The sequence below is a fragment of the Capra hircus genome, chromosome 12, assembly GCF_001704415.2.
Source record: "Capra hircus breed San Clemente chromosome 12, ASM170441v1, whole genome shotgun sequence".
In the NCBI taxonomy this organism is placed as follows: Eukaryota; Metazoa; Chordata; class Mammalia; order Artiodactyla; family Bovidae; genus Capra; species Capra hircus.
The window spans coordinates 51,992,179-52,232,187 of NC_030819.1; the positions used below are offsets into that span (position 1 = coordinate 51,992,179).

Below are 240,009 nucleotides of genomic sequence, written 5' to 3' on the forward strand. Positions count from 1 at the left end.
GATGGACACAACTTAGTCTGAGCATGTACACAATTTGGTTGCATAATAATCTGTCCTTGTTCTTAGGAAATCTACACAGAACGTAGTGTAGGAAATCTACAAAGAACTTAGTGACAAAAGGGCACAGTATCTTCTGCTTACTCTGAAATGGTTCAAGAAAAGTAAATATTGTCTCTATACTAAATTATCTCTATCTACTACACCTGTCTCCAGAGAGAGAATGATAAATAGGTCACTATTCTTGAAATTTTTCCATTTTTGAAATTAAATAAAACACTGCCAAAAAAGAATGCACATCAAAACAGAAAATGCACACACAAAATTATATCTTTCCTATTGTGACAGTTTCCCTCAAATTTGCATAGGTAAGGAAGCTGTGAATTATTCAAATGAATAGTGAGTGTAGGTGGAAAGTTCTGGTTACAAATAGCAGGAATAACATTTATCCTTAGCAATTCATGGCTAAGGGCAAGGTTTTAAAAACCTTGATGCAGAAGAGATGGCTGAATGCAAAAGGTCACAGCTCTTTTTAGAAAAAGGCAAGCAAGCTATTGCACAAAACTTCCACATGGTAAAATAGATTTTAAATGCCCTAACATTATGTATTTTCATAAAGAGTACTCTGATCCACAGAACTGCTATATGGCTGCTAGAGATAGGAAAGAATTTACTTCTTCCTGCATTTGATAAAATGACTGGAAATAGCAAGTTTAAAATGAAATCACCATTTTGCTTCAATTTTCAATCCAAGAAAACCCTCTATTTTCACCCCATGGCTATAAATGTCTGTGCAGGCTCACAAGAAAATGCTTCAAGAATTCACACTAATACAGTTAGGATGAACCCTCTTGACTCATATCTTCCCCCTCTTCTGTGAAATTCCTGTCCTAAGTCATTTACTTGAATTCTGCCCCAAGTGACGGGATGCCCTTGGCACCTGAAGACTGGAGATGACAGGTCATAAAACATTGAATCTGGGAAGGACAGCATTGGATAAATACTGCTGCTAGGAGCTCCTGCTATGTGGAAGAAAGGCAGAGTATAACACAGTCGATACTAGTTACAAGATGGGAAAAATCCCTTCTGTGAAAATACATTCCAGTTTTTTTAAACTTGTAAAACCTGTAGTCAGGAAAAGGAAAACAATGGAGAGAGAAGCGTGGCATAGATATGTTACTTATTTCTCACAAAAAGCCCTCCAGGCTCCTCTGTCCATGGGATTCTCCAGGCAAGAATACTGGAGTGGGTTGCCATTTCCTTCTCCAGGGGATCTTCCCAACCCAGAGATTGAACCAAGTTTTCCTGAATTGCAGGCAGATAGATTCTTTATTGTCTGAGCCACCAAGGAAGCTTGTCTTAAGAGTACGTGAGCATAGTTATGTAATGTCAACAACTGTCTGTCAACTACCTATTACCAAGTGGTCGGAGAACTAGACATTTTATACATTTTCTTACCTCATCAAATCCTCATAACAATCTCATGATTTAAATTGCATTAGTTAAACATCACAGAGGAAAATGAGAGAAAAGTCAGCTTGGGTAAATCCTAGCTCAGATTTAAATCTAGGCTGTTAAATGTCAAAATCTTTGCTCTCACCTCAAGACGCACTGGCTGTGAACAGTTCCTGACGGGGGCAGCCCTGGCTCATGACTACCATGTAGTCAGTAAAATCTATCCTTCCCTATTTTACCCACAGAGGAAAAATCATATGACCAGAAAGAGAATTCTCACCCTGCAACATGGAAGAGAACATCCAAAAAGTGACTGAACCTCCATCTCCTGCAGGAAGATTTTTTACCACTGAGCCACCTGGGAAGCCTGATTTAGGGACTATGGCTTTTTTAATATTCACAAAACATAAAATTTTAAGTCATTTTATACATGACAATAACGTTATTAAATGTTCATTAAATGGTGGTGCCAATATGAGATTGGAAAAACAAACCCCCCAAATAAAGGATTAATAGCCAGATAAATCAATAAAAAAGAATCAAATAGTTTTCAGTTAATGTTAGAAAACTTTGAAAATTAAAAGCAACATTAGAGAAGCAAAGCTTTGTATAGCAAAGCAAATCACTCTGTATCAGGCAGGAATGATGAAAAAAATACTGGTGAGATGGCTGCAAAATAAACGCCATAGCAACATGCCTGTACACATCAATTTCAGGAGATTTCTAAGCTCTGTAAAAGCATACTACCTACCCTACATTTATCTCTTTACTCCTGAATTACTCTTGAAAACTACTCTTGAATTATTCAGGTGTTGAATTGCTCAGGGTCTTCAGAAACAATTTATAACAATGGAATCATTTTACTGGGCACAGATAGATGAAAAATCACTCCAGTCATAAGAGAGAATAGCATCCTTCAGAAACCAATGCATTTGTGGCTGATTTACATGCTTTCTTGTGATGCCACATCAACATTTAGAAAATAAAAGAGCAAATGACTTTAAGAAGCACTGCCTGGGAAGACTCTCAGATGAAGGTCACCTGGGTGGCCAGCTGCCGCACTTTCTGAGGTGGAGACAGGTCCCCACACAGGCTGGCGTTACTGCCTTAGTGACGAAGTCAACACTTGCTTTGATACATTCATTAAATGTATTCTGGATTACTATGTGTGTTGTAAAGAGCATATACTTTGGTTCTGTGTGTACATGTGCATTCATCCGTTTTAGCGTGCATTTTTAATTCTCAGGCTTTTCAGGATAACTCTTTCTATATCATCTTGCTTCTGTTATTTTCTTTTCAAAATTTATAGTTCCTTTCCAGTTGATTCCATTTTCTGTCCAGGCTACATCATCTGCTGTTATTTCGTTCAATGATATGGATGGTAGATAACCTTCTACAAATTCAATAATGGCCACCTAAGAGTTCACAAAGACATCTGTTAGCTGATTTCCCTTAAGTGTGCTTATTTAATTTTTTCTGTGATTCATTCTGGTATTAAAAACTGACAAAGCATTAAATAAAATTTGAACAAACATGTAAGAACAAATAATCTCACAATAACAGGAGCTATATAGTCTGGTAGTCGTATAAAAAGGGCTGTCAGATTCAGATAAGATCATGTAATTGTTTTCCACCTGAATGCCTCCCGCAGTTAGGCATCTCATTTTCCTGTCTCACAAAAAGGAGGAGAGGAAAGTAACAGCAGCAGTTGATCATAAAGATGCATGATGTTTTCAAAGACACAGACGCCCTGTGAAACAGAAAGCAAAGCTCTGCAGAAGCTAACCTTGCAGGTGATCCTCTGTATAGAGACATTTCCTGACTCGGAGGTACATCTATCCTTAACTTTAGGTTTACTACAAGGAGGTCCTTCCAGGGTCTATTGTTTTTCTTTCTTTCCTTTCTTCTCTCTTTTCTTTTTTCCCCTATCTTTCTTTCTTATTTTCTTTCTTTGGGTATATAATCCAAGTGCTAGAAGGTTTCTCCGAGAACAACCAGTTTAACACCTTAAGAAGGCTATGTATCAGACAGCTAGTGGGAAGCTGCTGTACAGCACACAGCGCTCAGCCCGGTGCTCTGTGATGACCTAGAGGGTTAGGAGGGGAAGGGAGGAGAGGGAGGTCCAAGAGGGAGGGGATATATATATACTTAGAGCTCATTCACAGCAGAAACTAACACAACATTGTAAAGCAACTATCCTCCAATTAAAGAAGACTGCATGGACTTGTCAGTGTCTCTGACATTCAATGACACAAACAGCATCTCAAGCCCAGTGTTGTTCTCATCATGACTCCTTGACTTCCTCATTTCCTTATGTTTTGTTTCCTACCCAGAATAAACACACAGAAGTTGCCACTGAATGGTCTGGAACTCCTTGATACCGCTTCAATTGTGAAACTAAACCACACACACCGCAGAGACACCCCTGCCACCCCGAGTCAGAGGTCTGATGAATGGCACTGGGCTAGCACTGAGTGTGTTTGCCCTCCTGATCACTCAGTCCATAGAGTGATCATAGCCAAGAGGTGTGAGTAAAACCAATGTAACTGAGGATGCAAGCACCATAGACAGGAACTTAAGGATAGAAAAGACATCACTTACCTTATTACTTCCAAGGTTCAGCTACTTTATAAGATGCATGAGGCTCATTCGTTGGACTCTTATAGAAAACATTTAAGGCTAAAACAATTTTACGTAAAACACCACCGATATGTTATCCAATGAAACACAAGAGAAAGGAAACCACCTTCCCATCTGTGGTTTCACTGCTCTCCTTCCACTCTGCCCCTCACCAGACTAACTGATAACTTGCCCATCCAAGAGGCAGTTTCTGTGGTTTGAAATCCAACCTGCTGGTGTGAGTGCCCCAAAATATATTCTCAATGAAAGTAGATTGTGAATATATAATGTGGATTCTAAACCCCAAATAATTAGAATCCAAGTCACCAGGGCTTCCCAGGTGACTCAGTGGTAAAGAATCTGCCTGCAATGCAGAAGATGCGGGTTCAATCCCTGGGTCAAGAAGATTCGCTGGAGTAGGAAATGGCTACCTACTCCACTATTCTTGCCTGAAGAATCCCATGGACAGAGGAGCCTGGTGGGTTACAGGCTATGGGGTTGCAGAGAGTCAGACACAACCGAGCTGCTGAGCATGCATGCACAAACCCCAAAGATGCTCACCACTGTGTAAGGTAATACATTGCTTTCCATGGCAAAAGGGACTTTGCAGATATGGTTAAGACTCTCAGGATGGGGAGACTGTCTGAAATCCTCTGGGTCAGAATCAGAGGAGGTGATGCAATGACAGAAACAAAGGTGTTGACTGGGGAGAGAGTGGGAGCTCCTTCCTGGATGGCATGAAGATGGAGGAGGGTCCATGAGCGGAGGAAGACGGGCAGCCTCCAAAGCCAGAATAGACACACACTTCTCTGGAGCCACCAGCAGGGAGGCAGGCCTGCTGACACGTCGACAGCAGCTCAGGTAAGCTTCTTTCAGACTGCTGACATCCAAAACTGTAAGATGATAAATATGCATTGCTTTGAGCCAGTAGGTTTGTGGTGATTTGTGACAGCAGCAAGAGGAAATATACATTCCCCTCTCAGTAGACAAATCCTTCCTGACATCTTCAGTGAGGGTAAGTATGCTTCTGAGTTCCAGACCTACTTCCTGACTCCCGTTTGGCATCTCCAATTGCGTGTTCTGGAGAAAGGAATGGCAACCCACTCTGGTATCCTTGCCTGTAAATTCCATGGACAGAGGAACCTTGTGGGCTACAGTCCATGGGGTCACAAAGAGTCAGACATGACTGAGAGACTGATCACACATGCTAGTGTGCTTCAGAAGGATTTAAACCTTAGTGTGGCTCAAAGGACCATGTTCTATGAAAGTTATGGACATAACAATAAACTCTAGTTGTGGAAAATGAAAGTGTTAGTCAATTTCTATTGAATAAGATATTTCAGTGGTGTCCAACTCTTTGCAATCCATTGGACTATGGCCCACCAGGTTCCTCTGTCCATGGGATTCTCCAAGCAAGAATGCTGGAGTGGGTTGCATGCCCTCCTCCAGGGAATCTTCTCTGACCCAGGAATTGAACCCACATCCATTATGTCTCCTGCATTGGCAGGCAGGTTCTTTACCACTAGTGCTTCCTGGGAAGCCTAGTCATGGAAAATAAACTAAAATGCAAGACAGAATTGGTGTAACCTGTGTACACAGTTTATCGATTCAGGACAGACTTAGTTCCAACCTTGTAATGAATGGCCTTAATAAGAAATATTGCTCCAAAAGAATGATCAGAAAGCAAATAATTAATTTGCTAAAAGACTTTCAGACATCATAGCTTCTTGGACAATTACAGTGTCTCTTGAAAGACTTTAGAATTGTAATTGTCTAAAGGTTATATAGGAAAAGGAGTACGTCAAGGCTGTATATTGTCACCCCGCTTATTTAACTTATATGCAGAGTACATCATGAGAAACGCTGGACTGGAAGAAACACAAGCTGGAATCAAGATTGCTGGGAGGAAATATCAATAACCTCAGATATGCAGATGACACCACCCTTATGGCAGAAAGTGAAGAGGAACTAAAAAGCCTCTTAATGAAAGTGAAAGAGGAGAGTGAAAAAGTTGGCTTAAAGCTCAACATTCAGAAAATGAAGATCATGGCATCCGGTCCCATCACTTCATGGGAAATAGATGGGGAAACAGGGAAAAAATGTCAGACTTTATTTTTTTGGGGCTCCAAAATCACCGCAGATGGTGACTGCAGCCATGAAATTAAAAGACGCTTACTCCTTGGAAGAAAAGTTATGACCAACCTAGATAGCATATTCAAAAGCAGAGACATTACTTTGCCGACTAAGGTCCGTCTAGTTAAGGCTATGGTTTTTCCTGTGGTCGTGTATGGATGTGAGAGTTGGACTGTGAAGAAGGCTGAACACCGAAGAATTGATGCTTTTGAACTGTGGTGTTGGAGAAGACTCTTGAGAGTCCCTTGAACTGCAAGGAGATCCAACCAGTCCATTCTGAAGGAGATCAACCCTGGGATTTCTTTGGAGGGAATGATGCTGAAGCTGAAACTCCAGTACTTTGGCCACCTCATGCGAAGAATTGACTCATTGGAAAAGACTCTGATGCTGGGAGGGATTGGGGGCAGGAGGAGAAAGGGACGACTGAGGATGAGATGGCTGGATGGCATCATGGACTCGATGGACATGAGTCTGAGTGAACTCCGGGAGATGGTGATGAACAGGGAGGCCTGGCGTGCTGTGATTCATGGGGTCGCAAAGAGTCGGACACAACTGAGTGACTGAACTGAACTGAACTGAAAGGTTATATACAAAAAGTTGGTTTAGAAGAAACTTTTTCTAACATGCTCTTTCCATTTCCTGGAAGAAAAAAGCCAAAAAAGTGATCAAAATACTGAAGCTGTAAGGGATTGGCATCACTAGAACATTTTCAGTAACAAAATAAAACAAAACAACACAAAAAATAATAATTAAAACTTTGCTACACTCTTTTATATCACTGGCTTCTGGGGAAAAATCAAACTAAACACTAATTAAACCAGGGCTTTCATTGTAGATAATGCTAGCTCTATAAAAGGGCAAGAGAAAAATAAATTATATACTGACCAGAGGTAAGTCATGAAAAGTGTATAGGGCTTGTAAGATATTAGGAATCAGGCAGGGAGAGGATTAAATGTCAGAAATACTGCTCTTTCAGAAATTATTCGATTTGGTTTTATCACTGTGAAAACTGTCATACTTTCACAATACCACTAAAAATTCCTCAAAATTATCCTTACACATAGATACTTGTATACGAATACAGAGAGAGATAAACAGATACAACTTAAAAACATAATAAAGATAATGTCCTTCTTTGAACATGTGAGTCTGTGTAAACTGGTAGCTTTTGCAAAGTAAGTTCTACATCAATAATTTCATCCAGTCTATGGTCAAATCTCAAACTGGAATCCATGTCTGCATATTCAAAGTGCCAATCTCTCACCAACAGACACAACAAATCTCAGAGAAATGGACTAAAGGATGCCTGGTGTATGCACATATACCTACCAACAAAGTGCATTTTCTGTGATTGTGTTAGAAATCACAGCTGTGTGTGCTCGTGAACACAGTATTTCAGACTCCAGACCCCTGTGTTAGAAACAACAGCTGTGTGTACTATTGAACCCAGTATTTCAGACTCCAGAACCCGTTCAAAGCGCTGCATCACCTCCTGGTATTACAAGGCGGCAGTCCTGCAAATCTTTCACAAGACACAGCTGAGTTACCCCGTGTCACCTGCCTGCTGATGATGCCAAGTGGGCACTGGGGCAAACAACCCAGGCTTGGGAATATTCTGATTCAACTAATATGTTAAAATAAGTCAAATGCCCTTTTGATTACTACTGCAAAAATTATAGAAAATGGTACTGATGAACCTATTTGTAGGGCAGGAACAGAGACACAGATGCAGCGAACAGATATGTGCACACAGTGGGGGAAGGAGAGGGGGACGAATTGAGAGGGTAGCACTGATGTATATACACTACCATGTGTAAAATAGCTAGTGGGAAGCTGCTATATAGCCCAGGGAGCTCAGCTCAGTGCTCCCTGACGACCTAGAGGGGTGGGATGGGGGGGAGGGAGGGAGAGGACACGTATACATACAGCTGATTTGCACTGTTCTACAGCAGAAACCAATACAACACTGTAAAGTGATTATACTCACATTAAAAAAATCCTACGATAAACCATAATGGAAAAGAATACTTTAAGAAGAATGTATGTACATATATATATATATACACATATATATATATATATAACTGTTCATTTTGCTGTACGACAGTAATTAACAACATTGTAAACCAACTATACTTCAATAAAATAAATAAGAAAATAAATTCAAAAATCAAGAAATAAAAAATTATGATGTCATGACTACTGATAAATAAAACTTGAGCTCTGTGCTAAGTGTTGTATCTACTTCTTTCCTGTAAACATCACTGTAAACCTTCAAGACAAATATTCATTTAAAACATTTCCACAAGTAAATACACTGAGTAGAGACAGGTTAAATAACCCACAGAGATTGCATAGGTAGGCAGAAGTAGAGTCAAAATCCAAACCCAGATCTATGTGACTCCAGTAAGTGCTTTTGAATAAAGCATTATTTAATGTGTTAAAAAAAAGTAACATATATCATTTTTGGTCATTTTAAAAAGCAATGAATATATAATAACAGACAACATAATGATCATATGAAATTGTTACAAAATAAATTTGCAGGGTCTGCTCTAGCATAAAGAATAAGAGAAAAATAGTGTTGTTCAGTCACTAAGTCGAGTCTGACTCTTTGCGACCCCATGGACTGCAACACGCCAGGCTCCTCTGTCCTCCACTGTATATATATATATATATATATGTGCAAAAAACACATAAATCTCATTATGTTGCCAGAAATGACCACTTACCTGGGGAAATGTTGGCCACGTATTACATATCATATTTGAAATTAACTTCTAGATTATTTGAAGTTTAAAATATGAAAAACTTTTCAAAAGACTAGAAATATTTTAAAAATAAAAACAAAAGATTTAGGTAGAATTTTTTTTTAATAATGGAACAGAGTATGCTGAAGCAGGATGCAATCATATTTTTTTACTGAGGTATAATTGACACATAATGATATACTAGTTTCAGATGTATGACATAATTTGCTATTTGTTATGTTGTGAATGACCACCTGGGTATGTCTAGTTAACATCTGTCATCGTCAACAGTTAATTTTTTTTCTTGTGATTAAACACTTTTAAGATCTGCTCTCTTAGCAGATGCGTTTATGACTTGGAAATCTGAAAAGGAAGAGATGGGCAAAGACAGGCCATGTAACTGCTAAAAACATGAAAAATGGCTTAGAGAAATATATTTTGACAAAACTGAATACAGGACTCAAACACTGAGTGTGATGAAGGCACATGCTTTATGTTGACAAGGCACCTGCATTCAAAAGGCAAAAAAACTCAAGGACTGAACAGCATCGCATGGAAATACAGAAAGGAAATACTTTCAAAAAATACAAAGAAACTGAGAAGACTAGAATTAGGGAGGGAAAAAAATCTGTCTCAGAAAACAGCAAAGTCATACTGAAAAAAATAACAATATGAAGAATTTGAATATCACAAACATCCAACTTGGTATGATATACATATATCATATACATAGACAGAGAGAGAGAATTGTGTACCAAACAAAATTGCAACTAAATTGCACTCTTTGCAAACACCATGTAACAGTTGCAATGATAACCCAGATGTGAGGTTACCAAAAAATGCCTTTAGAAAGTCCCAATGCAGAAATCACACAGCCCAAATTCTGATTAAAGGGTTATAAAACCAGACGGTAAACAACCAAAGCCTAGCCCCAAAGCAACTTCCTACTGAGAGATGTTGAATCGCTCTTCTAAATGACTCAAGATAAAAAGAAACTCAAAATTAAAATTAAAGGCTATTCAGAAATGAGTGAGAATAGAACACCATATATCAAAACACAGAATTTGGACAAAGCATCAATCAAGGAAAATTTGATGGTGAAGGCATTTACTAGAAATGGGGAAAAATGGGAACTACATGAGCCAAGGAGTCAATTCAACAGAGTAGAAAGAGCAGCGGTCTAAACCCACAGCAAGGAGCCTCAGGCAGGGATGGGGAGTGAGCACTGGGGACAATCTGGGGTGGACTCTGGCCTCCTCCTCCATCCAGCTTGGCCCTTGATGGAGTTATTTCACTTCTCTGTTGCTCTTCAGCAAACCAGGGCTCTCATTGTTTTGTTAAAGGATTAACTGAGATGGCGCTAGTGGTAAAGAACTCGCCTGCTAATGCAGGAGTTGTAAGAGAAGAGGGTTCGATCCCTGGGTCTGGAAGATCCCCTGGAGGAGGCAATGGCCACCCACTCCAGGATTCTTCGCTGGAGAATCCCATGGACAGAGGAGCCTGGCAGACTACAGTCCATGGGGTTGCAAAGAGTTGGACACAACTGAAGCGACTTAACATGCATGCATGCCTAAGTGAGATGGTGCAGATAAAGTTCTCAGGCGAGCACCTGACCAGCAAAGCTCACCTTAAGAGGAAGACAACAGTGTGCATTAGTCAATGACTCAAGGACTCCTAAATTAGGCTATCTCTTGTATGAACACAGGTGCAAAACTCTTAAAATATTCACACGTCAAATCCAGTCACGTATAAAGGTGGGGATAACATGAGTGAGCCAGCTGAACATATTCTAGACACATGAAGTTGACTCACCATTGGAAGAAAATCGACCAACATTATTCATGAAGAACTTGTCAGGCCGATAGTAATAGAACACCTGCTGCTGTCTTCTCTAATGACCCCAAATTAAGACTGTCGGCATCTCACTCAGGTGAAATCAGGAGGAATTCTCCAACTGAGTCCATCCAGGAAGAATGTCAGCAGGTCGCATCTGGAGTTATGCATCTTACTGACAGGCCACAGGCACCTCCATAGAGCGCTGCATATACATCATTAAAAATAACGCTGACATCCCACAGCTTCACGGACCTACGTATGTAATGAACAACAACATTTCCATCCAGAAAGAATTCAATTTTATTTGAGAGCAAGAACGTTTAAAAATTCTCAAGCAAAAATTCACATAAGCACGTTTGTTCTGTTCTCCTGATTTTAAAAATAATATCTAAACTGCCACTTTAGTAAAGGAGACAACCAGATGGCAATTTTATTTCAAGAATCTTATTTCAAGAGGGTCAATCCATCAGCATAACTCTTCAGTCTGTTCTGTCTATAGCTCTAAATCCAGGAGACATTCAAAAATTATGTTTAAATGTATTCATCTAAAGGACTGCCCAGGGTTTATATTCAAGGTGACTCTAAATATATAAAAAAGCATCTCTCGGCAAGAAGTGACAAAGGTATCAGTAGGGCTCCCTCTTCCTCCTTCTTCTTTAAAAGAACATATTGATATGAGTAACCTAAAATTCAAGAAATGTGACTTTACAGTTGCTTGAAGCTTGCAATCCTAGAATGTCCTCTGAGAAGGTATTTAGAACATCAACATTCAGGTAGACCACAGACAACAGCACGAGGCTCAGATCACATCAAGAGGACAAGCACATAATGAGAATCCAAATCTAGGCAGAATATGATGTGAAAATATGAATTCAGGCAATATCTTCTTGTCTTGGCATAATGGTTCTGCATAATCATTTTACATTTGTTTTCAGTGCATGCTACTGAATCCACATAAAACGTCTAATGTTGTTTAAAAATGCAATGAAATCAAATCGCCTTGTTAAATATTAGGAGCAATTAACCAAAATCCATTATTCTAAGTTTTAAAAGGAAAATTTTCCCTTTTGTTGGGAAAAGGGAATGTAATACACATTTATTTTACTCTCCTTCCTGAACAAATCACCAAAATGCACAGAAAGGAGTCAAAAATAGTAAACAAAACATCACCTGCATTGAAAATAGGTTGTGATCATAAACATGGGGTGCAAAATCATGGTCTTATTTTCTTTCAAACTAAAGAAACTTCTTTAACATTTTTTGAAGTGCAGGTGTGCAGGCAATGATTCTCTCAACTTTTGATTGTACAAGAAAGTCTGTATGTCAACTTCATTCATGAAAAGTATTTTCACTGAGCGTAAAATTTGAGTTTGGCTTATTTTTTTCTTTTAGCGTTTTCCCAATGTTTGATTGTCTCCAAGCTAGTATAGTGTCTCTTGTTGTTATTCTTAGCTTTGTTCATCTTGATATAAGACGTCTTTTCCCTCTGGTTATATGAAGATCTTTCTATGGCTGGTTTTCAGCAACTTCATATGGTATGTGACAGTATGATCTTTTTGTTTATATAGCTGAGTGCTTCTTAAGTCTCTTGGATCTACAGATTTAGTGTTATCAGATTTGGAAAATATCTTGGCCATTATTTCTTCAACTTTTTTTCTGCCCCTGCTTTTTGGGCCTCCGATTACACGTATATTACATTGCTTCCCAATGTCCCATGGCTTACTGAGTCTCTGGGTTTAAGAAAAAAAAATTTTTTCTGTCTCTTTCCTTTGCCTCTATCTGGATTATTTCTATTTCTATGTCTTCAAGTTTATGAGTTTTTCATCTGAAGTCACGTAATCTGCTGTTTATCCCATCCAGTTAAATTGTCGCTTCAGTTGCTGTTTTTTCAGCTCTTGATGTTCCATTTGGCTCTATTTATATATTTTATTTCTCTTGATACTGTGTTTTAACGTCCAGTTTTCCCAACACCACTTATGGAACAAACTTATTTCCCCATTGCATATTCTTGACTATTTTGTTGTAAATTAATTGACCATACATGCATGAGTTTATTTCTGGGCTCTCTGTTATATTCCATTGACGCATGCCATTTTTATGCCAATACTATACTGTTCTGCAGAGAAGGCAATGGCACCCCACTCCAGTACTCTTGCCTGGAAAATCCCATGGATGGAGGAGCCTGGTGGGCTGCAGTCCATGGGATCGCTAAGAGTCAGACACGACTGAGCGACTTCACTTTCACTTTTCACTTTTATGCATTGGAGAAGGAAATGGCAACCCACTCCAGTGTTCTTGCCTGGAGAACCCCAGGGACGGGGGAGCCTGGTGGGCTGCCATCTATGGGGTCGCAGAGAAGGACACGACTGAAGCGACTTAGCAGCAGCAGCAGCAGCAGCAGCAGCAGCAGCAGCAGCAGCATACTGTTCTGATTACTCTATCTTTGTAATATAGTTTGAAATCAGGGGGCATGATGCCTCCAGCTTTGTTCTTCTTTCTCAAGATTGCTTTGGCTATTCAAGGTCTTTTATGGTTCCATACAAATTTAGGATTGCTTGCTTGCTCTATTTCTAAGAAAAAATGTCATTGGGATTTTGATAGCAATTGCATTGTATCCATAGATAGCTTTGGGTAGTATGGCCATTTTAACAACATTAAATCCTTAAATCCATGAACGTGAAATACCCCAATAAGTTTTTTGTGCAGTATTCTCATTTAGTCATCTAAATTACCAGTGACTATAGTAATTTCCTCTCTACCAAACAGTTATTTTGGAGAATGTTATTCTAATTTTCAAGTGATTGTAGTTTTGTTTAAATAGATTTGTAGGATTCTTCTGTAGTTCTTTGATTAACAGGTGAGTTTTTCTGTCTGATGTGAAATTAGTTTTTTTCTTCTGCACTGATCCCCTTAAGCGTTTCTTTATTTTCATATTTTTCTCATCATTGCAGTGGGAATCAGGAAATAATTAGGTTTGTGTTCAAACCATCACCTTGCTGGAAAACAATCATGGATAACTGTTCAGTTGACTGGTACTTTCTTCTTCTCCAGTATAAACCATTTGGTCGTTTTTGTTCTCTTTGCCCTCTCCAGCACAATCAGTGTTCTGTGACTATGGCAATATCAGGGTCATTGTAAATTCTGTTTGAGAGAAAAGTCACTATCTACTTAGAATTTAAGGTGAAAACCAACAGCTAGCCTCCATTGTGCTGAGCCATGATTTTTTCTGCATAGCATGATGACGGCACTCTCCAGCAACAATAACTCAGGAGTAACTTGAAGACATGTCTCTGTAATTGCTTCACACCCAGAGCCACAGAGACAATAACTGCCCTGCAAAGAACCAAAGAGATCATCCAATTAGTAACTACAGTCCCTTGTTCCGTAGATGAGGAAAACGAGTCATGAATAAGACTTTCCCACACCATTATTTAATGGAAAATTTGCATTCATATTTGCACGAAGAGCAATGCCTTACATAACAGAAGACTAACAACTTAGTATAATTTATGGGAACATCATTTTTAAAAGGGTTACTCATAACCTCAGCTCCTTCAGAAACTACATAGAATAGAAACGACTTTCTGTCAGCCTTTAAAACTGTTAATTTTCTATCCGAAATGTCAGCTGGTAAGTTACTCACTGGAGTCGCACATGAACAGCACCCAAGAGACACTGGAGGTTTATATTTGAGATTTTGTATTTCAAAGCATTGGAATTTCTTGATCACGAAGACAGGCAATGTCTGTAAAACATCTATTTGCAACTTAAAGGCAGGTATTCATGACTTGTCTCTATAGTGTACTCTCTACATAAAGAGTTGTCATCTACTCTGCCCTTACTCATCTTTACCGTCATTTCTAGAACCTCCCTTCTTCACCTCCCTTAAGCCATTCCAGGAATAACATGAATAGTGATACTGATATTATTTTCATCTTAATTTTACTTCTGATTTTAATTCCAATACTAATACTAGCTGAAGGTTATTGAGTACTTATTAGATACCAAGCTCTTTTCTAAATGCTTTAAAACATAGATTGTCTCTTTTTTTTTTTAATTTTATTTATTTTTTTATTTTTTAAATTTTAAAATCTTTAATTCTTACATGCGTTCCCAAACATGAACCCCCCTCCCACCTCCCTCCCCATAACATCTCTCTGGGTCATCCCCATGCATAGATTGTCTCTTTAACACAAGTAAGAGCCAACTATTAGGTCCATTTTACAGACTAGGAAACTGAGGCACAGATCACTGAGTGACTTAGCCCTACCCAGGCAGTCTGGTTCCAGAGTCTGAAGTCTGTTTTTAAATGCTGCTCTACTTCTCAGTCCCAGAGTCCATTCGGGTATTTGTCATGTCCAGCTGAAAAGGGGGAATTCTGAAAGCCTTCTCCCACTACAATGGCCCAGGGAACCTGTCTTTCTTATAGAAACCACAGGTTACTTGCCTATCCTTGGCCATGCTTGCCTCAGAAGCCCGATGAGAGTCACATGCATGACGTTTCATGAGCAGGAGAAAGAAGTGGGCTCCATAAATCATAACTGTACACTTCTGAGAAGGAGAAGAAGATGCAGAAGTAACAGTAGACTCTATTCAGATGTTGGACAAACACTTAACAAATGCTCGTGACCCAGTGATGAAGGGCAGGAGACTACCACACCTGCACATGTTCCATTCTGGGGGCTGTTTCTCAGAGGAAAATGATGGATCCTCCTTGGAAATACTTCCTCCTTGATCTCATATTTCTTGTTAATTTTAAGATGGCAATTTCAAATGGTTATTCCCATTGGCATCAGATGAAAACCGAAAGATTGAAAGCAGAAGGAGAAGAGGGTGACAGAGGATGACGTGGTTGGATGGTATCACAGATTCAATGGACAGGAACCTGGGCAAACTCCAGGAGATTAGTGAGGGACAGGGAGGCCTGGCATGCTGCAGTCCATGGGATTGCAAAGAGTCAGACACAGCTTAGTGACTGAACAACAATAACAAAGACTGAAAATGTCCATCAAATTCAACAACCAGGTGGTGTGGCTACAGCAGAGCAAACCAGGGAAGCAAGGCAGGGATAAGATTCCCAGGCTCACAGAGCCCTGTTGAAATGCTGGCTTTCATGCTGAACATGGTGGAATCACAGGCATGACTCAAGCACAAGAACGGTGTGTTCTGGCTCAAGATGTTAAAGGTTCATGCAGGCTGCAGGGTTGTGCACAGGCCCAGGGCGACCAGGCAAAACCAACCACTTAGGAAGGGATTTTAATCATCCCAGCAAAGAAGGACTGGAAGCTTTGTGGTAGCAGGAAAGATGGAAAGGAGGGGTGGTCAGCTGGGGTGCAGGGGTGCAGGGGGAACCAGTTAGGTTTGCTGATAGATGGGACATGGATAAGAGAGACAGCAAGGTCCAAGGATGAATCCCGGGTTTTGCCAGTGGCACTGGTCCTGGCTTTTTGCTTGTTTGCTTGTTTTCTTGGAGTGTCTACAAAGACGGAGTTACCAGAGGAAGTATTCAGAAGGAAAAACAGATTGTGCAATGTGTTGATGCCATCTTATTCTATTTCATTAATTTGACCAACAAAATGCATCGAGTGTCAATTTCACAGCATGCTCTGTGCTAGATGTCAGAGACGGAAAACAGAAAGACGTGCCATCTTTGCCCTCAAGGGAGTCACAGTCTAGGAGGAGACAGACACATAAGACCATGTTTCAGATAATTTCCTTCCCTCTTAAGAGGAGGAAATTTGTTGCCAGGGAAGAGAAATTTATCACCTCACAGAACAGGACTAAACAAACTATTCCCTAGCCCCATTTACTAAGGTTCTATAATGATAAAAGTTTGAAATGTCCTCACCCAGAGCAGGTCCAAACAGCTTAAGCCCCAAGGGCAAGTCAGTGTTAACATCACTCCCCACCCCAAGAAGATACAAGATGACTTTATATGAAGAGATCCGAGCAGAGAGAATACCTCTATTTTTCTATTTTCAAAATTTCCCTTCGTCTTGTGGCACCAACTGTGAGAACCCAGGAGCACAGAAAAATATCTAGGAGTAAATCAATTTAGAATCAATTGGCATCCTTCTGAACACAGCAATTTGGAAAATTGGAGGAAAAGTGTCAACCAGAAAACTGAAATAGCATATTATCACTCTGAATGCTTTGTTGGTTCTGGAATTCTTCCTTCAGGTTTTAAGATCTTAGACTCAAGGAGAACATGAAAAACACATCTCACGTTTTGTTCTGAATCACTTATTTATGGTGTAATCTTTTTAAAGTTGTCATACAGACATTTTAAGTTTAGCCTCTACTCTTCAGAAATATAGAACTTTTCTTTCCAGTGTATATATATATATATTTCCTACTGTGATTATATAATAGTATAAATTTTCTTAAATTATCATTCTACTTTGAAAAATAGCACCAGTAGTTTATAGCACAGCTATCTTGAGTCAGCATCCCTGGGCTGAGCTGATCGTATTTCATTTCTAGAATTTATTAGACACAAATTCCAGGACTAAACCTATGGTTTGAGCAAACCTGGGGTAAGAGCAAAGCTAACAAACCAGTGCTCTGACTTTTTATGGTGACATTTCTACTGTGGTCATGAAAATCAGTGTGGCTATGTGTCTATGAAATTATTTTAAATGTCAATAAAGACAGTGAACATTGAAGAATCTATGGAACAGCAATTTTATTTTGGGATCAATTTTATATTTGGATCTGATTGTGGGCAAAGTAACTAGAGATCAAACTGACAACATTCACAGAATCATGGAGAAAGCAAGAGAATTCCAGAAAAACATTGACTTCTGCTTCACTGACTGTGCTAAAGCCTTTGACTGTGTGCATCACAACAAACTGTGGAAAATCCTTAAAGAGATGGGAATACCAGACCACCTGGCCTGGCTCCTGAGAAATCTGTATGCAGGTCAATAAGCAACAGTTAGAACTGGGCATGGAACAATGGACTGGTTCAAAACTGGGAAAGGAGTACATCAAGGCTGTATATTGTCACCCTGCTTATCTAACCTATATGCAGAGTACATCATGCAAAATGCCAGGCTGGATGAATCACAAGCTGGAATCAATATCACTGGGAGAAATATCAACTGCTTCAGATATGCAAATACTACTACTCTAATGGCAAAAAGTGAAGAAGAACTAAAGAACCTCTTAATGAGGGTTAAAGAAGAGAGTGAAAAAAAAAACTGACTTAAAATTCAACATTCAAAAAGCAAAGACCATGACATCTGATCCCATCACTTCATGGCAAACAGATGGGGAAAAATTAAAAATAATACAACATAGTATATACACATATATCAGAGAACAATTTGGTGAAGACTTGACATGACAGTAAAACATTTTGAGATGTTATTTAAAAGATATATGCAAATAAACCTATAATTATAAAACTGATAGAATTGTATCAGAAAAATCATAATACCTCACTTAATATGGCACTTTAGAATTAAATGGTATAATATTAATACAGGTAAAACCTTTGCATAGTGACTGAAAACTATATGTGTACTCTGGAAGATGGGGATTCAGGAAGGACTGTTGGCAGTTAAATTTGTAAAACCTTGAGAAAAGCCTGTATAAAATTTTAATAAGTTAAATAAACATTTATCAATGACCTGTTCTGCTGTGTGCATGCTCAGTCATGTCCAACTCTTCATGACCCCCATGGACAGTCCCCGCCAGGCTCCTCTGTCCATGGGATTCTCCAGGCAAGAATACTGAAGTGGGTTGCCATTTCCTTCTCCATGGAATCTTCCTGATCCAGGGATCGAACCTGCATCTCCTGCACTGACAGGCAGATTCTTTAACCACTGAGTCACCCGGGAAGCCCTATCAATCACTTACAACAGAGCAATTCTGAATAAGTTGTTAGAGTTCAAAGCATGACTAAGACATGGCTTATGCCTCTGATGTGTGAAGGTGAAGTAATGATTAATAATTCAAATGCAACATACAGGTGCTCTGATGCAGGTGTGTCCAAAGCTCCGGCAGGGGGTGGGGGCATGCAGAGCAAGATGAGCAGCTGCCCTCTTGAGAAGAGGACCAGGAGCTGGGGCACACAGGATTTTCACAGGGCAGAGGAGGAACGAGTTTCTAAGCAGAGAAAACAGATGCTCAGGAACTTGGCAGCAAGACCATGGGGTGGATTCACTTTAAAGGGAGAGAAGATGTGGAGTGAAGCTTGGGCAAGACAGGGAAGAGTGGTGACCTCAGACTCAAGGGCCCTTTGGGTTTCTAGTTCTTCTCCTAGGCCACCAAAATTTTGAATATGCTACCTCTTAAAAGGTAAGATATCAATAACCTCAGATATGCAGATGACACCACCCTTATGGCAGAAAGTGAAGAGGAACTAAAAAGCCTCTTGATGAAAGTGAAAGAGGAGAATGAAAAAGTTGGCTTAAAGCTCAACATTCAGAAAACGAATATCATGGCATCTGGTCCCATCACTTCATGGGAAATAGATGGGGAAACAGTGGAAACAGGGTCAGACTTCATTTTGGGGGGCTCCAAAATCACCGCAGATGGTGACTGCAGCCATGAAATTAAAAGATGCTTACTCCTTGGAAGAAAAGTTATGACCAACCTAGATAGTATATTCAAAAGCAGAGACATTACTTTGCCGACTAAGGTCCGTCTAGTTAAGGCTATGGTTTTCCCAGTGGTCATGTATGGATGTGAGAGTTGGACTGTGAAGAAGGCTGAACACCGAAGAATTGATGCTTTTGAACTGTGTTGTTGGCGAAGACTCTTGAGAGTCCCTTGGACTGCAAGGAGATCCATCCAGTCCATTCTGAAGGAGATCAACCCTGGGATTTCTTTGGAAGGAATGATGCTAAAGCTGAAACTCCAGTACTTTGGCCACCTCAAGCGAAGAGTTGACTCATTGGAAAAGACTCTGATGCTGGGAGGGATTGGGGGCAGGAGAAGAAGGGGACGACAGAGGATGAGATGGCTGGATGGCATCACTGACTCGATGGACGTGAGTCTGAATGAACTCGGGAGTTGGTGATGGGCAGGGAAGCCTGGCGTGCTGTGATTCATGGGGTCGCAGAGTCGGACATGACTGAGCGACTGAACTGAACTTAAAAGGTAAGATATTGCAAAATACTTTGGAAATCTTCTGAGAGCTGAGCCACTGAAAAAAATATACAATAACTAGAGTTCTGAAAAGTCTGAGACAGATTCTAGCCTTTCCCGGGTCTCTCTTGGTAGGAATGTGGAAAGCTGGAGTGTTACTAGCTGCACTCCAGTGAATGAGAGGGTGGGATGATTTGGGAGAATGGCATTGAAACATGTATACTATCATGTAAGAAACAAATCGCCAGTCTATGTCCGATGCAAGATACAGCACGCTTGGGGCTGGTGCACGGGGATGACCCAGAGAGATGTTATAGGGAGGGAGGTGTGAGGGGGGTTCATGTTTGGGAATGCATGTACACTCATGGTGGATTCATGTCAATGTATGGCAAAACCAATACAGTATTGTAAAGTAAAGTAAAAATAAAAATTAAAAAATAAATAAATAAATAAAATAAAGAACTTAATTTAAAATCAGGCATTAATGACAGCATTGGAAAGAATCTGGTTCATGGTCCCTGACCAAGGTCATTAAACAATGCTATTTTTGCATATATTACATATAAAGCTAAGATTAATTCTGATTTTCTTATATTTTAATGTTTCATCCCAGAATTGTCCATGCAGCGGCAAGAGGAAACATTGAGCAGACTCCAAGGCAAATAACGAGAAATAGGAAGATTCTCCTGACTTGTCTCTAAATCTCTATGAAAACTACATTGACAAAATATCTGATGGTGTTCATATACGAACTCCTCTTTAGAAATGAAAGTCCCTATTAAAAATTTTAAAGTACTGACGACTATGAATATAAATGGGTCTTCAAATACTATGGGCTTTAAATGGTTTCTAGTCTACGTGATAAGAAAGTAAGCCTCTAATCCGAAAGTTATGTTTCAAAGGCAAGCATTTCACACTTTCTATTTCCATTATTACATTTTATTGAGGGAAGGCAGTCTGCTTGGAATAATGCAACTCCATATCCTACTTTTGGTAAAGAGCTGTCTTTGGACGTAGATACAGAGCTGTTTCAGTCATTATAGATTTTCATGACAACCACTCAGAGTTCACTGCAAATTTGATTACATTCGAATTTGGCAACTCGGATGGTCATAGCACCGACTATGTTTTCTCTATTCCTCAAGAAGATTGGTACGTGTTTTGATGGCCCCTTAGTGTCAGGGTGAAAAATAAGTGTCCCTGTTTTTCCTCTCCAGTGTCAACAATTTTGGATGGTTATATACCTTCTAAAATTGCTGCTATCCTAGTATTGTTCTCAAGGTCCACTTAAGTACCCAAATCTATTCACATTTTTATGCCGGGGATGACAATTTAGAAAAATGTAAAACACTACACAGCAAAATGAAGGCCATCTTTAGAGAGATATGGCAACTTTAATCTTCATTTAAAGGAAAGTTGGACAGATTTTAACCAGCTCAGAAGACCAGAGAGGTTAAATAACTCATCCAAGAACATATTATTAAATCTAGTGTCAGGTAGACCATTCTGACACCAGATTTCAGTCTCTGCTGACATTTAGAGCTCTGTTCCTACTGGTGTTAAGCTAGGATGTTTGTTTCTATTAATACATGAGTCTCCTCCACACCTGGACTTGGGCAGGTGAGCAACTGAGATGCTGTATTTTTCTGTGTTTATCCATGCAAAATATCTTTTCCAAGCACCTAGTTCCAGGCCTTATGTTTGCAATAAAAAACTAAACACTGTTCTTGGCCAGAGGAATGTTTAACCTAATGAGAGAGGAAATCTCATGAATTACAAATATAAAGGGGTAAAACACTGCGATGTATCAAATGCTGTTAAAAAGAACACGGAATTGCAGACAAGGAATCTGCTGCCACTGTGATGAGTGTGGTGGGAGGTGGGGGAGGGGCCCAGATCCATGAAAGTGGGTAGAAGTCAGTGTCCCCACAGTCAACAGGGAATAGAACCCAACTCCTCTTTCAAAAATTCACATCCTGAGACAGCAGACCCCTGACTTGCCTTTGATGGCTCGTATCCATTAAACCACCTCATCCTGCCCATGTTTTCACGTCATGCCCTTTTTTTAGTGCCTGTATTCTGTGCTAAGTTCTTAGCAGCAGACACAGAAAAGGAGACTTCCAGCTAAATGATTCATACTTGGTGTATAAGATGGGCTGGGTCATTGTCATAATCAAGATTTTTGATGAATACTGGAAACAGAGCTAGAAAATAGTATTTAAGCAAGTATTTGAAAGGTGCCCATTTCGTGGGGGTTTTTCAAATTTTGACTCTACTGAGGTATAACAGACCTGTAAAATTATAAGATATTCAAAGTATATATCATAGGGATCTGATATATGCATACATTGTGAAAGGACTCCCCATCTAGTTAATTAACACAGCCATCATCTCCCATATATGTCTTCTTTTTTAGATGAGAACATTGAATTCTACTCTCTTTGCAAATTTCCATTATGCAATACCATGTAGTGTTGACAGCTAAATAAAGAATTATTTGACTCAAGAAACAATGGAGTTGGGTTGGGTTGGACACCTTGGTGAGAACCAAGATTCTATGAAGATAAAAATAAAGCCCCAAAATTTATTAAGACAATAACTCTGCATGTTTTCTAAGGCACAGATAGACAATGGAAACCTTAAAGTTGTCATTCACTGCATGATTCTAATAATTTAACCTTGAAAATTTAAAGCTATATCAGATAGTCAGTCACAGAGTGCAAAGGAAGAAAGAAATGTCTTAATACACACGGGAAATGAAAAAATTTTATTGCACCTGGATTTAACTTTAATAAATGCTTTTTGACTTTCTCCAAAATGACATTGGTCATTTGACTAGAAGGAATGCTGAGGGGAAATTTTAATAGAGATAATTTTAAAGGCCTAGGAAAAAAGATGGTGCCAAGAAGATGTTAATGAAAATGGGGGTACAACTGACATTAACTTTTCTTTACCAATTTTTCAAAATTTCTACAATGTATGTGAATTGGTATCACAATCATAAATACCATATACATTAAAAACAATGGGAATACAAAAGGAAAAGATATGCTCATTCACTGCAAGAAAAATTAATCTGCTTTCAAAAAAGTTTCCAGATGTATAACTCTTCTGTCTGCAGATTATCTGAATTTCTTGGCCAAAATATTCTGGCCATTTTCAAAGGAAAAAAAATCACAAATTAATAAAGATAAATTGCCTAGAGATAGATTTTAATGAAAGTGAACTCACAATAGCAGCATATTTATTGCCTTGCATTGGCAGTTTAACAGGGGCACACCTGGTACTGAAACACATATTGTTTAAACTATCTGAGCACATCTGGTCTTATTTTACCAAATAACGCAGATTCAGGTAAAACTGGGGAAGCCCTCATGTCTGTGGGTTTCTGGTATAAAAATTTTCTAAACAGCAAAACACACAAGAGATACAGGAACACCTACAGGAAAACACGTTCAATGATGGGGAAATTTCACTGGGTATGTGTCAGCTCATGGGAAAATTTGGAGACTGACGAGCTTACTTCAGAATAATGACAGTTTTAAAATGAAAGAGAGAAAAATAAACTTATAAGTACATTCTAAGAGCATACAAGCAGACAGCTTTAAATTTTCAGTTCCTACAGAACCATACCCTTATTCATGTGTGCATCTATTTGTGAACCAAAATTTTTTATTTAGACACTCATGCGCCAACCTCTGAGAAGCCTGGTGGGTGACAGGTGAGCGAAGAGAATCATCTCAGAGCCCCAGGTCAGTGGGGAGCAGACAGCATGCTAGAACCTGGCATGTGCTCTACTGGGTGGGGGGGGGTCCTGATACTTTAGAGAAGCCCCCAAAGTAGAGCGATCAGGTACCCACCACGGATTCCTACTAATCCGTAATGCAGTTCCTAAGATTAAATCAGTCAGTCACAAACTCCACTCCACAAGCAGCTAAACAGAGGTATGGTGGGTGAGCCAGCTGGGCGAGGCCTTAGCCTCCTGCACGCGCACTGGTTCAACTGAAGTGTGTTGTGTGTGTGCTCAGTCGTATCCAACTCTTTGAGACCCCATGGACTGTAGCCTGCCAGGCTCCTCTGTCTGTGGGATTCTCCAGGCAAGCATACTGCAGTGGGTTGTCATGCCCTCTTCCAAGGGATCTTCCTGATCCAGGTATTGAACCCAGGTCTCCTGCTTGTAGGCAGATTCTTTACTGTCTGAGCCACCAAGTGAGCACCCAATAATAATAATGTTCAATGAATGAACTGTTAGATAAGGGAGCTGAGGTCTTCAAAGTGCTTCTCACTGCCTCTCTTTAAGAGATTTGACAAAATTTTCCTATGCCTGGGAAAACGTGTGAAAAAAGGAAGCTATTTTTTTTAATGTCTAAAAAAATTGAAAGAGACACATGTACCCCCAATGTTCATCGCAGCACTGTTTACAATAGCCAGGACATGGAAACAACCTAGATGTCCATCAGCAGATGAATGGATAAGAAAGCTGTGGTACATATACACAATGGAGTATTACTCAGCCGTTAAAAAGAATTCATTTGAATCAGTTCTGATGAGATGGGTGAAACTGGAGCCAATTATACAGAGTGAAGTAAGCCAGAAAGAAAAACACCAATACAGTATACTAACACATATATATGGAATTTAGGAAGATGGCAATGACGACCCTGTATGCAAGACAGGAAAAAAGACACAGATATGTATACCAGACTTTTGGACTCAGAGGGAGAGGGAGAGGGTGGGATGATTTGGGAGAATGGGAATTATAACATGTATACTGTCATGAAAGAATTGAATCGCCAGTCCATGTCTGACATAGGGTGCAGCTTGCTTGGGGCTGGTCCATGGGGATGACCCGGAGAGATGTTGTGGGGAGGGAGGTGGGAGGGGGGTTCATGTTTGGGAACGCATGTAGGAATTAAAGATTTTAAAATTTAAAAAAAAATAAAAAATTAAAAAAAAAATTTGCCTTGGAAATGATTTTAAAATGTTAAGGCAGTTTGAGAATCATGAAAAACTGTAATTAAGTAATTTAAATTATTGAAATTACAGATTTTGTAAACATGACGGGAAACACTGACCTGGATATGGTAAATACCACCACACAGCACTCCCTTCCCTTCCATCTGTTCTGAATCTGGAGTCTTTACTCAGGACAGGATGCTCCAGGAATCACTAGAAACGTCTTGTTGACACTTGCTCAGAACTTTCTCCCCTCTTTAGCGTGATTTCATTTCATAAAGCAAGGATAAAATATTCCAATAAAACACATCTCTAATTTAATATTAATAGGAAAATGATTTATCTTTAAAAGGTTATTTTTAAAGGGTTGAAACAATTTACTCCTTAAAGCAAAGAATTATCTGTACAATTTATTTTAGAGATGCTTTTCTATCTCACATGGAATAATTACCTACCTTAACCATTTGTGAGCTCCATATTTTTAAGGATACAGAATTAAGACATGATTACTGCTACCAGTAAACTTACAACCCAGCAAAGTAAACACATAAAACAATATACTAGAAGTAGCTAAATGAATCTTGAAATATATTAGATGGCATACACCAACCAAGTCGCACGATGCGATAATTAATAAATGGCTCAGAGAATAGACCCTCAGTCTATTCTCTGCACAGAGGTGTCAGCCAGGGAAGACTTGAAGAGAGAGGGTTTTGACTGACTTTCTGACTAAAAGTCCATACAGATGAATGGAAATTTCCTACAACACTCTATTGCCCTTTCCATCTCCATCTAATCAGAGAAACATTAAATGAGGTATTCCATGCAAAACTGGAATTCTAGAGAGAACATACAAATATATATCACAGGCATCTACACAGTACATACCAGAAGGATATATGTGTGTGTAATATCAGATCAGGGGCTCCCTGGTGGCTCAATGGTAAAGAATCTGCCTGCCAATGCAGAAGACATGGGTTCAGTCCCTGGGTCTGGAAGATCCCGTGGAGGAGGAAATGGCAACCCACTCCAGTATTCTTGCCTGGAGAACCCCATGGACAGAGGAGCCTGGTGGGCTACAGGCCATGGGGTCACAAAGAGTCAGACACAACTGAGAGACTACACAACAAAACATCAGATAGATACATATCATATCTGATGGATGTACTTCATGCAATATATACATATATGTATCATTTCATATCAAACAGAGGGACCCAAATCCTATCTATGAACAATGATGCTGACCCTACCCACATTCCTGACCCTCAGAGCTTACTTTCCCTTCAAAAATCCCTCAAAGAAAGTGGCATCCATCCTTCAGAGCCACACGTCTCGCTCCCAAGAGCTAACACCCCACAACCAGCTGAGGAAGCACCAGGATGTGAGTTGTCCCATAGCAGGTTTGCCTGAGCCCACCATCTAGGGAGTTCTCTTCGTGTTTACTGGTCAGGAGGCTCTTTAGTTCTCCAGTTGGTACCATCATGTCGCCAGCCTTTCAGCCTCACTTACCACAGTTGATAACCCCCTTATCCATGAGAAGCCACATTTATGAGACCCTGTGTTCTCTTCCCATCTTCTCATTTCACTGGGGACACCTCACCACGCATTTCTTTGTCCTCTTCATCTCCCCAACTCTAAATACTGTCGTGACCCAGAACTGAGTCTTCCAGACTCCTCTCTCCAACTGCCCCTCTGGTGCTTCAGTATCTTCCTCAGGGTCATGGCTTAAATCCCAACTTCCATCTTCATATCCCAAGCCCGGAGCCTCCCTCCTCAGTTCTTGATGCAGACAACTGCTTACGGGATGCGTCAGCTCGATGTCTTAAAGGGGACTCAAATTTCACAAGTCTAGCACTAGACTCTTCACCAACCACTTGAAACTCTTTTCCAGCCATCCCCCCCAAATCAGTCCTCGGGTCCATCATTCACCATTTGTTTGAGGCAAAATGTGAAGTTATCTCAAACTTGGCTCTTTTTCTTACCTCATATCCAATCCATCACCAGAGGTGTTGACTCTAGGCAGTCCTCCACACTGACCTGCCCAGGCTGTGCTCACCTCCCACCTGGGCTGTTGCAGTAAAGGCCTGTCATGTCACCCCAGTCACTACAATCTACTCACTAAGCAGCTTATACAACGGGCATTTACATCTCACAGGCTGGAGGCTGGGCATCCAAGATCAAGGTGCCTGCAGATTTGGTTTCTCCTGCATCTGCTCCTTGCCTTGAAGATGGACCACCTCCCTACTCTTTCCTTAAGTGGTCTTTTCTGCTTTTCCTCACCCTACTAGTGTCTTTCATGTGTCCTGAATCTTCTTCTTTTAAGGACACCAATTAGACAGGATTAGGGCACCACACTAACAACCTCATTTAACTTTAATTACCTCTTTAAAGGTCAAGTCTTTAAATATAGTCACATTTGCAGCTGGCGCTTCAGTGTATGAATCTGGGGAGGCAGCAGTCCATTATGCTATCATTCAGTGGTTTCCCGTCTCACACAGGAAACAAGCCAGCATCTTTTCAGTGGCCCGAGAGACAGCACCTGGCCTGACCACCCTGTCACCAGTCTTTCTCCAGCTCCTGCACGCAAGCAAATCAGCTTGTTTGCCATTCATGGAAGAGCAGGCACCCTCTTGTGATTCCCTCCTCAGGAGGGTTTTCTCTCCCTGCCACAGGGTTCTCAGGTCTTTGCTGAAGCATCTCTTCTCCAGGAGACCCTCCTGCCTAATTTACAGCCTCACCTTGAACACCACAACCCCCCTCTCCCACTTTATTTTCCATAAGGACACCTGTCATCATCTCTCCCAGTGTTGACATGACATATATTTTACACATTTATGGGTATTTGTCTGACACCAAGCTTCCTGGTGGCTGAGGTCTTTGTTTTATTCAGTGCTGGTTCTCCATCATCTTGAACAGGAACAAACATTCTCCGATCAAGGTGACAAAAATTCATGACTGTTTTCAAGGGTATAACACTGATCAGAACTATTAACTATTTCTATAACTTATTTGGTCTTGGCCAATAAGCAACCTCCACTTTCTCCTAGTTGATAATAAACTTATACTGGTTTTGAGATCTCTTTCTGGTGACTGATTCTGCACAGCTACCCCAAATCCATTATTATTTCTTGCTTCTTTGCTTGTATACTTAGAACATGCTGAAATCAGCACATACAAATTCATAAATTCAGACCTCAAGGGCTTTTCTATGAAAGTCCCTGGTTTATTGAGGTGTTAACATAAACCATAGTCCTGCAAAGAGTTAGAAATTTTAGATGAAAGAAGAGAACATTTATTGAGCACCCACTTTGAAAGTGTATGATTTCATTGAATCCTTACTACAAGCCTGACTTCCCTGGTGGCTCAGACGGTAAAGCGTCTGCCTACAATGTGGGAGACCGGGGTTCAATCCCTGGGTCGGGAAGATTTCCTGGAGAAGGAAATGGCAACCCACTCCAGTATTCTTGCCTGGAGAATCCCATGGTAGGCTACACAGTCCATGGGGTCGCAAAGAGTCGGACACAACTGAGCAACTTCACTTTCAATACCTTTACTACAAGCCTCTGTTACCACTGTTATTAAGTCTGTTGATACTCATTAAATCTATTCATACTGTATTGTCTATTGATACTGGATTAAGTCTACTGATATTGTTATTAAATCTACTGATACTGTATTGTCTATTGATGTTGTTATTAAGTCTACTGATACTCTATTAAGTCCACTGATCTGATTCTCTCCTCCCACACAGGAGAGCCAATATGGTTCCCTGAATATATAACAAAATCTACCTTTTTTTCCCTCGTGAATATGCAGAGTTCATTCACAACTCTTAAGGATTTTATATAACAAGAAGCTTATCTTCTCCACTGAGCTAACACTCTCCTGCTGGACACCCCATGCCTGTTCTCACATGTGGAACCCTGGATACAGCCTTGATCTCAGAGGCTTGGAATCAGCAGGAGCCAGGAGGGAGGAAAGGCACTGTCTTCAGCAATCCTCCAAATACAGCATAATGTACTCTGTAAGAGTCTGGACTCCTGAGTGCAAAGCCCTGGTTGTCCACTGACTAACTGTACATCTTGGGGAAAATACTTCACTTTTCTGTTAAATGGGAAGGATGACAACAAATACATTGACAGGATTCATAGAGACGTTATGCCCACAGCCTGTAAGAGCTTCAGTAATGTAAGCTATTGATCTGCAACTGGCTTTTTTCATTCATACCAGAAGTCACATGTTTGCCTTGATGATAAACATTTAATTTCTGGTCTCTTGCTTTAATAATGCCAGTCAAACATCCTCATACATATTTCCAGAGGCTTATGTGAAAATTAGTCTAGGATATATACAGAGAACACAGTTTGGCAAATGTTCGTCTCCAATTTGTCTAGATATCACAAAATTGTTCTCTAAAGCATTTGTACTGACTTGTACTTTCATCCCCCCACATAGCAGTGAATGATACCCTCTCATCATCTGATTGTCAGGCTTGACTGAGTGTGGCCTTCTGATGTGTGTGAGATGACCTCATGAGACACTCCGTTTTCATCTCCCCGATGGTTAATAAGGTTGGATATCTTTTCATCATGTCAACCTTTCAGATTTCCTTTTTGGCTGATTGCTTATTCACAATCATTTCTACTACAATTTATTGATCGAGGTAACTCATAAAACCAACTTTGATTTGAGGGTAGGAGAAATAGAGTCCATTGCTTAAACAGACAGAACATCACACCACATTTATCAGTTCTGTGGCTTGCCTTTTTGTAACTGTTTTAGTTAATTTTACTGGAATTACCTATCATTCCCAAATAATATCTTCACCCATTTAGGTTATTACAGAATATTGAGGAGAGTTTCTTGTGCTGTATAGCACATCCTAAATGTAAAGAGAATTTGAAAAAAGATAGATATATATATGTATACTTGAATCACTTTGATGTGATTTATGCATCACAGATGTCGCTTCCCAGCATACGGCTGATCTTTTCACACTTTACAGTGTCTTCTGACTCATAGACATTTTCAGTGTTAACATAGTCAAATTTACTGTCTTTGTCTCATGAACTGTGATTTCTGTGTCTCTTTTAAGAAAATCTGTGCTCTCCAAAAGTCATATTCTGCTGTTTCTCCAAATGCCTTAAATTTTAGTATCTACATTTGGATCATAAACCATTTGGTACTTATTTTAGTACATCATTTGGGGTAAGAATAGAATTTACTTTTACTTTTTTTCATGTAACAAGCCAATTGCCCCAGCAGAGTTTGTTAAAGAGTCTAGATTCCTCTATTTATTTGTAATGTCCTTCTGCTGTATAAGTTTCCTTATATTTATGGTTGTATTAAAGTCCTCTCTAGCTAAAAAACACTATTTTAACAACTGAATAAGTTAAGACTGAACATTTGATTTGATACACCTTCATTTTTTTCTTCTTTAACTTCTCCTGACTATTAATGTTCTTTGCTTTCCCATTCAAATTACAACTGGTTTGTCGAGTTCCACTTATTAGTATCTCGAATGTTTTTTTCTTTTTTATTTAAATTTTTATTTTTACTTTATTTTACTTTATAATACTGTATTGGTTTTGCCATACATTGACATGAATCTGCCACGGGTGTACATGAGTTCCCAAACATGAACCCCCCTCACACCTCCCACCCCATATCATCTCTCTGGATCACCCCCGTGCACCAGCCCCAAGCATCCTGTATCCTGCATAGAACATAGACAGGCGATTTGTTTCTTACATCATAGTATACATGTTTCAATGCCATTCTCCCAAATCATCCCACCCTCTCCCTCTCCCTCTGAGTCCAAAAGTCTGCTCTACACATCTGTGTTTCTTTTGCTGTCTCACATACAGGGTCATCATTACCATCTTTCTAAATTCCATATATATGTGTTAGTATACTGTATTGGTGGTTTTCTTTCTGGCTTACTTCACTCTGTATAATCGGCTTCAGTTTCATCCATCCCATTAGAACTGATTCAAATGTATTCTTTTTAATGGCTGAGTAATACTCCATTGTGTATATGTACCACAGCTTTCTTATCCATTCATCTGCTGATGGACATCTAGGTTGTTTCCATGTCCTGGCTATTATAAACAGTGCTGCGATGAACATTGGGGTACATGTGTCTCTTTCAATTCTGGTTTCCTCAGTGTGTATGCCCAGAAGTGGGATTGCTGGGTCATAGGCAGTTCTATTTGCCATTTTTTAAGGAATCGCCACACTGTTCTCATAGTGGCTGTACTAGTTTGCATTCCCACCAGCAGTGTAAGAGGTTCCCTTTTCTCCACACCCTCTCCAGCATTTATTGCTTGCAGACTTTTGGATCACAGACATTCTGACTGGTGTGAAGTGGTACCTCATTGTGGTCTTGATTTGCATTTCTCTGATAATGAGTGATGTTGAGCATCTTTTCATGTGTTTGTTAGCCATCCGTATGTCTTCTTTAGAGAAATATCTATTCAGTTCTTTGGCCCATTTTTTGATCGGGTTGTTTATTTTTCTGGAATTGAGCTGCATAAGTTGCTTGTATATTTTTGAGATTAGTTGTTTGTCAGTTGCTTCATTTGCTATTATTTTCTCCCATTCTGAAGGCTGTCTTTTCACCTTGCTTATAGTTTCCTTTGTTGTGCAGAAGCTTTTGATTTTAATTAGATCCCATTTGTTTATTTTTGGTTTTATTTCCAGTACTCTGGGAGGTGGGTCATAGAGGATCCTGCTGTGATTTATGTCGGAGAGTGTTTTGCCTATTGTTCTCCTCTAGAAGTTTTATAGTTTCTGGTCTTATGTTTAGATCTTTAATCCATTTTGAGTTTATTTTTGTGTGTGGTGTTAGAAAGTGATCTAGTCTCATTCTTTTACAAGTGGTTGACCAGTTTTCCCAGCATCACTTGTTAAAGAGATTGTCTTTACTCCATTGTATATTCTTGCCTCCTTTGTCAAAGATAAGGTGTCCATAAATGTGTGGATTTATCTCTGGGCTTTCTATTTTGTTCCATTGATCTATATTTCTGTCTTTGTGCCAGTACCATACTGTCTTGACGACTGGCTTTGTAGTAGAGCCTGAAGTCAGGCAAGTTGATTCCTCCAGTTCCATTCTTCTTTCTCAAGATTGCTTTGGCTATTGGAGGTTTTTTGTATTTCCATACAAATCTTGAAATTATTTGTTCTAGTTCTGTGAAAAATACCCCTGGTAGCTTGATAAGGGTTGCAGTAGAAGGAAAGAAATCTTAAAAATTAGGGCAGAAATAAATGCAAAAGTAACAAAAGAGACCATAGCAAAAATCAACAAAGCCAAAAGCTGGTTCTTTGAAAGGATAAATAAAATTGACAAACCATTAGCCAGACTCATCAAGAAACAGAGAAAAATCAAATCAATAAAATTAGAAATGAAAATGGAGAGATCACAACAGACAACACAGAAATACAAAGGATCATAAGAGACTACTATCAGCAATTATATGCCAATAAAATGGACAACGTGAAAGAAATGGACAAATTCTTAGAAAAGTACAATTTTCCAAAACTGAACCAGGAAGAAATAGAAAATCTTAACAGACCCATCACAAGCACAGAAATTGAAACTGTAATCAGAAATCTTCCAGCAAACAAAAGCCCAGGTCCAGATGGCTACAAAGCTGAATTCTACCAAAAATTTAGAGAAGAGCTAACACCTATCTTACTCAAACTCTTCCAGAAAATTGCAGAGGAAGGTAAACTTCCAAACTCATTCTATGAGGCCACCATCACCCTAATACCAAAACCTGACAAAGATGTCACAAAAAAAGAAAACTACAGGCCAATATCACTGATGAACATAGGTGCAAAAATCCTCAACAAAATTCTAGCAATCAGAATCCAACAACACATTAAAAAGATCAGACACCATGACCAAGTGGGCTTTATCCCAGGGATGCAAGGATTCTTCAATATCCTCAAATCAATCAATGTAATTCACCATATTAACAAATTGAAAAATAAAAGCCATATGATTATCTCAATAGATGCAGAGAAGGCCTTTGACAAAATTCAACATCCATTTATGATAAAAACTCTTGAATATCATATCAAAATTTTAAAATTTAATTATATTGTAAGCAATGTAAAAATCTCATCAGGCATTTTTCATTTTTTTCTTAGAGACTGAGAAGATGATTCTAAAATTAATATGAAACCATCTAGTGTATAGGAATCTTGTATATCCAAAGCAGTCTTCGAAAAGAATTAAGTCAAAGGACTTATACTACTTGATTTCAAGACTTATTATAAAGCTGTAGTAATCAGGATTAGTGATACTGGCATGAAGACTGACACATACATCAGTGGAACAGAAAAAAATCCTGGAAATAAACTCACATATGTACTGATGTTTCATTACCAGCAAAGTCAGCAAAGCAACAACTGAGAGGGGAACCTTTTCAAAAGGAATTGTGGGAACAATTGGACATCCATCTAGGAAGTGGAACAGAAAAAAATCCTGGAAATAAACTCACATATGTACTGATGTTTCATTACCAGCAAAGTCAGCAAAGCAACAACTGAGAGGGGAATCTTTTCAAAAGGAATTGTGGGGACAATTGGACATCCATCTAAGAAAACAAACCATAACACTCTCCTCAAACCAAACACAAATATAACTCAGCATGGGTTACAGACCTACATTTAAATGCCAGAACTATAAAGCTTCTAGAAGTTACAGGGTCCAAGTTAGGTCTCGGAATATCTGTACCAGTCCTTAACTAATTTAACAAGAAAGAGTCGAGCAATAGCAAATTGTTTCATAGCCCTGTTCCCATGAACAGCACAAAATTTTTTCTAAAACACTACACACTCCCAAACTAACATATTCAACAGCTAAATCTAATCATATTCAATATGCTTCTTACTTTGTATCAGTGCATAAAATCCTAACAAGATTGTTTTAAAAACTCCTTATGGGAAATCTATCACCACTTCATTTCCTGATGCTCCAATGTGAGCTGCTTAACTCAGTGTTAAGAAATTTCCCACGTCTTTCTCTTTGTTTTTCCTCTCCTGGCTGGCACAATTTTTGATATGTAGTAGGCACTACTTTGTTTAGTTTCATTTAATTGAAGATATAAAATCAAGGTTTAAATGTTCATAAAAATTTATGAAGGAAACATTTCTTTAAATTACTAAAGCTGAAGCCAATGGAAATGACAGTAAAACTCTAAAACACCTATTTTCTTTCATCCAAAAACTCCCTACTCTTCTATTGCAGATTAGCTCAAAGAATTTAAAACATTTCTTTCAAAACCAACAAAGAACAAAAGGGTAAAATTTTAAAACACAATTCAGGAGTTTGAGCAGATTCAGAGTTTTCTCGTCATTAAAGGTAATGAACTTTTGACACTATAGCTTTAATATTCAGAGAAGGCAATGGCACCCCACTCCAGTACTCTTGCCTGGAAAATCTCATGGGTGGAGGAGCCTGGCAGGCTGCAGTCCATGGGGTCGCAAAGAGTTGGACACAACTGAGCGACTTCACTTTCACTTTTCACTTTCATGCACTGGAGAAGGAAATGGCAACCCACGCCAGTGTTCTTGCCTGGAGAATCTCAGGGACAGGAGAGCCTGGTGGGCTGCCGTCTATGGGGTCACACAGAGTCGGACAGGACTGAAGCGACTTAGCAGCAGGATTCTTCTTCAAATGTGCTCATAACTATTCACGGTGAAGCAGTTTTAGGTTCACTGTATTTACATGCAGCATATTGAAAGCATGACAGCTTTGAAACTCCATAGGCAAGAAACTTGTGACTTCCAATTCATTGTTATGTTGTAAATTTATAGATATGCAAACCTGTAATAGATATTTTCATCTACAAAGACTGCAGTTGCAAGAAGCATGATAACTATTTCATTTCTGCCATATTTCGCACCAGTTTCTGAATGAGCACATCCAATCACGTTGTTATCTATTCCTTAAATATTTTAGGACCTTTCATGTTTGTTCCAGTATGCTAAGCCATGCAACTCTCTAAATTTCTAGCGCTGTGCAGGGGCTGCAAAACTTTAACATATTTTTGAAATCAATTATTAGAACACAAAGGCGTCTGAAGGAGAATCTGACACAGCAGCTGTGGAACTATTTTATTCACGGGACTTTTCTGAAAATCTTATAAAGATTACAGACACTGTCAGAACAAATGCACACTTTCACAAAATTTTGCTTACAACTTTAGGATTTTCAAAGAATACTGAAGTCTGATTCTTGGATCCCAAATTAAGAATCTTCACCTAGTTTAGTCCCCTTGAGTAAGTGAGTAGTGTGTGCTCAGTCATGTCCAACTCCTTGCAACCCCATGGACTATAGCCTGCCAGGCTGTTCATGGGATTTTCCAGGCAAGAATACTGGAGTGGATTCCCATTCTCTTCTTCAGAGGATCTTCCCAACCCCATGTGCTGTGCTGTGCTTAGTCACTCAGTCATGTCTGACTCTTTGTGACCCTATGGATTGTAGCCCGCCAGGCTCCTCTGTCCTTGAAGATTCTCCAGGCAAGAATACTGGAGTGGTTTACTATGCCCTTCCCCAGGCGATTTTCCCATCAGGGATCGAATCCAGGTCTCCTGCATTGCATGGAATCTTTACCATCTGAACCACCAGGGAAGCCCCTTCCCAACCTATACTGGGACCCAAAGCCCAGCACTGTGGGCCAGGACTCAGCACTTCAGTGGCCCAGCCAGGCTAAAACTCAAGCTTTTGCTGTCTGAGTTCATTACTATTTTTCTGCACAGTACCCTGGTGGCTCAGACGGTAAAGTGTCTGTCTACAATGTGGGAGACCTGGGTTCGATCCCTGGGTTGGGAAGATCCCCTGGAGAAGGAAATGGCAATCCACTCCAGTACTATTGCCTGGAAAATCCCATGTACAGAGGAGCCTGGTAGGCTACAGTCCATGGGGTCACAAACAGTCAGACACGACTAAGTGACTTCACTCCAGGTGTGCACAGTACTCAAATTCAAAAGACGTGACTAGGAACAAAACACAGGACAACAATTCAAATTTCTTATTAGATATGGAATAAAGTTTGAACAAGACAGACAAGTAGGTGCAGTAACTCTAGCATAATATATTTAGTGGTAGAAAATAATCATAGCAAGCCATCAAAAATGACATCTTAGAGACTTGCCTGGTGGCCCAGTGGTCAAGATTCCACTTACCAATGCAGGGGACAAGGGTTCAGTCCCTGGTGCAGGAAGATCCCACATGCCATGAGGCAACTAAGCCCATGTGCCGCAATGAGAGAGAAGCTTGCACGCCGCAACGAGAGATGCCCATGTGCTGCAGCTAAGACCCAACCAGCCAAATAGACTAAATAAATAAAAGTGACAGCCTAGGCATGAGTGGTCAAAGTACATCCCACACAGTGAGCACAGATAACCAATGTAAAGTGATTGCTGGAAGGAAGGAAGGAGAAGGGCAGAGACAAGGGGGGAATTCAAGGAGGGGAGGGGAGAGAAATGTGTTTACCAGCACAGAAATACACATTCATCTAAAGCGTCATGCTTCTGCTAAGGTTTACACTGTCTTATCTGTCCAGTTAAGTGAAAAGGTGACCACGATATGATGCTTCCTTGATGGCTCAACAGTTAAAGAATCCGCCAACAATGCAGGAGACACACGGATTTGATCCCTGGGTCTGGAAGATCCCCTGGATGACGAAATGGCAACCCACTCCAGTATTCTTGCCTGAAAAATCCCATGGACAGAGGAGCCTGGTGGGCTACAGCCCATGGGGTGGCAAAGAGTTGGACATGACTGAGCAACTAAGCATGCACGCCATGTGACAATATAAAAGTCTGCTATTAAGTAGTTATCAAAGGAACAAATATTATCTCAGGTTTTTTTAACCTTGGAGTAAGATGGATCCTGCTAAGATGGTGCTTTGTTCAGAGAAAGAGCAGGTGGGGTGGAAGAGCCTGGGAGCTGGTGGGAGCTAAGATTTCAGAAGAAAGCAGAAGCCACTCTGCACAAAGAGGGTGATGTGTTTGGAACACCACATAGAGGGAAGGACAGAGATGGGAAAGAGGACAGTGTGCAGAGCGGGCAGGTGGCAGGAGGGCTCCACTCTGGGAATGTACTGGAAGAGGGAAGGACTAATCTAACTCCACATCTCACCTATTTCTTTTGCTTTAACACTGTGCTCGGTTGCCTGTGCTGAGTCACATTGCTTCTGAACCTTTTGTAAAAGAATGCTGCCCAGAGCCTGAAATACACAGGGGAGTCTGTTCTCAGGGTTCTTACCTTTAAGGGTCCATCCATACAGAGGTAAAAAGTTGCAGAACAGACAAGAGCACTTGTTTTATTGAAAGTTTATAGAAACATCATGACCTGACCTAACTGCACAGCTGCAAGAACAAAGGATTCCTACACCAAAATGTCTGCAACAGAAAACTATCCCCCTTCCTCACCTTGCCCTTTAAAAATGCTTTGCTGAAACCCTTCAGAGAGTTTGAAGTTTGGGGAGCACAAGTCACCCATCTCCTTGCATGGCCCTGCGATGACTCTTTCTCTGCTCCAAACTCTGATGTTCTGATTTGTTTGACCTCACAGTGCATTGGGCGCATGAACATGCTGTTGAGAATATGAACTTGGTAACAGTATCTCTTTCTCAGAACCCTCAGATCTTGAGATTGGTCTAAAACCCAAAGAATGTTTAATATGAGTGGTCAATTTATGGAAGACACTGAATGACCTAAACACTTTCTTTAGGGTGATGTAGGGGCCAAAACAAAGCTGCTAACTCTAAGAAAACTCTTTCTGACAATAGAATATATGTCCAAAGAATATTATAGACTCTTCTCTGGAAATGTTAAGGCTAAATTATTTATCCAAGAGATTTAAATGATGTAGGTATAAGACTAACTGAACTGAAGTTCAACCAACTAATCAAAGTTACCAAAGTCTGCTAAATATCTTTAGTATCTTTTAACTCAGTTTTTATGTTTCTATGATTTGCTTTCTTCAATATTCCACATGTTTTAAAATATTAGACACCATTAGAAACAAGAATTTCAGGTACTGAATTTAAATATATCTGTGAAATTCACTCATGCACATGGATTTCATTAAGTTCAGTGAAGCAAATAAAGTCTGTTGTTATGAAGAGGACCTTTGACAGCTCATAATTACATAAAAATAAGTGCATCAGTTGAGGAGTAGAACAAAATTAAGATGTCAGCATTGATGAATCTCATAACTAAAATTTTAAGAAGCACTTTAAGACTCAGTAACTTTTCCCTGTTTCGTGTGGCTACATTAAAGTGGTAACAATTAATTTTGCAGCAACTTGACAGTAATTATTCAACTCAACACATCATGGAAGGTAATTTTTAGAAATTATGGACTAAAATATATTAAATCTGCTTAGCTAATTAAACCATGAAAGACTAAGATGGGAATTGCAACGAGAATTCAATTTAATTCAAAACCTGAACAAAATTTATAGATTAGAAGTAAATGATTGGTTCTAACACTTATAAGTAAGGATAACAATACTAAAACAAAAACAAGCTCCAGGTCAAAATTCTAGTAAGAGGCATTTTTGGCAGCGGTAGCATCAAGATTCTTTTTGGTAAATACTGGTAGCCAACAATAGTTAGGACAGATGTATGTCCAGGCTTCACTTAAAAGCTAGTCTCAGATCAAAACCCACCACACATGGTAGGTATTGCACTGAATCTGTAGACTGTCTGGGGTAGTATGGTCATTTCAACAGCGTTAATTCTTCCAGCCTACAGGCACAGTACACCTTTCCATCTCTTTGTGTCACCTTCAGTGTCTTTCATCAGTGTCTCAGAGTTTTCTGAGTACAAGTCTTTGACCTCCTTACCTAGATTTATTCCTTGTTATTCAATTATTTTATATGATTGTAAATGGAACTGTTCTCTTAATTTTTATGGCACCCCACTCCAGTACTCTTGCCTGGAAAATCCCATGAGTAGAGGAGCCTAGTAGGCTACAGTTCATGAGATCGCGAAGAGTCGGACATGACTGAGCAACTTCACTTTGACTTTTCACTTTCATGCATTGGAGAAGGAAATGGCAACTCACTCCAGTGTTCTTGCCTGGAGAATCCCAGGGATGGGGGAGCCTGGTGGGCTGCCATCTATGGGGTCACACAGAGTCAGACACGACTGAAACAACTTAGCAGCAGCAGCAGTTCCCTGTTAGTGTATAGAAATGCAGCTATTGGCTTTGGGCTTATTATATATGACTTTATTTGAAGAAGGAAATGGCAACCCACTCCAGTATTCTTGCCTGAGAAATCTCCATGGACAGAGGAGCCTGGTGGGCTACAATCCATGGAGTCACAAAACAGTCAGACATGATGTAGCAACTAAACAATAACAGCCACATGCCTTTATTGTGTTGAGGGATGTTGTTTCTGTAGCCACCTTGTTGAGAGTTTTTATCATAAGTAGATGTTGAATTTTGTCTAAAGCTTTTTCTGCATCTGTTGAGATGATCAATCTGTTAAGGAGGTGTATTGCACTGATTTATGTGTGGATACCAAACCATCCTTGCATCCCTGGGATAAATCCCAATCATGGTGTATGATCCTTTTAAAGTATTATTGAATTTGATCTGCTAATATTATGTTGAGGATTTTTGCATCTATGTTCATTAGTGATAATGGCCAGTAATGGTCTCTTTTTATGATATCCTTGTCTGATATCGAGGTGACCCTAGACTTGTAGAATGTGTTCAGAAATGTTCTGTCCTCTGCAATTTTTTGGAATAATTTGAGAAGGATGTTTCTTAACTCTTCTCTAAATGTTTGGTAGAAATCACCTGTGAAGTTATCTGATCTTGGACTTCTGTTTGTTGAGATTCTTTAAATTACTGATTTAATTTCATTAACGCTCACCAGAGATATATGCTGTAGAGGTTCCTCTTATGTGGTCTGCATGGGCCCCTCTGCTGTTGTGAGCTGACTACTGTAGGCTAGTAGGCTTGTCTGACTCTTGTTTCAGTTGGTTGCCAGGCCCTATCTTGTGTGGAGGCTGTCTGCTGTGGTTGGTGGGGCCAAGTATTGGCATGGCTGGATATAGGGCGAGGGAATCTTGGTCTGTACCACCTTATTGGTGGGAGGCGCTGGGTCATGATGAGGGGTGGACTTCTGGTAGGCAGGGTCGGTTTTGTCATGGCTGACTGTGGAGTCCATGGTGTCTTGGAGCTGGAGGTGGGGCCATGCCCTGGTGTCTCTAGCCCTGGGGGTCCTGGAGTCAGTGTTAGCTCACAGGTGATGGGACAAGGGCCCAAGGTATTCCAGAGATGTGCTGTCCCCTTGGTGTGTAGGGTCGGGTTCTGAGCCCTCTGGTGGCCAGGGCCAGTCCCAGGGCAAGCTGGGGTCATAGGGGTTCCATGGCAGCCAGCTGTTGTATGGGGCCATGTCCCCACCCACCTAGCTGCTTGGCCCAGGGTGTCCCAGGGCTGATGCTGACTGGCTGGTAGATAGGGCTGGGTTCTGGAACTAGAGGGAGGATTTCAAAATAGCACTCACAGCATCAGCATTCTCGTGGTGGATGAGCTCCACACAATGGCTGCTGTAGCATCTGCATCCCCAGGGTGAGCTCCCATTACCTCCAGTCTCTCTGCAAGGTTCTTCAGCATCAGCAAGTAGGTTTGACCCAGACTCCTTGCAAACATCTGCCTCTGCCCTGGGTCCTGGGTTCTGTGTGAGCTTGGTAAGCATGGAGTCTCCCTTTCCCACTTGTCTCTCTTTAGCTTGACTTTCTCTGTAAACTTCTAGTTAGCCTACCATTGAGCTCCCAACTATCATGGAGTCACCAGCCTCCTCTCAACTGTGTATTACCAAGCTCTCCATCATTTCTGAGAGTGTCCTTAACTGAGAGCTTCCCCAAGCTCTCCTCCAGAAAAATTCTGTCTCCTTAGGGAGGACAGTGAACCCCCTGCTTCTTCCCTGGGAGAACCTGGCCCATTGCTCCAGAGCTAAGCAGGACATGTGCTTTGGTCACTCAGTAGTGTCTGACTCTTTGTGACCCCATGGACTGTAGCCACCAGGCTCCACTGTCCATGGGTTTCTCCAGGCAAGAATAATGGAGTAGGTTGCCATGCCCTTTTCCAGAGGATCTTCCCAACTCAGGGATTGAACCAAGTCTCTCACTTCTCCTGCATTGGCAGGTGGGTTCTTTACCTCTAGCACCACCTGGGAAGCCCAAGGACTTTAAATAACTGCTTTTAAAATATTTTCACCACTTTTGTTTCATTAGAGAGGGTCTTCAGAGAGCTCCACATCACCATACCCATATGTTTTCCATTTACGTATGTTTTTACCATTCAATTAAATTTTCTATTTGTGTTTTACAATGTAAGTAATATATTAATTTACTGCATATAATATAGTCATGCATATATATATATAAGTTGCAAATAATCCTACCTGTGTTGCTCAAAATATCTCTGAGAAGGCACTTAGTCAAAACTGTATGGATGGATTTATCTATGGGCTTTCTATTTTGTTCCATTGATCTCTATTTCTGTCTTTATGCCAGTACCATACTGTCTTGATGACTGTAGCTTTGTAGTATAGTCTGAAGTCAGGCAGTTTGATTCCCCCAGTTCCATTCTTCTTTCTCAGAATTGCTTTGGCTATTCGAGGTTTATTGTATTTCCATACAAATTGTGAAATTATTTGTTCTAGTTCTGTGAAAAATACTGTTGGTAGCTTGATAGGGATTGCATTGAATCTATAGATTGTTTTGGGTAGTATACTCATTTTCACTATATTGATTCTTCCAATCCATGAACATGGTATGTTTCTGCATCTATTCGTGTCATCTTTGATTTCTTTCACAGAGTTTTATAGTTTTCCATATATAGGTCCTTTGTTTCTTTAGGTTGGACATGACTGAAGTGACTTAGCAGCAGCAGCAGCAGCAGCATTCTTAAGTATTTTATTCTTTTTGTCACAATGGTGAATGGAATTGTTTCCTTAATTTCTCTTTCTGTTTTATCATTGTTAGCATATAGGAATGAAAGGGATTTCTGTGTATTGATTTTATATCCTGCAACTTTACTATATTCCTTGATTAGCTCTAGCAATTTTCTGGCAGTGTCTTTAGGGTTTTCTATGTAGAGGATCATGTCATCTGCAAACAGTGAGAGTTTTACTTCTTTTCCAATCTGGATTCCTTTTATTTCTTTTTGTTCTCTGATTGCTGTGGCTAAAACTTCCAAAACTACGTTGAATAGTAGTAATGTGAGTGGGCACCCTTCTCTTGTTCCTGACTTTAGGGGAAATGCTTTCGATTTTTCACCATTGATAATGTTTGCTGTAGGTTTATCATATATGGCTTTTATTATGTTGAGGTATGTTCCATGTCTGCTTTCTGGAGGGTTTTTACAATAAATGGATGTTGAATTTTGTCAAAGGCTTTCTCTGCACCTATTGAGATAACCAAATGGTTTTTAATCTTTCAATTTGTTGATGTGGTGTATCACATTGATTGATTTGCAAATATTGAAGAATCCTTGCATCCCTGGGATAAAGCCCACTTGGTCATGGTGTATGATCTTTTTAATATGTTGTTGGACTCTGATTGCTAGAATTTTGTTGAGGATTTTTGCATCTACGTTCATCAGTGATATTGGCCTACAGTTTTCTTTTTTTATGGCATCTTTGTCAGGTTTTGGTATTAGGGTGATGGTGGCCTCAAAGAATGAGTTTGGAAGTTTACCTTCCTCTGCAATTTTCTGGAAGAGTTTGAGTAGGACAGGTGTTAGCTCTTCTCTAACTTTTTGGTAGAATTCACCTGTGAAGCTATCTGGTCCTGGGCTTTTGTTTGTTGGAAGATTTTTGGACACCTTATCTTTGACAAAGTAGGCAAGAATATACAATGGAGAAAAGACAATCTATTTAACAAGTGGTGCTGGGAAAACTGGTCAACCATCTGTAAAAGAATGAAACTAGAACACTTTCTAACACCATACACAAAAATAAACTCAAAATGGATTAAAGATCTAAACGTAAGACCAGAAACTATAAAATTCCTAGAGGAAAACATAGGAAAAACACTCTCTGACACAAATCACAGCAGGATTCTGTATGACCCACCTCCCAGGGTAATGGAAATATGGGACCCAACTAAACTAAAAACTTTTGCAAAATGAAAGAAATTATAAGCAAGGTGAAAAGACAGCCTTCAGAATGGGAGAAAAATAATAGCAAATGAAGCAACTGACAAAGAATTAATCTCAAAAATATACAAGTAGTTCATGCAGCTCAATACCAGAAAAATAACCCAGTCAAAAAATGGGCCAAAGAACTAAACAGACATTTCTCCAAAGAAGACATACAGATGGCTAACAAACACATAAAAAGATGCTTAACATCACTCATTATCAGAGAACTGCAAATCAAAACCACAATGAAGTACCATCTCACACTGGTCAGAACGGCTGCTATCAAAAGTCTACAAACAATAAATGCTGAAGAGAGTGCGGAGAAAAGGGAACCCTCTTACACTGTTGGTAGGAATGCAAACTAGTACAGCCACTATGGAAAACAGTGTGGAGATTCCTTAAAAAACTGGAAATAGAACCCAGCAATCCCACTGCTTGGCACACACACTGAGGAAACCAGAATTGAAAGAGACACCTGCACCCCAATGTTAATCGCAGCACTGTTTACAATAGCCAGGACATGGAAGCAATCTAGATGTCCATTGGCAGACGAATGGATAAGAAAGCTGTGGTACATATACACAATGGAATACTATTCTGCTATTAAAAAGAACGCATTTGAATCAGTTCTAATGAGGTGGATGAAACTGGAGCCTATTATACAGAATGAAGTAAGTCAGAAAGAAAAACACCAATACAGTATATTAACGCATATATATGGAATTTAGAAAGATGGTAACCATGACCCTATATGCAAGACAGCAAAAGAGACACAGATATAAAGAACAGACTTTTGGACTCTATGGGAAAAGGCAAGGTTTTTGATTTGATAAAATGACATTGAAACATGTATATTACCATACGTGAAATCCATCAGCAGTCCATGAAATGGGACACTCAAAGCTGGTGTACTGGGGCAACCCTGAAGGATGGGATGTGAAGTGAAGTGGGAAGGGGGTTCAGGATGGGGGACACATGTACACCCATGGCTGATTCATGTCAATGTATGGCAAAAATCACTACAATATAATAATTAGCCTCCAATTAAAATAAATAAATTAGTTTAAAAAAAAAACTGTATGGAGTGCTCGGACCTTTCCACACTCCAGGCTTTCCCCCCATATTTCTCTTCGGATACATTTAGCTTTTCCATCAGGGAAATCATGGCCAGCACTCTGGGCCCCCTGGGCCGTCACCTTCCCCAGGAAGAAACTGTGAAGCCAAGTCGCTCTCCCATGTTGACGAAGGGGTCAGTGAGTAAATACTGATAGACACAGAACCACTAATAGGAGAACCGTGCGCCTTAAAATCATTTCAGCGAACCTCTCCAGGCTTTAAGAAAGAAAAGGAAAAAAAAAAATTGTGGTACTGCTTCTTCTCCTTTAGTAAGTAGAGGATGGGCGCTATTCCCAAGCGCAAACCCCGCGGGGCATCCCCAGCGGCCAGTCTCCAGCCCTGCGCGCTGTGTCCGGAGCCAGGGAGGTTCTAGGGGGGCCGGCCGGGGTCCCTCTGAAGCCCACGAAGGGCCGGGCCCCCCGCATCGACGCCCGGACACGCGCGGGAAGGGCGGCGCTGGCTGGGGTACCTCGGAGGACGAGGGCCTCGGCGGGGGACCTGCCGGCGCTCGCGGAACTCGGAGCGCGGATGCGCGAGGCCACGGCGCTGGACCCGGGTGGGAGAGTTTGGAAGGCGGGGGCTGGAGGGGGGGCCCTGAGGCCGCGGGGCCCGGACTCGGGGAGGGGGCAGCGGAGGGCGCGCCCGTGGACGTGAGCGCGGGCCCGGTGCGCGTCCGGACCACCGGCGATCCCGCCTCCCCCGGGCCCCGGGTCCAGGGCGCCCCGAGCCCGCGCCGGGATATGGGCGCCGGCGGCTGGGGGAACGCCCCCCCAGCCTGGGAGCTGAGCCGCCGCGGCGGTCGCCGAGGGAGGAGGACGAAGGCTCGTCCCGCTCTGCCCGGGAAGAGGCCGGTGGTCCCCTTCCGCACGGGATGGAGGACCCGGCGGGGCCGGCCCGCGCCCCCAGACCCGGGGAAGCGGCTCAGGTAAGGAGCGCGGCCGCGCGCCACCGCCTCGCCCCAGTAGCCCAGTGTCCACCCCCGAACCTGCCCGCTCCCCCGCCTAGCCCTGCCCCACGAACCCCCGCCGCCTCCTGCCGGGGCCCTGGCCGGCCCGCACCTGCCCCTTCGCGCCGCGCTCCGCGGAGTCTGGGAGGGGGAGCCCTGGGCTGCAGTTGGGACCCTTCTCCAGTCTTTACCCCAAAGACTAAAGGCTGAGCCGTGCTCAGACGGGACTTAACTTCGGAGCGGGAACGGTGGTCCGTGACCCGGCCTTGCGCATCCCTCGGCGGCGGGTGGGTGGGAGCGCCCTTGGGGGCTAACCTGGGCTTCGGGGGGCGGGAGGGGGACAGAAAGCGCTGAAGTGCGCCGTCTCACCCCCTCTTCACTGGGATGGTCCCTCCATCCTCATTCTCTACCCTCAAAGCACCCCTAGGTGTATGTTTGCATGTTATCACTTGGTTACGTTGGGATTAATTATTAATAGGAAGTCAGTAACAGCCAGCCAACGTAGTTGCTGTTCATAAATTTCGGGACAGTAGCGTTCAGTATTTCTGGGAAGCCGCTGATCTTCAAGTGTTACCCGCTGCCTCGGAGCAGGTGATGAAGGGCTGGCGCTGCGAATAGATGCGCGGTACCTTGGTGCAGTGCTGCTGGGTCTTCCTTAAAGCCGGTAAATCCGTGTGAAGCAGTGGAGTTGTATTTTTTTATGTTAGCTTTTTTATATGGCTCTTTTCGTGCTCTTCTTCCTTTCATATGAGCAGGTTATTTTAAAACTATGAAAAGTAGATTTTACAATATTATTCAAATATTTACTTAAGCTGATCTCTTGGCCCTTGGTGATGAACTACTTTGCTGGAAGGTTCGATGTGCCTGGTGTTAAAACTTCCTCCGAGAAAACCGAGCCTCTAACAGGGTGCTATCAAGTGACAACCAGTCCACGTATGCAAAACGTCCTCCAGGGAACTTTTCAAATTGTAGAACAGTCATGTTTTCAAGTATTTTACTTTCTGTGAATCCTGTGTTCTTTCCATTTTCAATGCTCGTTAGTGCTGACTCAACATTAAGCACAATATTTAGTAGATATTTCACATAAATCATTAACATAGATAATACTCTTGCACTTACAGGCTCAGAAGCATAAAGTGTCCTACATAATAGTTATTATCTATGAGATAATGTTTCTTTAATCTCGGAAAAAATGTAGTGATCAGTTTTAACAAATTAAATTCATTAGAGCTACAGAGCAGACTATGAAAGAAATAAGCAAAGCTTCACATTTAGCCAATAATTTGTTTGCTTTTTTAAAACTATAAAAGCACCTCTTTCAGAGATAATGAGACTCATTTCAATTTTAAAAACGTGTTTTATTCCTCTGGCTAGATCATATTTAAAATATATCAGATTAAATGTATATATGTACTATTACATTTTAATCAGCATCATTTCATTATCTTGCTTCTGATTTTTCTTTTAATTTATCAGACCCTCATTTAGTGGTTAGTACTTAAGATTGTGCCCTACAAGAACTCCTGTCTTACTGTGGGTAATATATACAAGTGTCCACAGACATAGTTACAGTTAAGCAAAAAAAAGGTAATTATTTTCTTTCTCTAGAATTGTATAGTTAAAAAGTGATTTATATGGGAATTATCATTGTAGTGTAATAATTAAACATTTAATTTGACAAACATTTAATTTTATAGACATAGGAGATGGTGATTTGTGATTTTAAAAAAATACCCATTTTATTGTCTTCTTAGTTAAATTTATATGAAGTAAGCACAACAGGCTACGTGCTGTCAGTTCTGCAAATGCAGTGTTCTCTGTATAGACAACCTCATTTGAAGTATATTTGCATATAAATTTCTGAGTGTAGCACCATCTAAATTAGGAAACAAAATAACTGTGTATAACCACTTGTATTTTAGCATATCATTTTGCTATATGTGAGGGAGATGTTTGTTGTGGAATAGGAGGCCCTGGGAAGAGGAAGGAGACAGAAAAGAGATGCTTCCTCAAGGTTATGCATGGACCCCTTTGAAGGTCTGGTGAGAGTTACAGGTGCGCTATCCGGAAAAATGCCCAGAGAGGTGTACCTACTTTGGACTCAGTTTCAAGAGGTTAACAACCCTCTAAGCTCGGTCTTGGACCCCAACCAAGGTCACTTAAGTTAGATTTTTAGCATGTCAGTGGGCTTGGTTGCTGCACATACAGAACCCTAAATCATTCCATTATAGCAAAACAGAGCTGCACTAATAATTACCTTCATAATAAAACAATGAAAAATGAATTGGAAAAGAAGCATGAATTAGGTATAAATTTCTTAAAATGTGCTTATTCTTTTTGTCTGTTTGTTGCTAAACTCTTTTTTCAAAACTAAGGTCTCTGAATGAGAAAAGGAAGAATTTTAATATGAAAATTTTCACTAAAATCATATTACACTTATGACAGAGACCTAAGGAGCAAACAGATATGAAAAAGCTAGGACTGGACACAAGCTGTGTTCTTACAGAGAATGTCTGTATAAATCATTGAATTATTTAGGTGAAATTCTGTGGGCTGTGTTACAACTGAGGTTCTGACCAATGACCCCTCCTGGTAGCCATGATTTCATCCTCCATATCCTTCTCCTTTTAAGATTCTTGACTCAGTCTGTTTGTTTATAATTCCTTAGTTCAAAATGCCTTGAGAGAAATACCCAATAAATTGCTGTTCAGAATCTCCTTCTCAGATGTACCCTTCAGTTCAGTTCAGTTCAGTCGCTCAGTCATGTCCGACTCTTTGCGACCCCATGAATCGCAGCACGCCAGGCCTCCCTGCCCATCACCAAGTCCCGGAGTTCATTCAGACTCACGTCCATCGAGTCCGTGATGCCATCCAGCCATCTCATCCTCGGTCGTCCCCTTCTCCTCCTGCCCCCAATCCCTCCCAGCATCAGAGTCTTTTCCAATGAGTCAACTCTTCGCATGAGGTGGCCAAAGTACTGGAGCTTCAGCTTTAGCATCATTCCTTCCAAAGAAATCCCAGGGCTGATCTCCTTCAGAATGGACTGGTTGGATCTTCTTGCAGTCCGAGGGACTCTCAAGAGTCTTCTCCAACACCACAGTTCAAAAGCATCAATTCTTCGGCACTCAGCCTTCTTCACAGTCCAACTCTCACATCCATACATGACTGCTGGAAAAACCATAGCCTTGACTAGACGGACCTTAGTCTGCAAAGTAATGTCTCTGCTTTTGAATATACTGTCTAGGTTGGTCATAACTTTTCTTCCAAGGTCTTCTGGTGTTTGCCCTCAAAAGAAAAGTGCTGTTTTGTTGCATTGATTGAGTTCCTGCTTAAACCAGGCACTTGAGGAGTTCTATTTCATTCCATCTTCAACAGCACCCTGTGATTAGGGCCCCCAATAATACAGAAGGAACCTGGGCCCAGAGAGGCTGTTTTTATTGGCCCAGATGGCTGTTGGGCAAAACTGAGTAATAACACAGACCTGACCCCAAATCTGTGCCTCCCACCACAGACAGCAACGGAGGGTTTTTAGGGCAGTGAAAATACTCTCTATGAATCAGTACAGGAGGAAAACTGGAAAATTCACAAATACGTAGAAGTTAAACAACACACTCCTGAACAACCAGTGGGTCAAAGAAGAAATCAAAGGGGAAGTGAAAAAATACCTTGATGCAAATGAAATGACAACACAATATAAAATTTTTGGGGTGCTGCAAAAGCAGTTCTAAGAGGAGAGTTGAAGGCAAAGTACTTACATTCAGAAAAAATAAAGATCTCAAACAGTTTCATTTTACACCTCAAGGAACTAGAAAAGTAGATCAAGCCTAGCAGAAGGAAGGAAATTACAAATGTCAGAGGAGAAATAAATGAAATAGAGACTAAAAAGACAACAGAAAAGACCAATGAAACTAGGAGCTGGCTTTTTAAAAATAATTAAAATTTATAAATCTTTAGTTAGACTAAAAAGAGAGGACTCATAAAATCAGAAGTTAAAAGAGAGTCATTACAAATGAGAGTGCAGAAATACAAAGGATCATAAGGGACTACTGTGAACAATTATATGCCAACAAATTGGATAACCTAGAAGAAGTGGATATATCCTAGAAAAATGCAACATACTAAGACTCAGTTCAGTTCAGTCACTCAGTCGTGTCCAACTCTTTGCGACCCCATGAATTGCAGCACGCCAGGCCTCCCTGTCCATCACCAACTCCCGGAGTTCACTTAAACTCATGTCCATCGAGTCAGTGATGCCATCCAGCCATCTCATCCTCTGTCATCCCCTTCTCCTCCTGCCCCCAATTCCTCCCAGCATTGGAGTCTTTTCCAATGAGTCAACACTTCGCATGAGGTGGCCGAAGTACTGGAGTTTCAGCTTTAGCATCAGTCCTTCCAAAGAACACCCAGGACTGATCTCTTTTAGAATGGACTGGTTGGATCTCCTTGCAATCCAAGGGACTCTCAAGAGTCTTGTCCAACACCATATTTCAAAAGCATCAATTCTTCGGCACTCAGCTTTCTTTATAGTCCAACTCTCACATCCATGCATGACCACTGGAAAAACCATAGCCTTGACTAGATGTACCTTAGTCGGCAAAGTAATGTCTCTGCTTTTTAATACTCTGTCTATGTTGATCATAGCTTTTCATCAAAGGAACAAGCGTCTTTTAATTTCTTCACTGCAGTCACCATCTGCAGTGATTTTGGAGCCCACAAAAATAAAGTCTGACACTGTTTCCACTGTTTCCCCATCTATTTCCCATGAAGTGATGGGACCAGATGCCATGATCTTCGTTTTCTTTTTTTTTTTTTTTAGTTCTTTATTTTTTAAATTTTAAAATTTTTAATTCTTACATGCGTTCCCAAACATGAACCCCCCTCCCACCTCCCTCCCCACAACATCTCTCTGGGTCATCCCCATGCACCAGCCCCAAGCATGCTGTACCCTGCGTCAGACATAGACAGGCAATTCAATTCTTACATGATAGTATACATGTTAGAATGGCATTCTCCCAAATCATCCCACCCTCTCCCTCTCCCTCTGAGTCCAAAAGTCCGTTATACACATCTGTGTCTTTTTTCCTGTCTTGCATACAGGGTCGTCATTGCCATCTTCCTAAATTCCATATATATGTGTTAGTATACTGTATTGGTGTTTTTCTTTCCGGCTTACTTCACTCTGTATAATTGGCTCCAGTTTCATCCATCTCATCAGAACTGATTCAAATGAATTCTTTTTAACGGCTGAGTAATACTCCATTGTGTATATGTACCACAGCTTTCTTATCCATTCCTCTGCTGATGGACATCTAGGTTGTTTCCATGTCCTAGCTATTATAAACAGTGCTGCGATGAACATTGGGGTACATGTGTCTCTTTCAATTCTGGTTTCCTCGGTGTGTATGCCCAGCAGTGGGATTGCTGGGTCATAAGGTAGTTCTATTTGCAATTTTTTGAGGAATCTCCACACTGTTCTCCAAAGTGGCTGTACTAGTTTGCATTCCCACCAACAGTGTAGGAGGGCTCCCTTTTCTCCACACCCTCTCCAGCATTTATTGCTTGCAGACTTTTGGATCGCAGCCATTCTGACTGGTGTGAAGTGGTACCTCATTGTGGTTTTGATTTGCATTTCTCTAATAATGAGTGATGTTGAGCATCTTTTCATGTGTTTGTTAGCCATCCGTATGTCTTCTTTAGAGAAATGTCTATTTAGTTCTTTGGCCCATTTTTTGATTGGGTCGTTTATTTTTCTGGAATTGAGCTGCATAAGTTGCTTGTATATTTTTGAGATTAGTTGTTTGTCAGTTGCTTCATTTGCTATTATTTTCTCCCATTCAGAAGGCTGTCTTTTCACCTTGCTTATATTTTCCTATGTTGTGCAGAAGCTTTTAATTTTAATTAGATCCCATTTGTTTATTTTTGCTTTTATTTCCAGAATTCTGGGAGGTGGATCATAGAGGATCCTGCTGTGATTTATGTCGGAGAGTGTTTTGCCTATGTTCTCCTCTAGGAGTTTTATAGTTTCTGATCTTACATTTAGATCTTTAATCCATTTTGAGTTTATTTTTGTGTGTGGTGTTAGAAAGTGATCTAGTTTCATTCTTTTACAAGTGGTTGACCAGTTTTCCCAGCACCACTTGTTAAAGAGATTGTCTTTACTCCATTGTATATTCTTGCCTCCTTTGTCAAAGATAAGGTGTCCATATGTGTGTGGATTTATCTCTGGGCTTTCTATTTTGTTCCATTGATCTATATGTCTGTCTTTGTGCCAGTACCATACTGTCTTGATGACTGTGGCTTTGTAGTAGAGCCTGAAGTCGGGCAAGTTGATTCCTCCAGTTCCATTCTTCTTTCTCAAGATTGCTTTGGCTATTGGAGGTTTTTTGTATTTCCATACAAATCTTGAAATTATTTGTTCTAGTTCTGTGAAAAATGTGGCTGGTAGCTTGACAGGGATTGCATTGAATTTGTAAATTGCTTTGGGTAGTATACTCATTTTCACTATATTGATTCTTCCGATCCATGAACATGGTATATTTCTCCATCTATTAGTGTCCTCTTTGATTTCTTTCATCAGTGTTTTATAGTTTTCTATGTATAGGTCTTTAGTTTCTTTAGGTAGATATATTCCTAAGTATTTTATTCTTTTCGTTGCAATGGTGAATGGAATTGTTTCCTTAATTTCTTTTTCTACTTTCTCATTATTCGTGTATAGGAATGCAAGGGATTTCCGTGTGTTGATTTTATATCCTGCAACTTTACTATATTCATTGATTAGCTCTAGTAATTTTCTGGTGGAGTCTTTAGGGTTTTCCATGTAGAGGATCATGTCATCTGCAAACAGTGAGAGTTTTACTTCTTTTCCAATTTGGATTCCTTTTATTTCTTTTTCTGCTCTGATTGCTGTGGCCAAAACTTCCAGAACCATGTTGAATAGTAGCGGTGAAAGTGGACACCCTTGCCTTGTTCCTGACTTTAGGGGAAATGCTTTCAATTTTTCACCATTGAGGATAATGTTTGCTGTGGGTTTGTCATATATAGCTTTTATTATGTTGAGGTATGTTCCTTCTATTCCTGCTTTCTGGAGAGTTTTTATCATAAATGGATGTTGAATTTTGTCAAAGGCCTTCTCTGCATCTATTGAGATAATCATATGGCTTTTATTTTTCAATTTGTTAATGTGGTGAATTACATTGATTGATTTGCGGATATTGAAGAATCCTTGCATCCCTGGGATAAAGCCCACCTGGTCATGGTGTCTGATCTTTTTAATGTGTTGTTGGATTCTGATTGCTAGAATTTTGTTGAGGACTTTTGCATCTATGTTCATCAGTGATATTGGCCTGTAGTTTTCTTTTTTTGTGACATCTTTGTCAGGTTTTGGTATTAGGGTGATGGTGGCCTCATAGAATGAGTTTGGAAGTTTACCTTCCTCTGCAATTTTCTGGAAGAGTTTGAGGAGGATAGGTGTTAGCTCTTCTCGAAATTTTTGGTAGAATTCAGCTGTGAAGCCGTCTGGACCTGGGCTTTTGTTTGCTGGAAGATTTCTGATTACCGTTTCAATTTCCGTGCTTGTGATGGGTCTGTTAAGATTTTCTATTTCTTCCTGGTTCAGTTTTGGAAAATTGTACTTTTCTAAGAATTTGTCCACTTCTTCCACGTTGTCCATTTTATTGGCATACAACTGCTGATAGTAGTCTTTTATGATCCTTTGTATTTCTGTGTTGTCTGTTGTGATCTCTCCATTTTCATTTCTAATTTTATTGATTTGATTTTTCTCTCTTTGCTTCTTGATGAGTCTGGCTAATGGTTTGTCAATTTTATTTATCCTTTCAAAGAACCAGCTTTTGGCTTTGTTGATTTTTGCTATGGTCTCTTTTGTTTCTTTTGCATTTATTTCTGCCCTAATTTTTAAGATTTCTTTCCTTCTACTAACTCTGGGGTTCTCCAACTCTTCCTTTTCTAGTTGCTTTAGTTGTAGAGTTAGGTTATTTATTTGACTTTTTTCTTGTTTCTTGAGGTATGCCTGTATTGCTATGAACTTTCCTCTTAGCACTGCTTTTATAGTGTCCCACAGGTTTTGGGTTGTTGTGTTTTCATTTTCATTAGTTTCTATGCATATTTTGATTTCTTTTTTGATTTCTTCTGTGATTTGTTGGTTATTCAGAAGTGTGTTGTTCAACCTCCATATGTTGGAATTTTTAATAGTTTTTCTCCTGTAATTGAGATCTAATCTTAATGCATTATGGTCAGAAAAGCTGCTTGGAATGATTTCGATTTTTTTGAATTTATCAAGTTTAGATTTATGGCCCAGGATGTGATCTATCCTGGAGAAGGTTCCATGAGCACTTGAAAAAAAGGTGAAATTCATTGTTTTGGGGTGAAATGTCCTATAGATATCAATTAGGTCTAACTGATCTAATGTATCATTTAAAGTTTGCGTTTCTTTGTTAATTTTCTGTTTAGTTGATCTGTCCATAGGTGTGAGTGGGGTATTAAAGTCTCCCACTATTATTGTGTTATTGTTGATTTCCCCTTTCATACTTGTTAGCATTTCTCTTACATATTGCGGTGCTCCTATATTGGGTGCATATATATTTATAATTGTTATATCTTCTTCTTGGATTGTTCCTTTGATCATTATGTAGTGGCCTTCTTTGTCTCTTTTCACAGCCTTTGTTTTAAAGTCTATTTTATCGGATATGAGTATTGCCACTCCTGCTTTCTTTTGGTCTCTATTTGCGTGGTATATCTTTTTCCAGCCCTTCACTTTCAGTCTGTATGTGTCCCTTGTTTTGAGGTGGGTCTCTTGTAAGCAGCATATAGAGGGGTCTTGTTTTTGTATCCATTCAGCCAGTCTTTGTCTTTTGGTTGGGGCGTTCAACCCATTTACGTTTAAGGTAATTATTGATAAGTATGATCCCGTTACCATTTACTTTATTGTTTTGGGTACGGGTTTATACACCCTTTTCATGTTTCCTGTCTAGAGGATATCCTTTAGAATTTGTTGGAGAGCTGGTTTGGTGGTGCTGAATTCTCTCAGCTTTTGCTTGTCTGTAAAGCTTTTGATTTCTCCTTCGTATTTGAATGAGATCCTTGCTGGGTACAGTAATCTGGGCTGTAGGTTATTGTCTTTCATCACTTTAAGTATGTCTTGCCATTCCCTCCTGGCCTGAAGAGTTTCTGTTGAAAGATCAGCTGTTATCCTTATGGGAATCCCCTTGTGTGTTATTTGTTGTTTTTCCCTTGCTGCTTTTAGTATTTGTTCTTTGTGTTTGATCTTTGTTAATTTGATTAATATGTGTCTTGGGGTGTTTTGCCTTGGGTTTATCCTATTTGGAACTCTCTGTGTTTCTTGGACTTGGGTGATTATTTCCTTCCCCATTCTCGGGAAGTTTTCAACTATTATCTCCTCAAGGATTTTCTCATGATCTTTCTTTCTGTCTTCTTCTTCTGGGACTCCTATAATTTGAATGTTGGAGCGTTTCATATTGTCCTGGAGGTCTCTGAGATTGTCCTCATTTCTTTTAATTCGTTTTTCTTGTTTCCTCTCTGATTCATTTATTTCTACCATTCTATCTTCTATTTCACTAATCCTATCTTCTGCCTCCATTATTCTACTACTTGTTGCCTCCAGAGTGTTTCTGATCTCATTTATTGCGTTACTCATTATATTTTGACTCTTTTTTATTTCTTCTAGGTCCTTGTTAAACCTTTCTTGCATCTTCTCAATCCTTGTCTCTAGGCTATTTATCTGTGATTCCATTTTGATTTCAAGATTTTGGATCATTTTCACTATCAATATTCGGAATTCCTTCTCCGGTAGATTCCCTACTTCTTCCTCTTTTGTTTGGTTTGGTGGGCAACTCTCCTGTTCCTTTACCTGCTGAGTATTCCTCTGTCTCTTCATCTTGCTTATATTGCTGCGTTTGGGGTGGCCTTTTTATATTCTGATAATTTGTGGAGTTCTCTTTATTATGGAGCTTCCTCACTTTGAGTGGGGTTCTATCAGTGGCTTGTCAAGGTTTCCTGGTTAGGGAGGCTTGTGTTGGAGTTTTGGTGGGTGGAGCTGGGTTTCTTCTCTCTGGAGTGCAGTGGAGTGACCCGTAATGGCTTATGAGACATCAAAGGTTTGGGGATAATTTTGAGCTGCCTGTATATTGAAGCTCAGGGGAGTGTTCCTGTGTTGCTGGAGAATTTGCGTGGTATGTCTTATTTTGGAACTTGTTGGCCCTTGGGTGGAGCTTGGTTTCGGTGTAGGTATGAAGGCATTTGATGAGCTCCTATTGCTTAATGTTCCCTGAATTCAAGAGTTCTCTAATGTTTTCAGGCTTTGGATTTAAGCCTCCTGCTTCTGGTTTTCAGTTTTATTTTTACAGTAGCCTCTAGACTTCTCCATCTATACAGCACCAATGATAAAACATCTAGGTTAAAGATGAAAAGTTTCTCCACATTGAGGGACACTCAGAGAGGTTCACTGAGTTACAAGGAGAAGAGAAGATGGAGGGGGTAGTTAGAGGTAACTGGAATGAGATGCGGTGAGATCAAAAGAGGAGAGAGCAAGCTAGCCAGTAGTCACTTCCGTATGTGCGCCCTATAGTCTGGACCGCTCAGAGGTATTTACAGAGTTATACGGGGAAGAGGAGAGGGAGGAAGTAGACAGAGGTGACCAGGAGGATAAGAGAGAGGAATGAGTAGGAGAGAGACAAATCCTGCCAGTAACCAGTTCCTTAGGTGTTCTCCACCGTCTGGAACACACAGAGATTCACAGAGTTGGATAGAGAAGAGATGGGGGAGAAAAGAGACAGAGGCCACCTGGTGGAGAAAAAGGAGAGTCCAGAGGAGGAAAGAGTGGTCAAGCCAGTTATCTCGCTCTCAGGTAAACTTGGGTAGTGATGTTTGGGTTTTTAAATGTACAAAATTGACAACAAAAACCTAAGAGCAAAGATTAAAAATCTAGAGTAGAGGTTGGATTTTCAAAGATACAATATTAAAGAAAAGCAGAAGGAAAAAGGAAGACAGAAAAAAAGAATTATTAAAAAACAAACAAACAAACAAACAAAACAAACCAAAAAAAACCCACCAACAACCATCCAAGGACTATATATGGTGTTTGCCTTAAAAAAAAAAAAAGTCTTTTTTTTTAAATAGTAATAATAGGTTGTAGAAATAAAAATTAGAGGAGAAGTAGAAGACTTAACAATTTAAAAAAAGTTAGAAAAAAAAGAAAAAAAACACAAAAAACAAAAAAGCAAAAAAAAAAAAAAAAAAAAGGAATGATTTTAAAAATAGTAAAAATATTTCTGGCCCTTCTCTGGTGTTATGGGCCGTGTGGGATCACTTCCAAGGTGGTTCCCTCTGTTTAACTTCTTCTGTTTGCTGGTTTTTTAGGCTCTAGTTCAGTCGCGCTGTGGGGAGGGTGGATGCTGCAAACAAATAGCACTGTCGTGTGCACACAGTATCTCTGCCCCGCTTGGCCTGTCCTTTCTCGCAGCGCACAAACCGCTCCGGCTCTACGATGCTCAGCCAGGAACCGTCTAGGGCCGGCCCTAGGCTGCATGCACTTCCCCGGTCCAAGCCGCTCAGGTTCGGCGCTCAGGCAGCCCTCAGAGGCACAAATTCGGCTGGGACTGCGCTTTGTGCCCTTCACAGGTCCGAGTAGCTCAGGAGTTTGGCGAGCGCGATCGCCACGGCTTGTCACCTTTTCTGCCGCTGCTGCTCAGCTTTCTGGGTGGACCACTGGCGCACCCCGTGAGGCAGATGGTGACTGTCCGCACCCCCAGAAGTCTTAGCAAAGGAGCCTGCTTGCAGTTAGGTAAGTAAAGTCTCTCCGGGTCTGCAATTGCCCCTTTCCAGTCCTTACGGCTCTGGCTGCCTGTCCCCGGCGGGGGATGGTCTGCAGCCGGCTTTTTCCGTTCCGTCCTTTGTTCTGTGCTCGGTCCTGGCGGTGTCTTATGTTCGAGCTTTTCGCGTGGTAGCTATCCCACAGTCTGGTTTGCTATCCCAAGTTAGATCGTTCTGGTTGCGCGTGGGGCGTTCCTGCCCGATTCTTACAAAGCACCGCAGCCCGCGCCTCCCGCGCGTCCCTGCCCTGCCCCCACTTCCCAATGGCAGATGCAGGCGTCTGTGCTGCTTTTCCACTGGGGGAGTTACTGTTGGGCTTGTAATCTGTTGGTTTTAATTATTTATCTATTTTTCCTTCCTGTTATGTTACCCTCTGTGTTTCCAAGGCTCGCCACAGACTCGGCAGGGAGAGTGTTTCCTGGTGTTTGGAAACCTCTCTTCTTAAAATTCCCTTCCCGGGACGGGCTTCCCTTCCCGGGACGGAGCTCCCTCCCCACCTCCTTTGTCTCCTTTTTCGTCTTTTATATTTTTTCCTACCTGTTTTTGAAGACAATGGTCTGCTTTTCTGGTTGCCTGATGTCCTCTGCCAGCCTACAGAAGTTGTTTTGTGGAGTTTGCTCGGCGTTGAAATGTTCTTTTGAGGAATTTGTGAGGGAGAAAGTGGTCTTCCCGTCCTATTCCTCCGCCATCTTTCCCTCCCTCCTCTGATCTTCGTTTTCTGAATGTTGAGCTTTAAGCCAACTTTTTCACTCTCCTCTTTCACTTTTATCAAGAGACTTTTTAGTTTCTCTTCACTTTCTGCCATAAGGGTGGTGTCATCTGCATATCTGAGACTATTGATATTTCTCCCAGCAATCTTGATTCCAGCTTGTGCTTCTTCCAGCCCAGCGTTTCTCATGATGTACTCTGGATAGAAGGTAAATAAGCAGGGTGACAATATACAGCCTTGACGTACTCCTTTTCCTATTTGGAACCAGTCTGTTGTTCCATGTCCAGTTCTAGCTGTTACTTCCTGACCTGCATATAGGTTTCTGAAGAGGCAGGTCAGGTGGTCTGGTATTCCCATCTCTTTCAGAATTTTACACAGTTTATTGGGATCCACACAGTCAAAGGCTTTGGCATAGACAATAAAGCAGAAATAGATGTTTTTCTGGAACTCTCTTGCTTTTTTTGATGATCCAACAGATGTTGGCAATTTGATCTCTGGTTCCTCTGCCTTTTCTAAAACCAGCTTGAACATCTGGAAGTTCACAGTTCATGTATTGCTGAAGCCTGGCTTGGAGAATTTTGAGCATTGCTTTACTAGCGTGTGAGATGAGTGCAATTGTGCGGTAGTTTGAGCATTCTTTGGCATTGCCTTTCTTAAGGATTGGAATGAAAACTGACTTTTTCCTAAATCAGGAAGAAATAGGATATCTAAATTGCTCAGTAGCAACTAGGGAGATTGAATCAGAATCAAAATTCTCCCAACGAAGAAAAGCTAGAGACCAGGAAAATTCTACCTACATTTAAAGAATTAGTGCAGTTTCTTTTCAAACTCTTCCAGAAGAGTGAAAATGTGAATGCTGCCTTTTGAATTTTTACTTTTTAAATCAACTTGTTCAAATCAGAGGAGATACAGGAGACGATCATTTCAAAATGGAACATGTGACCAGTTTGATCATTTGAAAATAAAGGAGAAGTGATGGAGGGCTGGAGAAGAAGGGGCATGTGTCTAGGTGGGGGGAAATGCTAACATCCTCAACTAGAGAGCAGACAGATGAAGAGATGCTCTGTCATCAGGGGCCAGGAAGCAAATGCTGACATAGACTGTTTGGAATTTCAGAGGTGACTGCAGATAAAACAACATAGGGAAAAGGAGAAAAAGCTCGCTGGGTGATAATGTGCATGAACTCAGCCAACAGCATGAGTCCAGCGTTAATAAATCGAGCTACAGCCATTTAAGTTTATTTAAAGGTCAGAGGTGAGTATGGGGAAGAAGATGTAAGTAGTGACTTGGACCAGTGGACATGGAGATTGGTAGGGAGATGCGGGAGACTTCAGGTTTCTCATAAGCAGCCCCCCCTTTTTTTGCTGTGAGACTTGTGGGATCTTAGTTCCCTGACCAAGGATTGAATGCAGACCCTTGTCAGTGAAAGCACAAAGTCCACGAGACCACCAGGGAATTCCCTATCGCAAGCCCTTCTGATGGTTTTCCTTTCCAGCGTGTGTGGGTTCTGCTTTGCTAATTGCTCAGTGTTTCCTGTCATTCTGATGGGCACATACAGCGCTTCCATTCTCTGCCCAAAAGTCCATACTTACTGAGGCTGCAGTATCCGTTTTCTGTGAATTAGCAAATTTTTATGTTCATGAAATAATGCTTTTTAATTATTGTGATGCAATTCAGGCATTACCAGTGGATAACCTTTGAAATTTCAGGTCATGCTCCACTTTCTCTTCTGAAATCTTAAAGTTTTCTATTCCTTTTAGTCTTTCCTTTTCCTACCTCTAATTTTTCCAGCATTCCAATGCTTTATCCTCTCTGTCTTCCCTGAAAACACTCAATTAGCCCTTGATACTGAATACTGACTCCTAAATTCCCCAAAGTACCATGAAAAGCATAAGATACCCACATCAGTAGTCCAGTAGTTTCATTTTTATTGAGTTGGAAACTCTGAAGGGACTATGAATTGTTTTTGTTAAAATGCATACACCTGAAGACTTCTCTGGTGGTTTAATGGTAAAGTATCTGCCTGCCAAATGCAGGGGTCATGGGTTCAGTCCCTGGTCCAGGAAGATTTCACATGCCAGGGGCAGTGAAGCCCGTGTACGGCAATGCTGAGCCCTCACTCTGAAGGCCGTGCTCCACAACAAAAGAAGCCACTGTGGTGAGGAGCCTGTGCAGCGGTCTGGACAACAGTCCCCACAGCAGCAACTAGAGAAAGCCCGCGCAGCAGTGAAGACCCAGTGCAGCCAAAGAAACAGATAAATAAAAATAAAAGGCATGCACTTGGATCACTCCTATTTAAAAAGTCATCAGAGAGGCGGGTGAGAGGCCTCCAGGTAATTATATTAATAACATGTCAGATGAAAAACTTGAGTTTTCAGTTGTGTATAGAATCATTTGATCACTTCATTTTACTTACTTATAAGAAACGAATCTCCAGTCCAGGTTCGATACAGGATGCAGGACGCTTGGGGCTGGTGCACTGGGATGAATCAGAGGGATGGTACCGGGAGGGAGGTGGGAGGGGGGTTCAGGATGGGGAACACGTGTACACCCATGGTGGATTCATGTTGATGTATGGCAAAACCAATACAATATTGTAAAGTAATTAGCCTCCAATTAAAATAGATAAATTTAAATTAAAAAAAAGAAAAGTCTGTGGCCATCTGCTTTGAAGAATTACAGCTTCAATTGAAGGAGCAAATGATTCACATGGTATTTTTTTTAAAGGTTTAAAGTTGATCACTTACAAAAGAATTTAACTTTATTTCACATTTCATTTACTCTGAAAGCCATCCTCTTACTGCTGTTATACTGACCTCTTCTGGATAATTCTTGTAATGTCATTCTGATATATATGTTAGCTCTGTGTATGTGTGTGTGTGTGTGTGTGTGTGTGTGTGTGTGTGTGTGTGTGTGTGTGTTACTGTACACTATGGAATTGCTATCATAAAAAGCAAAGTTTGGTGTAACTGCAGAGTTCAACTAATTGAGGGTTTACTATATGCAGGTGCTAAGCAGGTAGTTCATGGTCCAGTAGAGAGAACAGGTTTACAAAGCAATGATGGCAGTGTGCATACAAGCAGTTATAATAAATTTTTAAGTGCATATAGAAGAAAAAGCAGAAGAAAATGAGCGAGAACTCTAGTGCAAGGTCCAGTGGGCACCCGACTGCATGGTGACTCCTGCGGTTCCTTACAGAACCCGCAGGGAGAGGACAGGTGAGATGGGCAAGGCCTGACTATAAAGGAGCGTGCGCCTGTCTGGACCTGGTGCCCTATCCTGACTTGCTGAAGGACTTGAAGCAGGGGAGTGATGAGGACAGAATTTCCTGTTCTTGGTGTTAATGTGGCATCAGGGAGAGTAAGATACAACACAGTGTACCTGCACACAGGGACGCAGGTAGCAGCTACACAGCAGGCAGACATGGAGGGGGGTTCCCCAGCCAGAAGGGGACCCAGGGCAGAGAGGGGGGCAGAGCAGGAGGGGCGATGTTGATTGGTGACTGGCAGGTGGGTTAGCGAGGAGGCTTCCTCGACGTGTCTCTCCGGACTGTGTGGAGGATGGAGTCGTAAGCCAGGAAAGGAAGGATGGGCGAAGGGGCAGGTTTGGGGAAGTGAGGAAAGTGTAGCCAGGGTCAGGGAGGCTTTGCTGTTGATGATATCAGCTGCAGGGAGAGTATAAAGTCTCAGGGACCGTTCAGGATGGGACCATTGTCTATTCATCCACTTCAGCTAGACCCTGAATGCAGACTCATACATTTCACTGGTAACTTTACTCCCTACCTCTTCAAAGCAGCTACTCCTCACTTCTCTGTTCTTTCCAAAGCTCGAATTATCTCATCTGAAAGTTGCTTCCCTCCATGCCCTTAGCAGCTCTGACCTGGAACCAAGTGTTTTACATCTAGTGGAGGGGGAGACTAGTTTTCTTTAAGGCTTCTTACAGCTTTGTAATGTTATCATTCTGTTGAAAACAAATGTGATGTGTGTATGTGAGTTACAAACCTGAACTAGACCTACAGTGGATGCTTTGAGGATCTTTTTTCAATAGTATCAACTGCAGTATAAAATCAAAAGATTTTGTTTTCAAAACCATCCTTCCAGCAGGATTAAAAGTTTAGTCGATAGTGTTAAATATATCTGTGAATGTGAATGGAGAACAGATATACAACTTGACTAATGTGCTTAAAAGACAGCCCCCAAGTTGAAAATTCATCGCAGTAAATCAGTTAATCGACTGACGAAAGGTCCCTGTGTAAGTAACTTTTAAGTGTGACATTTCAACCAGAATATTAAGTTAGGGGTTTCATATTTTGACTATTCAGGCACCTGGTGATATTAAAATACATCTCATATCATCACTGTTAAATATAGTAGGTATTTTTGTTGAGAATTGGTGGCTCTGCCATAGTATTTTGTCCAGCTGAATTGCCACGAGAGAAAAAATAGTAATGCACAAAGAATTCATGTAAGATTTTTCAGTGTCTTATGAATAAATGTACGATTAGTTGAAGCTGTATCAGCTTTTCATTTAAGGCCTGCAGCTGTTGGTGTAAGAAGCATCATATTTCAAAAGAAGTTAGAGCATAAATAAATAGCATGAGAAAAAGTCTCCTGAGAAGAAAATAAAATAAAAATTAAGCATCTGGATTATCATTCACATTGCTTCTCACAGTCAAAGTTTGGTGCCAAAATATCAATTTCAAGTACATAATTTAGTCAGTTTCATTTCATGCTGGAAACCAGGCTCTGTAAAAATAATGCAGAATAAAAGATTAAGATTATTCAAAAGTTCAGTAGATTTTCTTTACACCTTATAAAAGATGAATGATCTAATTGTTCTTTTTAAAGAACGGTAAGACTACATAAGATCACTTTGCTGCTGCTGCTGCTGCTAAATCACGTCAGTCATGTCCGACTCTGTGCAACCCCACAGACGGCAGCCCACCAGGCTCCCCTGTCCCTGGGATTCTCCAGGCAAGAACACTGGAGTGGGTTGCCATTTCCTTCTCCAATGCATGAAAGTGAAAAGTGAAAGTGAAGTCACTCAGTCGTGTCCAACTCTTTGCCACCGCATGGACTGCAGCCCACCAGGCTCCTCCGTCCATGGGATTTTCCAGGCAAGAGTACTGGAGTGGGGTGCCATTGGCTTCTCCACCTTGTTACTTTCACATAATTTGTTAAACAAGATATAATTTTAGTTTACTGAGAAAATAACTATCATAATTTTAACATGTCGAGTCTAACTTCTCTTTATTGTAATGATCATTATGTAAGGTTTTCTCAAATGTTAAAGTTTTTTCACTTAAAAAAGGTCTAAAAAAAGTGAAAGTCACTCAGTCGTGTCCAGCTCTTTGCGATCCCAGGGACTATAGTCCATGGAATTCTCCAGGCCAGAATACTGGAGTGGGTAGCCTTTCCCTCCTCCAGGGGATCTTCCCAACACAGGGATCAAACCCAGGTCTCCTGCACTGCAGACAGATTCTTTACCAGCTGAGCCACAAGGGAAGCCCTCCGAAAAAAGTTCTAAAGAAAGTGATTTTTAAAGACTGTTACATAAGACTTTGCAGTTTACTTGAAAGAGAACAGTATACATTTAATACTAGCAAAGTTGCATGTGAATTTTATTTTTATAAGACTTTTGTTGACATTGGATTCCACTGGAAATGCGTCCCACAGGCTTTTCCTGCTCATTTAAGGTCAAGTTCACTGTAGAAAGTTAAAATCACATACTAGGGTCATGATTCAGGATTTAACTGTTGGTTTTGTAGGAGGATTTTCTCCTTGGCACACTTAGTGCTGTGTCCTGGAATTGGTGCCCAGACAATTTTAAGTGTGGTATGAGCTGTTTGTGTCACGGGAATAAAATTAGATGCGCCTGTTGCTAATAGGAGGGAATGAAACATGAGACAGACCCAAAATGGGAGCCTTCCTCCGGCTGCCTGGCGAACTTGACCCCTCCCCTCTCACTGGGCGATTCCTGGGACAGCCTCAAATCCTGTCTCAGAAGCTCTGAAGGAGTGCAGTTAATTCACTTTGTGCTTTTTGACAACATCTAAGGTAAGTAATCGGCTTTACCTTGGATCTTACAGAATTAGAATGTTCAACTTAAAGACCAAATAGGTATAAGGCCTCTTGACTATTTTTCCTTCATAGATGACATAATGGAAAATAAATTTAAAATGTTAAATAAATTTAGCTCAAAATGATTATATATTAAATATCAACAAAATGGACTTAACACTTCATTTCAACTTTCAAGTTTTTCCAACTACTAAAATGCTACATGTTATTCTAGCATGATTATGTCCTTTTAATAGTTTTAATTTTAGAACACCATGACAGTATTTTTGTATTATCAGGCATTCAGTTGTTATACTGTAGCTAATTTAGATAAAGAGTAATCTTTCAGATCACCTACTTCAAATTCTGGGCTACCCTGGTGGCTCAGACAGTAAAGAATCTGCCTGCAATGAAGGAGACCTGGGTTTGATCCCTGGATGGGAAGATACCCTGGAGAAGGGAATGGCAACCCTCTCCAGAGTTCTTGCCAGGAGAATTCCATGGACAGAGGAGCCTGGCGGGCTGCAGTCCATGGGATCAGAAAGAGTCAGACACGATTGAGCGACTAACACTTTCACTTTCACTCACTTTTCACTTCTAATTCTACTCTTAAACTTTTGTGATAGAAGTACATTTGCTTTACATTTTGTCATAGTTTTGTCAAAGATGTTTAAACACAGAGTAAAATTCATGAGAACCAAAGTCCAGGTGATTTGATACGTTGAGAATAAGCAAAACAGAAGCAAAATGCTAGCTTCAACTGCCCAAATCTTCTTGGATGAAAAAGGGAAAAATGTCTCTCTCCCCAAATCTGGGGAAAATAGTCTATTGCTCAAAATATGTATCAGCAAATATAGTAAGTAAGAGTATGAGGTAAACGTGTGCTGTGCTTTGACCTGTTAAATGTCTGTTCTTTCTGTTGGATCCTAAGTAACATAGGGCCTTTGGAGGATGAGTTTCTAAAGAAAGATAATAGGGAAAAAATAGCTTGGCTGGCTGGAAAATTTGCCAGCAGAATGGAGTAACTCACTAGTGCAAAATTAACTACAAAACTCCCTGTGTTTATGTTTTGCTTGTTTTCTTGGAAACATTTTGTAGAGATGGATACAGAGAGGCATACTTACCACCTTGTGGTTCAAGTTGTTGTTAGTCTTAGAGGCTCTAGAATTTATCTGAGGTTTCTTTCAAAGCTAAACGAAAAGCAGTGTTTCACTGTATTTAAATATCAAATTCCAAAGACTAACACATCCAAGTTTCCTGAATATGTTGGCTAAGCTTGCAGCTAAAATGCTGCAAATAAAGCTGTTCCATGCTGTCCTTTAAAAAATAAACACTGTAGTCATTACACTAAATTCTTACTGTTGTTGTTCAGTTGCTTAAGTTGTGTCTGACTCTGTGACCCCACGGACTGCAGCACACCAGGCTTCTCTGTCCTTCACTATCTCCCAGAGTGCTCAAACTCATGTCCATCGAGTCGGTGATGCCATCCAACCATCTCATCCTCTGTCATCCCTTTTTCCTTCTGCCTTCAGTCTTTCCCAGCATCAGGGTCTTTTGCAGTGAGTCAGCTCTTTGCATCAGGTGGCCAAAGGATTAGAGCTTCAGCTTCTGCATCAGTCCTTCCAATGAATATTCAGGACTGATTTCCTTGAGGATTGACTGGTTTGATCTCCTTGCAATCCAAGGGACTCTCAAGAGTCTTCTTTAGCACCACAGTTTGAAAGCATCAATTCTTTGGCATTCAGCCTTTTTTGTGGTCCAACTCTACTGTATTGAAGGTGAAAATCAAATAACAATGATAAATTATGAATGGGTGCCCATTTTGTTTAATTTTGCACATTTTGTGGGACCTGGGAAGGGTTCCCCCAGCTCCCTCTTCTACATGGCTGCTTCTCAAGTAAGCCCAGCAGTGCTCACCCCCATGGCTTTGGTTTCCTAGTGAGGAAACTTCAGAACCCACCTCTGCTTCCTTCTTTCCTTCCTGCCTCCTTTCTCAGCCTCAAGAGCATCTAGCCTTACTCTTCTCTGGACCTACTTCAGGACCAGATCGTTCTCTGGTGTTCACGTGAACTTTGTAGAATTCCTTACCCACTGTCTTTGCTGTTCCAGACTCCATGCTCACTTCTTGTTTCACATCTTACTGTGCCTTAGGGAATTTCCTGGGAAACAGATGCAGGAGTGTTTGGAGAGCTGCGGACTTGCAGGAGACTTGAGGCTTCTCCCAGAGTCCTTCACAGTGTCCGAGTCCACTTGACTTTGGTCCAGCTGGTGTGCTATGCCTGCTGGTGAAGGAGCTGGCATTCCCACGGGTTGTGTGTGCCCAAGGCAGGTGTGCTTCATCCTGAAGCCACTGGGATAGAATTAGTCTTGGGGGAGGTCACTTTGGTTGACATGGAGACTGGATAAGGGGCATGGAGCGGGAGAGAGGAGCTGTAAAACGTCAAAAGATGGCCTCCGCTGAGGGCTGGAAAACAGACCCCAAGGGAGAACCAGCAGGAAGAAGTCATTGCCATGGAGATGGTACCTAAAACCCATCCTCACCTTTGTGACTGTTTTAACTCTTACTTGAAACATTTTTCAGCGAGTTTTACGTGTGCAGCATCTTTGAAGAAACACACTCTCAAAAAGCCTGGTAGGTCACTTGAGTTGATCAGTTGACCAACTGTTTGTTCCTCAGTGGACAGAATTGATCATCACGTCATAGAACTAAGAAGGTGTGACTTTAGATTTCAGTCTGTGCTATACGATAGTGAAAGGGAAATACCTAAGATAATATGGCTGAAAAGTGAGGGTAGAAACAGCCCTTCTCTGATGCTAATCACCCTCTGAAATTCAACTCATTTATCAAGGTAGAACTTTGCATGATCTTGAAATACACTGTTGAAATACAGAGTACTTATAGATAGACATTCTTGGTAGAAAATGAAGTAGATGAGGTCACTAGGGTGTGAAATGCAGGAAAGGTCCAGCCTATAAACCTGTAGATGCTGGTTATATACTGGTGAACAAAATGGAGAACAAAACATCCTTATTTTGGCCTTATTTCTGCTAACTTCAGCTTCTGGACATTGATATTACTCCTTAGTCAAACATGACATAAAGACACGGTAAAAGCTTCAGATTTCTGAGTTTATTTAATAAAAACAAGAGTAAAACACTAAGAAAACATGTTTGAATTGCTCATCTTCATAATCATAGCCCTGCTTTAAAATAGTCTCTAACTGAACTAAGAAACAAATATGCATTTGAAAACCACAGTTTTATGACCTAACATTTGTATGACAGTGGCTAAAAGTGGTTCCCCCCCCCCCCGCCTTGTTACTTTTTCATTTAAATAAAGGTTTCTTCCCAGATCAGGAGTGTTAGCTAGCTAAAGGGCATTTATTCTGTTGGTTTGGTGTATTCTGTAAGGAACTTTTTAAAATGGCAGCTTGCCATTTTATTTTAAAAGTCAGTTCTGTTGTAGAGAAGAGAGAACAGTTTGATGACCTTGTAACCTGTGACTCTCTCTGTGCGTGCGTGTGTTTTATAGCAGGGGCCTTTGTGATGGTGAGAATTGTATTGATTGTGACTTTGGATGAAATTGATAACTACAGTTTGTGTACTTTGCTTCGTTTTATAGTCGTGCTAAGCAATTTGACCAAAAATGAAGCGGAACTATTTTTTTTAAATTATTTGGTCATCCTAAATGAAGTCATAAAGTTGGGACAAGTATAGTGAACTTTCTGTTAGCTTTTCTATTATCAGAGAAATATATATATCAAACGGTAGATATATACAATATTTTTAATCTGAAAAAATACAGAAAGACATTTGGGAAATGCAGTTTTAAGTGAAAAAGGTAGAATATGGAGGGAAATTATTGTTAACAATTTTAAATTTGTTTATAGTCTGTTTCTCTGGGTGTATATTTTAATATGTATTTCACTGTTCTGTTTTTCATTCAGCGCTCTACCATTAGCATTTCTCTAGGATAGTCAAGATATATGCTTTCAAGCAGTTAATTCTGTAATATAATAATCTAATAACTAGTTACTCTGATGTTTAAACCTTATCATTATTTGTTGTTGTTGCTTAGTCGTGTCTTGACTCTTTTGTGACCCCACAGACTATATAGCCCACCAGGCTTCTCTGTCCACGGGATCCTCCAGGCAAGAATACTGGAGTGGGTTGCCATTTCCTCTTGCAAGGGATCATCGAACCCAGGTCTCCTGTGTCACCTGGATTGGCAGGCAGATTCTTTACCACTGAGCCACTAAGAAAGCCTCTGCTTTCCATTCACCTTTACTTTTCATTCACCATTATAGATAAAGTAAAACAAATACCTTCAAACATCAATCTTCATTTTCATTCCTGATTGTTTCTTTGGAATAAGTTTCTAGAATTGAAATTACTGTCTGTTTGAGATTCTCAGTACATAGTGCCAAATATCCTTCTAGAGAAATGGTGTTAATTTTCACTTCCAACAGGAGAGGAGTTTCATGCCCATTTTTCAAACATATCCATATGATATCACTTACGTGTGCCAATGTTGGCTAGAACCGGTTTTTAAATTTCCCTTACTGTTTGAAAACTGACTGTGGAAGTTGTGTTTGTGCTTCCTGGTGAAGTAGAATCTTTTACTCTGTATTAATCATTTGTGTTTCTTTAATGTGTGTGCATGGTTTTGCTCAAGTTGTATTGATTTATCTTTCTGAGGGTATTAACCTTGTCTTATCTTTAAGGCAAATATTTCCTCCATTAGTTATCTACTGTTGAATTTTCCTTATTGATGTACTTTTTGCCACATCTACCAAGGCAATCTCTTCATTTTCCTAAACGTTGGCACCATGTAGGATACAAACAGTGACCTCCAAAACTAAAAGATAATAAGATTATGTTGGATTAAGCTAGGTTTGTGATAGGTTTACACCAGCAATAGTAAGCTCTATATAGGAATAAAAATATGTAACAATTGGAAGACATACATGTGTGTGTGTGTGCGTGAGAATATGTATATACACTCAGCAGTTTTTATTGATCTCTGGCAATATTGTAAAAAATATGTGATAGTTTTGAATTCTGAGTCTTTGGCCATACCCCTCCAATCCAGTCTCAGACTCTGAGCTTATCTATGGGCTGTCTGAATTTGCCACCATTATTTAGATGACACATGCTTTGAAATTAATATAACAGAATGATGTGATATGATGGGATTGAGTGTGTCCAGGGAAGACTTCTTGGAGGAGATGACATGTGAACTGGTGCTGAAGGTGAGGAGGGGGCCAGCAGAGGGTGTCAGGTGGGGAGGATGCCCAACAGTGAGTCCTGACCTGAGGGTTCACCTGGGCTGTTTGTGAGTAGGTGGGGCACCTTGGTAGCAGATGAAGAGGTGAGCAAAGGCTCTCATGTAGGATTGGGGGTGTGAGCGATGGAGGAGCCTGGATGTTCTCAGTGGGGGAAAGCCATGGGAAGATTTGACATTGTAGAGTGACAGGCACTGAATTTTATTTCATGTGCCTGCCCCTGGATAGAGAGAGGCTTCCAGAGTGGGAGGAAGGGAGACAGGTTTGCAGTGGTGAAGATGAGGGAGTTCGAGGGGCTGGCGCCAGAGTGGTTGCCATGGAAATGGAGGGAAGTAGGCAGACCGAGGATCTAGGCTGAAGGTGGAGTTGGTATGGGGCTGATGTGGGGCTTGAAGGGGAAAGCAGGGAGCAAGAATGACTTCAGAGACTTTGAAGACCTGGGTGGGTGGTGATGGACTTTCTCATATAAAAAAAACTGGAGGGCTCAAAGATGAGTAAGTGAAGAATGCCCTCATTAAACTTAATAACCGTTTGGGTTTTGAATAATGCAGATTGTCAGTCCTCAGTGTTTGAAAATGATGAACAGCACCATTTTATACAATCAGTTTGAACATGGGGGAAATGCCCGTTCAGTTGGAAAGAGATTTAAAGAATTATTTTAGACCATGACATTTTAAATAAGGACATGTTTAAATCATTCCTAAAAGTAAATGCATGGGGGGGGGGTGGGGTGGGGGGTGGTTCATGTTTGGGAACGCATGTAAGAATTAAGGATTTTAAAATAAAAAAAAAAAAGTCTCAGAAGAGAGTACTTTAGTTCTGATTCATCATTTTGCTACCTTTACAATCAGAAAAGTCATCTTAATTTCTAATTTTAATTTAAACAAAACTATGCTCTTTGTGTGTGTGTGTAAAGAAGAGAATGAGCAACTTTTAAAAATCTCTTCCTAAAGTGGATATTGTTACTGAAACTCTTACCTTGATTTACATAAAATGATGGATGTTTGTAAACACTTGTACACATCCACGTTTTGATCTTTCTTAAAGTAGGTCAGTACTTGGGACCTTTATTATAGGCAAATGTTGGTGTGATTGATATCTTGTAAAGATAATTCTAATTTTTAATTCTGAGTAATATGTAGTAGCTGAAGGAAGATGTAACCTAATTGGTTGGCGTAAAACTGAGGAACTGGAATTTTTTTCACAAGACTTATAGGTACCAGCTTGATTTTCCTCCCACTGAATCTTTTAAGAACTTGATCACTTGACTGTTGTAGGTTGATGCTTCAATTCCAAAGTTAATCCTGCAGAATTTTGAAAGCTGTATATATATTGAGTTTATTGATTAAGACCTGAAAATGTGATTGTTATTATTGTAGTCGCTAAGTGGTGTCCAACTCTTTTGTGACCCCATGGACTCCATAGCCCGCCAGGCTCCTCTGTCCATGGGATTTCCCAGGCAAGAATACTGGAGTGAGTTTCCATTTCCTTCTCCAGGGGATCTTCCCAAGCCAGGGATTGAACTCTGATCTCCTGCATTGGCAGGTGGGTTCTTTACCACTGAGCCACCTTGGAAGCCCTGGAAATATGATCACTGGATTTCAAATGAATTTGCTATATCTAATATGGTGAATGACAGATTATCACTGTGGCTGAAATACAATGACATGTTTCAAAGTATACTTTAATGCTCTTTTCAAAAATCACTTAATTTTGGAGATTTGTTATTGGGGTAAAAAAATGTTTTGTTGGACTAATGGTCAGTCAGTATTGACAAATTCTCTCTCTGTCTGTCTGTCTGTCCCTTTGTCCCTCTTCCCACTCCACTTCCCCACTTCCTTCCCCCTTTTCCCCCTCCCTCTCTTCACCCCCCACCTGTGGCAGATGGTGCGTGAACAATACACCACGATCACAGAGGGCACCCACATAGAGCGGCCAGAGAACCAGGCTGTCTACAAAATCGGCATTTATGGCTGGAGAAAGCGTTGTCTGTATTTGTTCGTCCTTCTTTTGCTCGTCATCCTCCTTGTGAATCTTGCTCTTACCATTTGGATTCTCAGAGTCATGTGGTTTTCCCCAGTAAGTGTTATTTTTCCTGATAATCATGTTCTTGCTTTGTTTGTGCTGTCAGTCCATCCTCATTGCATCAACAGAAGCTCCCTGTCTTGCAGTTAGTGTTGTCTCCTGTCTAGATAGAATGCTCAGTAGCAAAAAGAATACATATAACATTTAAAATAATATAGCATTTACCTTTTCTTAACCTTTTTTAATAGTCTCACTGCAGACTATACTGTGTTGATTTTATGGTGAGTTTTCATTGCAGTTTTTCCACTCGTCATTATCTTTTCATGGTGGGAAAATTGGAGCCGTCTTGAGTTTGGGGTTGACTGTGTGTCATGATTGCTTAAGGATTATTTAATTCATTAACTGACAAAATTTTGCAAATTGTATTTTTCTAATTTCACTAATTTATAAATATTTACCATTCAGATGCAACTTACTTGATTTTTTAATTTAACAGCAAACTTAGTAACTACTGAATTCAGTTCAGTTCAGTCACTCAGTCATTTCCGACTCTTTGTGACCCCATAGACTATAGCACGTCAGGCCTCCCGGTCCATCACCATCTCCCAGAGCTTACTCAAACTGATGTCCATTGAGTCGGTAATGCCATCCAACCATCTCATCCTCTGTCATCCCCTTCTCCTCCTGCCTTCAATCTTTCCCAGCATCAGAGTCTTTCCCAATGAGTCAGTTCTTCTTCTCATCAGGTGGCCAAAGTATTGGAGTTTCAGCTTCAGCATCAGTCCTTCCAATGAATATTCAGGACTGATTTCCTTTAGAATGGACTGGTTGGATCTCCTTGCAGTTCAAGGGACTCTCAAGAGTCTTCTCCAACACCACAGTTCAAAAGCATCAGTTCTTCAGTGCTCAGCTTTCTTCACAGTTCAACTCTCACATCCATACATGACCACTGGAAAAACCATAGCTTTGACTAGACAGACCTTTGTTGGCAAAGTAATGTCTCTGCTTTTTAATATGCTGTCTAGGTTGGTCATAACTTTACTTCCAAGGAGCAAGCATCTTTTAATTTCATGGCTGCAGTCACCATCTGCAGTGATTTTGGAGCCTAGAAAAATAAAGTCAGCTACTGTTTCCCCATCTATTTGCCATGAAGTGATGGGACCAGATGCCTTGATCTTAGTTGTCTGAATATTGAGTTTGAAGCCAACTTTTTCACTCTCCTCTTTCACTTTCATCAAGAGGCTCTTTAGTTCTTCTTCATTTTCTGCCATAAGGGTGGTGTCATCCGTGTATCTGAGGCTATTGATATTTCTCCCAGCAATCTTGATTCCAGCTTGTGCCTCATCTAGCCCAGCATCTCACGTGATGTGCTCTGCATATAAGTTAAATAAGCAAGGTGACAATATACAGCCTTGACATACTCCTTTCCCAATTTGGAACCAGCCTGTTGTTCCATGTCCAGTTCTAGCTGTTACTTCCTAACCTGGATATAGGTTTCTCAAGAGGCAGGTCAGGTGGTCTGGTATTCCCATCTCTTGAAGAATTTTCCAGTTTGTTGTGATCCACACAGTCAAAGGCTGTGGCATAGTCAACAAGCAGAAGTAGATGTTTTTCTGGAACTCTCTTGCTTTTTCCATGATCCAACAGATGTTGGCAATTTGATCTCTGGTTCCTCTACCTTTTCTAAATTCAGCCTGAACATCTGAAAATTCATGGTTCACATACTGTTGAAGCCTGGCTTGGAGGATTTTGAGCATTACTTTGCTAGCGCGTGAGATGAGTGCAATTGTGTAGTAGTTTGAGCATTCTTTGGTATCGCCTTTCTTTGGGATTGGAATGAATAATTTAGTAACCTAAAAATCAGTCATTATAAGGATTTTGGAGTCTGTTTTAGGCACCCTCATGTTCTCAAGATAGCTGGGTAATTTTATATGCGTTAATAATATTTTGTGTCCTTTTTGGAAAAAATTCATTTAATGCAGAATGTTTTTACTTTACAAGATAGTCACAGTGAGAAAAGATGCAGCAATGAACATTTTTTGGAGACTGAATGAAGGTTGAACTCCTCAGGTTTACACCCCAGGGTCTGTCAGGGGCACCTCCTGACTACAGGGTCTTGTCTGGCCTCAGAAAGACCCTCACTGTGTGGAAGGCTGAAGGATGAGCAGGAAGATGCTGGAAAGGCCTGGAAGGGAGACGCACCCACCCGCCCCCCACCTCCAGCCCCACAACTGCTGGAGACAGAAGACTGTAACACCCCTGGGCACCAGGGGCCATGCGTTCTCCCAGCCACTGTGTGATCCCACAGTGTGGTTGGCACTCAGCCAGTGTGTCCTGAAAGAATAATGATGTGCATTTTCTTAGAAATACGTGTCAATTAATCCCACAGACTTTGTGTGAACATTGTTATACTGTGAGCCCACCAGGTGCTCTTGGCTGTTTATCATAAAGTGATTATTTAAATCTTACATGCATTTCCTAAACAGTCCTTTGTATTTACACGAGATTTAATATAACACTGAATACTGAATAAAAGCAACTAAAGTTATAAATAAAGTGCTTAAGAGAAATGCAGAGAAAGGCCGATAGGAAATCTATGAAAACGTATACATAATTTAAGTTGATAATAAAAGAGGTGAAAAAGAAAGCAATAACAGAATCTCTGCTCTTGTTAACAGGTAGGCATGGGTCACCTGCATGTTATGGCAGATGGACTTCGCCTGGAGGGGGAATCTGAGTTTTTATTCCCATTGTATGTCAAAGAAATACGCTCCAGAGCGGTAAGAAAATGAGGACACGTTTAAGTAATTTGTTTCATGAAAAATAAATAATGGTTTGCTTTTCTAATGAAAAGGATGTCTGCACTGACATTGCATGGCTCCCTGGCCATGTGCCCTGTGTGCGCCCTGGCACACAGTGAGTGACCAGCAAGGTCACACCCAAAACCTTGCCCAGAAACCCCAGCCCTGCCCCCAGCAGATTTTTTACATCCCATTGACCAGAGTTGTGTCACTTGGGTCTCCCTCCCCAGAAGACAGGCTGGGAAAGCAATTAGCATTTCCAGCCCCTGAGGTGGAAGCCAGAAAAAAAAGTGGGGAGAGGGGAGTTGGAAAGCATCCATGAGACAGGCAGCTGACTGTGTCCATGCCCGGGGGTGGGCCTCGCAGCCCTGACTGCGGCCCTGTCCTCCCTTTCAGGGAGAATGATAAAAAGAAAAAAAAAACAAGAGCCTGGACGTTGGCACCTGAAGACTGGGCTCCATCATGGAACTGTCACTTGCTGGCTGTGACTTTGGGAGAACTGTCATTTAATCTCTTTGAACTCAATTTCCTCATCTGTAGATGAGGAATAAAGCTACCTCCTTCAAAGTGTGGAGGTAAATGAGAGGATGGATGGTCAAAATCTTCGGTGAATTGTTAGCTTTTATTATCATGCTAGTTATTTCATAACAAAGCAAAAACAAGTAGTAAGCTCACACTATTGGATAAAAGGTGAGACGCTGGTAAACCCATGTGCTTCCACAAAGCAAGTTGGAGAATTTCTAACCAGCTAGACGTCCAAAGTGCTCCTAAAACTTCTTTCCTTCTGGAAAAAAGAAAAACACATCATTCCCCCACAACTTCGGAAGATATTTGGTTCCCTCTGAGTGACATAAACCCACCTGAATCCAACAGCCGAATTACTGCATTCCTTTTGAAGAAAACTGTTTATATAAGAGCCAGCAATCTGTGAAACAAAGCCCCCATTCAGACTATGACCCCACTTACATGCTCATAAAGCCACTTTATCTTCCAACAAAGAGCTCTAAAAGCGTAGGCATCCAACAGATTTTAAAAGCTCTTGAAATTGTGAGAAGGCTTTTGTGTTTTGAAAATAAGTAACACGGTCTTTATTATAGAAGAGCTAAACATTCTCTGATTTATCTTTAAAAATATATCATATCCTGGACATAAATTGTCAGAAATGAAGTTTTAATTTTTTTGAAAAGACCAAACAAACACTGCTCAAAATTTGATTGTTTCAGATCTTTACATTGAGAATGGGCCTGGTGTATTATAAAACGTACATGGGCTCTGTAAACCCATGAAGTTATTATATTTTGTGGGGAAATAATTTAATGCATTTGCCCCATTCACATAATATAATCCAAGTTTTAAAAAATTTAGCCGCAGTTTATAGGCTTACAGGATCTGTGATATCGGAAAAATTATTTTCTATAAATCCTCAATTTATATACAAATGTAAAGGTGTAGTCACTTTAGATAGTATACATCCGGCTCACCTTGTGAATCCATTTTTAGGACTCATCTCTGCTTCTGCAGTCTACACAGAATGTGACCATGAATGCACGCAACACGGAAGGAGAAGTCACAGGCAGGTTGAAAGTGGGTGAGTTCAGCTTCATCAGAGTGCTTTGAGTGTGTGTGTGGTCCACGAACAGTTGTGCCAAATGGATATATTTGTTTTTTTCTTCTAAAGTGTTCAAAGTTATTTATGAGCGATCAGAGTGTGAGTTTTCTAAATATCATGCTGTGTGGACCATAGAGAGTCATTCATTTTGTGGGAGGACAGTCTGAAGTATTTTAATTGAAGTTATTTTGATTCCAAGAAACAGAGGACCGTTTAAGGTAGTACAAGAAGCACAGTGATTATTGCAGCCTACAAAATCATCTTGCAGAGGCAGAGAAAAGAAAACAAGGTAGTTGCACTCAAAAAAGACCCGGGGCTGAGAGTTAAAGTATTCCTCCTCTCTCTTTCTCTCCCCATCCTTCTCTCCACTGTGTTTCCTTCCTTTCCGTGTGTGTTTGCCCATGATTTTCACTTGGGTGTTGTGATTACATCAGTCCTAACTCTACAGGACTCTCTGGTCCTTGCTCTGGTTGACTGTAGTTCTCAACACCAGCCAACTTAGTCTTCAGTGTCTTCAATTCTGAACTCACAACAAAGCACTCAAATTGGCCCAATCACTCTGTCCAACCAACTGCCCTTGGGTGAGCCATGTACACCCATCTGATCAACAAATAAGATCAGAGAATATGGTCACATGGAAGCAAGGTCCCATGGAATCTTGCACAGACAGCAAAAGGATTAGAAAGAATAAGTATCGGAAGAAATGACAAAAGAGCAAACAGATGGTGAAAGGAATGTATATTTGTACTACATATGTATACATGTATATGGCAACCCACTCCAGTGTTCTTGCCTGGAGAATCCCAGGGACCAGGGGGCTTGGTAGGCTGCCCTCTATGGGGTCGCACAGAGTCGGACACAACTGAAGCGACTTAGTAGCGTAGCAGCATACATATATATGACTCAGTTATACATATACATGTATAGTTCAGTTCAGTTGTTCAGTCATGTCCAACTCTTTGTGACCCCCATGGACTGCAGCACACCAGGCCTCCCTGTCCATCACCAACTCCCAGAGTTTACTCAAACTCAAGTCTATTGAGTTGGTGATGCAATCCAACCATCTCATCCTCTGTCATCCCCTCTCCTCCCGCCTTCAGTCTTTCCCAGCATCAGGGTCTTTTCCAGTGAGTCAGTTCTTCTTCTCATCAGGTGGCCAAAGTATCAGAGTTTCAGCTTCAGCATCAGTCCTTCCCATTAATATTCAGGACTGATTTCCTTTAGGATGGACTGGTTGGATCTCCTTGCAGTCCAAGGGACTCTCAAGAGTCTTCTCCAACACGACAGCTCAAAAGCGTCAATTCTTTGGCACTCAGCTTTCTTTATAGTCCAACTCTCATATCCATACATAACTACTGGAAAAATCATAGCTTTGACTAGATGGATCTTGGTTGGCAAAGTATTGTGTCTGCTTTTTAATATGCTGTTTCAATGGCATTATTTTAATGGCTATATAATATTCCAAAGAATGTACATATATAATAACTTGATTAGGTAATTCTCAAATATTGTAGTTAGGTTACTCTATTCAGTCATTATCACAGTTCTTAATTCAGGCCACTCATATACTTAGTAGGTATTTTCAATAAATTCTTATTGAATGAATGAATAGAGGAGTGAATGAAAGATTGTGTAGTATGGGATGGACTAAAAACCAATTGGGAGAGAGTTCTAGGAGATGGAATGGGGTAAGATAGCCTGTCTAGGGTGCTCCAAAGTGCACAGGGGTTCAGGTATAGGTCTGAGCTACACCATGAGGGATTTGGGGTCATGAAGAGGATCATGGGTGGGAAACAGATTCAAAATTTAGCAGCCAAAACAGAGGAGAGAACTTCAACAAAGAAAGTCAGGAATAAAAGTCAAGGGGTTAGCAGCATTATTCACTATAGTCAAAACATGGAAACAACATAAGTGTCCATCAATGGATGAATGGATAAAGAAGATGTGGCTTACATGCACAATGGAATACTATTTATTCAGCCACAGAAGAGAACAAAATAATGCCATCTGCAGCAGCATGAATGAACCGAGAGGCTGTCATACTGAAGTGAAGTAAGGCCCACAAAGGAAGGCAAATACCGCATGATATCACTTATATTTGGAATCTAAAAAAATAATAATAATAAAATATGACACAAGTGAACCTATCTACGAAACAAAAACAGGCTCACAGACATAGAGAGCAGATTGTGGCTGCCATCGGGAGGGGCCTGGGAAGAGGGATGGACTGGGCGGCTGGGGTTAGCAGATGCAAACTATTACCTAGAGAAGGCATGAGCAGCAAGGTTCTACTGTACAGCACAGGGCACTGTATTCAGTATCCTGTAATAAACCACAGGGCTTCCCTGGCGGCTCAGTGGTAAAGAATCCACCTGCCAATGCAAGAGATGTGGGTTTGATGCCTGGGTCAGGAAGATCCCCTGGAGAAGGAAATGGCTACCCACTCCAGTATTCTTGCCTGGAGAATCCCATGGACAGGGGAGCTTGGCGGACTACAGTCCATGAGGTTGCAACATGAAGTTGGAGACGACTTAACAACTAAACAACAAAAACAACAATAAACCGTAATGGAAAAGAATATGAAAATGTGTGTATATATATATATATGTATGTATATAACTGAATCATTTTACAGCAGAAGTTACAATATCGTAAATCAACTCTACTTCAATAGCCAGTCTATGTCTGACGCAGGGTGCAGCATGCTTGGGGCTGGTGCATGGGGATGACCCAGAGAGATGTTATGGGGAGGGAGGTGTGAGGGGGGTTCATGTTTGGGAACGCATGTAAGAATTAAAGATTAAAAAAAAAATAGCAGTGTAAGACAAGATCCTATTTACCAACACCAATACTCATGTAGACCCAAATATTCATGTACAGCTTGGTAATAAAATAAGAAATGGATAGGGAACCTCAAAAAAAAAACAAAAAAACAAAAAAACAAGGGGTTCATCCACAGTGCTGCTGTAAACAGGACTGGAGCCCTTTCCTCGCTATTTAGGTCCGTGAACTCAAGTGTGTAGATGTAAAAGACTAGCCTAAAGATTAGAGTCAAGCTACACAGATAAGGGTCATTGACTCCAGGCTTATAAAGCTGAACTAAATAATGCAAGATTACTCTAAAAAATTAGTAGAGTGAACTCAACTGCAGTTTTCGACTTCCAGTCCAGTATTTGTCCGATACCATATTTGCAGTGGTAGAGTAAAACCTTCCTAAAGGACTTCGTGCTGTTTGTTTTTAAATGATGCTCTCTTAAGTTAAAGCTAGCATAGTGGGGAGGGGCAGTGTTAATGGGGTATATTGTGAGTTAGGAAGAATCTGATTGTGTTTTTACAAGAAAAACTCTTGGGCCAGTTTCACAAACTGAATTCATCAGGCCATAAAACCTGCCTTTATTTACTTCCTTTATCTTTTATTTATTTCCCTCTTTGTTTGAACCAAAGCCTTTCATTAGAAATTTTATTTTACCAAATAGCTCTTTCTTTATCGTGAAGAAAGTATTTGAGTTTTGTTTCTTAAAGGACGTGGCTGCAAATGAGGGTGACGTGTTCACCTCTAATGCACACCCAGCAAGGTTATAAAATCTAGTAGACTATTACTAAAAGAAGATTTAGTTATACACTCAGTTATTTTAAGAAGTGATTTATCCCTATGGTGGGCTTGTTGTCACGTGGAGAACAGTTTCTTTTGAGGTGGAAAACGTATTTAAACATGTTAAACACTAAACATGTTTCAGTGCCTATATTTTTTATTAAATGAAGATGGAATTTTATTCACCTCTGTGCCTTTGCTGGGGCAGCCCCTCTACCTGGAAGGTCTCATTCTCCCCAGTCAGGGAAACACTGATGCTTCCAGGTCAGCCCAGACATTCTCCCCCCCGGGTGTCAGGAACTCCTTGTTGGGTTCTTGCTGGACACTGTCCATGTTCATCTCATGGCACTTATCACATTGCCCTGGGCTTACATTCTGTTGTCCTCAGTGGGCTGTGAATTCCATCTGCATCTCACTCATTCATATATATTCAATTCTTAGCACAGAATTTTGAACATAAAAACCATACAAGAAATTTGTATTGAATGGAAGAGACTCACTCTCCTGCATTCTCTTTGATTTGAGCATTTACTTGGCTCTGTTACTCATGAAAACTATGCAGCTAAATTTTTTTGTTGAATATTTCAACAATATATATGAAGTAATGGTTACAGGAAAAAATATGTCATTTAGTTGAGCCCTTTTACTTAATAAATTTCCCTCAAATTGTTATATGAACCTCCAGGGAGCTAAACAGTGAACTCTTACTGGATAAATTACTCCGGTTTTTTCATCTTGATTTTAAGCTCAAATAACTTCAAATTCATCACTTAATGCAGATCAATGTTTATATGATAAATACATCAGATATATCAGTGACCCAGAAGAGATAAATAGTGACACTGAATCGCAGGGTATCTGAATTTGGGGGAAAGCTAAGAAGAGCAAAAATACAGGCAACTAACAAAAAATAAAGCAAGCCTTCGTAAAGAGAACAGAGATAAAACATGGAAAAAAAAAAGACTTCCACTTTATAACATAAGCACACACACACATACACATATTTAACTGAAGCATGTGTGTGGTGGGTTTTGAGGTACAAATCAGAATATGTATTGTGACAATATCCAAAACTGATTAATGTATTAATTGAAAAACTTCTATTTAATTTCTAGCAGGTCCCCCTCAACTTGAATACTGTGAGGGACACAGGGACACATACACAGAAGCTTTAAGTATCCATTTGACAATAAACTTACTTTTCTAGATAAGACTATAGAGCCAACAAAAGAATTCAGGAACACTTGAACAAATGCTGAATGCTGTGTTCTAGAGAGATTAATCCAGCATTAATCCTTCATGCTGGGTTAAGGTGCAGGGTTGGAAGAATAAGAAGCACAGAGAAGTTAGGAGACATAAAATGATGGATACCCGAGTGCACCGATGAGGGAGACTGAACAAGATCTCACCCACCAAAGGTACAGCATCACCAATGCCTGGCACTAGAAGCACCCATGAAACAAACATCTGCTGAGTCAGCCATGGGTTGCTCACAGTGGGTCTAAAGTGCATGAGAAAGGAGTCAGCTTAGAGGACAAAGTGATGCCCTGTCCCTGAAATAGAAGACATGGAGGAGACAGAAATGTCTGGGATGAAGGGGAAGGGCAGAAGTTGGAGGGTGTATTTCCAGGGTGATGTCTGTTTTCTCCAAGGAGTAGGAGGTGAGGGGTAGGGCAGAGGCGAGAATCCGAGTGACTCATTGCCTGGGTTAACTTTGGTCACTGAGATGGTCTTTCACAGATCTCACATTTCAGAAAACAAAATCCTCAGTTGTTGATATGCAAAAGAATAGCAATTTAAGTAATCTTCATAAAAGAGTTATATTATTTTTGGCAAGTTTTAAAAGCTGGAGAAAATTAATTTTTACATAATTCATTCATACATATATTTGATATATACTAACACACAATGGCACCCCACTCCAGTACTCTTGCCTGGAAAATCCCATGGATGGAGAAGCCTGGTAGGCTGCAGTCCATGGGGTCGCTAAGAGTCGGACACGACTGAGCAACTTCACTTTCACTTTTCACTTTCATGCATTGGAGAAGGAAATGGCAACCCACTCCAGTGTTCTTGCCTGGAGAATCCCAGGGACAGGGGAGCCTGATGGGCTGCCGTCTATGGGGTCGCACAGAGTCAGACACGACTGAAGCGACTTAGCAGCAGCAGCAGCAGCAACACACATGTGACCTAAATTAATTTTAATAAGATTTAGGGTTAGGACTTAAAATTTAATCATAGAATTAAAAAAATAAAAACTATTGGTGACAAATCCTAAATGTTTAGTGATTTGGTACTACTGGGTGAGAACCCATGTAAAAGTAGAGTTTGTAACACTGCACAGAGTAAACACTTTATAATAAGCTGTTTTAATTAATTCTTTAGGTCCCCAAATGGTAGAGGTCCAGAGTCAGCAGTTTCAGATCCACTCCAAGGATGGCAAGCCACTGTTCACTGTGGATGAAGAGAAAGTCATGATTGGTACAGATAAACTTCGAGTAACTGGTAGGTATAGCTCTTTATTTTTGATTTAAGAATAATTGACAAACAACATTAGTTTCAGGTATACAATATGGTGATTCAATATTCATATATACTGTGAAATGATCCACACTAAGCCTAGTTAATGTCCATCACCACACATGCTTACAAATTTATTTTCTTGTTATGAGAACTTTTAAGATGCACTCTCTTAGCAACTTTCAAATATACAATACAGTGGCTCAGTGGTAAAGAACAAGCCTGCCAATGCAGGAGACTTGGGTTCGATCCCAAGTCAGGAAAATCCCCTGGAGAAGGAAATGGCAATCTGCTCTAGTATTCTTGCCTGGGAAATCCCATGGACAGAGTAGCCTGGCTGACTATAGTCCATGGTGTCGCAAAAAAATCGGACAGGACTTAGCAACTAAACAACAGTTGCTTTCTGGTTTTAAAATAAGCCTGAGTAGGAAAGATATGTACACCCCAGTGTTCACTGTAGCACTGTTTATAATAGCCACGATACGGAAGCAACCTAAGTGTCCATCAACAGAGGAATGGATAAAGATGAGGTATTTATACACAATGGAATGTAAGTGAAAGTGAAGTTGCTCAGTCGTGTCCAACTCTTTGTGACCCTGTGGACTGTAGCCTACCAGGCTCCTCTGTCCATGGGATTCCCTAGGCAAGAGTACTGGAGTGGGTTGCCATTTCCTTCTCCAGGGGATCTTCCCAATCCAGGGATCAAACCCAGGTCTTCAGCATTGGAGGCAGATGCTTAACTCAGCCATTAAAAAGAATGAAATAATGCCATTTGCAGCAACATGGATGGACCTAACGAGTGTTATATTGAATAACGTAAGTCAGACAGAGATGAAGAAATATCACATGACATCCCTTATACGTGTAATCTAAACAGAAATGATACAAATGAACTTACTTACAAAACAGAAAGAGACTCACAGACTTAGAGAATGAGTTTATGGTTGCTGGGGGGAGGAGAAGGATGGAGGAAAAGGATAGTTAGGGAGTTTGAGATGAACATGGACACACTGCTGTATTTAAAATGGATAACCAACAAGGACCTCCTGTATAGCCCAGGGAACTCTGTTCAATGTTAATGTGGATGGGAGGGGAGTCTGGGGGAGAATGGATACGTGTATATGTAAGGCTGAGTCCCTTTTCTGTCCACATGAAACTACCACAATATTGTTCATCGGCTATACCCAATACAAAATAAAAAGTTAAAACAAACCTGGGTATTTGCAACTGCTTTAAAAGTCATATTTTGTTTATAGGAACCTAGTGAAATCGTGGTGTTCTTGGAAAAGTAGGAAAGCAGTTATGCCTATTTTATCCCACAACTCAAACGTCTATACAAAGTCAACAGTCAAAACCTACGTGTCCTGTAATATGGAGTATAAAGGCTTGATTTGTTAGCCGTTGTTTACTTTTGTAAGAATGCTGCACCTTTGGTTTGTGTTTAGGGCCTGAAGGGGCTCTTTTTGAACACTCGGTGGAGACGCCCCTCGTAAGACCCGACCCACTCCAGGACCTCAGGTAAGAGTTTTGTTCAGATGTAAACAAACTGGTTATGTGCTGGAGTAATGCTTCAGCAGATGCTACCAGGTGGTTCCTTGTTCTGATGACCTTCCACCCATGACAGGTCATTTCTGACAGAATCCAGAGGGTGAACGTCCTTGTGCGCATCCCGTCCTCCCGTCTCTGAGACGCAGGCCTGGTGACCAGCCCGCCCCTGCCCCAGGGCAGCCTGCACCGTTCTAGTAGACTAGCTCCTCCTCCAGGAAACCTCAGGGACTTGGCTAAATGCCACTATTTTATTTTTTCCTAGCTTTTTTTTTTTATTGTGGTAAAAATGCACATATAAAATGTATCATTGTAACCATTTTTAAATGTATAGTTCAGAACATATTTATACTTTCTATACTTAAAAGTTGTCTTTTATTTTCTATTATGGCTTACCACAGGATATTGAATATAGCTCCCTGTGCTCTACAGTAAGACCTTATTGTTTATCCGTCCTGTATATAGCAGTTTGCATCCATTGACCCCAAACTCCCAATCCTTCTCTCCCTCCATCACCACTCTTCCCCTTGACAACCACAGGTCTGTTCCCTACGTTTGTGGGTCTGTTTCTGTTTTGTAGATGAGTTCACTGTGTCATATTTTAGATTCCACATACAAGTGGCACCACCGATGGCTCAGCAGGTAAAGAATCTGCGTGAAATGCAGGAGACACGGGAGATGTGGGTTTGATCCCTGGGTGGGGAAGATCCCTTGGAGGATGACATGGCAACCCACTCCAATATTCTAGACTATTGGTTGAAAAATCCCATGGACAGAAGAGCCTGGCAGTCTACAGTCCAAAGGGTCGCGATGACTCGGACGTGACAGCCTGCGGCACACATAAGTGATATCCTATGGCATTTGTGTTTGTCTGACTAGAGTATGTACTAGAGAGTAGGATGACCTCTAGGTCCAACCATATAGCTGCATACAGCATTATTTCACTCTTTTGTGTAACTGAATAATATTCCGTTGTGTGTTTGTGTGTGTGTGTGTGTGTAAATATACCACAGCATCTTTATCCATTCACCTGTCGATGGACATTGAGGTGGTGTCCACAGTTTCTGGTTACTGTGAATAGTGTTGCTGTTAAAGTGGGGTGTAAATGCAGCTATTTAAAAATGCTTCATTGACTCCATGTCAGCCATAGGAAAGTTCAGAATGCTCCCAGGGCACTTGGCCTGTGACCTAGTCTCCGTGGGGCTCCCTAGACTGGCACCCTGGGCACCTCCCTCCTCACTTGTCCTGAAACTGAGCAGCTGCCAGCCCCAAGCTCCACACTCCCACACACCTTGTCCCACCTGACTGGGGTGCCCCTCCTTACCTTGGACACCCATGGACGTCTCCTTGTCCTCATGCTTCAGCTCACCAACCCATCGTTTTTTCCTGAAAATCATCAGCTGAGGTAAAACAATTGTACCTTTTAGTGAAAGAGAATTGTGTCCTATATGGGCTTAAAATGTCCAAAAGGCATTCTCAGAAATTTCAGTCTACATTACATTTTTAAAATATGTGCACTGTGAGTAGAGACAAGAGCGTTACAAAACTGAGAACATGATGAATCCATATACGCAAAGAAATTGTAAACCGTTGATATATCTTTTTTCAGCTGTGGCAAAATACACATACATTTTACCTTCTCAACCACTTTTAAACGTACAGTTCAAAAGCCTATAGTAGACTCATTGTTGTCAACCATCCCTACCTCCAGTCGCCAGAATTCTTTACATCTTGGAAAACTGAAACTCCACGCCCCTTAAACACTAACTCCTGTCCCCTTCCCCGACCCTGCATGCCACCACCCTGCCTTCTGTGTCTATGAATCTGAGGACTCTCGGCACCTTGTTTAAGTGGAATCATACAGTATATGTCCTTTTGCGACTGGCATAATATCCTCAACCTTTGGTATATCTCTATGTAATATCAGAATATATAAAATCACCTCGTTCCATATGTGTCTTTTCTTTATACAGAGTCTCTGTGTGCCTGTGTGTATTTCACTGTATCACTGGCTACTGAACGTCCTTTACTGCTGTAACTGTTTATTCTAATAGTGTATTTGTACTTTATAACAAAAACAAACAATAGTTTTTAAAACAAGTGTCTACAAGTCTACAGTGTCACTTAAAGTCACATTTAGAATTTGAACTTGAAAAATATTCAGGTCAACTAGCATATTCTAATATATTATGTATAAATAGGGGAATAATGTACAGTAGGAACCCCAGCTTTACAAACAAGCCTGGTGACCTTGGCCAAATTAACCCTTTGAAGCTATATTTTCTCATAAAACATTGGTAGTATTATACATCTCAGAGTATTCTGGGGAAGATTTAATAAGCTATGAAGTTAAAAATGTTTTGTAAACTGAAAGTGGAATACAAATAATCATTTTTATTATCATTATTATACCAACTAGATATTCATACCAAATGGAACTGGAGTTAGGAAATTTGGCATTTCTTTTAATGTTAATGTCTAATTAAACACTGCTGCTGCTGCTGCTGCTAAGTCACTTCAGTTATGTCTGACTCTGTGTGACCCCATAGACGGCAGCCCACCAGGCTCCCCCCATCCCTGGGATTCTCCAGGCAAAAATACTGGGTTGCCATTTCCTTCTCCAATGCATGAAAATGAAAAGTGAAAGTGAAGTCACTCAATCGTGTCCAGCTCTTAGCAACCCCATGGACTGCAGCCTACCAGGCTCCTCCACCCATGGGATTTTCCAGGCAAGAGTACTGGAGTGGGGTGCCATTGCCTTCTCCGAATTAAACATTCATCTAAAGCAAATGAGAGTTCAATTCATCTTACCCACTTAGAGAACATTTGCAGCATAAAATTAGATTGTGACTATAATTAAATTGTAACAGTTTCATTGATTTTGATAAAGGACCATGAGATCAATATTATAGAATTATTATAGTTAGGGAAGAAGAACATTTTATTTTTGTAGGAAAGAAACATGATTCAATATCTTTAAAAAATAATGCCATGATAAAAATGTTGTTATTAAAAATGATATAAATTGTAGACCTGCCAAACCACTCTTTGCAATGAACGTCACTGTTTTAAAAGTATAGGCCTCATAAACAATTCGTCTTACATTTTTCCCATTAGGAAATAAATTTTCTGGCTTCTACAGCAGGGCTTTCCTGAAAAAGAAATGGCAGAAGAGTTTTCTCTGGCTTTCTAAAACATGACACTAAGGGAATATTCCATAACCCAAGTGTTAAAACCAGAGTGATTGAGAACATAATGAAATGATAAGGAATTGCTTGAATGGGGTTTGGATGGAAGATGTGAACTAACAGGTTTCGAATGCCTGCCATTGCCAGGAAATGTGTCTGTACTGTCACATAATTTATCTCGTTTCCTCGTCAGCTCGACCTGAAAAGCATCAACTCAATCCCCATTTCACAAAAGAGAACACTGAGCTCAAGGTAGGAGCACATTCTAAGACACAAAGGAAAAAAGGCAGCCAACTCATGACTCAACTTAGCTCTGGCTCCAAAGCCAGTGTACGCTCTGTTCCCACCTTCCACCACCCAGGGGAACCCTTTAGTGATTTACTCCCTGATTTACCACCAGACTCTGCTGACCGAGTGCGTCAGAGTTGTATTGTCTTCTGTGAGTTCATGCTATCACCTGTCTTTCCCTTTTTATGTCTGTGTCCAGTAGCATTACTATTCCTGGCCTGAGTAAAAGGAGATCAATTCTGGAATACGTTAACTGACCTATGAAAACTTTGTGGATGTTGTTGGGTTAAGATCATGAAGATCATTTATAAAAGACCTCTGAAATATACATGTTTAAATATCACAATTTAAATTTTGGTATGTGCTCAAATGGTAGTTATGAAAGGGTAACAGTTATTTTCTTTAAGAAAAATATATAATTGACTTGTATTTAAGCTAGATTTACATTTCTTAGGGCAAGGTCATCCTCAAGAGAAGTATGAACTGTAACATACCATTTTAAACCTGATTCTCATTTATGCATGATATAATTCAATTTTTTTTTTAAAAATTCAGCAAAAACGTATAAAGTGTGTTTACCTGCCAGAGTCTATATAGATGCCGGTTCCACAGTGATAAAAGGCATGGTCCCTGACCTTAGTGAGTTTAAAGTCTGTTGGGAGAAAGAAACGTGCAAACAAGTTACAATGACATCATTCATTGCGATGATGAAGGTGCAAAATGATAGTGAGGGCATAGGAGAAAGAGTGTAACTCTTCCTACGGCGATCTGAGATGAAGTCACAGATAAGAAAGCTCTTGAACGGAAATTTAAGGAATCAGTAGATGTGGACGCAGTGGGGCAAACTGCAAAGCCCCTACAGCCCAGTAGGGATGTGATGGCGGAAACCATGCCTAGGACATAGTAACACATATGTTTCTTCATTAGATGAGTAAAATGAACAGACGTGGAAGTATTTGTTCCCATTTCAAACACTTGTAACTATTGGTTTCCTTAATGCAGTTTATAAATATCACCTAAGTAGAAACCAAGGAAGCCCATTCACTCCCAGGTCCCAATAATCAAGTAGAAAATTCACGGTCAGTGCATGTGTTGCTCAGTCATGTCTGACTCTCTGCAAACCTGTGGCCTGTAGCCCACCAGGCTCCTCTGTCCATGGGATTCTCCAGACAAGAATATTGGAGTGGGCTGCCATGCTCTCCTCCGGGGATCCTCCCAGTCCAGGGATCGAACCCAGATCTCGCGCATCTCCTGCGTTGCAGGTGGGTTCTTCACCACTGGCACTACCTGGGAAGCCCATGGTGGAGTGGAAGCTAAGTCAGGGGTACTCAAGGAGAAATCAGGATTCCACAGAGACTAGGGGCTGGAACTTGAATATTTTATGGAGACTGATTCCAAGCTACAATCTAGTATGTATGAAATGCCCAGAGATATCTCATAGATCTTGAGAAGATATTTCAGCATCTGGTAGGACTAAGCACACACACACGCGTGCACACACACACACACACACACACACATGCATACACACATACATATACATACACCCTCTCAGAGTTTTTCTCTCTCACCATTTCTCTGTTCTTGCTTATTTTTCCATGTGAACATTAGGTCTTTGATATCTGACCATGTTGAACGCATTCATGGAAATGTGTACTTCAGAGCATTCTCATCTCAGCCTTTTTGGTAATATGGGTCTAAACCTGTACTGAATTGAAATGTTTCATCTTCAAGGATAGAAATAAGGCAGAGGGGACAAAGTCTGCTTCTGGGAGCACTGTGTTGTGAGAACATTAACAACTAGTCATTGGTCCTGTTGAGGTCACTTGTGGTTTGAGAATGACCCTGGAAATGGACTCACCTTCGCCAGGGTCCCTGAAATGGGCCCAGCGGTGCAGGGTGCTCACACCCCCCTCCTTCCCCTCCACTGTCTTCCATCAGTCCAGGCAGGAAAGACACAGGCAGTTAGCAGTGGCCAGAAGGTGCCTCCATCAGCAGACCAGGCTCATGTAGGTACCAGTGTGTTTCCCCAAATACCTAAACCCAACAGAACTTGACCAATACATTCCAGGAATATCTCTGCTTCTAACACTCAAAGTCATATTTTAACATGTATAACAGGTCAGATCTTACATACTGAAAGGGACATAAGAAAAAGGAGCTTTATTTTCCATAACAAATAGTGGTAGATGAGAAAACTTGCCAATTAAAGGCAGTAATCCACCTGATTTAAAGGTTGATCGGTACCACTTAGTCATAAAAAAGAACAAAATAATGTCATTTGCAGCAACATGGATACAACTAGAGATTATCATACTAAGTCAAGTAAGCCAAACAGAGAAAGACAAATAATATAGGATATCACTTATATGTGGAATCTAAAATATGACGCAAATGAAACTGTCTGTGAAACAGACTCCAGGACATAAAGAATAGACTGGTGGGTGCCAAGTGGGTTGGGGGAGTGAAGGATTGGGAATTTGGGATTAGCAGATGCAGATTATTATATATAGGATGGATAAGCAACAATGTCCTACTGTGTAGCATAGAGAACTGTACTCAATATTCTGTGATAAACTATAATGGAACAGAATATAAAAGATTTATATATATATATATATATATATATATATATATATATATATCCGAGTCACTTTTCTATGCAGCCAAAATTAATTAACACACATTTGTAAATCAACTATACTTCAATTAAGAAATTATTTTAAAAGTCGATCAGTCACTTCAGACGCAAATTCATTACCAGGCACTTCTCGCCTCTTAAATGCTACCCTTTCTTTCTCCTGCCTCCTGCACCCTACTCTGACCCTGCAGTGGGATGGGTCCCTTTCTCCTTCTCATGGATCTTTAAACATTCCAAGCAAGTCAGCCTTTCGCCTTTTGGTTGAGTCAGGTTGGAGCAGATGAAAAGCCTGTCCAGTGATCCTGCTGGGCCATCTGGTGGAAATGCCATCAGTCGTTTCCAGGCAGAAGCAAATAAGAGAAGATCCCTGTTCCTGTGTTCCTGGTTCTGAATCTGTGTTTGACTAAATCACAAGGAGATGCTGCTGAATCTTACAGAAACAAGGCCTGCTGAGGCTAGTCTCCACCTTGTCTGTAAACTCCATTAGTTAGTCATTTTTCCAGGAGAAATTGCTGCATGTGCCCTGTAATCTTCCTAAATGAGGAAAAAAAGCAAACAACGAAGTCCAAACTTTTGTGAACATGTAGCAAATGAATGTGTTGCCCTTAAATTTCTCTTTTTCCCAAAGAAGTCTGGGTTTGGGCTAAAAATAAATAGTTTTCCAGAGATATTCACCAGTAGCACTTTCTTTTGGTGTGGCATGCCAGCCTAATGACCACGTTGTCTGGAGCTGCCGCACAGGGCTGGGATGGTCAACGTTTGCATCAGTTTTCAGAGGATATTAATTTCATAGATTCTCATTGATGGGAAGTTAATTTCTTTACTGCCCTTTATTTCTGGATTTATCAATGAAAATCAACCCTGAATATTCATTGGAAGGACTGATGCCAGAGCTGAAGCTCCAATACTTTGGCCACCTGATGGGAAGAGCTAACTCACTGGAAAAGACCCTGATGCTGGGAAAGATTGAAGGCAGGAGGAGAAGGGGATGACAGAGGATGAGATGATTGGATGGTATCACTGACTCAGTGGACATGAGTTACAGCAGACCCTGGGAGATAGTGAAGGATAGAGGAGCCTGGCATGCTACAGTCCACAGGGTTGCAAAGAGTTGGACATGACTTAGTGACTGAACAGCAGCTGTTCAGTCCAACCTCATGGACTGCAGCATGCCAAGCTCCCAATGTATGGCAAAACCCACAATATTGTAAAGGAATTAGCATCCAATTAAAATAAATTAATTTAAAAATTTTTTTAAAAAGAATGAATGAATATACTGTATATCTTACTGATATATATTCTCTATATGTCTCTATCTCTATTGGAAGATACTGTGTCTTACTGATTATATTCTCTATGATCTTACTGATTATATTCTCTAAGATTTATGTTCTCTAAGAATATAATCAGTAAAATATATAGTATATTCTCCATTGGTTGGGGGATTCCTGGGGTGGCTGTTTTTTATGCCATTTTTTCTTGGTTTCCTTCCCTCATTTCAGACTAGAATCCCCGACACGGAGTCTCAGCATGGACGCCCCCAAAGGCGTTCACATTCAAGCCCCTGCGGGGAAGATCGAGGCCCTTACCCAGATGGACATCGTTCTTCAGAGCAGCGATGGGACGGTGAGTCCAGCGGACGGTGGGTGGTGGCTGCTCCCATTGTACAAGCCTCACGTCCACTAAGTAATGATGACATTCACATCCAATAAGCCATCAGCAAATTACAGTTTATAAACAGATGTCATGAAAGGCATCACAGAAAATGTGAAAGAAGGAAAAAAATTTAACACTGAAAGAAAAGCCAAGAAAGGTTAAAAGCAGTCTCTGTTGGATCCAGACTGCTTTCTTTGGCATTTATTCTATCAAGTCTCTTATTGTTTTCAGCTTTGAAAAAGTCCTGGACATTCAGAGCTGCAAAGAATGTCCATTCTGCCACTTCCTAGTGACCCTCTCAGTAGAACCATCACTGGGGGTCACCTGTAAGGGATAACTATTTTTTTTTACCACCCAGGGTGCTTGCTCACATCAAGTCCTGGTTCAGTGAAAGTCAAATATGAAAAATAAAGAGTTGCAATAAAGAAAACTCTGGAACCTCCAGTCCAGAAATAAAACATCCCTGATAAGAGCCCCTCTGAGAATGGGCAGCAAGGCACAGGCTCCCTACTATTTATTGATCCTTCCAGTGTGAGATCAATTCACCAATTACCTGTTTGAGTCAGGGACATTAACAGCCCTCTCTGGGCTTCTCTCCTCATTTGTCAAGTACAGGAAATAGTATTTACTTCACTATGTCACAGGGCTAAGAGACATCAATCCAGTAAGATAATTTTGAACTGATATTAATTTAATATTAAGGGGGGGGTGTGGTTGAGGCTGCAGAGGTAGACCACAGGAGGCAGGTTCAGTCCTGGCTTGGCAAGATCCCCTGGAGAAGGGAATGTCAACCCAAGTATTCTTGCCAGGGAAATCCCATGGACACAGGAGCCTGGGCCAGCTATAGCCCATGGGACACAAGGAGTTGGACATAACTTAGTAACTAACAGCAGCAGCAGCAAAGCATTAGACAATAACCGATATAGGTTCTGCTCCAAAAAACATAAGACCCATTTGACTTCCTGCTCTGACGGTGACCCAGACCCCAGGGCGAAGCCTGCCTGCCATGCACTTGTACTGTCAGCCTGCACTGCCCGCAGAGATGTCAGCATCCCGGGATGCCAGTGTATTCAGAGCCCGGCCTGACGGGACCAGAGCCGCATAAAACAAAGGTGGGATTCCACCTTGTTGGTGAGGAAGAACGTGGGAGCTTCCCAAACATAGTTCAGCTCGTTCTGATAAGTGAACACCCTGCTGGGGCTCAGGCTTGGTTGCTCTATGCTATGACTCTGATTTCTTTTAGCTGTCAGAGATTTCCAAAACGCAATCAACAGCCATTTGTGTGCATCTTGGTTCAACTAAACCTCTCTAGGAACAAAAAGTCCAGTGGCTTCCCTCTTATTTCAGTTGTCTGTGTGTCACTTGCTTCCTGTATCTAATAGAAGGCAACAGAGTTGCAAATAAAATTGTAAAAGCTGGAGAAATGGTTGCTAGCCATTAGGATGAATTTAATTGCCTCTCCTAGGAAAATAATATCATGAGCAATTCCAGCATTCACAAGGTAAAATAAATAAGATGAGTCAACTTCTGCGGCTTGTACTTTATCCCAATAGGAGGAGAAGCTGAAGGTCAAAGTGGAACACAAGGTCGGTGTGAATCAAAAAATGGTATTCTTTTGGCCAGATAACTCTGAAAGGTCATCAAGGAGTGTCACATCATACACCTTCCTAGCTGGCCTAGTGCAATGAATAAAAGGAAAAAAAAGACTTCCCTCCAGTTCCTAAGGAATATTTATCCCCCCTGCCCAGATGGAAACGAGAAATAGGCTTTGAAAGAATCAGGTCATCATAATGTGACTTCAGTCAAGGCAGGTACCCACTTCATTTTCTATGCAGAGAAAGAACTTGGAACATTTGGAGCATTTGAGTTTCGTGTTTGTCGTGTTCCCTCCCCTTGACCATGTCTTGTCTCACTCTCTCCTAAGCAGCTTATGCTCGACGCGGACACTGTGTTTTTGCCCGAGCTGGCTCTGGGGAGTCAGGGGCCCGCAGGCAGCTCGCAGGGGCTCTATGAAGTCTGTGCATGTCCAAATGGGAAGCTCTACATGTCTGTGGCCGGCGTGGGTACCACGTGCCACGAGCACAGTCATCTCTGCCTCTAAACCATCGGCACCACCCCCAGGGAGCATCTGCTATGTCTCGGTGCGCTCAGCAGTGCAGACCTCAGCCTTCCCAGCTGGAGCCACTCGACAACGGTGAGCTGAGTTTGCGTGTGGGAGTTTGAAAGGAGCTCAAACGTACCACTGAAAATATTCCTGTGAAACTGTGATCTCAGAGTGGAGCTTAGACACAAAAGTCCAAGGATCAGAATCATTGTGACTTTCCCTGTCCTGTGTGTGTCGGTCTGTGATGGGATGTTGGGCTGCTGTGTGAAATGGATGCATGGATGTGTGATGCTCAGCTGGAGACCTCTGACCTCCCGTGAGAGTAGTCTGAGTCCTGCCCAGGTGCCTCAGAGTTCTCTGAGGTTTTCCACTGTGTCAATCAATTCTGCAGGAGCTGTATTCATTTCAACGCAAAGTGTGTCTGGTTTCAGAATAAAATCTTCAAGTTTTAAAAGGATGTTGAGATTGATCTGACTTTCAGAATGTGGTCAGAGGAATAAATTGTACACAACTGATCATGTTTCTTTATATAGTCCATAAGCAATAAAAATCAACCTACATTTTTCATAGACTTCACAACGTGTGTTGCTTTCTTTAATCCTCACAACTCTTTTTGAGTTCTGTACTGTTTTTCCCCCAGTTGCTGGTGATAAAAAAAAAAAAAAAGGTTCAGATGAGTCAAGTCACAGGTCACCCAGTATCTACTAAAATTAAACTCAACTGGACCCTAACATTTCAACATCAGTTTTCACTTTGGAAAACTTTGATCTGTGTCTCATTGCACCTGCATCACCTGTTTACCTGATACCTGCACAGACGGGCTGATGCCTACATGAAAGGTGGAGAAACTAAAGTCAAGGGGAGTTTTGTCATCCACCAAGAGGGCCCCATAAGCTGGTGGGGGCTTGCCGCTGCCCAGCCCACATGCTCACCTCACAGGAGAGGTGAGGGACCGGGGGTGGAGCGAAGCTTCACCGAGTCCTTGCTCACAGTTGCCATCCTCAGCTGTGTGATCTGTATATGAATATGGTGAACACACACACTGAACCCATGAGTGCTTTGGTTTTGTGGTTTTACTTACACGGTAGAATGCCTTCATCACACCGAACGCCAGGTGTTGGTTTTGATTTGTGTTTTACTGATCGTTCCCGTTAGAATCCCCACACAGCACAAGACGTGGTGGGACCAACAGCATTGCAACTTTCCCATTAAAGGATTTATGACTAGAAATACATTGGTTTCATTTTCCACAGTCTCAGAACTGAGAGAAAAGTGGTCTTTATTTCTAATGCTGTCTTAACAAGGTGTTAACAATGCAACCCACTCCTAACAGTTTCTTAATATTTAAATTACTGGTATTATAAACATTTGAAATTATTAATACAAAATAAAATTAAAAATTTAAAAATACAGTGTGTCCTAATCAGTTAAGAGCAAACTCAGCTCTGAATATAACACTCCTAGTTTCAGGGGATTGGGAGGGTGGGGACTTAGATTATTTAAATAAGTATTTGCCTTTTCCATTTAGTTAAGTCCTGATTTTTAGAATTAATGTCTGCTTTCTTGCTGGGACACTCCTGTTGTCATAGTAGTGTTGTCATTTTTGTGTCATATTTACTCTCTTATACCATGTTTGTGCAGAAAAAAAAGTCTTCCAACCCAGTTGATATAGATGGGTTCTTATAGAATGTGTGTACATGTCCAAAAAAATGTCGATGATAAAGCAGAGTCAAAAAAAAAAAAAAAGACTCAAAGGACAGGGAATAAACATTTTAAATAAAAGGTGTAAATCCAAACTTTTGTTTCTAGCTGCATTCTCCAGAGTAACGAGGAGTTTCTCCTTGGTTTCAAGCCAGACTTTCAGATGGGCTGTATTCTAGAATGTACTGCATAAACCTACCTTCTTAAGTACATTATACAGTGTAGTTTAAATCTCCACTGAAGGGGCAAGGCCGTGCTAGGAGCACCTGCAACGAGGCACGTACACGGACTACGCACCAAGTGGTTACGACCACTGAGTATTGGTTGATACTTTAGGGACCTTGAAAAACAGTCTTTATTTCTTTTCCAATTTCCGAACCGACTGAGAAGCAGACACAAGTCAAAAAATGAAGATCAAAATGTCAGCTTTAATAGTAAAGTTAGATTTGCAGCAAACTAGATTTGCTAAGACCTTTCAGTGAAGCAAACGTGAACCTCTCAACCCCTCACAGGCTCCGCAGCTCCTACAGGGCTCAGGTTCCCCTCTTGGTGTCCCCCAGGTCAGTCTCTGCTCATGAGGGACAGGGGAGCAGGGTGGGAGCTCTTCTGAAGAGCAGAGCCATCCCCAGCATGAAGCCAGTAAGGCTGGGTTGCTTGTACTGTTTGTCCCCGCCATTCCCCGATCTAACACGTCACAGCTCACTGGGCTTCAGTCTTCTCTGTAACTGCCACTACACACTGGCTGTCGTTTGAAAACCAAGTAAACTTTGGGTCGGGCATAAACAAGCAGGTGGAACAAGAGGGTAAGAAGGGCATGGAGCAGAAAGTAAATTTTGAGCTGAATAGTCAGTGCAGCTTCGGTTTTTGTCCTGGGCTTTGTATCCAGGGCCTTAACAAACACAAGAGAAAGCAGCAGAGATTTTAAGCATGTGGTTCTTCTTTTTAAATAAAATGTAACTCACGTTGGCTCTGGTATCCATGTCCCCCCAGGCTCTCCCATGCCTTGACAGCACAGGCCGGGGACTAGCTTCCTAACCAGTGGAGGACTGATGACACTTTAGACCAAATGCAGCAAAACAAGATCAGTGGGGAAGCTCTAGAAGTCCGGGGTTTAGGAACCTCCACCTGCAGTTAGGAAGCTCCAGCTCCTGCCCATGGGCAGGCATCCTGTGGGCACAGGCTCTGGCCCTGATGGCTGATCAGCTCCTGGAAGGAGACCTCTTCCCACGTGGTGTCCACACGTCTCCCACTGGCTGCAGGCTCTGGTGGAACCCTGAGCAACACACGACTAGCTAAGTCTCATCTACTTGCCGTTCTCTACTCTCTTATCCTTGAGGTCGACAAAACGCTGAAGGACACAGGATGTCAACTGGCACTGATGGAAGGACACCCACTGGTCCCCAAAGTTAACCTGTCAACTACTTCTCTTTATTTGACTAAACGCTATGCAAACATCTTCCCAGCATCATTCTCGGGCCTTCACCTGCTCCCCCCTGGTGGCTGCGGACCACTTGGGCCTCCTGCCCACAGGGCAGCACAGAGCCCGCCTCCATGGACAGAAGGCCTGTTCCAACCCCCTCCCCAGGAGCAGCTGCTCACACACTGGTTGGCAGTCTCCAGTTTCCTTTTAATAAGAAAAGCAAAATAGGGTAAAAGGCGTAAAATAATAATAATTAAAAAAATAGTTTGGGTCCAAAATTCCTTGCCCTGAACTTCAAAATCTAAAAGTTTCAAATAATGAAAACTTCCCAAATCTATCTGCTGTAAACTCTGGGCAGCAAAACCTGATCTAAGTTTAGATGAGGCTGTTTCTCAGGTCTGTGTAGTTTAGGGTGGGTGGGTGTTCATGGTTTCACTGTGTTTGATTAAAGGGGAGTGGCCCAACCCCCACCCCCAATGGAAAAGTGAAACTGAAGTCTCTCAGTCATCTCCAACTCTTAGAGACCCCATGGACTGTAGCCTACCAGGCTCCTCCCTCCATGGGATTCTCCAGGCAAGAGTACTGGAGTGGGTTGCATTTCCTTCTCCAGACCCCCAATGGAAAAGCCTCATTACACCCAGTTTATACACAGTAGTATTAACTTTCTAAAATCCAAATTCTGAAATACATTTGTATGCAAGGGCTTCATGGAAAGGACTGCAGACCTATAATTTTTCTGTTAAAGGAAGTCTAGAAAAAACAAAATTCCAACCACATCAACTATCATAAAGGCCAAAATTTTCTGTGTACATTTTAATATCCAAAAGCAATAAAATACATTCCAAGTGTTGAATCTGAGTTTTAAAGTAGCAAGAACTTAAAAGTCCCAGATAGCTGGAGACCCAGAACGGGGCGGGGTGGGGGGGGGGCTGGGACAGAGAACCCCAAGTTTGGTGTGTAGGGTTTGAAAACTTGTGCTTCAGGTATAAGAGGAACATCGCCCACCTGTTAGGGCTCAGGTGTGAACTAGCCCAGCACACAGCCCTTCCCTGAAGCAAGGTTGGCATCCATCCAGCCTCTACTACAGAATAATTCTATTTCATATATTTCCAAATACGTATGTGTATCACAAATGTTGAAGTTACAATACTTTGGCCACCTGATGCAAAGAGTCAGCTCATTGGAAAAGACCCTAATGCTGGAAAATATTGAAGGCAAACGGAGAAGGGGGCGACAGAAGATGAGATGGTTGGACAGCATCATGACTCAGTGGACGTGAATTTGAGCCAATTCCAGGAGATAGGGGAGGCCAGGGAAGCCTGGCATGCTGCAGTCCATGGGAGGGGGGGTTGCAAGTCAGATACAATTTAGCAAGTGAACAACAAAAATCATAAATGTCAACTAATCGCATTCCCTAAAAAGGTGAAATAAAATCAACTCTTAACAAAATCAATGAGCACCTAATAAACTGAGTATATACCAAGTACTTTATACTCAATCATAAAAAGAAACCTCTTAAAATTCCAGTATAAAATATATAGGAAAGTTCTATCCTAGTATTTCCAATAAACACACATATACACAGCATGTCAAATCTTAATACAGGAAGATACTAAGTTTGATTTTCAAGGAACTATTTCTCAAGAAATACCAGTTATAATGACTTCATATGTACATTTGCTTTATTAAAATTGTGGCACTTATTATAATAGCAGAAATCATCACATGGCTCACATCCAGAAGCAATACAATAGTGGAGGCGCAAACATTCCTTATTACCAGTACAAGTAAAAAAAGTGGTAATATGTCCCATAAGCCCTTAATTGCATAAAATATTATACTGCACATCATTTACAGCCAGCACACTTAAATAAACTAATTATCATCTTTTATATTCTGCAAGGGATATAACGTTCATAGGACATTCAAACATGATAAAAATTAAACATCAGTTCTGAATTATTCATGGGGAAGACACAAGCTGATAATTCCTCTTTTATAACCTACTGGATATTGTCACATGATTTTACAATTTTTTAATGTCTTCAGAGTGAAATCCAAAGAAAAAAAAAAAAAAACTCCACTAAGTGCCATGTTGAAGGACAAAAAATGTTGAGTGCAGCACCTTTAGACAATGAAAGATCACATCCTGTCCAACCACACCATATAAATTAGGGCGTTTGTGGGAAACACATACAAACAAACATCAAGCAAATGCCCTCACAGGTGATGGGCGTGGCTTTGGCAAGCGGTTCTCAAAACAATATTCACATCCAGCGAGAACAGGGGCCACCACCGGGTCTCCCATAATGCCATCTTCATGATCTGGGATGCCTGCAGGCCCAGGGAGGGGGACCTCCAGGAGGAGGATGTGAAGGGCACTCAGGGAACCCCAGTGGAGGCTGTCTGCAGAGTCTCAATCAAGTAGTATTCAGGATAAAATACTGTACCATGTTACACATGTGCTGAGTATCTAGTATGTAAAACTGCAACAGGCTCATAATCAGATCCAGCTGATAATGCACCCAAGAGGATCTGCTTAAAGAAACGATAAAGCTCCACAGACCTAATATCCTTAATTTGTTTCAACCAATGATATGTCCAGTGTTTCATTAGCTCCTTCAAAAATACTGCATACATCAAAAACACAAAACTAACTCCTCCCACCCTCCACCACCAACCAGAGACCCAGAGACTCTATCTAACAGACCACTGAGCTTTGGTGTGTAAAGTGCAGTTCACAGAGGTGCTGGCCGGCCAGCCAGCCGCATCCAGCAAGCTCAAGTTCACCACCAGCCTCGAAACACTACTCTCTCAGGTCAAGGTCCCCTGTGGACATCCACGTCAATAAGAAGGCCGAGATTCTACCTGATCAACTCCCATGTGCTTCACCATCCCTGAATGCTGGCGATGAGGCTTAAGGAAGGACAGTGAGTCATATTTGTGCTACGACATGTCCAGGACCTAGTTCCCCACTTCTCCCCCGGTGTTGCCTCACACTTTCTGTTGTATGAAGTTTTCAAGTTTTATGATGATACAGGCAGTACATTCCATCACCCTCATGGCGACCTCAGACGTGAACCTGTCATTGGGGATCTGCGGGAAGGGCAGCAAGTCAGGGTACCTGGTCTTCAAGCTGTCCACACCGTAGGCCTCCAGGGTGTGGACATCGTTGGTCAGGCCCTCCAGCTGCTGACTGTACTCCTCAATCTTCTGCGCCAGGGCCGTTGGCTTCACGTCCTTATCGGACTTGCCCCGCACGGCATAGTCGGCCGCGATGAGAGCCAGCTTGGCAGACAGGAAGCATTTGAAGCACACCCACTCGTTGGCGTTCTTGTGCAGGTCGTTCCTGGCAGCCGAGAAGTTGGCCCTGGCCTGGCGCAGCCACCTGCGCGCCTCCACCGGGTTGCCGACCGTCTTGAAAGTAGGGGGGACAAAGAACCTCTGGGAGTACGTCTGCCCAGCCGGCGGTGGGCCTTTCTCTTTATTTTGCTGCTGCCGCTCAGATTTGTGGCTCGTGGCCTCCTGGTTCCACGACGTGTAAAATCTCTGGAAGGAGAACTTCTCCGACTGGAACCGGGTGGCCGAGGTGGGAAACGTCCGCCTCGAGGCTCTGTCTGCATTTTGATCGAGAAAGGCCTGTTTCTCTAACCTGTTAATCTCATTCTGCAGATGCTTGAAAACCTCATTAGCCATGTCGTGGTCCTCTGGGTTTTTGTCAGGGTGCCATTTCAAGTACAACCGCCTGATAATCTTCTTCCTCTCCGACTCAGGAAGCTTCCAGGCTTGCTCCACCACAGACGTCACCTCCTTTAGAATTTCTGGGAGAGAAGTAGCCTTGAGCTTTTTGGGGGAATGATGCTTGGAAGACGGGGTCTTGAGGCCCTCTCTCCCAGGGAAGAGGGGTGGAACGCTTCGAAGACCGGGGGCCAGGAACTCCGTGGGGCTGGTGGGGGTGGAGGGGGTGCTGTCTCTGCTCTGGGAGCTCTCCTCTGGCCGTGAGAACTTGTACAGATCCAGAGAGCTAACGATTTTGTATTCACTGTAGCCAATGTCAATCTGATAAATCTTTCCTAGGAAGCTTGAGTTGTCGGCGTCTTCTCTTTCGACCTCTTGTACGATGATGGCGTACGTGTACGTTGGCTGGTACGACCCATAGATGTCCCCGCCTTCAGCATCGACAAGGTAACCGACATACTCTCCCGGGTAAAAGACATTCATGGGGTCCATGAGCAGGGTGTAATGAATCTCAGCAGGTATTGGTGTGCCAGGCATTGGTAGTTCAAGTTTTGATGGTTCTGAAGAGTCGTACTTCACACCTAGGCTGTCAAGCTTCTCGCTGATCCTGTAAATATCATTGCAGCCCAGCATAGCAATTAGGTAAGACGTGTCAGAGATCAGGTTGTCGGTCGCCGACTTCAGCGTCATGGCCAAGGCCAGCAGGAAGTTGATATCCTTACTGTCTGAGTGCTGTATGTACAGCAGGATGACGGCATTCCCAAACCGCTTCAGGAAAGCGAAGGTCTCGCTCCTGCTCTGGGGGATAGGGTTGAAGCCCTTCACCCGTAGTGTGGTCTGAAGCTTCTCAAAGCAGGACACCTTCAGCCCTTCACGGAGGGCCTTGCAGAGGCGGATGGCCTTCTCCTCGTTGGCCAGGAAGGCGTTGTCATTCTCGTGCTTCATGATCCTGACAAGGCCCGCGATGAACTGCTCAGAGGACAGCAGGAGCTGCAGCCGGCCTTGGAGTGAGCACAGCGCCCCAAACTGGCACACCCTGGGGGTCTCCTCGTCCAGCTGCTCCTCCAGGATGCTGCTCAGCAGGCGTGGCCGCAGCTTCTGGGGAAAGAGCATGATGAGCTTGGTGTGGAAGCCGTGGTCCTTCCCCAAGTAACACTGGCTGAGGTCCACCAGCATCTGAACCCCGATGCTGCCCTGGATCCGGCTCTTGTAGTGCGGGGCGTCGTCGAACACCAGGATGCTCGACCTGACCAGTCGGCCGTCCTGACTTGGCAGGTAGAGTGCGAGGTCCCGGATGTTCTCCAGGTCGCCCCGCACCTTGACAGAGTCGTTCTGCAGACTCCTGAACAGGCCAGAAACAACCCTCTTGACAGTGCGCATCTCGTTCGGGTCCAGCTGCTTCCCTTCAGAGTTCTTGAAGATGCGGCTCAGCACCTCCACGTACTGCTTGGTGGAGATGACGTCCTCAGTACCCAAATGTTTGAACAGCTGGTGGAAGGTGCCCAGCTCTAAGGGCAGCTTGTACAGATACGGCTTGAAATCGGACTCGTACTCCAGGTTGATCACCACCTCCTCTGGCTTCAGGAGCTTCCAGCCGTCTTCCACCATCACAAAAGCAACCCCCCGCAGCTGGAAACGGAACTCCCTCTTCTCGGCACTGAGGAACTCGTAGATGCTCCTCAGGACCTTGGCTCTAGTCCTGACCATATCCTCGTCCAGCGTCGTGATGTTGCACACGTTCCTGCAGTTGTTGATGACCTTGTCCACGGGGGGGTCGAGGTTCACGTTCAGCAGGCTCAGAACCTGCTCCAGCTGCTCCTGGGGGCCGAGGTCACTCCCTGCTTGCTCCCTGATGCTCAGGGGTGTGGCCTTCTCTGGGAGGATGGGGCAGGACGTCCACAGCAGCTGCAGCACATCACACTGCTTGAACTTTGGGTTCACCTGGGCACCACTGAACCTGATGAGGGGGAGTGTCCCGTTCACCTCCTGATATTGAGGGTGAAATCGGATGAACTCTGCAGGGGCCCGCTCTGGACACAAGAAGGGGATCAGAGACAGTTCTTTCAGGAAGTCCCCCACAAACAGATCCGTTCGTTCCTGGAATATGTGATGGAGAAGGATGTCGACCGTGTTCTGCAGCGTTTCCTTAGACCAGTTTTCCGTATTAGCTCGCACACTGATCTCCTTAGCAAACTGCAACAACTGCTGCTGAGAGAGGATGTGTTTCAGTCCAATGTTTCTTAAGAATTCTACCCAGGAGGTCATAAATGCAACTTGATTTTTGGGTTTTATAAGTTGTTCCAGTTTTTTAAAGAAGTCTTTCGGGATGAACAATTTTTCAGGAAGCATAACTTCAAAAACTCTTACAGTTCTGTCATAGAAATGCTTTGCTTGCTTTAGTCGGTTGTTAGCATCGTGGATTATCAATAAACCTTCCAGCTTTTCAAAAAGTTGTTCCTTAATCTCAGACAGCTCCTCAACATTCGACAGTCTATTCTTGAGATAAATCAAATGCTCTAGTTTTGCATCATAAGAGAGATTTTCAATTTTTGGTAAGAGGTGTTTCAAATATACCTCAAGATCATCCACGGGTACACAACCCAGCAGCTCATACAGTTCTTTCAAGTGTATTTTTTCTTCAAGAAATGCAGAGGATGATGATTGTGTCCATTTTTCCACTTCAGCGGAGGGAATACTTTTTGTAAGCACATAGCATGTTCCAAACTTCACAATGCTCATGTAGCGACCACTGATGGATTTGTAGCATGGAAGTGACTTTAAAATTTTTATGTCATCTTGGGACATCAAGTGATTCAAATTGCAGTTGAAATACATCAAAAGTGCTTCAAAGTCATTTTCCACTAATTTTTCAGTTCTAAACGTTGAGGTTTGGACCATGTAATGCACAGCCTTCAAAATGCTTGTGGGGCTCTCTATGTTGGCCGTGTGAGAGGACAACAAAGGGACAAATGCACTGTCTTTGGAGCAGATTTTGTTCAAAGCCAGCTGAATGCAGCCAGCTTTCATGAGGGCATGAAAGACCTTATCAGTCTGGGCGTTTGGGAAGACAGCTATGTGCATGAGGCTCAGCGGGAGCAGGACATCCCCCTCAGGGACCACGAGCTGGTTGGCCGACACAGTGAACTTTGTTCCCGGGAGCAGGGCCCAGTCTCTCAGGGTGTCCACGACGGCGTCGAAGGCTGGCTTTGTCTCCTCTTGGTCCTCCTTCACGTTCATGGATTCACTGATGAAATGCCAGGCATTCTTCAGCCAAGACTCACTGGCAAAGCTGTCTTTCCACTTGGTGCAGCTCTTGGTCTTGTACTCACGGGGCAGCACAGAGGGCAGCAGGTCGGCAAAGCTGGAAATGTCAAACACTTTCGCAACTTTGCAGTTCAGTAAAATATTGCTGTACTTCAAGTACAGCGTGTTCATGAACAGGTCTTTGCGGGATGGGATCAGTTCGTGGTATGTTGTTAGAAACTTGGGACGTTTTGCATCAAAAGTTTGCAAAACGCTGTCCAGGGTAATGAGAAGGGGCAGGCCCTCCACTTCAAACTCACTTTCTTCTGCGTCCTTAAAACAATAATCGACTAAAAGTTTTAAACTGTGGAAAAGCTTCAGGTTGGTCTGCTGGAGACGACAGGGCAGCTTCCCAATATGGCAGTTGGTGTCCGGGGAGGAAAAGGTCATTAAGAAAGCCCGGACATCGGCAGGGGTGACATAGCTCACGGGGATGTTGGCATCCACAAGGCAGTGGTACAGGTTAGCAGTCTCGTCACAGTTATAAACCAGGTTGAAGCCGATCTCCAGGAGCAGGTGCTTCAGCCTGTAGACATTCTCTGCGACCGTTTTGCGTGTGGTGATGTTATAATCTGCGTTTTTAAGGTGCTGTAGCTCATCCTGCAGTAGATTGTCAAAGAATGGCCTGGTTTTATTTGAGGTGGACATGTTGACCCAGGTGATGATAACGGCGGAGTGCAGGTCGGAGCCGTCGATGCTGGGAGCGCGCACCACTGGAAGGAGGCGCTTCATGTCATCGTGGATGCAGCTGTACAGCGCCTTCACCAGACAGTACAGGTCTGGCTGGAGGTCCAGCCTGTTGACGGGGAAGAACGACAGAAACTTCTTCAGCGTGTCCTTGACAACGTGGATGGGTGTGCTCTGCAGAACTGACAGCGTTGGGTCAGAGCCGGGGAAGTAGCGCTTCTTTAGCTGGGCCAGCAGCTCCACATACGCGGGTGCGATGAGCGCCGTCATCAGGCTGCTGTTCCAGTCACTGCGCACGCCGACCCCGTTGTCGTCTCGCCACAGGTTCCTGCGGGCTGAGTCCAGTGCAAAGTGGCCGTTCACGTGGAATGGGAGCCCTGTCTCTAAAGAGAGCGGCAGAAAGCAGAAGACCCTGTGGGGCTTCTTGTAGTTGTGGGTGATACAGGCGGCCACGCCCCCACGAGGGAAGAGCGTGATGTCCTGGTTCTTGTGCGCTGACACAACGCTCTTGGACACCTTGTCGATGCTGGAGAAGCCAGACCTGTTACAGATGAGCCATGTGGTGAGGCTCCCCTCAGAGTCCTCGGTGTCCATGGTGTAGGTGACCTGCTGCACTGGGATGTCTGGGAGCTGCCTCTTCTTTGTGACGCTGTCGATGACAGACGCGTGAAACTGCTTCCTCTTCAGCCGGTCCCCATCAGTAATATTGCCCTTCACAGAATACAGCACGTTCAGGGCACCCGTGGCTTTGTCTATTTCACAGATAGAGATTTTTTCCATGTGGTTAAGAAACATTAACAGCTCTGCCCCATCTGACCGCAGCTTGTCCAGGAGGTTCTGGACCATCCTGTCTGATGATGGAACTGATGAGATCTCCGAAACCTTTGCCATCTCTGCGTTACGGAGAGGGAACCGGAACATCGTGCAGTTGTCCAGCTTGAAGTGGGTTCCCAGGTAAAGATCCAGAACGTCCGAGAACTGAGTTCTGAAATCCGCATCCAGGTCTCTGAACATGCGTCCAGGACTGACGGACGTGGCCCCCGGCGCATACCTGGCGTGAGGGTCGAAAATGCACAGGATGTCATTGCCGGAGATGAAGGAGGGGCAGTCTGTGATGTGATACACGGAATTGAACCCCACCCCGTACTGCCCGGTCTTACAAGGGTTCCCTTCCTTGGTGCCTCTGCCCAGGTTCTGGATCCCTCTGACGTCATCCTCTGTGAAAGGCTGGTTGTTGTACACACACAGTGCTGGCCCCTGCAAGGGCGCCCACTTATCATCAAATATCCTGTCCACTGGGTGCTGCCTGGGGTCAAACACGAAGCAGATCTCCGTGGCCTTCGCATCATCAGCGTTCTGAAGCAGCTCTTTCAGCATCTCCTTTTCTGAAGGATAGGCATTGAGGATGCTCTTAATTCTGCTGGTCAGTTTTTCTTTCTGCCCAAACTCCGAGCCCAGTGTCGTGAAGCACACATTGGATGCATACCGTTCCAGGGCTTTGTGCCGCTTTGGCACTGCACCCAGTTTCACGGCTACTTCCCTGGGTATGTCTGCATGACAGTACTTGACAGTGCTATCCTTCACTTTTATCCAGGGACAGTCATTATAGCACAGAGACTTCGCAGGGAGAAGCTTAAGGTTAGTATCTGGCAATACTATGTGGCCATAATTTTTCTCACAAAATTCTTGTTTCTTTTCTCTAATGAGACTCCATATCCCCTCACTGATTATTCGCCGGCAGAGCTGAAAATTCTCTTCTGTTACTTGTTTGGTTTCTTTTTCTTGAGCTATGGATTCCAAAACGAGGGCAAAATCTTCCACAGTGAAAGACTGCCTCACACCCACACTTTCAAAAAGTTCACGGAAATTATTTTTATATTTATTAGGCAACTGATAAAGGTATGGGGCTGCTTCAAAATTTAAATGAAAAGCCACCTTTTCTGAGTTGACATACGCATTTTCAATGAGAATGAAGCTAAAGGTTTTCAGCTTTTCAGTGACTGCCATCTTGGTGCTGTCGCTCTGCATCATCGCCTCGTGGAGGTATTTGTAGCAAGCATTGGTGATGTTCTCCTGGTATAACGTGATCCCATCATCAACTGACTTTGCAACTTCTCTCAGCTGGTTTACAACCAGCTCAACTGTGGGCTTCCGGAGCAAACCCAGAAACTCCTTCACTGCTAAGGGCACAGACCCACAGCCTCTGAAGGAATGAGAATTTTCATTTAGAATTGGTTGCAAAAGACAAACTATATCCTGGTGCTCAGCTATATAGAGGTCAGTTGCTGCAAACATGGTTTCAGGCTTAAAGCTGTTGCCTTTCCAATCCAAAGAGAAACCTGCCGGCTTTGTCAGAAATGGGAGGAAGGGGATTGTTTGATACATTGCAGCAAAATCCTTTGCTCTTGGATCCCTTATCTTCAGTTTTTCATCAATAAGACTTAACAGGATGCTACTTCGTAGACAAGCAGCGCCGTGATCACTTTTATTAATTTCAGCTACTGACTCTGCACGCTCCAGCATGTCATCCCACAAAATGTCATCCTTCGCCATACCTAGCTGGACTAGTTTGATCAGAATAATAGGGTTTAGATAGTCCTGAGTGGAACCATAAGGAAATCGTCCATCTTTAGTATCAAATAACTTAGCGACACGTCCTTCAGGGTGGATTAATCTTGACGGTAAAACCAGAGGATGCCCCTCCAGAGAGCAGGGGATACATGGGGTAACACGGAGGATCCCTGAGAACTCATCAACTTTCTCATTTAGGACAAAATTCATTAAAGGATCTCTGAGTTCTGCTTCAATTTCCTGAATATTTGGGAAAAACACTTCTGAAAAAAACTGTCTCTCTGAAAATGTATTTTCCAGCAGTATCTGTTTGCAGCCAGCTTCTTCAAATCCTAGCTTTACCGAAGAAGGAAGTTCAACAGCACAAAGGTTTTTCGACCCTGTCTTCTTGAGGTATTTCAAAAATATCTTGAAGGCAGCTGGACCAACATCTCTTCTTTTAAGTATGGAGTCATCCAGAAATCTCACGTTCTTCATGGAGACCCACGTGGACCCGTCAGAGAAGACCCTCGTCAAGTCCTTCCCTTTCCCATGGGCGATGTCTTCATAAAACCCTTGGCAGATGACAGAGAAGTCGTCATGCACTAGGTCAGGGTCAGGCCACACAGTGTGGTAAGTGTAGTCCATCAGCTCTCCGCTGGCGGCTAGCTCACGCAGCACACTGAGAGCCTCCAAGTACGCTTTCACGACCACGTGCCTCATGAAGGTGGTGTTCCAGCGCCCCTTCGTGTCTGTCTTCCAGATCTCTTTCCTGTTTGAAGTAACGGCAAAGCACCCATTGATGTGAACTGGCAATCCCGTCTTTATCCGCAGGGGTAAATAGCAGAACACTTCTCCAGCCTGTGGCCGCACAGCCCACTTCTGGTCCTGGACTTCAGCAAGGAGAACTGCCACAGCTCCACATGGGACCAGGCCCAACCTTCTCCCGCTCTCACTCAGGGAGAACTTGAGTGCCTCCCCCGTGTCCATGCAGGTACAGATCAGCCACGTGGTACAATCCACGGTTTTCTGGGGCAACTCATCTGAAGGTTTTTTGGATTGGCCTGCCTTCGCCATTTCAAAGAGAGCAGCCGGGTCATCTTCTGGACCTCTGAAAAGTGGTGACTGTAAGTCTGCAATCCTTCGGAACACATGGTGAAATTCCTCCACTGTGATCTGCAGGATGCAAGACGACTTGGGGGCCTCGGCGGGGAGCTTTTTGTTACTGGTGCCACAAGTTTTCATGAGCTTAGCGGCTTCTTTTAGAACACTGATGACAGGTGTGGTCAGCGCTTTGGAGGAGCATGGCTTTTTTTTTATGATTATTGTGTCCTGTGCTAAGCTGGGATTGGTTTCCTCAATCTTCAGGTACTTCAAGTACATGGAGGTTACATTCTGAGTGAAAATGATGAGCCTGTGTCCACAGAGACTAAACTCATCCACCAGAGAGTAGATGTCAGCTGTGTTGTAGCAGGTGCTGCTGACCTCGCTCACTTTGGCTTCCTGCTGGGTTCTGAAGGACAGTCGGAACAGAGTCCCACTATAACTGTAGGGTGCCTCCACCGTCAGGGGCAACTGACAGTCAAACACGTTCATGAATGGCTTGAACTGATTAGGAAACTTCCTGAGTCTCTTCTGCTGTTTGCTCCAGTTAATTTTGATCCCAGGGTTAGACCTGTCCTTAATGTGCTTGCTAATGTGGTTGATGTTCGGGTCAAACATTATCATGAACTCTCGGCTCATAATGACAGGGATGTCAGTGATGTGGTACACAGAGTTGAACCCAAGACCAAATTTCCCAACCTTGTCAACTTCGGCCCTCTTCAGAGATTCCCCAAGCCTGGTTATGTTCACAAAGTCTGAATCTGAGAACTGGGAGTTGTTGAACGACCACAGAGCCGGCCCGTGGCACGCCGCCATCCCCGGGTCCAGGAGATTCTCTCGGATGTCCATGTTTCTTCTCATGTCAATCATGAAGCTGCATTCTGTTGCATTTGCATCATCAGCATTTTGAAGAAGCTCTTTAAAGATATCTGACACTGAAGGGTACTCTTCCAGAATGTTTTTGATCCTTACTGTCAGCGGTTCTCGTTGTCCTGACTGCTCAAAGCCCATGTTCTCAGGGTTGATTAGTCTTGTACTGAGGCATGGGACTTTCAGCCACTCGGCAGTTTTCATGGGTATGTCCTCATGCACCAAAATGATCGGCTCCACAGAATCTTCCAGTAAGTCATTCAGGTCATCAACTTTGATGTCACAGTAGCAGCATTCATGAATTGGCTTCATGATGAGCTTGGAAGGGTTCTTGCTATGATGTATAGGAACTGGTGTGTTGGGGCTTGCTGGAATCTGATTGCTGTAAAGCCACCTGATAATGTTCAACATAAGATGAAGATTCTGTTTGCTTTCCTGGTCACTGAGGTCTTGGTCACTTTTGAGATACACCTTCTGAATGACCATGGAAATATGATCTGCTGTCAACTCCTCTATTGAGCCACAGGCCTTAAACAGCTGGTGGAACTTTGCCATGGTTTTAGGCACACTATGCAAATAAGGCTGAAGGTCAAGATCATGGAATGGTTTTATCACAGCTTGGGTGAGAGGACAGAACTTTTTGCCAGTCCAAACCCACGGAAATTTTAAGGCTCTGAAAGCATCTTTCCCTTCATTTAAATGATCATGCATGAATCCATAAATTTCAAGCAAAATATGTTGGAATTGGTAGTAGTCTTCATCGCTAAAGGCCTTTGATGTATACCAATCCACAACGATCTTAAAGTGCTTTAAGACGGCGTTGATACCAGGTTTTGTGAGGATGCCTAAAGCTTTCTCCAAGTTTACATGGACGCTTTCCACGAGGGGAATTGAAGAGCCAACCAGGATGGCATGGGCTGCATCGCACATGTCAGGGGGCGCACAGAGCTCACAGAGGTCGCCCTTCCAGACTAAGGAGCCTGGGTAGTTTGGGGGCCTTTCCTTGCAAGCTGGAACCCATTTTATCTTCTTTAGGGTCGCCTTCCCTTCACACGAGTGCAGCAGGGCAGGGTTCTTATTTAAAACCAGTAAGAGTGTCCTGGCTTTCTTCAGGAGAGTGTCCTGATTTGGACAAGAACTGGCCTGTAAGGCTTCAATTTTTTTAGCCACTTGCACAACATCTTTCTCTTTGAGACTGGCTTCATTTTTCAGGCCAATCTGTCTTAAAGAGTGAAGGATGTCTGGGGAGGTAAAGGCTGAGGGCGGGAAACAAGCTTCCTCTTCGTCATAGAAGAGGTCCTTCAACACCTCTACGTCAGGGTCAAAGAGCTCGCTGGCCATCACCAGCCGCCCTGGTGGGAGCTGAATAAACTTTAGCGGCGTTAACCAATCAAGCACATTTGGGTTCTCACTTTTGAGAGAGGACAGGTTCTCAAGGACCCATAGCACAAGGTGTGTCACCTCTTCTTGAGAGTAAAATGTACTTTCTATGTCTTTTAAGATGAGCTTCAAGCAGCTGGTGGTCCTGACCTTCTCCACCTTCAGCAGGTTCGCCAGGCGGATGGTGGCCTCGTCGCTGCTGTCAACCACTGAGATGGAGAGCCGCAGGCCTGCCGGGAGTGTGGCCGCGGGGTGCAGGACCCTGCAGCCCTTCAGCTTGGTGTAGGAAGACAGCCCCTGGCTGGATGAATGGTTGATGCGCTTGAATATTGTCAGCTCCTGAATTATTCTCTTCTCCTTCTCACTGCTCTCAGTCAAGTTGGCCAAGAACTTACGCAGGGCATCTTTGTGCGTTGGAAGCAGCGATGCAACCTGGTTACATAGCTTCTGCAGAGGCATCTTCTCCATGATGTGCAGCACAGCACTTGGCGAGGGCAGGTGGATATATTTTTTAATAAGTGGGTGCTGTATGCAGGCATCTAATTTTTTAAGGACAATCCCTCCAAGCTTCTGTACCACGTCTGCTAAAAATTCTGGAAGCTGTGCTTCAGACTCATCATCTAAAATGACTAATGAAGGAGCCCTGAGTCTGATGAGCTCCACACACGTCTGCCCTTCTTCTAGTGGGGTCCTGGGGATGAGTGGCATCTCATCAAATAAAGTCAGATCCTCTGAAAAATGTACGTAGAGATGCTTCCACACCATCCTAAGCCATGACACAGATGGGTGCTTTCTGTCTTCATCGCATGGGTACCACTGGACAATCAACTCTCTGCCAGGCCAGAATGTGTTCATTACTTCTTTGATAAGACGTGCAAAGCGTTCTGGATTCAGGAGCTGAAGCTGAGTGCAGGGTCTTCCTGCAAGTCACATAAAGAGATGCTATAAGTAAATACAAGTCTACTGTTGCTTATTTAACTTGCATATTCTTGCATATTAGATAGGCCTAGACAGTCACTTTGAGAGTTTTAAGCACACTGTAAAAACGCAACAATTTGGCATAATTGTGCTGACAGAGCCTAGAGAAGTAATATTTTTCTCTGGAAAGTGCTTACTTTATTTTTTTATAAATGTTATTTATTTATTTTATTTGCCTGCATCAGGTTTTGGCTGTGACACGCAGGATCTTCAGTCTTCATTGAAGCATGTGGGACCTTTAGTTGTAGCAAGTGCGATCTAGTTCCCCGGCCAGAGATTGAGCCAGGCCTCCTGCATCAGGAGCACGGAGTCTCAGCCACTGGACCACCAGGGAAGCCCTGGAAGTGCTTATTTCAAATAAATATATAGAATGCATTTACATGCATTTAAAAAATTACCCTATAGTATCATACAAATGGAATCAACATGGAAAATAATTTTTAGTGGTGATTTGACCACAAATAAGAGCATCAAAGAAAATGTGAATAAAGCTTAAAGAAGCTTCATTTTATTTAAGGATAATTTATAAGCAGGCCCTGTAAGAATTTTTCTTTGTGGTGCTCCCAGGAGCCGAGCAGCTGAAAGGATAAAGCGAGGCTCCAGGTGAGGGTATGGGGACTGATGTTCCTGTCCTAGCTGATCCAGGCTGCAGGAGCTGAGGCAGCCAGGGCCCTGGAGCTTCCTGTCCACCATGACTGGACATTTGAGGAGAGGGGGCTAATACGGCCTCTCTGGAACTTGAGGGCTCCCTGGAGAGAGGAAGGGGCCGAGGTTACAGCTCTGAGATGCTCTGTGCGTGTCCAGGCAGGGAGCACGGCCACGACCCTCCGAGGCAGAGTTCACTTGTGCTTATCACCCAGGAAAGGGCACTCTTCTGGACTCTGGCCTTGGCAGCAGTGCTTCAGGGATAAGCAACGGGACACCGGGGCCAGCTGTGATGGCATGCTTTCCCCACCAGGTAGCAGCACTCTGGGACTGTTGATAAACCAGGAGGCTAGTAAGATTTCCTCTGGGGAAAAAACATGTTTGCTGATTTTCAGCCACTGGTCTAGAAAACAACATTTTATTTCTAAGCACATTTTGTGTTTCCGTGCATTTGTCTACAATACCAGGAATAATAAAATTTTAAAATAACATAATATACCTGTGGGTATGTATTTGCCTATACAGGGAAATAAAAAGCATCGCAAATTCAATATTATGCAAACTAACATTTCATTTTTTCCCTAGCATACATATAATATCTAGACCCTGGAAACACTAATTTTGGAAAAAAATAAAAAGGGGAACACCTCAAGCCCCTTGAAATTTTGTCCATCATTATCTGTTAACCAGGGAATGACACTCATTTCACAGACTCACACACCAGGGAGATGGCCTTAACTTCTACCAAGATTCTCTCTCATGTTACAATAAGACATTTAAAATTACTGCCACAGAAGTTTAAGCAAGGACACACTTCTGCAGCTATTAAAGACACCAGTACCCATGTCCTGATTATTGTCAGTTTCTACAGTATGTGGTGTTGGAGAAGACTCTTGAGAGTCCCTTGGACTGCAAGGAGATCCAACCAGTTCATTCTGAAGGAGATCAGCCCTGAGATTTCTTTGGAAGGAATGATGCTAAAGCTGAAACTCCAGTACTTTGGCCACCTCATGCAAAGAGCTGACTCATTGGAAAAGACTCTGATGCTGGGAGGGATTGGGGGCAGGAGGAGAAGGGGACGACAGAGGATGAGATGGCTGGATGGCATCACTGACTCGATGGACGTGAGTCTGGGTGAACTCCGGGAGTTGGTGATGGACAGGGAGGCCTGGCATGCTGCAATTCATGGGGTCGCAAAGAGTCGGACACGACTGAGCGACTGAACTGAACTGACACTATGTCACTTAGGGTGAGTCAGGCAGTAGTGTTTAAGAAGTCACAAAATCTTGTCTATAGTCTGACTAGCACAGCCTCCTTGGTCTGTGAGTCCCATTAAAATATTATTTTTTAATTCATTTTTAATGTTCTGAAAAATGCTTACTGAATTAACTATAATAAAATATCCAAATCACAAGGCAAGGATATAATACCAAAGATACAAAAAAAGAGTTAGAAATTAAAATTCAGAACACTCAAAAAACAGAAAAACCAAATGTGCAGCACACTGTGTTCCATGTTAATAACTGCCACCCAACATGCACTCTGCAGATAATCCTGTCCAATAACCTTGCGTGGAATTCAGCAGCCTATAAGCCACACACCTACCTTCAGGACAGCTGTCTAGTATCAATGTGCAAATAAAATGTCAACGATATGCACACACCACATGAAACATGCGATTGTGTGCGCCATGTGTAACATGTGATTCACACATACACCACATGTAACATGTGCTTGCACACACCACATGTAACATGCGATTGACGCACACACCACATGTAACATGCGATTAGCCAGTCATGCTCTGATGAAACAAATCATGGAAAATAAAGGAGAGAGAAAATGTAGTAAGAGACATTTCTAAGCACAGAAGTCAATTAAACCTGAAGTTCTGATTTCTGTTTATTTTGTAGTTAAGCTTTCAGCTTTTACCCTAAAGTATAAATGTTAACACAGAAAAATGTCTCCATGCCCTGGATTGGGGCACCCTTGAAATTGTGAAGCACCTCAACCAATATTCATAAAATAATTCAACAGAGTTTATTAAATGACTTGTGCTTCTGTGGCCCTGCCTTTAGAATTATTGGCATTGTCAAAAAAGGTTAAGTATTTCATGCCAGGCATGTTTCTAGAGACAGAGAGCGTTTATCAGTTGTAACTATTTAGGAACAACTCTGCTCAGACTGGTTTGTGCTTTACTGTGGGTCAGCTCAAGGTAAAACCGTCAGCATGCTAAATCTGTGGTTCAGCCCTCACTTTGAAGAAGATTTTCCACGTGGATGGAGACAGGATGCTACAGTCCACTTGAAAATAAGATGAGGTGTCAGTTAAACTGTAGGCCATCTGTCAGTCAAATCGTCAAAGGAAGAAAAAGGAAACAAAGGACAGAAAAGCAGCACACAGGGATGGAGAGGGCAGCTCGGTGGTGAGCCCGGTGCTCCCGGCACTCTGCAAGGGCCCAGGGAAGCCTCCCTCTACTCCACAGGGCACCAGGCTGGCTCAGAACAGCACTGCGAGCAGAAGTCAGCAGTGGCACTGCAGCACCGCCCTCGCTTCCAGCCTGAACAGGAGACAGACAACAAGCCGGGGGGTGGCCGACACCACCCACAGCACCCCCCACCCTGGGCAGGTGGCTAACCATGCAGCTTGCTGACAACAAGACTCTGCCTTCCGCTGTGATCACTCCTTAAAGATGTAGGAATGCAGTCACGGTAGCTGTGAGGGATCAGCCACTTTTCTTACAAGCTAGAAAACAAGGTTAATACTTACATGAACTATCACTATAACAGTGACTTAGCTTCTAAATTAATTTTAGCTTCAAGGAATAGACTAACTCCAAAAGTAATGCTTACTATAAAAACAGTTTCTATAAAGCTAATCTCATATCCTGATTTTCCAAGGGAAACACAAACTGGAGGAAAATAGTACAAGTTTATCAAAACTTTTTATAAAAAGACAGTCAATAACTGACACTTCACCGACAGAGATCCTAGAATGGATGTCCCTCTGTCCATTTCAATCTTATCATGTAACAAGTGTGGGCACTCTCACCCTTCCATTAAATCCCACAGCTTAAATACCAATCTCAGCATAATTGTTTCATTTGAGACTAAATGTTCTATGAACTGAAACATGGCCTGATTGTGGTGTGTGCAACAACCACCTATGTACTCTACTAGTATAGTTTCCTCTCTCCTTTAATTGTTAGCACCAGAAAATAACACTGATACAACTTCTAGCTACTGGGGTAAATGAAAAAACAGGATTCAAAGAATCAAATGAACAAAAACATCAGGCTGCAAATGAATACAACATTTAGTCAGTCATCATACCTGAGTATCCCCAGAGAAGTTGTTGTGCTAGAATATAATTAAATTCATTCTTAGAAAAAGCCAGAATTGTCACAGTTTTCACATAATGGCTACAACAATTATTCTGAATCTTAAGATAGCACTGTTTTCAGAATCTTACACATCATTATGTAAAAGAAAAGCCATAAACAAACTCCAAACATAGCAGAATATACATATAAGATTTAAGGATATACTTCAATATAATTGACCTAGGTTCAATTCCTGGGTCAGGAAGATCTTCTGGAGAAGGGATAGGCTACCCACTCCAGTTTTCTTGGGCTTCCCTTATGGCTCAGCTAGTAAAGAATCCACCTGCAATGCGGGAGACCTGAGTTAAATCCCTGGGTTGGGAAGATCTCCTGGAGAAGGGAAAGGCTACCCACTCCAGTATTCTCGCCTGGAGAATTCCATGGATTGTATAGTCCATGGGGTTGCAAAGAGTTGGACACGGCTTAACACTTTCAATATAAACTTTTACTTTCAATATAAACTAAATCCAAATTATGAAGCATTCCTACCATATGTCTGATTCAACTGCTTTTCTTCTACTTCCTCCACAACCCATTTACCTGCTCTTCTAACTTCCAAGAGTCACCCATTTACTCAAGTAACTTAATACAGAAATAACCTGTAATGGAAAAGACAAAACAACAGAATCTTCACCCCAACTCTGAAGCTCCAGAGAGTCCTAAGTCCTTCAAGCTCTTTCAGCCTCAGTGTCTCTGTCCCTCAGAGGAGGATGAAGGTGGAGAACAAATCAGACACAGAAGATATGCATTTGAAAAGAAATTCTGACTCACGGCCACACTACAAGCATCTGCCTGCTCGTATCCCCGTCCCCACAGCTTCATCCCACCTAGCCGAGCAACGGAAGCTCAGCATCAGCCTATCAACTTGGCACTGGGAACATGAAAGAGACTAGTGGGTGGCTTCCTAGTCTGTCTGGCCCAGGAAACCGGGGCTGTGATCAGGCAGAGAGGATTAAAAGGGCCGTGACAGGCTTGAGTGACACAGGTCTGTGTGGCCTACAGGGGCAGGGGCGTGGAGGGGGGGGGGTGGCAGTGGGTGGCACAGAGAGCCTCTCCGTGGAGGAGGCTTGTGGGTTGAAGGCAAAGAGATGAACAGAAGCCCACAAGCAGGGTGCAGGAGAGAGAGTATTTTAAGCAAAGGGGATGCGGTGTGCAGAAACACAGATACGCAAAAACCTGAATTCGTGTAAAAGAAAACTTTACCAAGCGTCCACCTCGAAGTGGGCACTGTGCCGCGTCGGGGTGACAAACCTCACAGGGCTCTGCTCTCTTGGATGAAGGGAACTCTGGTCTCTGGAGGCCAGTCACGGGAACCCCACAGGCCACACAAACAAGACCGGACCTGTCTGGAGCCAAGACACACACTGGAACCCATTAGCGGACGGTGATGAGATGAGCACGGCAAGGAGGAGGCCCGGGGGGCTCACAACACAGCCGGAGAAGGGCGATGCAGAAATTCCATCCCCAGAGCCCAGAGACACGAGAACAAGGGTGGTAATGGTGCCGTGCTCACAAGGAAAGATCACACAAGAGGCGAGACAGATATGGACACAAGATGAGGACTCGAGTGGGGAAAGTGTGGACTTCGAGCTCCCTGAGGAGCTCCACGGACAGGATGACAACAGTGTTTCTCATGAGCCAGGTTTCATGTTAAACTACACGCTCCATGCACACTAGCTTATCTTCAGAGAAAGCCTACCAAACTAAAATATCACTGGAGAGGTTGTCAATAGCCTGCCTGATGGCCATCATGCAAACTGGATAAAATTCAGCTGGTAGGCTGGGACTGCCTGCCATCCTCCACTCAACCCTTATTCTAATTTCATTACACTTGTAAGAAAGAAAGCAATCTTTCATTTCATGTAGTTGAATCTGAAGCGTCCTAGATACACTTTTCTCGAAGGATGTCACTGATGAGGAAAGAGGCTCACAGAGATCAGGTAATTTGTTGAAGGTCACACAATGGAGGAATCAAGTCTGAGCCCAGATCTGTGCACTGACAGAGCCTGGGCCCATACCCCCTACCCTGCACTGCACTGTGAGTCCTGAAACTGGGCACCAGCAGAAGACGTACAGACCACTACATGTGTGTGATCAAGGGACCTGGGTGAACAAGGAGGCCCAAAGACCATAAGGAGTTCCTGAACTAACCCTCATTAAGGGGTCAACTAAGGAACAGGAATTCACAAATAATTCTTAAAAGCAGGCAAAGAAGTATCAGGACAATGAGAGAGCCGGGGATTCAAAGATGAGTGACCAGTAGGAGCAAAGCCTCAGGGGGACCAGGTAAGAAGAACAAAACAATTTCACTGGATTTAATAAATTTTAAAAAGTCATTAACTGGTGATCTCAGTCAGGCAATTTCATTGCACTGAATGAGAAGTGCGTCTGCAGAGACAACAGATGGTGAGCAAGTGCAGACGACAAGCATGTGCCACTCCCCCAGATGCTGGACTACACAGAAAGCAAACTAAAGTCAAGGTTGGCTTTGTTTCCCCCAAATGGAGAAGACTCTGTGGATCACAACAAACTGAGGAAAATTCTGAAAGAGATGGGAATACCAGACCACCTCACCTGCCTCCTGAGAAATCTGTATGCAGGTCAGGAAGCAACAGTTAGAACTGGACATGGAACAACAGACTGGTTCCAAATAGGGAAAGGAGTACATCAAGGCTGTATATTGTCACCCTGCTTATTTAACTTATATGCAAAGTACATCATGAGAAATGCCAGGCTGGATGAAGCACAAGCTGGAATCAAGACTGCTGGGATGAACATCAATAACTTCAGATATACAAATGACATCACCCTTATGGCAGAAAATGAAGAACTCAAGAGCCTCTTGATGAAAGTGAAAGAGGAGAGTGAAAAAGTTGGCTTAAAACAACATTCAGAAAACTAAGATCATGGCATCTGGTCCCATCACTTCATGGCAAATAGATGGGGAAACAATGGAAACAGTGACAGACTTTATTTTTGGGGTTCCAAAATCACTGCAGATGGTGACTGCAGCCATGAAATTAAAAGACACTTACTCCCTGGAAGTAAAGTTATGACCAACGTAGACAGCATATTAAAAAGCAGAGACATTACTTTGCCAACAAAGGTCCATCTAGTCAAAGCTATGGTTTTTCCAGTAGTCATGTATAGATGTTGGACTATAAAGATAGCTGAGCACCAAAGAATTGATGCTTTTGAACTGTGGTGTTGGAGAAGACTCTTGAGAGTCCCTTGGACTGCAAGGAGATCCAACCAGTCCATCCTAAAGGAAATCAGTCCTGAATATTCATTGGAAGGACTGATGCTGAAGCTGCAACTCCAATATTTTAGTGACCTGATGTGAAGAACTGACTCATTTGAGAAGACCCTGATGCTGGGAAAGATTGAAGGCAGGAGGAGAAGGGGACGACAGAGGATGAGATGATTGGATGGCATCACCGACTCAATGGACATGAGTTAGGCTCTGGGAGTTGGTGGTGGACCAGGAAGCCTGGCATGCAACAGTCCATGAGGTCACAAAGAATCAGGCACGACTGAGCTACTTAACTGACTGACTGAACTGAAGCATGCAACTGCAAATGAGAGGCGACAGAGTTAAACAGTGAGAGCACAATCAGTACCATAGTACTTAGCTGAGGATTTTACATGTGAAACAAGTGGAAGATAAAGCTATCACATGGTGAGGTATTTTGTTGGGGCTACACCCATTGCCAAAGAAAACACTTCCCATGCAGCTGTACTTCCAAATGTGGCCAATCAGATTTTACTTATAACTAGGAAAGGGAAGCCCACAGTGCTTTATGTCAGCAAAAGGATCACATAATCTGTTTTTGCAGCCAAAAAGATTCACTGACGTTTCACATCTGTGACGTTCCCACCGTAGGAAGGGAGCCCCACAGATGCAGCCCTCTCGGCCTCTCTTCTCATACTCTTGCCCCACACACCAGCAAGATGACTGGCTCATTGACTGCTCAGTGTAGGAAGGAAATGCCTGCCCCTGCCCAGGGGGACGCCCGGGGTAGCTCCCACAGCTCCACAGTGCAGGGCACGCTGGGAAGTTGAGGTCCCCAATGCTGCCTGTGACCAGCCTCGTGAGCTCGTCCATCTCACCCCAGAGGACACAGTACAGGCCCACAGTGTGCCCTAAGCCATGCCCCCAAGACCAGGGTCACCGCAGTGACGAGGGCTGACCAGTAAGGTCTGCCCACTGGTTCCTCTCTGCATCTTCCTTCACCAACTGGAGTCCCAGGAAAGGAAAGCAAAGGAGTCATTACTGAGTCCCCACTGGCCCTACACCATAATGCTCCCCAAGCAGTAAATCTGTTCATCGGGATAAAGTGACATCAAAAATACATTTCTGTCTGAAACTAATGATACAAAACAACAGGAACAATGCCCGGGAGGCAGTCCCTTCACCACGTGGTCAGCTAAAGACACCAGAAAGGCTAGAGACCAGGATGATTAAATAATCACAAGGGTGGCAGGCTAAAGTTGACAGTGAGGACAACTCCTGGGATAACTAGCTGCACATCACAGGTGACAATAATAGCAAAGACATCTCTTCTAGTGTAAAACCGGGAACCAGAGATAAAACACGGAGTTTACAGATGATTCCAAAATAACAAATCAGAACTCATAGTAGATGAGAAAATGAGAATACACAGAGTAGGAAGACTCAGCTTTACAAAGATGTCAAATTACTGAGTTAACAATAGATAAATGTAACTCATCCCAAAAATATTACGATAGGTCCCCACTCATGCAAGGCTAGAGAAGAGGTTGTGGCCATGCCCTGTGCCACAAAGTACTTGAAAATTCTAAGTAAGACCAACATTATCCTGCTGGTCTTCTACCCTTTGAACCTGATTTGATTCTGAATTATTTTCAACTGATTTCCAACTCCCTACCTACCTCAGAAACTAATGCACATGAACAAAAATTCTCCCTTCAAAACAAAGTGAAACCACACAATGAAATAGCACAGCTGTGAGAAAGAACGGTCTGCAACTGCGGACACCAAACTAGACGATCCCAAATTCAGGGCAAGTGACCGCAGCAGACTGTGGGCACATGGATTCCCCCCACAGGAAGCCCCGAGTCCATCTGTGCTGTCTAGAGTCAGGGTCACAGTTGCCCTTGGGTGGTCGGGACTATCTCGGAGAGGCAGCCAGTCTTCTGGTTCTGATCTGGGCGTGTTCAGCTTATAAAATTCCAGACCTATGTTTAAGATAAGTATACTTTTCTGTGTGTACACTGTATTGCAATGTAATGTTTTGCATAAGAAGATAATAGAGAACTTGGAAAGTAAGAACTTGTAAAACTTTGGAGCAGAGAATGGCAGAGTCATAGGAAAGAATCCACATTAAGACTCCCCACAAGGCTCTTCTAAAGCTCCTGACACAGGGAATAGCAGCGTCCGGACCCCCTCCGGCTCACACCGCATTGCCCACAGCCTCCCTGAACTCCATCCTGAATCAACACCCCAAGCCCCAACTCCTTTTGCTTCCATTTACAGGAATGAAGGTGCATGACCATTAGCAAGCTTTCCTTTAGCCGTTACCTTTGAAAACAAACCAGCACACAGCACAAAAGACACGTCACAAAGAGCACGCTTTACAACCTTACCTAGTAGAACAAACCCAGAATTTTTCAGGCCAATATCTAACTTTAAAAAAAGTTCAATATCCTTCAATTAAAAAAAAAAAAAAGAGTGGCTGAAAGAATATAAACAAACAAACAAAAAGTTCAGGCAACAGTCTTACAAAGGTGCTCACAAAAGTTGAAAGATAAGGTTAAACAGAACCATGGTGATTTTTCCCCCAATTATTCTGTCTTTTCCTAAAAAGGACTCCCGATAGAGGACACCCATTCCTGCCTCGGCCCCAGGAGTCCTCCTGACCCTGATGCACAGGTCTCTTTTCAACGTGCAGGTCCCCAAAGCCACCCCAACACAACCACGTGGAACCCTGGAGGCAGGTGGTGTGGGGGTAGAGCAGGCGGACCCCGTCTCCCCTCGTGTGTCCACCTAACCCACAGCAGTGCTCTCACAGCCACGCGGGCCACCAGGGAGGAGGCCGGGGGCAAAAATGGGGAAAGAAATGGGGAAGTACTGCAGGCCCGTGAGGCACTGTGCAGTGGTGAGGACCACCGCCACACCCTAACCCTAAACACAAGTTTCTAAACACAGGACCACCTTTGCATTCAGACAGACGTCAGCATCCACGACTGACACATCTCAAACCACAAGTACATGAGGTTGAACCGTATGGAGCTGCTGACCAATAGGCAATTCCATATTCATTCAACTTAACAGGAAACACATAAATTGTTCACATTTTTATAATTACACTTATTTTTAAAAAGCTAAAATAGCTATAATACCTCGGGTTTGGGCAGCTTCCTTTAAAGCAGCTAGAAGGTGAGGCTTCAAGTTATCCAAAAGAAATCTTCCTTCCAGACCTGGGAAAAGGGACCTTAAAAGTGACAGAAATGCAGCAATTTTTAGTAGATAAGTCCAATGATATAATTTCAAGCCAGTTATATGTGCTCACTATTTTACCTAAGTTATAAGGCACACCTCAAATCACACGCAATCCTTGTAATCCAGTACTATCCAGGTGTGGCTTTAAATCCTGAGGCAGCATGCCAACCCAGGGACGGTCCAGAACACCTCAGAGAAACATGTACTGTATTCCCTGAAATGTCAATAGGCATCCTGAGCTATAATTGGGGTTTCCCTGGTAGTTCAGAAGTTAAAGCGTCTGCCTGCAATGCTGGAGACCCGAGCTCGATCCCTGGGTTGGGAAGATCCCCTGGAGAAGAAAATGGCAACCCACTCCAGTATTCTTGCCTGGAGAATCCCATGGACGGAGGAGCCTGGTGGACTACAGTCCACAGGGTGGCAAAGAGTCGGACACGACTGATCGACTTCACTTTCTTGAGTATTTTGGTGAATTTATTTTCATCAAAATAATTTCCTTTTGACTAACTTTAGTTATTACTAGCTCTTTGCAGCCATTCTTTTCTACGTTCCGTTATTACAATTTCCAGGAACAACGGCTTGGACCGCTTTTTAACGGATAAACATCTGGAGGCCCTTCCACCTTAGAACGTAACCGGTGTGTTCTTTCTAACGGGAGCAGCTCCGCAGAGCCCCCTAAGGCCGTACGCACACCGACGTGTGCCCCGCCTACCTGGGGTGCTCCTCTGAGGCGATGTAGATCAAGTCCTGCTCGCAGGCAGATGAGGAGAAGGGAACGAAGGCCCCGCTCTGCAGCGGCAGCAGCTCCAGCCCCAGGAGCTCGCCGTAGGCCTGGTCGGAGAGCACGAACTCCAGCAGATGCAGCCTCTCGGGCGTACCCGCGCCGCCCAGGCCGGCCTTCCGCAGCACCTGCCGGGTCCACGCAGGCGTCACCTGCGTCAGCGGCCCAGCGCTGGAGGCCATGAGCTGCGCGGCGGCAGCCAGGTGGGCCGGGGCCCGGACCACCTCCTTCCCCGAGCGCTGCAGGAAGCGGAGCACGGCCGGGGCGTAGTCCAGGCCCTCGTCCAGATCCGAGAAGCATGCCTGCTCCAGGGGGACCCAGTGGCCGCCCAGGGAGGGCAGCACCTCGTGCTGGAAGAGCTCCTGGAACAGCGGCTCCAGCGCCGGCCGCCAGGGCAGCTTGACCTGCGCAGCATCCGGCCAGAGCCCGTAGACCCCGGCCACCGAGAGCGGCAGCCTGGGGCTGCAGCCGGCCCGCAGGCGGGCAATGGCGTCGAGGATGAGGGCGGCATAGGCCCTGGGCACCACGCTCAGCACGAGCAGCTCGTTCCACACGGCGGCCGGGTCCCTCCACTGGTCCAGCTCCCGCCACTTGATGCTCCTGCGGTTGTCCGTCAGGCCGAAGAAGCCGCTGACGTGGACCGGGAGTCCAGTCCGGCTCTCCTCGCCGGGCGGTAAGGGGAGGAAGCAGAAGGCTTTCCCTGAGAACCCAGCCGCAGCGCCTCCAGCCCCGTTCTCCTCGGCAGGACCCGGCAGGGGCGTGGCGATGCCGATGACTGGGACGAAGCGCAGCTCGTCGGCCAGCGCGTCCAGCTGCGCGTTCAGGCCCCGGCCGCCCACGCTGTTGCACACCAGCCAAGACGTTTCCCGGGCGCCCTGGGCGCCCCCGTCCTCCAGGACGATGCTCACGGGGTACGTGACGCACGTGACGCCGCCGCTGGGCACCCGCTCACAGTAGTCACTGAGGGCGGCCCCCAGCGCCTCCACCGCCCCTGGCCGCTCTGGCGCCGGCGCTGCCGGCTCGTGGGCCGTCACTCTGAAGACCAGCTTCTCCGAGCCGTCGGCCTCGCGGACGTGCAGGGACACGCCCTGAACACTCTTCAGGAAGAGCAGCACCGTGTCCGCGTCCGCCTGGAAGGACTCAAACAGCTCCAGTACCTTCTGCTTGTTGTAGAGGGTCCCGCTGAGCTGGGAGGGCTGCCGCCGAAGCGGGAAACGGAAGAACGTCCCTGGGAAGCTGCCCTTCTCAAACGTCTCCTTGGTGCTTCCAAAAAGGCCAATAAAGGGCGCAAACTGGTCTGAAAGCTCGCTGATTTCTTTGCTGTCATCTCTGAGATTCCAACACTGGCCTGATTCGTGCGGACCGAACAGCGTCTGATGAGGATCTAACATGCCAATCTGGTCACCACTAAAGATGCAAGGAACATCTGCAAAGGAAAATTCAAGTCACCATCAACTCTGAGCTATACTGACACTGATAATCACAATTACACTGCACAGTTACACGTGGAGAAGCATGAGCCACAGGATTCTAAACAGAGTTATCTTAAAATGAACTAAGCCTTGCTTTGGACACATAATTCTTTGAATGCAAAAAATGATTTCTCTTTAGATTCAAAAAGCACCAGGCATTGAGAGGCTTTAAGTGATTATTGTGAAAACCTAAGATGTATCTTCAAACATTTACTAAATTAATTAAAATACATAAGGAATATTTGGATATTTACACTCTCCCTACAGCCTTGTGAACCCAACTAAACAGAACAGAGTTATAGCCTGTGTGCAAAACAAAATTTCAACCACAGATTCTCTGAGAGAATGAGAAAGAACAGGTGATCTCAAGCATGCGTCCTGGAGTGAGTCTGAAATGGACAGTGACTTGAGTATGTAACCTTCACACAAGACCTCTATGGGGTCCACCTGTGACACGCAGGGTCACCGACTACAGGCTTAGGCATCACAAGCACCAAATCCTGAGCTCTGGGGTATTTTCAGTAGGAAATGTTATGTCCACCAGCCCACTACCACGTCCAGTCAAGAAGGCTGGTCCACAGACCCCCATTGTCCACAGTCCCATCTGCACTCCCATTACTGAAACTATGTCAGGGAGAAGCCTGGTGGCTGGAGAGCAGAACGCATGACCTTGGCAAGTCCTTGGATTAGAGGCCAGCAGCCAGGGAACCCATCCCACATAAGTGTGCTGGTTCTCAAACAGGGAACAAACCCACATTGAGAGCAGATACTGGCCGCCAGGGGACTCTATGGACAATACACCCCTGACAACAGGCTCCATGCTTATGCAACGCACAACTGTGTCCCCATAAAATTTTAAAACTACTGCATGTCACAGATGTGAGGAGTAACTCACAAATAGTTGAACACATGACTTTTAATAGTCACATAATTGTTATATAACATAATGACTTCATCAGTTTTATTATGTAATACATAATATTACTTAACACAATACTATACATTATAACACTGTAAATGCAATTTTAAAAATAGGTTTGCTAAAAATGGGCCATGGTGAGGATGCTTCTGCGTCCCACTTGCTCAGGGCAGTCCTAATTCGGGCCAGTGGCCAAGAATAATATCACTTCTTAACCCTCAGGACTACCCCAGTTTGGGCGATCAATTACATGTTACTCTAGCAACAGCTAGAACTCTGCCAGCGCAGCCCCTTCTTCTCCTGCAAGTTCAAAATGCAAAAACAGTTCCAAATTAAGCCATAACTGGTGCTGATTTCATTAAAAGCTTTATCACAAAACCACAGTAAATACTAAGAACTCTGGTTCCAGAAGAACAGCCCTAAAAGTTACAAGTATTTCCTAGTGTAACTGAATCAGAAACCTCATATTCTTTCTAGATTCCAAACATGACTTTAAAGTAATCATCAAAATACTCAAGTTTAAGAAGAGCAAAATTTCTATAGGGAAAGTGAGAAACCAAGATCATTTTAAAGTTCTCTGTGTCAATTGGATATTATATTTCCTTCTTCTTGTTATTTAAAAATATGTACAAGAAAATCTGTGAAAACCAGTTTGCCTGACTCAAAAATTTGCAGTACAAAAGTTTTTAGAATAACAATTTTGTGTAGGCTTTCAACTGCTGACGTAGTAGGCTTTCAACTGCTGACGTAAAGTCTCAAACTTCACATGAAATAACTGACTATACTACATTGATTCCACCGGAAATGATGACATTAACTTTTGCATCACACGATGAAGATTTGATACGGTTACCAAGATAACTAGAGAAAACACAAGACACACTGAAATTTCATCAGCATTCAATATCGTCTCTGAAGTTTACCCAATAATATCCAAAGCAGAGGCTAAAATAACTGAATCTCAAGACTCAAAAGCCAAATACCACACCTGTGATATGATAGACAGAATTGAAGCCAATTCCAAATCTTCCAACCTTCAAAGGGTCATCCTTCTTCCTGCTCCGCGCTATTTCCTGAATGCCGTGCCAGTCCTCCGGGGTGAACACTGCGTTGTTGTACACGTAGAGAGCGGGCCCTGGGGGTCAAGATGCACAGGCAGGGGCTGAGAAAGAAGGGAGCCTGGATACTCACTTCTGCTACACAAACTTCCTCTATGTAATAATGCTTATTTGATGAAAAGACAGAAAGAACTAAAAACAGTGACTGATCCAGTATCACCGTTTGGTTGCTCTCACAGTAAAAACAGAAATTACAAATTAATGGTAAAAATGACCAGCACAAGAAATATAGTATTGTTGACCCAAAATCCAAAAAGGAAAAATTATAGTGCTTAGATACTCAAAACACAGCGCAAACAAGAAAGTTAATCACCATGTACTACTTTGTAAAACTTGACCCTAAATAACATATTTACTTATATATTTTTATAAATGGAATTACCTATAAATGTACTGAGAAGACTAAAGGAACCATGTTAAAATAATGCTTTTCATGTGCCTATGAATTCAAGCACAGATATAGGGATGCTGGTCATAATCTATGTTACAAAAATGGCATGACTGTAAAATATCTGTAAAATAGTCAAAGTAGAGACATGAAAAAGTCAAGCCTAAGAGGTTACTACAGGAAGGTTGACCATGTGGAGATCATGGTGTGTCCCACACAGCAGGAAGGGCGTGGGTGGGCTCTGGGAGCCCCCAGCTTCTGGGAGCCCCAGCCCTTCCTTCACTTGTAGCTCCTAATTAACTACACCCTTGAAGTCCTTAGTAAAGTGAGAAACTGAGGAAATCTCTTGTTTTTCTGCATTGGATCTCTCTCATTGGACACATTCTGAGTCTTCTGTCTTCTCATTATATAAAAGAAACAAAAACAAGTTGAACTCAAGAGTTCTCATCTACAACACTAAGCGTCTGTAAAGGGGAAAAAACTGTAACCCAAGAAGATGACACCAGCCAAGACAACACTCTTGTCTGAATGTGAGGAAAACCCCTCACACAGCATGAGCACAATAGACGTGAGCTAAAGAGATCACCAGGGCTTCCCTGGTAGCTCGGAAGGTAAAGCATCTGCCTACAGTGTGAGAGACCCGGGTTCGATCCCTGGCTCAGGAAGATCCCCTGGAGAAGGAAATGGCAACCCACTTCAGTACGCTTGCCTGGAAAATCCCATGGACCAAGGAGCCTGGTAGGCTACAATCCATGGGGTCGAAAAGAGTCAGACATGAACTGAGTGACTAACACTATAGTCCATGGGGTCACAAAGACTCAGACACAACTGAGCAACTTTCACTTTCAAAGAGATCAAAATCACGTCCAGCTCCTTCTGGACGTCCAAGTTTTAAAAATCTGTATAATGTGACATCACTCACACAGTTAAATAACCATTTCACATATTTTTTAAAAACTGAAGTGAAGTCAGGGCTGGAAGCAAAAACTAGACATGAGAGAGCCGAGAAGCAAAACACTTCTAGGATCTCTTCCCATTTATAGCTCTACAGGACACTCCAACCAGCAGAATGATGCCAGACAGAGAGCATGGCGACACACGCGAGCTCCTGGGACCCTCAAGAGTAACTGGGGGTGGCCGTGTCCTCGCCAGTCCATGGACGAGCAGGCTGACATGCCGCCGGGCTCAAGCTCCACTCAGGCCCAGGGAGGAACTCGAGGGGCAGAGCTGACACTGGGTACCAGCACCCGTGGGCATGGAGCACAGGCAGCCCCAAGCAGGATCAGGACTTGGACAGAAGTCTGTCACATTTACACCGAGTGTCTTTCAACAATGCTTATACCACAGACTCTCAGGGCCAGGAAACCTACTGGTTTCATCCTCTCACTGTAAAACTGAGCTTGCCCGAGATCAGCGAAGGTGGCAGGAGTCAGGACTAGAGTGAAAACCTCTTGACATGTTACATCTCATCTCCTTATGGAATAAAAAAAAAATGCAACTTCCATATCACAAGGATAAACATATGAGCTATCATAAATGCTAAATATTTAGTATCTAAATACTTAACAATAATGTTGATTATCCTCCTAAATCATAAAACATCTTTTAAAGAATATGTGATTTACACCTCTGTAAAAAAATATGTCTACGAAAGTCTGACTTGAGTTTCCCTTTTCTCAATGACTTTCCACCACAGTCATTCACAATCATTCTGTAGACTTTAAAGCTGCTCTGCAAGTGATGAATACCCTTTTCAACACAGCACTTCACAGCGCAGGGCTTCAGGAGTCCTTGTGTTAGTTATGGTTCCTACTGTCTTTCCTTTCATTCTCCTTACTCTATCCTTTCCTTTAGTCTTTCTTCCCACCTCCCTTCAAAATACTCCAAGGGCACCTCTCACAGCAGAAAGTAAGATACAAAACCACAGCCTGTAACTTCTTTCCAAATGCAGAGGAGTGTTCTCTTTGGAAAGGGTGCCATTCTGTCTTGCTAACAATATAAAAGGCTCACAAGTTTACTGAATAGAATAAGAGGTTTACGTATTTACATTGTTTGCTCCTCTGAGTTCTAGGATTTTTATTCTTTTCTGTTCTGTAAAAATACCAACCAGCAGAGACACTTGCCCATGAAAAGCAGAGAAAACCTCTGAAGAAGTGGAGTTAAATATGCAAAGAAGTGAAGGAGAGGTGGTAATGCGACCGTGCACTGAATGCTGTACCATAAACCACGAAAAGTCACCTGTTAGTACACAGAATAAAACGTGTCCCTGACTAGCGACTGACCCTTACCCTGATATTGCGCCATGTCTTTCGACCAAAGAGTCTGTGTTCCATACTGAGTCTCGTCGTACAAGAACTTAACTTCTGTGGCCCCAGCATCTTCTGCATTCTGAATTAATTCCTAGAAATACACCAGAAAGAGTAATATTTAATAAAACAGTAATCTACTGCCCACGTTGTATTCACCTCGAATATGCAAAAAGCATTTACACATAAGTAAAGGAAACCCACTATCTGGATCACGAGCAGGTCTTTGTAGGTTTGCTTGTTTAGTCTGTTTGTTTAATGAGTGTATTCAAACTAAAAGGATATATCGTAAATACAAATACTGAACTAAAAAAATTATCCTTTTAAATACACTCACCCAAAAAGCAAACTTCTAAATCCAGGAGTCAACCAGGCATGGGTTCATGGCCCCTGAATGTGGGTTTAGTATTATTTAATTTGGTCAGCTGGTTGGTTTGCGATGCTCCTGCACAATGTTTTACATAAATTCACAAAATTACAATATGTAGTTATATAAAAATTGCCCCCAAAAAGCATTTGTAGAGCGACACTGCTTGACTCCCACACACAGGGGCCCCTTTGCCTCTGAACCCTCACACATTCATGCCAACTGCATCTCAAGCCGTCCTGTTCAGCATACGCACAGCAGGTGCAGAGGGAAACAGATACAGCCATTCAAATCTAGACAAAGCTTTAAAATGAAAACATGAACAGGACTTCCTGGTAACCTCTCTCATCTCATGGTTACCAGGATGGAGGTGCACATGCATGCAACCCTGCCCTACCTTCAGAATCTGCCCTCCTTCTGGGTACCGTCGCAAGATGTCCTTGAGGAAGTCCACAAGCGGTGGCGTCGTTTGACCAAATCGACCTAAAAGACAGAACACATTCAACATGATTGTTATTAAATCATTAATAGCCTTTACAAATGATGAATACCATTTGGTTCTTAGAGACAGTCAGTCAGTCGGTCAGTCAGTTCAGTCGCTCAGTCATGTCCGACTCTTTGCGACCCCATGAACTGCAGCACGCCAGGCCTCCCTGTCCATCACCAACTCCCGGAGTTCACTCAGACTCACATCCATTGAGTCAGTGATGCCATCCAGCCATCTCATCCTCGGTCGTCCCCTTCTCCTCCTGCCCCCAATCCCTCCCAGCATCAGAGTCTTTTCCAATGAGTCAACTCTTCACATCAGGTGGCCAAAGTACTGGAGTTTCAGCTTTAGCATCATTCCTTCCAAAGAAATCCCAGGGTTGATCTCCTTCAGAATGCACTGGTTGGATCTCCTTGCAGTCCAAGGACTCTCAAGAGTCTTCTCCAACACCACAGTTCAAAAGCATCAATTCTGTGGCGCTCAGCTTTCTTCACAGTCGAACTCTCACATCCATACATGACTACTGGAAAAACCATAGCCTTGACTAGATGGACCTTTGTTGACAAAGTAATGTCTCTGCTTTTGAATATGCTATCTAAGTTGGTCATAACTTTTCTTCCAAGGAGTAAGCGTCTTTTAATTTCATGGCTGCAGTCACCATCTGCAGTGATTTTGGAGCCCACAAAAATAAAGTCTGCCACTGTTTCCACTGTTTCCCCATCTATTTCCATGAAGTGATGGGACCAGATGCCATGATCTTCGTTTTCTAAATGTTGAGCTTTAAGCCAACATTTTCACTCTCCACTTTCACTTTCATCAAGAGGCTTTTTAGTTCCTCTTCATTTTCTGCCATAAGGGTGGTGTCATCTGTATATCTGAGGTTATTGATATTTCTCCCAGCAATCTTGATTCCAGCTTGTGCTTCTTCCAGCCCAGCGTTTCTCATGATGTACTCTTCATAGAAGGTAAATAAGCAGGGTGACAATATACAGCCTTGACGTACTCCTTTTCCTATTTGGAACCAGTCTGTTGTTCCATGTCCAGTTCTAACTGCTGCTTCCTGACCTGCATATAGGTTTCTCAAGAGGCAGGTCAGGTGGTCTGCTATTCCCATCTCTTTCAGAATTTTCCACAGTTTATTGTGATCCACACAGTCAGAGACAGTAAAGCTGTGCAATTCTGACTTCATACACGTCACTGCAGCCCTCTGGTATGAAAACCTACCTGACTACACAGCTTCAGTACAAAGCAGAGTAGACTAAATTTTATCAAATCTCAAGCTTCTTAATTAAATTACAAATTTGGGTTTTAAAAAAATATCCTAAATGTCACATAAGATTATTAACTCAAAAATAAAGAGCATGGGGTGCTGCTATTTTCCAAAGCAAATGAAATAAATGGCGCTATTTTATGGGTGCTTTGGAGGTGGTTTTTGTCACTAAGTCGTGTCTGACTCTTTGTAACCCTATTGACTGCAGCCGCCAGGCTCCTCTGTCCATGGGATTCTCCAGGCAAGAATACTGGAGTGGGTTGCCATTTCCTTCTCCAGGGGATCTTCCCAACCCAGGGACTGAACCTGTGTCTCCTGAATTGCAGGCAGATTCTTTACTGCTAAACCACCAGAGAAGTCTTTGCAGCTAAGAAAGAAGCCAGAGATGGAAGTGCCTGTCGTGCCAGCCTTAATATTCTCAAATCAACCACTGTTCTCACTGTTCTAAAATGTGGCACAGGCAGCATCCCAGTGGCTGCCTGGTTCCCATACCCTCCATCTCTCCTAAACTGGAGACTTTCAGGACAGGCCATCCAGGTCACCTTCAGACAGGGGACAGCAAAGTGTAGGGAGAATCGGGGAGGGAAAGTAATTTTCTAGATGCAAAGAAAAAAATACATGTTTATAAGCAAAAACGAAATCTGTGCTGATGACAAAACCTCAGTCTTAATTAATCTGCATCTTTCTGGTACAATGACCCACCCCGACCAAGCCCCACAGGACCCAACCCGCAGACTGCTCACCCCAGGGGAGGCTCACTCCACCCATGTGTGCTTCTCTGACCCTGACATGCCCTCATAGCATCCCAGTGGTATGTACTTTAATTTCATTTTTAAAACATTATATTTATGCAATTAAAAATGGAATTGACTCCTAGTAAAGTCAATGGTATACCTCCTCCTCTTAAGCCTTTTGATTGAAGGTTTACAAAAAGATGACAGTTCTGGGAGGTCAGATCTCCAATCTTGATCCAGTCAGATAACTGAAAAAAAGAAAATGTATGAAAAGCAATATAGTTCCTACTTCTATAAATTCAAAACTTTACCTCATTCTGTTTCACTTAAATAATGTTTGTTAAGTGTTCTAATCAGGAAATAAGTTGCTCTGGAGAAGTGAATATTTCAGAGAACAAAATTTAGTCAAAAATTTTATTTAAAAATTTAAATGGCTCTTCCTTGTGTGCATGCATCAGTCACTCAATCATGTCCGACTCTTTGCGACTCTGTGGATTGTAGCCATGGGTTTCTCTGTCCATGGGATTCTCTAGGCAAGAATACTGGAGTGGCTTGCCGTTTCCTCCTCCAGGGGATCTTTCCCACCTTTAGGGATTGAACCAGCATCTCCTGCCTCTCCTGCATTAGCAGGTGGGTTCTTCACCACAGAGCCACCTGATTTTTCCTTAAATAATTACAAATAAAGAGACACGGACACAAGCCATGGAAGAAAAGCACCAAGGCCAAGAGTCTGTTAACACTGTTCCAGTGCTTCAGTTGGATGATGGGTTCATGGCTGTTCATTCTATTAATAATTAATTGATGACTAAAAGAGAGCTATGCACAAGCCAAGGATTAGTAGTCCAACTCAGTTAGCTAAGGTACCTTTAAAGAAGAATGGCAGGAAGGGAAGCAGAAGTCTGTAACATAGGACCATGTCTCCAGGTTTTAAGGAGGACTTGAAAGGAAAAACACACGCTGTAGAACCCCGTTAGTGACAACAGACGTGACTGGCTGTGTGACTCCGACACTGGATGCTTCTGGCAGATTGTAATCAGTGGCCTATCTCAGGCAGTGATTCTCCCAAAGAGAAGTCAAGCAGCAGAGAGAACCCAGCAGTGTACCTGTGTTCCCTCCTGAGCCCGCCAAGATCTGGGGGTTCTGCTTGGGCCTCTCTCTTGAGACCTTAAGTCAGTCAACCAAGCAAAGCTGGTCATATCCATCTCCAGAGGCAATGAAACCTTAAAAGTTGCCAATTTCAGTCTTTGTATTTTGTTTTTAGAACAGAATGATTACAAAATAACTTGAATATTTGGGTCTCTGTTCAGGTCAGCCCTGCTGCTGCTGCTGCTACGTCAATTCAGTCATGTCCGACTCTGTGTGACCCCATAGACAGCAGCCCACCAGGCTCCCCCGTACCTGGGATTCTCCAGGCCAGAACACTGGAGTGGGTTGCCATTTCCTTCTCCAGCGCATGAAAGTGAAAAGTGAAAGGGAAGTTGCTCAGTCATGTCCAACTCTTCCTCCTCGTGTCCTACCAGGCTCCTCCTGGGAGCCTGGGATTTTCCAAGCAAAAGTACTGGAGTGGGGTGCCATTGCCTTCTCCATCAGGTCAGCCCTAGTCTTCTTTAAAAACCTCAGCAATACTCATTTTCATTTTCCATGAAACAATAATTGTGAAGCAAATACTATAATATTAATTGCATCTAGAGCTCCCAATACTTTTTCCTTTGTTCAGTTGTCAAGAGCACAAGGAGTCTCTCAAGATTCAAGGGTTGATAGGCATGTTTCTGATGAGCTAAATGAAAGGTAACAATACTTCCCACATCCTGGTTTGAGGTTCAAGCAGATTTGGCTGGAGAAGAAAGAGTCAGGAAGACACATAGCTCTGGTGAGCAGTTTCCCTCTCTTCACAGGACAGGAGGTGGAGGGAACAACAACACACAGACCCCTCTTCCAGACCAGGAGAAGCAAGAGAGACAAGGAGGAGGAGGATGGCAGGGGAACTGGAAAGACTGAGGACCAAGTACTATAAGTACCCACTCCTAAGTACATAACCTACCAAAACCAGTTTCTTGCACACCATGAAATATTTAGAATTCTCACCAATAATTCAAATCTAAAAAGTTCTGAGCAGCACTGGATAAAGAGGAAAAGAAATCCACCTCTATGAAAGGTTAGCTTATGTAAAAGAGACCCTTCTTGACAGCACATGTTGGCATCACTAAGGTCACCAGTTCAGTAGAAGTCACAGCCCATATGCTGCATCAGGAGAGAATTATACCCTCTGATTGTTTTCTGGGAGACCTCTAAACTTGAGTTCAAAGATCACCTTTACTAGTTTAAGTTCCTCTTTGTTTTAAAGAACTTTACATTTAACTTTCATTTATTCCCAATTGACAGCCTGACCAGTTCTTTCTGGTGTGGACTTTGGAATCAGATACACATGGGTATGAATCCTGATTGGATCCTTCATCTCTCTGAATCTTAGTTTTACTCTTTTGCAGGATGGACCAGTCACAACTCTCTCATGAGGCTGGCTGTCCTGCATAGTAAACGAGATGACATGGGCAAAGTCACCAGCAGAACAGTGTGTGGAACACAGTCGACTGCCCAGCAAACATTAATCATGTCCCCAGTGAGCTTACCAAGATGCAGAAGGAGAGAGGCCCTGATGAAGTGGTTCCCAAACTCATGGCCCCAGCCCTGAACTCTAGCCCTTAAGCTTCAGGACCAGATCCACAGCTATCTGTGGACCACCATGCCCTAGACCGTTAACACAGCAGAGACCTTAGAACTGGTTCGGTTCAGTTCAGTTCAGTCATTCAGTCATGTCCAACTCTTTGTGATCCCATGGACTGCAGCATGCCAGGCCTCACTGCCCATCACCAACTCCCAGAGTTCACTCAGGCTCACGTCCATTGAGTCAGTGATACCATCCAACCACCTCATCCTGTCGTCCTCTTCTCCTCCTGACTTCAATCTTACCCAGCATCAGAGTCTTTCCCAATGAGTCAGTTCTTCACATCAAGTGGCCAAAGTATTGGAGTTTCAGCTTCAGCATCAGTTCTTCCAATGAATATTCAGGACTAATCTCCTTTAGGATGGACTGGTTGGATCTCCTTGCAGTCCAAGGGGCTCTCAAGAGTCTTCTCCAACACCACAGTCGAAAAGCATCAATTCTTCGGCACTCAGCTTTCTTTATAGTCCAAATCTCACATCCATACATGACTACTGAAAAAACCATAGCCTTGACTAGACAGACCTTTGTTGGCAAAGTAATGTCTCTGCTTTTGAATATGCAGTCTAGGTTAGTTATAACTTTTCTTCCAAGGAGCAAGCATCTTTTAATTTCATGGCTGCAGTCACCATCTGCAGTGATTTTGGAGCCCCCAAGATAAAGTCTGTCACTGCTCCCACTGTTTCCTCATCTATTTGCCATGAAGTGATGGGACCAGATGCCATGATCTTAGTTTTCTGAATGTTGTTTTAAGCCAACTTTTTCACTCTCCTCTTTCACTTTCATCAAGAGGCTCTTTAGTTCTTCTTCACTTTCTGCCATAAGGGTGGTGTCATCTGCATATCTGAGGTTATTGATATTTCTCCAGAAATCTTAATTCCAGCTTGTGCTTCTTCCAGCTCAGCATTTCTCATGATGTGCTCTGTATATAAGTTAAATAAGCAGGGTGACAATATACTGCCTTGACGTACACCTTTCCCTATTTGGAACCAGTCTGTTGCTCTATGTCCAATTCTAACTGTTGCTTCTTGACATGCATACAGATTTCTCAAGAGGCAGGTCAGATGGTCTGGTATTCCCACTTCTTTAAGAATTTTCCAGAGTTTGTTGTGGTCCACACAGTCAAAGGCTTTGGCATAGTCAATAAAGCAGAAGTAGACGTTTTTCTGGAACTCTTTTGGTTTTTTGATGATCCAACAGATGTTGGCAATTTGATCTCTGGTTCCTCTGCCTCTTCTAAATCCAGTTTGAACATCTGGAAGTTCACAGTTCACGTACTGATGAAGCCTGGTTTGGAGGATTTTGAGCATTACTTTGCTAGCATGTGAGATGAGTGTAATTGTGCAGTAGTTTGAGCATTTTTTCGCATTGCCTTTCTTTGGGACAGGAATGAAAACTAACTTTTTCCAGTTCTACGGCCACTGCTGAGTTTTCCAAATTTGCTGGCATATTGAGTGCAGCACGTTCACAGCATCATTCTTTTAGGATTTGAAACAGCTCAACCGGAATTCCATCACCTCCACTAGCTTTGTTCGTAGTGATGCTTCCTAAGGCCCACTTGACTTCATGTCACAGGATGTCTGGCTCTAGGTTAGTGATTATACCATCATGATTATCTGGGTCATGAAGATCTTTTTTGCATAGTTCTTCTGTGTATTCTTGCCACCTCTTCTTAATATCTTCTACTTCTGAAGGGCAGAGAAGCCCCAGCAAGATGGTAGGCGCTGGAGCGGGGGCTGCACAGCACTCGAGCAACTGTGAGGAGATACACTACGTCCAAGAACAAAGGAGAAGCCCCAGCAAAGTGGTAGGAGAGGAGAAACAGTGTTTAGAATCAAACCCTATACCTGCCAGATGCTCAGAGGGCTCAAACAAACCTTGTGCACACCAGGACCCAGAGACCCACAGAGACTGAGACAGAACTGTGTTTGAGCATCTCCTGTGGAGGCACGGCGGATAAGGCAATGGCACCCCACTCCAGTGCTCTTGCCTGGAAAATCCTATGGATGGAGGAGCCTGGTAGGCTGCAGTCCATGGGGTCTCTAAGAGTCAGACATGACTGAGCGACTTCACTTTCACTTTTCACTTTCATGCACTGGAGAAGGAAATGGCAACCCACTCCAGTGTTCTTGCCTGGAGAATCCCAGGGAAAGCAGAGCCTAGTGGGCTACCATCTATGGGGTCACACAGAGTTGGACACAACTGAAGCAACTTAGCAGCAGCAGCAGCAGTAGTGGAGGTACAGGTCAGCAGTGGACTGCCACAGGGACAAGGGCTCTGGGTGCAGCAGACCTGGGTATGGCATAAGCCCTCTTGGAGGAGGTCTCCATTAACCCCACCATAGAGCTATCAGAACTTATACAGGACTGGGAAACAAACTCTTGGTGGGCACAAACAGAACCTTATGTGTACCAGGACCCAGGAGAAAGGAGCAGTGATCCCACAAGAGACTGACCCAGACTTGCCCATGAGCATCCAGGAGTCTCTGGAGGAGGCGTGGGTCGGCGATGGCCTGCTACAGGGCTGGGGGCACTGAGTATAGCAGTGCATGCAGGGACCTTCTGAAGGAGATCACTATTATCCTTCGGACTTCCCAGGTGGCTTAGACGGTAAAGTGTCTGTCTACAGTGTGGGAGACCTGGGTTCGATCCCTGGGTCAGGAAGATCCCCTGGAGAAGGAAATGGCAATCCACTCCAGTACTATTGCCTGGAAAACCCCATGGACAGAGGAGCCTGGTAGGCTACAGTCCATGGGGTCGCAAAGAGTCGGACACGACTGAGCGACTTCATCATATCACCCATTATCCTTCATTACCTGCACCATAGTCTGGCCTCAGGTCAAACAACAGGGATGGAACACAGCCCCGCCCATCAACAGAAAATTGGATGAAAGATTGACTGAGCATGGCCCCGCCCATCAGAACAAGACCCCAGTTTCCCCCTCAGTCAGTCTCTCCTATCAGGAAGCTTCCATAAGCCTCTTAACCTTCTCCATCAGAGGACAGACTGAAAACCACAATCACAGGAAACTAACCAATATGATCACATGGGCCACAGCCTTATCTAACTCAATGAAACTATGAGCCATGCTGTGTAGGGCCACCCAAGACAGATGGGTCATGGCAGAGAGTTCCGACAAAACATGGTCCAGTGGAGAAGGGAATGGCAAACCACTTCAGTATTCTTGCCTTGAGAACCCCGTGAACAGTACAACTGGTTAGAATTTATTTTATTCCACTGCTACCAGAATAAGAAAACAGAGTCTACCGTGTTACTTAATTTGGCCCCTGTTACCCACTGGTAATACAGAAACAGGATCTAGGTCACCCCCCTTTCCATGTTCTGTCCTAACTGCTTAAGTCCTGCACAAGCTCAAACACACATAAAACCTGGGTCACCCTCACCCCTGACCTGCTCATCTCTGCCACCTGAGCATTACCCTCCCGTCCTGTTCAAGGCTTGTGAACATCCTTGGCAAGGCCTTCCCCTTTATTCTACATCCAATACTCACCCACCACTTCTCCCACTGTTTGCACAAATATACACGGCCATTTGGTACCACACAACCCTGTCTTTCACAAAGGCCCCCATGTATCCTTTCCTTTGGGTTTCAACTCTACAGCACAGGTCTGGAAGCTTACCACGTACACATGAGCACAAGGTTCCTACCCAGACTCTCCACACCCACCCATTCAATCCAACTGCTCTGCACACCATACCCACGCCCACCACCCCACACGAGTGCTCTGCAGAGATGCATCCAGAAACCCTACCAATGGCAAGACCGAGCCACAACTGACTCTTTGGGTATGACCATACCTAGGGGATAAGATGACAAACCAAATCCAGAGGAGCAACCAAAGAGGTAGGTATAGGACCAGGAGAGGATGTGCAGGAAGGTCAAGAGATGGAGGCAGACGCAGAGAGAGAGGTAAGGCCGAGGAGCTTTTCTCCTCTGTCCTGTCCAGAGCCCTGATCCAGTCACTGACCACCACCAAAAACCTGGGGACCAAGCAGTAGGAGGACTGATCCCTGGAGGAACATAAGAACAGGCTACCCTGAAACCTGTTTAAGCAGGCAAGAGACGGAAGGGTGCACCAGGCACCCTGAAGGCCAGAACTACACTGCGAGATTAAAAATCACAGGCACCAAGCATGTCACCGATGTCTGTACTGGTATTAAAAGTAAAGAAATCTAGTACTTGAAATGCCATCCTGGGTACTCAAGCAGTCCTGTGTATCTGGTTCAACTCTTAAAAAGTGAAGATGTTTACGAGGATAAAATAAGAAGTTAATTTTTAGTAAAATGTCTCCATTTAACACCTCCTTTAAGAAAACTGCAGTACTTCCACCAGTCTTAAAGGTTATATATAACATGAAATACTCCTGTTTTCCAAAGTTCTGATTAAGTCATTCATTTGCATCTCATAAGTTTTCATATAAATTTACTCTTCAAAATAATGGCTTACATGTTAGAGTATGCCTGAAGACCTTCTCAGCCCTAAATTTTTGTGCTTCAAAAATGGGGGGGGAACTTCTAAAACATAAAAAGCTAAGGTACTGACCAAGATTCCAGTCAAATGCATAACAAAATCAGAAAAATATGAGTAATGATGAAGTCACTTCAGTGGTGATGGCTCCGAATAAGCAAACTAAAAAAAAAAAAAAAAAAAAAAAAAAAAACCTCTTGCTATACCGCACATCAGAAAAGTATCTTAATTTCAGGAAGTGAAGATTCAGACAAAAAGGGAGAAAGGGATACAGTGCTGAAAAGGCAAATCGACAAAAACCTGAGCAGTGACAGGCGCACACAGCCACCTCATCTTATCCTTATTTTCAGAGAAGGATGACTTCCAGGAGGGCAGGAGCCTGGGGCCCCTGTCCCCGGCTTCTCGCTCCCAGACCCCGGTTCTCCAGTCCTCCACCTCCGCCCCTGATCCCCGCCCCCAAGCTCCGTCGTCCCAGGGCCCCGTCCTGGCCCCCCACCCATCCCCGATCCTTGTTCCCAGGCGCCCCGTCCCGGGTCCCCTCTATCCACGACCCCCGTTCCCAGATCCCCCAACTTCTATCCCCCATTCCCGGTCCCCCCCACCCAGGATCCCCGTCCCCAGGCACCCCATCCCTGGCTCCCCCATCCCAGGCCCCCTCATCCCCTGTTGCCCCCAATCTCCGACCCCCGTCCCCAAGGCCCCTGTCCGGTCCCCGGCCCCACCCCAGGGCCCGTCCCCGCCCTACCTGCCGGCCGCCGAGCCACAGCCTCTGCTCCGACGCGGGGAAGCCGGTCTCGGCCGCAAGGCGCCGCTTCACGTCGCGCACCGTCCAGGACGCGGGCACCGCTACGGTCCTGCAGCCCGCGCAGCCGGGCAGCACAGTCACCCGGAGCCACCTGCGCGAAGGAAAGGCCTCAGCGGGAGCCACGAGGGGTCGCGGCCCCCGCCGACGCGCGCTCACCTGTCGCCCATGGCGCGTCCTCACGGCCGTGGCCACCGCGCCCTCGCCATGCTCCCCGCCGCCCGCGCCGCCCGGCCCGGCCCCGCCCGCCGACCGGAGCCGCGGGAGGAAGCCGCGGCCGGGGAGGGGCCCCGGAGGCGCCGCCCGCGGGTACGCGCCCGCCAGGACCGTTAGCTAAGGAGACGCCCGGCCTGCGCGTCAGGACTTGGAGGGCTGGCCCCGCCCCGCCCCGCCCCAAGCTCCGCCCGGCCCTCCAGGTCCCGCCCCTTCCTCACCTTTTCTTGAGAAAGCCCTGGGCCCACCAGGCCTCACCCGCCCGTCAGGACTCGCCCCGCCCACCCGGCCTGTCCCGTTACTTCAGACGCCGCTGGCCCCGCCCCTCCCGGATTTGTAGGTGAATTGCTGCTGGCCCCGCCCTCCACAAGCCCCGCCCCCGCCCCGCCCTCCCCGCGTCTCACGCGAGGACAACCCCCACACGGATTAGAGAAGACTTGTGTTTTCCGTGACCGAGTTCCAAAGAGCCGGTGCGTGCAGAACTTGCCCTTTCCAGGGCCTCTGTCTCCTTCAACCCTAGGAACTTGTGTGTCTGGAGGCATCTCCAGATGAGATCGGCGGGGGCCTCTCGGGCACCAGCGGGGAAAGAGGCAGCCGCAGAACCGTGCCTCCACGCTTTCGTTTCCTGTTTGCTTTTAAGGCACAAAAGGACGATCTATCGATTCAGTTTCCTGCTGGACTGCCAGCCAGAAAGCGATAGATGAGAAGGCACGCGGACTTAACTCGGCAGTATTGTCTTCTGTTGTTGTGGCCTGTTACCCATCGCACCTGCAAGCTCCTTGAAATCAGAAGCACACTCTCAGAGTCGATGGACTCACCCCAGAGTGACCAACGTGGCCTTGCCATTTGAAAGTGTATGTGGCTTGATGACCCTTCAGAACATGTCCTTTCTTCGAGCTAACTTCTCCTAGGTGTGGATGAGACACGTTGCAAAAAAAAAAAAAAAAGGCAACATCTACTAAGGCAGCTCAAAGACTCTGTCGTGAACAGGTAAACTTGTGTGCTTCTTGTTTAAATACCTTGGTAGAATTAAATTTTTGTGTTGACCCCAAAGATGGCATTAATTACTGGTTTTCAATTATACTTCTCACACACACACAAGAAATATTATTCAGAACTCATTATCAGTAATAAAGATACAAAACACCCCTACAGCTGTTCCATCCCTTCCTTCCAACCATATTTAAAAGTGAAGTTCCTGTAAATCATTCAGGTCTTTCTCTGCTTGGAAAGTAAGTTTGTTCAATCAATCAGAGGCAGACAGGCTAATGTAATATAAAGATCAGGTCAGAAAACTCTAACAGACAAATATTCACTTCTTCAATCAGACAAGATGGTACAAGCAAGTGTATCAGACAGAGTGAGACTAGTATCATATGCTATAGCTTATATGCAGAATCCTGATACAAATGGAACTTATTTATGAAACAGAAATAGGTCTTAGAGAAGTAACTTATGATTACCAGAGGAGAATGGTAAAGGGGAAGGATAGATTGGAGTTTGGGATGGATATGTACACACTGCTATATTTAAAATAGATAACCAAAAAGGACCTACTGTATAGCATGGGGAACTCTGTGCAATACTCTGCAATAACCTAAATGAGAATTTTTTAAAGAATAGATACATATATATATAACTGATTCACTTTTCTGTACACCTGAACCTAACCCAACATTGTTAATAGACTATTTGTGCTTAGTTGCTCAGTCGTGTCCAACTCTTTGCAACCCCATGGACTGTACCCCACCAGGCTCCTCTATCCATGGGATTTTCCAGGCAAGAATACTGGAGTGGGTTGCCATTTCCTTCTCCAGGGCATCTTCCCAACCCAGGAATCAAACTGGGGTCTCCTGCATTGCAGGCAGATTCTTTACCAGCTGAGCTACCAGGGAATACTGCAATATAAAATAAAATAAATTTCTTTAAAACAGTATCAACAAGTAGAACGTGAGCTCTCACTCCTCCACTAAAGTGTCACAGCAGGCACAACCCCAGGACAAATCCTTCACACCTCAATCCTTTGATAACCCCCTGGTCCCTGATTTTCTTAAGCATCTCCTAAGGAGCCAGGCAAACAGGATGTGGTGACAGAAGAATATAGATGCACAGTGAAGACTTGAGAGACAGAGAAATGACCTGAAGGGAGAGAGTTTCATAAGAATCAAAGCAGATTTGGCTGGGGAAGGACGCTGATCACAAAAAGCTGTGAATATCTGGGGTTCACAGTATGCTTGAAATACACGTTAAAGGATTAGTCAGCATGCGGAATGCACATCTGGAACTCAGCAAGGTGCCAAAGCTAAGGATATAGAGTAGGGAATCATTCATTGAATCAGTGAGTATTTATTCAACCTCTCCTGTGTACTAGATCAAAGTGTTAGTCACTCAGTCGTGTCCGACTCTTTGCGACCCCCTGGATTTTAGCCCTCCAGGCTCCTCTGTCTATGGGATTCTCCAGGCAAGAATACTGGGATGAGTTGCCATTTCCTACTCCAGGCCATTCTCCTCACCCAGGGATCAAACCCATATCTCTTGCTTCTCCTGCATTGGAAGGAGGGTTCTTTACTACTAGGGCCACCTGGGAAGCCCAGGTGTCTATTTAGAAACAGACATTTCTAAATGGCAGGAATACAGCAATGAATGAAACAGAGTCCCTATCTCATGCTGATGTTTTGAGGAAGGAAAACAACAATAACCAAGTGTACAAATGATATAAATTCACATCACGAGGTCAGCCTGTTCTTTTTAAGTGAGGGGAGGGCATCGGGGCAGGACAGGACAGGACAGGAGAGGCACTAGGGTGATTGGAGAACTCCTACCTAAGAAGGCCCAGTAAGCAGATGCCTGGGTAAAGCACTGGGAGATGACCTTATGCAGAAAGAACCTACAAAGAGGGACAGAGAACCAGGGCAGCTCGCATTCCCTCCCCTGTCCCCTGCATTCAGTGTAGTCCGATTCTTTTCCCTCTCCCAGTTCTCTCTCTGATCCATGTCCCACCCAACACGGACACAGGTTTGGAATTCCTGTGTCCTTTTACTGATGGTTTCATGGGGCCTGGAAGAGGTCGTCACACACAATAGGTGCTCGGTAAATACAGAGGAAGGAAGGAAGGACCGAGAGAGGGAGGGAGAAGAGAAGGAATGAGTAAATATCTGGAACATACAAAGAAGTGCAAACTCAAACATTATTCATGATTCGAATGCCCACCCAAATGCTAATGCTTTTATACACTGCCATAAATGGAAGGTTTTTCAATATGACAGTAATTACACCATGGACAAATAGTATTTTTCAGTACTCTTATCATGGTGTAAACCTCATTTCTAATAATTTCCTGACTTTCCATTGCGAAGAACTATCTTAGGGTACTTAACCCAATGAATACTTACATGGGTATTTTAATTTTTCAAAAGTGTACGAACTTCAATGAATATCTATCTGTTCATGAAACATCACCATTATGTATGATAAGAAGGAAATTTGAAAAATATATTCTAGGAAATGTTAGAGAAGTGTGAAGTTCCCTCAGTCGTGTCTGACTCTTTGTGACCCCGTGGGCTGCACAGTCCATGGAATTCTCCAGGCCAGAATACTGGAGTGGGTAGCCTTTCCCTTCTCCAGGGCATCTTCTGGACCCAGGAATCGTACTGGGGTCTCCCACATTATGGGGCGGATTCTTTACCAGCTGAGCCACCAGAGAAGACTTAGGAAATGTTAAGCTGAGCCTTAATGCTTTTATCAAATGCAGAACAATAAGAAACCAGGGCTTTCAGTCCCCTCTTTCATGGTAAGTCCAAGTCAGTAAGTAAGGGGGATCATAGGACCACCCTCTGAGCCTGTTTCAGTCATGGAGATGGGCAGATAAAGCTGTTTGATTGCATGTGTTGGACTCTGCAGGACACAGAAAACAAGATTCCTTCTCATGACACCTGTTTTAACTTGCCCTGGTGCTTCCTTTCTTTTTCCCTGGATAACACTCACCTGGCACAAGATGGGCCCCAGCTTCCCCAGCACTCTTAGGTGATGAAAATCTCCCCGTCCCTGCCAAACGATTCATTTTAGTAACTAAAAATCCTACCCAGGGTCATCATCAAAAAACACCAGTCCAGGGCTTCCCTGGTGGCTCAGTGATAAAAAATCCACCTGCCAATGTAGGGGATCTGGGCTTGATCCCTGGTCCGCTGCAGAGCAGCTAAGCCGTGCACCACAATCACTGAGCGTGTGCTCTAGAGTCTGCAAGCCACAACTATTGAGCCCAAGTGCCACAAATACTGAAGCCTATGTGCCAAAAGCCTGTGTTCTGCAACAACAGAAGCTATCGTGATGAGAGGCCCTCACACAGCAACGAAGACTAGCTCCCTGCTCACTGCAAGCAAGGAAGAGTGCAGCCATTTTTGTTGTTTAGTCGCTGAGTCGTGTCCTGCTCTTTATAACCCCATAGACTGTAGCCTGCCAGGCTCCTCTGTCTTTGGGGTTCTCCTGGCAAATATACTGGAGTGGGTTGGCATTTCCTTCTCCAGGGGATCCTCCCAACCCAGTGATCAAATCTGCATCTCCTGCATTGGCAGATTCTTTACCAATGAGCTACTAGGAAAGCCCATAAATAAGTGAATCTTAAACACACACACAAAAAACACCAGTCCAATCCAGTGTAAAATTTCCTAAATTTTTATTGTGGTCCATTCTCAGCCTCACACTGCAGTTTGGAAGCATAGCTCCAGGCTGAGGTTAACTTCCCCTGAAACAATTGCTTCATGATTTTACGAAGTGGAATGTTCCCGATTGCGTGTCTTTGAGTCAAGGGAAACAATTAATCGGTTCCTTCTGCAGAATGTTGGCCAGTTATAAAAAGACAAAAGTGTAACAAATCATTATTCCCTTGTTTCATGAGTCAGCACAAGACTATTTAACTTGGAAACAGAAAGATGATGATATTGTGGGCACACAGTTCAGTGAAGTCCTAAAGGATGAGTAAAACCATAAGCCAAGCAGAGAAAGGAAGACGGTATCTAAGGGAGAGGAAACAGGACCACAAATCATGGAATAAAAATAGCAATAAAGCTGAGGAGCTTCTACAGTTGCCTTTGTAAGGGTCAGAGGGTAAAAGTCATGCAGAGCATAAGAAAAATAGAACCATGTGGTCATGAAGCCTCTACACTACGAACATATGGAGTGACTGGAAGGACATAGGGAGTACCCTTTAGGCTTTAATCAAGTTAGGTGATCACAGCTACATTCTACAAAGACTCCTCAGGCACCAGAGGTTAGGATGACTGAAGAAGACAAGACTTAAGAACAAAACCAAGAAAAACTGGTCTCTGTGAGATTAAGTAAAATGCTTCAAGAAGGGAATCAAGAGTGCCAAGTTGCTGAAGTGCCCCCACTTGACAACAAGGAGGCCACTCTTGACTTAGTTCTTTGCTCCAAAACCTACAGGGATCTGTAGGATCAACGGGCAAACTATCCAGCGTGGCATATAAGGCTCATCACAGTTTGCTGCTGCTGCTGCTGCTGCTAAATCGCTTCAGTCGTGTTCAACGCTGTGCGACCCCATAGACCGCAGCCCACCAGGCGCCCCCGTGCCTGGGATTCTCCAGGCAAGAACACTGGAGTGGGTTGCCATTTCCTTCTCCAATGCATGAAAGTGAAAAGTGAAGTTGCTCAGTCATGTCTGACTCTTAGTGACCCCATGGACTGCAGCCTACCAGGCTCCTCCATCCATGGGGTTTTCCAGGCAAGAGTACTAGAGTGGGGTGCCATTGCCTTCTCCCATCACAGTTTAGCCCCCATCAATCTCAAATTCTTCTGTGGCCACCCTGCCAACCCTGATACAGTCTGTGTCCAAGATCAGCTGATACTTAATATCAGCATTCATGGAATACTCACTACATGCCACGCACCAACTAAAAACCTTCTGTGATTCAGCTCATTCAGTCTTCCCAGCCACCCCGTAAAGCACATGAAGACCTCAATTTCAGGTTAGGAAAATGAAAGTAAACATCTTTCAGCTATGAACGGAAGAGCCTGATTTTGAACACAGGAAATGCAGCTGCAAAGCCCCAGCACTGTTCAGTGTTAACCTAGTCAGTCAGTTCAGTCGCTCAGTCATGTCCGACTCTTTGTGACCCCATGGACTGCAGCACACCAGGCCTCCCTGTCCATCACCAACTCCCAGAGCTTGCTCAAACTCATGTCCATTGAATCAGTGATGGCATACAACCATCTCATCCTCTGTCATCCCCATTTCCTCCCGCCTTCAATCTTTCCCAACGTCAGAGTATTTTTCCAACGAGTCACCTCTTCACATCAGGTGGCCAAAGTATTAGAGCTTCAGCTTCAGCATCAGTCCTTCCAATGAACAGTCAGGACTGATTTCCTTTAGGACTGACTGGTTGGATTTCTTTGCAGTCCAAGGGACTCTCAAGAGTCTTCTCCAACACCACAGTTCAAAAGCATCAATTCTTTGGTGCTCAGCTTTCTATATGGTCCAAGTCTCTCTGTTAACCTAGTGTTTACAAAATGTGGTCACTTCACACTGCCTGACCTCCCCCATGGGCTCCACCTGCATTGTCCCACCTGCCTGCATCCTCCAGTCAACCCTCTCTTTCTGATAATCCCTAAGTTGTAGTCCTAGAATCACTACTTCCTGAACCTTTCCTGCACTCTTCAGTCTGAGTCATCCTGTATAACCTGTATGTTGTACATTCACATTGGTACTTTAGTGCCAATCACATTTCTGTTAATCATATTTCATTTCTATTCATTGCAGCGCATGTCTCTTTGTACCTTAAGGGCCTAGAATTAATAAATGTTACTCAGATATTTAGAGTTAAATGAATGGCTGCATATAAGTGGATATTCACTTTACCCCTAACATCAGTCAGCAAGGTTTTATTTTGGGTTTTTGTTCTGTCCAAGATGCTTTTGGTTGCAAATAACTGATTACCTGACTAGCAGTAGCTAAACTGGTAAGGGTTTGTTTTTCTCATAGCGCAGAGGAAGGCTGCTCTTCTTCAAGATCAGCACCCCAGTGACGTGGAGACCTCCCACTGCTTCCCATAAAATGGCTAATACAGCTCAACATTTCCACATTCGATGAAGGAAGAAGGGAAAAGGGAAGACTCCCACCCTCTCTGTTTTATGGGAAAAGTAGAATTTCCTAAGCACACTTCTGTTTCTCTCTCATTGGCCAAAATTCTTATCACATGGACACCCCGTAGCTGTGAGGAAGCCGCAAGAAAAGTGAACACAGTTGTCCCTGGGTATGGGGAGCAGGATGGAGGTGGATTGGTTCCAGGACCCCCCTGGTTTCCAAAATCCTTGGATGCTCAAGTTCCTTGTATAAAAGGACATAATATCTACATATAACCTACACACATCTTCTGTGTACTTTAAATCATCTATAAGTTTACCATCTGAGCCACGAGGAAAGTCCCTAATACTTTAGGCTGAACCAACAATCACTCATAAATTCTATATAGGTTATGTAGAATACCTACTACAATGTAAATGTAATGTAAATTGCCAGCCCATGGAAAATTTAAATTTTGCTTTTTGGAACTTTCTGAAATTTTTTTCTAGTATTTTCAACCTACGGTTGGCTGAACCCTCAGATATAGAACCTGTGAATACGGAGGGTCCATGGGTTTATCTAGCCTTCCAAACCTCTGTGGCAGGTTCCAGCAAGAGAGATGAAATTTATGAGTGACTGTTGGTTCAGCCTACAGCTTTGCGCTAATCTACACAGCAAAGTTATGTTTGAATTATCTGTAGAAGTATTAGGGACTTCCCTCATGGCTCAGATGGTAAAGAATCAGCCCACAGTGTGGGAGACCCAGGTCCTATCCCTCGGTTGGGAAGATCCCCTGGAGAATGGCATGCAACCCACACCAGTATTCTTGCCTGGAGAATTCCATGAACAGAGGAGCCTGGTGGGCTACAGGGTATGGGATCGCAAATAGTCGGACACAACTGAGTGACTAACACATACTTTAGCAGTGTTAGAAAACAGCATAACTGGTAAGATTGTAAAAGCCTGAGTACCAACACGTCAAGGCACATTTTCTGAAGGATTAGGGGTAACGTTTTGTGCCCGTCACCTTTCTCTGCCTTGGGATGGGAATCGGAGCAGATTCTATGGTTTTTCTGCTCACTCTAACATAACCACGGTTCTGAGGTCTCTTTAAGTTATACAACATGATTTCATTTCTATTATTGAAACAAATCTAGCCAAAATCATTATATAAAATTTCAACCTTCAATCCTCATGCAAAGGTCAGCTCTCTCCTTGCTGAAGCCATCAGCACCCCGCACTAGGGCAGATGGTCAAAGGCTGCCAGCATTTGAGGGGAGCATGTGGGGGTCTGCTCTCTCCCTGTCTCCCAAATAGTCAGCTGTGATTGACCCCACACAGGCCAAAGCCCTGAGGCAAGAGAGGAAGAGGGTGGGCTGTTCTCCTTGACTGGGTGGTCCTGAGCCCCATGGCTCTGGCAAGGGAGTGAGTTCACCCTCTCTCTTCTTAACCCCCTATTCCTGAGCATCTCTATTTGATAAGGCTCTCCCATTTCTGCTTTCCATCAGATCGCCTGACCTTGAGGGAGCATGGAGAGTCCACCGTCTTGGGTGCGGTTTGCTGGTCGCACAGGCTTTCTCTCCAGGCTTTCCCAGGGTGCCCAGCACCTGCCCTCTGCCCTGTGCAGTCTCCACTGCTGGTGAACCTAAAAAACCTTTAAAATGGTGAGTTTCATGATAGGCGAATTATATCTAACATAATAACAACATTGTAGTTGATGTGAAGCAAAGGCGTTCCCTGCACACTGTGTGTAGAACCCCTCTGGGCTCAAACACCTGTGAACGTGGCTCCCGTGATTTTCCTGGTGGCTCCAGTGGTTTATCTATTTAACTGTCTTCTTAAGATGCTCTGGGCCTTTTCCAGAGTGGTCGGAACTGACATCTTTGCCCTCAAATACATATGTGAACAAGATGAAATACAGGCTCCTTAGGAGAACATGCGAGTTCTACTTTGCACACTCATTCACGCCCCCCCCCCCACCTCCAATGTGCTCTCCCCACCTCCCACCTCCCTTTCTGGGCTCTGCTCCAGCCCCATCAGATCAGCCCCTGCTCTCTCATGTGGCCTTTGCCTGTGTCCTTCTTCCTCCTCCAACGCCCACTCCTCCTTCAGATTTGGGAAGCCTGATACCTCACAGGGCGCCACAGCTGCAAGCGAGCCTCGTGCCCACCTGCCGGCTGACTTACCCTGTGTGTGTCTGCTCCCTAAGCTCATGGACCCCACGCTCCACCATCGAGGCCTCACACAGAGTGATCCTTACACAGAGGACCTGGTTTTCAACCAGAGAGGCCAGTGGCCTAGGCATGGCTTATCCAGCAACCACGTTCAATAACCACTCAGCCAGACAAGTGACAAAACTTCCCTTCTCTTCGTGCCGGTGTAGACGCAGTAGCTTGACTTCTATTTTTAGTTCCATTCAACATGCTTTGGGAAATGATGTCATGTTTCTGAATTAACGTTCCTGCCTTTGCTCCTTCCAAAGAGGGCATTATGCACCCCCTAGAGCAAAAGCATCAGGTAGAGCATGAGACTGTACCCGCTTTACCTCATGCTTTTGAATCTGTTGTTAATGTGAGAGGTAGTTGTTGAGTTGCCAGAAATCCCAGATTGTTCATATATAACTGGGCCAAAGCGCAATTACCCAGGAAGAGCCTTAAGTGTAGTCGTGCTTCTGAACGGCAATGGGGTAATCAGAAAGAACTTCGCATTAGAAAGGGAAAAAGTGACTCAGGCCCTCAGATTTTGTCAAGGTGACACATTTTGAGCTGTCTTAGCCATTTCAGGAATAATAAAACCACCCATGGCCTCTGAATTCCTCTTCTACTTATGTAATCTTTGATGAAACATCCTCTCTTGGAACATTTTATAGAAAATACAGGGACAGGGTGAGCTAACTGTGGCAGTAGGTACATTAAAATGAATGTACCCCATGCTAATAATTAGAGTAAACTGAACTGAATGGAGTCTCGCCCTAGACACAACAGTAAGGAAACTTTTGACATAAACCTATAACTGCTGCTAAGTCTATCAAACGCTCCATCATAAAAACTGATTGCACTGGACATAAGAAAGGAAATGGTATGAGCAACGATACCATAATACACTCTAATACGCTCCTTCCTTTTTTCTGTGTCTTCCGGCTATTTATATTTTTTCTTTTCTTTTAGGAAATTAACAATTTCCCTTCTGTTTTGCCCTTTATTTTACATGTTGCTTTTCTTCACTCTCTACCTGTCTCCACCCTCTACCCCCTTGAAAGTGAAAGTGAAAGTTGTTCAGTCATGTCGGACTCTTTGCAACCCCATGGACTATACAGTCCATGGAATTCTCCAGGCAAGAATACTGGAGTGGGTTGCCATTCCCTTCTCCAGGAAATCTTCCCAACCCAGGGATCGAACCCAGGTCTCCCACATTGCAGGTGGATTCTTTACCAACTGAGCTGTCACGGAAGCCCTCTGCCCCTTCATGTGCGGATGAACTCATAGTCAGATTCTTGGCTCTCACACCTTTCCACGGGATGTCACCACTCTAAGCTCACCGCCTCACTTGTAGGACCCTTCCTTGGGGTTATGAGGAGGTGAAACGGGCTATCACTGACCGGGAGGGTCACGTGTATTCATACAATAAAAATACACGACAACCAGGATGCCCTAGGCACTGGCACTCTGATTAAGGGGCACAGTCCCCGGAGGGGTATGTCCCCCTCTGCCCGTGGGTGAGTCAGCTCATGGGAAACATCAATCAGGCAGGCACCGTAAGGAGGAGGCCTCACACCCTTCTTGTCGCCTTTATCCTCCCCCGTGCCCTCCTCTCTGGCTCTGGAGGTCAGTGCTGGAAAAACCATGACGCAGGCCAGTGTGTCTCAGGTCCCCTTCAACCTTTGATCTGAACTTCACCTCCTCTCCTGACACACTCTGTGCTTGTATCCACTGCGTCCCCAGCTCTGCTGAGCTCAGTAAACGTTACCCCTCCTAGGTGCAGGCTCTCTGCCAGGGGCTCAGAAATCAGACAGATAATGATCTTAATAACAGCCCCACTGCCCATTAGGAACTCAACGGCCTGTGTGCTCAGTCACTCAGTCTTGTCCGACTCCTTTGCAACCCCCTGGACTGTAGGCCGCCAGGATCCTCTGTCCATGGAATTTTTCCGGCAAGAATACTGGAGTAGGTTGCCATTTCCTCCTCCAGGGAATTTTCCTGACCCAGAGATCAAACCTGCATCTACTACATTGGCACTCAGACTCTTTACCACTGAACCTCAAGGGCAGCCAAGACTAGAATGATGCAGAAATATCATTTCAACATAAAAGGGACAATGCTGAAATAAAGGCAAGCTGCTGAGTGCCACAGCGTGGCTTTCCATTAAAGGCTTTCCTGGACGAGCACCGCAGTCAGGAAAGAGACTGCTCTCCTGGGTGACCCTCTGTCTAGACCGAGGTCTGGTCTTCTCTTCCCTCATTGTCTCTCCTCCTGAGCATACCCAGGCTCAGCTCCCATCAGCTGTATCCTTCACACACCCGCCAGGCACACCCCTCCTGCGCACAAGGACCCCCTCCAAAGTGGCCCTGGGACTTCCATTCTGGTGCATTCCCCTGTGTTCCTGTGTGTTTAGAGATATCGTTTATTTTTCCTTCCATCTCTTTAACCTTCTTTGGAGAAGACCACACACACAGGGAGCTCCCAGCCAGCCCTCCCCCTCCAGCCCCGAAGCACTGTGCTCTGACCCCTGCTGCTTCTTCCCCCAGTGGCTCAGCAGACACTTCCTGGCTCTCAAAGGGGTCTGTTTTAATTTCTACCGCAGTGTGGGCCCTGGGATCAGAGGGCGGGAGGTGCGTCACTTACTGCCTCTGAAATCCTATCACCAAGACCACTGTTCACTTAAAGCAGTCATTGGGATGTGAGAAATGGAAAATCATGCACAATAATAATAATCCGTGTGGCTAATGAAACACTTCCTAGGCACCAAACGCTTGTCATTTAATCTTCACTAAAATCCTATGCGGCATGTTTATTCCTATTTTACAGATGAAAAGGAGATTCAGGAAAGTTCTAACTGCCCCAGACCACATACAGGTCCCGCAAACCCATACCCTGTGCATATCTCCACGTGGGGCTGTTATTGGTGCTAACAGAGATGTTTATCCTGGGGAAAACGTGACTCCAGCGTGCATGCTATACTGTTCAAATAGGAGAAAGATTTTCATGTGCAAAAATTTCTGCGACTCCAGAGACAGATGTGGGGTTCACGATAAGGAAAAATATCCCTTATATTCACTATAAGGAAAACTAACAGTGCTTGTTTGTATTTACTTATCACCAACCACATGCTGACTCTTCCACATCCACTGTCATATTTAATTCCCAGAAGAATCTAACATTATCATCCACAATTACATATCAGGACTCAGGACCCAGGGAGGGCAAGTAATTTGTCTGAAGTTTCCTTGCAAACACCAAGTGTCAAGACCAGAACCCAGGTCTCCATTCAATGTTCTCATTCTGTGCTGCACCCCAGAATTGAAGTAGAAGAGAAACATTTGCTTTGAAATTCTAAAAATCTCGCAGTCAGCACACCTTAGGGAGTGCATGCGTGCTTGACTGCTAAGTCGCTTCAGTCGTGTCTGACTCTTCGTGACTCCATGGACTGTAGCCCACCAGACTCCTCTGTCCATGGGATTCTGCAGCCAAGAATACTGGAGTGGGTTTCCATACCCTCCTCCAGGGGATCTTCCCGACCCAGGGATCGAACCCATGTCTCTTATGTCACCTGCATTAGGCAGGCGGGTTCTTTACCAGTAGCACCACCTGGGAAGCCCATGCCTTAGGGGTAGGTGCCCTAAATTCTCTCCTAAGAGCTAATCACAATCTTGCATTCTCAAGCACGTGGCAGTTTTACAGTCTGGCCAGATGTAGGCAGCACAAGAGCCCTCAGGCACATGCTGGGAAACATGTTTAAATGAATATGATAAATACATGAGCATGCACTACAGAATAGAGACACACATAATGCAGCCGAAAGGGTGAGATTGTACATTTCACTACTTCCGTTTCATTCGTTATAGCCAGTTGAATTACTTGTTGAAAACTACGCTCCCCTACATATCTGAGCACCTCTGGGAGTTCTTGAAGAATAGGCCTGCTGCAGTCCACGGAGTCGTAAAGAGTTGGACATGACTTAGGGACTAAACAACAACATATTTAGCTGTGAAGTAGTGTCTCAAACAGAATCCCTAGACCATAATTTGATTAAACTAACATCCTCTGGTCAGAAGGATTTGAGAAATGAGTTTATTTATGAAAAACAAATGGGAATCTTTTTTATTTTGTCATATTTTATCTTTAACATTTCTTGCTTACGTTCATTAAAGTTTTTTTTTTTAATTTCTTATTTTATTTCATTTCCAAATGTTTGGACTTGGAGTGATAATGTCAATGAATGATCACTTCAAAAGCATTGTGTTTTATGTCTGTGCAGTCAGTGCCACAATAACTTGAAAATATGAATTATAGAAACTGTGCCCACAAAATTATAGATCTGTGAATTTGTGAAAAACACCTTTCTGGGTTTTTCCTTTGCTTTGTATAAAAAGGGATCATGCTACAGCCTTCCTCATATGGAAGGTTTACAAATAGCTTCATGCACTTGCTGTTTGGTGGACAATGATAGTAGTTGGCAGGCAACCACTTGGAGGGGACACAAAGGAAATGCTAGTTAGAAATAGGTCAAGAGAGAATTTTTTAAGGAAAATTGGGAATGAATCCATAAAAAACAAAAATGACTGAATTTTATATGATTACTGTAACTGAATGGACCCTTCCTCTGTTAAAATCCTACATTTTGCTCATTTTCCAAACCATTTCAAATTTTCTCTTGATAAGGATTTTATTGGATAAATTAGATAGTTATAAAATAGAAAAGATATCTATTTACTGACAGCTTCTGAAAATGAATATTTCTGAAGAACCAAAGACAAGATTTTTAACAGAGAAAGCATAGAATAATAGTCATATGAACAGCTGTGCTTTTTTTTTTCAGAATTCACTCAAATCTAAATCCCCCCCCCAAAAAAAACCTATGATTGTTCACTATTTCTATAATCTTTATAAATATAACAGCTAAGTAATTTTGGCTGATTCATGTTGATGTTTGATAGAAACCAACACAATACTATAAAGCAATTATCCTTCAATTAAGAATAAATACTTTAAAAAAATAAAAGAAAATAACTCATCAATGAAAAAGCTATTAAGGGCAATTGAGTGTACTTCAGAAAACATATACTTAATGTTATTAGCAATTACAGTTTATATGTGTGTTTGTCTTTTAAGACGCTGGTCACTTTCTTGTTTTCTAAATATTTTCGCACTGCCCCGAATCCTTTCCCCTCTGACTAATCCTGTTAATTAATTCCTGTTGCCACTGAGTTGATCTGTTATGAAGTATGACTTAGCCTCGCCCCAGCATAACAACACTCAGTACTTCAAGTCCAAAGGCTTCGTAGACTCACCTTTCCCACCTCATCCCACCCCTCCTTCCTGGGTATCCTCCCAGAGCCCTGCAGCCATGCTTATATCCTTATACCTTCTTTTGCACATTTCTCTGGACATTTTGCTTTAAAGACATTAAAGAGGAAAAAAAAAACCACCAACAACTAGACATGACTTAACCAGTCAACTGAGTGGACTTAATCCATGGATAATCCATTCTATGAATTTAAAGAATGGGCTAAACCTGACTAACCCTTTGAGCAGCCTTCGCTAAACAGTTGTAAGTAAACTGGGTAACGTTCATGGTATTTATACTAAAAATACATTAGCACAATTTTCTGTTCCAGAACAGGAAACAAGGATTTCGAATCATCTCTTATTGTAACATGACCTAAGAATGCAAAGAATATGATGGCAAGGTACACAACTACTAAAATGCAGACATAAAGATGACCCTCCCAGTGTTTGCCTTTTTCAGTGACTGTGGGCAGAGAAGCCTCCAGTTCTCTGCAAGGCACGTGTTCTGCTTGCCAGCCCTCTGAACTCTTCTTCTGGGGCTCAACTGAAGCTTTAAGCTAAGCCTTCCCTAGTTTAAAAAAAAGGACAACATAAGTGTATGATGGGTCTGTAGTCCTACACAGATCCATCACATTTGCCTCCATCTTCTCCATGCAGGTGAAAGGAACAAATTAAATAGTGTCTGAAATATCTTCCTCTGGGACTCTACATTCAGCCACCACTTTCTTGCAACATGAGAAAGGTTAATTTATTTATTTATTTATTTTTCTCTTTCTGTGGGCAGTAGGGAGCAGGTGACCATTTAATTTTATGTCAAAATGTCAGATTGTTAGGCTATGCCTTCAGATGCCAGTTGTCATAATCATAGGCAATCCCTTTTATACACTTTTCTGTTTTTAATATTTTCTATGATTCTTCAAGGGATGTTTTTTCTATTCAGTCTTTGAAGGCTTTTTCTACAGCAGCTATTTAACTTGGCCTAGAATCCCAGGGACGGGGGAGCCTGGCAGGCTGCCATCTATGGGGTCGCACAGAGTCGGACACGACTGAAGCGGCTTAGCAGCAGCGGCAGCAGCAGGAGGTGCTGCAGGTTTCAGATTGCATTTGGCTTTGCCTCTGGAAAGAATTAGCGTTTTGTTTCTATGTTGTTTTTCTGTGGCTATTGCTTGCAATCATAACAAACTAGAAATTAAGAACCATTTATATTAAAGTATCATAAACAAATCATTTTGCCTACTGCTTAATTAAAAAAAAATAATAATCTTGAGTCAGTTGGGCTAAGTTTTCTATATGAGATTCCCTCTCCCTCCACCCCTCCCCCAGGAGATTCAGTAAATGAGATAATTTAAAACTGCGTTTCTTGCTGGGTAATAGGCTAACATTATTATTATTCTTAAGGAAAAGCTATCAGTTGGTTTTTCAATGGAGTGGACCTTCGTGAGCAGTGTCTAAAGGTCAGTGATTACGACCCCTGTGTATTTTCAATAACACGTGTATTTCTACAGCTGAGACAGTTCCTCGTCTCCCGTCGGTGATTCTGTGACTGCACCGAACCTGTCCTGGGTCCGCACACAGGTCCTCCTTCCCTAACAGGAGCCTGCCTGGAGCGGGACAGCCCTCGGGGCTCCCTAGGGACCGCCCTGCAGTTTACGAAGCTCCCCAACACACACACCTGTACCCCCAGGGCTCTGCTGCGAGGACCAGGGGAAATAGGACATCTAGGGTTTGCTTCAACATGAAAAGGCAAAGAAAAAGAGAGACAGGAATACCTGTGGCTGAATTATGACAACTGCTGAAATCTGCCCACTGGGTACAGGACGCTCACTGTAATAAATAGTTCCCTCTGCTTCTCTGGACGCCTGAAATTCCCCATGATAAAATTTTTACCACAAGGCAGAGGGGTACCAAGGCTGAGCAGAGGACTTCTGTTAATTCCAGGGGAGGGGGATGAGAACCAGCACCCTCCATATGCACCAGCACCCTGCAGGGGGCCACTCTCCACCCGCTCTGGGCCCCGGACCAGCCTGTGTAGACCATCAGTGGTGTCTCCAGGATGCTCCCTGGGCCCTCTCTTTGCCTCTTGCACTTCCTGTCTGATGGCCAGTGACACTCCATAAGCCCCTCCCCAAAGAGAGCCCAGCGCAGGTGGAAACGGAGGGGCTGACAGTGATGGGAAGGGACACCCCGCCACCAACAAGAGGGACAAGACAGACCAGTCTGCAGCTGCTCTGTAGGCTGGGGCGGCAGTGGTGGTGATCGCGGCACCCCCCAGGGCACCTGCATTGAGGACAGGTGCTCAGGTTGTGGGTGGGGCTTTGTGCGGGCTTCTGGAGGATGGAAGGATGAGAGCCGCATCAGATACAACATAAGTGTCTTACATTCACAGGCTCTCATCTAACATTTTTATGGGCATTGTTTTCCCTAAGGCTGCATGACTAGAAAATGGGATTCAGACCAAGTATGTCTGGCTCCAAAGTCTACACTCTTTCCATTACACGATTTGTTTTCTCTTAAAACAAATGGGTGTCTGTGTTTGTGGAGGGTGTTTGTGGAGTTGGTCTTGTTTTGTTTGGATGCGGAGGTATGTGTCTAAGGAGGAGAAAGACGTAGAAGGGACAGGATGGGACCCACCGTCCCCTCTCTGGCCACATGAGAGGGACCGGTTTGGAGCCTGTGAGGACAGAAGGTGAAGGACCAGTGCCATGAAACCCTGGGTGGGAATAAGTCCAGGCAGCAATGCCTCTCTCCCAGGAAACAAAATCAGCACGGGCTTGAGAAGAAGGCATTCCTCTTCCTGACCTCCAGTCCACAGGTGGCAGTCACTTTGGTCCCAAGGGGTCTGTTGGGTTAAAGTCTTACAGAGGCACCACCTACAGAGGTCATGACAAGTGCCCCTGACCCAGAGGCTCAAGTGGAAAGAACATAAGCAAATTCGTTCCTGAGACCATAGGAGATGTCACTGCCCCAAGGACACCCAGAAATAGCCGGGGAAGAAGTTAAGCCAACGAGAAGAGCATCAGGGTTAAGGTCTTATCAACAGGTGAAGATCTGGAGTCATGGAGACGTGGGTGTAAATATGAATTGACCTTATTTACACTCACGAACTTCTGAAACCTAGGAGGGGCGGCATAATCACTTAAGTACTTGCTCTTTCTCTGGACTCCACCTTCCCAGCTCGATCCCTGGCTGACTGCCATCAGGTCCACAGCTCCATCAGAAGTCAGGGCTGGCTGGTTTGCTTGGCCCTCTACTGCCCACTACTGCTCTTCCCCACTGGGCTTAGTCTTCATACACTTGGACTCAGCTAGTCTGCCTCCTCTCCTGCTCTCTGGACCCTGCTGTCTTACCTGAATCTTTACTGCTCCTATTATGGCATAATAGGAAATAAATATTTGCTCCTTGCCTCTGAGTCTTGGCACAAAACTCCTAAAACTCTCGGAATTCCCTGAGAAAACAGTGTCTTTCGTATGCTGATGAGGTAGCTCAAGGCAGGGCCCCTAGAAGCTTCAGATGGGGAGGGAGGACTCAACCCTGTGATTAGAGGGTTGGAGTTTTCTGACCCTTCTAATCTCCATGGAGGGGGAAGGACTAGAGTGAGTTCAATCAGTCAATGATGTAATCAGTCACGCCAATACAGATACTTTGCTGGGAACTCGGAAACAACCACTAAGCTACAGGAACTTCCAGGCTGGTGACCACATGGAGGTGCTGGGGTGTGGGGGCCCCCGGACAGGGCCTGGGAGCTCTACACATGCGCTGCCCCCAAATCTTGACCCATGATCTTGACAAGAGCTCTTGTCTCTTCCATGAGCAGTTACAATAAACAGTAATTGTAAGTAAAGCACCCTCTGGGTTCTGGGTCAGTCTAGTGAGTTATTGAACCCAAGGGAAGGGGTTCTGGGAACCCCTGAATTTGTAGTTGGGGTATCCCAGGGATCCCATTCCCATGGGCACCTGAAGTGGAGGCAATCCTGCAGGACTGTCTGTGAGATGGGGTCTGTGCTAACTCTGGGAAGTTAAGTGTCAGAATCAACTTAATGTTGCTGAACTCCCAGGAGGTCCTGGAGAATTAGGGAACTGATCGTTGTAGGAGAGATGACTCAGCCCCCATCCTCATCAGGTTGTTGACATTCATCTTAGATGTCCTGGCCGTTCTGACACTGCCAGGTGGCCAGGACACTCTCCCAGCCTCAGTGGAGAGACTGATACAGGAGCAGCACTAAGAGGTCAGTGGGGGGCCTCCTCCACGCAGCCCTCCTGGCAGAACCACCCTGGTTGCTCACCTGGGAGGTGACCGCAAACTGCAGTGGGCCTTCCTGCCTCTGCTCCTGGCCTCCACACACCAGCTGGAGGGATCCTTTTACAAAGGAAGTCAGATCATGCCTCTCCCCGCAGTGGGTCCCCATTTCCTTCACGCTTTCTCTTTAACTGTGACTTCAGCTCCCTGGCCCTAAGTCCCTCCCCGCCAGCCCACCAGCCTCCTCCCTGTTCTTGGAACATTCCAGGCAGCACCCACCTACAAGATCTACACAGTCTGGAACATTCTTCCCTGAAAGAGCTTATGACTAATTCCCTCACCTCCTTCAAGTGTCTGCTCAAATGTCACTTCCAAGAGGTTCGTCTTGACTATTCTATTTAAAACTGTGAGTGACACACGTTCCTATGAAACCCCATAGACTCCCACCTCCTTTTCATGCTCACCGGTCTTTTGTTCCATCATGTGAGGTACGACTTAGTGACTAAACAACAACAAAAATGAGGTACCCTGTAATTTAATTATGTATTAGGTTTATTGTGTACTTTCTGTCTTCCCCCTGTTAGAGTAGAAAATTCATCAGAGTCATCAATACCTACATCCATATCATTCCCTTACATATTCTTAAAGCCTGGCCTAATAAATGCCCCACACACGTTAGCTAAAGGAATGACTTTGTGATGAGCAGGATCCTATAGGGTCTTCGCAAAACAGACCTCCCTCGCTGTCTCTGCAGGTCCTCCGCCTGCCTTTGTCTGTAGAAAAACTCTAGGCTCTTATGTTTTCCCTGAGTCCCAAAGAGTAAATTTAACCAAAGAAGTGAAAAAATGCAGGAAGAAAGGAAACAGTCAAGCAAGACAAAATAATAGTTTAGTCGCTGAACAAAGTTGAAGATCTTTAGTTCCACCTCAAGGGCTGTAGCGGAGAAGGCGATGGCACCCCACTCCAGTATTCTTGCTTAGAATATCCCATGGACGAAGGAGCCAGGTAGGCTGCAGTCCATGGGGTTGCTAAGAGTCGGACACGACTGAGCGACTTCCCTTTCACTTTTCACTTTCATGCATTGGAGAAGGAAATGGCAACCCACTCCAGTGTTCTTGCCTGGAGAATCCCAGGGACGGGGGAGCCTGGTGGGCTTCTGTCTATGGGGTCGCACAGAGTTGGACACAACTGAAGCAACTTAGCAGCAGCAGCAGCAAGGGCTGTAGAGGATATTCTGAGCCTTGTTCTTTGAGCTGTTTTGCAGCTGCTGAATGAAACCCCACCAGGCAGGAGAAGTTAACTGCGTGCTGTCCAGAAGCACATAGACCCTAGATGAGGTGAAACCAGGTTGATACGCTGACCCTGATTACCTTACCATCAACAAAATCAGAAGAAAGGTCCATGAGCTCACCACACAGCCCATGTCTCCCTCCTTCACCCCGTCTTTATGAACCTGTCCCTGAAAGCTTTCAGGGAGTTCAGACTTAAGCACCAGCTGCCTGGACTCCTCACTTGCAGTGAACGCTGCCCTTTCCTTCACCTTGATCCTGGGGTCAGCACACTCACTTTATTGCATGTGGGTGAGAGGATTCATTTGGTTCAGTAACAGTGTGGAGGGTCCTAACTGAAAGGCTACATTGTGGTCCCCTGGGAAGGTGGACACTGGATATCAGATGGACCCTGGAGGAGGAGAGGCCAGTCCAGCCATTCTGGGCTTGTACCTGACCAGGGCTCTCTCTCAATCCTTAACCAAAGTTCAGAAGCTCCTCTGAGCTCTCTTTTCAATGAGTCTCATCCTCAGGCTCTATCTTTGAATGGCCTGGCCCAGTTTTAGCAAGAATCCCACTGTCAGTGTAGACAGACCTCCTCCCCCTTGAGGTCTGAGTAGCCTCCATGTCTGACCAAAGTCCTCCCCACCCACCCTTGACACTTGAGCACCCTGGCCTGCTATCAGCAAGTCAGTTCAGCCAGGGTCCCTGCCCTTGATGTCTCATTAATTTGCCATCCACTGACTCCCGTCTCTCTGCTCATTGGCTGTAAATACCCAGCTCTTTATGCTGTATTCTGAGTTAAGCCAGATCTCTTCCACAATTGCAATAGGTATCAAGTCTTAAATAAAGACTTCCTTACTGTTTTGATAAGTGTCAGGGTAATTTTTTCTTTAAAACCCTGTGAGTTTGAACAAGTCACATAACTTCAGTTTTCTCATCTCATCTCATCAATCCACTAAGATAGGATCTTTTAGACATTGTCTAAAAGACCAGCCTGAATCAACCCCAAATGGACCAAGCGCTTTAGCACCCTGTACCTAGAACTGTTTCTTCAGCATCCTAGGGGACAGGTTCCCCAAATCTGGTCCACCTCTCTGTATCCTGGAATCTGCTCTTTGCACAGTAACACACTGACACTCCAGAGGTCTCCTGGACACAATGGAAGGGAACCAGTCCCAAAGCACCCTTCAACAAGGGAGACCAGGGACTTCCCTGATGGTCCACAGGGAGGGGGACCCAGGTTCCATCCCTGGTCAGGGAACTAGAGCCCATATGCAACTAAGAGTTCACATGCCCTAACTACAGAGTTCACATGCTGCAACTGAAGATCCCTCATGCTATAACTAAGATGCATTGCAGCTAAATTTTTAAAAAAGAGTGATACCAACTCAATTTTTAGGTTAATATTCAGATGGTATAGTCAATAATATGCCTGCTTTTATCTTAGCAGAACATTTTAAACTGCTTATCACATAGACAATCTTCTTTTCCTAAATACTCACATAAATCCAGTAGGCTGGGAAGGCTCTGTGTGTTAACACAGTGGGTACACACGCCCTCTGAGCACTCAGTTACAGTGCCCTAGATCAAGCCCACCCCAGATCCTTCTTAGCTTTAAAAATTATTATCTTGCCCCTTGAACAAAAAGACCAGGCAATCAAGTTTTACACAGTAAGGGTCTTAATGAGACAAGTTTTAAATATCTTAATAAAAATGTGTTTATAAAATAATCTTAAGATGCTTTGATAATGAACATATACTCTGTGTATTTATAAATGCTGCTGTATGCAGTCACTGACATTTTAGCTTTAAGGAAATTATAACTTCTGAGGAAATTCTAAAGAGCCCAAAGCCTACAGGATGTAAATCTCTGCAAAGATATTCTCAAAGTTAATTTATACTTTGTTCTAGCTAAAAACAGATTGGAGCACCTAGTGACTGCAAAGATGATCCAATCTGTTGGGGTTTTTTCACTGTCTCTTAGATGCTTCAAGTCAATCTTAATTGTTGAAAATATATGCTTAGTGTCAGCATCAAAGTGTCTGTGTCATCACTGCTATTTAAAATAGATTTATACATGAAATTATTTCTAACAAATCTACTAACTGATAAGCTGAGTGAAAATGAGTTAACATTTAATTGGAAAAAAACTCTACTTTCAAAACAAGAGGAAAGCACTATACGGAAGCAGTTTGCTGCTGCTGCTGCTAAGTCACTTCAGTCATGTCCGACTCTGTGTGATCCCATAGACGGCAGCCCACCAGGCTCCCCCGTCCCTGGGATTCTCGAGGCAAGAACACTGCAGTGGGTTGCCATTTCCTTCTCCAATGCATGAAAGTGGAAAGTGAAAGTGAAGTCACTCAGTCGTGTCCAACTCTTAGCGACCCCATGGACTGCAGCCTACCAGGCTTCTCCCTCCATGGGATTTTCCAGGCAAGAGTACTGGAGTGGGGTGCCATTGCCTTCTCCGATAGAAGCAGTTTAGAAGGTAAAAAAAAAAAAGAAAGAAAAAAATCCACAGAAAATACTGTGATAGCATTTGTATGATGCTATATAAGGGTTCCTCTATCAAGCTTAAACAATTTAGTGTCAGAAATAGCAAGAAAATTCATCTCAGATGACTTCTTATAATATTAGAAATAACCAAAAGTTCCAGTTTGTCAAAACTCAAACCCATTAAGTAGTCTCTGTACCTATGTTATTCTCATATTTGAATAACAATGAGTCACAAGTGAATCTTGATTTGTTAAGAAGTAAGTTCAATTGAAAAGGTTACTCTTGAACTTCCTCTGTCTAATGAATAAAGGTTTTCAAAAGGTAAATGAGAAAAAACAAATATTGGGTTTTCCCAATGTTTCAAATTGGAAAGTCAAATTTTAAAAGACCTTTTATTCATCGATGTCATTGGATTACAAGATGTGAGGACTTACCTGATCTCTATGGTCCTAACTTTTCAATTATTGAACACACTATTTGAATACAGACATCAAAAATCAATGAGTCTTTTGTTATAAGGAAAAAGGAACACAGAGAAATTTAAGGGGTAATTCTACATATCAGTGATACGATATGTTTTTGCATATACTCTCAAGCTTTTAAAATAAGTTCCTATAAAATAGCAACTAAATTTGCGAAAAGGAGCAAATCTTATCTTTTATCTTCATAGTTTATAAAGGAAAAACAGAGAGTCCTCTGTCTTCTCTCAGCTTATCTGATACAATTCCAAGTACTTGACAGTTGTTATTTAATATTTTCCAAATAATCACAGGCCAGTGAAAGGCACCAATACACACATTTTATGAGGGAGAAAATAGGACATGTCGAGTCAACTGTCCACTGTAAGAGCCACACCAGGAAACAGAACCCAGAACCATCTGGGAAATGGAAGGAGTGATCGTCAACCCGCGGTGCAAGTGTCTACCCGCACAATCCCCATTAGAACCAATGTGTCTGGGGTTGATTCACTTCTACCTTGAGAGAGCATCCCTCTGTTTTTGCCAACAAATGTTTCCTATGTGAAAACCCAGCAAACTTTGAATCTCAGTGCAAAGTGCCATAATTTAAAACATTCACTCATTTACCTATTATCCTGGGTCTCCATTATCACTTGTCTTGAAATATCTGTCTGGGAAAACCATGAAAATATTTTTCCTCCTTCCAAGTTGTTCCCATAAGCGTGGACTCCAGTCCAGCTTGCCTGGCCAGCGGAAGGGCTGTTTCCCCCTCAGCGTCCATTCATCATCTGATGTGGGAAAGCATCGCTGTGTTTGGTGTTTGCACTCCTTACAGCAGGGCTCTCCCGTCTCAGTGTCGTCTCCCTGGGTTACGCCTGCTGATCAGCAGCCCATGGGCCTTCTTCAGGTAAAACTGATCAGCTAATGGGTTCTGGCTTTTCCCCAAAGCAAAGAGGAGCTATTTTCATCTGAGAATCTTCCTTATTTCTTTCTGCAGGAGGTGGGGAAGATGTTGTGGACGTTCTTGGGCTCCGTGCTCCTTGCCCTCATCTCAGCAGACGTACGATACTCCCTGGAAAGTGCCCTTCTTCTTGCTCTGGTGACACCTGCATCTTAGCATCACTTCTGGGATCCTGAAAGAAAAACCAAGGAAGGGTAAAAAAGGAGTAGGGGAAAGTCCTCCCAGTAAAGGCACAGATGAGGCAGCTCCTCGTGGCTGACAGCCACAGCGCTGAGCTCCAGGGACTTTCTAATTATAAGCTGCTGCTCGTGTCAGAGCCCTGCCTAGGAGCATGGCACCTGGTCTCCACTCACCACCGGCAGACACACGGCCATCGCTATAAACAAAAACACGTCCACGTAACTTAGTTCCATGTTCTCACTCCCTACGCATTTCTCCTCATCCCTCCAGTTCCCTGGCTTCTTCCAAGTGGAATATGTGCTTCGCACAATGTACCTTTTCTCAGGAACAGAACCCCAAGACCCAAGCCTGTGACTTTATATATTATAACTCACATCTGAAAATGAAACATCTATGTTTAATGAAAAAGAGTATCTTACTAGCAATATGCTTAAGAACCATGGGTGCCTGCAACAGTCTAACATGTTAAGAAATAAACTAGAAGGAAAAAATTGACAAACTTGGACAATCAGGCTAAGCCAAAGGGATTCATGAGACTGAATTTTCTACACACTCCTGCAAGTATCATGGTTACAAATCCTTTATGATGTCCAAGGCATGACAAGTCTTAGACATGATGGCATTTCTTTGGGGGAGACAGCTGTGTGAAAGCAGGAACCTTTCACACATCTGTGAAACACCAACCTAAGAAATACCAACTCTGCTGGTGGTGAGGGGAGACCAGGCGCCATGCTCCTAGGCAGCGCTCCAATGCAACCAGCAGTTTATAATTAGAAAGTCCCTGGAGCTCAGAACCACGGAGCTTAGAAACACCAAGCTAAGTCGTGGTGTTTCAGACGCTCAACTAGGAAGTGAGGGGCGGAAAACGAGAAAACCAGCTGCTGACTTATTCTGTTTTTGCTACCCAGCAATGTTGCCTTGTGGAGAAGGCACTGGCACCCCACTCCACTGCTCTTGCCTGGAAAAGCCCATGGACGGAGGAGCCTGGTAGGCTGCAGTCCATGGGGTCGCTAAGAGTCGGACACGACTAAGCGACTTCACTTTCACTTTTCACTTTCATGCATTGGAGAAGGAAATGGCAACCCACTCCAGTATTCTTGCCTGGAGAATCCCAGGGACGGGGGAGCCTGGTGGGCTGCTATCTGTGGAGTCACACAGAGTCGGACACGACTGAAGCGACTTAGCAGCAGCAGCAGCAATGTTGCCTTGTAGAGAAAAGTAATGTAGAGATCATAATCTAAGCTATATTTAGATCACTATAGATTCTTGGATTCATGAAAACCCAGGGAAGAAAATGAAGACTCGCTGCAAATTCTTCCCCAAACACTTCCCTAGTGACTTGATATTATAAAAATATCCTGGGTGCCATGAGTGAGTGAGATTAATGGAAACAAACCCATCCAAAATCTTATTCCTCTTTTATATGAAATCGTATATGAAATGGGCTTCCCTTGAGTCTCAGCTGGTAAAGAATCTGCCTGCAACGCGGGAGACCTGGGTTCAATCACTGGGTTGGGAAGACCCCCTGGACAAGGGAAAGGCTACCCACTCCAGTATTCTGGCCTGGAGAATTCCATAGACTGTATAGTCCATGGGGTTACAAAGAGTCAGACACAGCTGAGAGACTATCATTTTCATTTTCTGTCATCTGGGATGTTAACTAACCTTGTATCACCTGGCACGTTTCATAAACCTGCTAAACAGCAAAGAGCCTCATGGCAAATTATTATAACTTTCCTCCAGATGGACAATGGATCATTACAAAAAAAAAAACAAACTTTGGGTCGTTTTTCCTAAATAACTCTGAGCTGTAATGAATGCATATCACACACGTCTTTTTGCCATCATTTCTAGCAGGTTACAGAGACTTTCCCCAGCATATTATTATGTGGTCAGGATACCGTCTTTCTCCTGACCCCTACTGAGCTGCTGTCTGAACGGTTTTGCTGAAGGGAGAAATGCACTGAAGATGTGCCCCCCTGCACCCACGCTGGGACCCAAGGACCACCACGTCCTAACCACTCATGACTGCTCGCTAGCAATCCCATCTTCAGTTTTAGTATCACTTCTGTTATGAACATCTGACCCACAATTTGGAATTCCAGAAACTATTTCCCTTTTTTGGACACTTAACCATTTGTACATATAAGTGTCCCCAGGACCTGTCTTACTCCCTGATTATTCAAAACTCACCTGCTGCGGCTGAGCAACTATACTTGCCAGTGACCACGCAAGTGGGTAAGAGGAGGCAGTGAACTGCCTGGGACACCAGTTTCCCAAATGATAGTCACAAACTATAGTCATTTCATAATGTTTCTCATATTTGAGATGCAGCATACCATTCTGAGGATCTTTGGCCTACTATGTATCACCTCTTTATTTACTTAATGTTTTTCTTTCTTAAAATAACTCTCTACTTAAATAAATCTATTATAAAAGGAAACTTTCCACCCACAATATAAATGGAAACCCAGTACCACTTTCCACAAATAGAGGGTAGCTCTAAAAATAAACAAAAGGAATCTTATTAAATTCTGGTTGAAAGCAAGTGCCCACGAAAAACACTGAGCCTTTGACTTGCTCCTTCTTCATTATAGAGGGCGTTTTGTAGATTTATGGGACATTCCCTTGGAAGGAAAGTTAGGACCAACCTAGATAGCATATTCAAAAGCAGAGACATTACTTTGTCAACAAAGATCCATCTAGTCAAGGCTATGGTTTTTCCAGTGGTCATGCATGGATGTGAGAGCTGGACTGTGAAGAAGGCTGAGCGCCGAAGAATTGATGGTTTTGAACTGTGGTGTTGGAGAAGATTCTTGAGAGTCCCTTGGACTGCAAGGAGATCTAACCAGTCTACTCTAAAGGAGATCAGTCCTGGGTGTTCTTTGGAAGGAATGATGCTAAAGCTGAAACTCCAGTACTTTGGCCACCTCATGCGAAGAGTTGACTCATTGGAAAAGACTGAAGCTGGGAGGGATTGGGGGCAGGAGGAGAAGGGGACGACAGAGGATGAGATGGCTGGATGGCATCACCGACTCGATGGACATGAGTTTGAGTGAACTCCAGGAGTTGGTGATGGACAGGGAGGCCTGGCGTGCTGCAATTCATGGGGTCGCAAAGAGTCAGACACAACTGAGTGACTGAACTGAACTGAACTGAACTGATGGGACATTTAATGCCTTCAATAATTTCATTCAGGAAAATGAATTACTGAAAATTAAGTATCCATTTCAAGACCTTAGAAAAAAGATTATGGGCATAAATCCAAAGAAAACAAGACTGAGAGTAGATAAGAGTAGAATTAACAAAATAGAAAACAGAAATACAATGGAAAAGTGAGTTATTTTAAAAGTCTAATAAAATTGGCCAATTTGCAGCAAGACTGATCAAGATAAAAGAAGTGATATACATAATATATACATATACATAGGGAGGAAAATGGGATGCATCAGGAATTTTAAAGATAACAGAGTATTCTTTTTTAAACTCCATTTATTTATTTATTTTTGGTCATGCCATGTGGCTTGCAAGATCTTACATCTCCTACCAGGAATTGGCTACATTCTGTGCTTCCCAGGTGGCACTAGTGGTAAAGACCTGCCTGTCAACACAGGAGATAATAGAGACATGGGTTCGATCCCTGGGTCAGGAAGATCCCCTGGAGTAGGAAATGGCAACCCACTCCAGTATTCTTGACAGGAAAATCCCATAGACAAGAGGAGCCTGTCCAGCTACAGTCCATGGGGTCTGACAGTCCATGGGGTCACAAAGAGTTGGACACGACTGAAGTGACTTAGCATGTCACCAGGAATTGAACTCAGACCCTCGGCAGTGAAAGTGCAGAGTCCTAACCACTGGACCACCAGGGAATCCCCTAAAAATAACTCTAAGGTAATGAATTTTTAAACTTTGAAAACAGACAGATTATTGAAAAAATATAAAGCACCAGACAAATTCAAGAAACAAGTCAATCCAAAATAGTTTCATTCACTGATATTTAAATCTCTCCAAAGGGAAAATATTAGGCTAGATGGTTTTACTGGAAAGATGTACCAAATATTCAATAAGCAAGGTAACTCTAAAACAACAAAGTCTACCAGAAAACATAAAAACAGACAATATGCCCAAATAATGTCATCTGTCTGATAATATTCCCAAATCCAGTTATCTAAACCAGACTGGCACCATATGGAAAAGGAAAATTACTGGCCAATATCATTCATGAACACAGATGAAAAAATTCTAAATACATATTAGCAAGCTGAATGCAGCATATATAGTATAATAATACAAGATAATAGTTTATGACCTAATTGACTGGGCTTATCAGAGGATCAAATTCCATATCCATTAAAGACCTTCTGTCAAATAGGAAAGAAAACAAAAAACATTTAGTAAAGAGGGAAAAGATGGGAACTTCTTAATGAGCAAACCTCACCCTGGGCTATCTCCGTGTCTAGTAAACACTTCACTGGACAGGGACGGGAGGTGGGAGGAATCATCACCTTTCACAGGTGGGACATTCAAAAAGTATTTCAGACAAGTCAACAGGATTAATGATAGAGTTGATCCAGATTACTGATAGAAGTGCAACTGTATTTCTACATACCAGCAAAAGTTTTTTAAGGTATTTTTAGAGACAACCATTTATAATACCAAGAAAAAAAAAAGTTACTTTGGAATAATTATAACAAAAAACTTGTATAAAAATTTTAGGTAGAAAATCTATAAACTTGAACAAAAGACACCCTTTAAAAATGGTGATATGTACATGATACAGGGCAAGAAGGCTCAATATCACTGAAATGCCCCCTCTCCTCCAATTGGTCTTCTAATTCAAAGACATTCCAATCAAAATCCCAACAACCTTTCAAAATAAAATTTGCAATTCTATAAGTTCTATGGGAAACCAAGGGGATAAGAGTAAAGACAGTCTTTCAGAAGTATGAGGGGAAAGACTTGCTTTGCTAAATAGCAAACTGTAATGTAAAACTATAATACCTGAGTTGGTATGGTATTCAAACAAACAATCAAAGGGTATAAAGCTCAGAAACAGATCCTTGCATTAATGGAAACTTGATACGTGACAGAGGTGTTGGCAGAGTACGGTGGGGAAAGCTGGACCATTCAAGAAATGTTACTGGGACAAGTGCTTACCCACCTGGAAAGAAAAACATATTTGAACCTCACAGTGCACACCAGTATCAATTCCAGGTGATTAAGGGCATCAGTGAGACAATCAAACCGTAAAGTTTCTAGAAAGAAATATAACCCAATATCCTCATGACCTCAGGGTAAAAATGAACTCTTTAAACAGCAGATGGAAAGCACGAAGCACAGAAGAAAAAGATGACTACATTCAAACCACATTAAACAGGTGAACATCTCAAGCAACATACATCAGGAGAACATACTTGCCACACAGATAATCAACAGAGAACTCTTGAAAATAAAAAAGAAACTACCTCAAAGGAAAGTGGGCAAACGAGTCTAATCTATACACACTCTTTTGCATGAATGGTATTTCCATTTAATAATGGTAAAAATTAAATGTCTACTATATTGTGTCTCCAGCATGGGATAATGTTGAAAATACATTTATAACATGATAGAGTAGTATGTAATGACATCTTTGTTTGAATCATGATAGCTGTTCATTAAGAATGAGGTACAGATGGACTAATAGACTCAACATAACAAGGATTGTAAAAAGAGGAAGGAAGGAAGAGGAAAAAAGGGGAGGGGAGGCAAGGAGAGAAGAGATTTGCAGAAAGGGTCACCCTTGGCCTTGCATTGCAACCTCATTTTTCCTGCCTTTGTGAGGAGCATCTGTAGAAGGCAATGGCACCCCACTCCAGTACTCTTGCCTGGAAAATCCCATGGAGGGAGAAGCCTGGTAGGCTGCAGTCCATGAGGTCTCTAAGAGTTGGACACAACTGAGCGACTTCACTTTCACTTTTCACTTTCATGCATTGTAGAAGGAAATGGCAACCCACTCCAGCGTTCTTCCCTGGAGAATCCCAGGGACGGGGGAGCCTGGTGGGCTGCCGTCTATGGGGTCGCACAGAGTCGGACACGACTGAAGCGACTTAGCAGCAGCAGTGAGGAGCATCTATTCCTTCCCTAAACACCACTCATGCTCTCTCTTCTTATCAAGGTATGCACCCAGGGCCTTGTGAAACCGCCCTGAGAACTTACTCCCCAACCATTCAAAGCATTCCTCAGGGTTCCCAAGACCCCCTCAGTACCAATAGATCCTTCTTCACTCATATGAAATTCTGCACATGGCATTTAAATAACACTATTTATTTAATAGTATTAAATAGGGGAGAAAAATTTGCTACCTCCAATTGTATCTCTTTGGCATGAGAATGAATTTGGGCTGATAAGCCACATAGATGGACCTGAAGGTTATCATACTAAGTGAAGTAAGTCAGAAAGGAAAAGACAAATACCGTATGACATCACTTATATGTGGAATCTAAAATGTCACACAAGGGAACTTATTTACGAAACAGACTGATAGACGTAGAGAACAGACCTGTGATTGTTAACAGAAAGGGCAATCAGGGAGGGATGGACTGGGAGTTTTGGGGTTAGTAAATGCAAACTAGGACTTCCCTCATAGCTCAGTCGGTAAAGAATCTGTCTGCAATGCCAGAGACCTGGGTTTGATTTCTGGGTCGGGAAGATCCTCTGGAGAAGGAAATGGCAACCCACTCCAGCAGTCTCACCTGGAGAATCCCATGGACAGAGGAGCATGGCAGACACTCATGGGATGACAACAGTTGGACACGACTTTGCAACTAAATCACCACAGATGCAAACTGTTTTATATAGGATGGATAAACTACAAGGTCCTACTGTGCAGCACAGGGAACTATATTCAATATCCTGTGATAAACCATAATGGAAAAGAAGATAAAAAAGAATATATATACATATTTATGCATGTATAATTGAATTACTTTATCACCTAAGGACTGATTTCCCTTAGTATTGACTAGTTGGATCTCCTTGCGGTCCAAGGGCCTCTCAAGAGTCTTCTCCAACACCATGGTTCAAAAGCATCAATTCTTTGGTGCTCAGCTTTCTCTATGGTCCTTCTCTCACATCCATACATGACTACTGGAAAATTTAGGCTGATGCTTTGTAAGGCCCCAAAGACTCAGGAAGAAGCTTTGACCTTCTCACTATCTAAAGGAACACAGAGCGTCTATCCCAGGATGGACCATCACCGAACAGAACAGTGGTATGAACTAGGCACACGGACGGGGAGGACCCTGCAGAGTCTGTCTGCTGCAGTTTGTCTGTGTCCCATTGTCATGGCCTGGTCCAGCAAACAGCTGTTTACCAACGTTCGCTTTCCTATCTTCAGGTCAGTTGCCTTCCTCCCCTTTGAAGTCCCAAACCACTACTGCCATTACCCTGTCTTTAGCTGAAGATGGTACTTAAGTTGAGGGCTCTGGCCATCTCAGTGAATCATTCAGTCCCTGGGTCTCTCCATGTATCTCTGTTTGTCACTCAGTCGTGTCTGACTCTTTGCGACCCCATGGACTGTAGCCTGCCAGGCTCCTCTATCCATGGGATTTTCTAGCCAAGACTACTGGAATGGGCTGCCATTTCATTCTTCAGGGGATCCTCCCAACCCAGGGACTGCATCTGGGTCTCCTGCATTGCAGGCAGATTCTTTACCATCTGAGCCAGACTCCTTAATAAAATTTTGTTTGATTTTCTCACCTTAATCCTCAGACAAAGCAGCAGAACTTAGAAGGTAGATGAAAATTTCTTCCATATAGTTTCCTCATTTTACAGGTTAAGACACCAAAGTTAAAAGAGTTTAGAGGCTGTGCCCACACCCTATGGGTGAGGAGAAAGGGACAAGATGTTCTCGGGACCTGTCAACATCAGTTTACTGAGACGTTAGTCCTGCAGGTGGGGTGCCAGACAGCAAGGGTGTTACACCTTCAAGAGCATCTGGGGACACCAGGAAGTGACCCGGCCCCAGCAGACCTCTCCGCCCTATGTAGGGGATCTCAACAATAAACCAGGCTACTTTCACAGAATAACACTGAAAAACATAGAGCACATCAACATTTACAAAGCCTTTGTTACATATTATTTTACCTATTCTCATGATTACTTTGTGTTAATCCAAGACCAAAATATATAGACAAAATAAATATTAAAATGTCTTAATTCTCAGTATGTGATTCACACACACACTCACACCTTTATTCAGTTCAACAAATATCCATTTCTTGGTGTGCAGTGGCCAAACAGTCTATATATGCAGATAAATGAACATATCTCTCCCGATAATTAAGTGTGTGTGTGTGTGTGTGTGTGTGTGTGTGTGTGTGTGTTAGCTGTTCAGTCACGTCTGACTCTGTGATCCCACGGACTGTAGCCCACCAGGCTTCTCTGTCCGTGGGATTCTCCAGGCAAGAATACTAGAGTGGATTGCCATTCCCTTCTCCAAATTAAGTGTATATTTATTGCTATTTCATCCTTATTGTTTTAAACTACAGAAATGTTTTGTTCCTTGCTGATTACCACTATATAGGATTTTATAGTCTAATGTTTCTATTGTATATAAATCTCCATCTGAGAGTGAATCCATTTTTGAGTGCTTCAGTATACCACACGTTTGCTTCTATAAATCCTTTACAATGACAATAGATGGAAGGTAAAAGCTACTAGCCTTTCTTACGGCATCTAATATGATTGAACAGCAGTCTAATGCAATTTTAAACATAAGAAATATAAACACTCCAACTATCCATACTAATAAATTTGACAGTTCCTCAATAAGAAAAATCAAATTAATCATGATATGTTAAATCTAAGGTTTTTTTTTTACTGCTTTCACGATAATTTTGTCTTTATTTCATTAACATGGTCAAGAATATTAGAATATCCTAAAGTTTGAATACAGTGGAAATGTTACTGATAGTAAAACTGTAATGTCGTATGGTAAGGTTACCTTGCAGAGGTGCAGTGTCTTTAATTTGTTAGAGTTATTTTATAGATACTGTCTTGTTTCAGTTTCATAAGAGCCTAGTGATTTGGTAGCAAATTACTAATTCCATTTACAGTTGAGGAAATTGGTGTCCAGGAAAGTCAAGTACCATCTCAAGGACTTAAACTAAGGCTTTTACTCCATCTCTTATCTTAGTCCTGCTATTGACTGCCTGACACAATATAGACGCTGGACTATTATGTCCTTCTCTGCCCATACGTTTCCCCAAAGGGGAAGCCGGCTGCCCCTCTCGTATCACTGAAGGTGGAGGCCACGGCCTGGGAATCACCTAATCTCTCGTGCCCCACCTTCCTCACCGTGGCCCAGGACAGCTTGCCCCCTCCTCGCAGAGTCATCGCAAAGACTGGCCTGAACGACATCTACAAGGACCTAATGAACTGCAGGCCAGTCCTGCACATAATGAGATGCCAGTCTTTGCTCATGGAACATTCTCTAACACACGAAGAACATGACAAGCTCATGGTCTCTGCCCACCGACCCTTGTCCTTCTCTCACGTATCAGGGGCCAAACAGTTGGTGGCCTACAGTGGCGATTAAGGAACCGGCCTGGTGGTCAGCCCTGGCCAGCTGTGGAATCCATGCATTTGGCCTCATCGCCCGAAGCCACTGCCCGCGGCTAATACAGACACAGTGTGTCCATCCAGCAAAAATGCCCTGCTTTGGCAGCCCAGGCTCTCCCATAGCAGGCGGGGTTGGCACCATATATGACCTCATTCAAGGAGTAGGAAAGAAACATGCCAGTCCCACTTACCAGGCCGAATGTTTCTTTGAGATGCTCTACTTGAAACAGAAACAGGTCGGACACCCAGGGTCTAAATCATGACCACGTGACCGAGGGCCATGTCTGAGGAAGCGGGAACTCGAGGGGGCCCCTCCCCCTTCACTGTTCTCAACAACCCTGAGCTCTACCTGTCTCAACCGTGCCAGTCTCCCTAAAAACAGTCTTTTCACCCCTTTATAGCAAAGACTCAAGCCAGAAGAGACTTCAGCGACCTCTTGAGAATAGAACACACATTCCTCTAAAGATGGGAAACAAAAATCAGCATTACTTTTCATCATGCTCGATCAGACGCATTCACACACAGTTAAATCCTCTGTGATGTGCTGAAAAATTCACCCTTGAAAGTCCCTAGCGTTGCAGAAACAAGGAGCCAGTGCAGACAGACTTCTGACCCACAGGAGCCATCACTGGAATTACCCTCGGAATAGCAGTATTGCTCTCCTTGCTGTCAGAGCAAGACATGAGTCAGCACAGACTTGAAAAAGGCATCTTTGCAAAACAGAGAAGTCAGATTAATTCACCTTGTAAGTCAAGAGCCCAAAATGTATGACAAAGGAAGAATTGCAGCCGTTCTTAATAACAGAACTGCCTGGGCATGGTCTATTGGAGAGAAGGTCATGGTCACTACAGCCGTTACGTGACCCCAGATAAACATCCCTGATATGAAAGATTTACATAATACGCTTTACAGAGCCCAGACGTGGAGCCAAAGGTAACAGATACTTCTTATGGAGGGTGTTTGATGGTGTGTCCTGTGTGCCTGCTCGGTCATGTCCGACTCTTTGTGACCCCATGGACTGCAGGCTCCTCTGTCCATGGGGATTCTCCAGGCAAGAGTACTGGAGTGGGTTGCCATTTCCTTCTCCATGGGATCTTCCTGACCCAGGGATTGAACCCGTGTCTTGAGTCTGCTGCACTGCAGGTAGATGCTTTACCACTGGCACCACCTGGGAAGCCCTCGTGTGTGTGTGTGTATGTGTGTGCAGCAAAGATTTCCAGTAGAATGTACTGCAGAAAAAAAATCGTATATCAAATCTAATAAGAAAAATGTATAAATTATCCCCTCAAGTGTCCCAAGTGTTCTCTTCTGTATCATAGAAACCTTCCTCGTTTTGCAAGGAGGTCCCCTAGAATGTCTTGTTCACATTTGCCTCCCCTGGTCAGATGCAAGGCCGTGGATACAGAAGGTATTCAATAGAGAAGGAATCATTTCATCACTCTGGCCATTTCCAGGCAACAAGGGGCATCTATACTTTCACAGCATGTCTTGAATCAAGAGGATCTAGTGTCAGCATTTGGTCCATCAGAGGGCGGAGCTAATTGTTGGCGACAAGGATTTGGAGGGGCTACCAATGGAATTAGCTCCCTGGAGTATCAGATTGACCTTTAAAAGCTCAATTATCTTCCAAGTTTATACAAAATTAATATGCCGTATGGGTGAATTGTATTAGTATGTGAATGATATCTGAATAAAACTTTTACTTTTTTTTTAGATTTTTTTTTAAGGTGGACCATTTTTAAGTCTTTATTGAATTCATTACAATATTGCTTCTGTTTTATGTTTTAGCTTTTCGGCCTCGAGGATCTTAGCTCCCAGGCCAGAGATGGAACCCATGCCACCTGCTAACCCACTGGACCACTAGGGAAGTCCCTCAGTAAAGCTTTTTAAAATTACATATTAAAGATAGATTATATGATTGAAATAGATCTCATTTGATATTATCTAATATTATTATCTGACTTTTTGAAGGGAAAAGTAATATGCACTCATTCTCTGGAAAACCCAAGTTTCTCTAGAAGCCTGGAGGAGGGGACTTTGCCCACCTGACATCTGACTGTGGTGGGATGGGGGAGGGGGGATGTGGCCATTGAGCATTTAAGGAGGAGGAAATTGAGTCTATTTAAGGAGGAAAATGAGTCCATTTAAGGAGGAAAACAGTCATTGAGTCCATTTTAAGGAGGAGGAAATTGAGCCTCTGAGAGATGAAGCATCAGAGCTAGTCTCACGTGCAGGCAGTTTTAAACCATGTTATCTGACTCCAAATAAATATATTTAAAATCTTGGGTACTTTTTTCAGTCATTAGCGGGGCCTCTGAGGAACATGAGGTGACTGGGACATGCTCTTCAGGATCAGAATCTTCTTAGGATAATCATAGGGTTTAAACATTTCATAGACAAAAGCTTTAGTCAATAAACCCAGGGAGATGCTTGGCATATTATGCAAAATTGATGAAAACTGGATGTAATTTATATTTTAAGTTTAAAAACCTAACAAGTTAGTATCTTTATGCCCAATGAAATGAAATGAAATATTAGTTACTCAGTTGTGTCCAACTCTTTTCGACCCCATGGACTGTACCCCACCAGACTCCTGTGTCCATGGGATTCTCCAGGCAAGAATACTGGAGTGGGTTACCATTTCCTTCTCCAATGAAGTAACCATTATTTATCAAGTAAGGTTCTGCTTATATAAGGGTGCCAGATTTAGCAAGTAAAAATATGCCTAGTTAAATGTGAATTTCAAACAAGTTTTTTAGATTATGTTTATCTTATACAATAGTTTCTGTAATTCATCTGGTAACCCTAATAGGACTTTTTTAATGGTTAAATGCATCATTGCATTAAAAACAAGGAGAAAGACTGAACCTCTATTCATATGGTAAAACAGTGCACAAATTCCAGATGCAGCAAAAATCCAAACTTCTCTCTAGGACTTGGTACTTTAATGAAATAAGAAGTTCTATGAAGTTTAAATGATCACCCATAAAAATATTCAAGCAGCTTTGACTTTTTTTTTTTTAATGTCATTTTAGAACACATGAAAAGGCCATGTAAACAGCAGAGCCCATATCTTCTGGACTAGATGACAGACTGGTGGTCTCAGCCAGAGCAGAATACTGAAAACAGACATTTGTCTGGATCGAACATTGCTGTACGTGAACCACCAATGTCCCCAACAAGACAGAGAAGCCCAGTGGCATCCTGGGCTTCATATGCCCATGACCTCTGGGTGCCCTGATGCAGGGCCCCACGGTGCAGGGGTCAGTATTTGGGGAGGGGGGCTGATCTCAGCGTTCACTGACGTCCAGTGAGAAAACCAAACTGGAGACTGTCCCATCAACCCCCTCTTTGTACAAATCAGGAATGGTTGGGCCTCTACTCTGTCTTAATATTACATTTAATAATGTGCAAAATGCGCTGCCTGCTTCACAAGGCTGCTTTGAGAATGAAGAGAGGCAGCAAGCATGAAACCGTGGTATCTGATGGAATAATTGTTATAAACTGAGTATGTCAGGCCTTGAAGGAAATGTAAAGATGGTCTACACCATACATCTCACCTCAGAGCTGAGGTTAAATGCCTCTCCAATTAGCACAGAGAGGAGCCAAGGCTGAGGCAGGGCCACGCCCCTGGTTCCCAGGCCGTGGCCCTTCCCACCTCCTCGTGTCTCCTGAGGCGCGGGCACAACGGCCCATCCTGACTGCAGTCTGACACAAGGCGCTCAGTGTGGAGTTTCAGGGAGGCAAAGGTGGTGAGGCGAAAGGAGAAAGGCGCATCAAATAGAAACGAAAGCAGTCCCGGCATTGGCAGTAGGAAAAGCAGGTTACCACCCTGGTTGTCCACCATCAGAACCACCATAGGAACTGCTCCCATTTCCAGTTTGGCACCCTTTACATCATTCACTTAGCGGTCCTCAGTTGGACTCACGGCAGGACTGTCGAAGTTCTCAGTTCTGCCATCCCTCAGGACTTAAAGGGACCTAGGGAAAGGGACGAGCCCTTCCTCCTCCAGCAGAACACGCCTGTGCCGGCATGGAAATGTCTGCATCACTTTTACAAGAGATCCTTCCCTCTGTCTCTCTCAGTCATGTCCAACTCTCCACAACCCCATGGACTGTAGCCCGCCAGGCTCCTCTATCCATGGGATTCTCCCAGCACGAATTCTGGAATGGGTTGCCATGCCCTCCTCCAGGGGATCTTCCCAACCCAGGGGTCAAACCCATGTTACCTGCATTAGCAGGGGGATTCTTTTACCACTGAGCCACCTGGGAAGCTCTAAGGGATCCTTATCAAGTACTGAGTATGTTTTATGTACTCAGAGCTGATTAAGAAGCACTTGGTCAAAAGATCATTTCAAAATCCATTCCCTCAGGGACACGGCAGAGAACCCTCTTTAGCCTGCTTCCCCATGGATGGGTGGACAGGTAGCTGGATGAATTGAAGGGAAAAATGACAAAACATCCCCTGAGTAGCTACATCTGTGCCAAGGATGGTGCTGGGCGTCTTCAAGATGAGCCAGATGGTGCTGGCTCATCTCAATCCTAGAATACTGTGCGAACAACTGCCATCATCTCTAGCATAGGAAGGAACTGAGGCTCGCAGAAGCTGAGGGGGTTTTCAGGGTCTGCAGAGCTGAGATCTGAACCCAAGTCTTCTGAGAGCAAACCCAGTGTAGAGCAACACGAGATGTGCTGATGTAAGCCAACCTTGTCTTAAAGTAAGGCTGTCATGAGGCTTCCCTTCCTATCATGTGAAGAACGGAAAACACCATTTGCATCATGGAAAAGATCTCGAAAACCAAACAAGGAGCCAGGAAGATATGAGAGTATGGTTGGTTTGAAAGAGAAACTGAAGGAGCCTTGACCTCGACAGAAAAGGAGCTGTTTGGCCAGGCAAAAAGCCAGAAAGGTAAAGAAAGGATGAAGGGACGGCCGCAGGAGGAAGGAGGACAAGGAACCGGGTGTCATTTGTCCACGATGTGAAAGAAGACTTTGCGGCAAGATTAGGGAAAGACAGCCAGTTAGTCCTGAGTAAAGCCAGTGGGATGTGATGCCCAGGCACCAACCTAGTACGTGCCTGGTTATCGATGTATACAGCTTTAAGAAACAACAGGCGAGATCCGCCTTCCAAGTGACACATAAAATGAGGCTGAGGATCTAGCTCTCCCGGCCGAGCTGGAGAAGTCAGAGCTCCCTGGGCCATGACTCCAGGGAGCACACGGGGTTGACCTGCATTCCGCCTGCCATCCAAACGGGCTCTCCTCGCACAGGGAAGACAAAGTCACACAAAATTAAAGCCCAGACACTGGCACGTCAGAAACAAACCCAGCCCTCTTCACCGAGGTATCAACCTTGTTTTAAGAAACAGAAAAGTAGCGAGAGATCTTTCATTGTTGTTAAAACTGGGATACTCTTTCTAAGAATTTAAGGATCACTGATTAAAATATGATTTAAAAACTATGGAAAACGTTAAAACAGCCACTCAAAGCAGGGTGTCCCGATATTGCTATGTAGGATAACTGGGTGATATGTGTGGACTCATTTCAGGGCGTGCAGTTTAAAGGACGATTGCTTTGCATCAGGCTGGAAGGCACTTGGGGGATCCCGCTTTACAATTCAACAGGACACTCCCAGGGCCCACACTCTGCTTTTCAGCAAAGGGTCCATTGTGAGCAGACCCACAAGCCGGGCTGGAAATGAAAATGACAAAGCCGGGCTGTCTGAGCATCTCGGCGGGGGCGGGGCGCCTCGCCCACCACCGCAGGCCGCGGCCCAGACTGGGGGGAGTGGAGAAAGGGCCCCTTCCTCACCGCGGCCAGGGGCGCTCAAGAAGTGCCCCGGTCCTCTCCAAAGGCGGCTCCCCCATCGGCCGCAGGGCCCGGGCGCCTCCCTCCGCCCCGCGGGGCCTGCACTCCCGGGGCCCCCTTCGGGCCCCCAGCCGGGGCCTCACACGCTCACCGGGGCTGCCAGGGCCGCGTCCGCCCTTTGTTGTCCTTGTGTCCCGTCAGCGGGTCCGGCGCGACTGGCCCCGCAGCCGCGCTGGTCCAGGCCCCGAGCCGGTGCCGCAGTCAGCAGCCCGCCCTCCCCTCCCGCACGCATGCTTTTTTTTTTTAATTTAAAGAGATAGAACCATCCCCAACCTCGGGTGTCGATAATGCTGCACCAGGCGGCCTGCTGGCTTGGGCTGGTGACACAGACCACAGAGAGCCCGCTGTCCCTTCTCTTCTGACTGCAGAGCTTCATTCGGAGGGAGGCACGGCTGCAGGAGGTCATCTCCGCTGGACCCAGGGAGACCTAGGGCCTCAGTTGCCTTAGACAAGTCTTTAGTGGGTGGCATATTCCCACGGAAAACGGAGAGTCCTTGTCCATGTCCAGTCTGGAAATCCTGTAATTTACTACAATCACCTAGAAAAATACCAGCTGCATACTTGCTGCTAAAACGCAATAAATACACCATGTGTGCCTTGCAGGTTCTAGCTCACAAAGTGGTTTCTGTATTTTATTTGGATTTGAGTAGGAGATCCCAGAGGTTAAAAAAAAAAAAGCATTCACTCATAATACTTTGTAAATTGTGAAATGCTCTCCAGCTGTCAGAGGCGCTATGTTTTCATTGTTACTGCCAGTTGAGTATTAAAAATACTGTAACAATAGATCAGATAGGATCTATCTCCTTTCTTCCTACAAGAGGGGCATGTGAAATCCCAGGAAAGTCTGTGTTTATAGACCGCCCTCCCCTCCGTGCCTTGGGTGGGTGCACTATGCTCCTCCGTCCAGGTTCATCCAGGTTCCATGTGGACCAGCCCACGTCCCCAGTGGGATCTGCATTGGAGGATTATCTGGGCGCAGATGGAGCGTCTAAGCTCCGGGCTGCTTTACCCCAAAGGAAAATTGCTAACTCAGCTCAGCAAAGTCTAGAACTCTCCCCGGGGGAGACCGAGCAGGCCCCCAGTGCCAGAATCAGCCCAGAGCAAAGCCACCTGCCTCTCTGCAAAGCAGCCGCGTGCAAGCTGCCCTCAGGACACCAAACTGCCCGCAGGGAGTCCTTGGCAATCTTCGCCTCACGGAGTCGTATGTGTGCATAGTGTCCTAGGACTTGGTAGGGAGTGTTTCGTCCTAGCATAATCACCAGGTAAGGACAGAGGACAGGCTCCTATCGGGGGAAAACTTGTCTGGGGAACCCTTTTCCCCTGATTCTCACTGTGGTGCCGTGTGGGCCACCAGTCACCTCTGGAGGTAAGCCTGACCCCCCAGTTCTTTTTTTGTTTTATTAATTGGAGGATAATTGCTTTATAATATTGTGTTGGTTTCTGCCATACAACATGAATCAGCCCTAGGCACACAAATGTCCCCTCCCTCTGAAAAGTCCCTCCCACCTCCCACCAGATTCCATCCCTCTAGGTTGTCACAGAGCTCCATGGGTTATACAGCGAATTTCCACAGGCTCTCGTTTTGTACATGAGAGTATGTTTAGTGTGCATGCTTCCATGCTACGCTCTCCATTCGTCCCCCTGTCTCCTTCCCCCACTGTGTCCACACATCTGTTCTCTATGTCTGCGTCTCCGCTGCTGCCCTGCAAATGGGTTCATCAGTACCATCTTTCTAGATTCCATATGCATATGTTAATATACAATATTCACTCTGTATAACAGGCTCTAGGTTCATTCACCTCATTTGAACTGACTCAAATGCCTTCCTTTTATTGGCTGAATAATGTTCCCTCAGTACCAACAGCATCATTTCCATGGTCACAAGATGAATGAAGCCACATGGACCTTAGGTAGGTGCTGGGAAAATCTTCAATTGCTTGTTCACCTAGGATGATCATCTGCCCATAACTTTGAACTGTTAGATAAGCTCTAAGTGTTTGTAACTCCCCACTCCCCCACCTGCCAAGGAAAAGGGGTCCCTAAGAAGATGGATTTCTTTTGCATCAGGTAGGAGGGTGGGGACCCAAGTAGCAGAAGCTCAGAGGTGAGCCCAGTCGTACTGACCTAGCTAGAAAGTCCCCAGGAGCCAGGATCCAAGGAGAGGGAGAGCTGAGTGGATGAGGGGAGCCAAGAGAGAGCTGGAGGGGGCCAGGCACGGAGAGTGGAGCCGAGTGTTTCTACGAGGATGGAGGCTTTGGGGAGAGACTTAGAGAGTGAATTTCCAGGAAGCTGTGCTGTGTGCAACTCCTGCAGCGTCGTTCTGTCCTGCCTCCCTGAAGCAGGAGGAAACCTTTGGTGAGACTGTCCCATCTCTCCTTACCCTCTGCAGCGGGTTTGGGATCCCTCAGAACCTGCCACAGTACTGAGTCAGCGCTGGGAGCAAGAAGACACTGGGGTGTCAGAGACGTTTCTGCAGGGGATGTAGAGTCTGTCCCCAGGGGCTGGAGACCCCCAGGCAAGGACTGCCCTGTGCTGTGGCCTCCTCCCGGGGACCCCTGCCCCTAAGCAAGTCCCTCCTGCCCTCTGACCTCTGTCTCTCCTTCTGTGTCAGTGTGGCCACCACCAGGAACAGGCTTTCTCCACCCCGGGCCTGGTGGTGGTGGTTTAGTTGCTGCTGTTGCTGCTAAATCACTTCAGTTGTGTCCGACTCTGTGCGACCCCATAGACGGCAGCCCACCAGGCGCCGCCTTCCCTGGGATTCTCCAGGCAAGAATACTGGAGTGGGTTGCCATTTCCTCCACCAGGGGATCTTCCCTACCCAGGGGTTGAACCCAGGCCTCCCACATTGTAGGCAGATTCTTTACCGACTAAGCCACCAGAGAAGCCCCAGCTGTTTCTTTGTATGTGTGTATACGCGCGCGCGCAAGTGCGTGTGTGTGCTGTGTGTGTTTAATTGCTCAGTTGTGTCCAATTTCTTTGCTGTCTCTCAAATAGATTCTTTATTCATCAAAACTTGCTCTTCAGAGCAGGTGTAGACAGGAATCAGGGTCCTGGGCTCTGCCTGCCATCTGTCTGCACAAGTGCAATCAGTTACGCCAAGTCTCAGATTTTGTGCCATCACTCATCCAGTGATAGTTTTGCAATCAAATGACAACACCTAGATTTTTTTTTTCTTAAATGACAGTTATTGCCTTATGCCAATTAGCCAGGCAATGTGGGTTTATTTTAGAAAATATGACAAATATAACCCATTATCCTACCATCTAACATAACTGCTCTTCATCATTTGATATATTTCATATATGTTGTTGTTTAGTCACTAAATCGTGTCTGACTCTTTGTGACCCCATGGACTGTAGCCCTCCAGGCTCCTCTGTCCTTGGAATTCTCCAGGCAAGAATACTGGAGTGGGTTGCCATTTCTTCCTCCAGGGAACTCCCTGACCCAGGGATCAAACTCGCGTCTCTTGCATGTCTTGCCTTGGCAGGAGGATTCTTTACCACTGAGTCACCTGGGAAGCCATATTTCATCTATATACACACACGCACATATAAATGTTGTATCTGGTTTTCCAACTTAAATTATGCTAATAGTTCCCTCTTTTATTCTTTGAGAACATGTTTGTAATGCCTGCATCATAGTGCTTTTTACAGTGATAATATAACTTAATCAGTTGATTCTCTATTGTTGGATTTCAGGTTGCCATACATAGTTTTCAGAAAGGTTAAACCATTCCCCCACCTGCTCACACTACATAAAAGGGCCCAGTGGAATCCCGGTTATGCAGAATCCACCTGAAGAAGTTTCAACACCTCCATGAGCTTCAAGTGTCATGACATTTACAGATGATTCCATGTGGTTTTACGCCCATGCTACAGGTTAGGTTCCTGTACCCATGTGGGTCAAGTGCACAACCTCCAACCCCACTGTCCAGATTCACCAGCTATAAACTTTATACGTTCAGTTAAAATGTTGAATTCCTGGTACGTTCATCATGTTTGGATGTTGTTGTCAGAGGGTTTAGACTGTGTCGTAAACATGTTAAGAAATCGAAGGCTTCCAGATAATTAGTGATCATGGATCTCCTGCATTCAGGTCCATGACTGACTGTTGGTGCACACAGGTCAGAGGTCAACAGGTCTCCACCTCACCTCAAGCTGACTCCTTGAAATGGCATACAAAAGTGTTCTCTGGAGCCACCCTTGCCCAGAACCAGAAGGCTTAGCCAGAGGGGAAGCTGTGGCCACTTGTCTGGGGCTTTTAAGGAGCTGGCACCACCACCCTCTGGCTTCTTCTCCTGGAAGACTCCCAGACGAGGCTCTCACCATGGTCCACTTTTCTCTCCAGCCACATCTTGGGGCCCAACCCCTCTGCCCACATGGCCTGCATGGCCGAACTCAAAGTTCTTTAAGTGTCAGATGTGTGTTGACTCGGAAACAGTCGCTCAGCCTAAGAGCTGTCTGCGCCATCTCGGCACCTGCTCATACTTTTGGAGTCTTAGCTGGCATGTCCTTGTCCCAGAATCTGCTAGGTCATCTGTGTACATGGCCAGGCTCTCTCGTCTCAACAGCTGCTTTCGGCAGCTTAGCAAGCAGGCCTGGCTTCCCAGGGGGTGCTAGTGGTAAAAAATCTGCCTGCAATGCAGGTGACACAAAAGACAGAGTTTCGATCCCTTGGAGAAGGAAATGGCAAGCCCACTCCAATATTCTTGCCTGGAGAATCTCATAGACAGAGGGGCCTGGTGGGCTACAGTCCATGGGGTTGCAAAGAGTCAGGCACAAGTGAGCAACTGAGCACACAGATGGCTTCAACCTTGTAACTGAGTCAGGGTCTAATAAAGTCACCTGTGCTTTTGACCTTCTGTTTCTTCATCTGTGAAATGGGAATACTGCCGTCCAGTGTGGGAGTAGGCAGTCCTCGGCATACAGTTAATAATCTCTAGCTCTTCAAATCGTAGAAGTTATTAGTTTTGTATATTTCCTGCTTTAAGACACTTTCCCAGTTTGAGAATTATTACTTAAGACATGGGAGTAAGACACCTGCCCTTAAAAACTACTATGTCAGCTCAGGTCAACTTCAGAAAATCCCCGGTTACATTTCTAAGAGCAGCAGAATGTTGCCTTGACAAGTCCTAAGAGGGACATGCAGCCCCTGAGCTATGAGCGTGTGGGGAGCTTTGGACACAGCCAACCGATCCATGACCCTGTGATCACATGGGCCCCAGGGAAGCAGCACCACCCACCTAGGGGTCCTTTCAGGTCCCCACAGCCTCGGGCCATGGTGGGCATCTGGGCGTGTGGCTGGACATCTGTCCATAGCTGGACAGCAGGGACTGAGGCAGAGCACATTTCTTTCTCAGGCAGCCAATTTTTAAGGAAGGCTGATTATCCCATTTCATCAGATGCATTTATAATGGCTTTTATCAACTTCTCTACTGTGGGATATTTCAGATATATCCAGATACAGCTATAAATCTTTTGTTTGCATTTAGAATGATTCTTTTATGCTATATTCTTTGACGTTAATAGTAGATCAGACAGAATGGACATGTTTAAAGCATCATGTCTATATGTGCCTGCGTACCCAGTGGTGTCTCAGTCTTTGCGACCCCATGGACTGTAGCCCGCCAGGCTCCTCTGTTCATTGGATTCTCCAGGCAAGAATACTAGAGTGGGTTGCCATTTCCTCCTCCAGGGGATCTTCCCGACCCAGGGATTGAACCCAAGTCTCCTGTATCTCCTGCATTGGCAGGCAGTTTCTTTACCACTTAGCTACCTATTGTGCTTAGTTACCCAGTCGTGTCCAACTCTTGCGACCCCATAGACTGTAGCCTGCCAGGCTCCTCTGTCCACAGGATTCTCCAGGCAACCAGTTGCCACATTGGCCTCCAGGAAGACTTTACCAGCTGACAGTCCCACCAGCAGGGGGTGAGAAGAACCACATTTATTTCTGGATGCACTGGAATCCAGGTGTTCCGCAGGACTTACTAGATATGAGGACGTCGTGGAGGACTTCGTGAAGGTGCTGCACCCTATCCCCTCCCCCACCAGGGAAGGGCCCCACACAGTGACGGGGGGCGATGGAGCAGGATGAGAAAGAACACGGTAGCTGTGTTCAGGCCCCCACTTTCCGCCTCCCACGCGGGGCCTGGCAACGTGACTTGTCTTCAGGCGTCAGTGTCCTTGAATGTAAAACGGGTGACAACAGAGCCTGCATGCATGAAGAGCTGTGCACATCACCAGGCCCAGCTCCCCACGAATGTTAGCCAGATAGTATTCTACCAGCGCCACCTATCCGCCTAGAGCAGCTGCTCTCCTCAGAGGCCCTCGATGGGGTCTGGTGACATGTGTCAGCCCAGGGCCAGCTGCCTTGGGTCACGGGTGACGTGATTCAGCGAATCCTCGGCCGCAAGGCTGGGCAAATGGCGGTATAAGCTCACCTCGGATCTGGGCGTGGAATGTGGAGAGGGTGGCCTGGGGACACTCGGCCCCGCTCGGTGATACACAAACAGCTGCAGCATCCGAGGAGCAAAGAGAAGCTGGATGCAAGGCCAGCTCCACCCGCACGGCCCCCGCCCAGGGCCCCCTCCAGACCACACGTCCATTTAGCACAGGAATTTGGAACTGGGAGATGGAGCTAGGAAGCCAGTGAGCGATGAATGTGAGACAAACAGGTGTACTTGTAAGAGAAGCAAGGAGGGCAGTGTGCAGCCTGGACTGTGAGACAGCAGAGGCTGTGCTTCAGGAGAGGAGGCGGGATGAGAGAGGGAAGCAGGTGCAGGAAGAGGAAGGTTTCCCTCGACAGGGAGTCGGGAATCCTAGGAAGGAGCCTTGTGCTTGGCGATGCTCCAGCTTCAGTCTCCAGCAACCTCTGTCTCCGATCCTCACGAGACCTCTGAAGCCTACTTAAGGCCCTTTTATCTGAGCCACGTCGACGTTCCTGGCAACTGGAGGAGACCTGACTCGAGCAATTTCAATCTGTATTGACAGTTTTTATTGACTCTTATAAAATATTTCCCTAAGTTAGCTATGCTCTCAATACATAGTTTTTAATGGCTAAATAATGTTTTGTAGTATGGATACATTGTATTGTTGCTGTTCAGTTGCTCAGTCCTGTCAGACTCTTTGTGACCCCATGCAGTGCAGCACACCAGGCTTCCCTGTCCTTCAGTATCTCCCAGAGTTTGCTCAAACTCTTGTCCATTGAGTCGGTGATGGCACCCAACCATGTCATCCTCTATCGTCCCCTTCTCCTCCTGCCCTCAATCTTTTCCTCCATCAGGGGGAAAGAGTAGGCTCTTTGCATGCCACAAAGTCAATTACTGCTAATGCTATTAAAATAAATCCCAGGGAACTAAGAAATGATCCAGGTGATCCAGGATGAGCTTCAGTGTTTAAGAATCCTTTTACCCATTAGATGTGGCAATACACACACACACACACACACACCCCAGAACTGACTGTGGAGATATCTAGCATAGTATGCCTTCAAGAACGATTCCTTGAGTGCTGCTTTCCTAACTGAACCCATTACAGATGTTCTTACGAAGACACGGGGCTACTTTCCAGCCTCCATCCCCATCCCACCATTGTAACCCATGTCATACCTAGTCCTACCTGACCTTAGCTGTGGGACAAGGAAATCTAGGCCACCATGGAGTCCAGCTGAGCTTTGGACTAGGTGCACAGAAGCAGCACTTATGCCTAAACCCTAAATCTGTCTTTTCTTTCTAATGGATCTCCTAGATTGAAAGAACATAAAGTACCATGTTGTTCTTTCTAAAGCAGAAATGGAATCACTGACGCAGTGGACATGAGTTTGAGCAAGTTCCAGGAGTTGGTGATGGACAGGGAGGCCTGGAGTGCTGCAGTCCATGGGGTCGCAAAGGGTCGGACACCACCGAGCAACTGAACTGAACTGAACTGAATGGCATCAGCTCAAAAATTGGCACCGATGCTTGGTAAAACCTCAGGCCAAGAGAGGAACGTGGTCACCACCCCCCATTTCTAGATAGAATATTACCACTGCTTTTGTGGGTTTGGAGAGTATTTGGGGAAAAAGCCCATCACGCTCCCTCATGCAAACTTCACCCACACAGTAATGTGAAAGTCCTCCCGTTTCTCCTCTTTCCCACCTAAACAGGATAGTTAGCTTTTCCAGCTGGGCTTCTCCCAAGCCACTAAATTCATGCCAGTCCTCCCATGAAATTCCACCCACCCAGTTTTAACAAATGCACAAGGGAGAAAACCCACAGCATAATTAAAGCAGCAGGACCATCTCTGAACACAAGGGAGCCCTTCTTTGTGTGCTTTGCCATATTTTTTCCAGTGATGTAGCTAAATCTCTTATGAGATAAGAGACAACAACAATTTCTAGCTCTTATTTAGGGTTACTTAGGAATGATTGTAATCCCCTCAGGACAAAGGTTAGTTCTGAAAAAACTTGAGATGAAGTGTGTAAAACATGAAGCGTGTTTCACAAATAAAACACTGTCTTTTGCTGGAACGTCAAGTAAATATAAAGGCCTGGTGAACAGAATACACCGGGCTGTGACAGACACCAGTTCAAGTTTGATCTTCTTGACCCCACGTGAGTCCATCCCCGCTCTGCCATTGCTCTTATCTAAAACGTGGTGTTAGAGATGAGGGGCTGCGTCCTGCATCTGGGTTAGCTGCACTCTGTATCAGCGACGCCTCCCTCATTAAGTTAATGAGAAGATGAAGAGAAGTTTGTGACGCACCTGCAATAAAAGTGGTCTTAATTGAGGAAAAAAAGAAAAAGACTTTTCCCGCCACCTTACTGAGGGTTTAATTGCTCTCCCTGCTACTCCCCTTGCTGAATTACTGCCTGGATGTGTCTCAGCTGCCCTTTACTTTTTTGCTCAGCATGGTGTTTCTTAAGAGGGCTTCCCCAGTGGCTCAAATGGTAAAGAATCTGCCTGCAGTGTGGGAGACTCGGGTTCGATCCCTGGGTCAGAAAGGTCCCCTGGAGAAAGGCATGGCAACCCACTCCAGTATTCTCACCTGGGAAATCCTATGGGCAGAAGAGCCTGGCGGGCTACAGACCCCCATGGGGGTCACAAAAGTATCGGACACAACTGAAGCGGCTAGGCACACAAGCATGTGTTTAATAAATAGGCATTTTTGAACACTGTAAACATTTAAAAGTTGGAAGATTTCATGTACCATCCAGGTTTCTGGCTTCTCCTGACTGGAGGGCAATCTGAGGATACATGCCCCGTGTTCTCAAAGGACCGATGATGCAGGACAGCCCTGACCAGGAGGGGCGCCCCGCTGTGCAGGGTCGAGTTGGCTTCAGTTCACGAGAGGACCCCAAAGTGCATCTGTACACAACACCATCGGATGTGCATGGGGACCTCGTTGGTGGAGGGCCAGGGGCTCTGCGTTTCCCATTCCCTCCCACCTCACCGCAAACCTCACGATGAAAGCAGCGTACATCCAAGGGCACGGGCGCTCACAGAGGGCAGGTCCACTGCCACTGACACCTGCCCAGTGCCCAGCGGAGAGCAGAGGTAGCGTCCACGCCTCCCCTGCCAGGACACATGTGAGTCAGGCCCTGTGACCCTGTGAGTCAGGCCCCAAGAAGGGCCCTCCCCTGTTTGCTCACCCCAACAGAAGGAGGCTGAGTTCCATTCAAAAGCAAATGTGTGTGAAGTGGTCTGCTGTTCCCTTCTCCAGTGGACCACGCTTTGTCAGAACTCTCTGCCATGATCCATCTGTCTTGGGTGGCCCCATAAGGCATGGCTCGTATTTTCACTGAGACAAGGCTGCGGTCCATGTGATCAGATCGGTTAGTTTCCTGTGGTTGTGGTTTCCAGTCTGTCTGCCCTCTGGTGGAGAAGGATAAGAGGCTTCTGGAAGCTTCCTGATGGGAGAGACTGACTGAGGGGGAAACTGGGTCTTGTTCTGATGGGCGGGGCCATGGTCAGTAAATCTTTAATCCAGTTTTCTGCGGATGGGTGGGGCTGTGTTCCCTCCCTCTTGTTTGACCTGAGGCCAAACTATGGTGGAGGTAATGAAGGTAATGGTTCAGTTCAGTCGCTCAGTCGTGTCCGACTCTTTGCAACCCCATGAATCTCAGCACGCCAGGACTCCCTGTCCATCACCAACTCCCGGAGTTCACTCAGACGCACATACATCGAGTCAGTGATGCCATCCAGCCATCTCATTCTCTGTCGTCCCCTTCTCCTCCTGCCCCCAAACCCTCCCAGCATCAGAGTCTTTTCCAATGAGTCAACTCTTCTCATGAGGTGGCCAAAGTACTGGAGTTTCAGCTTTAGCATCATTTCTTCCAAAGAAATCCCAGGGTTGATCTCCTTCAGAATGGACTGGTTGGATCTCCTTGCAGTCCAAGGGACTCTCAAGAGTCTTCTCCAACACCACAGTTCAAAAGCATCAATTCTTCGGCACTCAGCTTTCTTCACAGTCCAACTTTGACATCCATACATGACCACAGGAAAAACCATAGCCTTGACTAGACAGACCTTAGTCGGCAAAGTAATGTCTCTGCTTTTGAATATGCTATTTAGGTTGGTCATAACTTTTCTTCCAAGAAGTAAGCGTCTTTTAATTTCATGGCTGCAATCACCAACTGCAGTAATTTTGGAGCAAAAAAAAAAAAGTCTGCCACTGTTTCCACTGTTTCCCCATCTATTTCCCATGAAGTGATGGGACCAGATGCCATGATCTTCATTTTCTGAATGTTGAGCTTAAGCCAACTTTTTCACTCTCCACTTTCACTTTCATCAAGAGGCTCTTTAGTTCCTCTTCACTTTCTGCCATAAGGGGGGTGTCATCTGCATATCTGAGGTTATTGATATTTCTCCCAGCAATCTTGATTCCAGCTTGTGTTTCTTCCAGCCCAGCGTTTCTCACGATGTACTCTACATAGAAGTTATATAAGCAGGGTGACAATATACAGCCTTGACGTACTTCTTTTCCTATTTGGAACCAGTCTGTTGTTCCATGTCCAGTTCTAACTGTTGCTTCCTGACCTGCATATAGGTTTCTCAAGAGGCAGGTCAGGTGATCTGGTATTCCCATCTCTTGAAGAATTTTCCATAGTTTGTTGTGATCCACACAGTCAAAGGCTTTGGCACAGTCAATAAACCAGAAATAGATGTTTTTCTGGAACTCTCTCGCATTTTCAATGGTGCAACGGATGTTGGCAATTGGATCTCTGGTTCCTCTGCCTTTTCTAAAACCAGCTTGAGCATCTGGAAGTTCACGGTTCACGTATTGCTGAAGCCTGGCTTAGAGAATTTTGAGCATTACTTTACCACCGTGTGAGGTGAGTGCAATTGTGCGGTAGTTTGAGCATTTTTTGGCATTGCCTTTCTTTGGGATAGGAATGAAAACTGACCTTTTCTAGTCCTGTGGCCACTGCTGAGTTTTCCAAATTTGCTGGCATATTGAGTGCAGCATTTCACAGCATCATCTTTCAGGATTTGAAATAGCTCAACTGGAATTCCATCACCTCCTCTAGCTTTGTTAGTAGTGATGCTTTCTAAGGCCTACTTGACCTCACATTCCAGGATGTCTGACTCTAGGTGAGTGATCACACCATTGTGATTATCTGGGTCATGAAGATCTTTTTGGTGCAATTCTTCTGTGTATTCTTGCCACCTCTTCTTAATATCTTCTGCTTCTGTTAGGTCCATACCATTTCTGTCCTTTATTGATCCCATCTTTGCATGAAATATTCCCTTGGTATCTCTAATTTTCTTGAAAAGAGATCTCTAGTCTTTCCCATTCTGTTCTTTTCCTCTATTTTTTTGCATTGATCGCTGAGGAAGGTTTTCTTATCTCTTCTAGCTATTCTTTGGAACTCTGCATTCAGATGCTTATATCTTTCCTTTTCTCCTTTGCTTTTCACTTATCTTCTTTTCACAGCTATTTGTAAGGCCTCCCCACACAGCCATTTTGCTTTTTTGCATTTCTTTTCCATGAGGGTGGTCTTGATCCCTGTCTCCTGTACAATGTCATGAACCTCATTCCATAGTTCATCAGGTCCTCTATCTATCAGATCTAGTCCCTTAAATCTATTTCTCACTTCCACTGTATAATCATAACTGATTTGATTTAGGCCATACCTGAATGGTCTAGTGGTTTTCCCTACTTTCTTCAATTTAAGGCTGAATTTGGTAATAAGGAGTTCATGATCTGAGCCACAGTCAGCTCCTGGTCTTATTTTTGTTGACTGTATAGAGCTTCTCCATCTTTGGCTGCAAAGAACATAATCAATCTGATTTCGGTGTTGACCATCTGGTGATGGCCATGTGTAGAGTCTTCTCCTGTGTTGTTGGAAGAGGGTGTTTGCTATGACCAGTGCATTTTCTTGGCAAAACTCTATTAGTCTTTGACCTGTTTCATTCCGTATTCCAAGGCCAAATTTGTCTGTTACGCCACGTGTTTCTTGACTTCCTACTTTTGCATTCCAGTCCCGTATAATGAAAAGGACATATTTTTTGGGTGTTAGTTCTAAAAGGTCTTGTAGGTCTTCATAGGACTGTTCAATTTCAACTTCTTCAGCGTTCCTGGTTGGGGCATAAACTTGGATTACTGTGATATTGAATGTTTTGCCTTGGAGATGAACAGAGATCATTCTGTCATTTTTGAGATTGCATCCAAGTACTGCATTTCAGACTCTTTTGTTGACCATGATGGCTACTCCATTTCTTCTAAGGGATTCCTGCCCACAGTAGTAGATATAATGGTCATCTGAGTTAAATTCACCCATTCCAGTCCATTTTAGTTCAAAAGGTCCCATGCTACACTCAGGAGATGGGAATACCCACCTGACCTGCCTCCTGAGAAATCTGTATTTAGGTCAAAAAGCAACAGTTAGAACTGGACATGGACCAACAGATTGGTTCCAAATCAGGAAAGGAGTGCGTCAAGGCTGCATATTGTCACCATGCTTATTTAACAGGTATATATGCAGAGTACATCATGAGAAATGCTGCACTGGATGAAGCACAAGCTGGAGTCAAGATTGCTGGGAGAAATGTCAATAACCTCAGATATGCAGATACCACCCTTATGGCAGAAAGTGAAGAATTAAAGAGCCTCTTGATGAAAGTGACAGAGGAGAGTGTAAAAGCTGGCTTAAAACTCAACATTCAGAAAACTAAGATCATGACACCGGGTCCCATCACTTCATGGTAAATAGATGGGGAAACAGTGGAAACAGTGTCAGACTTTATTTGGGGGGCTCCAAAATCACTGCAGATGGTGATTTCAGCCATGAAATTAAAAGACACTTGCTCCTTGAAAGAAAAATTATGACCAACCTAGACAGCATATTAAAAAGCAAAGACATTACTTTGCCAACAAAGGTCCGTCTGGTCAAGGCTATGGTTTTTCCAGTTGTCACGTATGGATGTGAGAGTTGGGCTATAAGGAAAGCTGAGTGCCAAAGAATTGATGCTTTTGAACTGTGGTGTTGAGGAAGACTCTTGAGAGTCCCTTGGACAGCAAGGAGATCCAACCAGTCCATCCTAAAAGAAATCAGTCCTGAATATTCATTGGAAGGACTGATGCTGAAGATGAAACTCCAGTACTTTAGCCACCTAATGTGAAGAACTGACTGACTGGAAAAGACCCTGTGCTGGGAAAGATTGAAGGCAGGAGGAGAAGGGGACGACAGAGGATGAGATGGTTGGATGACATCACCAACGTGATGGACATGAGTTTGAGTGAACTCCGGGAGTTGGTGATGGACAGGGAAGGCTGGCATGCTGCAGTCCATGTTGTCACAAAGAGTTGGTCATGACTGAATGACTAAACTGAACTGAATTAACCTTGACTGAGCGAGAGGTGTGGGTATTTGTTTCTATTTCCAGTTTCTGATGTTTGCACCTAATGCTGGAACAGTTTTGGAAATGAAATACGACCACAGGATTGTGTTCCCCTCCAATGACTCAGGGGTCAGTGGTGGTATAGACTTGGAGGCATCCCCAGGGTACCTCAGGAATGCTGAGGTGTTTTCCGTTGGCTCCTGACTGATTTCCTTTACCTTATCCCAGTTGATAGCTTTCTTTCCTGCTGCCTGGGTTCCCTTTAGGACTATATTTTTATAATGGGCCAGCACCCGTCCCCTCCCCCACACCTCCATTGTCTCCATGGTCCCAGCTGGGTCCCTTATCTGGGACTGCTTGACTCCCATCTGAAAATAGCATGACCTGCATTGTGTCTGTTCTCTGTGGCTGCTTCCTCTTGGGCTTTTGAAAAAACCGTGGCCTTTTCCTCTCTATTAGGAGCACACTGAGGAGGCTCTGGATGCTGGCCCAGGAGGTGGGATGGCCAGTATCTGTTACTGACCCCCTTGAGTCGGCCTCCACAAGTGTCCTCCTGCCACTGTCACTGGAGCCCATAGAACAAGACCAAGTTTGGTTTGGAAGCAAAGGAAAGCTTTATTGTTTGATCAAAGAGAGAAGAGTTGTGTTATTTCTGCTGTACAGCAAAGTGACTCAGTTACACACGTATGTACAATCCTGTTCGTATTCTTTTCCATTATGGTTTGTCACTGGATATGTGAGTGTGTATAGAAATCCTCCACCAGGGGAGACAGACTGGAAATCACAATCACAGAAAACTAACCAATCTGATCACATGGACCACAGCCTTATCTCCCTCAATGAAACTATGAGCCATGCCTTGTAGGGCCACCCAAGACAGATGGGTCATGGTGGAAAGTTCTGACAAAATGTGGTCCACTGGAGGAGGGAATGGAAAACCACTTCCATTTCTTGCCTTGAGGACACCATGAACAGCATGAAAAGGCAAAAAGGTATGACACTGAGAGATGAACTCCCCAGGTCGGTAGGTGCCCAATATGCTACTGGAGATCAGTGGAGAAATAACTCCAGAAAGAATGAAGAGATAGAACCAAAGCAAAAACAACACCCAGTTGTGGATGTGACGGGTGATGGAAGTAAAGTCTGATGCTGTAAAGAGCAATATTGCATAGGAACCTGGAATGTTAGGTCCATGAATCCAGGCAAATTGGAAGTGGTCAAACAGGAGATGGCAAGAGTGAACGTCGACATTACAGGAATCAGCAAACTAAAATGGACTGGAATGGGTGATTTTAACTCAGATGACCATTATATCTACTACTGCGGGCAAGAATCCCTTAGAAAATGGAGTAGCTATCATAGTCAACAAAAGAGTCTGAAATGCAGTACTTGGATTCAGTCTCAAAAACAACAGAATGATCTCTGTTCGTTTCCAAGGCAAACCATTCAATATCACAGTAATCCAAGTTTATGCCCCAACCAGTAATGCTGAAGAAGTTGAAGTCGAATGGTTCTACGACGACCTACAAGGCCTTCTAGAACTAACACCCCAAAAATATGTCCTTTTCATTATAGGGGACTGGAAAGCAAAAGTAGAAAGTCAAGAAACACCAGGGGTAATAGGCAAACTTGGCCTTGGAGTACAGAATGAAGCAGGACAAAGGCTAATAGAGTTTTGCCAAGAGAACGCACTGGTCATAGCAAACACCCTCTTTCAACAACACAAGAGAAGACTCTACACATGGACATCACCAGATGGTCAACACCGAAACCAGATTGATTATATTCTTTGCAGCCAAAGATAGAGAAGCTCTATAGAGTCAGCAAAAACAAGACTGGGAGCTGACTGTGGCTCAGATCATGAACTCCTTATTGCCAAATTCAGACTTAAATTGAAGAAAGTAGGGAAAACCACTAGACCATTCAGGTATGACCTAAATCAAATCCCTTATGATTATACAGTGGAAGTGACAAATAGATTCAAAGGATTAGATCTGATAGAGTGCCTGAAGATCTATGGGTAGAGGTTCATGACATTGTACAGGAGGCAGTGATCAAGACCATCCCCAAGAAAAAGAAATGCAAAAACGCAAAATGGTTGTCTGGGGAGGCCTTACAAATAGCTGAGAAAAGAAGAGAAGCAAAAGGCAAAGAAGAAAAGGAAAGATATACCCATTAGAATGCAGAGTTCCAAATACTAGCAAGGAGAGATAAGAAAGCCTTCCTCAGCAAACAATGCAAAGACATAGAGGAAAACAATAGAATGGGAAAGACTAGAGATCTCTTCAAGAAAATGAGAGATACCAAGGGAACATTTCATGCAAAGATAGGCACAATAAAGGACAGAAATGGTATGGACCTAACAGAAGCAGAAGATATTAAGAAGAGGTGGCAAGAATACACAGAAGAACTATACAAAACAGATCTTCATGACTCAGATAATCGCAATGGAGTGATCACTCACATAGAGCCAGACATCCTGGAATGTGAAGTCAAGTGGGCCTTAGGAAGCATCACCATGAACAAAGCTAGCGGAGGTGATGGAATTCCAGTTGAGCTTATTTCAAGTCCTAAAAGATGATGCTGTGAAAGTGCTGCACTCAATATGCCAGCAAATTTGGAAAGCTCAGCAGTGGCCACAGGACTGGAAAAGGTCAGTTTTCATTCCTATCCCAAAGAAAGGCAATGCCAAAGAATGCTCAAACTACCACACAATTGCACTCATCTCACATGCTAGCAAAGGAATGCTCAAAATCCTCCAAGCCAGGCTTCAACAGCATGTGAATCATGAACTTCCAGATGTTCAAACTGGATTTAGAAAAGGCAGAGGAACCAGAGATCAAATTGCCAACATCCATTGGATCATCAAAAAAGCGAGAGAGTTCCAAAGAAACATCTATTTCTGCTTTATTGACTATGTCAAAGCCTTTGACTGTGTGGATCACAACAAACTATGGAAAATTCTTCAGGAGATGGGAATACCAGACCACCTGGCCTGCCTCCTGAGAAATCTGTATGCAGGTCAAGAAGCAACAGTCAGAACTGGACATGGACCAACAGACTGGTTCCAAATCAGGAAAGGAGTATGTCAAGGCTGTATATTGTCACCCTGCTTATTTAACTTATATGCAGAGTACATCATGCAAAATGCCAGGCTGAATGAAGTACAAGCTGGAATGAAGATTGCCGGGAGAAATATCAATAACCTCAGATACACAGATATCACCACACTTATGACGGAAAGTGAAGAAGAACTAAAGAGACTTGTGATGAAAGTGAAAGAGGAGAGTTAAAAAGTTGACTTAAAACTCAACATTTAGAAAACAAAGATCATGACATCGGGTCCCATCACTTCATGGCAATTAGATGGGGAAACAATGGAAACAGTGTCAGACTTTATTTTTGGGGCTCCAAAATCACTGCAGATGGTGACTGTAGCCATGAAACTAAAAGACACTTGCTCCTTGGAAGTAAAGTTATGACCAACGTAGACAGCATATTAGAAAGCAGAGACATTACTTTGCCAACAAAGGTCCATCTAGTCAAAGCTTTGGTTTTCCCAGTAGTCATGTGTGGATGTGAGAGTTGTATAAAGTATAAAGAAAGCTGAGCGCTGAAGAATCGTTGCTTTTGAACTATGGTGTTGAGGAAGACTACTGATAGTCCCTTGGACTGCAAGGAGGTCCAACCAGTCCATCCTAAAGGAAATCAGTCCTGAATATTCATTGGAAGGACTGATGCTGAAGATGAAACTCCAATATTTTGGCCACCTGATGTAAAGAACTGACTTCTTGGGAAAGACACTCATGCTGGGAATGACTGAAGGTGGGAGGAGAAGGGGATGACAGAGGATGAGATGGTGGGATGGCATCACCGACGTGACGGACATGAGTTTGAGTAAGCTCCGGGGGTTGATGATGGACAGGGAAGCCTGGCACCCTGCAGTTCATGGGGTCGCAGAGTCGGACACGACTGAGCGACTGAACTGAACTGAACTGTGTTATACAGTAAGATCTTGTTTATTCATTCTGTACATAATAGCCTGCATCTGCTTACCCCAACTTCCGACTTCAATAAAAATAAATAAATAAATAAATTTTTAAATAATGGAGAGGCTAGAGCTCCTAGCGTAGAGCACCTGCTTCCTGCACAGGCTGAGGCAGGGTTGCTTTCTGGGTCTCCTCGGCATGGAGGGGGCAGGGTGCTCGCTGGGGTCGGCACAGCTGAGATGTTAGGCTCCAGTCCCATTGCCCGGGCAGCCTCTCTGCACAGGGCCCGTCACAGCGGCCATGTTGGGTTCTGTGTTGCGGGCGGGGCTTCTGCACTCTACCCGCCCCACTCCTTCCCAGTGTGAGCCAGTGACTCTAGACTAAGCACAGAGGAAAAGGAAAGGTTAGGCTGTATTTTATTGCCCAGATTCTGTCTTTAGTTCCCGGAAATTGTTAGCAGGCCTCGCCGTGACAGGGCTGCTCTTCCTGACTTGGTGGGTGAGCCTCTGGTCTGGAGGCAGCCGAGCCAGGAGGTGAGGACCCGACGAGAAGGCCACCCAGAGGCTCCAAGCATGGCCTGGGAGCTCTTCCGGTGCTGGTCCCATGGGGAGGGAGGCTGACTCTCCAGGGGGGCTGAGAAACACCCCGCTTCTTGTCCTCCAAGCAAGAGGGACTCCGTTGGCTGCTAGTCTTCCCAAGCTGCTGACTCTGGGGTCTCTCCATTGTACTTGGCCACCAGTCTATCTGGCGAGTGCTGGTGGATTAGTCCGTGTGTCTCTACTGACGTTGGAGGCAGCTGTACTGATATCCAAGGTTCCAGCCCTCATTTCCCCAGAGTCCTGGGCACCAACACCCTTGGTGACTCTGTTTCCAACCACAGGGGGGCGCAGTGGCATCGTTAGAAAGAGTCCCACATCAGAGGTGCTTTGACACAGGGTGTGGGGAAAAGACCCTCAGTTTGTGGAAATTATTCTGATACAGATCCCAAGGGGTTTGCTCAAAACAGAGCCTGTTCCAATCTCCTCATTTCGCAAATGAGAAAAGGAAGGCCCGAAAGTGCTAGGACTCAGCCTCCCATGGTGCAACGCAGGCTGGCGGGCCACCCGTCCTCCAGGCTCCCACAGGTAATGCAGCCCAGGACCCACCCAGGGCCCAGGGCAAGGCAGAGGCCACTCACAGCAGGAAGGTTCAGGGACCATAGCCCAACTGTGTGCAGTGGGGAACTGTCCAGGAGACCTCAGACCGCAGCCCCACTGTGTGCAGTGGGCATCTGCCCAGGAGACCTCAGGGACCACAGCCCCACTGTGCACAGTGGAGACTTGCCCAGGAGACCTCAGGGACACCAGCCCCACTGTGTGCAGTATAGAACTGCCCAGGAGACCTCAGGGACCACAGCCCCACTCTGTGCAGTGGAGACCTGCCCAGGAGACCTCAGGGACACCAGCCCCACTGTGTGCAGTGGGGAACTGCCCAGGAGACCTCAGACCTCAGCCCACTGTGTGCAGTGGGGAACTGCCCAGGAGACCTCAGGGACCACAGCCCCACTGCGTGCAGTGAAGAACTAACTTCCCAGAAGACCTCAGAAACTACAGCCCGACTGTGTGCAGTGGAAACTTGCCCAGGAGACTTCAGGGACACCAGCCCCACTGTGTGCAGAGTGGAACTGCCCAGGAGACCTCAGACCACAGCCCACTGTGTGCAGTGGAGACTTGTCCAGGAGACCTCAGGGACCCCAGCCCCACTGTGTGCAGTGGAAAACTGCCCAGGAGACCTCAGCATCACTTCCAGATTAGAGGAATTGTGATGTCATGGGAAATCAAGGTGTGCACAGCACCCCAGAGACGGTGGTGGAAGCACCTGGAGTCAGAAGGGCTTCCCTGGCTGCCGCTGCACCTGTGACCACCCTCCAGTACCTGCCTGGCTGCCGTGTTTGCTCAGAGAGCTCCTTCACCTCCAAGCAGAGTTGATGAGCTATATCTGTTCTGGAGCCATGTCTGTCTGACCGAGGATCCAATGTAAATGGTTATTAGGACAAGGCAGTGCAAGGCAGCCTGCACACCCAGGGCCCCGCATGCACAGCTTGGGTGGCTGATGCAGGACACTGTTGAAGGGAACCCACTGTGGATGGACCCCAGGACTGATCATGTGGGCCAGCGTGTCTCTAACATCCAGGCAAATCTACATTTTAAAATCTTATTTACAGTTTGCTGTATTTAGTCATGATTGTTCTAACTTCACTGCTGTTGTCTGCGTAATCTTGTTAACTGTATTTTCTTAGATATACTTTGTGTACCTTTCCAGGGTAACGCACTAAATAAAGAAAAGAACTTGAGAAACTAAAGCTTCTAAGAATGAGTCATTCCCTGGTTATCAAACCTAATCCTGTGCCAGCATGGATGCCGTGTTCACGGTTAACCTCATAGAGAAGCAAGCTATTCCTCTCTCATTTCTTTAAAGAGGGTGCAGTCCATTTCTTCCAGGGCAAATAATCTAAAACAAAGACAATTTAGCTGGATGATAAAAGATAGTTATGGACTTCCCTGGTGGTGCAGAGGATGAGAATCTGCGTGCCAATGCTGGGGATACTGCCTACAGACACAGGTTCCCAGTTCGTGGTCCAGGAAGATTCCACACGCCTGGAAGCTACTACCGCGTGCATGCTCTAGAGTCCGAGAGCAACAGTTACTGAGTCCACGTGCTGCAGCTACTGAAGCCCACGCAGGTGGAGCCTGTGCTTCACAAGAGAAGGCACTAAGGAGAAACCCAGGCACTGCAGCTAGAGAAAGCCCTCATGTGGCAACAAAGATCTAGCGCAGCCAAATATTTCTAAATGTTCTTAAAAATAGTTATGCTTTATCATTTCTACAAATCCTGCCCTTCTCCAGAGGGGTCTTGAAAAAATTTACCCAAAAAAAGCATATGATAGACCCATGAAAGGGAGAATGAGATAGGAGGAAAAGCTACAGCAAATACAATAATATTAACACGTAACATTGTTTCTATAATTGAATTCAAAACATGACTGAGCTTTCTGGAGGCCAAAGCAAAAGTGGAAACAAGAGAAATATGTAAAGCAGCAGACAGAAAAATGTGATTTTTTACAGATTTATTATCCTCCAAACCAAATCTAAAAAGAATTGGTGTATGTAAGGATGGCTTTAAGTGAAGAAATGGTGGACAGTATCCTCCAAAAGAGTTTCTGCACAAACTAAAGGGGGTAAGAATTATATTCCAGCACAACCCAGAAAAGTAATCAATCCCCAGAAAGGCTAGGTCAACCTGAGAGAGCTTGTGAAGAAAAAACTCAGAATTCCAGCAAATGGAGGCATGGGATTTAGGTGCCAGTTTTTCCTACGTCCTTGTGCCTGGAGTCAGGTGTGGATGCTGAAAACAGCTTGTTCCCATATAATCTCAGATGGGATTGGTCAAAACAGGAGCCTGCAAGAATTCAGCATCTCCAATTTGAAATTATCCGTATAGATGCTTTTCATGGGCCGTGTGTCTGGCCCCTTAACAAGTACTGGGGCTCACATGCCAGGTTATTTAAGCATGTCCTCTGGCATTTCCGTGTGCCAACAGGGGACATCAAAACCATACATGTGTGATACAGCTTGATTTCATCATTTCACCTCTGGACTGAATTTTGAGCAGATGTGCATAGCTGTCTTTTTTTTTTTTTTTTAAGTTAAAAAGCAACGAAAAATGCTGTGGTTTTGAAATTAAGTGAGCCCTTGAAAAATATCAGCTTTGTTTGGCTTCAGGGTTTGTTTTTCCTATACTCTAAGTTTCTCTTCTTGGCAGCAAAATATCTGATTGAAAACTCAGCACGCCCACTGCCTCCCCACTCTAAAAAAAAAGATCTGTGGAAAGTTTTCACTGAGAGAAGTTTTCAGTTTGATTTTATTTTTAAATGATGGTCATTTAATCTCTTAAGCATTTGTCATAAATTAATCAAGTAACACCCATGTATTATTTCTAATGTGTCTAGTAGTACTCTGAGCTACTATGTGTGTGTATATATATATATATCGATTTTTCCTTTTCACATGAATGTCACAGTCTTGTTGGAGAGGAGAAACTGAAACACACGATACATTTAGAGGACTAGTTAGGACTGCTGCTGCTGCTGCTAAGTCACTTCAGTCGTGTCCGACTCTGTGCCACCCCATAGACGGCAGCCCGCTAGGCTCATCTGTCCCTGGGATTCTCCAGGCAAGAATACTGGAGCGGGTTGCCATTTCCTTCTCCATACATGTCAAATCATCAAAGAAGGAGGAATCACTGTGGGAAGGAGTGATCTGGGAAGAATTTGGGGTCTTTCGTTATGCAATTATTCCTCATACCTAAGAAAATGAAAAATATCTGAGTACTTTCCTGCTCTCAGCCCATCTTCAATCTGAAAAATATCCAGATCCAAATCTCTTTCCCAAGTTCCACTCCTTGCCTCCTACTAGATTTTTTTTTTTTTAATCTTTGCTAAAACGCTGAAGGCCAAATAAGAGCAAGAGAATCCCGCCTGTGGATCAGACACTGCGAACTGCTCAGAAGGCAGTCAGCTCCAGAGCTCATCATCTCACAGGGGGATTCCTGAGCACAGTCTCTCATTCCGCACCACCCCCACCCGATCCTCCCTTGGCGACCTTCCACTCCAACATCATCTTTTGTGCAGAGAAGCCGGCACGCTTCTCATCAGTGTTAATCCTGCTCTCAGCCAGGTGTGTAGATGAGCCCCCAGGACGAGCAGTCTGTCAGAGGGCTTCCCGCCCGGGCTTCTCACAGGTGGGACACTGGCCGAATCACTGATACAAACTGGCACTTGAGGCAGACGACTATAGTCTTCATAACTGTGGTCTTGTCTGAACAGTCACTTCATCAAAAACGTGACAGCAGAGAAGACATCCCTACTTCTCCCCTTTGTTGTTCAGTCGCTCAGTTGTGTCCAACTGTGCCACCCCATGGACTGCAGCACACCCAGCTTCCCCATCCCTCACCATCTCCTGGAGCTTGCTCAAACTCATGTCCATCGAGTTGGTGATGCCATCCAACCATCTCACCCCGCTTCTCTGTCCCCCGCTTCTCCTCCTGCCCTCCATCTTTCCCAGCATCAGGGTCTTTCCCAGTGAGTCAGTTCTTTGCATCAGATGGCCAGAGCATTGGAGTTTCAGCTTCTCTCCTCTCCTGGTATATTTTTATTTTCTCAGACTTTAGTGATCACTGTTGAGGAAAGGAGTAATCTTGGGAATTACTAAAGCAACATGCTGATGGCTTTCAGGTGGGATGTTTCACATATTTCCAGTATAAGAGATCAAGACAGACACTGACTGGCCCTCACTTGCTCAGCAAACCTTTATCTCACACGGGCTGTAACCTGGTTCTAGGCAACGTGGAGAGGATGTGAACAAAGGGTCCTGCCCTCTGGATGGTCACTGTTTTATAGATTGTCTCGGGTAGCAGGAAGGAATGTCTCAGAGAGGGTGGCCTTTGAACTGAATCAGTATTTAAAAATAAATTGGTCAGTAGAATTGGAGGGAGGGAGGGAAGGATGGTTTTGGAAGATGGACCTTTCAGAAAAAGCAATTAACTTGAGCCAAGGCAAGGGCACAAAAAAGTCAGCGCCTTGGGAGAATTTCAGAACATTGTGCATGACTGAGTAGACGAGCCCGAGAGGGGCTTTGAAAGTGCGGCTGGAGAGGTAATGAGGGGCCACCGCGCATGCCGCACAAAGGGCTTCTCATGCCCCACAAAGGAATCCGGATTTTTTTTTTTTTCCTTTAGGCATAAGGGAGTCATTGAAGGGTTTCAAACAGGCAGCGATGTAATCAGATTTACTCTTTGGAAATAAGACCTCCTGATTAGTTAATGAGCTCGTATTTCTTTTCTTGCATGTAAACCATTGTTTTATTGTTTGGTCTTTAGACTCTATTTTTGATTGAAATAACAAAGTGGCTGGAGTTAAGAGGCTGTGCCACTTAACCTTCCGAAGTCTCGGTTTCATCTGCTTTTAAAAATAGTGGTGATATTATCTGCTTTACCACTGAGTTTGGGGTAAGAGTGAAGTGAGATGAAGGCAGAGAAACTGGCTGGAGGTACTATAGTTATCAGTCTGCCTTCTAGACTCTTATCAGTTAGCCAGTACCAAGCAGGTTACAGATCAATTCATATTTATTTCAGTGGAGAAAGTGACAGTGAAAGGCTTTCAGTCATGTCCGACTCTTTTCGACCCCATGGACTACACAGTTAATGGAATTTTCCAGGCCAGAATACTGGAGTGGGTAGCTGTTCCCTTCTCCAGGATCTTCCCAACCCAGGAATCAAACCTGGGTCTCCTGCACTGCAGGAGGATTCTTTACCAGCTGAGCCACGAGGGAAGCCCTCATGGGGAACGAATACTCTTTTCAACGAAAGATGCTGGAACAATCGGATATTCATGTGCAAAACATATGTATGGAGTTACTCCCTTACCCCACACCATACATAAAATACTTCCTCAAAAGGGATCATAGATCTAAATGCTAAGCCCTAAATCTGTAAAATTTCTAAAGGAAAACGTAGAAATATGGGAGAAGATCTCTGTGGCCTTGAATTAGGCAAAGGTATTTTACATATGACACCAGATCAAAATTCATGAAACTGACAAACTGGGTTTTGTTAAAGTCAGAACTCTAGCTTTTCAAAACATGTCATCAAGTAAACGCAAAGACACGTCTCAGGCTGAGACACACATTTGCAAGTCATATAAGTGATAAAGACTTGTGGCTCAAAGAACTCCATAACTCCATGGAGAACTTTGTAACTCCACAGAATGAAGACAGACAGTCCAATAAAAATTGGACAAAAAGCTTGAACAAAAAAAACTCACCAAAAAATATGTTATGGATGAGAAATAAGCACAGGAAAGCTGCTCAGTATTATCAGTGATTAGGAATTCACACATATTTGTCAAATGAACAAAATATACAGACAACTTTATAAGTATCAGCTGTGTCTCTGTCGGGTGAGAAAGAGAAAATGACTATCAATATTAGTCAAGTGAGCCTCAAATGAGTTAATTCAAACAATTTACATCATGGTAAAATTTTTATCTATCATATTTGTATATTGAGGTAAATTTGGTAAATTTCTTCTTAAATTATTTGGATAATATCTCAGTTTAAGAATTTTAGAGATGTTGTAGCATACTATCTTCTCTCTTGGCCGTCAGAATGTCTGTGTGTTTTGAGAATTCAAACCTCAAGCAGTTTTGGTTCAGTACTATCCTGAGCCCGTGTATTCACCTCCCATTCTTACTGAGAGCCTGGCATTTTGCACAAAGAGGAGTAATTTCATACGACAGGGAAAGTAAATGAGAGGGATTTTAGCAGACAAACCATTTCAGCACGTCTCCAGAAGACAGAAAGCAGATGGACAGGGCAGCAAAAGAAGCTAAATCACTAGCAAAAATAAAAATTAAACGTAAACACATGTCAAGTACAAGCCCGAAGGTTTTATGATTAGATCTAAGAGACAATGTAATCAGGACAAACAAAATAGAGGAAAAAGAGAAGAGTTACAAAAATGGTGCATATTTATTTGCAGTGAGCCTTTAGTGTTTGTCTTTTGCAATTGTAGCTAGCGGTCATGAAAGAAATAGTGATTGTCCACACTTCAAACCCATGAGCACTGGGTGTACATCACATATGAAAGTGGACTATAATGAAAATTTTTGTTATAAAATGTGAGCCTGACTCTTGCTTTTAAATGTATTTAATCCATGTTGAATTATCAACAATGCTATTTGCAGTGGATAATACATACCTAAGCCATTTCCATGTGCTTTTTATTTTTTTAATAAAATTTACACAACAAAAACCTTAACATTTAAAATGTACAGTTCAATGGTTTTTAGTATATTTGCAGAGTTGTGTTTTTATCACCTCTGTCCAATTCCAGAATATTTTCATCCCCTCAAATGGAAACTTGTTAACGGTCATTTCCCAATTTCATCTACTAATCGCCTTTCTGTCTTTATAGATTTGCCTGTTCAGGACATTTCATATAAATGGAGGTAATACAGTAAGTGGCTTTTTTTTGGTCTGGCTTCTTTCAGAAGCAGCATATTTTCATATTATGTTTGTTCATGTTGTAACATGTATCAGTATTCATTCCCTTTAAGGCTGAGTAATATTCAATTGTTGGACAGGTCACAGTGTATTTATCTGTTCATCTGTTCATGGACAATTGAGTTTCCACTTTTTGGCTATGATGCACAATGTTGCTATTCATATTAACATGTAAGCTTTCATGTCAAAATATATTTTCAGTTCTCTTGGATACATTCCTAGGAATGGAATTGCTGGGCTATATGGTAACTTTATGACTAACTTTTTTAGGAACTACTCTTTTCACAATGGTTGTTCATTTTATATTCCCATCAGCAGTATATGACAGCTTCAATTTCTCTGCATTCTCGCTAACACCTATTATTTTCCTTTAAAAGTAGTAATTCTTATAGTGAAATGTGTCTGCTGTTTTCAGAGTGCATGAAATGACAAATCATTTTGGATTTGTTTTGCATTTCCCTAATGACTAGTGATGTTGAGCATCTTTTCATATACTTCTTGGTCATTTGTATGTCTTCTTTGGAGGAGTGTCTGTTTAAATCACTTGCCCATTTTCAAACTGACTTATTTGTCTTCTTACTGAGTTGTAAGAAATATTTTACGTATTTTGGATACTAGACCCTTATCAGATACATGATTTATAATTTTTTTGCCATTCTATGGGTTTCCTTTTTATTCTCTTTATAGTTTGCTTTGATGTAGAAAAGCTTCCCATGTTGATGAAATTCAAGCTGTCTAATTTTTCTTTGTTTACTTGTACTTTGGAGGTCATCCCTAAAAAGCTATTGCCCAAGGTCATACAGACTGATGTACATGTTTTCTTTTAAATTTGTTATACTTTTAGCTCTTAAATTTGGACTTAATGTTTAAATAAATTGTGAGGCAGAGGTCCAAATTTCACTCATTGGCATGTGGTTAATCAGTTGTCCTGGCATCATTTGTTAAAATGATGTGCCTCTGGGGAAACCTGAGATAATGAATACTAACTAAATTTATTGCGGTAATCATTTTCACAATACACAATAAGTCATTTTGCTATATACCTTAAACCTATGCAATGCTGTTATGTCAATTACATCTCGGTAAAACTAGGAGGGGAATAATAAAAAAGAGAAAGATTACAAAGTAAATTCATTTCTTAAAAAAATTAGGAATGCGCTGATCTACAGTCTGTCATAATTTCTTTATTGTGGGTAAAGTATTTTCCTATCTTTTTATTAACAGCTGAGTTATCCAAAGTATTCTATGCAAACCTTAATACAAAACCACTTTAGACATGCTAACTTGGGCTTCTCATCAATGTGTTAAAATGCTACAGTATTTTGTATATTAACATTCTAAATTTCCCTACTTATCTCATTGTGGACCAGTAACCAGTTGTCTGCAGACCAGCAACAGTGAAGGAGTCCACCAGGAGCTCTTCCCTGAACAAAGCTGTTACACATACAAGACTTCTATGTCCCCTTCCATGAGGGACCCTCAAGCTACAGCCAGGCAACCCCTCACTGCCTATTCAGAACAGTCACCTGCTTCATTCACGCATTATTGATTCACACCTGCAGTCAATGAATGAGAATTACAGGATGAAGATTTAGAGCACCCAAAGGAAGTAAACAGAGCAAGTGATTCTGGGGTGAAAAAAAAGATTTAAGGAACAGAAGAGAATTTTAGAAAAAAATTTAACTGAATCATTAAAGATTCAACAAGAGATATTAGAGAATTTCTCTGATTCAAGTAAATGTCCTTTGAAAACATAAAAAGAATGTCATGTCTTGAAAAAGAGAGCAAAGGAAAACATTTGGAAAGCTATGATTGTCAAAAAAATTTTTTCAAAGGAAAGAATTCCAAATTTAATCAAAATCACTTGAAGGGAAAAATTAAAGAGTGAATAAGATGGGGAAGTATTTTAAAAGAATTTGGAGAAGTAGAAACCCAAGATGTCTACTAGCTGACTAGCGGGAGTTCTAATAAGAGAGAACTGAGAAAAGGAAGGACTGGAGATCATTCTTTTAGAGTGTGAGGACTTTTCTTAGGACTGAAAATGTTGTGTCTTCTGAGTGAATGGGGCCATGGAATTCTAAACAGGATGAAAGAAGTTAAAGGGCCCTTGACCCATCTTTGTGAAAGTTTAGAACAGTGATAATAAACAGGGGTCCTAACAAACAGTATTCCAAAGAGGAAAAAGCAGATGATCAAGAAGCAGATTTCAGCTGGTGTCAGTTTTCTTCATCAGCCACACATGCATCAGAAAATATTGGAGCCATGCCTTCAGATGCAGGGGGAAAATGATTTTACAGCTTAAAAAATTGGCACAAACAATCAACTGTGCAAGAGAAATAAATGTTTTAAGTGATACTGGAAGTTCATCTCTCACAGCTGTTTTTCTCCAGGAATTTACTGGAGAATTTGGAGAAAGGGCTTCCCAGGTGGCACTAGTGGTAAAGAACCCACCTGCCAATGCAGGAGACATGGGTTTGATCCCTGGGTTGGGAAGATCCCCTGGAGGAGGGCATGGCAACCCACTCCAGTATTCTTGCCTGGAGAATCCCATGGACAAAGGAGCCTGATGGGCTACAGTCCATAGGGTTGCAAAGAATTGGACACGACTGAGCGACTTAGCATGCATGCATGCTTTGAAGGAGAAAACTTATTGCAGAAGTTATGGTAGGTCCTGGAACATTGCAAGGCAGAAGGCTCAGGATGACAGCTTGTACATTTGTCCCAGAGAATACCTACTTAAAATTAGAAAGATTAGGGACTCTGGGAAAAGGAGGACTTTGTGAAGTTAGTGTGGTAAGCAGATACATTTTGTTGTTGTTCAGCTGCTAAGTGGTGTCCCACTCTTTGTGACCCCGTGGACTGCAGCATGCCAGGTTTCCCTATCCGACACTACCCCCTAGAGTCTGCTCAAACTCAAGTCCATTGAGTCGGTGATGCCATCCAACCATCTCATCCTCTGTTGCTGCCTTCTCCTCCTGCTTTCAGTCTTTCTCAGCATCAGGGCCTTTTCCAATGAGTTGGCCCCTCACAACAAGTGGCCAAAGTATTGGAGCTTCAGCTTCAGCATCAGTCCTTCCAATGAATATTCAGGATGATTTCCTTTCGGATTGACTGCTTTGATCTCCTTGCTGTCCAACGGACTCTCAAGAGTCTTCAGCACCACAGTTCAAAAGCATCAATTTTTCGGCACTCAAATAAATTTTAGGGTACAGCAAAGGTATATTATGCCTTTTCCAACAAGAGGGATAAAAACACAAGGTGGGGGTAGTGAAAAGGTATGGAGAACGGCTCAGGTGTGATGCTTGACTGTATGAGCTTTGAGCATCTACTGCAGGTACAGAAAGGAGGTTCATTTGACTCTGCCGTGAGCCCCACTTCTCTTGGACACCACCACAGCTCTGCACTGGACACCTAGAGAAGGGACTGTTGCCCAGGAAACTCACCAGCTCTGCAGCAGTGTTTGCATATTCATAAAGGCTACTCTTGACTTTCTACTTTTAGAATCAACCTGCAGACGTCAAAAGTAATTATAGTTGCAGAATGAAAAGTAAAATATTATCAGCCTTAATGAATTCATAACTGTCAGAAATCGTCAGCAAACAAGGGCAAGGGGAAGGAAGCTGCAAGGCATTTTATATGGGGCGAGAGAGTCAAAACCATTGACAAAAGCTGATGAAACAAAGGAGTAGGACTGTGTTGCTTAACATGGCAAAAAATAACCACCGTAAGAATTTTTTAAGTATAGAATTGTCCAAAATTGAGAGGATGAAAATGGTAAAGGTGGTTCTGTAAGATAAATCTTTATATTTGTATTGGGAAGTCTAGAAGTATTGTTTTAAATGGATTGGTCACTTGTGTTTCTGAGAAATGTCCAGAGAGACAATGAGGATTGAGTGGGACTGGGGCTGAAAATGTAGGGTGACTGCAGATGGCCAGAAGGGTCTTTTGGGGTAGAAATGTTCTAAAATTGGATGGTAATAATGCTTACACAACTCTGTATGTTTACTAAAATCCATTTGATTGTGCACTTAACACAAGTGAATTTTGCATATACCTTATATATACATCAGGAAAGCTATGTTTTAAAAAGAGCTGATAAAAATAGATGGGTCAAAGGACAGATGTAAAAGCACATTCTTTAGATAATGTTAATGTTGCTAGGTAATCAACAGGAGCAAAAATAGATATTTTCAAGAATCATCTAGAAGCAGTGGGACATGGTGAGAAAGTGGAGGCTATCACTTATCATTTACACTTTTCTATATTATTTTGATTTTTTATCATAAAATGTTTTAAACATTTAGATTCCTTGATGCAAAAAAATTCTCATTTTTAATCTTTTAGAATGTAAATTTGATTAATGTTGCCATCAGATAAATGAGCAGATTTTTGTCCTCCCAAAGACCAGAGCCAAGTGGTAGACTCTTTTTTAAGCCACCATCGATAGCCGGATGGAGGCAGGAACTTGGCTGAACATAGAAGTGTACAGCACTCCGAAAATAGAACCTTGCAAAGGGAACAAGCAACTGAGCGTGCGGGGGACAACATTTGGTACAGCTGTGCTAAGTGGTTGCCATGGATTAACAGATCAAACATAAATAATTTTCAGGGAAGCAAGTGCCCTAGAAAATGAGATGACAAGTGAACTCGCTAATGTTCTCAGCTGTCTTCGTCTGTTTGTGTAAGAACGATGCCAAAGTAACCCCCGCTATGCCTGGGTTCTGAGCCTCACGGGGCAGCCTTCTCAATCAAACTGTAGGGTGGCTGATGAGAGACTGTCAACTCTGCAGAACAACCATCAGGGAGATTTTGAGATGCGGAGTGTTAGGTGGATCCAGGGGCTTCGAGCTACAAGCTGAGGGCCTTGCAGCTGGTCTTGTCACTGACACTGGGCATCATGGTCACTACAGAGTGTGTGGGGGTATTTCATTATCATTCCTTTGGGGAACCAGAGAATTCGAGAGGTGGACTTCCTTAAAGTCACGCGCTATGTCTGTAACAACACTGAACCCACTGAGGGACTGCAAGCAGCCAAGCGACGAGAGATGGGGCATGCTATCCTTGGGCCAGCTCCACTGTATTTGGTTCTCATACACAGTCTTCCTATTAACAGTCTTCGCTCATTTTTTCAGAATCCTATTTTTATTTAAAAGTGGCCTTCAGCCAGTTTGAAACTGAATTCTAAGAGAAAGCCAGTCATAAGCCTTAGAAGTTGGAGACTGATGCTCTCCTGGGTCTATTCGTGAACCCTGGGGGCTTCTTTCTCTGAGACATGAGGGGGTACATGTGAGATCCCTACCAGCTATTAATACAAATGTTCACGTGCCAGGCGCCAGGTGGGATGCAGAGCTTCAGGGGCGTAAAACAGTGGCCTGGCAGAGTTACACAGGCATATTAATAAAACTGAAACTAGCGATGGGGACCAGCGTACTGAGTCTCGTGTGTTCTGTGTGTGTGTAGTTTAGTTCCGGTCCTTTGACGTTAGGTATGGGAACCCGGCAGTGTGTATGAAGGTGTGTGTCTGGGATTGTGTGTGTGTGTCGGGGGGGGGGGGTGGATTATGTGTGTGTCCGGGGGGATGCAGATGACACTCAACATCTTAAACATCGAATTAGGAAAATGTGACTAAGGCTGAATTAGTGTCGCTCTCCCCTCACTCATTTATCCCCCCTTTTCCATCCCTACCTGCCCCAGGTCAAGGTGATCACTGAGCTCAAAGATTCCACAAGCTCAGCACAGACAGTGCCTCCCTGACAATGCCCTGAGTCTATCACCACCCAAGTTCCCTACTGGGACACACGTTATCCAGATACAAAACCCCAAATAGGAACATCCCTGATCATCCAGAGGTTAGGACTCTTTCCACTATAGGGGACACAGGTTTGGCCTCTGGATAGGGGTATAAGATTCCACACACCACGAGCCATGGTCAAAAACAATGAGAAAAAAAAAAAAAGAATAGCAATGACTTATCCATTTAAAATAAATAAATTAAGCTCCAAAGCAGGTGGAGGAGGTGGTCTTCCATTCTGGACCTTCACCCTTGAAAGTTACAGGAAGACCCTCAAAATCTCCCTTCACCTTTGTTCCAACCCAATCACTTTATTCTTCAAAAAAGGGAGAAGATTTGGAATAGTTATCATGATTTTCCCTTAGGCTCTATTTTCTTATGCTCACTTTAACTGGAAATATATATTTTGCCTACCATTTCTTTTTATTGAAATATCTAAACAGCCAAAGTAAATAAGACTTTTTTTATTTTCCCTTTTCTTTAAAAATTAAAAACTGGAGTGCCATAAAAAGTCAAAGTGGGGGACAGAGACTCATCAGAGAAATACTGCAAGAGGATTGCTCAGAACTAAGAGTCATTGATTTCTGTATTGAAAAGGCCAACCAAGTGGCCAAGCAATTAAGAAGCACAATTATATCAAAGCATGTTGTCAAATTTGTTCAGAATTCCAAGACAAAGAGAAACTCCTGAAATCTTCTAAAGATGAAAAAAAGAAGATGGAGAAAATGGAAGCCAGAAAGCAATGGAGCAATGCCTTTGACATTCTAAAGAAAATATTCTCATCCTGAAATTATTAACCAAGCCTAACTATAAATCAGCTGTGAGGTCATGTGCTGATTTCTTATTTCTTTTGTTCCTCGTCTTCCTCTTTATTGGTGAAAATTATCTTCTGGTATCTTTTTGTGAGAAAAAGCTTATAGAAGCCTATAGCTTTTTACTATAAGGGACAAATTTCATTTATTTTTTATTTTTGAATGTACAAGTTCTCAAAAAAAAAAAGAAAGAAAGAAAGAAAGAAAGAAAGAAATTTGTCCCTTATAGTAAAAAGCCATAGGCTTCTATGAGCTTTTTCTCACAAAAAGATACCAGAAGATAATTTTCACCAATAAAGAGGAAGACGAGGAATAAAAGCAATAAGAAATCAGCACATGTGTGCTCAGTCACGTCCGACTCTCTGCAAACCCATGGACTGTGAGCTGCCAGGCTCCTCTGTCCATGGGATTCTCCAGGCAAGAGTACTGGCACGGGTGGCCATTCCCTTCTCCAGGGGACCTTCCAAACCCGTGTTTTCTATATCAGCACACAGGTTCTTTACCACTGAGCCACCTGGGAAACCCGTAATCAGTGCAGGAAGAAGCAAAGAAATGGTGGGGAGATCCCATGATGACAGCTGTGGACCAGGCCTGGAGGACAAGTGGTCTGGACAGAGGGGACTAGAAGCTCGTAGAAAGGCTTCTCCCAAACACTGAAACTGAGAGAAGGCCCGATGTCACCTGAAAGCCCTGGGGGAGGACTTGGACAACTCGGGAAGAGTTTGAGGTTAAATTGGCAGAAAGACAAAAAAATCAAGAGAGGAAATAAAATACTGTTAACTCCAAGAAAAACAAAACTTTGCCCAGAAAGGGGAAAGTAGTCATGATTTACTACCTGGCTCAGCTACAAATAGCATTTACATTGTCATAAAGATACAAATACTGAATATTGAGTTAATTATTTTATAGCATAGCTGTAATAGTTTTGGAACTGGGAGAAGAGGAAAGACATAGCTAAGTAATCATCAATAATAGGAAGATAACCTAGAGCTAAAAAATTGAAAAGTAGAGATACAAGCATGCCATTAGAGAAATGGAAGTAAAGTAACAATTATACCCTAAAATAGGTAAACGTGGTTGTCTCGGAGTAAAAAGTGAGGGGAGAAGAGGGTGAAGAAGGTTTTCACAACCAGCTTGTTGGCTTGAACTAAGGACATGTGTAAATTTGATAAATATTAAAACTAAGACAAATACATTCAGAAACAATCCAGTTAACAAAGAGATTAGTGGTAAGATGATTTAGTTCTGATATCATAAAACTGTAGAGATCTGGAGCTTCCATTGACAAAATAATGATCCAAACTGGCTTCAGATGCAGGGGGTGGAAATCCTTAGATATATACACTTGCAATCATGTAGTTAGAAATTAGATAGAATTTTCTGGATTTATAACCTTCTAGAATTAATAAGAAAGATATTAGAAGTTGGAAATGACTTAAGCAGAGGACTGACTTTAAAGAGCTCAGATTATTTTATGAAAATATGCATCATCAGCTTAGTTTTATAGCTTCAGGGTCTGCACATGTACTTTCACGTAAAAACCAAGCTGTGGGGTGTGTCTATCCATGGAAAACAGTGATCCTCACCCACGTTCAGTTCAGTTCAGTTCAGTTGCTCAGTCATGTCCAACTCTTTGTGACCCCATGAATTGCAGCATGCCAGGCCTCCCTGTCCATCACCAACTCCTGGAGTTCACCCAGACTCACGTCCATCAAGTCAGTGATGCCATCCAGCCATCTCATCCTCTGTTGTCCCCTTCTCCTCCTGACCCCAATCCCTCCCAGCATCAGAGTCTTTTCCAATGGGTCAACTCTTCTCATGAGGTGGCCAATGTACTGGAGTTTCAGAAGGGGTGAATTAGGGAATGGACTTCCCTGGTGGTCCAGGGGCTAAAACTCCACTCTCCCAAGTGCAGGGGGCTCAGGTTCGATCCCTGGTCAGGGAACTAGACCCCACATGCACAACTAAAAAGATACTGCATGCCACAACTAAAACCCTGTGCAGTCAAATAAAATACAAAAAGAAGGGATGATGTTGGGGCTTTGGCTCTATGTGATCATTCTCCAGTTTACTTCTAAACAGTGATGAAGATTGTCTAAGCTCTGGGCGTTTCCAGTTGTTCTTGACCTCAGTTTTCAAGAATATTCAGTGAGGAAGCAATCTGGAGGGAGTCGTGGACAAGAAGGCTGAAGAAAAAATCACCTAGGAGATGCAGTTGGCTAGTGGCTGCGAAGAACATGCCAGCACCACCAAGACACTGGAATTCAAACTAACAGATGAAATTTGTGCAGCCTTATGTAGGTAAAATTCCATGGACAGAGGAGCCTGGTAGGCTTCAGTCCATTGGGTCGCAAAGAGTTGGACTGAGCAAATTCACTTTCCTTTCTCAGATAAGGCAGTAGAAAGGAGAAGCAGAAGACACAAAGGCTGGCCTCGCTGTGACTGGCAGAGCATCCTGTGCCCATCTGTTTGGGTTTACTGAGTTGTCCTTTGCCAGCAAAGTTAGGGAAATGCATAAAGACAATTCCATCCCCTCTCAGGCAGGCAGTATAATCAGAAAGGGAATGTAATAAACCGATTCATGGAAACAGTGGGTGTGTATCCTGTAAAAATTCAAGGCCAGCACATCTAAGGCCAGGATTGACTTCTTCAGTAAAATTTTGCTGAGTTTCCCAAGACAGCATGTCTCCTTTTTGCTTCTTTCCCAGAAGCATCCCAACCCAAAAAGCCTTTGGAAATGATGTCCTGTGCCAATTTCTTAATCCCAAAACTCTACAGCAGATTATGCTATAATAATGTCATTAGAAACGCTAGACTAGATTCTCAGTTGATTGACTTATAAGTCGATATGAAGTCAACTGCAACTATAAAATTGGACAGTAAATCCTACTCATGTTTCTTGAGCAACAGTAAAAAAAAAAAAGGTGGTGGAGGAACCCTTCCTGAAAGTCTGAGCTTCTTAGTGTCTCACAAATCATGCCGTTTGGACTTCCTGAGTAAAATAGCAAGGTTCTCCCTTGTTGCTTTGACCTCCCCAGCTATGGGTCCCAGGGCTAGAAGAGGTAACCCTGAGCCCTATTTATGTGTCAGAGCCCCTGTGGGAAACACCAGTTCATCCAAGGGCCACCACCTCACACAATGCAGAGACTTTGCACAGAGCAGTGGGCACCCACAGGGGCCCCCCAAGGATTCTGAAACACCCAGAGGTGAGCAACATGAGGAAAAATGTCAGGTTCCCCTGGGCTTGATGGGGAGGCGAGAGGAGGGTAGGTGACCAGACCCCAGCAGCTACGTTCTTAGACAGACAGTCATTACGTGAATGGTAGGGCCAACACGGGGAGCGGAGAAAGGGGCAACCCCACTTCTCCCCTCCTGCGGTCCATCCTATGGCCAGGCCCAAACTGGCTGAGGGGGAGCTGAAAAACGGAGTTCACAGGGGTCAGTCTCCCAGGACTCAGACTGAAGAGAGGAAAGGATAGGGAATGTGGGAAGGAAGGGAAAAATGGGGAGAAGCCAACAGAACTGGCTTGTGAGCCAAAATGGTTTCCTTATCTAACACTTGGAATTGATTTTTCAGACGCTTGAAAAGCATGTGTATTTACACGTGCATATTTGTGTATGTAAAATAGAGATCACACACACTGCACGAATCATCTTTGCATCTCCAAAGTGACCTCAATTTGCATATAGTCATAAAGACATGAAACACTTTAGGTGATACACTTATGACTGTTACAGCATCCTCTGCTCCACAAGAGGGACCTGGAATGAGGGCCTGGGTGTTCGTATTGTCAACAGCTCAGTGACTGAGTGAGTGGACATGAAGTTCTGAGAATCAGACATTTCAATAGTCAACATCAGTCATGCTCCTCTAAGGAAAAATTCACTGAAGCAGATTTTTTTCCTTCTGGTGATGAGGTTGGAGCCTCAATAACCGGAAGGTGTTTCCAGTAGTCATGTACAGATATGAGAGCTGGACCATGAAGAAGGCTGAGTGCCAAAGAATTGATGTTTTCGAATTGCAGTGCTGGAGAAGACTCTTAAGAGTCCCTTGGATAGCAAGGAGATCAAATCAGTCAATCCTAAAGGAAATCAATCTTGAATATTCGCTGGAAGGACTGATGCTGAAGTTGAAGCTCCAACATTTTGGCCACCTGATGTGAAGAGCCAACTCACTGGAAAAGACGCTGATGCTGGGAAAGATTGAGGGCAAGAGGAGAAGGGGGCAGCAGAGGATGAGATGGTTGGATGGCATCACTGACTCAGTGGACATGAGTTTGAGCAAGCTCCAGGAGTTGATGATGGATGGGAAAGCCTGGCATGTCCATGGGGTCCATGGGGTCGCAATCCCCATGGGGTCTCCTGCGGTCCATGAAGTTGCAAAGAGTCAGACATGACTTAGCGACTGAACAATGACAACATTATACAAATAATACTGAATTAATTTTAAATAAAAGATCAGATATCTTTTAGAATGGCTGATTCTTTCTATAATATCTAAAGCCATTTTTAAGACATTGGATCAAGTCTTATCTTGATTAAATTAAAACTACTTTTGAAAAACGAATACTGCAAAAAAAATAAATAAACCCTTCTGCTTTATTTTATGCACAGAGATCGTCTGGATATTTCCATTCACTTCATTGAATTAAAACCAGCTCATCCTCCAGGAAGCAAAACTAGCTGCCATATGAGTTCGCTAGCCAAAAGCTGCATGAATAAAACCTCATGTAGAATTTCTGAAATTTTCCTTGAACTAAAAATAATCAAAGGGTTGTGGATGACTAGATTGCTGATAAGTTCACCCCAGCAGACATTCTAGAAGCTCTGCAGATAATCATCTGTTCCCACAATAAATTTCATACAGTTGGCCCATAAGGAATTTCACTCTCTGAAGTGATAAATGTTTTGATTAATGCCAAAATTCTCTTTTAAAGTTCAAGTAGGAAGTACCCCCCTGGAGAAGGAAATGGCAGTCCACTCTGGTATTCTTGCTGGAAAAGTCCCATGGACAGAGGAACCTGGCAGTCTATCGTCCATGGGGTTGAAAAAGTCTGACACGACTGAGCAACGGAGCATAGGAAGCAACCAGCGGGAAAACTTGAGATACTATGGAAAAATGAGGTATGGAAATAGACGAGTCCCCACGCTTGCGACTGGTAACTGTAGGATGAAACGTGGTCGTGGTGTCTCTTGTGTGGATGAACCGCAAAGCTCATGATTCTTAGTGGTGACGTGAATGGAACTTTTCTTTAGATGCTTTCCTCTGGGGACAGTGAACTGGTTCCAAACAGCTCTGGCCAGAGATAATTTACCCAGTGATAAATATTCTATCATAAGGCTTTTTATTCCTGGGTACTGAATCCCAACGAGTCTCTGCAGGACTGACTTAAATGACACTTGCTGAGCAAGATGTTTCCTGAATGTTTCTCCTGGGCTGGAAAATGATTTGTGGGGAGAAAGGACACTTGTGCTTCCCTGGGCAGCAAAGACCACGAGTGACTGATAAGCTCCAACCGCAGCAGCTTTGTCTCCATCCAAGGCATTCAGAGACGCTGCAGGACAGAGAGACAGACAGAAAGAACCAGGCCTAATGTCCCCAAGGTACTAATTCATCATGGAAAAGACAAAACATTTCCGTAACTGTGATACAGCATCCTTTGGCAGTTAAGTTTTATTTTGTGCTTACCAAAATACAGATTTTTAAACTTATCCTAACCAAAGTATTGACTTTGTCCTCTTTTAAACATCATCCCTGTACTTCTGTCATGGTCCAGGGGTTAAGAATCCTCCTGCCAGTACAGGGGACATGGGTTTGATCCCTGGTCCGGGAAGATCCCACATGCCTCAGGGCAACGAACTGCTGAAACCCAAATGCTTTAGAACTTGTGCACTGCTGCAAGAGAAGCCACTGCAAGAAGGAACCTGAGCACCATAACTAGAGAAGGGACCCCACTCCCTGCAACTAGAGAAAGCCTGCACAGCAATGAAGACTCAGAACAGCCAGAAATAAATAATAAATTTAAAAAAAATATGTCCCCAGTATGAGCTGCTGAATCCTGTGACCCCAAGTGAGATACTCTAAAAGCTGTCTCCTCATCTCTCATCAAGAGCAGAACTTCCATGGAAACGTTCACAGTTGGTTTATGCCTGCAGACAACTCAAGTGGAGAACAGGACCAGATGCCCCCATAGCGACAGCTGAGTGCCAGTACAGAAATGACTGGTGACATGGCCAAGGAAAAGTCTCTAGGTGAAGACCATCCTTGCCATAACCCATGGCAAGAATTCCACAGTCTCACATGAATACTTGCAAGGAGATCAAACCAGTCAATCCTAAAGGAAATCAACCCTGATATTTGTTGGAAGGACTGAAGCTGAAGCTAAAGCTCCATTGCTTTGGCCACCTGATGTGAAGAGCCAACTCATTGGAAAAGACCCTGATGCTGGGAAAGATTGAAGGGCAGGAGGAGAAGGGGACGACAGAGGATGAGATGTTTGGATGGCACCACTTACTCAATGGACATGAGTTTGAGCAGATTCTAGAAGTAGTGAAGGATAGGGAATTCTGGCGTGCTGCAGTCTATGGAGTGGCAAAGAGTCAGACGTGACCTAGCAACCGAATAACAGCAGCAACAAGGAGCAGACCTGTGCCTTTTTATCTCCAAATTCAGCTCAGGTCTAACCTGATGAACGACACATGTTCATCCAACAAATGAATAAAATACACTGTTTCATCACCCAAAGTCCCTTGTGGTTAATCTAACATGATCCCCTCAGGATTTGCCACCAGGAAAATGTCTCTTTTAAGGAGTTTATAAGCACCTTACATTAGAATCAAAATTATTAAACCACTAAGCTTAGCATCATGGGAAATAGATGGGGAAACAGTGGAAACAGTGGCAGACTTTATTTGTTTGGGCTCCAAAATCACTGCAGATGGTGACTGCAGCCATGAAATTAAAAGACGCTTACTCCTTGGAAGAAAAGTTATGACCAACCTAGATAGCATAGTCAAAAGCAAAGACATTACTTTGCCGACAAAGGTCCGTCTAGTCAAGGCTATGGTTTTTCCAGTGGTCATGTATGGATGTGAGAGTTGGACTGTGAAGAAAGCTGAGCACCGCAGAATTGATGCTTTTGAACTGTGGTGTTGGAGAAGACTCTTGAAAGTCCCTTGGACTGCAAGGAGATCCAACCAGTCCATCCGAAGGAGATCAGCCCTGAGTATTCTTTGGAAGGAATGATGCTAAAGCTGAAACTCCAGTACTTTGGCCACCTCATGCGAAGCGTTGACTCATTGGAAAAGACTCTGATGCTGGGAGGGATTGGGGGCAGGACGAGAAGAGAACGACAGAGGATGAGATGGCTGGATGGCATCACGGACTTGATGGGCATGAGTCTGAGTGAACTCCGGGAGTTGGTGATGGACAGGGAGGCCTGGCGTGCTGCGATTCATGGGGTCACAAAGAGTCAGACACGACTGAGCGACTGAACTGAACTGACTGAAGCTTAGCATTTTGCTCTGACTGCCAAATCAGAACCAAATACTGTATCCAGTAACAGTAACTAGACAAGCCTTTACAATCAGAGTGTTTTCTGATTTTGGTTTATTATATTTACTATTTCTTTCTGTTTTATTCTAAGCTGCCTCAAATTGGAAAAAATGGCAAGTGTTAAATAAAATGTGGAGATGTGGGCTGTGTTGATTGATCTATCATTTCAGGGTGTCCTGTTCCTCCTCCAGGGGCCATAGACTAAGTTTCTTCCTCTCACTGGGAAGCCAAGGGGGTGTTGCCTGGGTCCTGGGGGTCAGGAGGGTTTTGCATTCCTCCCCCAGGGCAGCTGCTTCTGCCCTTTCCCCTCCAGAACAAAGGGTACGTGGGTGGGCTTTGAGCAGGTCCCAAGGGCAGCTGCTCTCCTCTGTCCCCAGCCCTGAGGAGTTCCAGGGCTGGGCGCTGCCTTTCCATCTGGGCTTCTGGCTGAGGGGCATGCTAGCCCACGTGGGGCTTGGGAGTCAGGCTTTTCGCTTGTCTGTGTGGTGCTGCCTTCTCCTCTCAGTGCTCGCAATCCAGCCTCTCCTGGAAGGGCTGATCCTTCTTTGAAATTCTGTTTACTCGGTGGCCTTGAAACCTAGCTCCCTGATGGCTTCCAGAAGAGTCTTGCTTTTGTAGATCATCTAACTTTTTGTCATGGCTGGGGGAAGCGAATGATGCTCTTTTGCAGTTTTCTACTTCCTAAGTGGAAGCAGAATCACCCAGATGATAGTGTGAACCACCACGGGGGTGTTTTGAGACTGCCATAGAGCCCTGGTTCCCATCCCTTCCTGCCTTCCTTACCTCCAGCCTGGGCCCGGCTCTGATCCTTTGCCAGGGTTCAAATTCCAATCAAACCCATGACCTGAGCTTATTAGCCCTATGCCCACAGTACCAGCATAATCAGTGCCCTGATGTGAAATCAGATTACACCCCGGGGGGAGGACCAGAACCCCTACACAGTCACGGCCTTTCACACCAGGGCTGCCTTTTGGCTAGAGCCTCATGAATTCTCACAACAGATACTTTGAAAAGCAATAGGTAAGTTTTATGTGTGTGCTAAGTCTCTTCAGCCCAGTCCAACTCTATGGACTGTAGCCTGCCAGGCTTACATAGTACTGTACAAAGAGAAACAGAGATGAATCATTTCTGTAATGAATGTGGAGTAATTAGATCAATAGTGTCAATCCAAATAATTTAATCGGAGGCCCTGTGACACTGGTTCTAAAGTCACCATGAATTTTCTTGGTTTTGATCAGCACCTGACAAAGTCACATTTCTTCTTGAACTTTTTGATTCAAGAAAATATTGATATATGATAAATCTATATGGAAAATGAAGATTTGGTACCTTCCTGAAAGCATCTCTCTTTTTTTCACATTATGGAGGCCATTATAACGGTATCTTTGCTAATAACTGGCTCTCTGGCTGTCTTTGTTTTCTATGTTAACTTGTCCTTGGGTGGTTACTGTTTCTGGTTGGTGTTATATGTTTCTGGTTGGTGTTATATATGTCTGGAGAAAGCAAGCAAAATGTCCATTTGATCTTTCCTACTCCACCAATGAGATTAATACCAGCTTTCCTAAAGTTGCTTGAAGATTGTACAGAACAGAAATCATACTGTTTAAACTTTTGAAGTAAGTAGTCTCTAAAGAGCCTCTTGGTGAAGGTGAAAGAGGAGAGTGAAAAAGTTGGCTTAAAATTCAACATTCAGAAAACTAAGATAATGGCATCTGGTCCCATCACTTCATGGCAATGGAAACAGTGACAGACTTTATTTTGGGGGCTCCAAAATCACTGCAGATAGTGAGTGCAGCCATGAGATTAAAAGACCCTTGCTCCTTGGAAGAAAAGCTATGACAAACCTAGACAGCATATTAAAAACCAGAGATATTACTTTGCCAACAAAGGTCCATCTAGTCAAAGCTATGGTTTTTCCAGTAGTCATGCATGGATGTGAGAATTGGACTATAAAGAAAGCTGAGTGCCAAATAATTGATTCTTTTGAACTGTAGTGTTGGAGAAGACTCTTGAGAGTCCCTTGGACTGCAAGAAGATCCAGTCAGTCCATCCTAAAGGAAACTGGTCCTGAATAGTCATTGGAAGGACTGATGCTGAAGCTGAAACTCCAGTACTTTGGCCACCTGTTATGAAGAGCTGACTCATTAGAAAAGGCTCTGATGCTGGGAAAGCGTGAAGGCAGGAGGAGAAGGGTATGACAGAGGATGAGATAGTTGGATGGCATCACCGACTCAATGGACTTGAGTTTGAGCAAGCTCCAGGAGATGGTGAAGGAAAGGAAAGCCTGGCGTGCTGCTGCAGTCCACGGGGTCACAAAGAGTCGAACACAACTGAGCAACGGAACAGCCACAGTCTCCAGTTTAAATAATGGCCGATGACTGCTTTTTTCCTAATAAAAAGCTATAAATACAGTAAATCTGTTATAGAGTTACTGTACATGCTACAAATTTTTTTTTCCTGAAACAATATTTTATAGTTTAAATTGCAAATACCAGTCAAATGTTTATCATTAAAAACTTAAATTCTGGTATCTCAAACCTCAGGCCGTCAGACAGGGAGCCCATACCTTTTTAACTGAGGACCTGGCTTGGGGCCCCAGCAGAGCTGAAGGCCGTGAGTGGCCAGGTTGAGTGTGGCCCTGCCCATGAGGGACCCCAGGGCATCCTCCCAGGAGGGGCGGGGGACAGTAACCAGCTTGGAGGTGATGGATTACCTTGAAAGAGCAAGATTGGCAGGATCCCAGATGATAGAGAAGACCCCAGGCGACTCATCTACAATCAATGCCTCTGTGTTGCCAGAACAGAGCAAAGTCTGTCTGATGTTTTTACATGCCCAGCTCTGCAAGGTTTCTTCTGCAATTAAGAATGACAGAGCAAGGATGCATTCCCAGAAGTCGACTGGTCCAAACCCTGCTCCAGAGAAGAAAGATAATTCTACATCTAAAATGAAAAGATCGGCCAATCTTTTGTCAGATAAGAAACACATTTGGAAAGGTGGGGCGGGGGAGCCAGATGGGTAGATATTTCACAAAACTAAACCAAAATATAATTAGACAAGGAATATTAGCTTTCCTTAAGGATTTATAGCAGATCTCCCAATTTTACAATCTCATTTCTTAGGCTAACTTACGTTTATTAGCTGACTATATATTTATTCCCTAATGATAAGAGTTATTTGGAATGTAAATAGTTCAAAAAATTAAAGTCTTCTTGTGTTCCCTCAAGTGATTTTTTTCATTCATTTGATGTCATTTAAGATTTTATTGGGGCTTCCCTGATGGCTCAGCAGATAAAGAAGCCACCTGCCAGTGCAGGAGACACAGGAGACTTGGGTGCAACCCCTGGGTCGGAAAGACCCCCTGGAGGAGGAAATGGCAACCCACTCCAGTATTCTTGCCTGGGAAATCCCATGGACAGAGGGGCCTGGCGTCCATAGCGTCGCAGAGAGTCAGACATGACAGAGTGACTAAGCAAGCACGCTTTTATTTGATCCTAGTTGATTAGGAATATAACATGTATTTTTGAGAGAAAATACGTTCCTGGCAATTACTGAACTTCTATGTCAGTAAACTAATGAGATTTTCCACCACCTTGCATTGCTCCGGTTTGTATAAACTATTATAAAATAGTGTCACCTTTTATATTAGCTCCTTTGTTTTGAAAGGCGCTGAGCATGACTTCATTGGCTTATGATGGAATTTCATTTGCTCCAAACAAGATCTGAAGCTACAAACCAAGGCAGCATTTCCAAATGCAGGCCCTTGTGCTTTTACTTTAACGCGGCTGGTTCTCTTCACGCTGGCATCTCTTCAGGATCCGTTTGTCACATCTGTTTCATGGATTTATTTGGAAAACAAAAGGGTTATGAGAGCCTGGAAGACATTGATGTTGCCACCAAGCATGAATTCAATTCCTCCGTCTTTGAAATCGCCTCCCAGACACATTCTGTGCATTTGGCTCCATGTGGAACAGCTTAAGCAAGAGAAGACAACTTCAATATTAGATCAGAAGTACTTTTCCAGATGCCACTTTCCAGTAACGAACAGAGCTGCAGCGTTTGCTTCCAGGGGAGGCAGCATTTGGAACAAGGCTTATCACTAACAGTCATCCGCTTCTGATGGTTAAAAACATAGATGTTTTTTCAAAACGCTACTGAAATATTTTATACCCACCAAAAGAGAGTTTAACAGAGTGTATTAAATGCCCACCCTCCTGGCCTGTGCCTTGGCAGAAGGAAACCTGTGACATGAACAAGAATTTGAGTCTGGAAAAGATACTTTGATTAGAAAGAAAGAAATGAAGTCAGTTAAAAGAAAAGATGAGGATTTGAGGGGCAGATTTCCTCTTAAGTATTTCTGTATGGTTTTTTTCTAACTCCTCTGTGAATCAGCTGAAATCATCTGCCTCTCCTTGGCATTTCAGGGACGTTTTATTTAGCTGTTCCACCGAAGGGAATAAGATTGTGGACTAAGGAGATTTGGGCATGTGTCTTCTGTCCTAAAGCAAGTATGAGATTCTTTGAGGATGTGAACCTCATCTTCACTGTTATGTCTCCTTGAGTGTCTTCCAAATACAGGCCCTTCAGGTGGTGACTACTCAATAAATATTGAGTTGAAGAGGAGCGAGATGGGACAGAATGGATGGAACGGGTGAAGGAGAGACTGAGGACAAGATGGAAGGAGGTTCGAGACACTTATTCAAAATCAAAACAAATTCCCAAAAATGTATGCAGGGAACAAAGACATTTGTTCCAATTATCTCCAGTATCAGCAGGGGTAGAGTTGAATCTGAAACAGTTATGGTAAGGCTTCAGCCTATTGGTCCCCTATTAATTTAGCTCAGACGTCTCATCCAGAAGAGAAAACACTTAAAAGCCAAATTCCTTCCCAAGTGGCACTATGAAAATGTCTCAGTGTATTTCCCAAAATCGCACCCAACAGAGCCACTTCAAAGCTCAAGGTGGAACATGATACTCAGGGATTGTTTCAGAAATGTTTCTCAGTCACAAAGATCTACATGGTTCCTTCGCAATAAACAAGCAAATACATAAATTATGTTGCTCCAGCATTTTTGAATGGGGGCAGCCTGGAAATGCCTTCTGAAGAAAGAGTAACCTGTATGCTAGACAGGTGTACTGGGTAGACTGTCCCTCTTAATCACTGGAAATAATGCCTCCTTTCCCACTAACTTAGTCCAAAATAAGCTCATATTAAGATGACACTTTCAGAAAGAAAACACCTGTGTGTATCACCTGGCACAAGTTAAAACTTGTTAACAAGGTGGTGACAAGGAGTTGGATGCAGTTCACCAGTGGGTCGCTACATGTTTGCAATAAACAAAATCAATTTTGATCTACCCAGAGCCTTGCTCACAGGGAGTTTAGACAAATACATACCTTCCCTCAATCAGAGGTAGGATCACTGTTCTTTGCCAGCAGGTGGTGCAAAAACCGTATTGTAGAGATGGGCCCAGAAAACAACGGGGTATCTCCAGCACACGGACCTCTTGCTTCCAGATGACATGATGGTGGAGCTTCTTGTGTAACAGTCAACAGGTGCTACTTCCGTAATGCATCACCCCTTCCCACCTGAACACCCCACTAATTCCACACCTTTGGTTGGATGAGAGTTGCTCCATTGTGGCCATCATGATAAGTTAGTACTGGTCAGCTCTCATCTCCTCTGCTTTCCCCAGCTCCTTGGGGTTGACACCAGACCAGCATGGGACTGTTAGCCATTCCCAAGAGAGGCAGGTAATTTGTGACTCCTTCTCACCTCACCAGGCGGGGTGTCCAGATGAGATCAGGGTCCCTGAATCCAGTGGACTCTTGTCTCCTGAGCTTCAGTATCCGTTTCCCCACCTCACTCTCTGCTTCCAGTCGGAGATGAGATTCTGCGCTATCGAGACTGGTTCAAAGCAACTGACTGTCATTATTCAGTGACTGTCATTATTCAGTGAACCACGGGGTGTGTTGTGAATGGACAAAACCAGTTAGAAATGTGAAGCACTTCGGAAACTAAAATGATCACTTTGAATAGTTTAAAATCTGCTTAAAATAAACTGACCCAAATTTAATACTTCTCTGTGCCAGGCACTGGGCTATATAGACTTTCACAAACTTCAGTAAAACAGCTGCTGCTGCTGCTGCTGCTAAGTCGCTTCAGTCGTGTCCGACTCTGTGCGACCCCATAGATGGCAGCACACCAGGCTTCCCTGCCTCTGGGATTCTCCAGGCAAGAACACTGGAGTGGGTTGCCACTTCCTTCTCCAATGCATGAAAGTGAAAAGTGAAAGTGAAGTCGCTTAGTAGTGTCCGACTCTTCGCAACCCCATTTAGTAAGAGACAACTCTAGGACTCAAGTTCGAAATCCAGCTGGGTCTCCTGATGAGTTTCTCTTCATATCCTGATCCATAAATGCTAATTCGACCTTGGGTGACAGATCTGAGCGAGGCCAAGGCTCGAACAGGACACTGAATGCAGCGGTCCTCCTTAGCTGCTGAGCGTACACTATCACGGGGATGCTGGTCACAGAGGATCCCCCTCCAGAAACACACACAGTTCACTTTAAAATGCTTTCCAGTTTTGAATTACTACAGAGACTGGACATTCTGCCCTGTGTCACAGAGAAGGCTGGCTGCCTAAGAATAATCTGTTTCCTCTCAACAGAGCACTGAGTGCCCAGAATCAGGCAGGAGAGCAGAGAAATTTTCCCTCATCCCTGACTCTCGTGTGATAGTCAGAGATATCCTCGGGTGATCTAGACAGGCCTTGCAGGATCTCACCGCTGCCTGGACCATGGCCATGCCCCGCCCCTTTGGCTTCAGAGCTGAGGCTCGGTCCCCACAGCCCCCTTGCTTTATCTGCACCTGCATTCCAGGCCCCAGCGAGCTGGCTCCCAGCAGGCTCGCTCAGCCTGCCTCCTCCCTTCCTCTGCTCTCACCACCGAGCCTTCACAGGAGCCGCTCAGGGGACCTGAGCAGTCCTGCCCCCAGACTCCAGGATTTCCAGGTTCTCAGACGAACCCCACTTTATTTAGTTATGGTTGTGCTTGTGTGCCCTTCCCTTTCACAAGGATGTAGAGCCATTCAGATTCATTCCCCTAACTGTAACCAAACTGGAACTTTATATGCTCCATAAATGCACCTTTTATTTATAGGTTTTCTACATAATCCATACACTTGCATTAGACGGCATATTTCACGTGGACTCACATTATCCCGTTGACTCTCATATCGGCATGTGTCTGACGGTTCGATACATTTTGGTCATTAACAGGCTCTGATATCATGTAGATACCATGATATGAGAATGTAGGTGTTTGTCTGTTGCTGACTCTGCTTGTGCCTAATTTTTGAATTTTACTTCTGTCTGGTTGCGTTGGGTCTTGTTGCTGTGCGGACTTTTCTCTAGTTGCAGCAAAGTGGGACTGCTCTCTGGTTGCGCTGTACAGGCTTCTCACTGCAGGGGCTGCTCTCGTTGCAGAGTACAGGCTCTAGGGTGCCTGGGCTTCCGAAGCTGCCGCACGTGGGCTAGGCAGTTGCAGCCCCCAGGCTCTAGAGTGCAGACTCAGTAGTTGTGGTGCATGGGCTTAGTTTCTCCGAGGCACGTGGGATCTGCCAGGACCAGAGTTTAAACCCTCCGTTGGCAGGTGGATTTTCTTATCCACTGTACCACCAGGGATGTTCCACTTGTGCCTAATTTTTGTACTAAACTTTTGCATTAAGTTTATCAAATGAGTGATCCAGTTGACACCAGAGACCACCTACCCTTTATCGTATTAGCCACATTTTTCAATGAGAATTTATTAAGTATGAACCAATTATTTATTTAATGTAAACCAAGTCTTCATTCCAATCCCAAAGAAAAGCAATGCCAAAAAATGTTCAAACTACCACACAATTGCACTCATCTCACACGCTAGCAAAGTAATGCTCAAAATTCTCCAAGCCAAGCTTCAACAGTACATGAACTGTGAACTTCCAAATGTTCAAGCTGGATTTAGAAAAGGCAGAGGAACCAGAGATCAAATTGCCAACATCCACTGGATCATTGCTTTTCTGAAGCAAGAGAGTTTCAGAAAAACATCAACTTCTGCTTTATTGACTATGCAAAAACTTCTAACTGTGTGGATCATAACAAACTGGAAAATTCTTAAAGAGATGGGAATACCAGACCACCTGACCTGCCTCCTGAGAAATCTGTATGCAGGTCAGGAAGCAACAGTTAGAACTGGGCATGGAACAACCGACTGGTCCCAAATTGGGAAGGGAGTATATCAAAGCTGTATATCATCACCCTGCTTATTTAATTATATGCAGAGTACATCATGCAAAATGTCAGGCTGGATGAAGCACAAGCTGGAATCAAGATTGCTGGAGAAATATCAATTAACCTCAGATATGCAAATAACACCACCCTTATGGCAGAAAGCAAAGAACTAAAGAGCCTCTTGACAAAAGTTAAAGAGGAGAGTGAAAAAGTTGGCTTAAGACTCAACATTCAAAACACTAAGATCATGGCAGCGAGTCCCATCACTTCATGGCAAATAGATGGGGAAACAATGGAAATAGCGAGAGACTATATTTTTTCGGCTCCAAAATCACTGCAGATGGTGACTGCAGCCATGAAATTAAAAGAGGCTTGCTCCTTGGAAGAGAAGCTATGACCAACCTAGACAGCATGTTAAAAACCAGAGACATTACTTTGCCAACAAAGGTCTGTCTAGTCAAAGCTATGGTTTTTCCAGTAGTCATGTATGGTTGTGATAGTTGGACTATAAAGAAAGCTGAGTGCCAAAGAATTGATGCTTTTGAACTGTGGTGGTGGAGAAGACTCTTGAGAGTCCCTTGGACTGCAAAGAGATCAAACTAGTCAATCCTAAAGGAGATCAGTCCTGAATATTCATTGGACGGACTGATGCTGAAGCTGAAACTCCAATACTTTGGCCACCTGATGCAAAAAACTGACTCATTGGAAAAGACCCTGATGCTGGGAAAGACTGAGGGCAGGAAGGGAAGGGGATGACAGAGGATGAGATGGTTGGATGGCATCACTGACCCTATGGACATGAGTTTGAGCAAGCTCCAGGAGTTGGTGATGGACAGGGAGGCCTGGTGTGCTGCGGTCCACAGGGCTGCAGAGTCGGACATGACTGAGCAACTGGACTGAACTGACTGAAACCAAATACAAGTCACTGAATTGACCTACAGGAAAGAAAAACATGAAAGTAACACTCTCAGCCCTCAAAGATTTTATTGCCTTGGAAAGGGAACAGATTAGTGTGCACACAACTTCCACTAAGTAGAACGCGGTGAGACTCCCTCAGAGGGACCTAAAAACACAGATGAGGGAGAGATCTTTGTAGTGATGGCAGGCTGGAGATCAGAAAGGGGCTGGACCGGGGGGCTGTGCATCTGAAGATAACAGTGTTCCCAGCAGCCAGCTGAACAGAGGGACCCTCCAGCTTGCAGGGGTGGGGGCGGTGCAGAATGGCTGAAGCCACGAGGAGGCGATGGGCAGTTCACGTGCACTGCAGCTGTGGTCCGCATGGCAACAGGGCAGGGGCATCGATAGCCCTGAACTGGAAAGGCGGGTGTGGATCCAAGAGGCATTTAGAGACAAGTCCTCAGGTTTCAACACGTGTCTGGTGGGCCAGCAGGACCTTGTAGCACCTTCCCCAAGCACCAGGCCTTGTTGCCAGCATGTCACATGTGTTAACGCTGAGTCCTCAGGACAAACTCCCTGAGAAAATGAGAAGAGAAGGAAAAGGAAGAGGGGGTCACGAGCCCAGTTGTCGCGCTCCTCTAGGTCTCTCAGAAGCTGAGATGGGACTCAGAGACCGAGGGGTTGTGAGCTGGCCTTTCAGCAAGAATGTCTTAGCTGCACAGCATGGCGAGCTGTGGGTGGGCCCTGGAGGCTGGCTGGAATCCCAGTCTCTCACCCACTGGGTGTGTCCACTCCGGCCAGTTCCAGGTGGATAAGAATTGGTCCTCACTAGTTGGGCTGCAGTGAGGATTGCCTGAGTTAACATGTGCAAAGTATTGCAAGGGGACCCAACAGTTACACCTGAGCTGGGCTCCGGGCAGGCTGGACGGGCCATGCTGAAGGGGGAGGCCGGGCAGGGCAGTCAATGTCATCGCCCAATTTTCACTGCTTTCCCCAAACGTCTCTTATGTAGGTATCCCCTAAGACAGAGATCTATCCCTGGTCTTCTCTTTCCTCTGTTTTCACCCTCCCTGGGAACCTTGTACATTCCATAACTTCATTTAGCAACACTCTAAAGACAACATTTATATCCCTTTGTCAATTCAACCAAATTCGGTTGAGTATAAGTGCAAAGTGGAAAACACGTTACTTAAGGAGCTCAGTAAGTTATAGCTATATTGAAGAAGTGAAGTGAAGTTGCTCAGTCGTGTCCAACTCTTTGCAACCCCATGGACTGTAGCCTACTGGGCTCCTCCATCCATGGGATTTTCCAGGCAAGAATAATGGAGTGGGTTGCCATTTCCTGCTCCAGAGGATCTTCCCAACCCAGGGCTCGAACCTGGGACTCCCACAGTGCAGGCAGACGCTTTATGGTCTGAGCCACAAGGGCAGCTGAAGTATAAACAAATACAGTGCGGTTTAATAAATGCAGCAGGGTCCATGAAGGGGGCAGCCTTTGAGCTATATCCTGAGGACCGAGAGGAGATTCATCATGAAGAATAGTAGAGGGTGGGCCTTGTGGACTTCTGTTTCTCCTGTATTTGGAGAAGCACCTGAAACTGCTTCCAGCCGGTGCTGGGGGGGTGGGGCAGGGGGGCGAGCAGGACCACGGCATCCTCATGGGGCAAGAGTACTCAGCGCTTGCTCTGTACCTCTGCCTGGGTATTCCACTAGTGACCAAATGAAATACATCCCAATCCGATCCCTTCTTACCCACATACCATACACATTCTCTTCTTCCTTCAAACAAGGGTTCTTTCTTTACCAGTTGACAGTGCCCCTTACTCCTGACAACCTAACCTTAGAGATATCATCCTTGAGGCTTCTCTGGGAAGCCCAACCCTGCCAGATTCTGAGATCCTCCCTCTGAATGTCTCTTGGATCCAGCCTCTCCTGGTTTAGGTCACCTCTAGGTCCTCTCAGCCTTCACAGAAGGAGAGGCAGCTAGAGAATGAAGCACTACATTGAATAGCCAGCAGAAGAGAGTTTGTCACTGCTGTCATAAGAGAGGGACAGGAGAGAGAAGAAAAGCACAAGCGCTGTGGCCCCGAAGATGCTTGAAGCTGCCTGGGAGATACAGCCGGTGCTGGGGGCCGGGGAGGCGAGCAGGGCCACGGCATCCTCGTGGGGCCAGAGTACTCAGAAGCCAGGGGATACTGGCTCAGCCGATCCAAATCTTCTGAGTTCTGAGGGAAAGCCAGAATACACACACATATGTACATAGTAAACCTCAGCAGCTAACTCTGGCTTAGACAATTCAAGGTGTGACAGCCATCCCTGGAGGCAGCCTGTTTCCAACATCCAGGTGAGAGTGAGTAGGAGGACAGGATGACTGCTGAAATGGTGTTACCCGGTTAGCCGTGTTGTTGTGTTGTTCAATCGTTCAGTCTTGTCTGACTCTTTGCAACCCCACGGACTGCAGCACACCAGGCTTCCCTGTCCTTCACTATCTCCCGGAGCTTGCTCAAACTCATGTCCGTCGAGTCGGTGGTGCCATCCAACCATCTCATCCTCTGTCATCCCCTTCTCCTCCTGGCTTCAATCTTTTCCAACAACATCTTTTCCAATGAGTCAGTTCTTCACATCAGGTGGCTAAAGTATTGGAGCTTCAGCTTCAGCATCAGTCCTTCCAATGAATATCCAGGACTGATTTCCTTTAGGATTGGCTGGGTGGATCTCCTTGCAGTCCAAGGGACTGTCAGTAGTCTTCTCCAGCAGCACAGTTTGAAAGCATCCATTTTTTGGCTTCCACTTTCTTTGTGGTCCAACTCTCACATCCATACATGACTACTGGAAAAACTATAACTTTAATTATATGGACCTTTGTCAGCAAAGTGATGTCTCTGCTTTTTAATATGCTGTCTAGGTTTGTCATAGCTTTCCTTCCAATGAGTAAGCATCTTTTAATTTCATGGCTGCAGTCACTGTCTGCAGTGATTTGGGAGCCCAAGAAAGTAAAATTTGTCACTGCTTCTGCTTTTCCCCCTTCTATTTGCCATGAAGTGACGGGACCGGATGCCATGATCTTAGTTTTCTGAATGTTGAGTTTCAAGCCAGCATTTTCACTCTCCTCTTTCGCCCTCATTGGTTGTCAGGACAGGATAGCACAGAAGCAAGGTACAGGGCTCAGTGGTGGGTCTCGTGTTGAGGGTATAGTGGCAGGACACGTGGCAAGTCACGCTGCCTCAGGGTCTCTCGACTTCCTGACCAGGGACAACGGCTGATTACAGGTGAACCTGCCTCAGAAGCAGCAGGCACTCATATGCCCAGACAGCACAAGGAGTTCCATATTCTCATTTACAGAAAGCCCAGTGCAGGGAAAATAGAAGTTATTGTCTCCCTAAAAGCCTTCCTCTAATACCTGCAGGGGCCAAATGGCCCAGACTGGATTTAATCAGCTAAGGTCAGACCCATTAGCATCCATTAAGGCGTTGCTATCTGGGGAGTCTTTTGAAGTTCTGCATGGCCCAGGCAGATCCTTTCAAAGCCTGCAGTGATTTTTGTTTTGGCTGCGGCCAGCAGGAAAGCCAAGACAGGGACACAGGAGACCGGGGATATGGTGCAGGGTGGGGCCGGGCCACCACCCAGCAGAGAACGGCTCTGAGCTGGACCTGCTCGGGGAGGTGAGTCTTGCCTCTCAGAGGTTCTCTGCACGGTCCACTCTCCACGCAGGACAAACTGAGCGACTAGGCCATTTGTCTCTTGTTGTTGTTCAGTTGCTCAGTCGTGTCCGACTCTTTGCAACCCCATGGACTGCAGCACGCCAGGCTTCCCTGTCCTTCACCATCTTCCGGAGCTTACTTAGACTCATGTCCATCGAGTCGATGAGCCATCCCACCATCTCGTCTTCTGTCGCCCTCTTCTGCCTTCAATCTCTCCCAGCATCAGGGTCTTTTGCAATAGGACTTGGTTATCTCTCTACAAAATGGAAATGATGGTAGCAAGGCTAAAACCTGGCCCAGGAGGTTTCCTGCACTTACCGTCGTGCAAGTGCTTTAATCAAGTACTTAATTAAAATATGTGTGAGCGTGTGAGTGTGTGAGTGTTTAATAGAGAGTTTCCATCTAGTGAAAAAATTTAAAAACTGAAACTTTTTTCTCTTTAGTCCATTAACTGCAAATCACAGAAGAGAGAGATGTTATACACACACATTCAGTGAGCTGTTTACAACCACAGTCTCCATCTCACTGGAGACATTCATCATTGTTCCATTTCAAAGTCAGTGCTATTTAAAAGTTATGACGTATCTTATTGGAAAGCTCCAGTAAACATATCTTATTTCACTGAGCATTTCTGGAAAATTACTTCAAAATTGTTCAGGATGGTACAGAGCAGTTTTGATTCACTCAAAAAGAAGCCAAGGGTGATTTAGTAGCTGTGGATTGAAACTAAGTAATGTTGCCAAAACAGTGCAAAGCGTCTCACTCAGGACCTTGGTAATAATTCTCATTTTCATGAAAGCTAAGTACAACCTAACTCTCTGAAGTTCTCTCCTAATGCACCCTTGTTTCACTTACTGTTTCATCTTCCCACTGCTTTGATGTTTGGATTTGTTTATTTTGTAAGCATTTTGTTCAAAGACACGCTATGATTATTTGAGGGCTATGCCCATTCTTGCCATCCTTGGGATGTTAAGAACTACCTGTCACGGGCAATCACTAGGACCATTCTGCCAAGGGAGAATAATGGGATTAAAATGCCACACACATGCAAGGAATATCTAGGAACACAGTGGAGTCAATTTAAATATACACTAAATCAAAGGTAAGTGCACAGGACGAAACAAAGATGCAAGTTCATTCAATATCAAGGCCTGTGTGTGCAAAGTGCATGTGCAAAGTGTCTTTCCTCCAGGTAGTGCTGCTGCTGACACAGGGCTGGCCTGGGTGGCCCAGAGATACCTGTCTCCTTTTGGGTTATTTTGCCCCTGGCGAGGAGCTGGATGAGGGCCATAGGCACAGGCCACCATTCCATCATGAACAGGGGTTCTCATTGGCTTAAGAGAAAACCCACTTCCTCTGCCCTCAGACTTCATGTCTCACCTTCACTTGCACCAGTTCATCCTTTCAGAGCAAGGGCCACCCTCCCAGCAGCCAGCTTCCAACAAGGGAGGGGTGAGGGTGAGAAGGTCACGGAGAAGCTGGTGATGTTCTCTCCTGGACCATGACCTTGGGATTTTACACACCTCTCATTGTTTCATTTTCACCTTTAAAATGCCGGTTATAGCTTGACTGTCCCCCGAGTCCTGTGTTGAAATCCTAATCCTCCAATATGGAGTTATTAGGAGATGGGCTTTGGGGGCGATGAGGTCTTGAAGGTGGAGCCCTGTGAACAGAATCAGTGCCCTTTGAAAAAAGACACTTTTCAAAAGGGAGCTCGCTTGCCCCTTCCACCACGTGGTGTTTCTGCTGAGAGATAGCCATCCGTGAACCTGGACTCAAGCCCTCCTGCCCACAAGTCTGCCTGCTGGCATCTTGATCTTGGTCTTGCCTACCTCCAGAACTGCAAGAAATAAGTGTTTGCTGTTTATAAGCACCTAATCTATGGTATTCTGTGATAGCAGCCCCAACTGATTAAGACAACACTAGAAGGAGAGAAAGGTCTTCCCAGGTGGCTCAGTGGGAAAGAATCTGCCTACCAGCGCAGGAGACGTGAGAGATGTGTGTTCAATCCCTGGGTCAGGAAGATCCCCTGGAGACAGAAATGGCAACCCAGTCCAGTATTCTTGCCTAGAGAATCCCATGGGCAGAGGAGCCTGGTGGGCTACAGTCCATGGGGTCACAAAGAGCTGGACATGACAGAGTTACTAAGCACAAACACACAGAAGTAGAGAAAACCCCATTCAGATCTCTCATAATCATGGTTTCTCATAATTGAAATTATGATGTGACCGAACATTGCTTGCTGTCCAGATGCTTTTAAAACAAAAATGTGACTTCTACAATATTATCACGATGTAATTGGTATGATATAGAGTTAGTATAGCTCTTAATAGTCACTAAGCACTTCCCTGCAGTTTAACTCTTTCAAGCCTAGAACAGAGATAACAAACACAAATATTCTTACTGTGACCCTCATCTCAGATGCAGACATTGAGGTTCAGAGATGTCTAAATTTAGTACGCTTACTCCTTGGAAGGAAAGTTATGACCAACCTAGATAGCATATTGAAAAGCAGAGACATTACTTTGCCAACAAAGGTCCGTCTAGTCAAGGCTATGGTTTTTCCAGTAGTCATGTATGGATGTGAGAGTTGGACTGTGAAGAAAGCTGAGCACTGAAGAATTGATGCTTTTGAACTGTGGTGTTGGAGAAGACTCTTGAGAGTCCCTTGGACTGCAAGGAGATCCAACCAGTCCATTTAAAAGGAGACCCTGTATGCAAGACAGGAAAAAAGACACAGATGTGTATACCAGACTTTTGGACTCAGAGGGAGAGGGAGAGGGTGGGATGATTTGGGAGAATGGGAATTCTAACATGTATACTGTCATGTAAGAATTGAATCGCCAGTCCATGTCTGACGTAGGGTGCAGCTTGCTTGGGGCTGGTGCATGGGGATGACCCAGAGAGATGTTGTGGGGAGGGAGGTGGGAGGGGGGTTCATGTTTGGGAACGCATGTAAGAATTAAAGATTTTAAAATTTAAAAAAAATAAAAAATTTAAAAAAAAAAAATGAAAGGAGATCAGTCCTGGGTGTTCTTTGGAAGGAATGATGCTAAAGCTGAAACTCCAGTACTTTGGCCACCTCATGTGAAGAGTTGACTCATTGGAAAAGATTCTGATTCTGGGAGGGATCAGGGGCAGGAGAAAAAGGGGACAACAGAGGATGAGATGGCTGGATGGCATCACTGACCCGATGGACGTGAGTTTGAGTGAACTCCTGGAGATGGTGATGGACAGGGAGGCCAGGCGTGCTGCAAATCATGGGGTCACAAAGAGTCGGACACGACTGAGCGACTGAACTAAACTGAACTGAAACTTAGTACATTTCAGAGCTGCCATCCTTCTGACCTACAAAAAGCCATTCTTTCCCACTTTACACCATTATCCTTGATCAAAATTTTGTTAAACAATTCCTGATATGCAGCCCTGGGGCAGGTGAAGTTTCATGCCCGTTTACACAGTTGCTGTAAAGCTAAATCAGTTGTGCTGGAAACTCAGATTGAATTGTTCAGTCACTAAGTCATGTCTGATTCTTTGTAGTCCCCTGGACTGCAGCATGCCAAGTTCCTCTGTCCTCTACTGTCTTCCAGAGTTTGCTCAAACTAATGTGCATTGAGTCGGTGGTGCTATCTAACCATCTCATCCTCTGCCACCCCCTTCTCCTTTTGCCTTCAATCTTTCCCAGCATCCGGGTCTTTTCCAATGAGTCAGCTCTTCACATCAGGTAGCCAAAGTACTGGAGCTTCAGCATCAGTCCTTCCAATGAATATTCAGGGTTGGCTTCCTTTAGGATTGATTGGTTTGATATCCTTGCAGTCCAAGGGACTCTCAAGAGTCTTCTCCAGCACCACAGTTTGAAAGCATCAATTCTTCATCCCTCAGCCTTCTTTATGGTCCAATTCTCACATCCATACGTGTCCTGGTGGCCCTGTATCCCTGTATGGCATGGCTCATAGCCTCATTGAGTTACACAAGCCCCTTCACCACAAGGCTGTGATTCACGAAGGGGCTGGATATAATAGAATTCTTTAAAAATGTGACAAGCACTCAGTGCACCTAAAAGAACTTGTCTTCCACATATAGAACTGAAAACCCCAGTCTGGGGACAGAGTTAGAGAAACCATGGCAGTTCTCTCTGGTTACAACAGTGAGTCCTGTGCAAACCACAGAACCCCAGCCCCCAGCATCACTCCTACTGGGAGCAAGCAAGCCTGCGGCTATGTTTCCTGACTGCTTGTTGAAACACGCGATTTATCTCTTGCTAAACACTGATTGACATTGGATTCATTTAAAGCATTGGATAATAGACACATCACGGAGCACACAGTATATCTTTCCTGTGACTAAGCAGTATGGCCACAGATCTAGAGTATTCTCCCGTTTTCCTGACTTGCATTCCTCTCCCAAACAGAAAGCCTCTCTAGGGAGCTCTGTACATCCCTGAAGTCTCTCATCGTGGTCTTTTATATTTTCTCTATTGTCTTTGGCTCAGTTCAGTGACTTCACAATGTTGCCGATCTGATTATTTACTAAACTGCTTCTTGAAAGGCAAACTGCCATGTTTACTTATAGGAAACAACTAGCAACAGAGTTTCCAAGTGAGTAGAAACCAGCCAAACACTCCTGAAGCTCCTGATGGGGCCCACTCTCTATGTAGACACAGTGTTGCTTTTCGTGGGGTACCAGAAACAGTGATCTTTCTTCCTCATTCATTATTTCCCTTTTCAAACATGTTCAAACCATTGTTCTCTATCCATCCTCTTACAGGAACAGACCAAACATACTCTTTCATGAGCCTAATCCGAAATGTGAGTCTAGAATTTGGGACCGTGAACAATCCTTCCAGCACTGGAGATGAAGGCCCACAGATAGGTTAAGGCACCTCTTTCGATTTCAAGTTGTTTCATCTAGAGAAAAAAGAAATCAAAGGGATTCCTTCATCATTATACCCAAGCTCTATAAAGACGGCCTTGCCCTTAGTAGCAATGATTTAAGACAGAAGAGGAAGAATGGGCAGCCTCAGTGGTTCTTGAATGGAGAGCCTCTCAGGGGACTTTGCAATGACTAGAGATGTTTTTCATTATCTTGGCTGCCCTGGGTCTTAGCTGCCACACGCTGGCCCTCTGTTGTGTCACGTGGGGTTAGTAGCCCTGTGGCATGTGGGATCTTAGTTCTCAGACCAGGAATTGAACCCACATCCCCTGCATTGCCAGGCAGATTCCCAACCACTGGACCACCAGGAAAGTCCCAAGGTATGTTGGAGGTGTTTTACTTTATCTTGAGTGGACTTGGGAGAACCGGCTATGCTGATGTAGCAGGAAGAGGCCAAGGATGTGGCTGGAGGCTGGGCATCCTACAGGGTGGGGCTGTTGGACAACAAAAAGACTGTTGTCATGTGGGATTGATCGCTTTCTGACCACTAACTCACCTGTGTCTGAACCACATGATTAGGGGAGTTTTCTCAGTCCTGTTGCATGGAGAAAATGGATAGGCGTGTGTGCTTAGTCGCTCAGTCATGTCCGACTCTTTGCAATCCCATGGACTGTAGCCTACCAGGCTCCTCTGTCCATGGGATTCTCCAGGCAAGAGTACTGGAGTGTGTTACCATGCCAGATATCCAGGTGGTCTTCCTGACCCTGGGATCGAACCCAGCATTGCAGGTGGATTATTTGCCTCTGAGCCAAAATGGATAAGGCATGTGGTGATGCTCATTCTCATCCTCTGGTCAGCTGTTGCTGAAGCTGAGGGAGAACTCAAGTGACAGGGGTGTCCTTACTCTGGGGCTGCGCATCCATCTGTCCCCTCACCGCTGCTCTTCCCTTTGACAAGACTGTGGGCGGCGTGGGCTTGCGGAGGGTTTTCCAAAGACCCATGCAATTGTAGACATTCTGATCTGAATGCATTTCTTCTCTTCATTTTCTGAACTGACTTGACTGTGGATTAATGTTGTCTTGACTCTGGTTTTAAGGGCTTAAGAGCAACTGCAGCGGTTTAGAGGGTATCGGATGTCATCGAGGTAAGTAACCACGACCATCATTAGATCTGACGTGTGTTCTATCTGCCCACTCTGCCTCAAATTGTAGGCTCCGTAATAACTAAATTTAACTTGGACATGTTCTCCATCATGTTTATATAACATGTTTTGACCAGCTCAGCCTAGCAGGAAGCCAGAAGAGAAAACTGTAAATAGATTTAAAAAGCTTTTCGATTCAGTGCAAATAGTAATCCACATTCAGGGTTAAACCTTGAAATTCCAGAAAGACTTAAAGGTTTTATAAGATTTACCCACCCATTATGTTAACTTCTACCTTCTTTAGTAACTAACATAATTGCTTTGAAAGACATCTTACAATGACTGGTTTGGTTTGGTTTTGTGTTTAACCAAGGTTTTACCAAAATACATAGCTTATTTCACTAGCTCTCAAATATTTGCTGCCTTTTGAGGATAATATCTTGAAAACTGTATTAGATGACAGTAAGCCAGCCAGAATACTATCTTAGGTGGTGAGATCTCTCTGGTGGAGCTAATTATATAGGACACTGTGTGGAGTAGCATTTAAAATCCAGAAAGTGAAAGAAAAGCGAATTCGCTCAGTCGTGTCTGACTCTTTGCGACCCCATGGACTGTAGCCTAGCTGGCTCCTCCATCCATCCATGGGATTTTCCAGGCAAGAGTCCTGGAGTGGGTTGCCATTTCCTTCTCCAGGGGATCCTGGCCCAGGAATTGAGCCTGGGTCTCCCTCATTGTAGGCAGACGCTTTTACCATCTGAGCCACCAGGGAAGTCCAGAACCAGAGTGCAATGGCCTGGGTTGGAATCCAGCCTCTGTACTGGAGGGGAGGGGAGGAGTGTGGTCATGTGACTCCATCTCTCAGCCTGTTTCCTTGCGTGTAACAGAGGACCCTCCTAGGCATCTGTCAGAAGTAAATTAGTGAAGTCAGTGCTTCTCTAAATTTGGTTCACAGCCTGGGGGCAGCATCACCTGGGAACTTTTGGAAATGCAAACAGCCCCGCCCAGACCCACCATCTCTGAAGCCTGTCTCAGTGGTTCTGATGCACACAGGAGTGTGAGAACCACCAAGGTAAGCCACATCAGAATAAGCACTCAGTAAATGTTAGCTCTTATCATCATCCAGTCTGTCAGCCTTTGCTTTTCTGTAGCATTTTATACTCCTGTCTGCTCATTTCTTTGAAAACATCTACTTCTGACACGCCCTGGCTTTCATATCCTCCTGGCTTTTAGTCAGGCACAAGGTGACTCACCCAGACTCTGCTCCGCCCTCACCCTCCTCCCTCCTAGCCCCGGGGACTCCCCTCCACCCTGTGCACCCCTCCCCCGGTCCACCCTGGTCTTTCCTCTGTGAGTCCCTCACAGACCAGCTCTCTCTGCTCTCCCAGAGCCCACGATGATGTTAGGAAGGGCACGTGCCCTGGTGCCAGAGAACACGAGGACACTTGGGGTTTCCTTTAGGTCCACAGGGGCCCCCAACCTCTGGGATCTAAGGCTGGATGATCTGAGGTGGACCTGATGTAACAAGAATAGAAATGAAGTGCACAATACGTATAATGCACTTGATTCATCCGCAGACCATGTCCTTTCCCCACCTTCCATGGAGGGATTGTCTTCCATGAAACTAGTCCCTGGTGCTGAAAAGGTTGGGGACCTCTGCTTGGGGGCACAATCTCCATCTTGTGGTTCACCCCGCCACACAGCTGCAGGAGGAACCATTCACATCACTTTCCATGTCATCCTGCCAGGTGTCGTCCTAAAGGGAATTGTTAGGACAAACAAAGGGGAGAGATGATGAACTCATAGCACCAAGAACAGCATTTTTGAAGAAGTGGGGGCCCCCTTACTCCTGCAGCAGAAAGGAAAAGTCTCCTTTGGGACTTGGACACCACATAGAAAGTCAAGAGGCAAGGTTATCCCAGAAGACTTCTGATGAAGAAGGCCTGGCATGATCCCAACAGAAGTCCTGTCCTCACTCAGCTCCAACAGATCAACTTAACTGACAGGAAAAAGAAGAGCAAGCTTCCTTCTCAGGAGTACAGTTCAGAGAGGGGAGGGGGGATGGACAAACACAGGCTCAGCCAGGTGACCTCAGTCACCATCAACAGTGGTAAATCATGCTGACCGCACATGCCCTTATTTTTATATGATGTGG

The 240,009-nt window shown here is 43.8% G+C and overlaps 2 protein-coding genes across 3 annotated transcripts; one reads left to right on the forward strand and one right to left on the reverse strand.

The window, feature by feature from the left end:
* Positions 63,596–93,528, forward strand: SGCG (sarcoglycan gamma). Its single transcript, XM_005687563.3, has 8 exons — positions 63,596–63,700; positions 70,873–71,067; positions 73,692–73,793; positions 75,315–75,402; positions 81,401–81,520; positions 82,981–83,053; positions 90,700–90,823; positions 92,781–93,528. Exons 2-8 carry the CDS (start codon positions 70,873–70,875, stop codon positions 92,952–92,954), a joined length of 876 nt encoding a protein of 291 aa, XP_005687620.1. The 5' UTR covers positions 63,596–63,700; the 3' UTR covers positions 92,955–93,528.
* On the reverse strand, positions 97,739–179,128 carry SACS (sacsin molecular chaperone). Of its 2 annotated transcripts, XM_018056555.1 has the most exons (11): positions 179,005–179,128; positions 162,931–163,436; positions 138,992–139,142; positions 131,199–131,286; positions 128,945–129,030; positions 128,163–128,274; positions 125,357–125,503; positions 121,909–123,403; positions 121,097–121,188; positions 114,666–114,692; positions 97,739–110,630 (listed from the first exon to the last, which is right to left on the reverse strand). In XM_018056555.1, the coding sequence occupies exons 2-11, from the start codon at positions 162,948–162,950 to the stop codon at positions 99,073–99,075; spliced, it is 13,776 nt and encodes a 4,591-aa protein (XP_017912044.1). In that variant the 5' UTR covers positions 162,951–163,436; positions 179,005–179,128; the 3' UTR covers positions 97,739–99,072. The 2 variants fall into 2 exon arrangements, with proteins under 2 accessions (XP_017912044.1, XP_017912045.1); XM_018056556.1 differs by lacking the exon at positions 114,666–114,692.

Excerpts from the sequence above, each read along its gene's own strand:
- SACS (XM_018056555.1), bottom strand. The coding sequence starts at position 162,950 with ATGGAGACCCAGGATAATAG. Across the intron at positions 123,404-125,356 it reads TTCTGTCTATCATATCACAG|ATGTTCCTTGCATCTTTAGT; the intron begins GTGTGGTATTTG and ends TTTCCTTTGCAG. Across the intron at positions 121,189-121,908 it reads GCCTCAGAGGAGCACCCCAG|GTCCCTTTTCCCAGGTCTGG; the intron begins GTAGGCGGGGCA and ends GTCACTTTTAAG.
- SGCG (XM_005687563.3), top strand. The coding sequence starts at position 70,873 with ATGGTGCGTGAACAATACACCACGATCACAGAGGGCACCCACATAGAG. Across the intron at positions 73,794-75,314 it reads AAGAAATACGCTCCAGAGCG|GACTCATCTCTGCTTCTGCA; the intron begins GTAAGAAAATGA and ends ATCCATTTTTAG. Across the intron at positions 83,054-90,699 it reads GACCCACTCCAGGACCTCAG|ACTAGAATCCCCGACACGGA; the intron begins GTAAGAGTTTTG and ends CCCTCATTTCAG.